Source organism: Ranitomeya imitator, chromosome 7, assembly GCF_032444005.1.
Source record: "Ranitomeya imitator isolate aRanImi1 chromosome 7, aRanImi1.pri, whole genome shotgun sequence".
Taxonomy (NCBI): domain Eukaryota; kingdom Metazoa; phylum Chordata; class Amphibia; order Anura; family Dendrobatidae; genus Ranitomeya; species Ranitomeya imitator.
In genome coordinates, this window is record NC_091288.1 from 53,818,918 (window position 1) to 54,062,710 (window position 243,793).

Sequence of the window (243,793 nt, forward strand, 5' to 3'; positions counted from 1 at the left end):
ACAAGGGATGGCTGAGGATACAGTAGATGAGGATAGAGCTGGTCGTGCAGTGGTTTGGTCGATTGGTGGTTACTGCAGGTTGTAGGCTTGCCAGAAGAGGTAGGTCTTCAGGTTCTTTTTGAAGGTTTCGATGGTAAGTGAGAGTCTGATGTGTTGTGGTAGAGAATTCCAGAGTAGGGGTGATGCCGAGAGAAATCTTGTATGCGATTGTGGGAAGAAGAGATAAGAGGGGAGTAGAGAAGGAGATCTTGTGAGGATCGGAGGTTGCGTGCAGGAAAGTACCGGGAGACAAGGTCACAGATGTATGGAGGAGACAGGTTGTGGATGGCTTTGTATGTCATGGTTAGGCTTTTGTACTGGAGACTCTGGGTAATGGGGAGCCAGTGAAGGGATGGACAGAGGGGAGTGGCCGGGGAATAGCGGGGGGACAGGTGGATTAGTCAGGCAGCAGAGTTCAGAATAGATTGGAGGGGTGCGAGAGTGTTAGAGGGGAGGCCACAGAGCAGGAGGTTACAGTAGTCAAGGTGGGAGATGATGAGGGCATGGACTAGGGTTTTTGCAGATTCTTGGTTTAGGAATGTACGGATCCGGGAAATACTTTTGAGTTGAAGGCGGCAGGAAGTGGAAAGGGCTTGGATATGCAGTTTGAAGGAGAGATCAGTGTCAAGGATTACACAGAGACAGCGAGCTTGTGGGACTGGGGAGAGTGGGCAGCCGTTTACTGTAATGGATATGTTCGTTGGGGGGTCGCGTGAGATGGGGGAAAGACAATAAATTCTGTTTAGTCCATGTTAAGTTTTAGAAATCTAGTGGAGAAGAAGGATGAAATAGCGGATAGACATTGAGTAATTGTGGTTAGTAGGGTGGTGATATCTGGTCCAGAGATGTAGATCTGTGTGTCATCAGCATAGAGATGATACAGAAAACCGTGAGATTCTATGAGCTGTCCCAGGCCGAAAGTGTAAATGGAGAAGAGCAGGGGCCCTAGAACTGAACCTTGCGGGACTCCGTCACATAGGGGGCGAGGTGAGGAGGTGGTGTGTGAATGGGAGACGCTGAATGTTCGGTCAGTTAGGTATGATGAGATCCAGGATAGGGCCAAGTCTGTGATGCCAAGGGATGAGAGGATCTGTAGTAATAGGGAATGGTCCACTGTGTCAAAGGCAGAGGACAGGTCCAGGAGGAGGAAGATAGAGTACTGTCGCTTGCTCTTGGCGGTTAATAGGTCATTGGTGACCTTAGTTAGGGCAGTTTCAGTGGAGTGGTGTGACCGGAAGCCTGATTGTAAGCGGTCGAAAATGGAGTAGGAAGATAGATGGGAGGACAGTTCAAGATGGACGTGTTGTTCCAATAGTTTTGAGGCATAGGGGGAGAAGTGATATAGGGTGATAGCTAGATACAGAGGATGGGTCAAGAGAGGGCTTTTTGCGGATAGGTGTGATTGAGGCATGTTTAAAGCTTGAGGGGAAAACACCAAAATCCTGCAGGGCACGCAAGGGCCCCCTGCTGATGTCAGCACATGTCCAGGCCCATATGCAATTTGCCTATGACCATCTGGATGATCCATAGTAGGCATAGGAGAAGGTCATGTGATCTGATGAGACCAAAATAGAACTTTTTGGTATCAACTCTACATGCCGTGTTTGGAGGAAGAAGGATGAGTACAACCCCAAGAACAACATCTCAACCCTGAAACATTGTGGGAGAAACATCCTACTTTGGAGATGCTTTTCTGCAAAGGGGACAGTATAACTGCACCATATTGAAGAGAAGATGGATGAGGTCATGTATCACAAGACTTTGGCCAACAACCTCCTTCCCTAAGTAAGAGCATTGAAGATGGGTCGTGGCTGGGTCTTCCAGCATTACAATGTCCAGAAATACAAAGCCAGGGCAACTAAGGAGTGGCTCTGTAAGATACATTTCAAGGTCCTGGAGTGGCCAATCTAGTCTCTAGACATGAAGCCAATAGAACATTTTTGGAGGGAGCTGAAACTAAATGCTGCCCAGCCCAGACCCGATAGTATGTGTGGGAAGTAGTGCTGAGTAGGGTTGAGCGAAACGGGTCGAACATTTTCAAAAGTCGCCGACTTTTGGCTAAGTCGGGGTTTCATGAAACCCGATCCGACCCCTGTGCGGGGTCGGCCATGCGGTACGCGACTTTCGCGCCAAAGTCGCGTTTCAATGACGCGAAAAGCGCCATTTCTCAGCCAATGAAGGTAAACGCAGAGTGTGGGCAGCGTGATGACATAGGTCCTGGTCCCCACCATCTTAGAGAAGGGCATTGCAGTGATTGGCTTGCTGTCTGCGACGTCACAGGGGCTATAAAGAGGCGTTCCCGCCGACCGCCATCTTACTGCTGCTGATCTGAGCTTAGGGAGAGGTTGCTGCCGCTTTGTCAGAAGCAGGGATAGCGTTAGGCAGGGTCCATTAACCACAAAACCGCTTGTGCTGCAGCGATTTGCACTGTCCAACACCACCCTCGGTGTGCAGGGACAGTGGAATTTTTTTTTTTTTTTTTTTTCCCCTCAGCGCTGTAGCTCATTGGGCTGCCCTAGAAGGCTCCCTGATAGCTGCATTGCTGTGTGTACGCCGCTGTGCAAACCAACTGCTTTTTTCAAAGCACAAATCCTCTTGTTCCTTCCTTTCTGCACAGCTATCTTTTTTGTTTGTCCACACTTTTTATTTCATTTGTGCATCAGTCCACTCCTTATTGCTGCCTGCCATACCTGGCTGAGATTACTGCAGGCAGGGAGATAGTAGCTGCCTGCCATACCTGGCTGAGATTACTGCAGGCAGGGAGATAGTAATTGTAGGACATTCCCTGTTTTTTTTTTTTTTTTTTTTTTGGTGGGAGATTAAGATTGGCAATTTGGCATTTCTGCTAGAGTGCCATCCCTGTGTGTGCCATCTCTCTCACATAGTGGGCCATAGAAAGCCTTTTCATTTTTCTGTATTTTTTTTTGTGGGGTGTATAAATTCTCCCTGATAAAAATACAGTGGGAGATTAATATTGGCCTTTGGGCTTGTGTGCCAGTCCTGAGTGTGCCATCTCTCTCACAAATAGTGGGCCATAGAAAGCCTATTTTATTTTTTTTTGGGTTTTATAAATTCTCCCTGAAAAAAAGGGAGATTAATATTGGCCTCTGGGCTTCTGTGCCAGTCCTGAGCGTGCCATCTGTGCCAGTCCTGAGCGTCCCATCTCTCTCACAAATAGTGGGCCATAGAAAGCCTATTTAATTTTTTTTTTGGTTTTATAAATTTTCCCTGAAAAAAGGGAGATTAATATTGGCCTCTGGGCTTGTGTGCCAGTTGTGAGCGTGCCATCTGTGCCAGTCCTGAGCGTGCCATCTCTCTCACAAATAGTGGGCCATAGAAAGCCTATTTAATTTTTTTTTTGGTTTTATAAATTTTCCCTGAAAAAAGGGAGATTAATATTGGCCTCTGGGCTTGTGTGCCAGTTGTGAGCGTGCCATCTGTGCCAGTCCTGAGCGTGCCATCTCTCTCACAAATAGTGGGCCATAGAAAGCCTATTTAATTTTTTTTTTGGTTTTATAAATTTTCCCTGAAAAAAGGGAGATTAATATTGGCCTCTGGGCTTGTGTGCCAGTTGTGAGCGTGCCATCTGTGCCAGTCCTGAGCGTGCCATCTCTCTCACAAATAGTGGGCCATAGAAAGCCTATTTAAATATTTTTTTGGTTTTATAAATTCTCCCAGAAAAAAAGGGAGATTAATATTGGCCTCTGGGCTTCTGTGCCAGTCCTGAGCGTGCCATCTGTGCCAGTCCTGAGCGTCCCATCTCTCTCACAAATAGTGGGCCATAGAAAGCCTATTTTATTTTTTTTTTGGGTTTCAGAAATTCTCCCTGGAAAAAAAAAGGGAGATTAATATTGCCCTTTGGGCTTGTGTGCCAGTACTAAGCGTTCCATCTCTCTCTCTCTCTCAGTCAGTGGGCCATAGAACGCATATTTTTGGTTTTATTTGTTTTCTAAATTCTCCCTGAAAAAATCATTTTATTTTATTTGGTTTCTAAATTCTTCCTGATAAAATCATATTTTTTTTATTATTTTTATTTCTAAAGTCTCCCTGAAAAAAAAAAAAAAAAAAAACAACCAAAAAAACAGTGGGAGATTAATATTGGCCTTTCTGCTTGTGTGCCAGTCTTGACTCCTGGGTGTGCCATCTCTCTCTCTCTCTCTCTCTCTCTCTCTCTCTCTCTCTCTCTCTCCAATTGTGGTCCATAGAAAGCCTATATTTTTTTTCCTTGATTTGGGTTCTAAAATCTACCAGAGAAAATAACTACATCAATCATTGGTAGAAAAATATTGGCCTCTGGGTTTGTGTGCCACTCCTGACTCCTGTGTGCGTCATCTCTCAGTCAGTGGGCCATAGAACGCCTATTTTTGGTTTTATTTGTTTTCTAAATTCTCCCTGAAAAAATCATTTTATTTTATTTGGTTTCTAAATTCTTCCTGATAAAATCATATTTTTTTTATTATTTTTTTTTCTAAAGTCTCCCTGAAAAAAAAAAAAAAAAAAACAACCAAAAAAAACAGTGGGAGATTAATATTGGCCTTTCTGCTTGTGTGCCAGTCTTGACTCCTGGGTGCGTCATCTCTCAGTCAGTGGGCCATAGAACGCCTATTTTTGGTTTTATTTGTTTTCTAAATTCTCCCTGAAAAAATCATTTTATTTTATTTGGTTTCTAAATTCTTCCTGATAAAATCATATTTTTTTTATTATTTTTTTTTCTAAAGTCTCCCTGAAAAAAAAAAAAAAAAAAACAACCAAAAAAAACAGTGGGAGATTAATATTGGCCTTTCTGCTTGTGTGCCAGTCTTGACTCCTGGGTGTGCCATCTCTCTCTCTCTCTCTCTCCAATTGTGGTCCATAGAAAGCCTACATTTTTTTTCCTTGATTTGGGTTCCAAAATCTACCAGAGAAAATAACTCCATCAATCATTGGTAGAAAAATATTGGCCTCTGGGCTTGTGTGCCACTCCTGATTCCTGTGTGCGTCATCTCTCACTCAGTGGCCCATAGAAAGCATATAGTTTGTTACATTTGTTTTCTAAATTCTCCCTGCAAAAATCTATTTTTTTTTTTTTGGGGGGTTTCTAAAGTGTTCCTGAAAAAAATAAAAATAAAAAAAAAATAATAGTGTGACATTAATATTAACATTTGTGCTTCAGTGACAGTCCTGCGTGTGGGGCATCTCTCTAATTTGCAGCCACCAAAAAAAGAGTGTGTAACATTGGGCCTGATTTTCGCTGTGGTCTCACCAACCTGTAAAGGGGTAGCTAAATCATACAGAAGTTATAGCTCACCGTGTAAGTTGTGTGACTGCAACAAATAACGTTAGTTTGGTTACGTTTTTAAAACAATGAGGAAGTCTAGTGGAAGAGGTCGTGGCCGGGGGCGTTCATTGTCAGCTGGTAATGAGGGTAGTGGTAGTGGTGGAGCATCAGGTGGTCGTGGGGGAAAAAATATTGCACCTAAGTCTGGAGCTGTGGAGCCAGGTTCGTCGTCCGGCTACACAAGGCCTCGAACGCTCCCTTTTCTGGGATTAGGAAAACCGCTTTTAAAGCCGGAGCAGCAAGAGCAAGTTTTGGCTTATCTTGCTGACTCAGCCTCTAGCTCTTTTGCCTCATCTCGTGAAACTGGTAAAAGTAAAAGCAGCGCGTCGTTAGTGGATGTTCACGGTCAGGGACAAGTCACTTCCTTGTCCTCTTCAGCAAAAACAACAACAGAGAAGAATGCAGCAGGCGACACAACGGGTTACTCCATGGAGCTCTTTACACATACCGTCCCTGGCTTAGAAAGTGAAGCAGTTAACAGTCCATGCCCATTACAAATTGAATCTGACATGGAGTGCACTGACGCACAGCCACAGCCAGACTACTATGCTGGTCCTTTGACTCAGACCACAACATTGCCCTCGCAGGGTGCTGATCAAGAATCAGACCCTGATGAGACTATGTTGCCCCATCACGAACGCTATACCACCGAACGACACGGTGACACAGACGAAGTTGCGCAGGAGGTACAAGAAGAGTTATTAGATGACCCAGTTCTTGACCCCGATTGGCAGCCATTGGGGGAACAGGGTGCAGGCGGCAGCAGTTCTGAAGCAGAGGAGGAGGAGGGGCCGCAGCAGGCATCAACATCGCCACAGGTTCCATCTGCCGGGCCCGTATCTTGCCCAAAACGCGTGGCAAAGCCAAAACCTGGTGGAGGACAGCGTGGCCATCCGGTTAAAGCTCAGTCTGCAATGCCTGAAAAGGTATCCGATGCTAGAAAGAGTGCAGTCTGGCATTTTTTTAAACAACATCCAATTGATCAGCGCAAAGTCATCTGTCAAAAATGTTCTACTTCCTTAAGCAGAGGTCAGAATCTGAAAAGTCTCAATACTAGTTGCATGCATAGACATTTAACCACCATGCATTTGAAAGCTTGGACTAACTACCAAACGTCCCTTAAGGTTGTTGCACCCTCGGCCAATGAAGCTAGTCATCAACGCAACATCCCTTCCGGCAGTGTAGGACCACCATTTAGCGCACCACCTGCTGTATCTGTGCAGGTATCTTTGCCAGGCCAAAGCAGTCAGGGTCAGGGAATCACCAGTTTCGTAGTAGGAAACACTGCATCTAGGGCACCGGCGGCAACAATACCATCTCCCACCGTCTCTCAGTCTGCCATGTCCACCGGCACCCCCGCTAGTTCCACGATCTCCAGCTCTCCAGTCCAGCTCACCCTACATGAGACTATGGTTAGAAAAAGGAAATACTTAGCCTCGCATCCGCGTACACAGGGTTTGAACGCCCACATAGCTAGACTAATCTCGTTAGAGATGATGCCCTACCGGTTAGTTGAAAGCGAAGCTTTCAAAGACCTGATGGACTACGCTGTACCACGCTACGAGCTACCCAGTCGACACTTTTTTTCCAGAAAAGCCATCCCAGCCCTCCACCAGCATGTTAAAGAGCGCATCGTCCATGCACTCAGGCAATCTGTGAGCACAAAGGTGCACCTGACAACAGATGCATGGACCAGTAGGCATGGCCAGGGACGTTACGTGTCCATCACGGCACACTGGGTAAATGTGGTGGATTCAGGGTCCACAGGGGACAGCAAGTTTGGGACAGTTCTGCCTAGCCCACGGTCTAGTAAACAGTTGTCTGTAGCCGTTCGCACCCCCTCCTCCTCCTCCTCCTCGTCCTCCTGCAGAAGCAAGAGCTCGTCCACAGACCGCAGTCGCACAAACACTCCATCCGCACCTGCCACTGTTGCACACCAGGTCTCCCATTATGGGGCAGCTACTGGCATACGTCAGCAGGCTGTATTGGCTATGAAGTGTTTGGGCGACAATAGACACACCGCGGAAGTTCTGTCCGAGTTCTTGCAGCAAGAAACGCAGTCGTGGCTGGGCACTGTAGATCTTGAGGCAGGCAAGGTAGTGAGTGATAACGGAAGGAATTTCATGGCTGCCATCTCCCTTTCCCAACTGAAACACATTCCTTGCCTGGCTCACACCTTAAACCTGGTGGTGCAGTGCTTCCTGAAAAGTTATCCGGGGTTATCCGACCTGCTCCTCAAAGTGCGTGGACTTTGCGCACATATCCGCCGTTCGCCTGTACACTCCAGCCGTATGCAGACCTATCAGCGTTCTTTGAACCTTCCCCAGCATCGCCTAATCATAGACGTTGCAACAAGGTGGAACTCAACACTGCACATGCTTCAGAGACTGTGCGAACAGAGGCGGGCTGTTATGTTTTTGTGGGAGGATACACATACACGGGCAGGCAGTAGGATGGCAGACATGGAGTTGTCAGGTGTGCAGTGGTCGAAGATTCAAGACATGTGTCAAGTCCTTCAGTGTTTTGAGGAATGCACACGGCTGGTTAGTGCAGACAACGCCATAATAAGCATGAGCATCCCCCTAATGCGTCTGCTGATGCAAAGTTTGACGCACATAAAGGATCAGGCGTCTGCACCAGAGGAAGAGGAAAGCCTTGATGACAGTCAGCGATTGTCTGGTCAGGGCAGTGTACATGACGAGGTACCGGGCGAAGAGGAGGTGGAGGATGAGGAGGATGATGGGGATGAGTATATTTTTAATGAGGAAGCTTTCCCGGGGGCACGGGAAATTGGTGGCGTGGCAAGGCCGGGTTCTGGTTTTTTGAGGGACACAAGTGACGTAGATTTGCCTGCAACTGCCCCTCAACCAAGCACAACCGCAGATTTGACAACGGGAACTTTGGCCCACATGGCGGATTATGCCTTGCGTATCCTCAAAAGGGACACACGCATTACAAAAATGATGAACGATGACGATTACTGGTTGGCCTGCCTCCTTGATCCTCGCTATAAAGGCAAATTGCAAAATATTATGCCACATGAGAACTTGGAACTAATATTAGCAACAAAACAATCAACTCTTGTTGACCGTTTGCTTCTGGCATTCCCTGCACACAGCGCCCGTGATCGTTCTCACACGAGCTCCAGGGGCCAGCAGACCAGAGGTGTTAGAGGGGCAGAAATCAGAAGTGGCGTTGGACAGAGGGGTTTTCTGACCAGGTTGTGGAGTGATTTTTCTATGACCGCAGACAGGACAGGTACTGCAGCATCAATTCAAAGTGACAGGAGACAACATTTGTCCAGTATGGTTACAAACTATTTTTCATCCCTTATCGACGTTCTCCCTCAACCGTCATTCCCATTTGATTACTGGGCATCCAAATTAGACACCTGGCCAGAATTGGCAGAATATGCATTGCAGGAGCTTGCTTGCCCGGCAGCTAGTGTCCTATCAGAAAGAGTATTCAGTGCTGCAGGTTCAATACTAACAGAAAAAAGGACTCGTCTGGCTACCCAAAATGTAGATGATCTAACCTTCATTAAAATGAACCACAACTGGATTTCAAAATCTTTTGCCCCACCCTGCCCGGCTGACACCTAGCTTTCCTATGAAAAGGTCTTGCCTGTGGACTATTCTGAATGACTTTTCCAATCTCGTAATTTTCTTCACCTGATTGTCCAGCATACGACATGTTTCCACCTCACGAAATGGCCAAACTCCCCACACGGGGCCGTGCTATCGCCACTTTGCGCTTGGACCCTTGAGAGTGCTGTTTGTCTGAAGAGGTGGGTGTGGCCGCTTTTGGTCGACGGCACTGCCACTGGGTCCCTCATAGTACAATAAAGTGTCTCTGGCGGTGGTGGTGCGCACCCAACGTCAGACACACCGTTGTAATATGAGGGGCCCTGTGCCTGTACCGCCGGCCACAAGACAGTTCCCCCCCCCAGCTCAAACAGTGCTCTACCACTAGCAAAATTATCTCTCACAGCTTCACCAATGTGTAGTCTAGCCGCTGACATCCTTCAATGCCTGGCACTGACAATACCATTGTTTTGACATTTTTGTTATGTTAGGCCTTCGAAGCCTGTCTGCGGTCCCTTCTTTCTACAACTACTACACTGACCAGGCCACTGCTGGCCGTGTTACCCTGGAACCAATTTAAAAGTGCCTACAGTCAGCCCAATTTTGTTATGTTAGGCCTTCGAAGACTGTCTGCCGTCACTCCTTCCACTAGACTTCCACTGACCATACACTGCTGCCCATGTACCCCTGGAACCAATTTAAAGTGCCTACAGCCAGCCCAATTTTGTTATGTTAGGCCTTCGAAGCCTGTCTGCGGTCACTCCTTCCACTAGACTTCCACTGACCAGACCACTGCTGCCCGTGTACCCCTGGAACCAATTTAAAAGTGCCTACAGCCATGTGTTATTATTTTAGGCCTTCGATGCCTGTCTGCGGTCACTCCTTCCACTAGGCCTCCACTGACCACACCACTGCTGCCCGTGTACCCCTGGAACCAATTTAAAATTGCCTACAGCCAGCCCAATTTTTTTATTTTAGGCCTTCGATGCCTGTCTGCGGTCCATTCTTTCAACTACTACTACACTGACCAGGTCACTGCTGCCCGTGTACCCCTGGAACCAATTTAAAATTGCCTACAGCCAGCCCAATTTTTTTATTTTAGGCCTTCGATGCCTGTCTGCGGTCCATTCTTTCAACTACTACTACACTGACCAGGTCACTGCTGCCCGTGTACCCCTGGAACCAATTTAAAATTGCCTACAGCCAGCCCAATTTTTTTATTTTAGGCCTTCGATGCCTGTCTGCGGTCCATTCTTTCAACTACTACTACACTGACCAGGTCACTGCTGCCCGTGTACCCCTGGAACCAATTTAAAATTGCCTACAGCCATGTGTTATTATTTTAGGCCTTCGATGCCTGTCTGCGGTCACTCCTTCCACTAGGCCTCCACTGACCACACCACTGCTGTCCGTGTACCCCTGGAACCAATTTAAAATTGCCTACAGCCATGTGTTATTATTTTAGGCCTTCGATGCCTGTCTGCGGTCACTCCTTCCACTAGACTTCCACTGACCAGACCACTGCTGCCCGTGTACCCCTGGAACCAATTTAAAAGTGCCTACAGCCAGCCCAAGTTTGTTATGTTAGGCCTTCGATGCCTGTCTGCGGTCCATTCTTTCAACTACTACTACACTGACCAGGTCACTGCTGCCCGTGTACCCCTGGAACCAATTTAAAATTGCCTACAGCCAGCCCAATTTTTTTATTTTAGGCCTTCGATGCCTGTCTGCGGTCCATTCTTTCAACTACTACTACACTGACCAGGTCACTGCTGCCCGTGTACCCCTGGAACCAATTTAAAATTGCCTACAGCCATGTGTTATTATTTTAGGCCTTCGATGCCTGTCTGCGGTCACTCCTTCCACTAGGCCTCCACTGACCACACCACTGCTGCCCGTGTACCCCTGGAACCAATTTAAAATTGCCTACAGCCAGCCCAATTTTTTTATTTTAGGCCTTCGATGCCTGTCTGCGGTCCATTCTTTCAACTACTACTACACTGACCAGGTCACTGCTGCCCGTGTACCCCTGGAACCAATTTAAAATTGCCTACAGCCATGTGTTATTATTTTAGGCCTTCGATGCCTGTCTGCGGTCACTCCTTCCACTAGGCCTCCACTGACCACACCACTGCTGCCCGTGTACCCCTGGAACCAATTTAAAATTGCCTACAGCCAGCCCAATTTTTTTATTTTAGGCCTTCGATGCCTGTCTGCGGTCCATTCTTTCAACTACTACTACACTGACCAGGTCACTGCTGCCCGTGTACCCCTGGAACCAATTTAAAATTGCCTACAGCCAGCCCAATTTTTTTATTTTAGGCCTTCGATGCCTGTCTGCGGTCCATTCTTTCAACTACTACTACACTGACCAGGTCACTGCTGCCCGTGTACCCCTGGAACCAATTTAAAATTGCCTACAGCCATGTGTTATTATTTTAGGCCTTCGATGCCTGTCTGCGGTCACTCCTTCCACTAGGCCTCCACTGACCACACCACTGCTGTCCGTGTACCCCTGGAACCAATTTAAAATTGCCTACAGCCATGTGTTATTATTTTAGGCCTTCGATGCCTGTCTGCGGTCACTCCTTCCACTAGGCCTCCACTGACCACACCACTGCTGTCCGTGTACCCCTGGAACCAATTTAAAATTGCCTACAGCCAGCCCAATTTTTTTATTTTAGGCCTTCGATGCCTGTCTGCGGTCCATTCTTTCAACTACTACTACACTGACCAGGTCACTGCTGCCCGTGTACCCCTGGAACCAATTTAAAATTGCCTACAGCCATGTGTTATTATTTTAGGCCTTCGATGCCTGTCTGCGGTCACTCCTTCCACTAGGCCTCCACTGACCACACCACTGCTGTCCGTGTACCCCTGGAACCAATTTAAAATTGCCTACAGCCATGTGTTATTATTTTAGGCCTTCGATGCCTGTCTGCGGTCCATTCTTTCAACTACTACTACACTGACCAGGGCACTGCTGGCCGTGTACCCCTGGAACCAACATCAGAAAATATAAAAATAAGTATTTTGCTTATAAAAAAGAAAATACTGGTGAGATATCAAATGCAGACATTTTAACATTAAAAACAAACACACAACTCTAATCTGGTACAGTACTAAAAATGGCCACCAGCTACAATTACTTTCTCCTGCAAGTAGTTAACTGAAAGTTTTTTTAAATTGAAAACACACATATGGCATCCACCGAGTGTTGTCCTGTCGCGTCTTCTTTATATTATTGCCGAGAAGATGCAAAATAATGAAAATAATAAAATCATTAATTACCAAAATAATAGAGAAAGTCAACACCACATTGCAAATAAACATTCATTCCAAATAAAGAAGCAGGGCGCGTCCGAGGGTGAGTATATACCTAATAAGAATATAATCACCCTCGGACGCGCAATGCTTATTTCCAACAGCCTTCCTTCCTAAGAATCAGCCCTTCCGTCGTGTAGAGAGACGTTGTGTTACACTCCAAGGTGTTCCCCAGGTTGCCTTTCCTGAGCTTCGATCTTCCGGCTCTCGTTTAGTAGTTCTTGGAAACTACTCTGCATTAGGCCTTCAAATTGGGTATGGGGTGTAGAGAGATGGTGTGTTCCACTCCAAGGTGTTCCCCAGGTTGCCTTTCCTGAGCTTCGATCTTCCGGCTCTCGTTTAGTAGTTGTTGGAAACTACGCTGCATTAGGCCTTCAAATTGGGTATGGGGTGTAGCGAGAGGGTGTGTTACACTCCAAGGTGTTCCCCAGGTTGCCTTTCCTGAGCTTCGATCTTCCGGCTCTCGTTTAGTAGTTCTTGGAAACTACACTGCATTAGGCCTTCAAATTGGGTATGGGGTGTAGAGAGAGGGTGTGTTACACTCCAAGGTGTTCCCCAGGTTGCCTTTCCTGAGCTTCGATCTTCCGGCTCTCGTTTAGTAGTTGTTGGAAACTACGCTGCATTAGGCCTTCAAATTGGGTATGGGGTGTAGCGAGAGGGTGTGTTACACTCCAAGGTGTTCCCCAGGTTGCCTTTCCTGAGCTTCGATCTTCCGGCTCTCGTTTAGTAGTTGTTGGAAACTACGCTGCATTAGGCCTTCAAATTGGGTATGGGGTGTAGCGAGAGGGTGTGTTACACTCCAAGGTGTTCCCCAGGTTGCCTTTCCTGAGCTTCGATCTTCCGGCTCTCGTTTAGTAGTTGTTGGAAACTACGCTGCATTAGGCCTTCAAATTGGGTATGGGGTGTAGCGAGAGGGTGTGTTACACTCCAAGGTGTTCCCCAGGTTGCCTTTCCTGAGCTTCGATCTTCCGGCTCTCGTTTAGTAGTTGTTGGAAACTACGCTGCATTAGGCCTTCAAATTGGGTATGGGGTGTAGCGAGAGGGTGTGTTACACTCCAAGGTGTTCCCCAGGTTGCCTTTCCTGAGCTTCGATCTTCCGGCTCTCGTTTAGTAGTTGTTGGAAACTACGCTGCATTAGGCCTTCAAATTGGGTATGGGGTGTAGCGAGAGGGTGTGTTACACTCCAAGGTGTTCCCCAGGTTGCCTTTCCTGAGCTTCGATCTTCCGGCTCTCGTTTAGTAGTTCTTGGAAACTACACTGCATTAGGCCTTCAAATTGGGTATGGGGTGTAGAGAGAGGGTGTGTTACACTCTAAGGTGTTCCCCAGGTTTCCTTGCCATTGCTTCGGTCTTCCGACTCTCGTTTAGTAGTTGTAGAAAAGTACACTGCATTAGGCCATACAAAATGGGTATGGGGTGGAGAGAGATGGTGTGTTACACTCCAAGGTGTTCCCCAGGTTGCCTTTCCTGAGCTTCTATCTTCAGGCTCTCATTAAATTGTGGTTAAATGGAACAACTGCATTTGGCGTACTAGTTGGTTTGGGGCCTACTATCGGTGTCTGCCACTCCTTGCTGTTCTCCTCCACTGAACAAAGCTGTGCCGCCTGTTTACTACGGTTGCCAATTTTGAACTGCATTTCGACTACTTACTGATTTGGCCCTACTCTCTGTGTCAGCCTCTCATTCCAGTTGTCCTCCACTGCAATGCCCCCTGGTTATTCCTGTGTTACCAATTTTGAACTGCATTTAGCCCACTTTCTTCTTTGGGCCTATATCTGTGTTTCCACTTCATCGTGCCCATTGCCCAGCCAGTGATAGATGAGTCTGCTGGTACATTGACCCATAACGCAACATTCCCCGTGCACGCTACACAACAACATTGTGACCCTGCTGAAAGTCAGGTTGCTCTTCCCGCATACCATACCACCTTACACGGGGACAAAGAGGAAGGTGCAGATGAAAGTGCAGGTTCCTTCATCAGGTGGGGGGAGGAATACTAGTTGGCGACGTCACTGGCACAGGGCCTCTCATAGTACGCAAAAGTGTTGCTGCCGGTGGGAGGCGCCCCCGCCGTGCAAACACACCGCTGTACTTTGAGGGGCCCTGTGCCAGTGCCAATGCCAACGAGTGGGCCCCCCCTGCTTGCTCAGGTTCACAGCACTTGCAAAGTTGAAATACTTACCTCTCCCTGCTCCACTGCCGTGACGTGGTCCAGATTTCCTGGGCCCACTAATTACTTGAACCAGCCCTACCCCCCACAACTTTAGCCAAATGACCCCCAATTTCAAATGCCTTCCAATTATTATAAGGTAAATTACGCTTGACAAGCTTCATTAAGAAGAATGGATGGTTTTGACATTAAAATGGCCACTCTAGGTGTTTTCCTGGCCCCCACTCACTGCCGACTATGCTGCCCCATTGACTTGCATTGGGTTTCGTGTTTCGGTCGATCCCGACTTTACGTCATAATCGGCCGATTTCACTCGACCCGACTTTGGACATAGTCGGGTTTCGCAAAACCCGGCTCGACTCTAAAAAGGTCAAGGTCGCTCAACTCTAGTGCTGAGCGAGTGTACTCATTGCTTGGGTTTTCCTGAGCATGCTCGGGTGACCTCCAAGTATTTATGACTGCTTGGAGATTTAGTTTTCATCGTGGCAGCTGAATGATTTACAGCTACTAGCCAGGCTGAGTACATGTGGGGGTTGCTTGGTTGCTAGGGAATCCCCACATGTAATCAAGCAGGCTAATAGCTGTAAATCATTCAGCTGCCCCGTTGAAAACTAAATCTCCGAGCAGTCATAAATACTCAGAGAGTCACCTGAGCGTGCTCGGAGAAAACCCGAGCAATGAATACACTCGCTCATCTCTAGTGGGAAGATATCAAGAAATTAGTTCAGAGATAAATAGTGGAGATAGATTATGGACCACCTTACAGATCAATATTAGTAATTTGAACTAGATGAGTTGGGGAATTGGAAGTCAGTGAAGGGATTTGTAGAGGGGAGAAGCAAAGGAGTAGTGTGGAGAGAGATAGATTAGTCAAGCACTAACGTTAAAGTGTCTTAAATGTTATTATGTTGCTTTTGCCCTAAAATCTCCATCCTTCCTTTTAATCTTACTGTCTATAATTTTCTTTATTATTTTGAAGCCTTAGTTACAAAGTTCTGGCCATGGATAAATGCTTAAAAACATTTTTAATTTTCTATGTTCCAATGAAAGTTGATTATTACTACTATTAATATGTGCATATCGCTCCTCTAGCAGGAATTAGGCCTATACCAGTTGTAAACAGTAATTTATGACAGACCTAAAAAAAATACATTATATACACTAACTGGACATTGAATGACAGTTACCACAAGTTTTCCCACACCAGAAATACCAGCTTGTATAAGGTTTGTTTCACATTGTTTTGCGAGACTTTGCTTTCCCACAGAAAAAGTGTGACGTTGACCTTTATAAGTGTTGATAGCACAACATCTTCCCATTCATATGACGAGTGACATATTATAGTTTATTTTATTATTATTATTATTATTATTTATTATTATAGCGCCATTTATTCCATGGCGCTTTACATGTGAGGAGGGGTATACATAATAAAACAAGTACAATAATCTTGAAAAATACAAGTCACAACTGGTACAGGAGGAGAGAGGACCCTGCCCACGAAGGCTCACAATCTACAAGGGATGGGTGAGGATACAGTAGGTGAGGGTAGAGCTGGCCGTGCAGCGGCATTTTTACAAGCAAAATGTTTAATATAGGAATACCGAACTGATCTCTGCTGGCAGCTGCTATAACTACTGGATCTGCTGGTTCTCATAAACATGTTATGGTATTTCCTAATGTTTTTCTGGTGCTTTGTCTATATTTTTTCCTATAAAATTGCTGTCCTTTAGGAATCCTTTACAATCAGCATTTTGTAGCACTGTGCTTGTAGTGTTCTTTTGTCACTTGTGTAGGGATGTGGACTGTCTTTCCCTCTTCCTACCCCCAGAAGGCAACAACCCCATTGTGTGAATAGTGTCATGTGATTTTATATACAATAGTGATGTGTGTCTTATGCAACGTATTATGGTAATGTACAGTATACAGTACAGACCAAAAGTTTGGACACACCTCATTTAAAGATTTTTCTGTATTTTCATGACTATGAAAATTGTACATTCACACTGAAGGCATCAAAACTATGAATTAACACATGTGGAATTATATACTTAACAAAATAGTGTGAAACAACTGAAAATATGTCTTATATTCTGGGTTCTTCAAAGTAGCCACCTTTTGCTTTGATGACTGCTTTGCACACTCTTGGCATTCTCTTGATGAGCTTCAAGAGCTAGTTACCGGGAATGGTTTTCACTTCACAGGTGTGTCCTGTCAGTTCAGGTGAGGTGGGTTTCTAAAGGCAGCATATGTCGCTTGTTTATTAATTGCGCAGATGCCGGCTGATGAATACTCCCAGCACCTTTTCTCTCATTGTTATCAGCAACAGCAGGAGTAGGCTGATAGGAGTAGTAGTCTTATCATTTGACGCCTGTGACCAGAGGTAAACTTTGTACTTCCAATCACAGCTGCTCACTAACAGCATGTGAACCGCAGCTCTCTAACCTGTGGTAATAATTTTACTGTCGATCAGAGGCAGTGTTTCTCGCGCTGTCATGCGCATGACAGAGTGGCAAACAATGTATGTTTGGGCCCCCATTTCTACCCGGGTTCGGGTACTCTTCTAGTACCCGAACAGAACTTTTTTTAACTGTTCAGCTGAACCCGCCAGACCTGAACAATCAGGGGTTTGCCCATCACTACCTTAAGTGCTAGAAGGGAAAAACACTCCTTCAAGTGACCCCATTTTGGAAATTACACCCCTCTGGGATTTCATATACAGGTGTAGAGTAATGGGGAAGCCCCCTATATTTCCATTGACAGATGATGGACCTGAGTGAGAACTTTTTTTGTGGATTGAGTTGAAGCTATTATTGGGAAAATTTGACATTACGTTTGGGATCACTCTACGCTGTGCACTTACTTTGGGATTTCTATCTAAATCTCTGAATGACATGGCTCAGATGAAACCCTGAGGCATTCTATCACCAATGAAGCAGTAGAGTTACTGTGGAGTTGGTCTGGCCTTTTTCAGTGGTGTCCTTCTTTTCACAGGTGCACAAAACTGTGACCGACCTCGCTGGATCATAAGCCAGATTGCATCCACATTGCATATACAGTGCCTTGCGAAATTATTCGGCCCCCTGAAACTTTTCAACCTTTTCCCACATATCATGCTTCAAACATGAAGCTACCAAATGTACATTTTTGGTGAAGAATCAACAACAAGGAGAACACAATTGTGAAGCTGAACGAAATGTATTGGTTATTTTAAATTTCTGTGGAAATTCAAAAGCTGAAAAGTGGGGCGTGCAATATTATTCGGCCCTTTTACTTTCAGTGCAGCAAACTCACTCCAGAAGTTCATTGTGGATCTCTGAATGATCCAATGTTGTCCTAAATGCCTAATAAAGATAAATATAATCCACCTGTGTGTAATCAAGTCTCCGTATAATTGCACCTGCTCTGTGATAGTTTCAGGGTTCTCTTTGAAGCACAGAGAGCATCATGAAGGAAGGAACATAACAGGCAGGTCCGTGATACTGTTGTGGAGAAGTTTGAAGCCAGATTTGGATACAAAATGATTTCCAAAACTTTAAACATCCCAAGGAGCATTGTGCAAGCAATCATATTGAATTAGAAGGAGTATCATACCACTGCAAAGCTACCAAGAATTGGCCGTCCCTCTAAACTTTAATCTCAAACAAGGAGAAGACTGATCAGAGATGCAGCCAAGAGGCCCATGATCACTCTGGATGAACTGCAGAGATCTACAGCTGAGGTGGGACAGTCTGTCCATAGGACAACAATCAGTCGTACACTGCACAAATCTGGCCTTTATGGAAGAGTGGCAAGTATAAAGCCATTGCTCAAAGATATCCATAAAAAGTGTTGTTTAAAGTTTGCAACAAGCCACCTGGGAGACACACCAGACATGTGGAAGAAGGTTCTCTGGTCAGATGAAACCAAAATCAAACATTTTGGCAACAATGCCAAACGATATGTTTGGCGTAAAGGAAACACAGCTAATCACACTGAACACACCATCCCCACTGTCAAACATGGTGGTGGCAGCATCATGGTTCGGGCCTGCTTTTCTTCAGCAGGAACAGAGAAGATGGTAAAATTGATGGGAAGATGGATGGAGCCAAATACAGGACCATTCTTGAAGAAAACCTGTTGGAGTCTGCAAAAGACCTGAGACTGGGATGGAGATTTGTCTTCCAACAAGACAATGATCCCAAACATAAAGCAAAACTTACAATGGAATGAAAAATGAAACATACAAACCTACAAGTAAACATATCCATGTGTTAGAATGGCCAATTCATAGTCCAGACCTCAATCCAATTGAGAATCTGTGGAAAGAGTTGAAAACTGCTGTTCACAAACGATCTCCATCAAACCTCACTGAGCTCGAGCTGTTTGCTAAGGAGGAATGGGCAAGAATTTCAGTCTCTCGATGTACAAAACTGATAGAGACAAACCCCAAGCGACTTGCAGCTGTAATCGCAGCAAAAGGTGGCGCAACAAAGTAATAAGTTAAAGGGCCGAATAATGTTGCACGCCCCACTTTTCAGTTTTTGAATTTCCACAAAAATTTAAAATAACCAATAAATTGGGTTCAACTTCACAATTATGTTCCACTTGTTGTTGATTCTTCACCGAAAATTTACATTTGGTATCTTTATGTTTGAAGCATGATATGTGGGAAAAGGCTGAAAAATTAAAGGGGGCTGAATACTTTCGCAAGGCACTGTATCTGCCTCAGCATAGAGAATCTTCCATAGGACAATCCATAGGAAGTTCTATCTAACTTATGTATTTCAGAGATTTACACGGAAACCCCGGTGTAACCGCTCAGTGTAGAATACGGGATAAATGTTAGCCGAGCCTTATTTTGATCTTTGGGACACAGAATGACAAATCAACGGCAGGTGAAGAATTGGTTTTATTTATTTTTTACACCGTTCCTCATACAGTATAAGTGCTTAGATGACTTTATTCTTCACGTCTGTGCGATTACAGCGATACCAGATTTATATAGTTTTTTTATGTTTGGCTGTTGTCACACAATAAAAGACACTTTGTTTTGCAAATCACAATATTTTGAGCGTTACAATTTTTCCATATTTTGCCCAACAGAGTCATAAGAGGACTTGTTTTTTGTGGGACGAGTTGACGTTTTTATTGATACCATTTTCGGGCACGTAACATATATTGATCACTTTGCATTCCGATTTTTGGGAGATAGAATGGACAAAAAACAGGAAAACAGAAATGTTTTTTAGGGAGTTTATGCCGTTCACTGTGTGATAAAAGTGATAAGGGAGCTTTATTCTTTTGGTCAATATGATTACAGCGATATCATATTTATATAACTTTTTATGCTTTGCCGCTTTTACACAATAAAAACTATTTTACTAAAAAAAATAATTGTTTTTGCATCTCTATATTCTGAGAGCTATAACTTTTTTATTTCTCAGCTGATGGAGCTGTTCAGCAACTTTTTTTTTTTGCTGGACAAGATGACGTTTTCAGCAATACCATTTTTATTTCCATTCGATTTTTAAACGCATTTTATTCCACTTTTTGTTCGGCGGTATGATGAAAAAGCTGATTTTTTTTTTTGCTAAATTTTAAATTTTTTTATGTTGTTCACTGAAAGTTTAACTAGTGTACCAGTTTTATAGGGCAGGTCATTCCAAATATGTGTACTTTATTTCTTTTTTTTTCATAAATATACATTTTTATTGGTATTTTTTTTTATTTTTTACATTTATTTTGTGATTTTGTGCAATATTTTTTAAAAAATGTAACGTTTCTCCTTATGGAGAGTGACATACCAGCTCTGGCTTGCCTTGACAAGCCAGAGCTGGTATGTCACTTTCCATAAGGAGAAACGTTACCCCTTAGACCCCAGTACAGAGCCTCTCAACTAGCCAAATTAGTTCTCATGCTTCGCACTGACGAGGGCCAACAGCCCGAAACACCGTGTCTGCGAATTTAGATACTGATTTGGCTTTTATCCTAAGTCATATTGCATGACTCGTTAAAGGGTTGATTGTGACTTGTAGGATCGCTACTTCCAACAGGTGGGGCTATAGAGTTTAAGTCCTCTTTTTCTCTGAAGAGGCAATTTGTATATTAAAAATGTATTTTTTTTGTGCTTTTTATTTAGTTCTTCAATGGGACTTCTTTGACTCTGATTGCTGATATAATGCATTGTACCTGTCAGTGCTGCACTGATAGAAGCCATTCTCTGGGCAGAGTCTAAACAGGCTCAGGGGTCATTATGATAACCTTGGGTTGCCATGACAACAATGGGGCCCTGGAACTTAAGCTAATGCTCCCTAAATGCCCCCTGTTGTGAGTTCCGTTCTGGAGCTCCCTCCTGTGGTTGCTAATGGTATTTTTGCGAGTTCTGCCCTTGGGCTCCCTCTGGTGGTTTCAAGTTGAACTGCTGCTCTGTTAGGTAGCTGTGGCAGCTGCCTTCACTAATCGCCTTGCCTGGGTTTGTTATTTAAACCTGCTCTGGGCTTTAGTCCATGCCTGCTGTCAATGTTCTTGGTTGGATTTGATTCTTCCCTTGGATTTCTCATATGGCCAGTCCTTGTCTGCAAAAGATAAGTTTTGCTAGTTTTGTTTGTCCATTTGCTTGGACTCTATTGCTTTGCATTTTGTCTCTTTTGTCCAGCTTGTCACTATGTCTTATTCAGGCTAGCTGGAAGCTCTGGGAAAGCAGATTTGCCCCTCCACACCGTGAGTCGGTGTGGAGTTCATTTTTGTAAACTCTGCGTGGATTTTGTAGTTTTTAATACTGACCGCACAGTATCCTTTTCTCTCTGTCTATCTAGTTTAGTTTTGGCCTCCCTTTGCTGAAATCTAATTTCATTTCTGTGTTCGTCATTTCCCTCTCCTTTCACAGTCAATATTTGTGGGGGGCTGTCTTTCCTTTTGGGGGTTTCTCTGAGGCAAGATAGCTTTCTATTTCCTTCTTTAGGGGTAGTTATATCTGAGGCTGTGACGAGGTGTCTAGGGAGTGTCAGGAACATTCCACAGCTATTTCTAGTTGTGTTGTTAGGATTAGGGACTGCGGTCAGTAGAGATACCACCTTCTCAGAGCTCGTTCCATGTTGCGTTTTAGCCACCAGGTCATTTCAGTGTGGCCTCTTAACCACCAGGTCATAACAGCCCCCTAAATGCTGAGAACGATTGATATTGTTTACCGCATTTAGGAGGTTAAATAGGCAGGGGTGGTGCGGAGCTTGGCTATCACGTAAGCTGAGCTCCCGGCGGTGATCGTGCTGGCACTGTTCATAAGATTGATACAGAAAAAGAGCCGAGAAACAATCTGCAAGATAAGATATATAAAATGTTTAAATATTAATGGGGATGCATACCATTTTGGCTATTGCCCAAAGATAAGAGATTCTCAGATTTGCTTGAATTAGTCGGCAGGTTTGACTTAGCCATGGGCAGATATACCATTGGTTTAGTGTGTGCAGCCGCACAGGGGCCCAGGAGTTAAGGGGGTCCATTTTCACTTTCAAAGCAGGTGGAATTGTACATTATGATGATGTATTGGACAGCAAAGGGTCCCTATATTGTCAACACACAGGGACCCTTTTCGGACGGTGTAAGCTATTGGATTTGGCTCAAATAAAAATCAGCCTGAATCAAAAGTTCCACATTTATAGATTACAATATATATTATATATTTATTATACTCAACAGGTTAGTAATTGGGGAAGGAAGGGGTTTCAAAATAATATATTAAACTCACCTGTCCTAGGCTCTCACATTACATCTTACGCCACCTCAACAAAAGTTTCAGTGGTCTTCCAGGAAAGCCCTTGGTTCTTACAGTGCTGAGACTTATGTGATTTTGATGTGCAAATTGAATCCCCAAAATTTGGGATTTGCCAGAAGTTTTGGGGGAATTTCATAATGATATTTGATTTCTTACAATTCAGTTATCTCATTTCTACTTCAGACCCATTTTCCATGGTTGAAGAAAGTGATGCCACCATGCAGCAGCAGTCCTCTCCAGGTTGATAATCAAGTTGCTAAACTATAAGTCTGTGTACAGTATATGTGCCAGCTTACGTGGTTTTGTATGTATAATTTGCCATAACCAGTTGCTTTCAAAAACAAAAAACAGCCAGACAAGTTATCCCACAAAGTGGCCATCTCCATGGGATATCTGATGTATAATGTGTTTCATGCAAATACAGTGATTTCTGTGTAAACTGTATGTTGTAACATATTGTAAGACTTGTTCAAAGACAACACTCACATTGGTTCTCTCTCAGAGTTGTGTTTAAATGATTATCTCTGCTTGGTATGTAGAAGTTTCTGGAAAGAGCTGGGACAAGTTCCCTTGACAGTCAGCAAATGATGGCATTTGAAAAGAGACACAGAAAAGTTAACTCAGTAGCGGAAGGCGCCAATAAGGAGATCTTGTTGTCCCCCCTGATGGCTGGGCCTAGAAGGATATGATAGAAAAGAAGGGGAGTTTACAGAATTCAGATTGGAAGGATTTCTATTGCACCTCCACTAGGGAAAAAAACTTCAGAGGAGAAGCACAGCTCAGCCCTAAGTAAGGGATATTGTGTGATGATTACCTGGGATATTCTGAGAATGGGTGAATTGAAAAGATAAGACAAATACCCCAAAGAGATCTGTCTGTTTGTCCACATGTGTGAGTCTACCTTCAATTGTGAGTGTAAATTTGGCCTCCAGTTACTTTTTGTATGTAGTCATTTACCCCATTATCATTAGCAAAGAGACTGTTCTTTTTAAGTTAACACTGCTTCTTCATGATTGGGGACTAGCTGCACAAGCAACCACAACTACCATCATATTCTACTTAAAGAGGCAACTATTACGCAAATCATCGTTTGCCACATTACCTTCTCTGATGTGCGCAGATTTGAAATTCATTATCAGTGTCCAGAAGCTTATCTACATCTCTTTGAAATGCACCTGATGTCACGACAAATTATTTCCCACTGGTTTTAATTTTTTTTATAAAGACTAGAGAAACCAGAAGCAAAAACTCCTCCTCTGCCATACACCATATGACGTTTAATGCACAAGTACAACAAAAAACAGTCATATCTAGTGATGAGCGAGTATACTTGTTACTCGAGATTTTCCGAGAACGCTCGGGTGTCCTCCGACTATTTGTAAGTGCTCGGAGATTTAGTTTTCCTTGCAGGAGCTGAATATTTTACATCTGTTAGCCAGCTTGATTACATGTGGGGATTCCCTAGCAACCAGGCAACCCCCACATGTACTTATGCTGGCTAGTAGCTGTAAATCATTCAGCTGCGGCAATGAAAACTAAATCTCCGAGCACTTACAAATACCGGGAGGACACCAGAGCGTGCTCGGGAAATCTCGAGTAACGAGTATATTTGCTCATCACTAGTCATATCCATACAAAAATCTTTTTCCTACTCAGATACGTCATATACAGCGAATTGAAAAAGTATTCAAATCTCATCAACTTTTCCACATTTTTCGTAGTACACCCACAAACTTAAATGCGTTCTAATTATTTTAAATATATAAATTTGAAAATTTTTTGATTATTCACAGACCAAGCAGTTCCTACTTTTATCTGCTCTAAACAGATAGCGCTATGCAGGGGAAAAAAAGGACATGCCCTCAGAGAATGCCAAACTCGGCTTTTTCTGATTGACGTGAAATTTCACACAGCCCTGCTTTCCTCACTAATTTATTTCCAGCATCCACTATGATTACATTCAAGTAATAGGAGAAAGCAAAGTTTTGTGTCATTATAACTATCTATACATCTGGAGCTCTTATCCCATGGCACTGTCAGTGTGGTGGGAGTTGTAGTAGAGCAGAGCTGGCAGTGCTGTGTGATGAGAGCTGCAGATACAGAGGTGTTTGTGATGACAGAAAGCTTTGCTCTCCTCCAATCCCTTACTTGTAATGTTAGTAGATGCTGGCAATGAAATAATTGAGGAAAGCAGGGCTATGTTTCATTGTTTCAGTGTCACTGCTCTCCTCGGAGACAGCAGAGGCAAAGCTACTTCTTTATGTGCATGACAGAGAGCACAGTTCAGGTCAGTGAAACAATAATGTCACAGGTCCTTACTGTCAATCTACCAGGAGCACACCCCCCACTGGCATCTAGAAAGCTGAACAGAAAACTCATTCTGCATCAAGAAACTAGTGAAACACAAAGTCCATAGAAGGCAAATGGTGCAAAATGTTTAAAGGGAACCTGTCAGCAGGATTGTGCTGAGAAACCTACAGACAGTATTAGGTTGGCGCCATTATACTGATTAAAATTATACCTTGGTTGATTAAATTCCTCTTGTTGTTGTTGTTTAATCTTTATTTTCAGTTTTCAGTTACTGACATTCTCGTGGCTTGGGGCAGACTGTGAGGATGACCTTTATGTGGTGTTCTTCTTACACGTGCATCTGTATGGCTTATGAAAGGTCACTGAACCCTCAGCAACCTGCCCCCTATTTCACATACTGAATATAATATGTATGGAATAAAATAATATCACGTTCAGCAGGCAGGTGCCGGGGGCAGCGGCTCCAGCATGATCGCATCTTAGCATATACTTAACTTGTAATGTCTTCACATCCTGTTATGTCCAGATGTGTCCGGATCCCAAAATTTCAAGCGGCGGAAGTTCACCGACCTCCATGTTGGGACACCACACACACACACACTGTATATGCCGTATGCACCACACACACACACACACTGCATACGCCGTATGCAGCCTCTTGCATGGTACCACCAGCAGAACACCGTCGCGAACACATCACCGCCGGGATCAGCGGAATGATTCACTGACCGTGGCCATCTTTGTTCAGGAGGAGCGCATAGCACATGGGGTAGACAGGTCAAAGAAAAGAACACAGATGGGAGAAGTCAGCACATGAGGAAAGAGAGAGTGGATAGGTGGGTGAGCACATGGGGGAGAGATTCTCAATGCTGAAAAGCCTCCCCCAGTGTGACATTACCGTCCTCCCGATGTGATAGCATCGGGCCTCCATCTAGTCTAAAATATGCATTAAATTCTTTGATTTAGTCATATACATTTATTCTGAAAAAAAAAATCTTTCTCAAATTGGCACCGGCCGCGCCTACACAGTAGCATCTATTGGCAATCCAATAGATGCTACTGTGCTGGCACGGTGCCAGGTCCATTTTGCTAGAGGAAGAAAACAATTGTCTCCACTAAGTTGGCACTGTCAGCGCCTGCGCAGTAGCATCTATCGGCTCTCTGATAGATGCTACTGCGCCTGCACAGTCGGCGCCATTTTAAGAAAGATTTTTTTTTTCAGAATAAATGCATATGACTAAATAAAAGAAATTAATGCATATTATAGATGCTACCCCCAGAATCTACATGCTGAATGTGATTTTTTTTTTCTTCGATACATATTATATTCAGTATGTAAAATAGGGGGCAGGTCACTGAGTGATCAGAGACCTGTCATAAGCCATACAGATGAATACCTAATCAGAGCACCACATAAAGCCCCCCCCCCCCACACACACACACAGCCAGCCCCGGAGCAGGAGAATCTCATTAATTGAATACTGAAAATAAAGATTAAACAACAACCACAAGATGGATTTCATCAACCAAGGTATCATTTTAATCAGTATAATGGCGCCAACCTGACACTTTCTGTAGGTTACAGAGCACAATCCTGCTGGCAGGTTCCCTTTAAGAAACCAATTATAAAATAATATTTTTACTTAAAAAAAATGTATTTAAGTAAAATAAAATTGGTTCAGAAAATGACTATTTCATATTATGTCTACAAAATCCAAACTCTGGTAGTACCCAGTGTTTTCAAAATATCACACTTCACATTCACAGCATATTCACATGTCACTTTCCTCTTGCCTTCTCATGAATAACAGTTTCCATTTATTTCCAGAAAATTGTCAGGTGAAATTTTGAATATTTCTCAGTAAGATGCAACATTTAAATTACTATGCACTAAATGTGTATATTCTAGGGATAGTTGACATCTGTTACCGCTGAATGTGGTTCTTTCAAAATACTATTACTATTATATACAGTACTTACATTTAATTTTCAGATATCGTTGTATCGTTTTTAAAAATACGGCACAAACTTATTGAAATATGTCACTAGCACAACTCTTTAACCCTGCTGTTCTGTTGGTCAAAAATGACCGACTTTGAACTTCAATATTCTTTAAAATATTCAAGATGCGGCTCTGAAACCCGTGGCCGACCGACCCATCCTCATTTAAGTCAATCAACCACAAGTTTCAGAACCGCATCTTGAACACCCCAAAAAATACCAAAGTTCAAAATAGGTCTCCCCAGACCGAACAGAACAGCAGGGTTAAATATGTCTCAGCATGTACAATGAAGTCATTTCTTTACATATTCATAAAGAACAGCTATATCCGAACATAAAGGCAATTCAAACAACTAATTGAAGCTCTTCCTCATTTACTTTGATCCTGTAATTATCACTGAATCCTTTGATCATTAATTATTTAGTACTGTTTGTAAACATTCCCTTTAATTATTCACAGTAATTCACATACCTCTTGTTGCAAAGCTAAATGTTTGCAGCCGTGCAGACAAACTTTAATATTCCGAATTATTCGTTCGCTAAGATTTAAGATTTAATTTAAAATGATTCTGTTTTATAGCCAGTGTCGGACTGGGGGCCCACTAATAAAATTGATGCTGGGACCCCACTCTATAGCAACATGTATATACTACCTGACGGTTGTTCACAAATTTCCAGCCAACATATTCTCAGTTTATTTTACAGGAAAGATGACTTCGTTGTGCAAGTAACCTCATCTTCACTGATGTATGTGGAGGATGTAGTGTGGTTGAATTGATTAAATCCCATCCACTTGATAATAGAGGTTTTCACAGGTGGCATTTATAATGTTATACAGTATATCACAAAAGTAAGTACACCCCTTACATTTTTTAAGGATTTTATTATATCTTTTCATGGGACAACACTGAAGATTTGACACAATGTGAAGTAGTCAGTGTACAACTTGTTCAACTGTGTAAATTTGGTGCCCTCTAAATAACTCAACACAAAGCCATTTATGTCTAAACCGCTGGCAACAAAAGTGAGTACACCCCAAAGTGAAAAAGGCCAAATTGTGCCCAATTAGCCATTATCCCTCCCTGGTGTCATGTAACTCATTAGTGTTTCAAGGTCTCAGGTGGGAATGGGGAGCAGGGGTGTAAAATTTGGTGCTATCGATCTCACATTGGTCACTAGAGGTTCAATGTGGCTCCTCATGGCAAACAACTGTCTGAGGATCAGAAAAATAAATTGATGATCTACATAAAGATCGGCGGCACGGTGGCTCAGTGGTTAGCACTGCAGCCTTGCAGCGCTGGGGTCCTGGGTTCAAACCCCACTAAGGACAACATCTGCAAAGAGTTTATATGTTCTCTCCGTGTTTGCGTGGGTTTCCTCCGGGCACTCCGGTTTCCTCCTACATTCCAAAGACATACTGATAGGGAATTTAGATTGTGAGCCCCATCGGGGACAGTGATGATAATGTGTGCAAAATGTAAAGCACTGCGGAATATGTTAGCGCTATATAAAAATAAAGATTATTATTATTATTTTTATAAAGATGGCCGAGGCTATAAGAAGATTGCCAACATCATGAAACAAAACTGCAGCACGACGGCCAAGACCATACACAGTTTTTACAATACAGATTCCACTCATAACTGTCCTCATCATGGTCAAACAAAGAAGTTGAGTGCATGTGCTCAGTGGTTGCTTTTTCAAAAAAGATGTATGAGTGCTGCCAGCATTGCTGCAGAGTTTAAAGGGGTGAGAGGTCAGCCTGTCACTGCTCAGACCATACACCGCACACTGCATCAAACTGGTCTGCATGGCTGTCATCCCAGAAGGAAGCCACTCCTAAAGATGATGCACAACGAATGCCCTCAAACACTTTGCTGAAGGCAAGCAGACTAAGGACATGGATTACGGGAACCATGTCCTGTGGTCTGATGAGACCAAAACAAAGTTATTTGGTTCAGATGGTGCCAAGCGTGTGTGGCGGTAATTAGGTGAGAAGTACAAAGACAAATATGTCTTGCCTACAGTCAAGCATGGTGGTTGAAGTGTCATAGTTTGGGGCTGCATGAATGCTGCTGGCAGTGGGGAGCTACAGTTCTTTCAGGGAACCAAGAATACCAACAATTACTGCGACATACTGAAGCAGAACATGATCCCCTCCCTTTGGAAACATGGCCGCAAGGCAGTATTCCAACATAATAATGACCCCAAACACACCTCCACAATGACCACTGCCTTGCTAAAGAAACTGAGGGTAATGATGCTGGACTGGACAAGAATGTCTTCAGACCTAAATCCAATTGATCATCTGTGGGACATCCTCAAACTGAAGCTGGAGGAACGCAAGGTCTCTAACATCAACCGTCTACATGATGCTTTAATGGAGGAGGGAAGAGGATTCCAGTGAAAACCTGTGAAGCTCTAATGCCCTCCCATACACAGAACATCACTGGATTTTATAGTTTTCTTCTCAATATAGTACCACATGGGAGCACCTTAGAGCAGTGCACTAAGGTCCTGATTAATCAGTTACGTCATTTTCCTTCTTTCTTTTGTTGTATTACTTTCAATTTTTGGAGAAAAAATTGTCAAATGGTACATGAAATTGGCAAAAGTCAAAAATGGTCTTTTTTCCTGTCTTGAATTGTTTTTGAAACTTTTGGGGCCAAACAATGCACTTTGGTGTCAAAAATTGCAAAAATTGTTTGTACTAAAGAATAGAATAAGGGAACACTGGAGTGACGTTGCACCAAATTTTGGGACTTTTTAAAAAGTCACAATTGATGAATCCGGTGAAAATAATCATGACTCCATGGACAAAGCAGAAACAAAATAAAAAACAAACAAATGCATATATATATACAGTGGGGCAAAAAAGTATTTAGTCAGTCAGCAATAGTGCAAGTTCCACCACTTAAAAAGATGAGAGGCGTCTGTAATTTACATCATAGGTAGACCTCAACTATGGGAGACAAACTGAGAAAAAAAATCCAGAAAAATCACATTGTCTGTTTTTTTAACATTTTATTTGCATATTAGGGTGGAAAATAAGTATTTGGTCAGAAACAAAATTTCATCTCAATACCTTGTAATATATCCCTTGTTGGCAATGACAGAGGTCAAACGTTTTCTGTAAGTCTTCACAAGGTTGCCACACACTGTTGTTGGTATGTTGGCCCATTCCTCCATGCAGATCTCCTCTAGAGCAGTGATGTTTTTGGCTTTTCGCTTGGCAACACGGACTTTCAACTCCCTCCAAAGGTTTTCTATAGGGTTGAGATCTGGAGACTGGCTAGGCCACTCCAGGACCTTGAAATGCTTCTTACGAAGCCACTCCGTTGCCCTGGCGGTGTGCTTAGGATCATTGTCATGTTGAAAGACCCAGCCACGTTTCATCTTCAATGCCCTTGCTGATGGAAGGAGGTTTGCATTCAAAATCTCACGATACATGGCCCCATTCATTCTTTCATGTACCCGGATCAGTCGTCCTGGCCCCTTTGCAGAGAAACAGCCCCAAAGCATGATGTTTCCACCACCATGCTTTACAGTAGGTATGGTGTTTGATGGATGCAACTCAGTATTCTTTTTCCTCCAAACACGACAAGTTGTGTTTCTACCAAACAGTTCCAGTTTGGTTTCATCAGACCATAGGACATTCTCCCAAAATGCCTCTGGATCATCCAAATGCTCTCTAGCAAACTTCAGATGGGCCCGGACATGTACTGGCTTAAGCAGTGGGACACGTCTGGCACTGCAGGATCTGAGTCCATGGTGGCGTAGTGTGTTACTTATGGTAGGCCTTGTTACATTGGTCCCAGCTCTCTGCAATTCATTCACTAGGTCCCCCCGCGTGGTTCTGGGATTTTTGCTCACCGTTCTTGTGATCATTCTGACCCCACGGGGTGGGATTTTGCGTGGAGCCCCAGATCGAGGGAGATTATCAGTGGTCTTGTATGTCTTTCATTTTCTAATTATTGCTCCCACTGTTGATTTCTTCACTCCAAGCTGGTTGGCCATTGCAGATTCAGTCTTCCCAGCCTGGTGCAGGGCTACAATTTTGTTTCTGGTGTCCTTTGACAGCTGTTTGGTCTTCACCATAGTGGAGTTTGGAGTCAGACTGTTTGAGGGTGTGCACAGGTGTCTTTTTATACTGATAACAACTTTAAACAGGTGCCATTACTACAGGTAATGAGTGGAGGAAAGAGGAGACTCTTAAAGAAGAAGTTACAGGTCTGTGAGAGCCAGAAATCTTGATTGTTTGTTTCTGACCAAATACTTATTTTCCACCATAATATGCAAATAAAATGTTATAAAAACAGACAATGTGATTTTCTGGATTTTTTTTTCTCAGTTTGTCTCCCATAGTTGAGGTCTACCTATGATGTAAATTACAGACGCCTCTCATCTTTTTAAGTAGTGGAACTTGCACTATTGCTGACTGACTAAATACTTTTTTGCCCCACTGTATATACATATATATATATACACATATATAGACTTAAAATATTAGAATAATGAATTGGTTGCAAATGAAAATGCTCAAAACACACAAAACTAGACAAAAAAAAAAAAGTATATTCCTTGTAATTACCTCGTGCGCCCTTAAGGCAATGAAATCATAAATTAAAAAAAAAAAAAACTAGACAAAAACCAGGCAATCATTAATGTCTTGAAACAGCATCCACGTACATGTGATTACACCAGTTTGATACAACAAGTATATATTTACACAGGGCAGATTGTGTTGCGCACATTTTTGCAATTATTTTAACTTGAATGATGCTTACAGAAATCTATCTGCATACTGCCAGCATCATAATTGTAGAAATTGTTGTATGAATATACTCTTTACATACATTTTTTTCTATACTCATGTTATTAATGGAATATATATGTATATATATATATATATATATATATATGTGTGTGTGTATATATATATATATAAATATATATGTATATAGTATTTTTAGTGTATGCTAATAACCCCCATAGACACTAGACTGATGTCGGGTGAACCCTTCAATATTGACGAATATGGTTGTGCGTCCAATGTATATGAGTGATTGTAGTTGCATTAAGGCCCGGCATGTGCATATTTCGGACTGACAACCTTTTTTTTCTCCCTGAGATAAGCCATTGTCAGAGATGTCTGGCTGGGGCTTTCTCATAAAAAACACAGGAGCATTTAGCCAAACAAGCACTCTTGCATATATACGGGAGAGCCGGTCGAGATCACTGCCGGCCGAGTGATCTGCCGATTTGCCATTAAGCCAATAGCTATGTAATGTGTATGGCGAGCTTTAGAAATATTTTTCATTCTTTGTATTGTTCCAGATTTATAAAATGACGTTATGTGCATAATAGGTTCGTTCAAAATGTGCGATGCAATTTGCAGTATGAGTTTCTTTTGTTTGAGTCACTAATTGCGTGATTAGTTGGGCCTTTTATTTCCATTTAGCCATATTAACTTTATGGTTACTGTTTACATTTGAAAGTTGCCTAAAGATATTTGTCAAAACTAATGAAAATACAAAGTAGAGCAGTTGCCATTAGCAACTAATCGAGTTCTGAAATGGTTCACAACTTTTTCATTTTTCAGTGGAATAACCTAACTCTCCTTGGCTCCAATATAAAATCTGTATCACATTAAAGGGATTGCCTTGTGCAGGCATGTACTACGGAGGACAGAGAATTAATTTCAATCCAATATTGCAGCCAGCGGGTAAGGAAAGGGTGACTCAAACACCCGAAAACCCCGCCCCTATGGCTGAAGATTGTTCCCTCCAAATTCAGGTGACAGAGTCCCTTTAAATATTAGTTTCCTCTTAAGTGCTAAAGGGACCATTTGATCTCCCCAGGAACCAAGGTCAACATGTAAGTGTTTTCTCGGCACCTCTGGTAGCTACAACATTGATGGAGTGTGTTTCTATATGTAAGTAATCAACTTACAAAAACAATAACCATAAAAATCAACTGATACATATAACATGTTTGAAACTAATTTTATTGTTTGTACTTTACTGGCTTAAAATGACATATTGAAGCCATATCTGATCAGTGTGGCAGTTTTATAGGGAATGTGTCAGTAGATTGAGCCCTGCTAAGTCGTCTATATGGGCATGTAGGTCACATGAAGCTGAAGAAAATTCTGATTAGATGTCTTGTTGTAAGGAAATCCACGTTTTTCTTATATGTAAATGAGCTCTTAAGATCTATGGGCCGGACATAGATCTCCGAAGCTTATTTTAAATGAAAGGAGGCATTACCAGTGTGAGACATGTAGATCAGGAGAGCAGACAGTAAGTTATTACATGTCTCAGACTGGTAACTCTCCCTTTCATTTAAAATAAGATCTGGAGGCAAATTCTCTGGGAGATGTACAGTACAGACCAAACGTTTGGACACACCTTCTCTTTTAAAGATTTTTCTGTCTTTTCATGACTATGAAAATTGAACATTCACACTGAAGGGATCAAAATTATGAATTAACACATGTGGAATTATATACTTAACAAAAAAGTGTGAAACAACTGAAAATATGTCTTATATTCTAGGTTCTTCAAAGTAGCCACCTTTTGCTTTGATGACTGCTTTAGACACTCTTGGCATTCTCTTGATGAGCTTCAAGAGGTAGTCACCGGGAATGGTTTTCACTTCACAGGTGTGCTCTGTCAGGTTTACTAAGTAGGATTTCTTGCCTTATAAATGGTGTTGGGACCATTAGTTGTGTTGTGCAGAAGTCTGGTGGATACACAGCAGATAGTCTAACTGAATAGACTGTTAGAATTTGTATTATCGCAGGAAAGGAAGACCAAGAGTCAACTCTGCTTCTGAGAATAAGGTTTTCTGAGTCACCAGCCTCAGAAATCGCAGGTTAACAGCAGCTCAGATTAGAGACCAGGTCAATGCCATACAGAGTTCTAGCAGCAGTCACAGCTCTACAACAACTGTTAAGAGGAGACTTTGTGCAGCAGGCCTTCATGGTAAAATAGCTGCTAGGAAACCACTGCTAAGGACAGGCAACAAGCAGAAGAGACTTGTTTGGGCTAAAGAACACAAGGAATGGACATTAGACCAATGAAAATCTGTGCTTTGGTCTGATGAGTCCAAATTTGAAATCTTTGGTTCCAACCACCGTGTCTTTGTGCGTCACAGAAAAGGTGAACGGATGGACTCTACATGCCTGGTTCCCACCGTGAAGCATGGTGGAGGAGCTATGATGGTGTGGTGTGGGGGTGCGTTGCTGGTGACACTGTTGGGGATTTATTCAAAATTGAAGGCATACTGAACCAGCATGGCTGCCACAGCATTTTGCAGCGGCATGCTATTCCATCCGGTTTGCGTTTAGTTGGACCATCATTTATTTTCCAACAGGTCAATGACCCAAACACACCTCCAGGCTGTGTAAGGGCTATTTGACCAAGAAGGAGAGTGATGGGGTGCTACGCCAGATGACCTGGCCTCCGCAGTCACCAGACCTGAACCCAATTGAGATGGTTTGGGGTGAGCTGGACCGCACAGTGAAGGCAAAAGGGCCAACAAGTGCTAAGCATCTCTGGGAACTCCTTCAAGATTGTTGGAAGACCATTCCCGGTGACTACCTCTTGAAGCTCATCAAGAGAATGCCAAGAGTGTGCAAAGCAGTCATTAAAGCAAAAGGTGGCTACTTTGAAGAACCTAGAATATGAGAGATAATTTCAGTTGTTTAACACTTTTTTGTTAAGTATATAATTCCACATGTGTTAATTCATAGTTTTGATGCCTTCAGTGTGAATGTACAATTTGCATAGTCATGAAAATACAGAAAAATCTTTGAATGAGAAGGTGTGTCCAAACTTTTGGTCTGTACTGTAAGTCCCACCCATGGGTCTTAGCTGCTCACTTATATATTAAGAAAAAGTGTATTTCTCTGGAATAAGAGATTGATTTCCAAATAAACAAGAAGCACTCCCATTAAACGTTTAATCCTCTCAATATATTTCAGTTATCACTGCAAAGTCCCTGCCAGCACAGCTCCAACCCCTTTTCAACTCCTGACCCCTGCTCCACTCCTCCCCCTCTGCAGTGAGGTAGAATTGTAATTCTGATGATGACTCATACAGGGAAGAGATGCTTCCTGTTTCTACACAGAGCTTAGAAGGACTCAGCTAGTCTGTTTTTAAACATGTGATGTCATAGACCTAATGGAAAAGAGAAGAATTAACTGGGTAGAAAGGCAGAATGAGCAATTGTAAGTACACAGTGCTATATGATATGATGATTGTAATATTTTAATAGGATAAAAACTTTAATGGGAGTGCTTTTTAAGGTAATGCTTTATTCAGTTTTCTATGACCTACATGCGAATATAGACGGCTTAGGAGGGCTTATCCTACTAATGTTAATGTTAGCATCTGTAAAATTATCCATTATTTCAGACCATCCTTATTACATTGTTTTCCTTACCTTGCAGAACTGAGTCAGGGTTCCAATCTCAGAATCTCAGAAAACTAGTTTTGCTTGTATGTTTTCTCTCTGGATTTTCTTGTTTTCTAGACTACAAAAATCACACTGGCTTTCTATGAAATTGGCTTCTTTGTGTGTTAATAAAATACGGAAAATATTGACGTCCTCTGCAAAATATTTTGGTTCTAAATAAAGAATATAACATAGAATAGCAAAAAAAATGAATAAAATATCCGACTGTGTGAGTGATTGTTTCCATATGATAAAGTTCCTGTTGAATTATTTTCCACCAGGGTGACAAATATTTGTAAATATCAAGAAAGCTTCAAAGCTTTGGCCTAAAATGTGTAAATTATTGAGATTAGTGAGCAAGGCGTCTCTTTTGAAGCTCTACAAACTTTTTTTTTCTTTTGTGAGTTGATTGATGTCTACTTTCCTCCACATTTATACCTGTGCATTTGGAAAGCATTGGATGACACAAAGGACTTTGTAAAGCAAGCATGTAAACATAGGTCAGCTGTGAAAATAGTTTCAGCGTGTGCCTAACTTCCTGAGCGGGACGTCTGTTTGTGATTACAATACAAATCAATGCATTCCAGGGCACAAACTACAAAGACCAGTCATTTCATTCTCAAGGTGACTCCTTATTGCAGCGACAAGCACATGTTTACGTGATGCCATTAAATAAATACCCATTTTTAAAATTAATTTATTCAGTGGATGAAAAAAAGCTCAAATATGTCGCACTCTAGTAAAGTTTCTTAGCTGGCTTTGCCTAGAGGATCGCAGCTGTGGGAGCTATTGAGAACCTTCGGGGAACGCAACATATTGGCATCTGCCATTACTTCTTCCCTCTCTTTTCTGGTGGAAGAAATAGGTCTCTCGTTTTGCTGTTAGCATTTTCGACTAGCAATTAATTAGAAAGACATATTATAAAGCACATATGCCAGAGAGTTTTGAGATTTCTTGGTGCAAAGCACATTACTGGCAAAGCAACATAGATTTACTGCCATGAAGGAATTATACGTGCATTTTAAATTGGGAAATTATAAAAGTGTAAGATGCCACTAATTAACAAATGTTGTGCCAAGTCAGATCACTGCATGGTTCAGGATATTGCTCACTGCACTTAGGATTTAGAAGACCATTTGTCCTTTTCACACTGTATACTTACACGTCACCTCTCCATTCATGCGTTCATTATGCGGGCAGAGAGATTCTATTAGAAGCCTTATATATATGTATAAGCCTCTTATGTGGGACATCTCTCTCCAAGTATTCTGCTCCTGGTTTTTATAATTATTATGTTCTGGTGCAGGGACCTTAGCTAAATTAGTTAATATTATGTGCAAGATAAGAAGGGTGATTTCTAACATAAATGTAGCTGAGGTTGTAAAATGATGACATGATAAGGAATGAGGGTTTAATAAAATATTTAGAGATGAACTCTTTCACGCCTCCCGCATCCTGCTCTGGCTCTTCTCATACTTACCTGTCCCGGCGCGCCGCTGCTGTCGCTTCTTTGGCTCCCGACGTGCGCATTCATCTCTTGGACTGTCCGCGCACCGCCTGGTCTCCTCTCTTTTTCCCTCCTCGCTGGATCCTGGTTCTCGGTGCCGGCGCGTGCGCACTTCACCTTCCTGCTCTGGCGACACATGCGCACTCCCTCAGGCTGGTCCTCACTCCCTCAGCTCCTCCCCTTCCTAATCCTGGAGGGTTCCTGACCCGGAAGTGCACCGCAACTCCTGCTATATCAGGTAGCCTCTCCCCTACTCTTTGCCTGATTGTCATTTGTCCTCATTTGACCCAGGTCCCGTCATACCTTGCTCTGTCTTGTGCGTCCACCTTACTTTGCTCTGTCATGTGCGTCCGCCTTACTTTGCTCTGTCCTGTGAGTCCGCCATATCTTGCTCTGTCCTGGCCGTCAACCGTACCTTGCTCTGTTTTGTGCATTCATCATACCCTGCCTTTTTTGTGTTACCACCATACCCTGTCTGTCTCGTGTCTCCGTTATAGTCAGTTCTGCATCTTCTCTGCTCCTACTTTCTGTCCCCAAGTATCAGCTTCCGTGGCAATAGTCTCCCTCGGGTCTGCCCCTAACGCTCCCTGTATTGGGGGTGGTCCACCTGGTCAGCTCGCCCCTAGGAGGTTCGTTGTCATGGTACTGTGGGTTCACTCTTGGAGTTTCAGAAGATCTGACAAACAGATCAAGCAAAATTCAAATTTGTCTGCATGGATTTTCCAGAGAAATTTATTTTTTAGTTGAACTTTCCTTATTATGATCTGGGGTGTTTTTGGACCCTAGAGCATAATAAACATCAGATGTAAAAAATAAAAACAATCCTTATACTCAACTCGCTGCTCAACTTTCCAGCCCTTCCACTCCTCACCTTCACCCATTCGGTCCTAGCCGCATCTTCTGATTGCTGCCGTTCCAGCTGAAATATGATGAAGTCAGAACGTGCGTCGTGGACTTGTGCATGCATATTCAGAATTATCCCAGGCCTACTCAGAGCCAGAAGTTTTTGTTTATTGTGAGAGGCCCAGAGAGTTCAACACAAGCGGAAGCATTTAGTAGTTTCATCGAGGACCGGACAGGTGACGGTGAGGCGCGAACGGGGTGGGTAGGTGAGTAGTAAGGTAAGTAAAACTATATTTTTTTTACATTTTGATACTCCCTTACAGTTCATAAAAATGGTGGCCAGCTACTGCAATCTGGCTGAATCCGAGCAGAAGCATTTTAGTAATCTGCATTTTTGGGAATGTGAATTTTTGCAAAATTCAAGTAGAATTAAATTCCATTTAAATACGGTCATTCATCTTTAAAAATATTCAATTTCAACCGATGGTAAGTTGTCTTGTTGGAATACTATAAAAGCTGGACTCCGCTTGCAGTATGCAATTTTTTATTCCGCAAATTAAGTCACAATTCTCCCATAAACTTTGGGTGGCTAACTTGATCTGATCCATGATATTGTGCTGGAGAACTAAAGTTGGTATATTAAACAGCCGTAGGACTAACATTTGTTTGGCTGACAGCTGTCTCTCTCTCAATTCCCCAAGTATAAGAACATTTTGCTTTTTCCTTTGTTCCATATGAAGGAGCCTCTGCCAGAATCACCTGACAGAAACTTATCTCTCCACCTAACAAAAGCATCATACATTGAATTCCCTCCCCAAGATTCCTATTTCTCCCAACCCAATCTGTTTGGATTCAGTAGGAAGGCTCCAATATACATTACATGGTTGTCCCATCTCAGTAAAATCAATGGATTGTTGGCTTTAATGACCGAAAATAGAAAAATAGACTATGTGGCAAGAGCTTAGTCTTCTTCATCGTTCCTTTTCCCAAATAATTATTCTTTTATCATCTTTACTTTCCTTTAAATGTATGTATATTAGTATCTCTTTTCCCTTCTAATGTCCCATGACCTTCCTCAGAATATTCTGTTTGATTTGTCGCCCAAAATGTCCTACAAGAAACATATTTGGAAGATATTTTCATTATCCTAATCTTAGGAACCATTGACTACAATTATTCTAATGAAAAAAAAATATTTAAAGAAGGTACACAAAACAGGGCACAAAAGAAGAATTATTTTTGAGGCTCATGCACATGACCATATTACCAATCTGTATATATTGTAGAGATACATACAATAAGGCAACTATAAAGGTTTATACAGTACCTTCCTATGTCTCTAATTTCATTGAGTGGTATTTTCTTTTGGAAACTGTATTATCAATATTCTTATGGATGTGTTCTCCTCAGCGTGTTTGCTTCTAGAGTAGAATAACATCATAATTCAATGCCATACAAATGTACCACATGAACACGTAGTGTGTAAGCTTCATAGTTAGGAGCCATAGTGTCTCAAGTGTTTGAATCCAGGCTCTGACTGTGCTTGGTGCTGAGCTCTAATGCCAGATCAACTGAAATTACCTATAATAAGTCATTCTCTCAACAGCTAAATAGCAACTTAAGTAGAAATATGTCTCCATAAAACCTCAAACACTCCTTGAGGATGAAACAATTGTTAGAAAAATCCAATGCAGCCGATTCATCTGTCAGTTCCTATACACCCTAAATCCCACCAAAATTGTATCATTGAATCTAGTATCAGCAATATTTTTAGGTGTTACTATAAATGTGAATTAAAGCTTTTATTGGAAAAATTGTAAAATGCATAAAATGCCCAAGCACCCTAACATAAGGTGGAAGGCTAAGTGCAGTACATCATTCAATAATATCAAATGCACAGTAGTAGCTCCACAATCTCAGAATTGTCCAGTACACCTCTAGCTGCCTAAGCATACTCGTAATGCATAAAATACCAGTGTACACAATCCAGACTTTGTGATAATATCTACTGCAGTAGAAGCTTACCGAAAGAAGCTTGTTGCGAAACGCGCGTTGGGGTGAGGTGGGACGCTGTGCTGACTGCAGGTAGATATTATCACAAAGTCTGGATTGTGTACACTGGTATTTTATGCATTACGAGTATGCTTAGGCAGCAAGAGGTGTACCAGACAATTATGAGATTATGGAGCTACTACTGTGCATTTGATATTATTGAATGATGTACTGCACTTAGCCTTCCGCCTTATGTTAGGGTGCTTGGGCATTTTATGCATTTTATAATGTTTCCAATAAAAGCTTTAATTCACTTTACTCTGGATCTCTTCGTTTTGGTTACCTATCTGGGTGACCGTTGTTCTTTATAGTGTATTTAGAAGTGCCAGCTTTATCATTTGAATGTTGGTTATCATGTTACTATAAATGTGTTATACTTATATGCAAATTGCTTCTCCAGAGCGGAAGAGGACTTAAGGTACCGTCACATTTAGCGACGCTGCAGCGATGTAGACAACGATGCCGATCGCTACAGTGTCGCTGTGTGGTCGCTGGAGACCTGTCACACAGACAGCTCTCCAGCGACCAACGATGCCAAAGTCACCGGGTAACCAGGGTAAACATCGGGTTACTAAGCGCAGGGCCGCGCTTAGTAACCCGATGTTTACCCTGGTTACCAGTGTAAATGTAAAAAAAAAAAAACACTACATACTTACATTCCGGTGTCTGTCGCGTCCCCGGCGTTCTGCTTCCCTGCACTGTGTAAGCGCCAGCCGTAAAGCAGAGCGGAGACGTCACCGCTGTGCTTTACGGCCAGCCGGCGCTCAGTCAGTGCAGGGAAGCAGAACGCCGGGGGACGCGACAGAGACCGGAATGTAAGTATGTAGTGTTTTTTTTTTTTTACATTTACACTGGTAACCAGGGTAAACATCGGGTTACTAAGCGCGGCCCTGCTCTTAGTAACCCGATGTTTACCCTCGTTACCAGTGAAGACATCGCTGAATCGGCGTCACACATGCCGATTCAGCAATGTCTGCGGGAGATCCGGTGACAAAATAAAGTTCTGGCCTTTCTGCTCCGACCAGCGATGTCACAGCAGGATCCAGATCGCTGCTGCGTGTCAAACACAACGATATCGCTATCCAGGACGCTGCAACGTCATGGATCGCTAGTGATATCGTTGTTAAGTTGTTCAGTGTGAAGGTACCTTTAAACTCTAGAAGTACCTATTGGATGTAGCAATCCTAAAAGTCAACAATGATCTTTTTATGAGTCTTGCCATATGGCTTAAGGTACCGTTACACTAAACGACTTACCAACGATCACGACCAGCGATACGACCTGGCCGTGATCGTTGGTAAGTCGTTGTGTGGTCGCTGGGGAGCTGTCACACAGACAGCTCTCTCCAGAGACCAACGATCAGGGGAATGACTTCGGCATCGTTGAAACTGTCTTCAACTATGCCAAAGTCCCCGGGTAACCAGGGTAAACAAAAAAAACAGTACATACATTCCGATGTCTGTCACGTCCCCCGCCATCAGCTTCCCACACTGACTGTGTCAGCGCCGGCCGTAAAGCAGAGCACAGCGGTGACGTCACCGCTGTGCTCTGCTTTACGGCCGTCACTGACAGTCAGTGCAGGGAAGCTGACGGCGGGGGACGTGACAGACATCGGAATGTGAGTATGTACTGTTTTTTTTTTACTTTTACAATGGTAACCAGGGTAAATATCGGGTTACTAAGTGCGGCCCTGCGCTTAGTAACCCGATATTTACCCTGGTTACAAGTGAACACATTGCTGGATCGGCATCACACACGCCGATCCAGCAATGACAGCGGGTGATCAGCGACCAAAAAAAGGTCCTGATCATTCCCCAGCGACCAATGATCTCCCAGCAGGGGCCTGATCGTTGGTCGCTGTCACACATAAAAAGTTTCCTAAAAGTCTCCATGGTTGGAAATGTCTACAATGTTTACAAGACATATTTGGCTTTTCTCATACGGAGGTGCCATGTTGCCTAAAGCCAAGTTTGTCTGTGTAAGGCCTCTCTCACACGAGCGTATAATACAGCCGATTGCTCTCTGATGTTTAATCGGATAGCACTTGGCCCAGTGATTTACTATCGGGTAGTGCACATCAGCGATTATTTTCTCACAACGATTCGGCATGAGAAAACAATCAGACATATCAGACATTCAAGTCATCTACTGTGCTTTTTACACAGGGCGATAATTTGCTGAATAAGCATTTTTTCCTGATCATTGCTTTGTGTAAACATGGCAGTGATGATCCAACTAGAAAAACCGTTGATGTGCGGCCAACAATATAAGGAGAAATGTTATCCCTAAGACCCCAGTCACAGGCCTCCCATACAGCCAAATCAGATGTCATGCTTTGCACCGTGGAGGGGCAATGCCCCAAAACACAGTGTCTGCAAAATTACATACTGACTTAGCTTTTATGGCAAGTCATGTGGCAAGACTCATTAACCCCTTCATGACCGGAGCTTTTTTCATTTTTGCATTTTTGTTTTTCGCTCCCCTCCTTCCCAGAGCCATAACTTTTTTTATTTTTCCGTCAATATAGCCATGTGAGGGCTTATTTTTTGCAGGACGAGTTGTACTTTTGAATGACACCATTGGTTTTAGTGAGTCGCCCGTCAGGGCCGTGCGGTACTCGGTACCGGGTCCGGTACTTAAAGGGATGTATCACGAATACCCGGTCCGTGGCCCTGGGTGCCCATGTTAAAGGGATAGTCTTTAAAGGGATTTGTAGAAATAAGGAAAGTTCATGAAGTCACCTAAGGCATTTGGTCAGTGGTGACAGACACTGCTTAAAGGGGTCCTCTGGGGTGATGTTATGACAGCCTGATGGTATAACTTCCCACTGGTGGATTAGGTCCCCAGGGCTTCTGGTGAATAGATGGAAGATGTTGAGTGGTGCAGTAAACAACGAAGGACACAGTTGTGCAGTCTTTTTACCTGATTTACTGATGGCAGCAGGCAGCCACAGTCCAGGGCACAAGATCACAGGTACAGGCAGGGTCCGGCCGGCTTGGAAGCGAGTTCAGAGTCCAGCTTTACCAGGTGGAGTTAAAAGCCTTCCTTCTAGCGCTGTGTTGTTATAGTCCCTTACTGCCTATGGCTTTATAGCAAGGTCCTCTCAGTTCTCTCTGTCCTTTGTGTTGGTGGGATACAAACCCGTATGACAGGTGACTCGAGCCTTTTTACAGGGTCTCTATCATGATCCGGGCTCTATGTGTCACTGTGTCTCCTGGGTGTTAGGGCGAACAGGTGATATATAATCCAGCTATCCTGACGGTTTCTGCTATGCGTCTTAGAGTCCCACAAAAGCCTCGGTCTTCCAGCTACCGGTGTCTACGCTCAATCAGGAATGTAGCCCTGTCCCAGCTATTCTCCCCTGTTGTCACACTCCTGTGCTTCGCCCGCTGGCATATTAGCTAAAGACTCTTCTTCCTTCTGTATCTCGCCATCTAGGAGCTACAGCACTTCAGGCTGTATGGCCCCTTCCCTCGTCCTTCTGCCTCAGACAGCTTCAGTCTGTTGTCTGGCTCAACAGTCTACTCTTCCCAACTGCCTAGCAACTAACTCCTCCTCCCGACCAGAGAGAGCAGCTCCCCCTGAGTGGGGTGTAGAGCTCCCCCTTCTGGCCTGAAGTCAGAATGGTGTTGTATGTGCTGATTACCTGTCAAAAGGAATCCTTTATCATTTCCAAATGTGACATCACTCTCCCCGTGAGGAAAGCAATGCCACTGTGACAACCAGGACCCTGGGGTGTCACACTCCCCCCTGTTAAATCCAGTACTCTCGGATTGGGAAAAGAAAACAACAGTTACAAGTTATTAAAAAACATGCAAAATTTTGTAAATGCTGATAAACAGGTTAAACATACATAAACTTGAGCTTCCCTTTATGGGAGGTAATTTCTTAAATGTTACATAAAACAAGTGCAAACATTTTTCAGGTGCACAACATTACATTAATAACATTTTTACTTTTTGTTCTAGGGCAGGTCCTCAGGCCTGCATCCTCCTGTATTGGAGGCCAGTCGGATCTTCTTTGGTGGCACTTGCATGGACTGCACAATTTTGGTTAAGGGCATAGTCCCGTATACTGTCCTGCACCCTCTGTTTACATTCAAAGAATCTCATTTTAATTATTGCTGCAGTGCGAGTGTCAAAAGCGTCAATCAGTTTGGCTAATATTTGCTCAACATTTCCTTTTCCAATATCCGGCCAGGATTTTACTTCTCTTTGTGCTGCACCAAATAATTGGCCAGTTAGGGTGTTGACATTTTGTTGCTCTGTCAGTAGATATACTTCAAATAGGCTGCAGAGCCTTTCCTTAAAGTCACTTAGTGTATGGGACCCCGCAGAATATTGTGGCACCCAGGCCGCTCGTGGTATATAGGGCAGGGTTAGCGGGGTTTCACATTAGCATGTTGTGTACTCGAAAACAGGAAAAAAATTCCAAGTGCGGTGAAATTGCAAAAAAAGTGGCATCTCACACTTGTTTTTTTTGTTTTGGGTGTGTAATTGCATTTGGACTGCTTCTTTCAAATACATCGACATGCCACCAGTGCACTTCCACTCTGATTTTCATATGGCTAGTACACTAGATTTCTCATCACTGGAACATCGGATTTCTACAATTGTGGGAGAAGTGCCTACACAGTCATACCACTACTTCCAGATGTAAGAACATGTTGCCAGATTCCCTTTAACAGTGATCAGCACCGTACATGTACAATACATTTATAGAGTAGACTGATAAGCTTCCTCTATAGGGCTTCGTCTTGTGGACTTATGAGAGCTATTAGCCTACTATCCAGAATTTAGATCATTTCTTCCCTAATTAATGGACAGCAATTATTGGTAGAACCAGTAAAATGAAGAGTTCAACAAACATTGCTTTGTGTCAATAGCATGATGGCATTGATAGCCTTCAGCTAAGGGTACCGTCACACTATACGATTTACCTACGATCACGACCAGCGATATGACCTGGCCGTGATCGTAGGTAAATCGTAGTGTGGTCGCTGGGGAGCTGTCACACAGACAGCTCTCCAGCGACCAACGATGCCGAGGTCCCTGGGTAACCAGGGTAAACATCGGGTAACTAAGCGCAGGACCGCGCTTAGTTACCCGATGTTTACCCTGGTTACAAGCGTTAAACTAAAAAAAAACAAACAGCACATACTTACATTCTGGTGTCCGTCAGGTCCCTTGCAGTCTGCTTCCCGCACTCAGTGACTGCCGGCCGTAAAGTGAAAGTGAAAGCACAGCCGCTGTGCTCTGCTTTCACTTTACGGCCGGCAGTCACAGTGCGGGAAGCAGAGACGGCAAGGGACCTGACGGACACCAGAATGTAAGTATGTGCTGTTTGTTTTTTTTTAGTTTAACGCTTGTAACCAGGGTAAACATTGGGTAACTAAGCGCGGTCCTGCGCTTAGTTACCCGATGTTTACCCTGGTTACAAGCGAACGCATCGCTGGATCGCATCGCTAGATCGCTAGATCGGTGTCACACACACCGATCTAGCGATGACAGCGGGAGATCCAGCGATGAAAGAAAGTTCCATACGATCTGCTACGACGTACGATTCTCAGCAGGATCCCTGATCGCTGCTGCGTGTCAGACACAGCGATATCGTAACGATATCGCTGGAACGTCACGAATCGTACCGTCGTAGCGATCAAAATGGTATAGTGTGACGGTACCCTAAGACAGGGAAACAGATTGGCTACTGGTAAAAACATCTCAGGACAATGACCCTTTATGTAACGTTATCCCATAATGTGGGGGAACCTCATAAGGAGGATGTAAAGGAAATGTATAAGAAAAAAGAGGGAGGCAGATAAGGAGAAGGCAGGATAAAGAGATCTACAGTTTATAAGTGGTATGTTCATTACAGTCCAGAGATAAAGACAAAGTTGCGGCTGCTCACTTAGAATAATGATAGATAGGAACCACCATCAGTGTTACATCTGCGTAATGGGCTACATGGATTATATTAATATACATTTGACTAGTGAATTTAATTTTCTTTAACTTATAAACAATATAAATGATTGTTGTCTCAGTCTACATTTATTATTATATAGAAAGATTAAACACGAATGGCAATATTCTAACAGAGCCCCTCTCCCAGGGCACAATATTTTCTTTTCGAAAAAAATGCAAAAATTAAAAAAAAGGTCAGCTCACCCATATAGCGAAGATCAATGGAGGGAAAACTTGCAGTGTCACAATAATTGGACATAGGAAATATTCCAGCAAGTAAATCTTCATAAAATCACTTTTCATTGTAGAAAAAAATTTAAAATGTCACAAGTCCGTAGCCAGCTGTTACAAGCAATTGTGTTAGCTTGTATCAATTGGCTATGAACGTGTGACTTTTTACATTTTTCTACGATAAAAAGTGATTTTATAAAGTTGAGTATTGAATTCCTTATATCCCATTTCTTATTCCTTCAAACGAGGGAGCAAAAGTTGGCATTTGTCAGTCATATAATTTTCTTAAAAATACACAGTTTTGCCAAAAAGTTTGATAAGGAATAACTTCTCAGTTTCCCAAGGATGAAGTAACAACTCTCTGTAAATTAAAGATAGTTTATTGTGGCTACAAGAGCTCTGATCAATGATAGAACAGGACTGCCTCCGTTATGTTGGGGACAGATTCTTATAGTAAAAATTGAAGAGTTTATACGAGTAGGAGGTACATTGGGAGATTATAGATAGTTATTCACAACAAAATGATTAGACAAGATTTTGGTTACATCCTATTATGATAATTAGAATATGCTTTGTGTTGATCTACAGTCCAAGGTTCTACCTGAAGCCACAATGACCATAAAGGAACCGTTACACTAAACGACTTACCAACGATCACGACCAGCGATACGACCTGGCCGTGATCATTGGTAAGTCGTTGTGTGGTCGCTGGGGAGCTGTCACACAGACAGCTCTCACCAGCGACTAACGATCAAGGGAAAGACTTCGGCATCGTTGAAACTGTCTTCAACGATGCCGAAGTCCCTGGGTAACCAGGGTAACTAGGGTAAACATCGGGTTACTAAGTGCAGGGCCGCGCTTTGTAACCCAATATTAACCCTGGTTACCATTGTAAAAGTTAAAAAAAACAAACAGTACATACTCACATTCCGATGTCTGTCACGTCCCTTGCAGGCGTCCACAGGGTTAAAACTGCTTTCAGCAGGAGCGCTGCTAATGCACGCGCTGCTGCCGAGAGCTTTCCCTGCACTGTGTAAGTGCCGTAAAGCAGGGGTGACGTCACCGCTGTGCTTTGCTTTACAGCCGGCCGGCGCTGACACAGTGCAGGGAAGCTCTTGGCCGGAGCGCGTGCATTAGCAGCGCTCCTGCTGAAAGCAGTTTTAACCCTGTGGACGCCGGGGGACATGACAGACATCGGAATGTGAGTATGTACTGTTTTTTTTTACTTTTACAATGGTAACCAGGGTAAGTATCGGGTTACTAAGCGCGGCCCTGTGCTTAGTAACCCGATATTTACCCTGGTTACCAGTGAACACATCGCTGGATCGGCGTCACACACGGCGATCCAGCGATGACAGCGGGTGATCAGCGACCAAAAAAAGGTCCTGATCATTCCCCACGACCAACGATCTCCCAGCAGGGTCCTGATCGTTGGTCGCTGTCACGCTTAACGATTTCGTTAACGATATCGTTGCTACGTCACAAAAAGCAAAGATATCGTTAAAGAAATCGTTATGTGTGAAGGTACCTTTAGGTTATAGTAACCAATGAAAAAATTGGACATGTTCATTGCCCCATAGAATAACATTGGTACAAGTGTTATCTATCAAAACGACGGTTAGCAACGATTTTTACGGTCGAGTGTACGAACCCTTAGGGGACTTTTATCATGTACATGGGGCTGCAGAAAGTTAGCGGATTTACTATAAGTAAAAAAGGTGTTAGTAAAATGAAACTAAAATTAAACTTATAAGAAAACACTTGACAGCACAATATTGCAAAACGATCTGGATAAGATGACTGAATGGGCAAACACTTGGCAAATGAGATATAATGTAGATAAATATAAAGTAATGCACCTAGGACAGAGTAATCCCATTGCTGCATATACATTAAATGGGAGAATACTCGGGACTACAGAACAGGAGAAGGACTTGGGTATTCTGGTTACAAATAAGCTGAGCAGCAGGACTCAATGTCAAGCAGCAGCCGCAAAAGCAAACAAGATTTTAGGATGTACAAAAAAAGAGAGAAAATCCTGTCATCTCAATGTATTGTTACCCCTTTATAAATCACTGGTGAGGCCACATCTAGAATATGGGATCCAGTTTTGGGCTTCACATTTAAGAAAGGATATTCAGAAATTAGAGTCAGTTCAATAGCGGTAACTGGATTATAACAAGGGATGGAAGGCCTCTCATATGAGGAGAGGTTAGAAAAGTTGGGCTTGTTTAGCTTAGAAAAAAGACGCCTCAGAGGAAATCTCATTTACATGTATAAATATATGTGTGGTTAGTACATAACACTGGCACATGACTTATTCCTTCCAAAGACCAAACTGAGGACCAGGGAGCAGTCATTGTGGGTGGAAGAAAGGCGATTCCGGCAGCTAAATAGGAAAGGGTTCTTTACAGTTAGAGCTGTCAGACTGTGGAATACCCGACCACAAGAGGTAGAAATGGCAGGGTTATAGTTAAATTGGTGACAAATGTATAATTGGTGGAGAAAGGTTGAACTTGATGGATCTAGGTCTTTTTGCAACCTACTTAACTATGCAACTATATTAATCATATAGAGAACAAGACCAGCACATCCAAGCTAGTGCGAACAGGTGCCAACCAAAAAAACATATAAGTTGAAAAACGATAAAGGTTGCCCCATTATTTACCAAGAATAATTACTCTAGAACATTGAAAATGCATTACTGCCATATAGGAAAAAAGCGCTATATAATGTACACATGAAATATTTATGTGCAAAAATTGCTATGAAAAAAGGAAGGTACTTCGCGCATAAATTGGCCAATATATGTGAGCCCAATTGCCACATCAAAGCGTCCTTTGTAATTGGGTCCCTGTCCTGTTTTGTCACCTCTCCTGGGCAAAAAAGCCTACAAGAGTGAACTACTGAAAATCACCTGTTGCTATTGGGAGTGGGAGTGCACATGTCCAAAAAGGCTTAATACAAATAGAGAACAAGACCAGAACATCAAAGCTAGTGTGAACAGGCACCAACTTGTCAGGAGAGGTGACAAAACAGGACAGGGACCCAATTACGAAGGACTCCTTGACGTGGCAATTGGGCTCACATATATTGGCCAATTTATGCGCGAAGTACCTTCCTTGTTTCATAGCAATTTTTGCACATAAATATTTCATGTGTACATTATGTAGCGCTTTTTTTCCTATTTGCTATGGCAGTAATGCATTTTCAATGTTCTAGAGTAATCATTCTTGGTAAATAATGGTGCAGCCTTTATCGCTTTTCAACTTATATTAATCATACTAACAGTTTTAAACTAACACTTGGATACATTAATCTATACAGTCACATAGAAAAGTATTTTATCCTAAAAATTCTGATAATATAAAACATTAATGGTTATGAAAATAATAATGTAGGAATCATTAAATCATGAGTTTACAATAATGTCTACACTATCTCTGGTACAGAGGAGCCAGAATGCATCTGCTTGTGAAGTCCTAATTATATAGTAAGGGAACCTTGAACATGAAATTTGGGGTAGGGGCAGAAGCATAGACTTGTGAGATATTTTGTTCATCCAAATTCTTCTCATACTATTTTTAGCTGTCGATGGCTAAACAGCTCCTGGATTTAAAGGAACAAAAATCATGAATGCAATCAATGTGCTTGTGACTGTGTCATTGTAACTTGCACATGTGTTTATGTATCCTGTGCAGCTATTTGACCTTTGTTTCCATTATTTAAGTAGGTCATGGGAAGCGCTTCACTAGAGAAGACCCGGATGGCTAGGATCTTACTCAGCATCACGTATTATGCAATAATCATTACATTATTATGTGCAGTATATGTACTATCCTGGGATAAAACATACACGGATCCATGGATTTATTTCACTATATGAACTTTATAGCAGTTTATACACATTATGTAGATAGTATGTTGCATCACTGCGGAGAAACACACAGGAAATGTATTCTTTCTGGTGCCCCATGTGCGCAGTGCCCTAGTATCCCCCCAATGCAGCCTCCACCTCAGTCATCAACACTGTGTACCCATTTAGGAATTTGGAGCAGGATATTATAATGCCCAGTTGGATCTGGTATTTTATGTTTCTCCTTTGTAAGTAAGATATGAAAAAGGTTCAATAAATGTGGAATTGGGCTTGAATGACACAGTTTTCTATTTATTTGCATCAGAAATAAATATCTACACCTATTCTCACAGTACGATAGTTTCAAAATCCATTGCTAATTTTGACTTTGTGTCCATAATAATGGTAGAACATATTTGATTATTTATTTAATAATACATTACAATGTTACAAATGATAATAAGGAGACAATTAAAGGGAATCTGTCAGCAGGTTTTTGCTACCTCATCTGAGAGCAGTGTAATGTAGTCAAAGAGGAGCTGTATCCAACCATGTATCACGTACATTACTGGGTGCAGCAAATCTCACACAATCAAAGCTTTTAGATTTAGAATGAAGCAGAGCTGAGAAAGCTAACGCCGCCCACACCAGGCTCTCTGTGTACATAGTGCATAGACAGTGAGCTGCTTATCACAGGATGGGGCGTAGCTGAAAAAGCTTCCCCCGCCCACACCAGGCTCTCTCTGTACAAAGTCCATACACAGTGAGGTGCTTATCACAGGATGGGGCGTAGCTGAGAAAGCTAACCCCGCCCACACCAGGCTCTCTGTGTGCATAGTGCATAGAAAGTGAGTCGCTTATCACAGGATGGGGCGTAGCTGAGAAAGCTAACCCCACCCACACCAGGCTCTCTGTGTACATAGTGCATAGACAGTGAGGTGCTTATCACAGGATGGGGCGTAGCTGAGAAAGCTACCCCCGCCCACACCAGGCTCTATGTGTACATAGTGCATAGACAGTGAGATGCTTATCACAGGATGGGGCGTAGCTGAGAAAGCCAACCCCGCCCACACCAGGCTCTCTGTGTACAAAGTCCATACACAGTGAGGTGCTTATCACAGGATGGGGCATAGCTGAGAAAGCTAACCCCGCCCACACAAGGCTCTCTGTGTACATAGTGCATAGACTATGAGATGCTTATCACAGGATGGGGCGTAGCTGAGAAAGCTAACCCCGCCCACACCAGGCTCTCTGTGTACATGGTGCATAGACTGTGAGCTGCTTATCACAGGATGGGGCGTAGCTGAGAAAGCTAACCCCACCCACACCAGGCTCTCTGTGTACATGGTGCATAGACAGTGAGATGCTTATCACAGGATGGGGCGTAGCTGAGAAAGCCAACCCCGCCCACACCAGGCTCTCTGTGTACAAAGTCCATACACAGTGAGGTGCTTATCACAGGATGGGGCATAGCTGAGAAAGCTAACCCCGCCCACACCAGGCTCTCTGTGTACAAAGTCCATAGACAGTGAGCTGCTTATCACAGGATGGGGCGTAGCTGAGAAAGCTAACCCCGCCCACACCAGGCTCTCTGTGTACATGGTGCATAGACTGTGAGCTGCTTATCACAGGATGGGGCGTAGCTGAGAAAGCTACCCCTGCCCACACCAGGCTCTCTGTGTACATAGTGCATAGACAGTGAGATGCTTATCACAGGATGGGGCGTAGCTGAGAAAGCCAACCCCGCCCACACCAGGCTCTCTGTGTACAAAGTCCATACACAGTGAGGTGCTTATCACAGGATGGGGTGTAGCTGAGAAAGCTAACCCCGCCCACACCAGGCTCTCTGTGTACATAGTGCATAGACTGTGAGATGCTTATCACAGGATGGGGCGTAGCTGAGAAAGCTAACCCCACCCACACCAGGCTCTCTGTGTACAAATTCCATACACAGTGAGGTGCTTATCACAGGATGGGGCGTAGCTGAGAAAGCTTCCCCCACCCACACCAGGCTCTCTGTGTACATAGTGCATAGACAGTGAGGTGCTTATCACAGGATGTGGCGTAGCTGAGAAAGCTTCCCCCACCCACACCAGTCTCTCTGTGTACATAGTGCATAGACAGTGAGCTGCTTATCACAGGATGGGGCGTAGCTGAGAAAGCTTCCCCCACCCACACCAGTCTCTCTGTGTACATAGTGCATAGACAGTGAGGTGCTTATCACAGGATGGGGCGTAGCTGAGAAAGCTTCCCCCGCCCACACCAGGCTCTCTGTGTACATGGTGCATAGACAGTGAGGTGGTTATCACAGGATGGGGCATATCTGAGAAAGCTACCCCCGCCCACACCAGGCTTTCTGTGTACATAGTTCATAGACAGTGAGGTGCTTATCACAGGATGGGGCATAGCTGAGAAAGCTACCCCCGCCCACACCAGGCTCTCTGTGTACAAAGTCCATAGACAGTGAGCTGCTTATCACAGAAGGGGGTGTTGCCATATGAGTCCAACAATGCTTATCTCTTAGTGATTAATCCTTCACAGTTAGTAAATAACAACACTTACTTTGACAAGTGACATATCCCTCAATTCTGTGTTTTAGCCACTATCTCCTGATGTCTTCAGATTACACAGCTGACAGATTCCTTTTAATACTAGGTCATCATATCTGATGATGGTACAGATCACCAAATGGGCCTGTGCTGGATCTGTAGAGGTGACAACTAGGTGAGTGTGCCTGAATTTATTTGCTTCGCCCAGTAATGTTTTTAGTAATGGAACTGCACAAACCCTTTACCTGTAGGGTTGTCCAGGCTGAGGGTTTAAGTCTGCAATCACTCTGAGGGTGCAGACTTGTTAAACCTGACAGCGCAGTGTGCTCACTGTCAGGATTCTCTGGAGTGGAGAGAGCCCATGATCACAAGTTTGCAATTTGCATACATGCAGTTACGTGCCGAATAGATGTGAATTGAGTGAGGTTGGACACGTCCAGTTGGAATGTGGCTGGAAGTTTGCAAATCACATAATTATGATCATGTGACTACCTGTTACCGACATCAGAGAACTCTGTCAGTGAGCAATGTGTTTTCTGTGAGGATTCACAAGTCTGTAGTCCCACAGAGTGACTGTAGACTCTAGCCTCAACCCTGAACCACCCTTTTATATCTCAAAACCCTTAGTGGCAACTTCAATAAAAAGTCATTTGAAATTTTCTTTTGTTTTCTCCTTCTAACTTAAGTCATGCAAATCTGTAGGTTTTTTTGTTTGACTGATATGTAGTCCTAGACTGTCCTAGCAGTATTTGATGATGGAGTTGTGCCTATCAGCAGGATAACTGCTAAAGTGGTGTCGCTCTTCTACAGTATTTCTCATTTTCTTGAATTTCATATCAGCCCTGATTATTTCACAATCCACATGGAAAAAACTATTTTCAATTATGAGAGAATGATGGACAGTTCTGGCCACATGCAAGTCCATCGGCTGTCATTTTGAGAATTAGAAAGCTGTATAGTCTGTGAGGAAGGCTACTCCAAAGGGATGGATGGCTCTAGAAGGAGATTATCACTGAGACTGTAATACTTATATATTAATAAGTGCCAATAAATTATGTGACTATTGTTTTTGTTAAAAAAAAGTCGACAACCCCTTAAAAGCCCCAATTAGTGAAGACCACAAAAGCACAAAAAAAAAGAACACATGGTAGTATTAGCTAATCAAAATCAGCAAAGAAACACCAGGTAATGGTAAGATCTTGGACCAATGACCCTGGACTATTGGCAAAATGTCACTGCCTAGATGCACAGCCAATACTTCAACCAGTGCTTATGATATTTAGAAATGTAAAGCACCACTCCGGGGGTTCTCTTTATTTCAGTGGAGTGGTGCTACTAACACAAGAAATATATTCACCACCATGGTGTCTTCAACTCTTCCAGGCGTCCTTTCAGTCCCATGCCAACATCTGGTGGCTGCATGTTCTGACCGGCCGGAAGTCAGAAGGAATGGTCACAACTGGGACTTAATTCAAGTCTATGAGAGCCAGAATGAGGTTCTCAAAGACTTGCCTTAAAAAGTGACCTCCAGCTCATACAGCAAACATTGGAGTGATCCAGCAGGTCACAACTGCTGGAGACCGACTGGAGCGGCGTTGATAAAAGACGAAGACAGCAACTTAGGGAACTTAGAGTAGTATAAAAAAAAGTAAAAAAAAACCACATGCACTTTACAAAAGTAAAAAACACTTGAGTGGTGCTTTAACTACCGATCTTAACTTCTCATAGTACTTTAAGGTAGTGTTTCCTACTACTATGGCATAGATGAAAGCATAGTTCTTTTTGTTTAACATAGAAGTGATTTAAGAAAAAAATGCATAAAGGTAAAAAGCTTGCATTTTTCAGACATCCAGACTTTACCCAAAACATCATTAATTCAATCCACAATTATAATCCCCTGGGAAGATTACATCATGTTAGGAATCGGCAGAAGCGTGACGATAGCTCCTTTGCCTCTCATACTCTGCTGGAGCCGACTGGACAGAGCGGATCCATAGTGAAAGCATGCTGCGCGTAGCCGTCCATCAGTGCTGTCATCAGCATTACTGTTTACTTGTCTATTACACTGTTGCTTTATATAACTGTTCTTCATAAATATATAGAAAAACAATAAAAAAAAAATATTGAAACCACGCACACTATTTCGCACAATTCCAATCTTTAGACGGCTTGCTTGTCTGGTAAAATTAAATCCAGTAGAAACTACACTTAGCTGAAAAAAAAGACTTAAAAATGTGTCTGCATTCCAAAAGGCCCCCTCTACGCAGTTTAGAGTTTTCCATGTAAAGTCCCATTTACTTCATTAGAGTACTCCAAGCAACCAAATAAAATGCAGCAGTGTTTTTCTATTTCTGGTTTTCTAATGTCTCTTTATTTTCAGAAAGAGTGGCATAATGCTTATCTATGGGCTGCATTTGGTGCTGCAGCTCATCCACAGTCACACTGTGATCACTGTATGATTGTTCTAAAGCCTCATGGAACTAGAGCGAGTACAAAGGAGGCAACAAAGTTAATAAAGGGCATGAGGGAACTACAATACCCAGAGAGACTAGCAAAATTAGGATTATTTAGTCTAGAAAAAAGACGATTGAGGGGCGATCTAATGCCCATGTATAAGTATATACAAATATTTCTCAGAGGATCTGTTTATACCAAGGAAGGTGACGGGCACAATGGGGCATTCTCTACGTCTGGAGGAGAGAAGGTTTTTCCACCAACATAGAAGAGGATTCTTTACTGTTAGGGCAGTGAGAATCTGGAATTGCTTGCCTGAGGAGGTGGTGATGGCGAACTCAGTCGAGGGGTTCAAGAGAGGCCTGGATGTCTTCCTGGAGCAGAACAATATTGTATCATACAATTATTAGGTTCTGTAGAAGGACGTAGATCTGGGGATTTATTATGATGAAATATAGGCTGAACTGGATGGACAAATGTCTTTTTTCGACCTTGTTATGTTACTCAGTCATTGCTAGAAAGAACACATGAAGAATATTAGCAGCAAGGTTGCTATTACTCAACATCACCAGTAGAGATGAGCGGATGTTCTAAAAATCACAAAACGTTTTTAGTAATATCTTTTACCAGAGACTACTAGCTATAAGTTCTCCAGGAGAAGATCTTCTGTGCACTCACATTGATGTATCTCTGGGCTTTCATCTTTTTTAGACTGCACCTTTCTGAAAACAGGAAGTTCCTACAAATACCCCTTCATGTTACAAAAGAAAATAAAACACAACTGACTCCACACAAAAGATGTTAAAAGACAAAGAAAAAACTTTTTTTTATAAAGCTAAGGAAATCATACTAGTTTTTCAAAATCGGCTGGCAGCTCTTTCCGTATGTCTGTAACTTCACTGAGCTTTGTGAGTTTTGTAATAATGTCATAATTCTTTTTCACAGTGGTATCTAAGATATAAAAAAATTGAGTAAATTAAGTCTTATATTATTTTTATATTATTGTACAAGCAAGTATTAGACTGTGTTCACATCAGCGTTCGAAAATTCCATTTGTCTGTTCCATTTTATGCAATGTAAATGGAAGCAGAATGGCTCCATTGACTGTTATAGGGTTTTTCTGAGTTCCATTGTTTAACTTTTTCTAGGTCAGAAGAGAAAGTTCCTCCTTATGCTTTTTTTTCCTGTTCTAAAAATTAAAATATAAAAGAACCCCGTGATAGGCAACGTAGACCTTCTGCTTCGGCTTTCATCAGTTATACAATGGCTCCACTTTGGACAATAATTCCATTTGTTAGTACAATGGAACAGATAAATTGAATTTCTTACTGAAGATGTGAACCCGGCTTAAGATATACAGTAACAAATGTTGAATAGCATGAAAACCTTATTATTCAGATTGCATCACATATGTGGACTACCAATATGATTTCAATGCTTTTAAGTTACATTCCTATATTCACCCTAAACAAGAAGATGCAAATAAACTGCAGGTATCACCGGGGACGGACGCAGACAGAAGAGGGCCCTTGTGCAAGAACAATATCTGGGCCCTTTGCAGTCCAATAGATCATCATAACGCACAATTCTTTTTGTTTTGGAGACGTAGTGGGCCTTCTTACATCTTGGGCACTTGTGTGGCTGCACAGGTTAGGCTAGGTTCACATTGCGTTAATGGGTTAACGCTAACGGACTGCGTTGCACAGCGAAATTGTCGCAATTAACGCCGTGCAATGGCTTGCAGCGTCCGAGGTGTGTCCGAGGTCCGCTCCTCGCTAGCGCAGATCGGGGATCTGCACTAGCGGGGACGGTGAACGCGGACCCTACAGATACATTGCGTTAGCGCAATCCGCTGGCGCTATGCACTTAATGGATTGCCCTAATGCAATGTGAACCTAGCCTTACGCCATTAGTATGTCTGGCCCTGGATATCTTCATTTAATCGTATGCTTTGCTTCTTTATTCAAGACATAAATCCTCAATGCTTTGGCTCTCTTTGTTTCTTTTCTGCACCTTTCCAATTTATCAATTAGATTTTGGATATAGTTTGGAGGCTTTAGTTCTCAGTTTAGTCTGGTATAGCAGTACTATTTATGTGCACAGCATAGCATGCTGTTTATGTGTGCCATTTAGCAGCAATATTTATGTGTTCATTTCAATACCGTTAAGGGATGTTGTGGAAAGCTTGGAAAGCTAGCAGCTATAAGAAGGGCTTCCACAGGCAGTCTTTGCAGTTGCTACTCAGCTTAGCAGGGAATGTTTCAGTTTTCACATTTTCACCCCTGTACAGGAATCTGGTCTTTACTGTGAAGACTCCTAGTTTGCATCCATGGTCAGTTTCAGGTATTTGAAGCCCTTGGGTGATAGAGTTACAGTGATCCCCTTTTAATTTTTGAAATGTCCTTTTTGCCTTGCCAGAGCTATTAGTTTATATTTTTAGGTATTCATACCTGTAAGGTGTATGGAAGGTGGGCAACATTTTTCATGGTCAATCCATCAAGCTATTTACATTAAAAGGTTGGTGATTTTAAACCAGCTCCAATAACTTTTTGAAATGTGACCATGCTTAGCTGATATTAGGAACGGCTTTGCTATGCTTCAATAGATTCACAATAGCTTACAAAGTAGGTTAAACTACAGATCTATGACTGGAGTATATATTCTGAAACTGTCACACAAGAAGCTGAAAGATGCAACAAGTTAATTCAAATTAAATGAATAATTTTTAAATATCTTACTCCAGACTTTGGATTAAGACTGACATATATAGCTCCAGTCTGTCACACCAGTAACTCACACACCTTCTTAGTGCCATCCTGCTCACTGTGGTCACTGCCCTGCTTCTAATCGTGTCAGGCTGTCTCGCTGAGTTACCTCTTGCAGTTCTCCCAGTACTGCTGAATATTCTCGCTGTCTCCACCTGGCTATAGGAATGTGTGGTCTTTTTCTCCAGGAATTTAACCCTGCTGTGCCCTGCAGAGTTTAGTTTCCCTGACCTATCCCCTGTAAGCAGGGTATAGTTTAGGAAATCCTCCCTCCATTCTCCATCCTAAGCTTAGGTTCCAAGTGCAGTACATCTCCTAGTATCCTTTCTAAATGCATGTTTGTATTGTTTCCTCCCTGGTTTAAGGTTGTTAAAAAACAATAAACTGCAGTGTACTCCCTTTCCCTGGTTCCATCAGCTACTCATCACCACTGCTCCTAATGTCTGCCATTGATATTGCCCCAAAAGCATGGCAGCCAATCAGTGAGCTCAGCGGCTCTGAAGAGAGCGTTTCACCTACAGGGACTTAGCCATTGAGCTCACTGAATGGCTACTGTGCTGTTTACGTGACATCAGCACCCCATTCAATGCTAGGCCCCATCACCAGCAGCAGAGACTCACTGGTGAACCAGGGGATGGTTAGTACAGCAAGTTTTATTATTTTTTCACAAACTGCAGCAACCCCTTCATCTTTTTGTTAGGTTAGAAAAGCCAAACAACACCTGGAACTGAAACAGAAATAAGTGCAAGAAAGGAGTAAAGTGCTAATTTCTATCTCTTATTACATTCAGCCAATCATTATGCCTTTTAGCAGTCTTGCCCTATGATTTGTAAAATGATTGTGTCTGCAAAATTGGATTCCTGTTTATCTGAAAATAACCTATATTTTTCAACATGTATTTGCACCCTTAGCACTCTGTGACATTATATACTGTAACTGTCTGAAATATCTCACATAGTTGCGGTAAAACTTACTTTCACCAAGCAATAACATCTTAATGTTTCATTTCTCTCTTCCCTTTATTCTATCACTGCGCAATATTGCTTCTAAACTAGTTCCATGTTTCACACATCTACATCACTTCTCAAATTTTATTTTTGCTTCCTTATTGTCTACGTTATTTACTAACTATTTATTATCTTTCATCTTTAGATCAAATTTATGCTAACTTCATTGACTTTAAGCAGAAGTATTGCCCTAAATGGCTGGGACTTATGAAAAAACATAGATTTTAAAGTCAACAGCTCTTACTGCACAATGCCTTCATCGGGGGTCATTGCGCCTAAATGAAGGCATCACGCCAAAATGTACATTGTGACTGTCACCATTCCAGAAGTAGAGGACTATTATGGGTATGTGTGTGTAAGCTGTTTCACTTCCACTTGGTTCTACCTTATTTTAAAGAGGTTGTCCACTACTTTAGCATTGATGACCTATCCTTAGTATAGGCCATAAATGTCTGACCGGTCGGGGTTTGGTGACTGGTTCCCCGCCGATCAACTGTCATCTGTGTCAGTGGCAGCCAGTTAAACTGGACAACTGAGCTTTCAATCACTGCACAGAAAGCTCAGCACTGAGGTGTGAAATCATTGTATCCCTTCTTCTAGGAGGAGGGCCACCAGACACCCAGGTTTCCCAGGAAACTTCCTGACTAACCGCTCGGCCTTCACATCTTAAGATGGGACCCAGAATCTCATCTCAGGTCTGTATTCTCTCCAGTGGATGAGATACTGGAGGGAATGTTGGACCCTATGAGAGTCCACAACTCTCTGCACCTCATATTCTAAACTGCTATTCACAGCAACCAGAGGAGGCGGTGACAAGGGTGACACCACCAACGGGACACATTCCTTCAACAGGGATTTCTGGAAGATGTTAGGGATACAGAGAGATGGCGGAAGCTTCAACCTAAAGGCCACTGAATTAACCACTTCCAGAATTAAATAGGGACTGATAAACCTTTGACCCAACTTCATCGATAGTACCTTAAGTTTAATGCTTTTTGATGATAGCCAAACCCAATCACCTTAAAAAAGGAGCCACTGATCGTCTTCTATCAACCTCTGTTTTGGCTAAAGAAAGAGGTCCCAATATTCTTATGATCCTCCCTCCAGCCATCCCGATGTCTCTGCACAACTACTTCCACCCAAGGACATTCAGAACTAATCCTAGAAATCTCACCAAAATGGGGATGAAAACCATAGTTACAGAAAAACAGTGAGGTTTCCATAGACTGATTTTCCAAACTGTTAAAGGTAAACTCAGCAAGCTGTAAAAATGAAGACCACAAACCACCTTAAAATTTAAAAATCCAAAGATTGATTTGTCCTCTCCATCTGACCGTTGGTTTCATGGTGGTAGGCAGAGGAAATTAGCAAGTCAATCCCCAGTTTACAACAAAAAGCTCTCTAGAATTGAGCCAATTCTCTGGCCAGCTGGCTATGACTAACTTTAGCACGTGTGCAGAATTCACAAGCAGATACAAAATATTTAATATCATTATGCATGGATGGCCACCAAAAAATGTCTCAAAATTGTTTTTGTTCATGTACCAATAACCCCAGGATGACCACTAAAGACAGAATCATGAAACTCCTGTAACTGACAGGCACACATAATTTGGATCCTTGAGTACTGGAAGGAACCAGTGACTGGATTTTATGCATCTCTTCTTCCAACTCTGTGATTACTATAGAAACCACAATACCCTGAGGAAGAATGGAGGACTAAGGTTCTGGAGAAGAAACTGAACTGAGACTGGGACATTTTGTAAAACAGCAGGTGTATTGGATAGCCCAAATGGCATGACGCGATTTTTAAAAAGACCTTTAGACGTTATCAAAGCCATTTTCCACTCATCACCCTTCCGGATGCCTATCAAATTGTAAGCCCCTCTAAGATCAAGTTTAGAAAACCACCTAGCCCCGAGAAGCTGATTATATAGATTGGGTTGAATGGAAGTGGGTAAGTATTTTTAACCATGATTTTGTTTAGTTCTCCAAAATTGAGGCAGGGATGGAGGCCGCTATCTTTCCTTTTTGGCAGCTACAGTGAAGGGAGGACAGATATAACCATTCTGTAAACTTTTGCTAACATAGTGTTTCATAGTGGCCCATTCAGAACCAGGCAAATTGTAAAGGTGAGCTTTAGGTAATTTGCATTAGGGACAAGATTAATAGCACAATCATAAGGACAATGTGGAGGTATTTTTACCCAGAACACATCTCCAAAGTCATTCAGGTATCCCGGCAGACCCTTCAGACTAGCAGAGCATATTTGTACAGATGTTAGACATTTCTTGTAACAACTGGGGCTCCATTTAACAATTTCCTTCTGACACCAATTAATAACAGGATTGTGAATACGCTGCCATAGAAGGCCCAGTACCAACCCAGCAGGTAAATTATCCAAAAGAAAACAAGAGATGAATTCAGAGTGGGAAGACTTGGGGCATCAAATCCACCGTTACCCTCTTGACCAGATTCCTGGCTAATGGTGTGTTCTCAATGGCAAAGATTTGAATGGGTCTTTCTAAACTAACTATCCCCAATCCTAATTTTAGTACCAGTCCCGAAGCAATAAAGTTACCAGCAGACCCGTAGTCAATGAATGCCGATAACACCTGGTCCTTGAAGGTTAACACTGTATTCATCAGTACTTTATCAGAGGAAGAAAAAGGCACCTAAGAGTCTGGGTGACCTCCTTGGCCATCACCCAGACTCAGACATTCTCTCGCTGGTTTGCTTGCCTGAGGACTAGTTGGCCAATTCTTGACAAAATGTCCAGTGAGACCACAGAAGTGACAGAATCCAAGATCTTGTTCTTGTTTTCTCTCCTCAACAGTCAGGTAACAGTCTGAGGTCAAAATACTAGGAGGATAGCTGATTAGAGCACAGGGGTTAAACAAACAGTTGGTCAGTACGAGGTCTAAGTTCAGGCAGTGATACATCAACAAGCAAAATAAAAAGCACAGAGTGAACCAAGCACATTTAGCTGAAGCTATAGCTGACACCTATCTGGGATTGCCAGTTCAGTTAAATAGCTGAATAATCAAAGGAACCTGAAGCATCTGATGAGAGCTCAGCACCTCAAAGTCTCATATTGGACAGCCGAGTTGTCAATAAAACCACAAAAAATAATCATACGAAAAATGCTGGTAAGACATTGCTTGCTCTTCATGTTGTGTTTTTTTTAATTTTTCTATGTTAGCTGTATAAGACATTGCGACCAACAAAAGTTTAAACATTTTTTACCCATCCTTTTACATTAAAAAATGTATTGTTCACATTAACATAAGCATCCAAAATTGACCTTTACCACTATTATATGTGACCAAATATTCTTCCTCTTTTTCACTTACTGTTCAGAGGATTCATTCAGACATCTCTTTTTTTTCACTTTTCCCAACCAAAAGCAACAAAAGTATTAACATCCTGGTATTGTGCTATAGTTCATGACTTTTATGAAACATTTTTTAATCATTGTCGTTATAGTGAATGATGCATTTTGCCAAAATTTGAATCTTACGTTTATAATTCTAGAATGTAAAACTTGACAGTTAAAAAGTCCTTAAAACTAATAATTTTAAATGTCGAATTAACCTTCTAATATACTTTAATTAAAAAAATCCCCATCATACCCTCATTACACTCTTATTTTTTGGCTTTTTTTAGAACTTCCTGCTTGATGATGCTTCATCTGAGAACCCCCAGTGCATCCTGGAATACTCAAATGTGACATCATCATTATCGACATGTGCTTCAGGGGATGAGCTACTCAGTAGGATCTTTTCACTGTGCAATATTATTTTTAATACTTAGTGACAGAGCACTCACTCGCTGGCTTTGATGAGAAGTGACAAGTCTGCAAGAGAGCGCACTGTCAGTGCTCATTGAAAGGTGACAATGGGAGAGCAGGAAAAGCAGAGACCATACCACCTGCTAAACTAACATCACTTGCATGGGTGGGGCTGGTCTCTGGTTTTCATGCTTTTCAAGATCCTACTGAGCTTAATTCGGAATTGACAAAAAGCGCATGCTCAGAACAGCAGGGACTATCCCATCCACTGAAACTGATGTCACTGATAACACTTTGTTCCAGGATAGGGGCAGTGACTCTTTTTGAATATCCCAGCATGCACTGGGGGTCTCGCAAATAAAGCATCATCATACAGGAAGTAGGTAAAAATAAATAAAGAAGTTATATAGTGTAGTGAGGGAATGATAGGGAATTTTAATTTAAAGTATATTAGAAGAGAGATTAGATTATGACATTAAATAGACAGACATTTAGGATAAGTGTACATGTTAGTGTCAGATCACCCCTAGCACGACTACCTGCTGACCTATTGGGCTACTGAGGTCGTTAATTTTGCTCTTACAGCTTTTATACACTTTTGTAGTTCCCTGCTTGATAATTTGCTGCTAGCTTGTAATAAGAAGATTGAAGTTACCACACCAGTTGAGATTAACTCAGGAAATGCTCCGCAACGCTGCCATAACTTAGTGCCACAATGTGGAGAGCATTCCATATGCCAAATTTATCTTGTTTAGACATTTTGTGAACATGAAAAGTTTTGAAAAAGGTCAAAATAAGAATTTGGTTACTAGAAACGCCAAATTTATTAAAAGCATGCAACATAGTGAAAATGAGTAGTGCATTTGCTGTAGGTTTATTCGGACTTGTGTCCTGATTTACAAAAATTTGGTATGATATATATTATTTTTCCCACTTATTCATATATGCATCTTAAATAGAAAAATGTTCCACAATCATTTTTAATAGTGCAATGAGAAAAAAAACACAACCTGAAATGATTACTGCAAGATTACAGCGAGAGCTGCCTTTAAGTATGGCTACCTTATTAACCATGGTTCATAGATTATTTCATTGCTGCACATTACTTAAAGCTAGAACTGAAAATTCATTGCCAATGGCTTTCATCTATCAAAGGAACAACTCCTCTAGATTGTTGCTGACAATATCACTTACACTGTAGAGAATCTAATAGAGTTATGATAGGTCAGTAGAGTTCATGTATAATTCTTTAGAACTTTATTGCTTTGACGATTATTATTAGAGACAAATGCTTCATAATCTATAAAGCAAAATCCTCCAGAGAGTCAATGTGTCAGTCTTCCTCATCTAAATCATTGTTAGCCAAACGGAAGAGCTCTGTTGTAAAATCATATACTTCTCTCAAAGCAAAAGAGCACTAATATTTATAGCACCTCAGCGAAATAGTCATAAAAAGTATGTATGCAGCAAAAGCATTAATTCATGGCACGTTGTCTTTATATATCACACTTGTAGAAATTTAGGGTGTTATGAGACTGCACAGAATTCAAGAAAACGTTGATTGGTGTCATTAAACGAATGATGGTGCTCTCAGATCACAGGCAAAAATCTATTATTATTATTATTTTTATTTATTTATATAGCACCATTAATTCCATGGTGCTGTACAAGAGAAAGAGGTTACATACTTTACAGTAAACAGGTTTACAGTGACAGACTGGTACAGAGGGGAGAGGACCCTGTCCTTGCGGACTTACAATCTGTGAAAACCAGATTAATGCCTGCATTTCATCTTTATTCAAGTTCTGAGTTTGTGGGTTGCTCTAATATGGCATCAATCAAGTCTATGTGACTCCATATATCCCCAGTTTTTACAATGAGAGCAAATCGAATATATTATCATAATGACACTCAGCGCAAACTCTGATCAGTTAACTGTGACCTGATTCTCTCTCATGCAGCTCTCAAATTGGTCACCCCACTCACACATACCAAAGCTCACACAATCAACAAGCAACCCTGGCATACCAGCGTGACTTAAGAACTAAGGTGAGATTCCATGTAAACAGTCCATCAATACTTTCAAGTCCACAGTCACAGCAAGAAAAAAAGCTAGTTCTCATCTGTCATATCCTCCCTGTCTCACAACTTTAAACAGCTAATCAGCATTTTCAATTCTCTCCTCCATCCCCCAGTAAATCCTCCTCTCCTCTCATCTCAGCTGAAAACTTTGCCTCATTCTTCATGCAGAACATTGATAACATCAGACAAAGCTTTTTCCTAAAGTCCCCACAGCATCTCCTCAAAAATACTCAGACCTTCTACTTCAAAACCAGCTTCTCCGCTATTATGGAAGATCAACTTTCCTCTCTACTCTCCAGGTCACATCTCGCTACCTGTGCACTTGACCTGATCCCGTCCCACCTCATCCAAAACCTTACCAAAGTCCCACCTCATCCTAACCCTACCCCATTTCTTCAACCTGACACTATCAACTGGCGTCTTCCTCTCATGCTTCAAACATGCCTCAATCACATCCATCCTCCAAAATTCCTAACTTGACCTACCCTCTCTGTCTAGCTATTGTTTCATATCACTTCTCCCCTATGTCTCAAAACCACTGGAATAACTATCATACTAACTAGCATTTTGAACTATCTTCCCAACTCTCCTCCCTCTTCCTCTTCGACAGCTTACAATCTGCCTTCTGACTGCATTATTCAACTAAAACTGCCCTGACTAAATTCACCAATGACCTACTAACTGCCAAATCCAAGCAACACTATTCTGCCTCCTCCTCCTAGAAATGTCCTCTTCCTTTGACACAGTGGACCATTCCCTCTTACTACAGATTCTCTCATCTCTTGGCATCCCAGACCTGGCCCTATGTTGGATATTCTCATACCTAACCGACTGGATATTCAGCATCTCTCACTCACATGGCACCTCCTCATCTCGCTCCCTCTCTGTCTGTGTCCCCCAAGGTTCAGTTCTAGGACCCCTACTCTTCTCCATGTACACCTTCGGCCTGGGACAACTCATAGAGCACCACGGCTTTCAGTATAACCTCAATGCTGATAACACACAGATCTACCTCTCTGGACCCGATATCACCTGCTTACTAACTAGAATCCTACAATGTCTGTATATTATTTCATCTTTCTTCTCTACTAGTTTTCTGAAACTTAATGTGGATAAAAGTTCAGGTCGAGAGACTGGATAGGTCACTCCAAGTCCTTGAAATGCTTCTGGAAAGCTTCTTAAAATGCTTACGGAGACACTCCTTAGTTGCCCTGGCTGTGTGTTTCAGGTCATTGTCATGCTGGAAGATCCAGCCATTACCCATCTTCAAAGCTCTTAATGAGGGAAGGAGATTGTTGGAAAAAAGTACAATATTTCCCCCACCATGCTTCACAGTTGGGACAGTGTTATTGGGGTTGCACTCATCTAAACACGGTGAGTAGAGTTGATACCAAAACGTTATATTTTGGTCTCAACTGATCACATGACCTTCTCCCATGCCTCTGCTGGATCATTCAGCTGGTCATTGACAGACTTCAAATGGGCCTGAACATGTGCTGGCATGAGCAGGGGGACATTGCATGCCCTGTGGGATTTTCATCCATGATGACGTAGTGTGTTATCAACGGTAATGTATGAGTTTGTGGTCCCAGCTCTCTTCGGGTCATTGATCAGGTCCTTCTATGTAGTACTAGGTTGATACCTGACCTTTCTCAGAATCATTCTCAACTCACGAGGTGAGATCCAGCAAGGGGCCCCAGACCGAGGAAGATTGACAGTCATCTTGTGTTTTATCCATTTTCTAATAATTGTGCCAACAATTGTTGCATTCTCCCGAAGCTGCTTGCATATTGTCCTGTTGCCAATCCCTGCTGTGTTCAGGTCTAGAGTTTTGTCCCTGGTGTCCTTAAACAGCTCTTTGGTCTTGACCATGGTGGATAGGTTGGAGTTTGATTGATTGAGTGTGTGGACAGGTGTCTTTTACACAGATAACAAGTTCAAACAATTAGTACAGGTAATGAGTGCAGAGTAGGAGGGCTTAATAAAGAAAAACTAACAGATCTGTGAGATACAGAATTCTTGCTGGTTGGTAGGTGATCAAATACTTATTTCATGCAAATTATTTAAAAATTATACAGCGTGATTTTCTATTTTTTATTTGTAGATTCTGTCTCTCACAGTTGAAGTATACCTATGATAAAAATTACAGACCTCTACATTCTTTGCAGGTGGGAAAACTTACAAAATAGGCAGTGCATCAAATACTTATTTTCCGCACTGTACAACGCTTTGACCTTGACAAATAGTTGAAATGGGTTGAAAAAACACTCACCTGTAGATCCCCAGCCCCCACCCCATAACAATGCTGCCCAGGTCCCTCACTGGTTTCCTTGCATCCCCATCTGCAGGTAAGATGTGTGACTGACGCAGCCAAACAGTTGCCACTGGGATGAGAAACATGTCACTGCTGCGGCCAGTGCTTGGCTACCATGGAAATTAGGTACTCAGTATCAATATGGAAAAGCAGCCACAGACCACTAGGTATTTTTTATTTTATTACAGCAAGCTGTGCCCATGTTTTAATTAATTACCCCTTTATGGCTGTGACTACACAACCTCATTGACCATTACACCATTATTATGACCTGTGTGTGGTTGAGCTGTGACTCTCATGTTACTGAGATCATGATACACAAATGGCAGGAAATCTAGCAGGTTTGGATTCCTTGAGGCTTAAATATCACAGTTGCACCAATTTGTGTGTCACAACTTGATCACATGTGCTTTAATGATGTTGCCACCTATCATTGTCACATTAAAAACTTCAGACAGGCAATGACTGTCATAGCCATATTCGATGTCTAGACTTAGACTATAAGTGAACATTTGACTTACAGAAGCCACAGTTTATTTTTACTTTGATATTTTTATTTTGTAAAACATAAACCAACTACCGTATATACTCGAGTATAAGCCGAGAACTTCAGCCCTTTTTTTAGGAGGAAATTGCCCCTCTTGGCTTATACTCGAGTCATTCCCAGGGGTCGGCAGGGGAGGGGGAGTGGCAGCTGTCTAACCATACTCACCTGCTCTTGGCGCGGTTCCTGCACGTCCCTGGTTCTCCGGGTGCTGACAGCTTGTTCCTGTATTGAGCGGTCACATGGTACCGCTCATTACAGTAATGAATATAGACCCGACTCCACTCCCATAGGGGTGGAGCCGCATATTCATTACTGTAATGAGCGGTACCATGTGACCGCTCAATACAGGAAGAAGCTGTCAGTGCCCGGAGAACCAGGGACGTGTAGGGACAGTACCGAGAGCAGGTGAGTATGACGGGGGGCAGTGCGTGATATTCACCTGTCCCCCGTTCCACCGTCGGCGCCGCTCCATATTCTGCATCCTCTGCAGTGACTCCCAGGTCAGAGGGCGCGATGATGTGATTAGTGTGCGCACCGCCCTTTGCCTGAACAGTCAGTGCAGAGGACACGGAAGACACAGCGGCGCCGACAGTGGAATGCGGACAGGTGAATATAGCAAGTGCCGGGGGCCTGAGCGACGAGAGGTGAGTATATGATTTTTTTTTTTAATCGCAGCAACAGCATATGAGACATAACAGTCTATGGAGCATCTTATGGGGCCATAATCAGCATTTGTGCAGCATTGTATGGGGCAAATATTTCTATGGAGCATCTTATGGGGCCATAATCCGCATTTGTGCAGCATTATACGGGGCCAATATTTCTATGGAGCATCTTATGGGGCCATAATCAGCATTTGTGCAGCATTGTATGGGGCAAATATTTCTATGGAGCATCTTATGGGGCCATAATCCGCATTTGTGCAGCATTATACGGGGCCAATATTTCTATGGAGCATCTTATGGGGCCATAATCAGCATTTGTGCAGCATTGTATGGGGCAAATATTTCTATGGAGCATCTTATGGGGCTATAATCAGCATTTGTGCAGCATTATATGGGGCATATTTAAATATGGAGCATCTTATGGGGCCCATCATAAACTGTATGGAGCATTATATGGGGCATATTTTGTATGGATCATCTTATGGGGCCCATCATGAACTGTATGGAGCATTATATGGGGCTCCTGATTCAATATGGATATTCAAAAACACTTAACCTACTGATGTTTCAATTAATTTTACTTTTATTGGTATCTATTTTTATTTTTGACATTAACTGGTAGCTGCTGCATTTTCCACCCTAGGCTTATACCCGAGTCATTAAGTTTTCCCAGTTTTTTGTGGCAAAATTAGGGGCACAGCTTGCGACACAGCTGAACAGGCATCTCCACGAAGACCAACACAGATTTGGACATGGTGGAGCCATGGTGTCCGTCTTTTATGTCTGTAGAATCTGAGCAGTTATTTGGTCATGTTCTTTAAGCCCAGTGCACATTATTGTGCTGCCTTAGAATGGCATAATTGATCCATTGGTAGATGATTACATAGAAGTAAAATTATATTATTGCTAAGAACAATATCTGCTATACTATTACTCAATGGTAAATAACCAATTCTACACTTTTCATGATCTAGGAATGTTAACTTGGTCTTACATGAATCTGCTACAATACACATGTTACTAGGACCGGACAAGTGACAAATGGTAGATAAAATAGACAGCTGCCTAGGGCGCCACTGGTGCCTGCGGTGGCTGAAACATTGCTCCCTATTACAGTATGTGGTGTGGATAAATGATGAATAGAGATGTGCTGATTGCTTGAAATTTGAATTCCTCAGCTTGCCGAATTTTACCAGAATATGTGTTTTGCAGTGAATTAATTCATATGAATCTTTGGATTGGAAAGCTTGCTCAGAAAATACACATTGGGGAAAGTAGAGAAAGAGGACCCCGCTAACATAAGAGCTTACACTCTACAGAAGAAAGGACCCACTGATCTAAAGAGCTTACACTCTACATGAGAGAGAGAATACCCTGCTGATCATAAGATCTTACACTCTACCGAACAAAGAGAGAATACCGCTGATCATAAGAGCTTACACTTTACAGAAGAGTGAGAGAGGACTCGGCTGACCATAAGAGCTTACATTCTATAGAAGAGTGAGAGAGGATGCCGTTGACCATAAGAGTTTACACTCTATAGATGAGTGACAGAGGACTTGGCTGACCATAAGAGCTTACATTCTATAGAAGAGTGAGAGAGGATGCCGTTGACCATAAGAGTTTACACTCTATAGAAGAGTGAGAGAGGACGACGCTGACCATAAGAGCTTACACGCTTCAGAAGAGTGAGAAAGGACTCCGCTGACCATAAGAGCTTACATTCTATAGAAGAGGGAGAGAGGACGCCGTTGACCATAAGAGTTTACACTCTATAGATGAGTGAGAGAGGACGCCGCTGACCATAAGAGTTTACACTCTATAGAAGAGTGAGAGAGGACGCCGCTGACCATAAGAGCTTACACGCTTCAGAAGAGTGAGAAAGGACTCCGCTGACCATAAGAGCTTACATTCTATAGAAGAGGGAGAGAGGACGCCGTTGACCATAAGAGTTTACACTCTATAGATGAGTGAGAGAGGACGCCGCTGACCATAAGAGTTTACACTCTATAGATGAGTGAGAGAGGACTCTGCTGACCATAAGAGTTTACACTCTATAGATGAGTGAGAGAGGACGCCGCTGACCATAAGAGTTTACACTCTATAGATGAGTGAGAGAGAACGCCGTTGACCATAAGAGTTTACACTCTATAGATGAGTGAGAGAGGACGCCGCTGACCATAAGAGTTTACACTCTATAGATAAGTGAGAGAGGACTCCGCTGACCATAAGAACTTACATTCTATAGAAGAGTGAGAGAGGACTCCGCTGACCTTAAGAGCTTACACTCTACAGAAGAGTGAGAGAAGACGCCGCTCACCATAAGAGCTTACACTCTACAGAAGAGTGAGAGAGGACACCGCTGACCATAAGAGTTTACATTCTATAGATGAGTGAGAGAGGACACCGCTGACCATAAGAGTTTACATTCTATAGATGAGTGAGAGAGGATTCCGCTGACCATAAGAGTTTACATTCTATAGAAGAGTGAGAGAGGACTCCGCTGACCATAAGAGCTTACATTCTATAGAAGAGTGAGAGAGGACGCCACTGACCATAAGAGTTTACACTCTATAGATGAGTGAGAGAGGACGCCACTGACCATAAGAGTTTACACTCTATAGATGAGTGAGAGAGGATTCCGCTGACCATAACAGCTTACACTCTACAGGAGAGAAAGCGGAGCCCAGTGACGATAAGAAGAGAGAGACTTATTTAGTGACTCTTGAGATGGAAGACAGCTCTGCCACACAAATTGTGCTTCTCTGGGAATCACTCATCTGTGATTGCCCAGGTACTGAACACCATTGTTCAATGTATGATAATATGCTACATGCCATAGGTGCAGAGCATTACAGAGAAATGCAAACAGATATTAGACAGCTCCCTGATGTTTCAGCAGTGTGGAAAATGATGCCAGGCACATTTTTTTTATGAACCATGAATCAAGTTTCAAGTTTCAAAGTGTTTCAGTTTGTATGAAACACCAAAGGTCAGGAAATGTGACTCAAATTTGAATCTCCGCAGATCGATGCACTCATCTGTAGTGATGAAGTAAGACAAACAGGAGACACATGAATATTTGCCCTTTTGTCTGCCATCATGCTGAACTTAAGAAACAGAGGGCGTCGGTGTTTATTGTAAATCACTTGCTTTGGACACTAAGGCCCCCAAAACAACTTATATCAAAGTTAAACTGACCTTTGTTTATCACCATCGGTTTTCATTGTAATTTATACTATAAAAAAATATAATTTGTGAAAATATTTGCCTTAATAAGAACCTATATCTGCCTTAATAAGAACCTCAGATTTGGACTTACGTCATTTAAATCATTTTAGTCTGGAGTGGTCCAGGAAATCTAGCCTTTGCCTAAAGTCCTCAATAGATTAATTGCAGCCAAAACTACAGATATGTACAGGATTGGCCCATCATCTACAGTGTAAAAGCTTGGGCAACCCTGGTCAAAAATACTGTTATGCATGGTTAATACTTATTAGCACCCTCTTTTGAAAGTATTATATCTTGTAAATGCTTTTTGTAGCCAGCCAAGAGCCTTTCAATTTTTGTTTCAGGGATTTTCCTCCATTCTTCCTCATACAATTCTTCCAGTTCTGTGAGATTCCTGGTTTGTCTAGCATGCACTGCTATTTTGAGGTCTAGCCACAGATTTTCAATGATGTTCAGATCAGGGGACTGTGAGGGCCATTGTAAAACTTTCAGCTTGCGCTTTTTGAGGTAGTATATTATGGATTTTGATGTGTGCTTTCTTCTTTTCAACTTCAGCATTTTTACAAATGCTGTTATGTTTGCATCAAGAATTTGTTGAAATTTCAATGAATGCATTCTTCCCTCTATTTGTGAAATGTTCCCCCATGACTTCGGCTGCAACACAACCCTAAAGCATGATTGATCCACTCTCATGTTTAATGGTTGGCGAGATATTCTTTTTCTGAAATTCTGTGCCATTTTTTTTCCACACATATCTTTGATCATAGTGGCAAAGGAGTTCTATTTTAACCTCATCGGTCCACAGGACTTGTTTCCAAAAAGCAACAGGCTTGTTTAGATGTTCTTTTGCATACGTCTGATGCTGAATTTTATGGTGAGGATGAAGAAGAGGTTTACTTCTCATGACTCTTCTATGAATCCCATATTTGAGCAGGAGTCTCTGAACAGTAAACAATGTACCACAACTCCAGATTCTGCTAAACCTTTCCGAAGGTCTTTTGCACTCAAGCAGAGATTCCAATTTGCCTCTCTAGCAATTCTATGAGCAACTCTCAGTGAAATTTTGCTTGGTCTTCCTGACCTTATCTTGACTTCCACTGTTCCTGTTAACTGCTATTTCTTAATAACATTTCAAACTGAGGAAAGCGCAACTTGAAAATGATTTATCTTCTTATAGCCTTCTCCTGCTTTGTTGGCCTCCACCATTTTCATTTTCAGAGTGCCAGGCAGCTGCTTAGAAGAACTTATGGCTGCTGTTTTTTGGCACAAGTTTAGAGGAGGCTGGGTTTTTATAAAGCTGGAAATTTGCATCACCTAGCCTTTACTAACAATGATAGTGAACAAGCCATAACCCTAACAGTCTAATTAAAGTCTGAAACCTTGATCAAAGTTATCTGAGCACAAATCTCCAAGGGAGCCCTAATTTTTGAATTGGCCCATTTTCCTTTTTGTAATTTTTGAAATGTAAAAGAGGAATATATATATTTTTTTTGCCTAAAATACGAAGGAAATGTGTAAGCTTTAACTTTAGGCCTTTTAGAGGTCATGCCATCTTCAACTTGCAGTTCACAATAACAGTCATTTTGACTAGGGATGCCCAAACTTTTACATGCCACTGTAATGGCCTCCAAATTCTAACCGAACAAATAATACTGAGCAAAATAAGGATCAAACTGAGCATTAGTCCGTCAGCTATGTAAGGTGTACAGGCAAATATTTGCATAATTTCATAGTTTTTAAGTTTGAAAATAGACACAAGTCCACTGAGTTCAACCCATAACCCAACATGTTGATAAAAAGGAAAGCAAAAAATCCCTGAGGCAGATGCTGGCAGATTTACAATTTCTATGCACTGCAGAAGGTCTGTGTCTTCTTACACCCACTGACATGATGAAATGCCACCAATGAATTATTTATACAATCATTTAAAGGGAACCTGTCACCAGAAAAAAATGTATTAATTGCAGATATGGGGTTAATCTGTATGTTAATAGCGTTATGAACCTGCCCTGTGCCCACACTTAACCAAACTCTGCGGGGTGAAAATTAGCTTTGTTCTCCCTGTCAGTGTTCCGGTTTCAGTCATGGGGGCTGTGCCGACATGTGTTAAGTCACTGTTCTTTGTATAGAGAATGTCAACTGTAATGGCACCCCGACCCTGGCTGACAGTCAAACCCAATGCAGAGACAGTGTCAATAAGAGTGCCGTTATAAGCGCCCTAAAACCATGCTGGTGCCGCCCTTGTGACTGAAACCGGGACACTGTTGGAGAGAATACATTTAATTATGACGGGTAGGTTAATAACGACAGGTTTCTTTTAATCTATACATTGAGGGTATGTGCACACGTTGCGGATTCTCTGCGGATCCGCAGCGTTTTCTTAGGTGCAGAAACGCTGCAGATCCACAATTGATTTACAGTACAATGTATATCAATGGGAAAAAAAAATGCTGTGCACACTTTGCGGAAAATCCGCTGCGGAAACGCTGCGGTTTAAAAGAAGTAGCATGTCACTTCTTTTTTGTGAATCTGCAGCATTTTTGTACCCATTCCATTATAGAAATCCGCAGGGGTAAAAAACGCAGCAAATCCGCAAGAAAACCGCAGCAAAAACACACAAAAAACGCAGCGGAACCGCACAAAAAACGCGACAAATCCGCAGGTGCGTTTTCTGCCAGGAGCATGTGCACATAGCCTGATGAGTCTATATGTATGTCTGATACAGTGTATATATTATATTATCATTTTGGCAGAGTATCTTACAGTATGTTGTGCTCTGTATATGCTTCACTACTGTAAATATGGTGTTATTTTTACTATACTTTGAAAAAGTTCTAAGATATTTCCTATGGGATAAAGAGTATTTTTTGAGATCTGACAATATTCAGGAAGCATCTCTGCACAATCACCTAATTTATGAGGCCTGTAGGTCATTGGTGACAGTTTTACTTTGGGGTCGAGGGGTCATATAACACTTCATATGTGAAAAACTTGTAAGGGAAAAATATATTTATTTTTAAAGGACATCCTGAAATATAATGTGCCACCTCAGCTTTCCTTAGGTTACATAATAAGAACAGAGTGCCATGTCTGCCTTTCTGAGGTTGCATACCAAGGACAGAGTACCATCTCGGCCTTCCTTATGTTAAATACCGAGAACAGAGTGCCATCTTGGCCTTCCTTATGTTACATACAGAGGACAGAGTACCATCTTAGCCTTTCTCAGGTTACATATCAAGGACATAGTGACCTCTTGGCCTTCCTTATGTTGCATACCAAGAACAAAGTGCCTTACATACTTTCACATGTGGCTGTCCTGAGGAGGGAGTCAGATTTGACTCTGAAAAGCGTTGACAAATAAACCACCTTCAACCATTTTGGTTTTGATTACGGTCTTGAATTGACAGCGCACTTGAAGTCCACTTACTCTGGCTTTCTATTAGGTTACATACTGAGAATAGAGTACTATCTTGGCCTTTCTTAGGTTACACATTGAGGTTAGTGAGCCATCTTGGCTTTCCTTAGATTACATATCGAGGACAGAGTACCATATCGTCCTTTCTTAGGTTACATACCAAGGAAGGGGTGCCATCTCGGCCTTCCTTAGATTACATACCAAGGACAGAGGGCCATCTTGGCCTTACTTAGATTACGTAAGAGGACAGAGTGCCATGTTGGCCTTCCTTAGGTGAAATACCGATGACAATGTGCTACATCAGCCTTTTTTAGGTTACATGCTAAGAACAGAGTGCCATGTCTAACTTTTTGAGGTTACATACCAAGGACAGAGTGCCATCTTGGCCTTTCATGGTTTACATACAGAGGACAGTGGGCCATCTCGGCCTCTCTTAGTTAACCTACCAAGGACAGAGTGCCCTCTTGGACTACCTTAAGTTACATACCGAGACCAGAGTGCCCTCTCGGACTTCCTTAAGTTACATACCGAGACCAAAGTGCCATCTCAGCCTTCCTTGGGTTACATACCAAGAACAGAGTGCCATGTTGGCCTTTCTGAGGTTACATGCCAAGGACAAAGTGCCATCTTGGCCTTCCTTATGTTAAATACCAAGAACAGAGTGCCATCTTGGCCTTCCTTATATTACATACCGAGGAAAGAATACCATCTCAGCCTTTCTTAGGTTACATACCAAAGACAGAGTGACCTCTTGGCCTTCCTTAAGTTACATACCAAGAACAAAGTGCCTTACATATTTTCACGTGTGGCTGTCCTGAGGAGGGAGTCGGATTTGACTCTGAATTGCTGTGCTTAGCATGCATCGCCTTGCTATTGGCATAGCATGGTCAATCTGAGTCAAACAGTGTAGGCACACTGTGCTGTCATTGTAGTGACCCACAGAAATCAAATTAGCTACTGCCACATCTGTATCCAGGCATGTAATTGTTAATGTACTTGAGTACTATATTGTAGAAGGATTATCTAAGCACTTGAAGGAGTTTTCAGGTTTCAGGCCTGCTAAATCTCATAGGGTAGTGATTGATTTTGGGAGAACAAAGAATTGTTGAAGGGTGGACATCTTTTATTTGTCATGAAGGGTATACTGTAAAATAAATGGACTTATAAGCAAGTCCTGGAGATTACTGGAAATCAGAAGCCTGTGTATTTCTTCTGTTTTCACCGTCTCGAACACTGAAAGATAAGGTGGTCACGTGATTGCAAGTATATGATTTGTGTACATGAGATCATGTGCCGACTAGACCAGCTTGGCCTTGCTCAGTTTACCTGAAATGAGCGACATGTGCACGTCTAGCAAGAATGTGTCTGGAAGTGGGCAAATCACATATTTAGGGTCATGTGACATCCCGCTCTCGACACCGGTGCAGGAGAATCCTGGCAGCATGCGATGTGCATGCTTTGAGGATTTATTATTCTGCAGTCAAATAGAGTAAACACAGACTTTCATCTCAAACCTGGACAATCCCTTTAAGCCATTCCCTTTACAACTTAATTCACGCTCCCTTCAAATATATCCTTCTTTTACAGTTAAAACACAAGCCACCACATGTTGATTTCCCTGCAGAAAACATAACATATTTCAACCTTTCAAAAATGAAAGAATGTCCTTTAATTTCTATTACAGCCAGCGATATTCCAAAGCAGAAATTGGGATTGGCCCTGAATGGGAGAAATGGGGAAAAGAAAATTAATATTCTATGGTAGACAATAAGTTTAAACATTGAATAACTAGAAATCTTGACTTTCATTAATTCATTTCTCTTGGTCTTGGACGGTTCAGGTAGGATTTAGTGATTGTCCATGTTTTTAGCATACACTGACTGCACTTACTAAGCATGCCAACCAATATATATAGCACAAGCACACATTGCCCAAGTTTGTTTCTCGTTTCTATGATACTTCTATGACTCAATAAGTATAAAGGTCATTTGGGTTTTTACTTTATGGGTGTGTGCCATGATTAAACCATATTTTACCCGATTTGGAAGAGCTCCTTCTCAGTTTGCATGAAGACGGCCTGTGTGAGACGCAGCTGTAGCCAGAATGCGCTCCCACCCAGGGAGTGGAACTGGATGTGTAATATATCAATGTATCATGTGCTAAACATTATCACTGAATGGATTGTTTCATGAAGATATTAGATTTGGGGAAAGAAATGCGTTAGAAGAACCATTCAGTAGTCGTACGAGCTGACAATTTTCTGTTGTGTAACATATTATTGTTATAAGTGCAATATGTTTTTAAGACAGAACAGCGCATTCAGGACTCCTGATCCAAGTTGGATTTCAGTTTTTCTTGGATTAAGTCCCATTGAAGGCAGAGATACTTCACATCAGTGCTGCCGCCGATATTCACATTATTGGAAATTGCAAACAAGGAAATCAGAGCATCCTCTTCCTGTTTATTTGAGGTCCAGTTCTTATGATGTGGTCAAAGTTATCATTCCTGTAGCACTTAGACATTGCTGTTGGTATATTTGGAAGTGAATAAAAATTTAAGGAATGCTCCAACTTTACAAGACAGTTTTTTTTTGTTAAATCAAAAGGGTTCTCCTGAACCTTGAATACTTACACAGGCAGCATGGTACAAGCCACTGTGCCTAAGGGATCCTGTCATGGAAAAAAATAAATGCTATTAAACTGCAGATATGGGGTGAATCTACAGGTTAATAGGCTGCTGACACTGCCTGGCACCATCACTGACAGCCCAACTTCCGGGAGGAAATTAATTATATTCCTCCAGGCAGCCTCCAGCTTTCAGTCATAGGTGTGGTCCAGCATGGCTTCAGTCACTGTTCAGTACATGATGAGCAGCAGATGTAACCATGCCTCATCAGCGACTGACAGCCAGATCATCATGAGGCCGGGTTCATACGATCATATAATCTCGATAAGAAACAAAAAAGGGAAGGCAATACAGCCTCAGTCAGCTCACCGACAGCCAAACAGCCGCACATTAAGTAGGGCGCGGATGCGCCGCTCTACAACTCTCTGTACCATGCCACCAGCAGTCTCGGGTACCTAAACAACAAGCGTCCCTCTCCACATTCTTTACCCTCTACTCTGGCTACAACAACCAAGAAACCCCATGACCCTGGAGGGTCAAAATGTTGGGTTTTCATATCAAGTTATATCACTGCACTGCTTGTGGTTTATTTATCTGTTTGAGACTATCTTTGTAATAAATTGAGAAAACACGCTTGCAAACTGACAAACAAGAGTATGCGGTGAATTTCTACTACTAGCCACAGGTGCTCAGAACTCCGTCTTGACAGGATGTAGAGTAATCAAAGGAATTGAGGAGGAAAGCATTCCAGCTCCTTAAAATTATAGTCTTTATTAATCCATATTAAAACTAATAACCAAGAAAAATTATCTTTCACAATTGGTGCAGAATCCAACCAGAGGAGCAGCACTTTTAGACCTAATACTATCTAATAGACCTGACAGAATAACAAATCTGCAGGTGGTTGGGCATCTAGGAAATAGCGACCACAATATTGTGCAGTTTCACCTGTCTTTCACTAGGGGGACTTGTCAGGGAGTCACAAAAACACTGAACTTTAGGAAGGCAAAGTTTGAACAGCTTAGAGATGCCCTTAATCTGGTAGACTGGGACAATATCCTCAGAAATGAGAATACAGATAATAAATGGGAAATGTTTAAGAACATCCTAAATAGGCAGTGTAAGCGGTTTATACCTTATGGGAATAAAAGGACTAGAAATAGGAAAAACCCAATGTGGCTAAACAAAGAAGTAAGACAGGCAATTAACAGTAAAAAGAAAGTATTTGCACTACTAAAGCAGGATGGCACCATTGAAGCTCTAAAAAACTATAGGGAGAAAAATACTTTATCTAAAAAACTAATTAAAGCTGCCAAAAAGGAAACAGAGAAGCACATTGCTAAGGAGAGTAAAACTAATCCCAAACTGTTCTTCAACTATATCAATAGTAAAAGAATAAAAACTGAAAATGTAGGCCCCTTAAAAAATAGTGAGGAAATAATGGTTGTAGATGACGAGGAAAAAGCTAACATATTAAACACCTTCTTCTCCACGGTATTCACGGTGGAAAATGAAATGCTAGGTGAAATCCCAAGAAACAATGAAAACCCTATATTAAGGGTCACCAATCTAACCCAAGAAGAGGTGCGAAACCGGCTAAATAAGATTAAAATAGATAAATCTCCGGGTCCGGATGGCATACACCCACGAGTACTAAGAGAACTAAGTAATGTAATAGATAAACCATTATTTCTTATTTTTAGTGACTCTATAGCGACAGGGTCTGTTCCGCAGGACTGGCGCATAGCAAATGTGGTGCCAATATTCAAAAAGGGCTCTAAAAGTGAACCTGGAAATTATAGGCCAGTAAGTCTAACCTCTATTGTTGGTAAAATATTTGAAGGGTTTCTGAGGGATGTTATTCTGGATTATCTCAATGAGAATAACTGTTTAACTCCATATCAGCATGGGTTTATGAGAAATCGCTCCTGTCAAACCAATCTAATCAGTTTTTATGAAGAGGTAAGCTATAGACTGGACCACGGTGAGTCATTGGACGTGGTATATCTCGATTTTTCCAAAGCGTTTGATACCGTGCCGCACAAGAGGTTGGTACACAAAATGAGAATGCTTGGTCTGGGGGAAAATGTGTGTAAATGGGTTAGTAACTGGCTTAGTGATAGAAAGCAGAGGGTGGTTATAAATGGTATAGTCTCTAACTGGGTCGCTGTGACCAGTGGGGTACCGCAGGGGTCGGTATTGGGACCTGTTCTCTTCAACATATTCATTAATGATCTGGTAGAAGGTTTACACAGTAAAATATCGATATTTGCAGATGATACAAAACTATGTAAAGCAGTTAATACAAGAGAAGATAGTATTCTGCTACAGATGGATCTGGATAAGTTGGAAACTTGGGCTGAAAGGTGGCAGATGAGGTTTAACAATGATAAATGTAAGGTTATACACATGGGAAGAGGGAATCAATATCACCATTACACACTGAACGGGAAACCACTGGGTAAATCTGACAGGGAGAAGGACTTGGGGATCCTAGTTAATGATAAACTTACCTGGAGCAGCCAGTGCCAGGCAGCAGCTGCCAAGGCAAACAGGATCATGGGGTGCATTAAAAGAGGTCTGGATACACATGATGAGAGCATTATACTGCCTCTGTACAAATCCCTAGTTAGACCGCACATGGAGTACTGTGTCCAGTTTTGGGCACCGGTGCTCAGGAAGGATATAATGGAACTAGAGAGAGTACAAAGGAGGGCAACAAAATTAATAAAGGGGATGGGAGAACTACAATACCCAGATAGATTAGCGAAATTAGGATTATTTAGTCTAGAAAAAAGACGACTGAGGGGCGATCTAATAACCATGTATAAGTATATAAGGGGACAATACAAATATCTCGCTGAGGATCTGTTTATACCAAGGAAGGTGACGGGCACAAGGGGGCATTCTTTGCGTCTGGAGGAGAGAAGGTTTTTCCACCAACATAGAAGAGGATTCTTTACTGTTAGGGCAGTGAGAATCTGGAATTGCTTGCCTGAGGAGGTGGTGATGGCGAACTCAGTCGAGGGGTTCAAGAGAGGCCTGGATGTCTTCCTGGAGCAGAACAATATTGTATCATACAATTATTAGGTTCTGTAGAAGGACGTAGATCTGGGTATTTATTATGATGGAATATAGGCTGAACTGGATGGACAAATGTCTTTTTTCGGCCTTACTAACTATGTTACTATGTTACTATGTTACTAAAACTTAGTGATTAGCCATAAAAAATCCTTGTATTAAGTGGGCGCATGCAAAGCAGAAAGGAGATTTAGCTACGCTTTTCAATCCTAAACAGAAAAAAATCTGTTTAAGATCGAAACGCGTTGACATTTTTTTTATTGCTAATCACTAAGTTTTAATCTGGATTAATAAAGACTATTATTTTAAGGAGCTGGAACGCTTTCCTCTAATTCCTTTGATCAAATATTCTCTCTGCGAGAGAATTCGATCGATAATGTTAATGACACTCTGCTCAAACTCCTACCAGTTTGACTAGAGCCTCAGCTTCATGTGATCAGATTCTTTAGAATGAGAACATAGAGACACGTGCAGAGAAGATGGAGAATTTAATTTCTCCATATTCTCCATTGTTTGAGTCCGTGGTCCGATAAAGCATGGGATTGCACTCGTCCGATGTATACATTCATGTGAGTGAGCCCTTAGGCTAGGTGCACACGAGTGAATATTCTCTCATTTAAGAGATTTGGGCTCATTATGCAAATCACACTCTGACCACAGTCTGATCAGAGTTTGTTCACAGTTTGCTCAGCATTTCATCAGAGTGTGATCCGATTTTCTTGGATGAGGAGCAGATGGAGAAAAACATTTCTCCATCGTCTCCAATATGTCGGTCCGTCAAAATCGGACTGCACTCAGATATCACCCAAGTGCAGTCTGATGGTTTCCACAAAGTCTTTGACTTGTATGCCCGAGTACAATTCGATAATGGGATCAAACTCGGGGATGCAGCGATTCGGACCTGTCGTATTGGAAACGCCATTGAAATCAAGCATTTGCATTGTTAACACTATATACTACATAAGGACTGAGCACCCTTGGGAGCAAACCTAATGACGATGGAGGCCATGCTGGATATCCATGCTTCTCATAAAGCAAAACTAGAATCTCCATTTGCATTTTGCTGTTTTGAGGGAAAAACTCTAAAACATCTGTAGGCAAATTAAGATACTGGTTTGACTTTATACCCTAAGTCATGGCGCAAAATTGCTAAGATTGCTACTTTCAACGTTGGCACTAAAGGCCACAGACTGGCAGTAGTAATGCTGACATATTTTTATCTTATTTTTATCACTGAAATCTGTACTTCAGCCTCTATCTCATGCTGTCCACAGATTACATAGCAAAAACCTGCTGACAGATTCCCTGAGTGTAGATGGCCTCAGTGTATACATCATACTGGCTATAGCCAACTTTCCCTAAATGTCTTGGAGAGTTTAAAAAAAGTGGAGATCTCCAGACTAGCAAATCTCAGGAATACCTGGTACCTTCTCAGGCCTCCTTGTTACTGCGTGGTAGCCTAACATCTAGTCTGAGGCCATAGTTATATGTATGGCAGCTCCCCATCAGGTTATCTTAGGCTACTTTCACACTTGCGTTATGTGATGTACGTCGCAATGCGTCGTTTTGGGGAAAAAACGCAGCCTGCAAAGTTGCGTTTTTTCTCCATAGACTTGCATTAGCGACACATTGCGACGTATGGCCACACGTCACATCCATCGTGCGACGGATGCGTCATGTTTTGGCGGACAGTCGGCACAAAAAAGTTACATGTAACTTTTTTTGTGCGTTACGTCCGCCATTTTCGACCGCGCATGCACAGCTGAAACTCCGCCCCTTCATCCCAGGGCATTACAATGGGGCAGCGGATGCGTTGAAAAACTGCATCCGCTGCCTCTGTTGTGCATTGCTTTCACAACGTGCGTCGGTACGTCGGCCCGACGCATAGCGACGGGCCCGTACCGATGCAAGTGTGAAAGTAGCCTTAATGTGCTCCCTGCTGTTTTTCACCTAGCGTCCAGGTAAGGCTTCCTCCTCACGTCCAGAAGTGGAAGAGTTGCAAAGGTGGTGCATACACCGATTAGAGAAACCAGTAGAACCTCCCTGTTTCCACACCAGTAAATGAGGCAGCAGGTACAAAGCTCTCCCCCTACAAATAAATATTCTGTTTATACTGTGTGATAACTAGCACCTGACATCTGTCAAGGGAAGGGTTGGTTTAAAATGGAGGTCTGTATTGGAATACCTGGTGTTTGTTCTGTATTTTTTATGGAGGTCTGGTGGGTGGTCCGTATTTATGTTCATGAGCCAAAGGGTGTCACGTTCTATTTGTGATTCCAGTGATAGACATGTCCCTTAAAAATTTAAAGGCATATGGAAAAAATGTGCCCAATGCACTACTCTCTTTCTTTCTTTGGAATCTCCCTTCTGAAACATACATATAGTATACCGAGATTTCAATAAGTTGCCAAGTGTATATCAACTTTTTTGCTTTCACCCTAGTTTCGCCCAGCTTCGTCAAAATGTGTGATGGTGAAGACCCTGGTTGGAATGGGGGCATGATGCCACAGCTTATCTAATTCATAGTAAGCTGTTAGATTTGGGGCAAGGCGCACGAATGCAGGCGCCACTTTTCATTAATCGGGTGTTTCTGACTTAAGGACGTCCCCTCATCAAGACCAACGTTAAGAACGCCGGTCTTGATGAATCGGTGCTGTAGTGTGCAGTTATATGAGAAATCTTTGTAAAAACCATTGATCCTCTAACTACATGAGCAAGAACACACTCTTAGGCCATGTTCACTTTACAGTCCAAATGCCCTCCGTGAAAAGAGACTGATATCACACGGACAGCACTAGAACCACTGTTATTCAATTCGACTGTTCAGATGAGTGTTTTATTTCCAGGTACCAAATCCGCATATGAGAAAAATGGCAGTATGCACTATATTCTTCTTCAATATCTTGGATGAGATGCCCTTTTTCTAGTCTTTGGGTGCGCAAAAAAAAAATCAGGTTCCATATGGATCAACCGTATGGTGTCTGAATTTACCGATATGTTGCAATTCTTTGACACGGGAAACGGTATTTGGTCTTTGCAAATATTAATAACTGCTGATGTATAAAACGGATGCCATGAAGATTGAAGACAAACCACCATGAAAACGGACAATGTTTTCGTTATACGCTCTTAGCCTCAGTGTCGTTACTTGTTTAAATAAAGAAGACTAAGGATCTGCAGTAGTGAACTGGAAATAATGGGTTGTAGTCATCTATTATCCGTGTCACAGACAAGCTGTAATTACTGGAGAGAACACACGTCCAAGACTGGTTTCTAATATGCAGTCTCTGTTCTTGGAGCCGAAAACTTAAAAAGAGGAGGAGGAGGAGGAGGAAGAAGCAGGAGTGAAGGGCGGTTACTTAAAAAAAAGTTTTCTTCACTTGAAATACAACATGGGCTGCTGGATGCTGGATACAGACAGTTACCCTGCAATCACAAGGCTCCAGTACACACAAAGTGTCATTCCATTGCTATGAAGACATCACTTTGGGGAAAGCAGCAAAACTTCTAAAATGATCATGAAGAGAGGAGAAGGCTACAAACTTTGCAAACTGTCCAACATCTGGAGTCTTACACTGATCTGTGTTCTCACTGCTATCCCTGCTGGAACTTACAATATAGATGAGGAGAACCCCTTGGTTTTTAAAGGACCAGATGGATCGCTCTTTGGTTATTCTGTGATTTTCCACAGCTATGAAGATAATAAGTGGTGAGTGTTCACGTGAATTTTTGCAAATGTTTGCCATCGTGTAGCTTGTTGCAGCAACCCCTGCATTACATCATAGTCAAGAATGTGAATCTGGTTGCTATCTGCATAATCTGTGAGTAATCTGCATATTCTACTCTTTTTTCAAAGGTCAAATATTTCTGCCTTTGTGATAAATGCCAGGTTTATTTTTTTATTTTTATTTTTATTTTCTTAATGTAATTGTTTTTGCTTATTTATTTTACTCTAGGATTATTGTTGGAGCTCCAAAATCCAATCTGACCACACGCGCAGATATCCGCAACCCTGGGACAATTTTCAAATGCAAAATTGGAGATAATGTTAAAGGGATCTGTGAAATAATGGATGTGGGTGAGTGACGTGTGTCAAGGACGTCTGTCAATGATGTTACATGTTGCCATGTTTCTTTGTTTCCTGGGGAAGTATAACAGTTTTTGTCATCTGATCAACATGTAATAAATGATCTGGCTATATTTCAGTGCTTAAAGGGGTTGTCCACTACTTGGACAACCCCTTCTCAATCCGTATTTTGTCCATAATAAAATAACAACACTTATTTATGCTAACATCCTGTGCCGGCGCCGCTCCAACGGTGTCAACACTGTCTCTCCTGGAGCTCACAAAACAGTGTTACGTCACACGAGCCCTGCGGTAAATCAGTGACCTCTTCACTCTCCCCGCCTTTGAACAAATCTCACTCTCCTCGCCTTTGGACAAATCTCTCTCTCCCCGCCTTTGGACAAATCTCACTCTCCCCGCCTTTGGACAAATCTCACTCTCCCCGCCTTTGGACAAATCTCACTCTCCCGCCTTTGGACAAATCTCACTCTCCCCGCCTTTGGACAAATCTCACTCTCCCCGCCTTTGGTCAAATCACTTACATCTAGAGGAAGTGAGCACGGCTGCTCTCACTTCCCATCCAGTTGTAAGTGATTTGTCCAAAGGCGGAGAGAGTAAATGGCTCATGTGACATAAAATGTTATGAGAGCTTTGAAAGAGACAGTGACGACACCACTGGAACGGCATAAGCCTTATTAATTCACTGGGGACAAACATGCGGATTAAGATGAGGTTGTTCTAGTAGTGGATACTCTCTTTAATTCAAGTGAAATATAAGACCTTTTTCTGGATATTCACTATCGCAGAAAAAAATTATAGTTTTGTGCAGACATGGTTTTACATTTTGGACAATCACTTTTTAAGTGAGGAGTGTCAAACGTTTTTTGATCCTGAGGGCCATATTGTCAAATCAAAGCAACTCCATGGCTGCAGTATTACCTTCTGAGACATTTATTGCAGATTGAAAGTGTTTCCTAATAGGTCCTGGTTCCATTTTTAGGGATACCGCCTATCAGGACGGTAGAGGCACCCTTCTCAAAGGTTTGTAGTTCAGAACGAGGTGACCATGCAATCAGTTCTCTACACTATAATATATGTCAGATGCTGAGTGTTTCCTTTCTCCCATAGACTACAATGAATATGACTGCAGTCAGGCATGGCCAATTCTTCACCTCATCTACTCCTTTCTGTGCTAAAGTAGTCAGGAGACAGGACCCATTATGACATATGTGGCTGGTGCACAAATGACCACACAGCACAACATTCATAATTAGCCGTCCCAACAGTGCTATGCACAACTAGTCTAAATGTGGCATATGGCCCCAAGACCACTTGTTGTGCACCAGTGATTTAAGCTATCCCTTGAAGATTAGTTGATCACAGAAGATCCCTAGAATTAACTGGTTTAGCTAGGTTAATGACTAAGCATATAGTAATTACCATTCTATCTCAGTTATTGGGACGAATGGCCAATTATTTCTTACCATTGTGGCTCTACAGAGCAAAAAAAACACTTTTAACACGGTCCACGACTCAAAGGTCAATGTACTGGGAATTGGGAATTATAGTTTACCCTTTGCATTTTTACCCTTGAAATTATCTGTATAACATAATTCATGTTTATTTGTCCAGCCGAACACTGTAATGTTATGTAATCACTGTACCGTAACATATCATGAACTTATGAACTACATTTTCTATGGATTCCATACTTCTCAGTAGCAGCCAGTGTGACAACCCGTTACTCAAAGGCTGAAGTATCTAAATTTAGTTTTGATGCACATGCCAAAGTAATATGTGACGGTAGATAAACTATTCTGAGTTTAATTTGCATGTTGTTTAGTTTTCCAAGGTTTTTGAATAGGCTCTTTACATTTAGGCTTAAAGGGGTTTTCTGGGACATTAACACTGGTGGTCTATCCTCCAAAGATAGGTCATTAATGTCTGATTGGTGAATGTGTGCACCAGGCATCCCCGCCGATCAGCTGTTTCTGGTATTGGCCAGAACTGCTCAGGTACAGAGCTGCACAGCTCCATCAACGAAATAGTGGTCGTGACCGGGTACTGCACGTTCAACACCTATTGATTTGAATAGGGAGTGGATGTGTAGTACTTGCTTGTGGCCACTATACAGTCGACAGAGCTGTGATGTGTAGCTCCATAGCTCCTAAGGATAGGCCATCAATGTCAAAGTCCCGGACAACCCCTTTAATGGACAAATATATTGCAAGTCTTAAAGGAATACTCCTTAATTTTGTAAGTAGGGGTAAAAATAACATATATCCTGTTTCTTGATGACCTGTGTAAGTGCAACTAGTGCTTGACAAATAGTTCATACATACAGGATGGGAGACCCTAGATACCTCCTAAGATGGTGGTAGACAGATACCATGCAAAGAGCATCATCCAGGAGCTGTTGTTACCCACTAGCTGTCCACAAAGAGCTGTGACTATTATTATTAATATTGTTATATATTTATAGAGCACCATTGATTCCATGGTGCTGTACATTAGGAGGGGTTACATACAAAGTACAGATATCAAACTAACAATGACAGACTGATACAGAGGGGCGAGGACCCTGCCCTTGCGGGCTTACATTCTACAGGTTGGTGGGGATGGAGACAATAGGTTGAGGGTTGCAGGAGCTCCAGTGTTGGTGAGGCGGTAGCTTCGGTAGTGGTGAGGAGGCAGCGGGGTCAGTGCAGGCTGTAGGCTTTCCTGAAGAGGTGGGTTTTCAGGTTTCATCTGAAGGATCCAAATGTGGTTGATATTTGGATGTGTTGGGGCAAAGAATTCCAGAGGATGGGGGATATTCGGGAGAGGTCTTGGAGGCGGTTGGATGAGGAGCGAATAACCGTGGAGGAGAGGAGGAGGTCTTGGGAGGACCGGAGATTACGTGAGGGAAGATATCGGGAGATTAGTTCAGAGATATATGGAGGAGAAAGGTTATGGATGGCTTTGTAGGTTAGTATTAGTAATTTGAACTTAACTAGAATGGAGTGTATATATCAGTACTGTATTTTTCATGATTTTTCTTTAATTTTTATTTTATTGTAACCCCAAAGATCGCTGAATTTGAAGCATGTTCTTCACTCTTACTATTAGGGAAGTATAGTGTGCAGTATTCGCATCATATACTGTGTATCATACAATTAGTAGCTTGGCCAATCTACTTTTTAATGTTGGATCTAATTCTAGTATTGGGCAATACTGTAATAAATGCTATTTGTGCTATTACTCAAATTCCTAGAAAAGGAATGTTACATTATTATTTGTGTTATTAGTTGGCATGAATATAAGCTGCAGGCTCAATGGCTTGGAGACTGATAGAATTGTTCTTGCTTTTTTATGTCATCTAAACAATTCCATGCATTATTTAATCTCACAATCAAATGAGACTCAAGGAAGCTTGTTGTAGTGCATGTGAACACCAAGAAGGATGTGTATGTTTTGGAAAGAACGTGGGGGATGGGAATTTTATCACATCTGCTACATTACATGCCTTGGTGGGATGTTCTGTGCAGGAAACAGAGTTGATCTGAAAAACACAACTTCCTTAAAGTTCTAAAGAAGAAGTTGTTATCCTGTGGTTCCACAGCTGATAGCGGAGCCTAACCCTAAATGCTTTGCTTGTAATTACCTCTAGAAAGGTCATTAACAAAAGTGCTCACCAATGAGGCATGGGGTCACACATATATGTATGAGTACCACATGTGGCCATTTTCATAATATCTGGTCTAAGGTGAGCAGCTTCTACAGGAATGAACTCTCATTGAGAAAACCTAAAGGACCGCATGCGCGCAAAGTCATTGCACTGTAGTATACAGTATAAATTACCATTTTTGCAGAATTGCAATATGACAACTATTTAGCACCTACATGGCCTGTAGTATAAGTCAGTATAATTTGTATTTCATACACAATTCAATAAGAAATAATCATGCCCTGGAAAGAAGGGAACAAACCTCCATAGTCAAGTCCCATATGAAGACACCTTAAAATGGCACTTTATGTTCTCATCACATCTCTGATAGGATTTAGGATTGTGCTATCTCCCTGGCTGTACTGTGTTCATAACACCATAATTTGTAGAAAATGTCTTAGCAAGCGTTAATGAACACAGAATAGCTGATAACTATCCACAGAACGGATGATAAATGCCTGATTAGATGAACAGCATCCTGATTCTCCATTCTTGCTCACTTTGTTGAGTGGGGGAGCATGGTGGTTCAAGACTTCATTCAGATTTATGGGACTGACGGAGATCTCTTGGTCAGTCAAATAAACACTGAATAGGGTTGAAGGTTACTGGCTTATTATTTTCATTTTTTTATCTACATGAATTAATTATTGGATGAATGAATAAATAAATAATCCATCAATGAATGAAAGAGTAAACAAATTAAGATAAACAACCAAATCCAAGGTTCCCTTTCACAGCAGTGTTGTTTGATTTGCCATTGCTTCTCTATATAGCCTTGTAAGTAATAGTTTACCAAACAATTACTGCTTACAATGCAGAGCCAAATGTGACTTTTGAGAGCTTAATTGGCCATGGCCCCATGTATAAGAAAAGCAACAGTTTTGCAAAATGTAAGCGTGTGGTCATGTACAAGTGTACTGATGACAGTAATTACAGAGGATCCAATGAACCAGGAGGGAACAAACAGTCACTGTCTATTGTCATATCTAGGTTGAGGATAAAGCTGTATACTGTATATATACTGTATATTGATCTCTAAAGTTGGCCATACACATTGGGTGACTGGCAGGCCAAAGTTGGTTTAGCCCATCGTTTGGCCAACAGCTGTCTCAGCCGACTCTCCCATACACAGGAGTGCTCTCTTGGCTGAGTACTCATGTCTTCTCTATAAGAAAGCGCAGACTGACATGTTGCCTTGTGGTATATCCCCAGAAGAACATTGCCATCGGCAGTCTGAAATTAGACATGCATGATCAACATCTCTGCCAACCATCAGTCAGCTGGCTTTCCAATATGCTTTAGACCGTCGGGCGAATCCGTCAGTAGTCTAACATATATGGGGGCCTTAATGGTTCAGTAAGACGGGCCTACCAGGGCCAGTAAACATCCACAGATCAGCTACATGCAAAATGATCAGCGGGCATTTACCAGCCTGTCTAGAGTGGCCTACCGTACTTTCGATGTGCACATAACGATTATTTACACACGATGATGTGCTGCCAAGAACAGTGATTTTCATGCTTGCCTAAAAATCAACTCATCCCATAAACAGAAACGGAAATAAGCATACTTAGAGTTGGTGATTAGCGTTGGTGCAAATTGATTCACACGAACCAGCCCATTACCCAATAATCTGTAGCACCTGGATAGAAGCCCTGAGATCTGCCTCCTACAGAGGCTTGTAAAAGTATTCATCCTCTTGGCATTTTGTCATGTTTTGATAACTCACAATCTGGAATGTCACTTTTTTTAGGGTTTGCATCAGTTCATGTAAAGAACATGCCTACAACTGTGAACTTTTTGTTTTCTTTTTATTATGAGTCAGACAACAATTAGGACAACATAGCTGAAAACTTCAGTGTTCATAGCTATTCACCCCCCTAAAGTCAGTACTTTGTAGAGCCTCCTTTTCAAGCAATTAGAGCTGCAAGTCGATAAGTGGATAAGCCTCTGTCACAGTCTCAAATTACTGACAGACTGAAGCAGCTTTTGCTCAAGAATATCCCTGTATTTTGCACTGTCCATTTTCTACATGACTCGGACCATTTTTCCTGTCCCTGCAGTTTAAAAACTTCTCCTGGGCATGATACTACCTCCACCACCATGTTTCACTGTGGTGTTCTTGGGGGTTATGAGCTGTGTTGGTTTTGTGCCAGGCATAGCGTTTTCCTTGGTGGCCAAAAAGTTCATTTGTAGTCTCATCTGACCACAGCACCTTCCTCCATACTTTTGAGGAGTCTCCCACATGTCGTTTGGCAAGCTCAAAACGAGCATTACAATTTTTGTGTGTAAGTAAAGGCTTTGTTCTCCCCACTCTTCCATAAAGGCCACCTCTTTGGAGTGTACAGCTCATTGTGGTAGTAGTGTTACTATAGACTGATACTCCAGTCTTTGCTTGGGAACTCTGCAGCTGCTTCAGGGTGACTTTTGGTATGTGTTCTACGTCCCTGATTACTGCCATCCTTGCCCGGGCTGAGAGTTTTGGTGGGCGTCCCTCTGTTGGCAGGTTTGTTTTGGTACCATGTTCTTTCCCTTTGATGAATCGATTTTATGGTGCCCAGGGGGATCATCAGAGATTGGGATTGATTTTTATAACCCAACATTGTCTTGTACTTCTCAACAACTTTGTCCCTGACTTGGAGATCTCTATGATCTTCATGGTGTTGTTTGGTAAGTGGTGCCTCTTGCTTAATGGTGTTGCAGCCTCTGTGGCCTTTCAGAAAATGTTTGTATACACTGACAGACATGTGACACTAAAGGTACCTTCACACATAACGATTTCGTTAATGATATCGTTGCTTTTGTGACGTAGCAACCATATCGTTAACGAAATCGTTATGCGTGACAGCGACCAACGATCAGGCCCCTGCTGGGAGATCGTTGGTCGCTGGGAATGATCAGGACCTTTTTTGGTCGCTGATCACCCGCTGTTATCGCTGGATCGGCGTGTGTGACGCTGATCCAGCAATGTGTTCACTGGTAACCAGGGTAAATATCGGGTTACTAAGCGCAGGACGGCGCTTAGTAACCCGATGTTTACCCTGGTTACCATTGTAAAAGTTAAAAAAACCAAACAGTACATACTCACATTCCGGTGTCTGTCGCGTCCCCCGGCGTCAGCTTCCCTTCACTGACTGTCAGCGCCGGCCGGCCGTAAAGCAGAGCACAGCGGTGACATCACCACTGTGCTCTGCTTTACGGCCGGCCGGCGCTGACACAGTGCAGGGAATCTGACGCCGGGGGACGTGACAGACACTGGAATGTAAGTATGTACTGTTTTTTTTTTTTTACTTTTACAATGGTAACCAGGGTAAACATCGGGTTACTAAGTGCAGCCCTGCGCTTAGTAACCCGATGTTTACCCTGGTTACCCAGGGACTTCGGCATCGTTGGTCGCTGGAGAGCCATCTGTGTGACAGCTCTCCAGTGACCACACAATGACCTAAAAGCGATGCTGCAGTGATCGGCATCGTTGTCTATATCGCTGCAGCGTCGCTAAATGTGACGGTACCTTTAGATTGCACACAGGTAGACTTCCTTCCACTAAGCATGTGATTTATGAAGTAATTGCTTGCCTCAGAAATTTTTAAGGGCTTCATCTCAAAAGTGGTGAATGCATATGCACATGACAATTTTTAGTTATTTGATCCCATAAATTTAATTTATATCTATATTTTTCTGACTTCACAAAATTAGGCTATTTAGTTCTTATGCATCACATTCAAATTGGGTTACAAAAATATTTAAACACAGATTGCAATGTAACAAAATAGGTAATAAGTCGGGGGGGAGAAATACTTTCGCAAACCACTGTACGTGATGTTAGGGTTGACATCTTGCACTAAATAGAAATTATGATGAAGTGTGATCGCATCCCGGGGCTCACCGTGCAGAGATGGAAAACTGCAGCTAGAAAACAATGGTGGAAGCATGCGGCAAGTGATCTCGAAAACACATGGAGTTAAATGTCACCCTGTGTGAATAGAAGCTAATTACCCAACTCTGTTAGGTTCACAGAGGGGTACTAACTGAGATACTGCTGTCCCTAGACAGTATGGCTCAGCTAGATGCCACGCTAATGAAAATAACACTATGTAAAATCCCCTGTTACTTCACAGGTGAACGCAACCCCCACAGGGACAAGGGAATAGGCAGTGGACACAATCACAGCATATGCAGACACACAAACTCCTCTCCGGAGGTGCTGGAATTCTAAAGGCTATACGCCTGCCCTGAACTCACCCAAACTCCTCTCCGGAGGTTCCGGAATTCTAAAGGCTATACGCCTACCCTGAGCACATGCAGACAAGTTCACACTACCGTTATATTCCACACACATATGATATAAATGATCTTAGCACGCCGGCATGTGCTCCAGAGACTATTTTATACGTTCTGCTTAAGTCCAGTCAGACAGGACCTTGCTCGAGGACCAATCTGGAACTGCCACATCACCCGAGCAGCTGTCGACCGACCACCAATGAGAAGTGGCCACCTCACGAGCATGCTCAGTAGAGTGATTTCTGGACTTAGCCTCTGGAGCATCTGTTTGCCACTGCTTATTGATGATTACCATATCTTTGGTTGGAAGGCCTGCAGTAACCAAGCGTACAGCCCGAGTCTTAGCAAGACGCAGAGACCGACGTCTTTGCTGAGCGGCCCCTACTGTGGCCAGAGCAGAATGGGAGACCGCAGAGGCACACAAGGCTTGGGATCTACCGCGTGCAGTGGGAGAACCCCTGTGCCTAACACTTGATGTCATACATCTTGATTAGCCAGACTGGTACAATGTTATCATTGCGGTGAGCTGCATATGTGATGTTGAACCATGCTGGCTAACGAAAAGATTAGCCATGGATACCGTCAGGTAAGAGGCTTTTATCATGGCCCTCATCCAGTGTCCACAGATTACTGACATTGCTGATAGACTTGGTCATACGACTCAATTTGTACCAATTCCAGTTCTGGTAGATTTGATGACCAAAAAAATTTCAGTCGGCAGATTCATTACAAAAAAGAGAACCCTAAATAAAACCTTACTGGTATTAGATTTAATTTGTTGAATTAGAATTCAAGTTCTGTTCAAAAATTAATAGTATAATAGTCATGGCTTGTAATAAATGAAAAATATTATGATAGCTCGAAAAGAGTCTTATAAATGTGGATTTAGAGCTGTTCCCTGTTCTCATCCCCTCATATGAAGCCACTAAATGAGCATTAGATGCTTACATCTGGGTTTGCCTTTAAGGTACTTCCTACTAGTATAATATACTGTTACCACGAATGGATCATTATAAAATTTAATGAAAAGCAAATGGGAATTCTCTGTCATCATTATATGTCCTCAGGAACTACTTTTTATTCTCCGGGTTTAAGGATAATTTACATTTATGAAGGCATGACTAACAGCATGCATGATAATGTAATGTCACTGCTGCAGTATGCCCTCCTCTGAAAACGACAATGAAAATACTGAATTCATGTCTACTAGGGAAACTGTAGAAAACCTCATTATCAATGGGTGATTGTTACAGACCTGCAAAATCAGAATAGGACTGAGGCACTAGCACCTCAATTTTAGCAAATTAGGCTCTGTTCACGTCTGCATTGTGACTTCCATTCATAACAGAAGCCAGAATGCTGTGCTGACTTCAGTATACAAGAGACCCTAATGCACCTGACAGACCCTACTAAGTTAAAATAGGGTCTGTCATTGCTGTGGAGTGGGTTCTGTTTTTATTTCTGACAGCAAAAATACTCTCTGTGCTGTTCTATTCATCAAATTCATTCCCCATTTGCAATGTGAACAGAGCGTTATTGCTCATGCACAGGGGTCTTCTTTTACAGTTCAGGGGTCTCCCCTATTTGAAATAACCAGCAAAGGCAAAGCAGACAGCTGTGGGCTGACATTAATAGGCCATGTATATTGTACGTTCTCACGCTGCGAGAGGTGACGTCAGTAAGGTTACCGTAGTTCAGCGGCTTTGAACTGCAATAAACTTAATTACCGTATTTTGCGGATTATAAGACGCACCTGATTATAAGACGCACTCCAAATTTTGAGGAGAAAAATAGGAAAAAAAAACTTTTTTAATAAATTGGTGGTGCTTCTTATAATCCATGCATCTTATTGCTTCCTGGGGGTGGTGGCTGCTGGAGGAGGCAAGAGTGGAGCGATGCTTCAGGCCGCCGACTTGGATGAGGAGGTGTTCGGATGTGCTCCGCTGCCGGGCTTGGTGGTGCAGAGGCTCTGTTGACATTTTGTGAAAGCCCAGAGCCCCCGCACTTACATGGTTTACTATGAGGTGGACTCCGGGAAAATGGCTGCTGGGGGGCGGCGCATGCGCAGATGAGATTTAAGCACCAAGATCTCGGGAGATGAGATCTTGTTGTATAATGAACAGAATATAGGCCCTGCTGATTGTCGCCCCAATCTGCCATTGAGAAATGTTGTTGAGATGTCACAAATCCAGGCAACTCATCCCCTCATTCCATGCAGTGAATAGTGGTGGGTTCTTTAGTACATGGAGTGGGTTTTCATTATGGCTGCTCTTCCATATTTTCAGGATTGCTCCCATAATTAGTGTATAAGACAAATGATGAAAATTCAAAGATCCATTTTGATGGATGGGCTGAATTTATTGTGGGCTACACATCATGCTCTGTTTAGATGAGCCACGTCTTTAGGAAACATCAAGATATTGCAGATAAACTGTGGTAGCCACAGCTCGCTATCAGATCAAAATGAAGTAGTCTAACAATATCCGTTTCCTTTTTCCTATTTATTGCATTTATAGGAATTCCTATTTCCTGGACTCACAATAACATCCTATTACTTGACTTATACCCCCCTCTAGCATAAAAAACACCAAATATCAGAATTATCTCCAGTAGGAGAAAAATAAATAATTTTAGCACTTGATGTGATGGTTTTTACAGTTTCTATGTTTGTTTCAGTTATAATTTTGTCTCCCTATAATATAAGCCCCCGATGTAACCTGAAAGATAAGAAAACACGTTAGATTATACTAACCCAGGGGCGGTCCCGCAGCGGTCTGGTTCGATGGGCATCGCGGTCCAGGTCCAGCGCCTCCCATCTTCATAGGATGACGTCCTCTTCTTTTCTTCCTGCCGCAGCTCCGGCACAGGCGTACTTTGTCTGCCCTGTTGAGGGCAGCGTAAAGTACTGCAATGCGCAGGCGCCGGGAAAGGTCAGAGAGGCCCGGTGCCTGCGCACTGCAGTACTTTGCTCTGCCCTCAACAGGACAGACAAAGTATGCCTGCACCGGATCCTCAGCAGGAAGAGAAGAAGAGGACGTCATCGTATGAAGATAGGAGGCGCCGGACCCGGACCGCGACGCCCATCGGACCCGGACTGCAGCGGGAACGCCCCTGGGTGAGTATAATATAACCTGTTTTTCTTACCTTTCAGGTTACATTGGGGGCTTATCTACAGCAATACAGAATGCTGTTGTTCACCCCATGATGCCGGTGGCCTTAGCTCATATACGATGTTTGGGGTGACAGATTCCCTTTGAGGACCCATATGTAACTGCGACCACTGCAGCCACTATACTTATGCCCCTGCCTGCTGCACTGAAAGTAGTAAATTTGCATTTTTGTAACACAATGAGCGTACTTTATTTTTCTGCACAGGAAATGTCAGCAGCGTGTAGATGAGATTTATCTTTTATTTGTCTGCTGCTGTAATCTGTTTGGGATTTTATCTGCACAAATAGTATTATAAGGGACTGGTGATAGATGAATAAGAATATGAAGAGTAGCTTGAAACACTGACTTCTATTATTGTTCTATTATTGCCCATTTTTATGGGCATCAGTAGCATAGCTACCGGGGTGCAGAGGGTGTGGTCACCCACAACCCTGCCCCCAGAGAGGCCCACCCAGAGCTACCTCTGCCCTTAACTACATCGGCATGCTGTGCAGTAGTGCAATGAGACACGACCCCCCAACACTACCGCTCTCCATTGGTGAGACAGAGGCAGAGGCACACTCTGATGTTCTATCTATACGTAGGTGCTATGATATCAGCTCATTGGTCTGTCCGAGCCTCGCATATGGATTCATCAGGATTCTGGATTAGGTGAGTATACAACGTATTTTTTTTTTTTATAAACCTTGTGGTCTGACTGCGCGGCCATCATAAACAATAGGAGACCCTGAAGTAGTGTGTGGGATCCCAAACGAGGGTGTGGGGGCCCTCATAAAATGTAGGGGTCGTTATACAGCATGGAGGTCAATGTGGGGGCCATTATACAGTTTGGGTGTTAATATGGGGCAATTAAATAGTTTGGTGGCTAATGCTGGGGCTATTATCTTGTTTGGGGGCATACTGTTGGCCCAAACTATACTATGTATACTATGTATAGGGGAGCTTTGGCTCCATCAATCTGTGTATAGGGGAGCTGTGGGCCATCATATTGTGAACAAGGAAGCTGGGGGGCATTATATTGTGTATACGGGCTCTGTGGGCCCATCATATTGTATATAGAGAAGCTATGGGCCCTTCATATTGTACATAGGGGAGCTGTGGGCCCATCATAATGTATATAAGAGGGCTGTGGGAACATCATATTTTAAATAATGGACCTGTGAGCCCATGATAGTATGTAAAGGGGAGTTGTGGGGACATTATACTGTATATAAGGGGAGCTTGGGGCTCATCATACTGTGTATAAGGGAGCTGTGGGTCAATCATACTATGTATAGGGGAGCTGTTGGCCTAGTATACTGTGTATGGGGACTTGTGGGCCCATCATACTGTATAACAAGGGGCTGTACATGGGGAGTCTCAGGGGACATTATTATATGTTTAGTGGGCACTTAAGAAGCATTATTGCTATGGGGCAATCAGGGTATTGTGACCGTCAAAGGTGCGCAGGGAGCATTAATACTTTCTAGTGGCAAAATCTGGACATTATTTTCTAGGGGGCAATGTTACCATCTAGAGGACACAAAAGAAAAGTGAACGACTCCATCAGAGCGAACATCAGCTGTAGTCACTATCTGTAACTGTGCTGTAATCACTCGTATGCTCTGCAGGCCTGGTATCCACCACTATATGGGCGAGATTTCTTTTCAGTGGCATCTGTTGAGGTTTCCTTGTTTTCACAATTAGTGGGCTCCTGGTTTGGGCCCACTCAGATGTTTTGCCCCCCTGAGCTGAACCACTAGCTATGCCTCTGATAGTCACCAAAATATTTCAGTAGCATTATTGTTTCCAAATAATCTCTTGTGTGTGGATATGTGTGACGGTGAATAGAGCAGAGAATCAAGTCCAAAGGGACCATGCCTAGTTAATTAACCTTTCCTAACTGACGTCAATAACGAAGACTATTCTGAGAGTTTTTTTGTAATTACGTAGGATGTGTATACGGGGGATTTAGAATGGGGGATGTTTTGCTTATAGTAGAACAGATATAGAATACATTACAAAAGTTTAAAGGGAATATGTCACAAAGTTATTGCTACCCCATCTGAGAGCAATGTTATGTAAGGGCAGACACCCTGATTCCAGCAATGTGTCGCTTACATTACTGGGTGCCGCAGTTTTGATTCAAATAAATTTTTATGCTGCAGATCTACCAGTTCTCAGAATTTTGAGCTCTGTATAAACCCGCCCACACCACTGATGTGTATACTGTGCATAGGCAGAAAACTGCAAATCAGAGAAGGAGGCGTAGTTGGACTATCTGACAGCAGGCCAAGTAGTCATCTAGTAATACTCTCCTGCTGATAAAATAATGGATTTATAAAAACTACAGCAAGAAACCCAGTGGATGACACATTGCTGGAATCAGCTTCTCTGCCTCTACATCACATTAGCTAACAATAGCTAAGGAAAAACTTTGGGCTGTAGAAAGCAATGCTCCAAAGAGAAGTAAGCAAGCAAACTTTCATGTGTCTGTGACATGAAGGTCATCTGGTAGGGAATGTTTATTTGGCTTTGTCTGCTTGACCCCGATTCATACAATTGTAAAACACAAGTTAAATGTCTGACTATTAGCCATGAAGGGAAGTTAAGCTATTAACAGAGTAACAAGACAATGTTATATTTATTGTCAAAAGTGAGCGTGACTCCTCTTCTCTGACTGGCACACATCCTGTAACCCTATAAAAAAGGTAAAAGAGAAAAAAAGCTTTTCATCCAGAAATCGCTAAGAGCAGCTGACTTTCATAGCTCTTTTAACCTTTCATTTGTTACCCACATGCCAGTCATTGGCTTTTGTTACCACATCTTTGTGGGTTAAGGCTGAAATGAGATGGCACACAGCAATCAAGTATATTGATGCTAATGACATACAGACTTTTCAACTTGGCACATAATTCAGCTAAGCAAAAACTTAAAGGAGTTTCACAGCTTTTAATATTGAAGACCCTTCCTCGGAGTGAGTTATCAGTAGAGTTGAGCGAACATGTTCGGAATCGGTCGCCGAATCTGAATTTGCCATATTCGTACCATATTAGTGCCCTATTTGTGCCAAATTTATGTTTGATGATCGGGTCCAAGCATATGCATTAATTTCTACTCCCATTCACTACAATGACGCTCGGGTGCGTTCGGCGAATATTTACCGCCAATCATAATTGGAGCCGAATTTTGAAAAATTTGCTCAACTCTAGTTATCAGTAAGCAATCTCTGGTCATCCCTTTAATTATGAGTGGCAGGGATTATACTAAAAAGACAACTAAAAATGAACTGACCTAAAAAGTCTCACTATTGAATAAACTGTTTTCCTATTTCACTTTTTCATTAAGCAATGCGGCGCACAATGGGGAAAACAAAAGGATCACACAGGTTCAAATCCAATCTGTGAGACCCTTGTTTCTCATAGCCGGAGGATATTTTTGGGAAATTCAAGTAATTCCCATAGATATTTGATTTACAATGAATCCTTCCCAGAAATATAGGTCATGAAAAATCTATTAAAACCTTAAAAACTCTAAAGCAAAACATGCTGATAAAACTTACATATATATTTTATCCTGATAGTCTGAACTTGTTATAAATCCAGTGCGATAAAACTGCAAATTCTGCTCAAATTTTAAAGGGTTTCTCTCCTTTCAGTTAATTTTTAGGAACGGGGTGCAGTTTTGTATAAAAGAAACAAACTTCGTGGTACTCACCCCTCCATTGTCCCCTGGTGAGTCTCTGATGAACTCCCGGTTTCTGGTATTGTATTGGCTGCATAGTTAATGTCACGTCAACAATGCCACAGCCAATTATTGAGGTCAGTGGCTCTAAGTGGGACGTTCCGTCTATGGTGGCGGAGCCGCTGAGATCAGTGATTGGCTGCCGCACTGTCATAAAGAGGACAACGCTGCAGCCAAAGGAATAGTGGAGGAGACTCACCAGTGAACCCGAGGAACACGAGTACAACGCGGTATGTTGTTTGTTTATAAACCTAACCAAAAGGGGACAACCCCTTCAAGTACAGAGAATATCTTATTTCTAGTGATTCTAAAAGTTCCCTCATAAAAATGAGAGTCTCCAAGTTTAATAATGAATACACATGTTTTCCTGAGTTGGCACATTAACATTTTGGAAATATACGTTCCTTAACCCCTTCATGACCCAGCCTATTTTGACCTTAAAGACCTTGCCGTTTTTTGCAATTCTGACCAGTGTCCCTTTATGAGGTAATAACTCAGGAACGCTTCAACGGATCCTAGCGGTTCTGAGATTGTTTTTTCGTGACAGATTGGGCTTCATGTTAGTGGTAAATTTAGGTCAATAAATTCTGCGTTTATTTGTGATAAAAACGGAAATTTGGCGAAAATTTTGAAAATTTCGCAATTTTCACATTTTGAATTTTTATTCTGTTAAACCAGAGAGATATGTGACACAAAATAGTTAATAAATAACATTTCCCACATGTTTACTTTACATCAGCACAATTTTGGAAACAAAATTTTTTTTTGTTAGGAAGTTATAAGGGTTAAAATTTGACCAGCGATTTGTCATTTTTACAACGAAATTTACAAAACCATTTTTTTTAGGGACCACCTCACATTTGAAGTCAGTTTGAGGGGTCTATATGGCTGAAAATACCCAAAAGTGACACCATTCTAAAAACTGCACCCCTCAAGGTACTCAAAACCACATTCAAGAAGTTTATTAACCCTTCAGGTGCTTCACAGCAGCAGAAGCAACATGGAAGGAAAAAATGAACATTTAACTTTTTAGTCACAAAAATTATCTTTTAGCAACAATTTTTTTATTTTCCCAATGGTAAAAGGAGAAACTGAACCACGAAAGTTGTTGTCCAATTTGTCCTGAGTACGCTGATACCTCATATGTGGGGGTAAACCACTATTTGGGCGCACGGCAGGGCTTGGAAGGGAAGGAGCGCCATTTGACTTTTTGAATCAAAAATTGGCTCCACTCTTTAGCGGACACCATGTCACGTTTGGAGAGCCCCCGTGTGCCTAAAAATTGGAGCTTCCCCACAAGTGACCCCATTTTGGAAACTAGACGCCCCAAGGAACTTATCTAGATGCATAGTGAGCACTTTGAACCCCCAGGTGCTTCACAAATTGATCCGTAAAAATGAAAAAGTACTTTTTTTTCACAAAAAAATTCTTTTCGCCTCAATTTTTTCATTTTTACATGGGCAGTAGGATAAAATGGATCATAAAATTTGTTGGGCAATTTCTCCCGAGTACGCCGATACCTCATATGTGGGGGTAAACCACTGTTTGGGCACACGGCAGGGCTCGGAAGGGAAGGCGCGCCATTTGACTTTTTGAATGGAAAATTAGCTCCAATTGTTAGCGGACACCATGTCGCGTTTGGAGAGCCCCTGTGTGCCTAAACATTGGAGCTCCCCCACAAGTGACCCCATTTTGGAAACTAGACCCCCCAAGGAACTTATCTAGATGCATATTGAGCACTTTAAACCCCCAGGTGCTTCACAGAAGTTTATAACGCAGAGCCATGAAAATAAAAAATAATTTTTCTTTCCTCAAAAATGATTTTTTAGCCTGGAATTTCCTATTTTGCCAAGGATAATGAGAGAAATTGGACCCCAAATATTGTTGTCCAGTTTGTCCTGAGTACGCTGATACCCCATATGTGGGGGTAAACCACTGTTTCGGCGCACGGCAGGGCTCGGAAGGGATGGCACGCCATTTGGCTTTTTAAATGGAAAATTAGCTCCAATCATTAGCGGACACCATGTCACGTTTGGAGAGCCCCTGTGTGCTTAAACATTGGAGATCCCCCAGAAATGACACCATTTTGGAAACTAGATCCCCAAAGGAACTAATCTAGATGTGTGGTGAGGACTTTGAACCCCCAAGTGCTTCACAGAAGTTTATAACGCAGAGCCATGAAAATTAAAAAAAAAAATTATTTTCTCAAAAATGATCTTTTAGCCTGCAATTTTTTATTTTCCCAAGGGTAACAGGAGAAATTTGACCCCAAAAGTTGTTGTCCAGTTTCTCCTGAGTACGCTGATACCCCATATGTGGGGGTAAATCACTGTTTGGGCACATGCCGGGGCTCGGAAGTGAAGTAGTGACGTTTTGAAATGCAGACTTTGATGGAATGCTCTGTGGGCGTCACGTTGCGTTTGCAGAGCCCCTGATGTGGCTTAACAGTAGAAACCCCCCACAAGTGACCCCATTTTGGAAACTAGACCCCCAAAGGAACTTATCTAGATGTGTGGTGAGCACTTTGAACCCCCAAGTGCTTCATAGAAGTTTATAATGCAGAGCCGTGAAAATAATAAATACGTTTTCTTTCCTCAAAAATAATTATTTAGCCCAGAATTTTTTATTTTCCCAAGGGTTACAGAAGAAATTGGACCCCAAAAGTTGTTGTCCAGTTTCTCCTGAGTACGCTGATACCCCATATGTGGGGGTAAACCACTGTTTAGGCACATGCTGGGGCTCGGAAGTGAAGTAGTGACGTTTTGAAATGCAGACTTTGATGGAATGCTCTGTGGGCGTCACGTTGCGTTTGCAGAGCCCCTGATGTGGCTTAACAGTAGAAACCCCCCACAAGTGACCCCATTTTGGAAACTAGACCCCGAAAGGAACTTATCTAGATGTGTGGTGAGCACTTTGAACCCCCAAGCGCTTCATAGAAGTTTATAATGCAGAGCCGTGAAAATAATAAATACGTTTTCTTTCCTCAAAAATAATTATTTAGCCCAGAATTTTTTATTTTCCCAAGGGTAACAGGAGAAATTTGACCCCAATATTTGTTGTCCAGTTTCTCCTGAGTACGGTGATACCCCATATGTGGGGGTAAACTACTGTTTGGGCACATGCCGGGGCTTGGAATTGAAGTAGTGACGTTTTGAAATGCAGACTTTGATGGAATGCTCTGCGGGCGTCACGTTGCGTTTGCAGAGCCCCTGATGTGCCTAAACAGTAGAAACCCCCCACAAGTGACCCCATTTTGGAAACTAGACCCCGAAAGGAACTTATCTAGATGTGTGGTGAGCACTTTGAACCCCCAAGTGCTTCATAGAAGTTTATAATGCAGAGCCGTGAAAATAATAAATACGTTTTCTTTCCTCAAAAATAATTATTTAGCCCAGAATTTTTTATTTTCCTAAGGGTTACAGGAGAAATTGGACCCCAAAAGTTGTTGTCCAGTTTCTCCTGAGTACGCTGATACCCCATGAGTGGGGGTAAACCACTGTTTGGGCACACGTCGGGGCTCAGAAGGGAAGTAGTGACTTTTGAAATGCAGACTTTGATGGAATGGTCTGCGGGTATCACGTTGCGTTTGCAGAGCCCCTGGTGTGCCTGAACAGTAGAAACCCCCAAAAGTGACCCCATTTTAGAAACTAGACCCCCCAAGGAACTTATCTAGATGTGTGGTGAGCACTTTGAACCCCCAAGCGCTTCATAGAAGTTTATAATGCAGAGCCGTGAAAATAATAAATACGTTTTCTTTCCTCAAAAATAATTATTTAGCCCAGAATTTTTTATTTTCCCAAGGGTAACAGGAGAAATTTGACCCCAATATTTGTTGTCCAGTTTCTCCTGAGTACGGTGATACCCCATATGTGGGGGTAAACTACTGTTTGGGCACATGCCGGGGCTTGGAATTGAAGTAGTGACGTTTTGAAATGCAGACTTTGATGGAATGCTCTGCGGGCGTCACGTTGCGTTTGCAGAGCCCCTGATGTGCCTAAACAGTAGAAACCCCCCACAAGTGACCCCATTTTGGAAACTAGACCCTGAAAGGAACTTATCTAGATGTGTGGTGAGCACTTTGAACCCCCAAGTGCTTCATAGAAGTTTATAATGCAGAGCCGTGAAAATAATAAATACGTTTTCTTTCCTCAAAAATAATTATTTAGCCCAGAATTTTTTATTTTCCTAAGGGTTACAGGAGAAATTGGACCCCAAAAGTTGTTGTCCAGTTTCTCCTGAGTACGCTGATACCCCATGAGTGGGGGTAAACCACTGTTTGGGCACACGTCGGGGCTCAGTAGGGAAGTAGTGACTTTTGAAATGCAGACTTTGATGGAATGGTCTGCGGGTATCACGTTGCGTTTGCAGAGCCCCTGGTGTGCCTGAACAGTAGAAACCCCCACAAGTGACCCCATTTTAGAAACTAGACCCCCCAAGGAACTTATCTAGATATGTGGTGAGCACTTTGAACCCCCAAGTGCTTCACAGACGTTTACAACGCAGAGCCGTGAAAATAAAAAATCATTTTTCTTTCCTCAAAAATTATGTTTTAGCAAGCATTTTTTTAGATTCACAAGGGTAACAGGAGAAATTGGACCCCAGTAATTGTTGCGCAGTTTGTCCTGAGTATGCTGGTACCCCATATGTGGGGGTAAACCACTGTTTGGGCACACGTCAGGGCTCGGAAGTGAGGGAGCACCATTTGACTTTTTGAATACGAGATTGGCTGGAATCAATGGTGGCGCCATGTTGCGTTTGGAGACCCCTGATGTGCCTAAACAGTGGTAACCCCTCAATTCTACCTCCAACACTAACCCCAACACACCCCTAACTCTAATCCCAACTGTAGCCATAACCCTAATCACAACCCTAACCGCAACACACCCCTAACCACAACCCTAACCACAACACACCCCTAACCACAACCCTAATTCCAACCCTAACCCTAAGGCTATGTGCCCACGTTGCGGATTCGTGTGAGATATTTCCGCACCATTTTTGAAAAATCCACGGGTAAAAGGCACTGCGTTTTACCTGCGGATTTTCCGCGGATTTCCAGTGTTTTTTGTGCGGATTTCACCTGCGGATTCCTATTGAGGAACAGGTGTAAAACGCTGCGGAATCCGCACAAAGAATTGACATGCTGCGGAAAATACAACGCAGCGTTTCCGCGCGGTATTTTCCGCACCATGGGCACAGCGGATTTGGTTTTTCATATGTTTACATGGTACTGTAAACCTGATGGAACACTGCTGCGAATCCGCAGCGGCCAATCCGCAGCCAAATCCGCACAGTGTGCACATAGCCTAATTCTAAAGGTATGTGCACACGCTGCGGAAAACGCTGCGGATCCGCAGCAGTTTCCCATGAGTTTACAGTTCAATGTAAACCTACGGGAAACAAAAATCGCTGTACACATGCTGCGGAAAAACTGCACGGAAACGCAGCGGTTTACATTCCGCAGCATGTCACTTCTTTGTGCGGATTCCGCAGCGGTTTTACAACTGCTCCAATAGAAAATCGCAGTTGTAAAACCGCAGTGAAATGCGCAGAAAAAAACGCGGTAAATCCGCCATAAATCCGCAGCGGTTTAGCACTGCGGATTTATCAAATCCGCAGTGGAAAAATCCGCAGAGGAACAGAATACGTGTGCACATACCGAAACCCTAACCCTAGCCCTAACCCTACCCCTACCCCTACCCCTACCCCTACCCCTAGCTCTAACCCTAGCCCTAACCCTACCCCTAGCCCTAACCCTAACCCTAGCCCTAACCCTACCCCTAACCCTAACCCTATTCTAACATTAGTGGAAAAAAAAAAATTTCTTTATTTTTTTATTGTCCCTACCTATGGGGGTGACAAAGGGGGGGGGGGTCATTTATTATTTTTTTTATTTTGATCACTGAGATATAATCTATCTCAGTGATCAAAATGCACTTTGGAACGAATCTGCCGGCCGGCAGATTCGGCGGGCGCACTGCGCATGCGCCCGCCATTTTGGAAGATGGCGGCGCCCAGGGAGAAGACGGACGGGACCCCGGCTGGATCGGTAAGTATGATGGGGTGGGGGGGACCACGGGGGGGGGGGACCGGAGCACGGGGGGGGAATCGGAGCGCGGGAGGGGTGGAACGGAGCACGGGGGGGCGTGGAACGGAGCACGGGGGGGCTGGAACGGAGCACGGGGGGTGGAACGGAGCACCGGGGGGGTGGATCGGAGTGCAGGGGGGGTGATCGGAGCACGGGGGGGTGATTGGAGCACGGGGGGAGCGGACAAGAGCACGGGGGCGAGCGGAGCACTGGACGGAGGGGAGCCGGAGCAGTGTACCGGCCAGATCGGGGGGCTGGGGGGGCGATCGGTGGGGTGGGGGCACATTAGTATTTCCAGCCATGGCCGATGATATTTCAGCATCGGCCATGGCTGGATTGTAATATTTCACCCGTTATAATAGGTGAAATATTACAAATCGCTCTGATTGGCAGTTTCACTTTCAACAGCCAATCAGAGCGATCGTAGCCACGAGGGGGTGAAGCCACCCCCCCTGGGCTAAACTACCACTCCCCCTGTCCCTGCAGATCGGGTGAAATGGGAGTTAACCCTTTCACCCGATCTGCAGGGACGCGATCTTTCCATGACGCCACATAGGCGTCATGGGTCGGAATGGCACCGACTTTCATGACGCCTACGTGGCGTCATGGGTCGGGAAGGGGTTAATTTACATTCTCCGTAAAAACAATGTAAACAATTTATTTAGCAGTGTTCGGAATAATTGGCTGGGGTGTGCCTCATGGTAGGGATGACGGTTCGGTAAAGTATGGTGCACACATTTTTAGGCTTTAGCTAAGTTGGTAAATATGGTTATAGAATTAGTGTGGTGTGTGGATGAGAATGCTGCATAGGTACGGCACCGGATTGGACTGAAGAGTTACATGGCAAGTTTATGAATTGCCTACTCAAAACGAGTCATCAGAACACCATGAAAGTGCAGCGTTTTTTCCTTGAGTTCATAAATATAGCACTAAATATAGGCCTGCAGCTAGGCTTGGACTGGCCCATAGGGCAACCGGTGAATCCCCTGGTGGGCCCCTGTGCAGGAGTTTTTCCCCCACCCTCCCTATATAAGCAGTATTTGGCACAATATACTTCATTCACTTTGTACAGAAAAGGGAAGTATCTCATCATTCATTTAACAAACCACAGCTTATTATATTGAAGCAAAGGTAAACTTATGAATGAGGGTAATTTAGTATTTGAACGTAGCTGAACAGTGGGCAGCCAGAGTCAATGTTACTGGTTGGCCCTTGCCACCACAGTCTGACACTGCCTACAGCTTAGATATCAAAAATGATCCAAGAGTAATAGTTGACAACTGGCAATTGTCTTCAGTTTATACTATTCCTCATTGCCTGAAAAAAAAATCCAAACACAACAAAAACACTTTGGCCCCAATTAATTACGACTGGCATTTTGCATACCAATCTTAATGTGAGTAGCGCTGGCGTAAGATGTGCCAAATTCATTAAGAGGAATGTGCCTTCTCATGACTTTTGCACATTTTTCAACTGCCGTGCACCATTGCTACAAGTATATACCCAGCAGGGGGTGGCAGACATTTTTCTTGTAATTTTCGGCACTTTGTAGCTTAAATTGCAATGAATTTGTCCGCATCCTGCCCCCACTTAAGCTCCACCTATTTTTTAAAAAGTTAGTAAAACAGGTTGAAGCAAGCATAAAAAAAATACAAAAGTCATAGTTTTTTTGCAACTTCAAGTAGTGCAAATATTTTGAGAAATTTCAGGGGTTTTACACTGGTGAAAACTGCATTATGAGTCTACTCCTTTATGTGTGAGTCTACCAAAACTTAAAGTTTCCTTGCATTTACCACCATTGATGGATGTAGCTGAAAAAGATTAACTTTTCTCTATTTTAACCTTTTGTGAAGCTAATGGGAAATCAGGCTTCATGCCGTTATCTGCAGCCTATGGTCAGAACACAGGTTTCCATAAACGTCAGTCTGTATTCTACTAATGCTAATTCCTAGGCAACAATTAGGAATTTTTCATTTCGCATACATTATCTTGCTCTATTGTCAAATAAATCGATAAAAAAACAGTCCTTTAATAGATTTATGATATAGGCACTTTAGGAAACTATGGCTTAGAGGAGATGAATCTGTAAAAACCTTCACTTTTCTAATGTGTAATATAAGATCGCTAAGACAGAAACCATAATACTAGAAACAATCCCAAGCCTATATATCCGGACCGTTACAGTCAATAGCCATGGATACTCCTAGCAAAGATGCATACATAAAGAATGGAGTGTATAATCCAAAGTAAAGTAAAAATAATTTTATTTTAATGGATCATTAAGTACTTACAAGGCAAATACAAGATAAAAGACCGTATCAATGCTCTCAAAGATGCCCAAATGTAAGATGGTGCGTTCACACGAGGAAGGCGTGGGGCTCCCAATTAGCACAGCCATGCAGAACTTCACTTTTGCGTGTGTCTCCGACGTGAGTTGTAGCTGGAGCATAATTTCTGGTGTTTGCTAGTGACGTGTACAGGTCAATGATGTCATCGGGGAATTCCCCTTGACCCGCACCGCCATAATGGTGCCCGGAGTGATGTAACTCGCGATCGGTCACATGCACCTCAATCAGTGAAGCTTATAGCACCTGGTAGAGGGTTTTAAAAGGGGCATTGGGGACTCATCACATCATTGCAGCCCCCTGAGGAAGCCAACATGAAACGCGCGTTGGGGCAGCGTGTGTGGAACCACAGATAGAGATATGGGTAAGAGCCATTGAATGTGGGATTTATGTCGCCGCCATCAGTATTATTACTTCTGTTACTAGTAGCTTAGCTTTGTACTATTTCACTGATGCAGTTCCATGAATCTCTTACGCAACTTTAATTGAATTTTCAACACTGTCACTTTATATAGAAATGGATTCTTTCACCAGGCTCTCCCTTATTGCACTATATTTGTGGTGCTACACCATACTATTTCTTCTACACCTGATCTCTGCTTAAAGTGGTTCTGCCATTGATACGGTCTTTTATCTTGTATTGCCTTGTAAGTACTTAATGATCCAGTAAAATAAAATTCTTTTTACTTTACTTTGGATTATGTACTCCATTCTTTATGCATGCAACTTTTCTAATGTATTAGTTGGTAGAGTTTTAAAAAGAAGTTATTGCTATATTTCTTGGCTTTGCAAGATGATGTCTTTCAACATTGATGTTTGTCAGTTTTACTGGTATATTGAAACTTTGAGAAGACCAAAAAAATGTTATCTGATCCTTTCAGTGTGCCTGAGTAATTTCTGCAAAACTGCCTTTCTTTGCTCTTGTCATGACCTCTCTAAATGAATGTAACGGTAATGTTATAACCCCAGACCATGTAATTTTAGATAATGAAACTCACTTTGTAAAAGAGTTTCTAAATTATAACATTACTCCATTGTTTCACTAGAGTTACATATAACAATACCGTGAACATGTGCGGGGGTTGTGCGAAAGTTAAAGAGGTTGAAAACGTACTGATCGTGGAGGTCTGACTGCTGGAACTCACATTGATTAGCAGATTGGAGAACTTTTATTTTAATAAAGGAACTGAAGGTAAACTAATCAATTTAGCAGACAATGTAAAGCTAGGAGAGATAGCTAACACTAGAGAAGACAGAAAAAAAGATTTAGAAGGATCTAGATAACAACAATGGGCTGTAACTAAAGGTACCGTCACATTAAGCGACGCTGCAGTGATATAGACAATGATGCCGATCGCTGCAGCGTCGCTGTTTAGTCGTTGTGTGGTCGATGGAGAGCTGTCACACAGACAGCTCTTCAGCGACCAACGATGCCGAAGTCCCCGGGTAACCAGGGTAAACATCGGGTTACTAAGCGCAGGGCCGCGCTTAGTAACCGATGTTTACCTTGGTTACCATTGTAAATGTAAAAAAAACCACTACATACTTACATTCCGGTGTCTGTCACGTCCCCCGGCGTCAGCTTCCCTGCACTGTGTCAGCGCCGGCCGTAAAGCAGAGCGGTGACGTCACCGCTGTGCTATGCTTTACGGCCGGCCGGCGCTGACACAGTGCAGGGAAACTGACGCCGGGGGACGCGACAGACACCGGAATGTAAGTATGTTTTTTTTTTTACATTTACAATGATAACCAGGGTAAACATCGGGTTACTAAGCACGGCCCTGCACTTAGTAACCCGATGTTTACCCTGGTTACAAGTGAACACATCGCTGGATCGGCGTCACACATGCCGATTCAGCGATGTCAGCGGGTGATCCAGCGACGAAATAAAGTTCTGGACTTTCAGCTCCGACCAGAGATGTCACAGCAGGATCCTGATCGCTGCTGCGTGTCAAACACAACGATATCGCTATCCGGGACGCTGCAACGTCACGGATCGCTATCGTTATTGTTCTAAAGTTGCTCAGTGTGAAGGTACCTTAATAGAATGGTATTTAGCAGGGAAAAATACAAGATTCTACATCTGGGCCAGAAAAACGAAAATTACATCTACAGAATGGGAGGGATAGAACTACAGTAAACAACAGCTTGTGTAAATAAGACTTGGGTATACTAATATATCACAGACTGCACATGAGTCAACAGTGTGATGCAGCAGCAAAAAAGGCAAACACAGTTTTAGGATGTATTAAAAGAAGCATAGAGTCTAGATCATAATTGTCCCCCTCCATTCCTCCTTGGTCCACTCGGATGTAAGACCGCTGCTCCAGATGTGGAAGCGATAGGTTTTTGCATTTTCCTGGAGAAATACAGAATTAGAGCAGGCATAACTGTAGGAAATCTGAGCATTATTGCAACCTTTTCATCATTGCCTTTGCTCCTGTTTTTTGTTTAGTTTTGTACCTTATTTTTGTTTGCACCCAATTCATCGTTCAATTTGTGCCTTTTCTATGTCTGCTTTATATGTGCTCCAATTTTTTTTTGTTTTGTTTTGTTTTCTGCTTTGTGGGAGAAATTTAGTGATTCTAGATGTTTTCGCCTGTGGACTTTTCAAAATGTTGCAAAATTTGCAGCAACTTCACTCCAGTTGCTACTTGGTGTATTTTCTCAGTACTGCAGCATTTTACTCCGTTTTGCAAAATGTGTATTTTTTGGCACCAAAAAGCTGCAAAAACATCAGTATCCAGCCCCCTCTGTATCCCTGGGAGAACAGGTCATGGGTGATTTGTTTTCTCCATAGCAGATGTTAATAAATCGCTTAAAATTTTAAAGAGTACATAGAAATATTTTAAGGAACTGCTGATAGTGTAATTAACTATTGTAAGGTTCACTTTTCCTTCAAATATTATTTCTATGGGTATATATTCTGGTGTTTTCTTTAGAGAGATTGATTTAATGGAGAATTGAAAATTGTAAAAAAAAATTTTTCAAAAAACCCAGTAATGCATTTCCCATAAATTATGTATACTGTAAGTGTAGATTCTTAATCTCTCTCAAGTATCTGGATATCTAAATGTGACCAACCACTTTACATTTCCCCACGCTGCCAATTTCCGCAGTATCAGATGACCACTTATTGTGTATGAAGGTGTCCTGAACCTTTCACTACAATAGGTGCAGTGGTTGTGATCGCACCCCGGCCCTGAAGCCTAGGGTGCCCCAAAAGTCTCTTTGGCATGAGATTCAAGTTTTGCCATTGACCTTCCACAATGGCAGATGTTACAAGAAAATGGTTTGGAGCTGGGCAAAACGGGTGTAAAAATGGCTAAAGCCACAAAATGTTTTGCGTAATCTCGGGTTGCACAAAAATTTAGCAACTCATCAAGATTAAGAAGATTTATGGCAAGAGCACTTTGATGAATTGGGGTCTTTGTGATCTGTTTTACAGTTGGTTTGGGTTCTATAAATTCTAGGAGGTAAACATCCTGCTGCACTGGTGCTGAAAATAAATATCAAATGGGTCTTTTCTCCCATTTTGATTCTTTTTCACATCATGTGAAACCAGTCACTTATTTATAATGATTTGCAGAGAAAACTTTTCTTTTCAACTCCTCTACTCATAAAAGACTGCACATTGTAATCTTGGAGAATCTTATGAGTCTTAGGCTGCCGTCACACTAGCAGTATTTGGTCAGTATTTTACATCAGTATTTGTAACCCAAAACCAGGAGTGGGTGATAAATACAGAAGTGGTGACATGTTTCTATTATACTTTAATTCTATTTGCTCCACTCCTGGTTTTGGCTTACAAATACTGATGTAAAATACTGACCAAATACTGATAGTGTGACGGCAGCCTTAGAGTCCGTTTACACAGACCTTCCGGTGGCACGATATGACCACCAATTGGTTAAAGAAACATTTTTATCAGTCGGCAATCATTTGAATGCCTGTTTATACAGACAGGCCAAAGTAAACGATGTGTACTGAACGACATAAATTAGATCGCTCAGTGCGTATGGGCTGCCATGGTTCTTGGCAGTGCGAGTCCTGCTTACACAGGACGCTGCACTGCCGAGAATAATGATCTTTTATGCTGCGCTAAAGATCATTTCACTCAATGAGTGTGATTTTTACATTAATGTCACTTAAAGGGCTTGTCCAACCTCTTCTTAAACTAAATCTTTGGCCTCAATAAAATAATAAAGCCTATACTCACCTCCCATGCTAGCGCCGTTCCCACGGTGTCAGCACTCACTCTCCCCGAGGCTGTGATGCGGTGTTGTGACACGTGACGCCGGCAGCCAATCAGTGCTGGCATCACTGTCTCTGCCTTTGGACAAACTGAACATAAAGAGGAAGCCAGAGATCAGCTGCAGCCCGGACTTCCTGTTCGGGTTCAGTTTGTCCGAAGGCAAAGACAGTGATGCCAGTGCTGATTGGGCATCACGTGACATTCGACAGCAGTGTTCCCCAACTCCGGTCCTCAAGAGCCACCAACAGGTCATGTTTTCAGGATTTCCTTAGTACTGCTCAGGTGATAATTGCATCACCTGGAAAGGCAAGAATTCCATCACCTGTGCAATACTAAGGAAATCCTGAAAATATGACCTGTTGGTGGCTCTTGAGGACCAGAGTTGGGGAGCACTGATATACAGTATCACCACCCCGGGACCATGAGTGCCGACACCGCTGTAGTGGAGCCAGAACAGGAGGTGAGTATAGGCTTTATTATTTTATCGGTGCCGAACATTTAGTTTAAGAATGGGTTGTCCTAGTGGACAGCCCATTTAACCTTGATGATAGTTTACTATTATTTTAACTTACTTTTGTCTTACTTCTCTGGAAAATCCCTTTAACAATCCAAATGTTACACAGAAATATAAAATATAAATAAAAACATAAATAAATTTAAAATATAATAATCTATAAAAAAAAAAAAGCATTATATAACCTTTTAGCATACAAATTAAAGTATAAAACATAAACATCGCTGTCAGCTTGTAAGAAGCCTCGAAATGCAATAAATTACTTCCTGGAAGAATATTTCACATGGTAAATGTCTCTTTGGTAGCAAGATAAGATGACCCTTGCAATTCACAGGTTTTTCCTGGTAAAGATGTTTCCTGGCTTGTCGCTTTTTTTATTGAAGAACTTTTGAAAACATGCAACTGTCATTTGAAGATCGTTTTTCACATCTTTACTGAAATACTTCATGTTATAAAATGTAGCAACTAAGAACAAAGGGGGCAGCATTGTAAAAAATATTCCATATTCTACCTTAAACAGAATGAAATCTGGGACGGTAATGTAATTTCCACATTGGATTTGGTGGGTGTCCTTAGGATGACACATTGCTCATAATTCACAATGTATTGTACATTAATAAGACATTATACACAATTATTTCAATATTATTTTCTTTTCAAATCTCTTTACTACATAAAATAAAAAGATCACCTGCTGCAGCAGTGTGTGGCGTTAGAGCAGAGAGGGCGTCCATGGGCACTCGCTTATAAGTATTATTCTTGCCTTCTACTTTTTAGATACATTATTTCTCTTCTTGCATGCTGGATTTTCACTTTTTTACATTACATTTGAATTACATTTTTTTAAATGTATGTACACATATTTATGTACTGTATATACAGTGTATATATATATATATATATATATATCTGTTTTTGTTACTTATATGCAGTTTGACTGATGAAGGTCATTATACCATCTGTTTAATTTTATTGTGTGCAGGCAATCCAAAAATAATCTTCTTACAATATTTATTTGAGTGCCAAGCTTTCTACAAGATTTACATGGGATAGGATCCTACTTGAGCAGCATCCACAAGAGTGCCGTAATTACTATTTAGACTCTATGTGATTGTAGACCTTTAAATCCTTACAGCGCACTCAGTGCACGCTGTCAGTATTCACTGATGCCGCTGCTGGGAGCGATTTGCATCTTCTGGCCACATTCAGACTAGACATTTACGGTCTAGCTCAATTCGCTTGTACTGGGCAAGGCGGCACATGTCTATTCGGCCTGTGACTGCAAGTAGGCAAATCATATATTTGCGATCGTGCACTTATTCGCTTCTGGCTCTAGCACTGGAGAAACCTTACAGCATGCACAGTGCGCTTTGTGAGGGTAAAAAGTCTGAATTTACATGAAGTGACTTCAAACTTGAATTACAAGTAGTGATGAGCAAGTGTGCCCGTTACTCGGGTTTTCCGAGCATGCTCGGGTGTTCTCTGAGTATCTTCGGCAAGCTCGTACTGTAGATTATGTTTTTGTCTCTGCAGCTGCATGATTTGTGGCTGTTAGACAACCTGAACATATGCAGGGATTGCTGTTATGAACTGGTGATTCAGAACCACAATGGACCTGGTGGTTAAGAGCACACAAAATGACCTGATAGTTACTAATAACATAGGACGAGCTCTGAGACGTGGGAACTCTGCTGACCGCAATCCCTAATCCTATCACACCACACTAGAAGTAGCCGTGGAGCGCTCCTGACCAGACCCAGGCGCCTCGGCACAGCCTAAGAAACTAGCTAGCCCTGAAGATAGAAAAATAAGCCTACCTTGCCTCAGAGAAATTCCCCAAAGGAAAAGGCAGCCCCCCACATATAATGACTGTGAGTAAAGATGAAAATACAAACACAGAGATGAAATAGATTTTAGCAAAGTGAGGCCCGACTTACTGAATAGACCGAGGATAGGAAAGATAGCTTTGCGGTCAGCACAAAAACCTACAAACAACCACGCAGAGGGCGCAAAAAGACCCTCCGCACCGACTAACGGTACGAAGGTGCTTCCTCTGCGTCCCAGAGCTTCCAGCAAGCAAGACAAACCAAAATAGCAAGCTGGACAGAAAAAATAGCAAACAAAAGAAACACAAGCAGAACTTAGCTTATGCAGGGAAGACAGGCCACAAGAACGATCCAGGAGAGAGCAAGACCAATACTGGAACATTGACTGGAGGCAAGGAACAAAGAACTAGGTGGAGTTAAATAGAGCAGCACCTAACGACTTAACCTCGTCACCTGAGGAAGGAAACTCAGAAGCCGCAGCCCCACTCACATCCACCAGAGGAAGCTCATGGACAGAACCAGCCGAAGTACCACTCATGACCACAGGAGGGAGCTTGACCACAGAATTCACAACAGTACCCCCCTTGAGGAGGGGTCACCGGACCCTCACCAGAGCCCCCAGGCCGACCAGGATGAGCCAAATGAAAGGCACGAACCAGATCGGCAGCATGAACATCAGAGGCAAAGACCCAGGAATTATCTTCCTGACCATAACCCTTCCACTTAACCAGGTACTGGAGTTTCCGTCTCGAAATACGAGAATCCAAAATCTTCTCCACCACATATTCCAACTCCCCCTCAACCAAAACCGGGGCAGGAGGATCAACGGATGGAACCACAGGTGCCACGTATCTCCGCAACAATGACCTATGGAATACATTATGGATGGAAAAAGAAGCTGGAAGGGTCAAACGAAACGACACAGGATTAAGAACCTCAGAAATCCTATACGGACCAATGAAACGAGGCTTAAACTTAGGAGAGGAAACTTTCATAGGAATATAACGACACGACAACCAAACCAAATCCCCAACACGAAGTCGGGGACCCACACAGTGCCTGCGGTTAGCGAAACGTTGAACCTTCTCCTGGGACAATATCAAATTGTCCACTACATGAGTCCAAATCTGCTGCAACCTATCCACCACAGTATCCACACCAGGACAGTCCGAAGACTCAACCTGCCCTGAGGAGAAACGAGGATGGAAACCAGAATTGCAGAAAAACGGTGAAACCAAAGTAGCCGAGCTGGCCCGATTATTAAGGGCGAACTCAGCCAAAGGCAAAAAGGACACCCAATCATCCTGATCAGCAGAAACAAAGCATCTTAGATATGTTTCCAAGGTCTGATTGGTTCGTTCAGTTTGGCCATTTGTCTGAGGATGGAAAGCCGAGGAAAAAGACAAATCAATGCCCATCCTAGCACAAAAGACTCGCCAAAACCTCGAAACAAACTGGGAACCTCTGTCAGAAATGATGTTCTCCGGAATGCCATGTAAACGAACCACATGCTGGAAAAACAATGGCACCAAATCAGAGGAGGAAGGCAATTTAGACAAGGGTACCAAATGGACCATCTTAGAGAAGCGATCACAAACCACCCAAATGACCGACATCTTTTGAGAGACAGGGAGATCCGAAATAAAATCCATAGAGATATGTCTCCAGGGCCTCTTCGGGACCGGCAAGGGTAAAAGCAACCCACTGGCACGAGAACAGCAGGGCTTAAACCGAGCACAAGTCCCACAGGACTGCACAAACGAACGCACATCCCGCGACAGAGACGGCCACCAAAAGGATCTAGCCACCAAATCTCTGGTACCAAAGATTCCAGGATGACCAGCCAACACCGAACAATGAACCTCAGAGATAACTCTACTCGTCCATTTATCAGGGACAAACAGTTTCTCCGCTGGGCAACGGTCAGGTCTATTAGCCTGAAATTTTTGCAGCACCCGCCGCAAATCAGGGGAGATGGCAGACAAAATTACCCCCTCTTTGAGAATACCCGCCGGCTCAGGCAAACCCGGAGAGTCGGGCACAAAACTCCTAGACAGGGCATCCGCCTTCACATTCTTAGAGCCCGGAAGGTACAAAACCACAAAGTCAAAACAGGAGAAAAACAGCGACCAACGAGCCTGTCTAGGATTCAACCATTTGGCAGACTCGAGATAAGTCAAGTTCTTGTGATCAGTCAAGACCACCACGTGATGCTTAGCTCCTTCAAGCCAATGACGCCACTCCTCGAATGCCCACTTCATGGCCAGCAACTCTCGATTGCCAACATCATAATTACGCTCAGCAGGCGAAAACTTCCTGGAAAAGAAGGCACATGGTTTCATCATCGAGCCATCAGAACTTCTTTGCGACAAAACAGCCCCTGCTCCAATCTCAGAAGCATCAACCTCGACCTGGAACGGGAGCGAAACATCTGGCTGGCACAACACAGGGGCAGAAGAAAAACGACGCTTCAACTCCTGAAAAGCTTCCACAGCAGCAGAAGACCAATTGACCACATCAGCACCTTTCTTGGTTAAATCAGTCAACGGTTTAGCAATACTAGAAAAATTATTGATGAAGCGACGATAAAAATTAGCAAAGCCCAGGAACTTCTGCAGACTCTTCAGAGATGTCGGCTGAGTCCAATCATAAATGGCCTGAACTTTAACAGGGTCCATCTCGATAGTAGAAGGGGAAAAAATGAACCCCAAAAATGAAACCTTCTGAACACCAAAGAGACACTTAGATCCCTTCACAAACAAAGAATTAGCACGCAGGACCTGGAACACCATTCTGACCTGCTTCACATGAGACTCCCAATCATCCGAGAAGACCAAAATATCATCCAAGTATACAATCAGGAATTTATCCAGGTACTCTCTGAAGCTGTCATGCATAAAGGACTGAAAAAAAGATGGAGCATTGGAAAGCCCGAATGGCATAACCAGGTACTCAAAATAGCCCTCGGGCGTATTAAATGCTGTTTTCCATTCATCGCCCTGTTTAATACGCACAAGATTATACGCACCACGAAGATCTATCTTGGTGAACCAACAAGTACCCTTAATCCAAGCAAACAAATCAGACAGCAGCGGCAAGGGGTACTGAAATTTGACTGTGATTTTATTAAGAAGGCGGTAATCAATACAAGGTCTCAGCGAACCATCCTTCTTGGCCACAAAAAAGAACCCCGATCCCAATGGCAACGACGACGGGCAAATATGACCCTTCTCCAAGGATTCCTTTACATAACTCCGCATAGCGGCGTGCTCAGGCACAGACAAATTAAACAGTCGACCTTTAGGAAATTTACTACCAGGAATCAAATCGATAGCACAATCGCAATCCCTATGCGGAGGTAGGGCACTGGATTTGGGCTCATCAAATACATCCCGGTAATCCGACAAGAACTCTGGAACCTCAGAAGGGGTGGATGATGAAATAGACAGAAATGGAACATCACCATGTACCCCCTGATAACCCCAGCTGGACACAGACATAGATTTCCAATCCAATACTGGGTTATGGACCTGTAGCCATGGCAACCCCAACACGACCACATCATGCAGATTATGCAACACCAAAAAGCGAATATCCTCCTGATGCGCAGGAGCCATGCACATGGTCAGTTGGGTCCAGTACTGAGGCTTATTCTTGGCCAAAGGCGTAGCATCAATTCCTCCCAATGGAATAGGATACTGCAAGGGCTCCAAGAAAAACCCACAGTGCCTAGCAAACTCCAAGTCCATCAAATTCAGGGCAGCGCCTGAATCCACAAATGTCATGACAGAATAGGATGACAAAGAGCAGATCAAAGTAACGGACAAAAGAAATTTCGACTGTACCGTACCAATGGTGGCAGACCTAGCGAAACGCCTGGTGCGCTTAGGACAATCGGAGATAGCATGAGTGGAATCACCACAGTAAAAACACAGCCCATTCCGACGTCTGTGTTCTTGCCGTTCATCTCTGGTCAAAGTCCTATCAAATTGCATAGGCTCAGGTTTATGCTCAGATAATACTGCCAAATGGTGCACAGTTTTACGCTCACGTAAGCGTCGATCGATCTGAATGGCCAAAGACATAGACTCATTCAGACCAGCAGGCATAGGAAATTCCACCATGACATCCTTAAGGGCTTCAGAGAGACCCTTTCTGAAAATTGCTGCCAGAGCACATTCATTCCATTGAGTGAGCACAGACCATTTCCTAAACTTCTGACAATATATCTCTACCTCATCCTGACCCTGACACAGAGCCAGCAAGATTTTCTCTGCCTGATCCACTGAATTAGGTTCATCATAGAGCAATCCGAGCGCCAGAAAAAATGCATCAATATCACATAATGCTGGATCTCCTGGCGCAAGGGAAAATGCCCAGTCTTGAGGGTCGCCACGTAATAAAGAAATAATGATCTTTACTTGTTGAACTGGGTTACCAGAGGAGCGGGGTTTCAAAGCCAGAAATAGTTTACAATTATTTTTGAAATTCAGAAACTTAGCTCTATCTCCAGAAAATAAATCAGGAATAGGAATTCTAGGTTCTAACATAGAATTCTGAACCACAAAGTCTTGAATATTTTGTACTCTTGCAGTGAGATGATCCACACAAGAAGACAGACCTTTAATGTCCATCACTACACCTGTGTCCTGAACCACCCAAATGTCTAGGGGAAAAGAAAGACAAAACACAGTGCAGAGAAAAAAAAATGGTCTCAGAACTTCTCTTTTCCCTCTATTGAGAAGCATTAGTACTTTGGGCCTCCAGTACTGTTATGAACTGGTGATTCAGAACCACAATGGACCTGGTGGTTAAGAGCACACAAAATGACCTGATAGTTACTAATAACATAGGACGAGGTCTGAGACGTGGGAACTCTGCTGACCGCAATCCCTAATCCTATCACACCACACTAGAAGTAGCCGTGGAGCGCTCCTGACCAGACCTAGGCGCCTCGGCACAGCCTAAGAAACTAGCTAGAAGATAGAAAAATAAGCCTACCTTGCCTCAGAGAAATTCCCCAAAGGAAAAGGCAGCCCCCCACATATAATGACTGTGAGTAAAGATGAAAATACAAACACAGAGATGAAATAGATTTTAGCAAAGTGAGGCCCGACTTACTGAATAGACCGAGGATAGGAAAGAGAGCTTTGCGGTCAGCACAAAAACCTACAAACAACCACGCAGAGGGCGCAAAAAGACCCTCCGCACCGACTAACGGTACGAAGGTGCTTCCTCTGCGTCCCAGAGCTTCCAGCAAGCAAGACAAACCAAAATAGCAAGCTGGACAGAAAAAATAGCAAACAAAAGAAACACAAGCAGAACTTAGCTTATGCAGGGAAGACAGGCCACAAGAACGATCCAGGAGAGAGCAAGACCAATACTGGAACATTGACTGGAGGCAAGGAACAAAGAACTAGGTGGAGTTAAATAGAGCAGCACCTAACGACTTAACCTCGTCACCTGAGGAAGGAAACTCAGAAGCCGCAGCCCCACTCACATCCACCAGAGGAAGCTCATGGACAGAACCAGCCGAAGTACCACTCATGACCACAGGAGGGAGCTTGACCACAGAATTCACAACAGATTGCCTGTTTGTTAGGGAATCCCCACATGTATTCTGGCTGTCTAGCAGCCGCAAATCATGCAGCTGTGGAGACACAAACATAATCTACAAGCACACCGAAGATACTCGGAGAACACCCGAGCATGATTGGAAAACTCGAGTAGCGAGCACACTCGCTCATCATTAATTACAAGCATGGACAACCCCTTTTCTAATTCTAAACTTTCCACACTGGTCTCCGGCCATCAGCTGAGTGTGGGTTGTCATTTAACTCTATAAGCCTTAGGGAATTAATATTCATGCTATTTCCTAATACAGCGCTGGACCAATCCCTGGCCTCAGGTAACCAATACACTCAGAAGATTGCTGTTGGCGATCATACACATTAGATAGTTGTTGGATGAATCTTCATTTGGCTGACAGCTATCTCTCTTAATTTCCCCATACACAGGAGCGTTCTCTTGGTCAACAAGCTCGGCCTGTGTCCCTTCAAAAAAACGGATCAGCCTTTTGAGAGTCCAACAATCGGATCCTTCTCTTTCCTGATATCGTCTATGCGGGGAGAAAATGAGGCCTCCCTACACATTAGATCGGTAGAATATCCAGACTATTTCCAAAGACTTATCTGTTGTGCATGTGGGCCTCAACCATTGGGTTGTTATCCACTAATTTAATTTCCAACCTATGTTATAAATTACCTTAGGGTACCGTTACACTATACGATTTACCAACGATCATGACCAGCGATACGACCTGGCCGTGATCGTTGGTAAGTCGTTGTGTGGTCGCTGGAGAGCTGTCACACAGACAGCTCTCCAGCGACCAACGATGTCGAGGTCCCCGGGTAACCAGGGTAAACATCGGGTTACTAAGCGCAGGGCCGCGCTTAGTAACCCGATGTTTACCCTGGTTACCAGCGTAAAAAGAAAACAAACATTACATACTTACATTCCGGTGTCTGTCCCTTGCCATCTGCTTCCCGCACTGACTGACTGCTGGCCGTAAACTGAAAGCACAGCACAGCGCGCTGTGCTCTGCTTTCACTTTACGGCCGGCAGTCAGTCAGTGCGGGAAGCAGACGGCAAGGGACCTGACGGACACCGGAATGTAAGTATGTACTGTTTTTTTTTTTACATTTACGATGGTAACCAGGATAAACATCGGGTTACTAAGCGCGGCCCTGCGCTTAGTAACCCGATGTTTACCATGGTTACAAGCGAACGCATCGCTGGATCGGTGTCACACACACCGATCCAGTGATGACAGCGGGAGATCCACCGACGAAAGAAAGTTCCAAACGATCTGCTACGACGTACGATTCTCAGCAGGGTCCCTGATCGCTGCTGCGTGTCAGACACAGCGATATTGTATGGATATCGCTGGAACGTCACGAATCGTGCCGTCGTAGCGATCAAAATGGCACTGTGTGATGGTACCCTTAGACCAGAGTTGAAGCTACTGAGATGTTTCATTTGGTTTGAACATTTTCTGCAACATTTTTATACGCGGCTGGGAAATGAAAAAGATAAAGATGAAGAAACCATACCATGATGTTTTTAGTTTCACTGACCGCTTTTATCTTTACTGAGAGTTCCTTTTAAGTTGAGTATATAAGAAATAAGTGTAAATCAAGGCCACTAACCAAACCTCAAGCCACTAATTCACCGCTCTTGAAGTTGCCATGGTTACAAGAAGTCGTGTTTTGAAAAAACTCTGCGCTATCATTCCCCTTGTGAAAACATCTCAAACATGAAGCTTTACTATGTAAAGTGCGAGAAATCGATTTGTAATAGGATTTAGTAACTATTTCATGATCAGGAATGTAGTAGAAGGAGATGGACGGCTTTCCTGCCCTGCTGTCAATATCCCAGAAAGGATCTAGGCATTTTGAGGTACTCCAATCTCATCCCCATCAAATAATCACATTTTCTTCATCCTGTATACTATGACATTAGAAAGGAAAGGATTACTGTCTGAATTCACTAGGTTTAGAGTTTGAGTCAAGTGGAATATGAGTGGGGTCCGGGTGCGGAAAAGATGGAGAACTTCATTTCTCCATCTTCTCCATTGTCTCTGTGAGCACACAACGGACTTCACTCAGATGACGTCAGAGCACAGTCCAATGTTTCACACACCGATAGACTTGTATGGATGAGCGGCATCCGATTTGCAGAGTAATTTGCAGCATGCTGCAATTCTTTTCTTGTGCGAAACGGCATGAGAAAAAAATCGAAGATCTCCGCTGCCCCATAGTATAACATTGGGCCAAGTGCTATCCGCTAAAACATCAAAGATTTCTGACAGCATAGGCTTTGAAAAGTCTCATTTGTGAGGTTGCACATAAAAAATGACTTTTGGCATGTTCAAGACATTGTTGCCCCAGCTCTGACAAAGTGGGCCGAGTTGGAGTGGGACAGGTCAGAACAGGTCGGGCGTGGTGACACCTACTCATCAAATATATGACAAGAGGCAGAACACCACAAATCTTACTACAGCATGGACTGGAATAAGATTTGTGGCTAGGCGCATGTGGCGGCATGCGCCACTACACGCCTCACCTGATTCATTAAGAGGTATGTGCCTCTCAATGAATCAAGAGCAGCTGGTCCAAAATGCCCCTTAACAAGAGGGAATCACCGGGCTTGATGAAACATCCTCATATTATTTTTATTAAACTATCTAATGAGCATGTGCAAAGGTCGTTGTGAAGGTTAAGGGAGCAGGGTCAGCAGTGACATCACTTGTTGTGATTGGTGTATAGATATATTATGTGCGAGTCCTGCCTCTGATGATAAAGAAGGAAACTGCGGAAAACTCTTCCTGAGAGGACAGGAAGTAAGTCTAAAAAAAATCCTAGTGGCCAGTGTGAATATTGCAAGCATACTAATCTTATTTTTTATTATAAAGATTGTGATTTAAAAAAAAAATGCCAATGAAAAAAACGTAACACAAAAAGCCTAATTTAATCAACAGGACATTTTCTGATGACACATTCCTTTTAAGTGTGACTACCTGTCAGAAACCCAAAGCGAATTTCATATATAATAATAATTGTTAGTAAATAGTTATAACATTTTCTCTCCATCTCTACTTTTGGTTCATTTTCATCATTCCTAGATTAGTTGAAGTTTATGGGTCAAGACTATGATATTTTTGACTACATAGAGATACATGAAAAATGAAACTGAATGCTGCTTGTGCAGGAATAAGTGGTTTATTACACAGGGCATCATTTTTCCCTTTCTTTGCAATGAATACATTTATAGAGTGAGCTTAAAGTTTGTGGGATCCTATAAATGGAGGTTCTTCTTAACTGGAGCCAAATATGATTGTGGTTGCTTTTATGTCTGTTAGTTTATAATTGCAGTGAAGCATGTGGCTTAAATTACATTTTCAATAAATATGACTGCATGAGGTTGCAGCATTAAAGTCTTCTGGTGTCGATTTTCCCCGCCTGTGCTGGAAACATGTGCCAGATAGCACAAGAGCAGAACCCAACTATGTGGGAGAATAACATATCTTAAAATGCAAGGATAGTATTTTACATGTGGCCGTAGATCATACAAGGATGCGCCCATTGCCCAATCCCTACACACTTCTGCTTAGCTTATTATCGGCAGTGATCCACAAGAGTCCAAGTGGTTCTGTACAAATAAATGAGAAAGATCTCTACCCTCTCGGTACCTGGGTCACAATCATTTTATGGATGGAAATGTTAGTTATTAGGTACATATTAGGCTAACTGTAGACTGTTCAGAGTGTTAGGACATCCGTATTCATCATAATGCCACGCTGGACACTTTATAAGAGTAGGTGGAAGTAAAAATTAAACTGATTCCATGGGGTTCTACCATTGGCGTAAATAGATTCCTATGGGCCCCAGTGCAAAATGTGGACCTGGGCCTCCTCCAGCATGTTGGTCAGATGTACAAGCTCCTGTAATAATATGTTCCATCCTGTCCCCCATCCTGTTTTAATGTTCAATGTCTTGCCCCCCATCTTGTATTATTATACCTTGTACTGTTCCCCATCCTGTAATACTGTCCCCCATCCTGGCCCCTTTCTTTAATAATGTCACCCATCCGGTCCTTCATCCTGTAATAATGTCTGCCATCCTGTTATAATGCTCAATGTCTCCCCCATCCTGTAATAATGGGCCCCAGTGCAAAATTTGGACCTGGGCCTCCTCCAGCATGTTGGTCAGATGTACAAGCTCCTGTAATAATGTTTTCCATCCTGTCCCCATCCTGTTATAATGTTCAATGTCTTGGCCCCCATTTTATATTAATATACCTTGTACTGACCCCTATTCCATAATAATGTCTCCCATCCTGGCCCCTTTCATTAATTAAGTCACCCATCCTGACTCCCATCCTGTAATTATGTGCCCCACCCTGGCCCCTTTCCTTAACAATATTCCTCACGCTGGGCTTTTTCTTTAATAAAGTTCCCTATTCTGGCCCCTTTTTTAATAATGTCCCCCATCCTGTAACAATGTCCCCCATCCTGGCCCCAATACTATGATAACGTCCTCCATCCTGGTGCCCAGAGGAGGGACAAGCTCTGCCTCTAGTTCCTCTTACCTCCTTCTCTTTCCCTTCTACATAGAATCTCATCAGTAGCAGCTGCCATGAATTACTTTGGTGATGGGAAAGTCTGTCTTCACCGAGTACAGATTTTATCCTTGAATTGAGAATTTTGAGAATGAAAGATCAATTCTGTCACAGAAAGAAGCAGATTGATATCATAAGATTTATTACAACATTTCTTATTTTCATGTGTATTATTGATTTATGAGATAAAAATAATAATTGTCGCCTCTCGGAACATATATACTGTGTGTTTATATACAGTGGGAAAAATAAGTATTTGATACACTGCCGATTTTGCAAGTTTTCCCACCTACAAATAATGGAGAGGTCTGTAATGTTTATCATAGATACACATCAACTGGGAGAGACAGAATCTAAAAAAATCCAGAAAGTTAAATTGTATTGGGGCTCATAATCTAAATTCCCTATCAGTTTGCCTTTATGTCTTTGGAGTATGGGAGGAAACTGTAGTACCTGGGGGAAACCCACGCAAACATGGAGAGAACATGCAAACTACTTGAAGATGTTGTCCTTAGGGAGATTTGAACCCAGGACCCCAGCGCTGTTTGTTTATTTTTTGGAGTAAAATACCAACATTTTTTGCAATTGGGTTTCATTAAAATAATGTCATTGTTAGCCTATGTGTTCCATTATTGCTGGCTGCAGAATGTTACGCTTTGGCTCTCTAGTGCTAGCTGCAGAATGACTTAACTGAAAATCAAAAATAAAATATGGAACAGCATCCAGTCCAGGTGAAAGATTGGAAAAAACTTTATTCCGCCATCATACAACATTTCGACCAAATGGTCTTTATCTTGTTTTTTTTTAACTGAAAATCAGTCAGTCCTTTCTTAAAGGGGACCTGTCACCTGAATTTGACGGGACCAGTTTTCGGTCATATGGGCGGAGTTTTCGGTGTTTGATTCACCCTTTCCTTACCCGCTGGCTGCATGCTGGCCGCAATTTTGGATTGAAGTTCATTCTATGTCCTCCGTAGTACACGCCTGGAATTTGAGAGCACTGGAGGATCATGGGCTCCTGGTTGCTTCATATCTCAAATATTTGGCAGGTAGTGTGCATCTTTTTTTCTCAATACACTTTTTTTGCAACCCTTTTGATTATTTGCATCAAAACTATTGCACCCCATAATTTTAGCAAATTTATTTCCTCCTGTAAAACTTGCAACAATTTATATCTTCAGCCACATGGGGGACATAGGAAAGAAAATGTTGAGCTTCGTTGGAAGGAGTCTGAGTGCTCCAAGGAGAAATTTGATAGTTGATTATATAATCCTGTAGTTCACTAGAAGATAAGAGACTGACCTGTCTACACCTGACAACATGTGCTGGATCCATAATGCAGGGTTCAAAATGTATGAATGTTACTGATGTAGGGTGATACAAATAACACAGCTAGAATACTGCTGATGAGACAGCATTATGTGCAAAACAACTGTTTGCTTGACTTTACTTTAAAGATGATATTAAGAATAATAGTGGAAAGATAATACATTTGCCCGAGATATCTCATATACTTGTGTGAAACCCAACCAGGTAGCAAACCAATGGACACTTTAGTTCTAATTCATATTTTTCCTCTTTATTTTTCTTTTAGGTGAACAAAATGGTATAAAATGTGGAAGGACGTGTATAGTAGAACAGGATAACCAATGGATGGGGGTTAGCCTCTCAAGACAACCAACTAAAGATGGAAAGCTCTTGGTTAGTACAAGGGTTAATTGTATTGGTGATATTTGAAGATGCTTTTCTCAACTACAAATTTTGCTTGCAACAATATATTTACACATTGCATTGATTTTGTAAAAATTATAGCACAAACTCAACAATGCGAAAGCAAGTCGAATACTGGGAGGTTTCTGATTCCCAAGTGAAGACTTTTAAATCGTAGCTACAATGATGGTGTCTGATCAATACAGTCCTCAAGATTCACTCCCTGAGCTCTCCTTTCAGTGTTATTAACTGTGCACATTGCAGTACCAATGTTACAATGTAGAGTGGCTTGCAAAAGTATTCCCCCCCAGCTTTTTAACTATCTTATTACTATACATCCTGTGTTTAAAAATTTTTGTAATCCAATTAGTGTGTGATGCATCAGCACTAAATATCCTAAGTTGGTGAAGTGAAGTGAAAAAAATATAGGCATAAATTAAATTTATGGGATCATATAACTAAAAATTGGCATGTGCATACAGTATATATTCACCCGTTTTGCGATGAAGCCCATTAAAATTTCTGGTGCAAACAATTACCTTCATACCGTATTTTTCAGACTATAAGATGCACTTTTTCCTCATAAATTTGTGGAGAAAATGGCGGTGCGTCTTATAGTCGGAATGTACTTACAGTTAGCGTGGTGGCAACAGGAGTCAGGTGATTCTTCTGGTGGTCTGACGCTGCAGGCCGATGATCTCGCTCCCATCCCAGCCTGGTGCGGCTGGTGCGGCAGGTTCGGCTGTGCTTGGTGGCGTAGGGGGGGCCCCGGCGACATTTTGTGAACGCCCAGAGCCCCCTGCACTTTTATTGCCTTAATGCTATGGCCTTTGGGAAAATGGCAGCTGGAGGCGACACATGCGCAGATTGAGATCTCGGCTCTGAGATCTCGACTCCCAAGATCTCGTTGCCGAGATCTCAATCTGCGCATGCGCCGCCTCTGGCGGTCATTTTCACAGAGGCCACAGCATTAAGGCAATAAAAGTGCGGGTCTCCGAGCTTTCACAAAATGTCACCGTAGCCCCCGCACTACCGAGCACCACCGAACCTGCAGCACCAGACTGGGATCTGGGCTGCAGGGGCTCCGGCCTTTCACAAAATGTCGCTGGAGCCCCCACACCACCGAGCACAGCCGAGCCTGCGAACCAGTCTGGGTTATAACATCGCCAGACTACCAAACACCCCCTGTGACTCCGCTCCACCAGCACTGCCAATCCCATCCCCCCCAGTAAGCTGAATTCAGGACTGTAAGACGACCCTCATCTGAAGCATTAATATTTTTTCCCCATTTTCCTTCTGGAAATTTAAGGTGTGTCTTATAGTCCAAAAAATATGGCAAGTCACATGCTTAGTGGAATGAAGTTCAACTGTGTGTAATCTAAGTGTCACATGTCGGTCAGTATATACATTTTACCTGTTGTGAAAGACCACAGAGGCTGCAACACCATTAAACGAGAGGCACCACTAACCAAACAACACCATGAAGACCAAGGAGAGCTCCAAACAAGTCAGTGACAACATTTTTGAGAACATGGTACCACAACAAACCTGCCAAGAGAGGGCTGCCCACCAAAACTCTCTGCCTGGGGAAGGAGGGCATTAATCAGAGAGGCTGCACAGAGACCAAAGGTAACGCTGAAGGAACTGCAGAGTTCCCAAGCAGAGACTGAAGTATCTGTACATACAGCCACAATACGCCATACACGCCATTGAGGTGGCTTTTATGGAACAATGGGCAGTTTTTCCTTTAGTTGCTAACAAAAATTGTAATGCTTATTTTAAGTTTGCCAAAAGACACATGGGAGACTACCCAAATGTAAGATGGAAGATGATATGATCAGATGAGACTAAAATTGAACTTTTTGGCCACATAGTTAAATGCTATGTCTGGCGCCAAACAAACACAGCTCATCACTCCACGAACAACGCAGTGAACCATGGTGGTGGCAGAATCAAGCTGTGGGGATGTTTTATGGCAGCAGGGACAGGGAAAATGGTCCAAGTCCTCTCAGTGATTTGAGCCTGGGATGGAGGTTCATCTTCCTACAAGATAATTGCCCAAAGCATACTGCTAAAGCAACACTCGAGTGGTTTGAGGGGAAACGTGTAAATGTTTTGGAGCGACTTAAGGTACCGTTACACTAAATGACTTACCAACGATCACGACCAGCGATACGACCTGGCCGTGATCGTTGGTAAGTCGTTGTGTGGTCGCTGGGGAGCTGTCACACAGACACCTCTCTCCAGTGACTAACGACTTCGGCATCATTGAAACTGTCTTCAACGATGCCGAAGTGCCCGGGTAACCAGGGTAAATATCGGGTTACTAAGCGCAGGGCCGCGCTTAGTAACCCGATATTTACCCTGGTTACCATTGTAAAAGTTAAAAAAAAAAAACAGTACATACTCACATTCCATTGTCTGTCACGTCCCCCGGCGTCAGCTTCCCGCACTAACTGTGTCAGCACCGGCCGAAAAGCAGAGCACAGCATTGACGTCACCGCTGTGCTCTGCTTTACGGCCAGCCGGCGCTGACACAGTCAGTGCAGGGAAGCTGACGCCGGGGGACGTGACAGACAACAGAATGTGAGTATGTACTTTTTTAACTTTTACAATGGTAACCAGGGTAAATATCGGGTTACTAAGCGCGGCCCTGTGCTTAGTAACTCGATATTTACCCTGGTTACCAGTGAACATGCAGCGCCCCAGAGATCTGGTTGTTGCAGTATGGCGCTCTGCCGCTAAGGGGAACAGCGGTATGTCTGATGGCACTAAGGAGTTCTCCTGACCAGGTATCACTAGAACACATTACACTTCACACTCAGGCCACTAGGGGGAGAAAAAGGCTTTATTTATTGGGCCACTCCTCACACTGGTAAAACTAGGGGCTGGGGAGGAAGTTAGTTAGAAGCTGACTGGGTTGGAACCAGGCAACATCCTGTGGCAGGGGGTGTTGCAGGGAGAAGGCACAGGGGGTCCCTGTCAGGCGTGGGAACCTGGCAGGTGCCTAGCGAACAGAACAGAACGTAACGGAACCGCGCCTGCACTACCTTGCGGCGGTATCCTAAGAAAGAGACACAAAGGGAAGGATATTGTGGAAATGTGTAAACGAGATCAAGCACAAAGGAGAGCCAGTAAGAGTCATGCCGAGAGAGAGAGGCAACATCTTACTGAGGCGCGTAGTCGGTGGCCGGAACACCGTAGGAGTAACTAACTTCAGGCCTTACTTCAAACTCCGCTGGATAGTTGGTCATAGGCTGGCTGTCTACCTTACTACACCTACGAAGACATAGGGGGCAACATTGGGAGAGGGGCGTCTCTAGGGTCCCGGAAGACCTTCAAGCCTTCAGGTCATACGGGTGGCGTCCTAGCCAAAACATACCTGGGGGACGTTAGAAATTAGTAACATCTGGAACCAAAGAACGAAAGAGAGAGAGCTGTAGAGAACGAACGAACGAGAACAGCAGTTGTGAGGACTATTCCGAATGCTCAGCAGGATAGGACTATAACACACAGGCGCTATTGGTAGGCAACGATTTCCATCTGCGAGGGAAACTCTGGATGTGCCCATCGGACCGGCCGGTCTCTGAGAGCCCTGTTAAACGTACTTTGGATTGAGGATCCTGAAGCCTTCAGTAAAGAGGTAAAGAGACTGCAACCTTGTGTCTTCGTTATTGACTGCACCTCACTCCATCACCATCCACCTTACTGGGAAGCCCTGGGGACATACTTCCCCTGTGGGAAGGTATACCATCCGGCTGCCATTCCAACACCCCAGCGGACCCCATAGCAGCGTCGGTCACCCTGATCGAACACCACAGGTGGCGTCACGAACTTCTGAAAGACTGTTCCACTATTTTCATTGGACGCCCCTTAGCAGGGTCGCGGACCGGGTCTAGCCACCGTGACAGCCTCAGAACCGAACCAGAGAGGCCCGGTACCGAAACGCGTGGCCCTGTGTCTGGGGGCGCTCCAAACACATCACTGGATCGGCATCACACACGCCAATTCAGCGATGACAGCAGGTGATCAGCGACCAAAAAAAAGGTCCTGATCACTCCCAGCGAAAAACGATCTCCCAGCAGGGGCCTGATCGTTGATCGCTGTCACGCATAACGATTTTGTTAACGATATCGTTGCTATGTCACAGAATGCAACGATATCGTTAAAGAAATCGTTATGTGTGAGGGTACCTTTAGTTAAAGTCCAGACCTTAATCCAATTAAGAATCTGTGGTCAGACTTGAATATTGCTGTTCACCAGAGGGAACCATCTAACTTGAAGGAGCTGGAGCAGTTTTGCCTTGAATAATGGGCAGAAATCCCAAATCCTAGTGGCAAGATGTGGAAAGCTTATAGAGACTTATCCAAAGCGAAAACTTGTATAGCCTTGGTACCAATATGAATCTAGGTATCAAAATTACATAGCTGTCCTGGAGATTTGTGGCAAAAATGATCCTGCTCCACTTAGAAGATGAGATGCATTTCTATGCAGTAAAGATCTTGAATTTAATTGTGGTGATGATCACTAATTCATAATAGATGTATAGGACACAGTTCTGCATATAATGCCACCCAGCAAGGGAGGTTTAATGAGTTGCTCTGGTTCTTATCCCACTAAGTCAGAGATGCAAATTAATAAAATTCTGTTTCAGTCAATATATGAAGCAATCCTATAAGAGAGAGCATGTTGAACATTAAAAATTTAAAATTGGAATTATAGCTGTAGTTTACACCACACTATCTGTGTTAGTAAAAAAGCACCATGGGGGTGAATACTTTTGCAAGCCACTGTATGTGTAAGGATGGCAGACTGTGCTGTAGTGGTCATACCCCTGAAGACACAAATCGTGCTATTTGTATTTTGGAATGTGAAAAATATCATGCATTTTTGTACATATTGCTTCATGTGAATTGTGAGGTAATGTGGCATGTGATATGCTCCTATGTCATGTTAGTAATGTACAGCATTGGATGAATAGTGTATAGGATAAGTAGTATAGTGATAGATAGTTGACTGTAATTTAGGTAGTTCTTCTATTGTTTTGGTCTTATTGTCTTGTATTTATATGTGTGTGTTTATACACGTTATATATGTATATATTTTGTGTTATGTTGTGGCGTTCTGTTTTGTCTTTCAATATATGTTTGTTTGTTTTTATTATATATGTGATGTTTTTACATCCACCTTCTTCTTTCTCCCCCGTATCCAGACTCCCGGGAGCTGCGCTGTTGCTTTTTGTATACTGTACATGGGCTCGGCGATCCATGGCGATTCTATTGCGCTACTCTTTGCGCCTGTTCGCATTGACTTGTCCTTTTGCTCATGTGCGGGACTGTGGCTGGTATATTTGACTGACCAGCCGAATCATCTTTTTTGCGCGCAGGTGCAGTGATCTATTCTAGCTTTACCAGTGGTATTTGGCTTAGGGATGCATGGGACATATGTACCCATCCATCTGTGGCTCCACTGCTCAGGTGCGGTGGTTAGCTATGTGCATCGGCCGCTGATGCCTCGGGTCTTTTCACGCAGGCGCCGTGGGTCCGGATCCTACTGCCCATGCGCGGCTCGGTGCTTTACTATGCAGTCTATTTCCGGGTTTGCATCTCGGCTCTCTCCTTACACCTGTGCTCCACACCGGCGGTTACTTCACCGATCAGCTGGCAATTATTTATTTGCCTTGCGTTCACTTATATTCATCTTCCCCTGATGAAGCCGTACAGGTTACGGCGATACGCGTTGGGTCGCACCCTGCTCTGGTTTCCATCTGTGGCCCCCCTTTTTTTGGGTTGGTATCCTCCTTCTCCCTCTGATATGTGCATGATCCTGCCTTGTACATCTTTGTCTGGCTCTATCGCATCCTTACACACGATGTGGTTATGATCCACATTTAAACTATCTGGGACAGCCCTGCTAATTGCCTTTTCTTTGGCTTTGGCGTCATTTATATGGTCTATTTTAGGCGTTTTTGTATCCTTGATGATTCTCTAGGATCAATATTAGCCCTTTGGGGCCATTGTATTATTGGCACATATATTTATTTGGTTGTCCCATTAGGATTTACTTTAGCAATTGCTAGGTTATGGCAGACTTTACGTGTATTTAGGGGTGTTTATAGGGGGGTTTTCCTACTTCAGTTGCATCTGTAATATATTTTATACATCTATGGTAGGATATGTTATGATTATTGTTTATGTATATCTATATTTTTGTTATTACATATGTCCTTCCATTTGTTCTACTGTGTATTACATGGATGCAGCCTATGTTTAAGGGGGTCCAGGAGTGGGGTGTTGTTTTGTTTTTACTTGTGTTTTAATGTTTTTCTGCTGTTATGGTGTACCCAATAAAATTTGATATTTTGGTATAATTCTGTGGTGTAGTGTGCGGGCTTTACGGTAGTGCCCTGTTTTCTTTCTTTGTTCATATTATCTCATACTATCGGCCTTGGCACCTCCCCTCTATTTAGATTATAGTTGTGCGCCTTGTCTTTTTCTATTACATGTAATTTAGGTAATAACATTAGGATAAGATAGAGTTAATATTTGGGACTAGCCCCCTAGTGGGAGGGGCTTAGTGTTAGGGCAAGTGACTGCTACCTATAGATAATTAGTTCCAGTTTAGAGTGTAATGTGAGCAGTGCAGCCATTGGGTGATCCAGAGGAGACTTAAGGACAGGGATAGCGAGATCCTCAAGGAGAAGGGACTGACTAAGCATAGTGGCCTTCCGGAGGAGGCATTCATGGAAAAGACGCAGAGTCAAAAACTCCTCAGTTCATGGGACTAGTGGGGGTCCTGAGTGGTAGATCTAGGGTGCCAGTAGTGAAAGAAATAGGACACAGAACTGCTGAGCGAGTAGAGGGCGTTGCGGATCAGGACTGTGGTGACAAGCTACGTTAAGGCCATGTAGTATAACAAAACAGTGTGTCTGCAAAGCCCTGGAGTAGAACTACAGAGAAAGGATATGGTGTGAGGGGAAAATGCTTTATCATTTGTCATAACGGTCATAATACTTTGTTCCCGCTATTCCTTTTATATAACCTTTGCCAAATTATAAGTTATTCAGCAAATACTCTATATTGAACTGTGGAACTATGGTCCTGGCCAGCCCAAACCACTGACTACAGATGGCCTGCACGGGCGTGATGCCCACATAGCACAAGTCCACACACTCAGCCAAGATCCATACTTTCATGTAACGCAGGGAGTAAAAGGAGACGAATGCCTATCCCATGGCTACTGCCCTGCATCGGGCTGCATATGAACACTTTATCTACTTCTTCTGCAAGAAACTCGAAGCTTTATTTTCTGACTTAAACCGCACCACCTACCTTTGAGAGTACCTTAAAAGTTTTTTTCTTTCAGGTTTGTGGCCATAGATGGAAGAATGTTAATTTTATTAGTGAACACAAGCAGCCACTCGGAGTATGCTACTCAATACCTGCCAATTTACGCACTGATTTAAGCAGAAAAATATGTCCATGTTATAAAGGTAAATGCTTCAGATGGCTTTATTATTTAAAAATGTTTTAATAATTATTCTTTCAAAATGCTGGCGAGGAGACACATGGTTATTAGATAACAAGTGGTCTAAGCTTTACCCGTCTGGGACCATACGATCTTATCAGCATAATTTTGCCTCCTAAATGCTGTGTAACCTTCGAAACTTACATATTTTAAAGGGAACCTGTCAATAACATTTTCTCTATATTAAATTCACCACCTTTAAGTCGTCTTTACTAGCACTCCAGCAACCTGTTCATAAGTGCCAAGCTCACTCACATATCAAAGAAAATAACTTTTTTAATCATGCCATGACATGTGCTAAAAGACATGCTCTGTCTGATTGGTGTTACTGGTCTTTGATCGGAATTGCTGACCTCTTGCCTTTATTTGTCTGACGTCCTCTACGTCATCCATAGTCTGTCATGCCTGTAAAGTTCCTGTTCTCTACCGTGCAGGCATGAGATTTGAACAGAATCTTTGGATCACGTAAGAAACGTCAGCTACGTCAATCAAGGCAGGAGGTTCAGGGATCGAGGAGACAGAGATGCACCGAGTACAGACCAGCGACACCTATCGGACTGGACCACATTATATGCTAATCAGGAGGAATGTGAAAAAGTATTTTCTTTGATATGGGGTCAACTGGGCACTTACAAACAGTGTCAGACTAGGGTTTCAAGGGCCCACCAGTAACCTATTCAGGGCCCCCCTTTTTAACTACATGAAAATGTGACACTATCCTCAATCACAGATTTACATAACAATAATCTGGATAGTTTGTTAAATGAGTAAGATGCCGTCTTTGTCTGTACATAGTGATTCAAGTATTTTGTGCCAAGTACTGCTCATATAAGCGGGTGGCGAACCACTCCTGCACAGAGGCCCACCGGAGGATTTTCCTGTTCTCCTGTGGGCCAGTCCAAGCTTGCAAACAAAAAACAACTTGCTGAAGTGCAAGTAAAGACAACTTGAAGGTGATGGATTTTGTTTTATGCAGAAAACCTAGTTACAGGTTTTCACATATATAATTAATTGCAATTTATGCGTTAACTCAAATACTGTAACTTTTTGTGAACTAATAGGAAATACAACCTAATTGTAAATGATTATCTGTAAAGTTAAATCCAAGAAGGATTATTTTTAAAAAATTTTAGAGTCCTGAATTTGGATGGATGGAGGACCCATGGTCAACTTGGTGGATCAGTGCAATCCTTACCACCAAGATGGTATTTTGAAAAATGTTATGATCATTATGATCTTCATAGGGAATCATTTGTCATCCTACTATCGTTTGCACATGTATCTCCTCTCCCTCTCTTGCCCAATTAATTTCTTGCTTCCTATTCATCATCCAAATTTCCCCCTTTCCCCGGGGACAATTGGACAATTCCCCACCCATGAGACTAATTTATGGATGAGCTCGCCTCTTTGTTTTTTTTATTATCTCATAGTAGCTGCCATGTACACTATCTTTGTACTTATAATTTGAAGAAACTGGAATAACAATAAGCACAATAGGGCTTTCCCGGGGTAACACTGGGGAGACCAAAGGAACTAGTACTCACCTCATCTGGTGTGGTTGTGTACCAACAACCACTAAAAGGCTCAGAGCTCCTGTAGACCCACGGCTTGAAAAACAACTAAATTGAATCATATGGTAAATTCTGCGCTGCTGGTATGGAAGGATAAAAAGAAAAATGTCCAGAAATGCGGATTAATAGTCAACATTTTTCAAAGTTGTAAACTTCTTCATCAGTACAAAAACCACAGTGTAAGGTACAATGAATGGAATCCTTGCAGTTTTGATTTAGTAAGATGTACATGAAAATTAAATCTCAATTCTTTACATAAAGCCCATTCAACAGCAGAACTGAGGAAACTTGTAAACTGCTCAAAATGCTAAAGTATTGTTGCTGTCGTTGCTTAAGTTATTTCAGCAGAGGAAACAAGTGGCTAAATACCTCTGTAGTTGCTTATCACCTAGAAGCCAAAGGATTAGAAATATCTGTTGGGAAAAATTCCTATGATTGAATACATAAAGGTGTATGTAAAAGAAAAAAATATTATGATGGGGGTTTTTTAAAGGGGTTGTCCACTACTCAAAAAAAACACTTCTCAATCACTATGGTCCCCGTTACAAAACAACACCTTATATTCTCCTCTGGTACCGGTATGTCTTTCCGAGTCACAAATGAAGAGGCGTTACGCCTTACATACGGAGCGCTCACTAATATACTAATTAGGCATAGACAAGAGTCTTTTTCGGTGAAACAAGATTATAAAATTTATTAATTATGATTAAAAAGATTTATATTGACCTTTGGCACAAGATTAGTTCAAAAGTTCTGACATGCAATGATCAACATCTTTATTATACAACTATATATATATAGAGACTAGATTCTGGCCCGATTCTAACGCATCAGGTATTCTAGAATATGCATGTCCCCGTAGTATATGGACAATGACGATTCCAGAATTCGCGGCAGACTGTGCCCATCGCTGATTGGTCGAGGCAACCTTTATGACATCATCGTTGCCATGGCAACCATTATGACATCTACGTTGATACTGTGCCCGTCGCTGAATCAGAAACGTGGGATTTCTACGTCCTTTATGACATCATCGTCGCTGTGCCCTGGCGGCCTCGACCAATCAGAGACGCGGGATTTCTACGTCGATGCTGTGCCCATCGCTGATTGGTTAAGGCCTAGCGGCCTCGACCAATCAGAGAGGCGGGATTTCCAGGACAGACAGACAGACAGAAAGACAGACAGACAGACGGAAAAACCCTTAGACAATTATATATAGAGATAGTAAGCATCAATACATTACCGGATATTGTAGCATCACTTCTCCTGACGGGGGACCTCGGCAGGGGGAGGAAAAATTCCGGCGTGCATCACAGACCAAAGTGCGTCCACTTGAAGAGTCTGGAAAAGTCCCTACCCCCACCGAGGTGCTGTCCTGTTTTATACACTTAAAACTGGATCTAGTTTGATCATGCGTACTGGCATTTTTCTTATATAACTTTTTTAATGCATTAACCTAACGATCCCTGTGTGGCCTATATTAAAAAAAAAAAAAAATTAATTAACTGGTTCATGCAGCTTTACATGAACACCCAAGCCTTACACTATGGCTGGTCCGAATAACTATAGCAATTGTTACCATCCACCTCTCGTGTCTCCCCTTTTCCTCATAGTTTGTAAGCTTACGAGCAGGGCCCTCACTCCTCTTGGTATCTGTTTTGAACTGTATTTCTGTTATGCTGTAATGTCTATTGTATGTACAAGTCCCCTCTATAATTTGTAAAGCGCTGCGGAATATGTTGGCGCTATATAAATAAAAATTATTATTATTATTATTATTATTATTGTACAGATCACGAGTTGTTATTGTGCAAATTCCATGCTTATCTTGTTATTCGCTCTGAGAATATTTTTTCTCATACTGCAAGCATGCTGCGCGTGCGTACATAGTTGTTTATGCCACATCTCCTCATGCAATACGAATAGGTCACTCGGAGGGCACTTCCCCGCTTCCATTTTGTCTTTGTTTTACTCAGTTTATGGCAATAGGTACATGAAATCACTATCTACACATACATTCAGACATTCTTGTCTCATTTGTATCACACGGTACTGTCGGCACTGGCTCTCCCGGGGCTTGCGTGACATTGTTATGTCTCTTGATCTGACAGGCAATCAGTACTGGCTTCACTCTCCCCGCCTTCAGATAAATCGGACATCTGGAGGAAGTGAAAGTTGTGGCTGCTCTCTCAGATGTCAATTACGTCCATATGAGAGGAGGGAGAAGCCAGTGCTAATTTGCCGTAGGGATTGTGTGACATAACACCGCTGGAACAGTGCCGGCAATGAAGGTGAGTATAGATTTTAATATTTTACCCAGGGGAAATATAGAGGTTGAGAAGTGATTTTCTAAGTAGTGGACAACTCCATTAAATTGGAGAGAAACAGATCTGTTTGGATTGATTGAGGCTATATTAGAAATCTGCATTGTCAGGTAGTTTGTAATTTATGATATGTATTTGGACATTTTCCTTTATTTTGTTCACACCTGCCATTTATTTGGTTAGACTTCATATGTACATACATCTTTGCTCATTTTTGCTGTGTGTAACTAATCAAGACTTAAACAAATAGGTCAGCATTATTTTTTTTCTTTTGTAGATCATTTTAAGAAGTTTGGTGAACAACATGGCTCATGTCAAGCTGGGATCTCTAGTGTATATTTAGATGTAAGCTGGACTTGTACCCTTTAAATATTATTTGCTTTCAAAAGACGTATTTTCCCTAGTTTAGTTTGTATGGTTTTAGTCTAAGAGTCATACAGAAGTGTAAATGGCTTTTTCTTTAATGACTTTACTGATATATCACTAGGATATGGCATTGACTTACTGATATATCACTAGGATATGGCATTGACTTACTGATATATCACTAGGCTATGGCATTGACTTACTGATATATCACTAGGATATGGCATTGACTTACCAATATATAACTAGGATATGGCATTGACACCTGATAAGTAGGGTATTATTTGTTATGACCATGACCACAATTGATTGCCAGAATGAACTTGCACTAGTATTAGAAAAGCCTTGTCATTTCATCTCTGGCGGGCTTTTTAACACATTGTGTTCTTGAGGTCTCATTCAATTAGATAGCTCTCTTTCATGGTTTATTCATGGAAATCCATAAATTTCTAGAACAATCATAGGCATCCTACTGGAAATGAAAAAAAAATCGATTTACACTCTAAGCTTCCACAATGGAAATGAAATCATGTATTTATTGCTTTTTTGCAGGATTTAATCATCATGGGGGCACCGGGATCGTACTACTGGACCGGAGCAATCTTGGTTTACAACACAACAATCAACAAGATCTACTATTATAACAATATTAATAACACTGTCAAGTATGGGAGCTACTTAGGTAAGACATACTGATGAATATAGGTACTTCTATTTAGGGCTTACACATGTGAATGGATACTCTGTTATGTCGTGGCCAACTTCTGATATAGTTTTGTGACAAATTGAAATAGCTAAAAAATGTGTCCTAGTAAGATTATGATAAGGGATTTGCTCATGTTCTTCAGAAGAATCGGTTCCATAATTAAGTCAGTGAAAGGGTAAAAGGCAAAAACATGGAAATTTTATATTGTTTCGAAACAGGAAATTTTCTTGAATGTCCTACAGATCATCAACCTATTTTATTACGGGTCACTTCCCCAGAAAAACCAAACCAACATCATTTCATTAGGGAAATTACTTCTTGCATTTTGAATAGAAAGTTCAGAGTTTTTTCATACCTCTGCTCCACAAATGAGTTATTTTATCTGTTTCTTGGCACTTATTGTATTTAAGTAGCTATGTAAATACCGGTATGTGATTCCTTATTTCTATGTTAGGTTCATCGCCTTACTGGTATTTTAAAGCCTTGTTAGTTTTTAGGCCCAGTGAACACTGGTACAGCATCCAATTCTTTTTGCTCATACATCCTCTGTCCTTTGCCATTTATATATACAAGCTGTATGATATCATAGATATCCAGAAGTACAGTTGAGGGTTCACTCACCCCTATTGTAACCCTAATTTGACCTGCCCACAATGGAGATGTAATGTGGCAGCGTGTATGAGCCTTCCACCCATCACGAGAAAATATGACAAACTTCCAGCTCCCACAATCCAGTAAAATTAAAATGGACTTTTATGAAATAATCCAAGGCAAGACACAAGTATAATAATGCAACGCGTTTTGGATACCTTATGATCCTTCATCATAGCATAAAAATGTAATTGTTATGAAAAAGGATCATAAGTAATCCAAAACGATTTGCATATTTATGCCATGAAGAAGGATCATAATGATCTGAAACTTGTTGCATTATTGGAACTATGTCTTGCCTGTTGTCCTTGGATTATTTAATAAAAGCCAGTTTTAATTTTTTTGGATCATGTAAGCTGGCAGTTTCTCATTTTTTCTCATTGCTGCACACAGACCGTATGATCTGTGCACCTGGTGTGAGTGAGTTGGATTTTCTTTCTACCATCAACACATCACTATATTTGAACAAATAGTGTTAAATTTGACAGCGTTTTCTATTGTTCCAATAAGAACTCCTGCACAATTGAATGATGGACATTTGTTTATTCTGCCCTCTCGGTGTACCCAGTGACAAGCTTCCTTATATAGAAGTAGACACAAAACTTGATGAAGCCCTATTATAGGTTGAAACGTTGTGTTATGATGACGGAATAAAACCTTGTTTTCTGGAATTCATCACATGGGATTGGACGCTGTTTTTTTTCTACTTCTTCTATGTTGCTGATTCTCCAAGTGGGTTCCTTGGAATTTGAACGAGCGTCCAATCTTAGTGAGTGTTGTCAGCCTTCCCTTTTCTTTTCTTTGGAAGCTTCCTTACATGTCAACACTTCTTGTTCTCTCTCTTGACTCACCTTCGGAATGTTCCTCATACTGTAGCACATTTATGCCAACCTTCTCAGTGCTTCCAACTGAGCCAAGACTGTCTGGCGGTGTCAACAATAATGTAATATGCATGCTATATCTTGGCCAATTCCGAGTGCCTTCTGTTTGTGCACAGACATCCGCAAACCAAGGTTTATTTGCTTTGTTTGTTCTATTAGATTCAATACATGATCCAATATTATTTTCATATAATAGCATAATAATCACTCTCGTGTAGCCAAAGAACAGTTATGGAATTGCAATGGGTATGATTAGCCACTCATGTCTGTTATTTTCGTCTACATTAATCTTCTAGAAAACTTTTTCACTATTCGAATTCCATTTTACTTATATACCACATAGAAGGAAAGTTGCCTGTTTGAAAATCTACTATATAAGTTCACATACAAAGTAACCCTAAGGCCTTTTGACTTTTGCTCAGAGCAATTATTGTAGCTGTTCTGTGCATTAATTCATGTTCAACTTTAAAGATCCACATTCCTGAAGGTAGATATTGCACACAGAGATGTATTTTATGGTTCTCCAATCGTTCCACAAATCTTGCCCGTTTTGCCAGTCCCTAGAAATGAGGATACAGTACAATCATTAATAAAGATCAAGGCGTTATAATAATGTGTTTTTCCTCTATTTACCTTGCATGCAGAAGACAGGAAGGTCTACAGAACCTCACCCAAAAGGGTTTTGCATATGTTTCCATGCTTTTTTTGCTTAGAAGACAAAGGAAGTGGTTTCTACATATATGTTTTTTCATTTGTCAGCTGTTTCTAGTATTCAGTTTCGACCTTTTTTATCAACTTGTGTACATTATCCCCTTCATTATTGGAAAAAAAAACATCTATAGCACCTCTATAGAGGCCCAAACCAAAAGCAAACCTTTACTGTAAAAGCACAGTGCTAAATTCATGATAGGACAAATTTCACAATTGTGCCCCTTTTTATAGTTCATGTGATCCAACAAACAGACCTGGTTGGCAAAATCAACATTTATAAGAAGAGGGAAACAGATCCTGGAGCCTTTTCTGCTCCATTGTTCAGATTGATAGGTCTTGATGCTTTAAAGGGAATCTGTCAGCAGGTTTTCACTATGTAATTTGAGGACAAGATACCGTAGTGCCTGAGACACAGATTTCAGTGCTGTGTCACCTATTGGCAGTGTGCTGTTGTTTCCCTACAGTGAAGTAGATTATCACTGCCTGGACTACATGGCATGTGAGCCATAGTCCGATCACACCCCCAGCAATGATAAGTGGCTCACTGTCAATAGACAATGTACAGAGAAAGCTGCGGTGTGGGCCGGTTAGCCTTGTCAACTATACAATGTCTAAAACACTGATTGTGTCACAACCATTGCACCAAGTAAACTAAGTGACACATAGTTGGAATCAGGGTCTCTTTCTCCACATTATGCTGCTCTCAGATGAGGTAGGAAAAATATAGTGAAATATTCCCTTTAATTAGATACAATCTATTCCCATTCAGATTAGGCCTGGTTTGGCACAGGGAGTGGTATGGCATATAATTGTTAGGGTCCATCCATATTTAGGTACACTTTGATGTGCTTGGATGGCTTTTGTTCTCTTTGCACAAAAATCGCTAAGTATCTTACATTTTTAAAGTTTACAGCAATATTGGAGTTCATGTATTCATTAATCGCAGTGTCCTGATGCTCCGTCTATGTGTATAAGTGTAAGGTCACTAATAGAGATGTGCGAATATTTCAATATTCGGTTCGGATTTACGATCGCCGATTTTGCAATATCCGCTGAATTATTTGTTGAATATTCATATATCCGAATGCGATTGGAGTCAATTGGAGGGAAAAACAAACGCATGCACAACACCTTCAAACGGGCCCAAAGGCTGCCAAAACACATCAAGTTAAGGGCAGACACCAGGAAAGTGACCTAAATTGACCCACAGTATACATTTTAGAATGGTACGGCAGCAATCAGCCATTCATGAGGTATCGGGATCTGGGACAGCATTTACAGCTTTCAATTGAACATAACAGTAAGGCCGGGGTCACACTTGTGAGTTCAATGCGAGAAACTCGTGCGAGTCTCTTGCATCAAGTCCCGGCACAGCCACCGGCACACGGGACTGGAGTTGGCGGCTGCATGTATTTCTATGCAACCGCACGCTCCGGTCCCGAGTGCCGGTGGCTGTGCCGGAACTTGATGCGAGAGACTCACGTGAGTTTCTCGCATTGAATTTGCAAGTGTGACCCCAGCCTAAGACGAGGTGGGTGAGGAATTGGTGCCGGCCTGCAGTGCTGGGAGCCCTGATACCACATGCAACAGCTTAACCTGCTTTGATGCTCAGCCACACTCAGGTGGCACAAATATCAGTTTTGTAGACAACCATAGTAAGAAAGATTTAAGGATAGTAACACGGGTAGTTGAATCCAAGGAAGTGGAGGCCTGACAGTCTCAGAGGTCTACTGCTACAGGCAACACGCATGAAGGAGACCCAACCAGGAGTCTACACATTTACCAAAATTGTTGGCAGACACCACTGAATTAGTATCAATTTCATTACAGTAGAAATAGTATAATGGAGAATGATATCTTTTTCACTACAGCTAACTCAGCAGATGGAGACCCAACCAGGAGTGTACACATTTCAAAAAAATAATGGCATACATCAACAAAGTGGCATCAATTTCACCAGAGTAGAAATAGTATCATCTCTCTGCTCTGTTATACTGACAAAATGGTGCTAAAACAAGATGTCCACTCTTTATATAGAGAGGGACATGTGATTTCAGCAGCCAGTGGCACAAGCCATTGTGTCTGGACATTGTGGATGTGTCCTGCGACCTGATTGGCTAACACATAAAGTTAGAAAAAAAAATTGCAAGCATGCGGCTCCTCTGAGCTCTCTCCATCCCCTCCCCTCATCTCCCCTCATCAAACATGTGCCACATGCTAATCATACACCACCATTATCGTAGGCAAAGTTCTGAAAATACTTTAATGGCAAAGCAAATATTTTCCCGCACTTTTACTGACTGTTACTGATTTTTTTACGATTTTATGAAAATTTGCTCGTGTGTCCGATCACGAATCCGAATGTGCCATATTTGTGCCCAATTTATCCACAGACAACCCTTCTGCTCTAGTTACTACATCAGGGGAATTGTTACCACTTTACCAACACAGTTTTGATTAAATTAGATGAACATTTTCCATCAAATATGTTTTTTTTTAGCATTGACCGAATTAAAAAAATGAACATTTTGATTTACAGGTTACTCCGTTGGAACAGGTCATTTTAGGTCAACAGACAGCAATGACGTTATAGGAGGAGCCCCGCAACAAGAGCAGATTGGTAGAGTAAGGAAATGTCTAATTCCACTATTGTTATTTGTTTTGAAAGTTAAATGAAACCTGTCATCTGATTGATGCTGCCCAAGCCGCAAGCAACATGAACCTCAGTTTGGTAGCGCGATTGCAGCCAGGTTAATTATTCTTTGAAATTCTCTGCCATTTCAGAGAATTGAATATCAGGCTGGAACCATAGCTGGATAGCAAATTAGTTTGGCACCGCCACCAAAAAAGGTAAATGGGCCAATGCAAAAGTTTGGTACCCTGCATGGTTAGTACCTAGTAGCACCCCTTTTTGCAAGTATCACAACTTGTTAACACTTTTTGTAGCCAGACAAGAGGCTTTCAGTTCTTGATTGAGAGATTTTCTTCCAATCTTCCTTGGAAAATTACTCCAGTTCTGCGCGATTCCTGGGTTGTATTACATGCACTGCCATTTTGAGGATTTGCATTGGCCATTTTCCTTTTTGTAAGTTTTAAACTCTAAAAATTGTCAATATATTTTTTTGCCTAAAACACAAAGGACATGTGTCATCTTTAACTTCAGGACTTTTAGAGATCATTTCATCTTCAACTTGCTTAACTGTATACAAAAACTTTTACATACCACTGTAAGGCTACGTTCACATTTGCGGCTTTGGACGCAGCGTCGTGGACGCAACGCACGACGCACGAAAGACGCAAGTAGAACGCATGCATTTTTGACGCATGCGTTCAACCCTTTTTTAATATATAGGGTCTTTTCAGTGTCTCTATTTTTAAAGTAAAGAACGCATGCGTCCTACAACGCACAACAACGCAAGTACTTGCGTCTTCTGCGTTGCCAATACACTTCAATTGAGGTTTTGAAGTTTTGACAACGCAAATATAACACAAGTGCGATGCAAGCGTTTTTTAAAAATTTTGGACGCAGAAAAAATGCAACATGTTGCGTTTGCAACGCACTGCCAGGTGCGTCGAAAGGACGCATGCGTCGCAAAATGCACCAAAACGCATGAAAACGAATGCACATGCGTCCCCAATGTTAAAGATAGGGAAGCATGACGCGTGCGTTGTTTTGCGGCAACACCGCTGCGTCCAAAGCCGCAAATGTGAACGTAGCCTAAAACCGATAGAGAACAAGCAGTTTACAGCCATAATTTTTCAGAACGGGGCACTAGTTTTTCAAATGAATCTGATCAAGTTGGAAAAATGTGGATGGTGTTGTTATTTACACAGTAAAATATCGATATTTGCAGATGATACAAAACTATGTAAAGCAGTTAATACAAGAGAAGATAGTATTCTGCTACAGATGGATCTGGATAAGTTGGAAACTTGGGCTGAAAGGTGGCAGATGAGGTTTAACAATGATAAATGTAAGGTTATACACATGGGAAGAAGGAATCAATATCACCATTACACACTGAATGGGAAACCACTGGGTAAATCTGACAGGGAGAAGGACTTGGGGATCCTAGTTAATGATAAACTTACCTGGAGCAGCCAGTGCCAGGCAGCAGCTGCCAAGGCAAACAGGATCATGGGGTGCATTAAAAGAGGTCTGGATACACATGATGAGAGCATTATACTGCCTCTGTACAAATCCCTACTTAGACCGCACATGGAGTACTGTGTCCAGTTTTGGGCACCGGTGCTCAGGAAGGATATAATGGAACTAGAGAGAGTACAATGGAGGGCAACAAAATGAATAAAGGGGATGGGAGAACTACAATACCCAGATAGATTAGCGAAATTAGGATTATTTAGTCTAGAAAAAAGACGACTGAGGGGCGATCTAATAACCATGTATAAGTATATAAGGGGACAATACAAATATCTCGCTGAGGATCTGTTTATACCAAGGAAGGTGACGGGCACAAGGGGGCATTCTTTGCGTCTGGAGGAGAGAAGGTTTTTCCACCAACATAGAAGAGGATTCTTTACTGTTAGGGCAGTGAGAATCTGGAATTGCTTGCCTGAGGAGGTGGTGATGGCGAACTCAGTCGAGGGGTTCAAGAGAGGCCTGGATGTCTTCCTGGAGCAGAACAATATTGTATCATACAATTAGGTTCTGTAGAAGGACGTAGATCTGGGGATTTATTATGATGGAATATAGGCTGAACTGGATGGACAAATGTCTTTTTTCGGCCTTACTAACTATGTTACTATGTTACTATGTTATTTCTTCCACGTTATCTGTACACTTTTTTGTTTACCTAAAACCTCCAGCTATACAAGCATCTAAAATTATAATAATATCTAACTGCAACATGTACTTTACCCAAATAGTGGTTGTTGGTAAAAAATAGGACGAAGTTAGGACTTTATGTCAATATAATGTAATCATTGTTTCCTGGTTATAAAAAGTGCCAGCCTTGATCTTTTACTTTTGTAAATCTCTACCATCTGTATTTCATGATCTGAGTATGTGAATGAAGCATCCAGGAACTACTGAACTCGTCTGGTTTGGTTGTGGCTGAAAGAAATGTTACCCACAACATTAGGGCATCAGGTCAAACCACTATACCCTGTACTTTCAGGAACTTGCATACACAGATCAAGGTGAAACAGTCAGAATTGGTAAATTCTAGACATTTGTGCCCGAAATATACAGTGAAAACATTATATAGTAATGTTTTGAACTTACTATAATTGTAACTCAATGCACTACTGAATTATTGGATGTCCTTTTCCTTTTTTGGGGATTTTGTTATTTTTATTAAATGCATGTATTTTGATCTAACATTAGGCTACATTTAAAATTTTGCATCATTTGTCTTCTGCAAACTTTGTATTGCACTGACTATTATTTGCTGCGAAATTCATATAAATAAATATGCCAAACAGCACAGAAAATGGAGAAAACCAGACAATGAAAGAACGACACCCGACGCGCGTTTCACACCTAGCCTCGTCAAGTGGTATACGTCTATATAGATATATATATGGTTTTCAGTATTCTTTATCGGTTGTACACATGAATCTTGTTGAGTATTCACTGTCAGGCTGTCCAGCCTTAAAATATCCTGTGTCTTACTGTTCCTACTTTTAAAATATTTTTTGACCATGTTCAATAAATATTAATTTTTATCAAATTTATTGATGCCCTGTACTCGGTCTTTGTAGCTTGGCTGCCAAATTAGTTAACTGAGATTCCATCAGTGAGATTATTCCAATGGGATTGTTTGTAACTTTCTTATGTCTTTTTCTAAGCTATTAACAGATGATTTCTGACCACTTGAATTTTCAGCTTTCCATTGATGTGGTTTTGTGGTCATTAATCAGCACTTACTAGCTCAGTAAGAGACAGATATAAAAGCTACAAAATCTCCTGTCAGAATGAACTTGTTGATTATTTTTTAGTTAATTTATTCTGTGAGTCAGCAATGAGTAGGGAAATAATAATTTTATAATAATTAATAATAATTTTTAATTTATATAGCGCCATCATATTCCACCGCACTTTACAATTAAGTGGGGACATGTCAAGACAATAAATTCAGTACAAGTTAAGACAATTTAAACAGTGACATTAGGGGTGAGGTCCCTGCTCGCAAGCTTACAATCTAGAAGGAAATGGGGGGACACAATAGGTGAAAAGTGCTTGTTATTTCAGGTCTAGCAATTATAATAAATAGGGATTTTCATATAAAGCTGCATGATCCGGTCATCAGCCCTTGTGTTTAAGTGCAATAGTCAAGTATCAAGTGCAGTTATTGTGTGCATGGAGGGTGTGGAGACAGAAGAATAGTAGGGTGCAGATTCACATGCAGATAATATTTGGAAGGAGGGAACAGGACAAAGTTAGTTTACTGAGTAGTTGATGTGGTAGGCTTGTTTGAAGAGATGGGTTTTTAAAGCGCGCTTGAATAGGTCGGGGCTAGGTATCAGTCTGATCGTCTGGGGAAGTGCATTCCAGAGAACTGGCACAGCATGAGAGAAGTCTTGGAGACGGAGGTGCGAGGTTCAGATTACGGGGGATGTTAGTCTTAGGTCATTTGTAGAACGGAGGGCACGTGTAGGGCGATAGACGGAGATGAGAGAGGAGATATAAGGCGGTGCAGAACTGTGGAGAGCTTTGTGGGTGAGAGAGATGAGTTTATACTGGACCCTGTAGCGAATGGGTAGCCAGTGACTGGCACAAGATGGAGGCATCGGTGAAGTGGCTGGACAGAAATATGACCCTGGCTGCTGCATTTAAGATGGATTGGAGAGGAGAACGTTTGGTAAGAGGGAGACTGATCAGAAGAGAGTTGCAGTAGTCCAGACGAGAATTATTATTATTATTATTATACATTTTTATAGCGCCATTTATTCCATGGCGCTTTACATGTGAATACGAGGCAAATATAGACAAATACATTAAACATGAGCAGATAACAAGGCACACGGGTACATAAGGAGGGAGGACCCTGCCCGCGAGGGCTCACAGTCTGCAGGGGATGGGTGATGAAACACTAGGAGAGGGTAGGGCAGGTTGCACGGCGGTTCAGTAACTTCAGGATCACTGCAGGCTGTAGGCTTGTCGGAAGAGATGAGTCTTCAGGTTTTTTTTGAAGGTTTCTATGGTAGGCGAGAGTCTGATATGTTGGGGTAGAGAGTTCCAGAGTATGGGGCAAGCACGGGAGAAGTCTTGGATGCGGTTGTGGGAAGAAGAGATGAGAGGGGAGTAGAGAAGGAGGTCTTGAGAGGATCGGAGGTTGCATGTAGGTAGGTACCGGGAGACCATGTCACAGATGTATGGAGGAGAAAGGTTGTGGATGGCTTTGTATGTCATTGTGAGGGTTTTGAACTGGAGTCTCTGGGTGATAGGAAGCCAGTGAAGGGCTTGACATAGGGGAGAGGCTGGGGAATAGCGGGGATACAGGTAGATTAGTCGGGCAGCAGAGTGTAGGATGGATTGGAGCGGTGCCAGAGTGCTAGGGGAGTCCAGAGAGTAGGAGGTTGCAGTAGTCGAGGCGGGAGATGATAAGGGCATGCACTAGCGTTTTTGCGGTGTTGCGGTCAAGGAAAGCACGGATCCGGGAAATATTTTTGAGTTTGAGACGGCAGGAGGAGGCAAGGGCTTGGATATGTGGCTTGAAAGAGAGGGCAGAGTCGAGGATCACCCCGAGGCACCGGGCGTGTGGGACTGGGGAAAGAGAGCAGCCATTGACATTGATGGATAGGTCTGGTGGAGGGGTAGAGTGAGATGGGGGAAAGATGATGAATTCTGTTTTGTCCATGTTCAGTTGTAGAAAGCGAGCAGAAAAGAAGGCTGAAATAGCAGACAGACAGTGCGGGATTTTGGTAAGTAAGGAGGTCAGGTCCGGATAGGTAGATCTGCGTGTCATCAGCGTAGAGATGGTACTGCATACCATGGGACTCTATGAGCTGTCCCGAGCCAAAAGTGTAGATGGAGAAGAGTAGGGGTCCTAGAACACAGCCTTGAGGAACACCGACTGACAAGGGGCGAAGTGAGGAGGTGGTGTGGGGGAGGGAGACACTGAATGTTCGGTCTGTCAGATATGACGAGATCCAGGAAAGGGCCAAGTCTGTGATGCCAAGAGATGAGAGAATTTGTAGCAAAAGGGAGTGGTCCACAGTGTCAAAGGCAGAAGACAGGTCCAGGAGAAGGAGGACAGAGTAGTGTCGCTTGCTCCTGGCAGTTAGTAGGTCATTGGTGACTTTAGTTAGGGCAGTTTCAGTTGAGTGATGGGAACGGAAGCCTGATTGTAACCGATCAAAGAGGGAGCAGGAGGAGAGGATGAATAAGAGCGACAATAAGAGTCTTAGCAGTTTCAAAGGTGAGAAAAGGTTGGATTCTGGAGATGTTTTTAAGATGCAGGTGACAGGAACGAGTGACTGATCGGATATAGGGAGTAAAGGAAAGTTGGGTGTCAAATATGACCCCAATACAGCGGGCATTCTGCTTGGGAGTTATGGTTGAACCCTCCAGGGTAATTTCGATGTTGGGTAAAGTGAGGTTAGTAGAAAGGAGAAACCCAAGAAGTTCCGTTTTGGAGAGATTAAGTTTCAGATAGAGGGAGGACATGATGTTTGAGACAGCAGACAGACAATCCTTGGTATTTTGAATTAGGGTAGGGGTGATGCCAGGGGAAGAAGTGTATAATTGGGTGTCGTCAGCATAGAGATGGTACTGGAACCCAAATCTGCTGATTGTTTGTCCAATAGGAGCAGTGTATAGAGAGAAAAGGAGGGTGCTTAGAACTGAGCCCTGTGGAACCCCGATAGTAAGGGGACGAGGAGAGGAAGAGGAGCTGGCAAAAGATACAGTGAAGGAGCGGTCAGAGGTAGGAGGAGAACCAGAAGAGGGCTGTGTCTTTGAGGCCTATGGAGCGGAGCATAGTGAGGAGGAGCTGGTGATCCACAGTGTCAAATGCGGCAGAGAGATCCAGGAGAATCAGCAGGGAGCAATGACCTTTGGATTTAGCTGTTATTAGATCATTAGAGACTTTAGTGAGGGCAGTTTCAGTGGAGTGTACAGAGCGGAAACCAGATTGTAAGGGGTCGAGAAGAGAATTATCCGAGAGATAGCGGATTAGACGGGAGTAGACCAGGCATTCCAGGAGTTTAGAGATGAAGGAAAGGTTAGAGACAGGTCTGTAGTTAGCAGTGCAGTTTTGGTCCAGGGATGGCTTTTTAAGTAAAGGGGTAATGATGGCATGTTTAAATGAGGAGGGAAAGATACCTGAAGAAAGAGAGAGGTAAAATATTTTAGTCAGGTGAGTGGTGACCACTGGTGAGAGAGACTGCAGGAGATGTGAAGGAATGGGGTAACTGTTGCAGGTTGTAGGCCAAGCAGAAGTGAGGAGCTTGGAAACTTCTTCCTCTGAAACAGGCTCAAAGATGTCTAGTGAGCTTGAGGTGTGGCAAGGAAGGGGATCCAGGCACTGAGGAGATTGGGCTGAGATATCCTGATGGATGTGGTTGATTTTTTCTAGGAAATAAGTGGCCAGACCCTCACCACTGAGATTGGTGATGGGGGCCTGTACTTTAGGTTTCAGGAGGGAATTTAAGGTTTCAAAAAGTCATTTTGGGTTGTTGGATAGTGAGGTGATGAGGGTGGTGAAGTAGGATTGTTTGGCCAGATATAGGGCAGAGTTATAGGTTTTGAGCATGAACTTATAGTGGACGAAGTCTTCTGCTAAGAGAGATTTTCCACTGCCGCTCTGCACACCTTGAGCAACGCTGAAGAAAGCATGTTTGCATAGTGTGCCAGGGCTGCCGTTGTCTGTGTCGGGTCCTTCTGCCTGTAGAAGGTGCTGCTTCATCTAGGGCATTCTTCAGTTTATTAATTATTAGTAGGGAAATAAAGTCTTATAAGCCAAATGATCCTACATTTTATTCGAAACCTAATTGTTATTATTATTATTTTCGCCCAAATTACTTGCATTTAAGTGAATAAATTTTTTTTTCCCCAAAGGCATCCATATCTTTTAAGTTCTTTTACAGTATAACATACAGTATAGACTATATACAATATGTTATCCATGTTAGAAACACATTGTAAGATGATATTATCACTATGTACATCTTTAGACTTTATTCAAATAAGAGTATTATAAAGCCATACAGGCTTGGACTGGCCCATAGGAGAACAGTGGAATCCTCCGGTGGGCCACCAAGGAAAAATTAAGTCACTTACTCCCAATATGTGCAGTAGTTGGCCCAATACATTTGATTCACTATGTACCATCAAAATCAGCATCTCATTATTCATTCAACAAACTACCAAGGTTATTATTATACAGATTCATAGGTACATTTGTGAATGAAGGTAAAGTAATATTTGCATGTAGCTTAACAGTGGGCCATCAGTAAGAGTCAATCTTACTGGTAGACTCTTGCTGCCCCAATCCGACACTGAATTCATATTAAGATCAATGAAGTAATTCACATTTCCATGTGTATCCTGCATAGGCAGCATCCTCTGATCTCCATATTGGTACTTCATACCTTACATTGATGTCAAAGGATGAGAATGGATAATTTTTTATATTTCTCGTTTTGTCAGGCTTGCATATTAAGAAAAACTTTAAAATTCTATTTTATGGCTTAGAAGGCATTTTGTGATCAGTCTGTCATTCTTTATCATGATATATCTGTGTCTTATAAAGTGGAAATTGCATAGTTTTTTTGGCATGGCAGTTTACAGTATATCTGATCAACAGAAAGATCCTATGACAAAAGTGAAGTAACAACTTTTAAAGACTGTACCCGTCATACAGACCTCTGTAGTATGCTCAGTAGTTTTTCTTTGTCTTTCTCAGGTCTACATCTTTGGCTTTGAGGGAAATCAGTTGATTATATTATATGAAGCGGAGGGCAAAAAGGTTCGTTTTCCATCTCTTTTCATTAAATCAATACTATGTTAATGTCCATATAAAGGAAGCTTTTAGTGAGAGAATGGGTGATAAATGCATGATCTGTAGAGCTACCACCACTGGGACCTTCACCAATCAGTCACGTGTCCTTTGTCTCTGTTATTGCTCCATTCATTGTCTATAGGACTGATTGAAATAGTAAAAAACAGTGTTTTTTCTGTGACTCCTAATCTTAAGATTAGATGTCCTGCGTTTCCACAGAGGCCTAGTATTTTCTCATTCCAACTCCAATAATTGTCTATGGAAATATTGAAGTTCTATTTCTTCAAGTGTACTGCTGCACATATGAGATCGCTACATTGTTCAAATGAGGAAACACTGGACCCCTGTTCTCGTGATGAATACTGGGACTAGTAATGATCAGATCATAAATTTATCACCTATCCTGTTGATAGGTGATATATAGAGATGAGTTGGCCACTTCGTACGACCCTGGTCCAGGTCAGTGTTCTCTGGCTGTGGACAGGAGCTTCACGAATTTCCTTACCCTCCAAGATCCCAAGCTCAGCCCATGATTAGCGAGACACCACCTGTCTGCCGCACGCCGCACAGATGATGTCACGGCAGGCCATCAAATCAAACGTCGGAAACTGAAAGCTCAAGGAATTTGACCAGCTCTTGTCGACAGCCAGAGATCATTGACGTGGACCAGGGTTGTGTGAAGTGATCTGCTCAGCTCTAGAGATACAGGTTGATTCTGAGTTAGTGCCTTTAAGTTTAGAAAGATGATTAATTGAAAAATGTCCTTCTGGGGCGCTAAAATATATCCTCTTACTTTGGACTTACGTACTTTGGTTATACATAATGGATCATGATGAAAAACGAATAAGTTTGTAAATAGTCAAAATGATTGATTCCATCTTGTTTTACAATCCTCTCACCACATATCCAACCACTATTACCACAACAATCACAGTCTGAAAATGTAGATAGGAAGCAAAGTCCCATGGGGAATATGAGGAATTTATTTTTAGATAGTGGGAACCAGAGGTAATGCCTGAGGGTAAGAGACATGTTCTTCCTTTTAACCAAGAACTATGTGAGTTTTCTCTGTTAATGTCCCGGAAGCTGGTCTTGACTCTATATTCCTGTGTACTTGTTCCTTCTGAAAAGGGTTTTCCCACAAACTTATTTGAGGACATAATGGCCTATAAACTAATTGGCGCAACCAATAAACTCCACTTCTGCCAAGTGAGATGTTCCTGTTGTTTCTTCATTCCACTTGAACAGCAAAATTACAGATAAAAGTTCAACTAAACTGGAACTACATAGATCCATGCATTTTGTTTTTAACTTACAACACATTAAAATACTTTTCCTGCTACATGGTATTCCAAAATCAAATCTAATTGTATAGCAAACTAGACCAATAAGTGAAGCACAAAATCTGCTTATTTCCAGTACTAGGATTGAGACAGGAAATATTTTGATCAAATCAATCTTTTACGGTGTACTAATAGATGATCAATCATAAGGAGGGGTTTATTAAGCTGGTATACTATTATGGTGTAGACATGTCCCTTTTTTTTGGGTGGAGGTATGCATAAAAAAAAAGAAACAGATAGATCCAATTTTTATCCTAGTCGGGGATCAAAGTAACTAATTTAAGTCTATTAAAACAGTAAAAAACTTGGATGGTACAATGGTATCATCCGCCCTAGTGCTGTCTGGTTTCCACTAAGGGAACCGTTACACTATACGATTTACCAACGATCACGACCAGCGATACGACCTGGCCGTGATCGTTGGTAAGTCATTGTGTGGTCGCTGGAGAGCTGTCACACAGACAGCTCTCCAGCGACCAACGATGCCGAGGTCCCCGGGTAACCAGGGTAAACATCGGGTTACTAAGCGCAGGGCCGCGCTTAGTAACCCGATGTTTACCCTGGTTACCAGCGTAAAAAAAAACAAACACTACATACTTACATTCCGGTGTCTGTCCCTTGCCGTCTGCTTCCCGCACTGACTGACTGCCGGCCGTAAAGTGAAAGCAGAGCACAGCGCGCCGGCACTTTACGGCCGGCAGTCAGTCAGTGCGGGAAGCAGACGGCAAGGGACCTGACGGACACCGGAATGTAAGTATGTACTGTTTGTTTGTTTTTACATTTACGATGGTAACCAGGATAAACATCGGGTTACTAAGCGTGGCCCTGCGCTTAGTAACCCGATGTTTACCCTGGTTACAAGCTAACGCATCGCTGGATCGGTGTCACACACACCGATCCAGCGATGACAGCGGGAGATCCAGCAACGAAAGAATGTTCCAAACGATCTGCTACGATTCTCAGCAGGGTCCCTGATCGCTGCTGCGTGTCAGACACAGCGATATCGTATGGATATCGCTGGAACGTCACGAATCGTACCGTCGTAGCGATCAAAATGGCACTGTGTGACGGTACCCTTACAGTTTGATAAGAAAAGCTTGAGAAACCTTCATCTCTTTTCTTTTTACACTAAAAAAAATGACTTATTGATGGTAAATACTGATTTAAATCTGATTACAAAAAGTAGCAAAAAAATAGAGCTAGCTGCTATCCCTGCTCCCCGGATTACTTCTAAAGGTGAAGACGCCAGGGCCACGTAGTAGGGTACAGAACTAGAAAACTATTGCTTTACTTTTCTGCAGACCTAATACAGAACAAGAGTTATGGAAGTCAATTTCCCTTTAAACTACATAACCAGTGAATAGTTTTACAGTTAATTTTATAACATTTCAGCAGTTTTAACCGACACATTTTTAGGATTCCGCAGGCATTAAGGACCTCATTCATGACTAAGCTGTAGAAATATAAGATTGTTACGCTGCCAAACCTCTGGTGCCATATGGTAAGCGATATACAGTGTATCATTGTCAGCGATGTTCACCTCTATAATTTATATGGATAGCTTAAATTACAGACATGGTTGCTAATGCTTGCTAGCTACTAGAGTGGATAAAAGAAAAAAATGCAAATTAGAAGTTTTGCAAATGAAATGATATGCAGAACTACATACAGTATGTATGTGTATATTTATCTCATCCTGAATGACACTTATACTATAGATTTCTTTCCCCAGCTTGGCTCATACTTTGGGGCTTCTGTGTGCGCCGTGGATTTAAATGGTGATGGACTGTCAGACTTGCTGATCGGAGCACCAATGGAGAGCACGGTGCGAGAGGAAGGGAGAGTCTATGTCTACATGAACAATGGAGGAGTGAGTTGTTGATTTTGTTTTTTTACATATTGCTTATACTGCATGTATTCATAAGATAGGATTCTTTTGGTAGTTCATTATTAATGTTTAGAGTATACCGTGCAGGTCAGAAGACCAGATGAGATCCCAGAATATGATTTTTATTGATTTCCAGTTATACATTTTCCTAAAGGGTATCATTACTTTGGAGGTGCTGGTTGCTTGTTACATATATTCATATATTCATCCATGAATAGCCAAAAGTTTTAAGACTGAACAAATTATGGCTTACATATAGTTTTCTGCAGAATTGTTTTTTGATTTGTTATTAAGACATTTCTATGGCTACTGAAGTACAATTATCAACATTTCATAACTTTAAACTTTTATTGACAAACACAAAAACTCAGAATTTACAGTGTTGACCCTTGTTTTTCAAGACTTCTGTAATTTGCCCTGGCAAGCAAAATTTCAACTTCAGGAGTAAATCCTGGACGGACGAAGATGGAGCACCAGGTCACAATGCTAAAGTGATTACTAAGTGGCTTTGTGAACAAATATTTACATTTTTGGGTCCATGGCCAGGAAACACCCCAGATGTCAACTGCATTGAAAATCTGTGGTCAGTCCTCAAAAGTGAGTGGGCTAAAACACAACAATTGTGATAAATTCCAAGCACTGTTTAGACAAGAATGGGCAGTCATCAGTCAGGCCCAGAGGTTGATATCTAGCATGGCAAGACGAATAATCGAAGTCTTGAATATTAAGGGTGAATTGCAGAAGTTTCGAAAAATAAGTCAGGAAATTTCTTACTAAAATCACTGAAGCAGCAAACTTTGCAAAAGCAAAAATTGGTCTGAGCCTCGAAACTTTTGGCAGTGACTCAAGATGTGTCCTATACACGTGGATGCAGGCTCAGAGCATAAAGTTGTAAAATTATATGTGATAAAACTATATATTAGCATTGGTCTAACTAACTAACTTGTAAATTTTAAAACTATTGGGGTAGCCACAACAGAGAGAAGCCAGAAGACTGCACCGTCTGATTTCTCCTACTCTTGCACTGACTAGAAGGACTTCACCTTCATATTAAACGGTGCAGGTTTCTTCTAGCAGTGCAGGGGTTAATCTACTCAGTTGAGTGCTCCTGGAAGCTTACCTGCATTAAGGCTCTCAGCTGTTCACTGTTGGCCACTATCCTCTCCTATATAAACTGGACTATGGCAGTCAGGAAATGCCAGAGATAGCTTCATTGCTGCCCGGTTCTTAAGTTGATGATGTGTTGTTTGAGAAGGTGTTTGGTGGATTTATCTAAGACTGTTGCTAGGTTTTGGTTGTGTGCAAATCCTCTCCTTCTCCTACTTTGGTTTTTCACATCCTTCGCTCCCTGGGGTCTCCCTTTGTTGTTTGTGTGTGCTTTTTTGTATGATTGGTATTTTTCTTTATCCCTGTTTGTATTAACTTGTTGGTCTGGTTGGTGTATAGCCATACACTACTACTCCCCTCTTCCCTGGGTGGGGGAAGGGAACAGTATGAGGGCAGATTCAGGAGCTCAGCAAGGTACGTGACCCCGGCTCCTTCACCATTAGAAGTAATCCGGGGAACAGGGAAGGAGACCCTGGCCCCGGGATCACTGACAACAGAGTCTTGGGGGACCAAAGCTAATACACAAATGCCTTCTTTTTAGAATTAATACAGTGCGCATCACTGGTTTATAGACCAAAATCCTAAAATAGAAAGTGTATATACGTCTGCTGTCCTAGTGTCTATGACATAGGGATAATTGCCCAAAGGCAAAGTGCACTATGAACTAATGGGCGTAACCAATAAACCAGACTTCCCAATGTTTCTGTTATTTGCCTTTTTTCCACTTAACCAGAAAATATTGCAAACAAAAATGAAGCTGAGCTGTAACTGGAATATAAGGTCAAATAAGGCTGGTTTCACATTGGCGTTTTTTCGGGTGCGTTTTTGCGGTAAAAAACGCAAAAAAACGCATGGTGAAAAAACGCATGTAAACGCGTGTAAACGCTGCGTTTTTTTGACGCATGCGTTTTTGCATGTGGTGAAAAAAACGCGGCGTTTTACCGCGTTTACATGCGTTTTTTCATGCGTTTGCGTTTTTTAAACGCATGCAGAAAAATGTGTGACAACTGCCAATCATCAAAATAAAGTAAAAAACCCACTATAAACAGAAATAGTTAGGGTTAGGGTTAGGGTTAGGGGTAGGGTTAGGGGTAGGGATCATAACCCTAACCCTAAAGGGATCCTACCCCTAACCCTACCCCTAACCCTAAGGGATCCTAACCCTAACCCTACCCCTAACCCTAACCTACCCCTAACCCTACCCCTAACCCTACCCCTAACCCTAACCCTAAGGGATCCTAACCCTAACCTTACCCCTAACCCTAACCCTACCCCTAACCCTAACCATAAAGGGATTAGGGTTAGGATCCCTTAGGGTTAGGGGTAGGGTTAGGGTTAGGGTTAGGGGTAGGGTTAGGGGTAGGGTTAGGGTTAGGATCCCTTAGGGTTAGGGGTAGGGTTAGGGTTAGGGGTAGGGTTAGGGGTAGGGTTAGGTTCCCTTTATCACCTTTATGCTGGGGGGTGGCATATCAGTGTGTTTTCTGGTTTTTTAATAAAAAAACGCATGCGTTTTTTACCGCAAAAAACGCATGCACCAAAAAAACGCATGCGTCCCCATTGACTCCAATGTATTTTTTGACCCAAAAAAAACGCATGAAAACGCATGCGTTTTTTTTTTGGTCCAAAAAACGCTTCTAAGTGAACTTTTCTATAGATTGTATCTAATCTGTAATATGATGATACACAGCACAGTCTGACTGCTTCCCTAGGTTAATTTCACATGTTAAAAAGGGCTGCTAATGAAATTGGCACAGATATATTACACCTGGGAATAATTGACACATGTAACTATCACGCGACTTAAAAATTGGAAAATATATTTTGGTAAAATGTTCAGTTTGGCACTGTGCTCAATTTGTTGTAAGTCTGCTGTAAATTTACATAATCATCCTCACAAATAATTATTTTGCAATGTAAAAGTAAAAAGCCATACACACAAGCTTTCCTTTTATCTGACACATGTTCATATATTTAAGGCATTGCTCTTTCCGGAATTGTCATAAACTCGATGATTGACCACCACTCTGTTAGTTTGTATGGCAAATGGTTTGGCGTGCAGTTAGTGAGTAGCAATTAGCAGATTAGCAGACTTTTGTTCTACCAATATGTGAAGGTACATGAGTGTATAAAAATATCTCAGTTGAACAGATATTCATACAAAGAGTTCATTTTGTTCAGAATCACTCATTTTGGTGCTGTTATATTAGCTGGACACCAATGGTTTTCCATTAAGAGTAGACCAATTTTCCATCTCCAGTCTCCCATGTTTTACACAATAGGTCATATATAAGGGGAAACTTTCACAATATTCACTTAGAGCACTGTTGTCTGCATCTAGACAGCTAGAAAAACCCTACGAGGTAAACCTCAAATCTGCCAAACCAGCTATAAAGTCTGCTGAAACTAAAAAGACCATGGCTCAGAAATAAAATGCTGTACTATGCACTACCAGGGGTTCAATGGTTATCCCTGTTACTTTGGGATCCTGAGTTTATATCCAACCAAGGACAACATCTACAAGTAATACGTATGTCTTCCCCACATTTGCATGAGTTCTCTCTGGATGACCCAGAGTGTGGAAGGAATTTAGTTTGTAAGCCCCGATGAGGACAGTGATAATCATGTCTGTATAGTGCTGTAGAATATGATGGCGCTATATAAGTAAGTATAATATAACAATCCAGGCAGCATTCAAACAGAAAACTGGGTTATATGAGATAACTGATGGCCAAGCGTTCGTTCACCATCATCTGTCTGATAAATTAACTCAACCCAGCTTTCATGTGTTATCAATGAGGAGAGAGAAGAAAGTAGCCAGAGATATCTTATCTCCCCTGGCCTCCATACTTATTGGTTGGTCAGAAAGTGCTGCCAAAATCAATTTGTGATAAAGAAGCATGTGAGATCTAAGTTTGAAGAAGTTGTGAAAACCTTTAGTAGTACCACAAGTCGCCCAAGAGAAAAGATATATGGCATTCCAATTATACTGTAAGTAAAATAAGTATTGAACACGCCATCAATGTTCTAAGTAAATATATTTCTAAAGGTCCTATTGACATGAAATTCTCACCAGATATCGGTAACAGCCCATCCAACCCACACAGGCAAAGAAATCAAACCATAGATGTCTATAAATTCCGTTATCACAGAAATAGAGAAAGCCGAGCACCACTGGTGACTCATATAGCCAATACCATCAGCTGATCAAAAATACCACAAGCATAAAACTAGCCAATACCATCAGCTGATCAAAAATACCACAAGCATAAAACCTTTTTCCTTCAGGTGCACAACAGAGCAAAGTGCATAATCCAAATGAAATGAAAAGAGGTGGCCCTCACCAAAATAAAGTCCAAACTTTATTGGTCCAAAAAAGGTTTAAAACATCTCAAGCAGGTGGGGGGCTAGAGAGTGCAAAGATGACGGCCGTTTCGCGCTGTGTTGCGCTTCTACGGGTCTCACAAATTATTACGTTATCTTTAATAGTGAGAAATTACCCAGGAAAAGAGTATTGAACAGAATTACTGAAACTGAATTAATGCTTTGAACAAAAGCCTTTGTTGGTGATGACAGCTTCAAGACGCCTCCTATATGAAGAAACCAGTCGCAGGCATTGCTCAGGTGTGATTTTGGCTCATTCTTCCACATAAATATTCTTCAAATCCTGTAGGTTCTGTGTGCTCTTTCTATGAACCCTGAGCCTTAGTTCCTTCAATACATTTTCTATAGGATTCCGGTCCGGTGATCGGCTCGGCCATTCTATCAGATTTATTTTATTTCTCTGAAACCAATTGAGAGTTTCCTTGGTTGTGTGTTTGGGATCATTGTCTTCCTGAAATGTCCTTCCTCGTTTCATTTTCGTCATCCCGGTAGATGGCAGGAGAATTTTATCAAGAATGTCTCTGTACATTTGTCCATTCAACCTTACTTCAATTATATGAAGTTTGCCAGTGCCGTATGCTGAAAAAACAGCCCCACACCTTTATATTCCCACCTCCAAACTTCACTGTTGGTATGGTGTTTTTGGGGTGCCTTTTAGCCTGCAAACATGGTGTGTATTATGTCATCCAAATAATTCAATTTTGGTGTCATCTGACCAGACTATATTCTCCCAGTATTTCACAGGCTTGTCTAAATGTTGTTGAGCAAACTGTAAACATGCTTGGACATGCTTTTTGTTCAGCAATGGAGTCTTGTGTGGTGAGCGTGCATACAAGTCCAGGAGGATGAGTGCATTACTTATAGTTTTCTTTGTAACAATTGTTTCAGCGGATTAAAGGTCTTTCTGTAGCTTTCCACAGGTGGTCCTTGGCTCTTGGGCACATCTTCTGATCATTTTCACTCCTCTGTTTGAAATCTAGCAGGGAGCACCTGGTTGTGGCCGGTTTATGGTGAAATGATATTCTTACCAATTACGGCCCCAACAGTACTCACCGAAACCTTTAGCAATTTAGAAATTCTTCTGTAACCAATGTCATGAGTAAGTTTTGCAACAATAACATTGCGAAGGTCTTGAGACAGTTCACTGGTTTTACCCATCATGAGATGTTTCTTGTATGGCACCTTGGTAATGAGACACCTTTTTATAGGTCATCAGTTGAACCAGCACTGTGGCTCAGTGGTTAGCACTGTTGCTTTGCAGTGCTGGGGTCCTGGGTTCAAAGGACAACATTTGCAAGGAGTTTGTATCTTCTCCCAATGTTCATGTGGGTCTTGTCCAGTTTCCTCCTACACTCCAAAAACAAACTGATAGGAAATCTAAATTGTTACCCCCAGTGGGTTCAGTGATGATAATGTCTGAAAGCACTGAGGAATCAATGGTGCTATATGAATGAAATAAATACACCCCGGACTTAAAAAAAAACTTGCTCAGGTGCCGCCCCCTGCATCCTGGTGCCTTAGGCACATGACCTCAAGTGCCTAGTGACAAATACGGCCCTGCTCAGATCACCTATAAGTGGCAACCCAGTTGTTCCAAGGGCACATTCCCAGTAAGCACAAACTAAGTGTACATGCTAAATATTGGGCACCATATTAGTAAACGCAGACCTACTAAACTTACTATTGTATAGCACTAGTTCTTTATTATAGAATGCTGTAAGTTTAATTACCGTATTTTCCGGTGTATAAGACGACTGGGCGTATAAGACGACCCCCAACTTTTCCAGTTAAAATATAAAATCTTCTCAAAAGTCGGGGGTTGTCTTATATGCCGGGTGTCGTCTTATAGGGTGGGTGCGGAGCAATCTGCGGTCGACGTATATAGTGGGGGGGAGTGGTCCCAATGACGAGGTGAGGGAGCGCCTCACCAGGAAGGTGTAGGTGAAGCAAACTGTCAGCGTCTGGGATGCCAGGGTTATGCAAAAAAGAGAGAGAGAGCGATGCTGTGCCTAGAAAAACACTCCTCTTTCACTCATCTGGCTCGCCCTTGTATCCTATTATCTCCTTCTCTGCCTCTGCTTCACTTACACCTTCCCGGTGAGGCGCCCCCTCACCTCGTCATTGGGGTCGCTCCCCCCACAATATGCGGCGACCGCAGATTACTCCGCATCTGCCCTATAAGACAACACCTGGCGTATAAGACGACACCCGACTTTTGAGAAGATTTTCAAGGGTTGAAAAGTAGTCTTATACGCCAGAAAATACAGTATGTTAATAAATTAGTTCTCATCCTATAAATGTTTACACGTTATGCACCTTTGTTACCCAGAGCCGAAATATTGCACTGATGCAGATCAATAAAGTCCCTTCTTCACTTTTTTCCTTTTTAGAGTCCTGCCTACTTTATCTTTTTACTTAATGGCCAATTGGCACCCAACTTTGTGTGTCTATATCCCTAGATACAATTCATAGAATCATAGAATGTTAGAGTTGTAAGGGACCTCTGGGGTCACTGTGTTCAACCCCCTGCTCAATGCAGGATCCACTAAACCATCTCAGACATATGTTTGAAGACTTCCATTGAAGGAGAACTCACCACCTCTTGCGGCAGCCTCATTGATCGCCATGACTGTCAACATTTTTTTTTCCAATATCTAATGTGTTCAGTAGATATTAAAATAAAGCAGGCAGCACTCCACTTAAAAATTCAGAAAGGGACCAGGCTATAATGTGTGCACACAAAGCACACACCGCACACATTTCCTGCTTACGTTTTTTTCTTCTACGGCTTTGATCATTTATGCAGTGAGAAATGTGAAGACTTAGGTGTGATGTAATTGATGTGTTTCCTGTCCTGTAAATCAGCACCTGCTAGAAGAGGGAGAACATGTTTGCTCCATCTCGCCTTTCTGCATGGCTGCACATTGTCTGACTGTAGCTTGGCATTAGGTGTTTGCGCAGTGCTCTGTCATCGTTATACTGGTGATATTTATACGGTATATACCATATAACATAATAGGATAAGTAGGACCTAGTCATTAAGCAATGAGGACCAGGAGAAGATTATTGACCTTATCTGCAGTCGTACATGATGTTTTGGTCATAAGGATACAAAATTTGCATAGACTAAATATTTCTGGACGTTTCAATTGTTGTGAAAATGTGTGTGTGGTTTTTTTTCAGTCTTTAATTTAGCCCCTAAAATGTGTTCTGCCCCAGACTCCTAATAGCGTTTAGAATCATGTCTTTATTAGAAATAATTGTTTATGTAATTGCTGCAAAACTGAAGCTTAATCTTGGGGCCTTTTCTCACTTCACTGGTATAACACCCGCAGTGGCAGGAGTGACTAAGGCTACGTTCACATTAGCGTCGCGTCGCTGTTGCGTCGGCGACGCAGCGGCGACGGGCGTTTTGCGACGCGTGCGTCGTTTTTTGACGAAATCGGACGCAAGAAAAATGCAACTTGTAGCGTTTTCTTGCGTCCGACGCTAGCGTCTAAAACGACGCACGTGTCGGAAAACGCGTGCAAAAAGACGCACGCGTCCCCTATGTTAAACATAGGGGCGCGTCGCCGCTGCGTCGCCGCTGCGTCGCCGACGCAACAGCGACGCGACGCTAATGTGAACGTAGCCTAACCGGCATGTTCAGGGAGGAGAAGAAGAGGAACAACTTGTTCTCCTCGCTGCAAAATGTCTAAATTTGGTTTGTCGTTCACGCGGCTGTGGGTGTGATATCAGCAAAGCGCAGGGATCAGTCTCAGATCTTCAAGTACAGGAGCGGCGAAATTCAGTTCTACAGTAACTACAAAATCACTTATTTGTAATAAAGGCATCATAAGAAACGTTATTAGGAATTTGATTCAGCACTCCCAACATATTATGGGGCAAAATCTTGTTCCAGGTTTAATTGGAAATTGAGTTTGTTTTATTTTTTTTTTACCAATATTTTTGTTAAATATTATTTATTCTTTACTTTTCATCACAAAGTACCGTAATTGTTCTAACAGGCAATTTAAAATAAACAGCCCTATGCTCATTTAATGAAACCTGGGCTGCCTGCCTGTATATGGCACTGCCAATAAATTTTTCTGTCAAAGTTTTCTTTGATCTGCACTGACCGTGGCTATGTATTGAAGCGTTAGGCTATGTCAACGAGTTGCGTTTTTGCAGAATTTTTTGCTGCATTTTTTTAAAATGCAAACTGAAAGCTGCTTTTTAAAGTAGCAGCGAAATCAATCGGATTTCTGAAATCTCATGCACGCGATTGCGTTTTTTTGTTTCCTGACTGAATTTGAGAATTGCAGCATTTTTTAGATCCACGGCATGTTAATTCTTTCAGTATTTTTCCATCCTTAGAAAGCAGCGAAAAAATGTTGCAAAAAGAGCAAAAAAGCATTTTTTCGCCGATTTTTTTTAATGCATTTTTTGGTGAATAATACTAACTTTATTAAACATGCTATAGACAAAGCACACATGTTATCCGCTCCCCAAAAACGCTGCAAAAAAGAGCAATGAAAATGCCTTGAAAATGTCGCAAAATTGGCATTTTGAATACAGCATTTTCACTGGCAAGAGAGCGGGTTTTGGCTGCAGAAAAGAATGCGATAAAACACTGCAAAGCAGTCCTACGTTTCTCTAAAGTTTCACTAAAAAGTGCTCCCTTACAAAACTATTGTGATGTGTTAACCTCTGTAATAAAGTCTCTGATGTTACAATACTTTTTTTTCCTAGATTCCCCACAGATATGAGTCAGAAATAAATATGAAGCTGCTTTTGCCTCAGTTGGGTTTTAAGTCCCACATTCCGAAAATTTTAAAAGCAGTCCCAATGTTCAGAGACCCGTTCTCCCGATTGAGATGCCTACACATTGATGATGTCCTGGGATAAGGTGTTATCTGAGCATGCTCATGTGCTAACCGAGTGTCTTCAGTGTGATCAAAAAATATGTTTGAGTCCCCGAGGCTACATGTCTCACAACTGTTCGACAGCCACAACACTTGCAGGGATTAAAACATTAAATCCCTGCATGTGTTGCGACTGTCAAACAGCCGCGGGGACCAAAACATATTTTTCAAGCACGCCAAAAACACTTGGTTAGCACATGAGCATGCTCAGATAACACCTTATCCGAGCATGTTCATTCATCACTACTACACATAAAGGGCTCTGGCATATGACCGCATTTTCGTTCCGAATTCGATCGAACCAATTTTATTGTATGAGGCCAATTTTTTTTTCCTCCAAGAAAATAATCGCTCCATGCCCGAGTTGGATCTAATTATCAGATCATACTTGACCATGCAAATCAATGAGCCTTTGGAAAAAAATTGATTGAAATCGGATGACATCTGAGTGCTATCCAATTTTCATAGACTGACAGAATGGAGAAGATGGAAAGATTTTTTTTCCATCTTCTCTCATCCGAGAAAATCAAACTCTGATCAGAGTGTGATTAGCATAATCGGCCAGTCTCCTGGATAAGAGAAAACATGTCGGTGTGACCCTAGCCAAATATGTTGAAATGAAAGATACCTAGATCCTATAATATATAGCAGAAAGATGACTTATTTCTGAATTTCCTGCAGGTCTAGTTGTTGGAAATAGTCACAGTCCTCACAGCGCAGAACTGGAATTCTAATAACGTATTCATATATTATCCACTAATGGGATTAATATTCACCCAAAATCCATTCTAGCCTAAAACATAAAAAAAAAATAGTCTTTATATCTTCATGCCTACATTTGTATATGTCCATATTCACCACCTCGGTGTATTTGCTCAGCTTACATAAGACATTTGAGTTAAATGACAAATACTTTTCATTCCATTTCTAAATACCAAGAACTGAACTCTGATGCAGAATGTCTGCTCCAGTATGAATGTAACTTTGTTACTTTGTTCCGGAAATGATAATGTTACTGTGATACTTATGAATAGAATTTTTTATTTTTTTTGTTGCCAAGAGTGCGTTTCCTCCCTTTCTTGGTGAATATCTTGAAATGTTTGCTATGAGATAAGATAAAGAAACATCAGTATAAAGTCTGATAAGATTCAGCTGCTTGTGGCAAAGTATCAGATATGAAAGCCTCGTGCCCTGGGCCGCGAATCAAGGAAATGATCGGCTTTATCTAGGATTCAGATGCAGATACTGGAAGAGATTTTTGTATTGCACATTTCTTAATTTTTTTCCATCCTTAAATGAAAAAAGAAAATATTGTGAAACGTCTTTTATTAAGGCTTCTTTCACACTAGCGTCGGAATCTCCCCGTCGCAATGCGTCGGGCAGAGATTCCGACGCTAGCGTTTAACGCACTGCACAACTGAGGCAGCGGATGCATTTCTCCGGCGCATCCGCTGCCCCATTGTGAGGTGCGGGGAGGTGGGGGCGGAGTTCCGGCCGCGCATGCGCGGTCCAAAAAAGCGGTCCGTCAGGAGCAAAAAAACGTTACATTTTTGCTCCCGACGGTCCGCCAAAGCACGACGCATCCGTCACACGACGGATGCGACGTGTGGCAATCCGTCGCAATGCGTCGTCAATGCAAGTCTTCTGCAAAACGACGCATTGTGACGGATTGCAGTTAACGCTAGTGTGAAAGTAGCCTAAACCACATATACCACTTAAAAAGGGAAAAGGGGCTTTACTTTTTATTTTGTCCAAACATTGTGGAGATACGTGAGTATGAAACTTATATGGAAAAACAAGACAACCTTTCTCTGATAGAACCCTAGACCTAATATTTATCAGACATGCCTCTCCCAGACTAAAAACCTACAAATTAAAGGATCAAGCACATAAATGGCATACATTCTATGTTTGTATATATCATAGTGCCGCTGTATTCTCATTTTTGTGTATTATGCAGTCATCGCAGCTTGCGCCTGTTCACACTTTGCTTTGTTAAGAAGTTCTGGTCATTTTTTTTTATATATGAACCATATACTATATAATTGTCTAAGAGTCACTTCCGTCTGTCTGTCCTTCTGTCACAGTTATTTATTCGCTGATTGGTCTCGGCAGCTGCCTGTCATGGCTGCCGAGACCAATCAGCGATGGGCACAGTCCGATTAGTCCCTCCCTACTCCCCTGCACTCACTGCCCGGCGCCCGCTCCATAATCCCTTCCACTCACCGCTCACACAGGGTTAATGGCAGCGGTAACGGCCCGCGGTGTAACGCACTCCGCTACCACTGTTATTAACCCTGTGTGTCCTCCAACTATTTACTATTGATGCTGCCTGGGCAGCATCAATAGTAAAAATATGTCATGTTAAAAATAATAATAATAAAAAAAAACCTACTATACTCACCCTCCGCCGCCTTTCTCGCTCCTCACCACGCTCCCAGGACCGCTCCATTGCAAGCGGCAGCTTCCGGTCCCAAGGCTAGTGTGCGACAAGGACCTGCCGTGACATCACGGTCATGTGACCGTGACGTCATCATAGGTCCTGCTCGCACCAGCCCTGGGACCGGAAGCTGCCGCTTGCAATGGAGCGGTCCCGGGAGCGTGGTGAGGAGCGGGAAAGGTGGCGGATGGTAAGTATAGCAGGTCTTCAACGGCCCTTCGGAAGGTGAGTATATGTTTATTTTTTTAAGTCTCTATACTACGTGGCTCTGTGCTGAGCAATATACTATGTGACTGGGCAATCTACTACGTGGCTTTGCTATATACTACGTGCTTGGGCAATATACTACGTGGCTCTGCTATATACTATGTGGCTGGACAATATACTCCGTCACTGGGCAATATGCTACGTGGCTCTGCTATATACTACGTGGCTGGGCAATATACTACGTGACTGGGCAATATACTACGTGGCTGGGCAATATTCCCCACGTGGCTGGGTAATATACTACGTGGCTGGGCCATATACTACGTGGCTGGGCAATATACTACGTGGCTGGGCAATATACTACATGACTGGGCAATATACTACGTGGCTGGGCAATATACTACGTGGCTGGGCAATATACTACGTGACTGGGCAATATACTACATGACTGGGCAATATACTACGTGGCTGGGCAATATACTACGTGGCTGGGCAATATGCTACGTGGCTTTGCTATATATTACGTGCTTGGGCAATATACTACTTGGCTCTGCTATATACTACGTGCCTGGGCAATATACTACGTGGCTCTGCTATATACTATGTGGCTGGACAATATACTCCGTCGCTGGGCAATATGCTACATGGCTCTGCTATATACTACGTGGCTGTGCAATATACTACGTGACTGGGCAACATACTATGTGACTGGGCAATATACTATGTGGCTGGGCAATATTCCCCACGTGGCTGGGTAATATACTACGTGGCTGGGCAATATACTACGTGGCTGGGCAATATATACTACGTGGCTGGGCAATATACTACATGACTGGGCAATATACTACGTGGCTGGGCAATATACTACGTGGCTGGGCAATATACTACGTGACTGGGCAATATACTACATGACTGGGCAATATACTATGTGGCTGGGCAATATACTACGTGGCTGGGCAATATACTACGTGACTGGACAATATGCTACGTGGCTTTGCTATATACTACGTGCTTGGGCAATATACTACGTGGCTCTGCTTTATACTACGTGCCTGGGCAATATACTACGTGGCTCTGCTATATACTATGTGGCTGGACAATATACTCCGTCGCTGGGCAATATGCTACGTGGCTCTGCTATATACTACGTGGCTGGGCAATGTACTATGTGACTGGGCAACATACTACGTGGCTGGGCAATATACTGCGTGGCTGGGCAATATACTACGTGGCTGGGCAATATACTACGTGACTGGGCAATATACTACGTGGCTGGGCAATATACTACGTGGCTGGGCAATATACTACATGACTGGGCAATATACTACGTGGCTGGGCTATATACATGTCGCTGGGCAATATACTACGTGGACATGCATATTCAAGAATACCCGATGCGTTAGAATCGGGCCACCATCTAGTTTTCACCATAAATGGGTAAATGCGTGGCTTTTAATATGTGAGAAAAAATATGTATCAGTTCTATAAAGAAGAGTTAGAGTTTAATACTTTAAAAGATGATTTTTCTTTGCTCTGACACATGATATCATGTCACTGTGTCCAACAGGAAGTATAGAGTCATTCATGTAATTGTGAGGATTTCACTAAAAGAACAATTCAACCATTGTAATCACTGAACTATTAAACAGCAGCTGCCATATTAGAGTTTTTACTGTTCTTTATATCTTATTGACTATTATTTATGTAGCACAGATTACCGACATTGGCCAGCACGCGGTTATGCTATGAAAAGTATAAAAAGTGTAAATTGATATGTAACTTTCATATCTTCCTTTTACACAGGCACAGATGTCAGAACTTGATCATGACCTTTCTGGCAGTGACTTGTATGCAGCGAGGTTTGGAGAAGCAATAACCAATCTCGGAGATCTTGACAATGATGGCTATGAAGGTATTGTTATCATTATTTTTATTATTATTCTACCATAAACAACCAATATATTTTATTATGTGCAGTAGTTAGGACTGTACCCTTCAGGGACCTGTTATGTGATAAATTATTTTGATTTATCATTAAAGGGGCGGTCTGGGACTAGCATTTTGATGACCTATAGGTTATCATTATCACATTGGTGGAGTGTCCGATATTCGGCACCCCTAAGATCAGCTCTTTTCTGCTCTGATGTAAAAAATGGATGTAACCAAAGCAGTAAAGCTCCATGCATTGACTGACGGCCGGCTTCTCCTGGGTACTCCATCGACCTCCCATTCAAATGAGCTTGAGCAGTGACCACTAAGCAATAAATGGAGCTGTGCCGTTCCAGTTCAATGCATTGCTTACATCTAGACGTTGCTTGAACAGCTGATCAGTGGGGATCAATAATATGCTAGTCCCACACAACCCCTATAAATGGGTTGTCCAGAACTTTAACATTAATGGCCAATTTTTAGGATAGGTCATCAATGTCTGATCGGTGGATATGCAAGAATGTAAGAATGTAAGTCCGCAAGGACAGGGTCCTCTCCCCTCTGTACCAGTCTGTCACTGTAAACCTGTTTGCGATAAAAGATATCTATAACCCTGTATGTAAACCCTTTCTCATGTACAGCACCATGGAATTAATGGTGCTATATAAATAAATAATAATAATAATATGCAACACCTTGCAACCCCGCCGATGAGATGTTCTCAGTGATCGAGGGCAGCTGAGACTGCTCAATTGTAGAGCTACATTGCACAGCTGCGTTGACTTTATAGTGACCGCGGCCAAGTACTGCACATCCAACACCCAAATCAATAGGGCAGTGCTCAACTATAGACAATATTCCGCCAACAGAGCTGTACTGTGGATCTCCATAACTCAGCAGTTCTGGCCACCGTTGACACTGGGAGCAGCTGATTGGCGGGACTGCTGGTTGTTGCACCTCCAATAATCAGACATTGATGACAATCCCTTTAATGATTCTTTTAAAAAACAATGATTATAATTTTATGATCTGGCCTACTTAATACAACACAGATCATCCAGATTTCTGCAATAGTTGCTGCATCCAAAGTATGTTGACCTCCTACATAATCTGACGGGTAAACTTCTCTATAGCTCCATGCGACATTAGAGCCTCGTGGAGGGTCAGTCGTTCCATATTAGAGCTCCATACAAATTCTGCAGGACATGATTACTAAATTGTCGTAGCAATCCATTTCATTGTGTAAGAGACTGCTTGGTTTTAATTATTAAGGTATAATGGGCGCTATGTAATCGGTAAAGGAAAGAATTCAGAAAGAAAAGAAAAAAATACATTGTTTTTTACTGCATGAAAACAAAATATCTGGGTAAGAAATTATTACCACAAATATAAACCACAAAATAAGCTTACAACTAACGGTATGGAAACCATAGGGGAACGACTTGGCTGAGCTGTCGCTTGTGAGACATGGGTGAGGCTTGTTTTGTGGGTTATGACAAACGGCTCTGCTTTTGTTACTTCTGACTCACAGATATAGAGAGATAGTTAGAATAAGATCTACATATAATTGTTCACATGCCGGCGAGTTGACAATTGTGTTATAATTCACAACCTGACATTGGTGTCTTCAAACTTTTCGATAGATCTCATGATCATGTTAAAAATAAAAACAAATCCTGATTTAAAAAAATGACCAATCGATCCTTTAAAAACAATTTATACTGCCAGAAAGTCAAGATATAATATTTTATTTTATTATATTTATTTATTAATTAAGCAAAGTTTAAAAAAAGAAACAGAATATGTAACATGCAGATTAGTCATATCCTCCAGGCATATATTCTAAATATGAATAAGATTAGTGTGATAACTTTCCAGTATTTCTAACATTGACTGTCAGATATATTTATGGAAACTTGCAGATGCTCTTGAAATGCTGAAATTTTTTTTTCCGATACATTTCTATATAGTATTTGCTATTTAAGGTATTGGTGTCATGATCCGTTCCAGGGTTTATTAGTTTCTGCCCTTTTTTTGGACGGATCATATCAAGGGTTAACTTTGCTCTGCCTCATTCTGGGTTCAGGTTTGCTATTTAGCTCCCATGAATCTTGCTGGCAGCATCAGTTATAGTTCTGTCTTCGGCTTGTGAACCTGACTCTGGAAACCATTGGTTTGTCCTGCTGTGAACCCTGACTTGTCCTGTGTCTGTTATCCCCCTCTGTCTGCCCTTTCCCTGCGTTTGTCTGTTCTGATTGATTCTCTGATTCTGACCTCCTGGCTTGGCTATTGACTCTGTCTTGATTTGTCCCTATTGTACCGTATTTTGCTCGCCCTGGTTTACTGATCTCTTGCTACGTCCTGACTATCCTTTCTGTCTTAATCCTTTTTGTACTGACGTGTTATCTTGCCCTGACTCAGCTTTTTCTGACTACTCTCTTGCCACTAGGTGGCATCTGTTCAGCTGCTCAGTGTGTGCAGTCTCTCGTCCCTATTAAACTCCCCTGGTGAAGGTTGCGCTGTATTGCACTGCAGCTACATGACAATTGGGTCTTCAGAAATAATTAGAAGATGATAGTTTGCTACTTATTTTAATTTGTCCTCTGGATACACAAAGGAAGACCCGAAGTGACCCTTACCTAAACCCTTCTAGATCATGAGATATTCACTTTGGATTTCTGCCAGCTCGTCAGACAGGAGCTGATTGGATAAAGAACCACAGAAGGGATAACAATGGATGCTTATTATCCATTCTTTTCATTTACATGAGTATCGTTTTTTGGGATGCAGCTGATCCCCACCTCAGGGTGTGTGGATGGGAGTTCTTCAACATTTTGACCTAGAGCCGAGAGTTTCTAGTGATTCCTTAGAGTGAAGTGTGACGTACTTCGGGAAGAATTTAGCAAACTGCTCCAAGATGTTACAAGTTTACTTGGACCACTAGCTGGTATTCCCCCACTGAGACACAGCAATTCTCCGAGTTTCCACTTCTTCGCATTTAACCCTTAAGACTTTTATTAATATATAGTGATCCCCAGTAATCTATTGACATGCGTCAATATTGTCTTATTTGTAAAGACTTTCCTTTACACCATTGAAGGGACAATAAACGTCCATGCATTCATGGGGAATCCTATAATAATAATAATAATAATAATCATTATTTATATAGCGCCAACATATTCCGCAGTTCATATAGAAGTCATAAGTAACAACGTCATCCTATCAGTTTTGTCACTCTCATTTCTGAATACTATTGCTTTGTGCATATAGACAGTTTGTTTATGCACTTATACTTTGAATCTTAAATATTCTTATATGTGTTTTATTGTAAATAATGGCGGTAAATAAATTATGATAGTTATGTAGCCACTTTTTTCTGTAATTTCTTGTCACGTTTTTGCTAGATATTTGTTTGTTATCTAAAGGTAAAATGTCAACACAATGCATACTTTTTGTTCTTGGCTTTTTTTTAGTTTGTGTACTTTGTTTTGTTTACTTTTGTTACTTTGTTTTTTTATGTTGGTGGTGTTTCACGGCCTGTTTTCACTGTTTTCTCCCATAGAAACTCTTTTATTATTACTCTGTTAAAAGTGCATGTGTGAACAATGTGTATTTCACTTTTGACGGCCTCTTTTGTTGTTGCATCCTTGACAATTACAAATCATGCAATTCTAGACGAAATCTTGGAATCAAGTGATCTATGAATGACTTGACGTGCAGCAAAAAATGCAGATATTTACATTATTTAAAAAAGATATATAAAAATAACACTGAGATTTTTTTTAAAACAACAAAAACATTTAAAATACTGACATATTTCCTTTTTTTGAGGGGATACATTCTGCTATGTAAATGCATAGTTAGTTAACGAGAAATTGCGAAAGCCAAAAAATGAAATTGGAATTTTGTAATTTATTCTTAGAGTTAGTCATGCTTTTATATTGGGCAAACGAACAATTTACTATCGCACTATAGCACTAGTACCTTTGATAGTCTATGGGGCTGTGGACATTTTTTAGATTTTTTTTCTTCCCTTGGACAGAGTGATCCACGGAAAACATGGAGACATGTCTCATTTTCATCCAAGCGTTGGATCAAAATTGGCAATGCAGTCTACGGGTCTGTGAAAAAAATCAGACCGCACTCGGATGACATCGGAGTGTGGTCCGATTTCTCACAAAGTGGATAAGGTGGAGAAACTTTTTTGTATGTTCTATCAATGTTGAGAAAAACTGAGGCCATTCTGATCAAAGTCAGATCGAAATAATAGGACTGTTTTTCTTGGTTGTGGAGACATTGGACTTGTGAACCTACTCTATAAGTGAGAATATAATGCATATCCAGGACTGTAGGGAATTCAGATGGGATTCAGACTGTGAGGACATTTTAACCATCTAGAGATGGAGAACACTTTTTACATTAGTGGTGTAAAGTGTGAACTATTTTATTGAATGTAATACATTTGTATCTGAATGATGACTCGCGAAGAGTAACTGAAATTAGCCCTAGTTTTGGCTTTCTGAAAAGTAATTTTGCTGTGGTTTTTCGGGAGCCTCTAGAGAACTTGAAACTTCACATATGAAGAGAGCACGGAAAGTTCAGTGTCCTCTCTGCACATTTAGGGTGTGTGGAAGATCTCAACCCCATCTTATGGCCCATGTTTATTTATTTAAAAGCATCAAGAACCCTGGGGGGTAAAACCTACAGACAGGAGACAAATCACTCCAAGAGATTTCATAGACGGCTTGTCACTTTCTACAGCTGTCATTACACGTTTACATAAACAAACACTGACCATATGTTCTCTCTACCTCTGTTCGAATATCTGAAGGCAAAGGGAAGCACATGTATTGCCACTTTTAATTCCGTTTACATCATCAATTATGTTATTTTTAGGCATTATAATTTATGTGGGTGTAATCTAATATGACAAATATTTTATACTATCCATATTGACGCTTACATGAATAGTTGAGCAAGTCGAGTGGATAGTATTTTTTCTGCAGTGTTTACAGCAATATCGATGGATACAATATTTTAGTGTTATGTGATAATTTATAGTGCACAGTAGATAGAAAATCATAGATATAACTATAGGATGTGTCAATGCTCATATAAGAAGACAGCAGTATGATAAAGTGCAGACTGTAGGTTGGGGTCTTCTTACAGATTTTGCCTTGGGTTAAGGAATTATGTCTCTGCCTAGAATGTTTACCTGTTTGTTTACAAGGCACTACGCTGTATTTACACCTCCCAAATTAACAAACTACTCTTCCTATTGAGAATTCATGCATGGTTGACCAAACCATGTGGGCATCTTTATGAGAGGGTTGGGTGGAATAGTCATCGGCCGAATGAGCATTTGGCCAACAGCTATTGAAGGTCTGTAGACATCTTCCTTCCGACCTCAGTGAGCATCTGCATTTATTGAAAACTTCTGACCTGTAAGAAAATTCATCAAGCTCTGTAGACACCTTCCTTCCGACCTCAGTGAGCATCCGCATTTATTGAAAACTTCTGACCTGTAAGAAAAATCATCAAGCTCTGTAGACACCTTCCTTCCGACATCAGTGAGCATCTGCATTTATTGAAAACTTCTGACCTGTAAGAAAATTCATCAAGCTCTGTAGACACCTTCCTTCCGACCTCAGTGAGCATCCGCATTTATTGAAAACTTCTGACCTGTAAGAAAAATCATCAAGCTCTGTAGACACCTTCCTTCCGACATCAGTGAGCATCCGCATTTATTGAAAACTTCAGACCTGTAAGAAAAATCATCAAGGTCTGTAGAAACCTTCCTTCCGACATCAGTGAGCATCCGCATTTATTGAAAACTTCTGACCTGTAAGAAAAATCATCAAGGTCTGTAGACACCTTCCTTCCGACCTCAGTGAGCATCTGCATTTATTGAAAACTTCTGACCTGTAAGAAAAATCATCAAGGTCTGTAGACATCTTCCTTCCGACCTCAGTGAGCATCCGCATTTATTGAAAACTTCTGACCTGTAAGAAAAATCATCAAGGTCTGTAGACATCTTCTTTCCGACATCAGTGAGCATCCGCATTTATTGAAAACTTCTGACCTGTAAGAAAAATCATCAAGGTCTGTAGACACCTTCCTTCCGACCTCAGTGAGCATCCGCATTTATTGAAAACTTCTGACCTGTAAGAAAAATCATCAAGCTCTGTAGAAACCTTCCTTCCGACATCAGTGAGCATCCGCATTTATTGAAAACTTCTGACCTGTAAGAAAAATCATCAAGGTCTGTAGACACCTTCCTTCCAACATCAGTGAGCATCCGCATTTATTGAAAACTTCTGACCTGTAAGAAAAATCATCAAGGTCTGTAGAAACCTTCCTTCCGACATCAGTGAGCATCCGCATTTATTGAAAACTTCTGACCTGTAAGAAAAATCATCAAGGTCTGTAGAAACCTTCCTTCCGACATCAGTGAGCATCCGCATTTATTGAAAACTTCTGACCTGTAAGAAAACTCATCAAGGTCTGTAGACACCTTCCTTCCGACATCAGTGAGCATCCGCATTTATTGAAAACTTCTGACCTGTAAGAAAAATCATCAAGGTCTGCAGACACCTTCCTTCCGACCTCAGTGAGCATCCGCATTTATTGAAAACTTCTGACCTGTAAGAAAAATCATCAAGGTCTGTAGAAACCTTCCTTCCGACATCAGTGAGCATCCGCATTTATTGAAAACTTCTGACCTGTAAGAAAAATCATCAAGGTCTGTAGACATCTTCCTTCCGACCTCAGTGAGCATCCGCATTTATTGAAAACTTCTGACCTGTAAGAAAAATCATCAAGGTCTGTAGACATCTTCTTTCCGACATCAGTGAGCATCCGCATTTATTGAAAACTTCTGACCTGTAAGAAAAATCATCAAGCTCTGTAGACAACTTCCTTCCGACATCAGTGAGCTTCCGCATTTATTGAAAACTTCTGACCTGTAAGAAAAATCATCAAGGTCTGTAGACACCTTCCTTCCGACCTCAGTGAGCATCGGCATTTATTGAAAACTTCTGACCTGTAAGAAAAATCATCAAGGTCTGTAGACATCTTCCTTCCGACCTCAGTGAGCATCCGCATTTATTGAAAACTTCTGACCTGTAAGAAAAATCATCAAGGTCTGTAGACATCTTCTTTCCGACATCAGTGAGCATCCGCATTTATTGAAAACTTCTGACCTGTAAGAAAAATCATCAAGCTCTGTAGACAACTTCCTTCCGACATCAGTGAGCTTCCGCATTTATTGAAAACTTCTGACCTGTAAGAAAAATCATCAAGGTCTGTAGACACCTTCCTTCCGACCTCAGTGAGCATCCGCATTTATTGAAAACTTCTGACCTGTAAGAAAAATCATCAAGCTCTGTAGACAACTTCCTTCCGACCTCAGTGAGCATCCGCATTTATTGAAAACTTATGACCTGTAAGAAAAATCATCAAGGTCTGTAGACAATTTCCTTCCGACATCAGTGAGCATCCGCATTTATTGAAAACTTCTGACCCGTAAGAAAAGTCATCATTAATGGATGACCAGGATCTGATCTATTACCAATAGTTGTAATAAAAATCTCAATAGTCCATATTCATGCCTCAAAAATAAAGCTAAAGTTGCTGTCAGGAGAAGGAGGACCCAACGCATTCTTGCAATCTACTGTATTTATGGGATGTTTATATAGATATATGGAAGGCTATAAGCGGTGACATCACTCGTGAAGCTGAGTCTCAAGGTCTATTGTCACCGTATGATACACAGTGATAAACAGCGGCGGCCATTGTTTAATATCCTGTTTACACAGGCAGACGGCACTCCAGATGTGCACTGAACAATCTAGTAGCTCCGTTATGTCTGCATAATGTAGACTGTCTTTGTTCTGTTTATATAGGAGAAAGTGCTGCAGAGGATGATGATCTTTCGTGAAAACCAAAAAGATAATTTCGCCCAATGAATGAATGTTTTGCTCGTTCGTTGAGTGATCGGCAGCCTGTTTAGACCGCATGATTATTGTGAATGTGCATTCCTAGGGATGTTTGCTCACAATACTTGTGCAATGTATGTGCAGTTTGTGCACCTTTAAGTTGGGCCTCTTTGTCATGACCAGTTTATTTAGATACAGGGCTCAGACAGCAAACTCAATCTTTTATCCAAAACTATGTGTTTGCTTTGACCCTCGTCAATGAGAATTTCTGACATCTCTGGATTTCATTTTTTAGCTTTCCTGTGCTGCTAGTGGATTGCATCTTCACCTTAAAGCAGTGTTCCCCAATTCCGGTCCTCAAGAGCCAACGGTGATGGAATTATTGCCTGTGCAGGTGATGCAATTATCACCTGTGCAATACTAAGGAAATACTGAAAACATGACCTGCTGGTGGCTCTTGAGGACCGGACTTGGGGAACACTGCATTAAAGGAAGAATTTAATATTGGATGCATATTAGGGAGTAGCTGTATAAGGGCTCGTGCAGATGGCCGAATATTCTCTCATCCAAGAGAATCATGCCGATTATGCAAATGACACTCTGATAAAACTCTGATCACAGTTAGATGAGAGGGTCAGTATAGTGTGATCCGATTCTCTCAGATGAGAAGATGTTGAACAACATTTCTCCATCTTTCTCCATTGTATCAATGCGCGGAAATCAGACTACACTCAGATGTCATCCGAGTGCAATCTATCATTATAATCTTGTTTTATGTGTGAAGTGCCATAATTTTCATAGTGTTTGGTCATTAATTGTCCTCCAAGTGCAGCCCAATGATTTTCAGGAACTCATTGATTTGCATCGCTGAATGCAATCTGAATATCGGATCTAACGTTGGTACCTGCGGGATCCAATGTTTTGTCAGATCATACTCAGACCGATAATATGCTTATTTGGACCTACCCTAAGTGTGACAGACAGATTATTAAAGGGAACCTGTCAGCAGGGTTGGCCGATATGAGTTACGGCCATCACCTTTCAGGGCTTATAGAATGCTGTAGATAAACCCTGAAAGGTGATGTCCATAACTCGTATTGGCCAAACCTGGTGACAGGTTCCCTTTAAGCATTGTGAAATGCCTGTTCATCCAACACGTATCAGGCATTTATGAAAAGCATTTATTGGGCCCAAACTTTCACTCCTGATTTTAATCCCTCACAATCCCACTTGTTAGGAAAGCATTTGCTTTGATTCTGTCTGCAAGTAATGATGGTTTCCTCTTGCTTCCATGATACTATTAATAGGAATTACTTTTCTCCACTTTTCGTTCATACCCTTTGTTCTGATTTCAGACTTGCTTTTATGGTGGAAAATACAATGTAATCATATAATTATTTTCTGTGAGTGGTTATCCTTGGCCTTAAGACTTATGATGTTCGACTCCCTTGACTTCTCATTTTCTCTTTGGCATCGTTCATGGTTATTTTGATTTGGTTTCTGAAATGTGATTCTTTCTCTTTCTATATGTTCATTGGAGTCAGTTACTCCCTGTCAATTCTTGCTTTATATAGACCAATAATTGACTAAGGGTTTGTTCAGGAACGTATCAGTAAGGCTGACATTGCAAATGTCGTATGTCTAATAGATTCTTTTAAAGCAGCCTGATCATAGAAAATATTAAAATAGACAGCATGCGATAATATTGGAAATGAAATCAGAAATCTAACAGAAATATTGCACAGTACACAAACCAAAACAACATATAATAAATGGAGTGCATCCACCAGATACTATATAACCTATAAATATGATGCACGACCCCAATATATATAGAAAATCATAATTTTATTAGAGGAAAATTATAATATGGATAATGTAGGGGATAACAAACACGGTAGATAAAAACAGGATAACACAGGATATCTGTAAATTGCCACACCATATAAAATAGCAAATATATTCAAAACTATATAAAAAATTACATTACAAAATGTATTATTGTGTGGATAATACAGCCAATGTACTCTCTCATGTTAAATAACCACATTAAATACTCCCAAACCTATGATAGAGCAATGGCATACAGGGTGAGTAAATTAATATATAAAACCATGTAAAGTGCTGTGCATACTAAAATAAGTATATAAATAATATCACCCTTAAATAAATATATTATGTAAACATAAGGAAATGCTCCTAAAAAGTGTCATAGTGCCATAAATATGTAACAGGATAAAGTGGAATACCAAGCAGTATAAGAGCCTGTGAGAGCCTGGGCCAGCCCGACGCGCGTTTCACCTGAGCTTTGATGCCGGAGCTTGACCCCCTCACCACCACCGTTCCTGAGAACAGAGCTTAAAAATGTTGGTAGGAAGTGATGGCTATGCATTTTCACCACCGCTTTATTCGTTGTCTATGTGACTTGTGGACGTGGAATGTGATAACTTGCCAAGTTTGTGAATAACCTTTTCATTGGGGAATCTCTTTTGTTACCATAAAGATGTTCTTTACTTTTGAAAAGTCTACTTTGTTAAAATGGCCCCTTGATAGTAATCATATTATGATGTATCTCTCTGATGGAAACCTCAGCAGTCATTTATAATCTGTGTGGAAACAAGGAGGACCAAAAGAACAAATGCCCTTACTCATCAAACTGATTGCTCAAAAATGTTGAGACTTTTGGAGTTTACTTGCCAGTTTTCCACAACTCTGCCAAAATGGGCAATATTGGAAAGAAATGGGGCGAAGTGGTGGTGCGACACCACTGCTCATCTAATTAATGACGAGCTATGTTGTAACTTACACCAGACTAGAGTAATTTTTATAACGAGGCGCACAGAGACGCACGCCACTCTTCAGACTCTCCTGATTCATTAGGAGGCGTGCGCTTCTTAATGAATCAGGAATGCTTGACTCCAGCATGTCTCCTTATCAAGACCCAAAAATCGCTGGCCAAAATTGAGGCCAAAGTGACAACAATCTCCACGCCATGTACTGAAATACCTTTTATTAGAGCACAAAATGTCACAACATTGAAAAAATGCTAAAAGTCCCCTCCGATACATAAAATTCATCTGCAGAACCACAGGGAAAATGAAGCATTGCGCAGCTAGCATAAGTACATGTGGGGGTTGCCTGGTTGCTAGGGAATCCCCACATGTACTTATGCTGGCTAACAGATGTAAATCATTCAGCTGCGGCAAGAACAACTAAATCTCCGAGCACTAAAAAATACTCGGAGGACACCCGAGCGTGCTCGAGAAATCTCGAGTAACGAGTATATTCGCTCATCACTATTACTTAATTTTACATTTATATATAGTGGAAAATTATGGATTCATTAGTACCAAATATTTTTTCTATTTCTTTACTTTTAGTTGCAGAGAAGGGGGAATGTTATACTTTTTAAAATATTAAAAGCATTTTTCAATTACATTTCACTTATTTTTTACTCCTATTTGGGGACTTGAATCTGCAATCATTTGATCACTTGTACTGTACAGCATTGCAGTATTTAGCAAAAATCAAGGTTTTTGATGTTGCAGATTTTCTGCCCCATTAGGTAAAACAGGTTACTTGCATTTTTTTCAAAAATACGCAGCAGCAAGGACTTACCAAAAACTTATCATGGGAACATAGGCTAACACAGCTACTGCACCCATACCCATAGCTGTAGTATGTTGTAAGGCTAGCTTCACACTAGCATTCGGCAGGGTTGCGGACTTCCTCTGTCAAGCCCCGCCCTGTGCCACGCCTTTTCATTCAGCTCCACCTACGGCTGCATGCGTTCTGCATACCCTATCTTTAACATTGGGTACGCAGGCTATGCGGATGTATGCGGATGCCTCCACATGCGTTGTTTTCATGCTGCACAACAAATTGCAACATGTTGCGTTTGACGCAGGTCGGCGCAGCGTGAAAATGATGCATGCGGAGGCATCCACATACATAGGGTACGCAGGACGCATGCAGCCGTAGGCGGAGATAAATGAAGAGGCGCAGCAGTGGGCAGGGCTTCACGGAGGAAGTCCGCAGCCCTGCCGAATGCTAGTGTGAAACTAGCATAAGTCATAAATATATGTTTTGGTGCAGATAGGGTTTAACTAGGAATTCCCTAACAGGCCATATGAGGATGGGTTTTCTGAACTCCACAACCACCTTAACCTGCTTCAATATAAATTTAGGGCATTTTATTTTTATATAACTAATTTTGGAAAGTTAAGGATGGTCTTCATTTAATTTTCTCTAGAAAATCCCCACTCAGACCTTTACTTCTGTATTAAACATATACGCAATCACTTTTTTCTTTGAAACAATCATTTTTGAAGTGCATCAAGAAGGAAGTGGATGTGAGAAGCTGCTGGAAAACTACACAATTAAATTACAAAACTAATTCCAATGATTTCCCCATAAGTTTTTTTTTGTGAGTTGCAAAATGTTTCCGGAAAACAAGGGGTTGAAAAGTCAGAGTAAGCAGAACATTAGCACTGTTTATACTGTGAAGCTAAAGGGATGGCAGTAGTAGAGGAGCATGAAGGGCATGTTAATTGTTATAGGGCTGGTCACATTTTTAATCAATAGTCCCACATGGACTTCCAATAGAAAGATTTTTTTCGATAGGCATTTTTGGATGCAGTACTGTTGCATTTCATAATTATTTCTCTATCATCTCTGTTTTGAAAATAAGGCTGGTCCTGCAAAAAGTAATGCAAACCATTCACTATCTTTATATATTAACCTTATAACTAAGCAACAATATGGGTTTATGAGGGATCGATCCTGTCAAACTAATGTTACAGATTACACCAGAGTAAAGCTGTGAACTGTCTATCTGCACTTTTCAAAGGTTATTGATATAGTACCACATAAAAGAATGGTACATAAAATTAGAAAAATGGGACTAGGGAAAAATATGTATAACTACGTGATAGGAAACAAAGGGTGGCTATTAATGCAACTCCCTCTGAATGGGTCACAGTTAACGGTGGGGAACTACAGGGGTCAGTATTGGGCCATCTTCTTAATATATTTATTACTAACCTAATTGTGGTCATATAGAGTAGAATTTACAGATGATTCTAAACTCTGCAAAGTAATCGACACAGAGGATGACAATTTAATATTGCAAAGGGATATATGTAAGCTGCAGGCCTTGGGAGGAGAATAGCAATTGAAATTTAATGTGGATAAATGCAAGGTCATGCCCTTTTGCAGAAGAAATAAAATGTGCTTAATGGTAAAACACCCATTAAACTTGTCACTGAAAAAGACTTAATTTTAGTGACCAGAACTAGGCAGCTGCTGCCAAGTCAAAATATTCATGGGAGGCATTGAAAAACATAGATGCTCAAGACAAAGGGGTGACAAGGAGGCATCCTCTGCATCTAGAGGAAAGAAGGGTTAATCATAATCACAGACGCAGATGCTTTACTGTAAGAGCACTGAGACAAAGGGACTCCCTGCCACATGATGTTGTAATGAGTGATTCACTATAAAGTACAAGGAGGGCCTTGATGCCTTTATTGAAAAAAATGTAACATGACAGGTTATGATGAGTACTAGATTCTTTGATGGGATGTTGATCGAGGGAACGAGTTTAATTACTGTATGTGAAGATGGGAAATAATTTTTCACCTAATAAGGGGCAATTGTATTAAAGGAAACCTGTTACCCCCAAAATCGAGGGTCAGCTAAGCCCATCGGCATCAGGGCTTATCTACAGCATTCTGTAATGCTGTAGATAACCCCCGATGTATCCTAAAAGATGAGAAAAAGAGGTTAGATTATACTCACCCAGGGGCGGTCCCGGTCCCGGTCCGGTCCAGTGGGTGTTGCGGTCCGGTCCGGGGCCTCCTATCTTCATCAGATGACGTCCTCTTCTGGTCTTCACGCTGCGGCTCCGGGGCAGATGTACTTTGTCTGCCCTGTTGAGGGCAGAGCAAAGTACTGCATTGCGCAGGTGCTGGGCCTCTCTGACCGTTCCCGGTGCCTGCGCACTGCAGTACTTTGCTCTGCCCTCAACAGGGCTGATAAAGTACGCCTGCGCCGGAGCTGCAGTGTGAAGACCAGAAGAGGACGTCATCCTATGAAGATGGGAGGAACCGGACCGGACCACGACGCCCACCGGATCGGACCGCCCGCCCAGGTGAGCATAATCTAACCTCTTTTTCTCATCTTTCAGGATACATCGGGGCTTATCTACAGCATTACAGAATGCTGTAGATAAGCCCCTGATGCCGGTGGGCTTAGCTCACCATCGATTTTGGGGGTGACAGGTTCCCTTTAACATTTATTTTGTGAGTTTCTTCTTCTTCCAGATAAATATTAGGTTATAGGGTGAATTTTATGGATTTGGGGCTTATTTCAGTTTTAAAGTTTTATATACACACACATATATATTATGCAAATATATACATATAAATATATATAGCTTCTAGTAAAATGCGTTCTCTTAACTGTAATATGTGGCAAGGAAGGATGAAAAAGTGACATGTGACAGTAATATGACTTGTCATTTTTTAAGTGCTTTATAAAATAAAATAAACATCACAAATCAGCAAATAACAGATCTACTTGGTTTGCCTGTAATCGTATCCATACAATGATCAGATTATTAACGGTGATCTGTAAATGGTGTAAAAATGATGTGATTGATTTTTTTCTCTCTATTAAACTCATAAAAAAATGTAATAAAGATGCAATGTTGAGACCGTGGTCACACGTAGTGTAAGTGCTACGTTTTTTTTTTCTGCTGCCTTTTTTCTGCAGATCTGCACAACACGATGCAATAACAATCTTCCCTGATTATTGAGTGTTTGTTGCACTTTTTCATGTGTTCCCCTCCCTTATTTTTAATACAAATTTGAAGCAGCTTTTTTTACAATACATACAAAGATTTGAATTGTCTACATGGTTTTTCCATCTTTCTGCTCTTTGAAAGATGGGAGGTATTACCAAACTACAGCAAACCCAAATAAATGAATACAAAATAAAGCAGGTATAAAATAGTTGGAGAGTGTGAGAGAGATGCAGACTCAGACACACAGAGGTTAATGCTATTTTAGATTGCTTTATCCTATACCAAGGCTGTATTCACAGATACACTGCTCAGTACTGCTGTATATTCTCCACTCTACTGCTATTTTTGAGAATGCGCTGCAGAGAGATAGGAGAGCAAGTCTCCTCCTCTGCATGTGCAGTCTATATCAAGACATCATAGGAGATAATATTCACCCTCTAGCAGAGGAACAGCTGACAATTTATGATGGAGCCTTGTGTATCAAATTGTAGAGATGAGGTCACATGAATGCCCAGTTGAACGGGGAATACAGGAAAATCGTGAAAAAAATCACACAGGAGACTTTTCTACTTTGACTGGACAGCCCCTTTAATAAACTACAGCCACTTCTATTTCTTTAAAAAACGAAAGCTATTTCTTTAAGAAATGTATGAAATGACGGCAAGTGCAAACTGAGTTTTTGCTATTAATTTGAAGAGAAAAAACTCTTGGTTCATTCATCAATTACAAGATACATAAAAGTATACCGGTAACACGATGGATGGAGCGTTATCGAGAAAAAGCAGACTTAGGCTATTTTTAAACCTTAACATGTGATATTCCATTTACATCAATTCTTCAATCAGTATTTGCAACAACCTAGAATGATTTGTCAGCAGATCCTATACATTTCTAGGGTATATGCATCATTTAAGAAAATGGGAAAAAAGTGCCAGTGTGCAGAGCCCAAAACTAAAGGAATGATACGAATTGAGGCACAATGTTGTTTTTATATACACAAATAAATAGGTGATTATAATTTACAAACTATGAGAACTAGAACAAACAGATACAATGAGATTGGTGATATGTAATGCTGCCCTCTAGTGTGGAAACAGGATATTGCTTACATTTCTTATGTGCCCTTGTCTGTTTAAGCATCTGGTAATGATGAGTGATGGAATTGAACGCACTTCGCACTATTTATTGCAACATAATGTTTTTTTCTAGGCTGCCATCAGAAATCGTGCTTATCTTATTTACCTAAATGAATTTGTTCTAAAAATATATATATATATATATATATATATATATATATATATATATATATATATATATATATATTAATTTAATATACGCCAGGTCTTTGGATGATTTCATTTATGCATACATATTTCTTGTTACAGATGTGGCAATTGGGGCACCACATGAGGAAAATATGAATGGAGCCATATATATTTATAATGGGCGAGAAAAGGGCATTACACCTTCTTTTACCCAGGTATTTGTATTCTTCATTATTTTTAAATTCAGGGAGCATTTTTACATAAAGATTCCCTTCCTCACAAAAGTCCTTTACTCAAAGACAAAACAGCACTGATAAAACTTTCATGCTGCTTCCATCTTAGGGCACAGGTGCCTAAATATTGCACTTTGAATATATCCATGGCTCCTTACCAACCTGAGAATACCAGCCCCCGGCTGTCTGCTTTAGCAAGGCTGGTTGTCAAAAATGAGAGAGACCCCATGCTATTTTTTAAAGTTATTTATTTAAATAATTATAAAATACGGCGTGGGGCCCCCTATTCTTGATACCAGCCTTTCTGAAGCTGACAGCTGAGGGTTGCACTCCCCCAGCTGTGAGTTTTGCCTGGCTGGTTATCTAAAATACAAGTGAACCACACCGTATTTTTTTGTAATTATTTATAATGCAGGGGCCGGCTGATGAATCTTCTCATCAGCCGCTCCTGCTCTTACTGTTAGCGGCAGCAGGTGTCGGCTGATGGCAGCAGTATTCCCATCAGCTGACACCAATGACCGGAGGTGAACTTTATACCTCTGATCACAGCTGCGTTCACGCTGTCTTTTGACAGCGTGGGAACCGCAGCTCTCTTATCGGTAGGGATGATTTCACCGCCGTTCAGAAGTGGTGTTTGCCACGCTGTTATGCACATGACAGTGCAACAAACACCCAGTGTTCAGGGGGGCCGAACTAGAACAGTAACACAGACTTCCTGGTGCAGTCCGTGTTCGGTGTCTGTGCCCGAACAGTACGTGTTCAGTACAGAAGCTGAACTTTACTGTTGGGGTTTGCCATTTTCTACTGCTGAGGACATAAGAAAGTCATGGAGAGAATTAGAGCTAGAGTTCCGATCGTGGTAGAATATTAATTCCCAGATCAGAATGAGCTTGCACGATATCAGGTTCACTATTCAAAGTGCAATATTTAGGCATCTGTTCTCTAAGATGGAAACACTGGATGTTCGGGCCCCTCATTCAAGTGAATGGGGTCTGGGTTCAGGTTCGGGTCTGGGCACTGTTCTGGTACCCGAACCCAAACTTTTTGTAACTGTTCGGCCGAACCGCCAGACCAGAACATCCAGGTGTCCGCCCATCTCTACTCAGCAGTATACATGTTAAAGTTGTTACCTGTTTTAGAAATCCCATTAACAAACACCCTATGATAAAATTTTGAGTCAAAAGGTTAGGGTGCATCCACTTGATCATATAACACGGATGACAATCTTATTGCAGTGCAAGGACTAGCCTTCGTCTCTCTTGACCCAAGCTTGACAGCTGCTCTGGTCAGGAGAGCCACCGGCCAGTTGTGCATTGCAATACTATTGTCATCCTTTTTATATGGCCATCTGACTGCCCCATTATTCTTATTATCTTCTGCAGGAGGCTCTCCTGCCTACTGACTTCCTGCTTGCTCGAGGGTAGGTTCTCCTGCTCGATTCACACTTCATATGACACCAACGTCTCACCAAGAATTGAATTGAGTACTCTCCAATGCTGCTTTTTGAGGAGTGCAGTTGCACTGAAGCTGTCATTGATTCAAAGTGAGCTCTAGGGGTCCGGCCAGCTTCAGAGCAGTGCTTACAAGCTCTTTTGGAAAGAGCTAGACATGTTTCGCCACATTGGCAAAGAGCAATATGTTATGAACATGTTCGCACATGCACATGGGTAACGGTAGAAGAATAGGACATACAGAAATAGACGCCACACCTGCACTGGTCACTGTACAAACTAATAAAAGTCCCTAACCGTACAACTAAAAAACACCTCCATGGACCTGGCTACCTAAAAGGCTGTCAAGGGGTTTCTTGTATCTCCTGAGGAACCAGACGGGAGGCCACAACATAAATCCTTACAAGGGAAAAGGAGAGCGTGCAGGGAGACACCAGTACCCAGGGTAAGAAATTAAACAAGTTCATGCAGTATAGACAGAGAAAAATACAGAGAACCAAAAAGTAAAAGGACTAAGTGAAAAAACTCCCAGACTCCCAAACTTAAAAGAAAGGGAAGGGAAGGAGGCCTCACAGTCAGACTGCAGGAAAAGCAACTGGGGTTAATCAACAAAGATATTCCCTAGCTGAGGAGCTGGACCTCCTAACACCATCTACAGAGAAGTATAGCCAGCAAAGGAAGTCAGTGAGAGGTGATTATATAAATCCCATCCCAAAATGTGACAGGACAGTACCAAAAGAGAAAATCGATAACACTTAATGTGAAGCAAGCCAAGAAAAGGAAAGAAAGGACAAAATAACCAGTAGCATTTAGAAAGAGACGAATCGGGCTGTGGCAAACAGACCACGCAGCAAAAGGTCACTTCATCGAGTCCCGATACTGATTCTTACACAGTAGTCATGAGAGAATATGCTTGGATATGGTATTATCCAAGTATGCGCAGGTTCTATCAAAGTGTCTTCGGCGTATCCACTCAAACATAATTCAAGTATGCCGAAGACACTCAAATAGCACCCGGGCATGCTCGGATAACACCTTACCCGAGCACATTCACTCATCGCTAATGCACAGTAAACCATAAAATTTAACCTCTCTCTATTCTTGAGAATGGAGAGTATTTCAATTAAAGTAAATTGCAAAGTTTCTTCTTTTTGCAAGCAGTTTGTAATTTTAATCATTAAAAAACATGAGAATAACTGATTAATGGAAAAGTGTCTCTTATTCAGGAGCTCTACCAATTAGCCATAGTGTTGTGAGTGGCAACAAAGAGCATCTAGGTCTCGGGAGGACTCAGCATGTCTGCGCAATACATGAACAATCCATTGGCTTCAGTGGACACCTTGTAATGTTTCATCCTACTTTGCATATGCTATAAGGTCATGACACAAATTACATCAGATTGCTTGAGTTCCCAGGACACCTTGTGATCAATCTTCTTTGTTAATTTAAAATTATTGTTAAAATTGCATAACCCATTTAGTCATGTCATTTTTTCACTCTTTTTTTTTCTCTAAAAAGTTGAAATTCTAATTCCCATGTGGCTCACATGTCACAATACATTTCCCTTTAAGAAATAACCTTTGACTGTGTTTTCCTTTTGCATTTGCTTTATACATTTTCTATAAAAAGAAATTGCAACCGTAAGTTAAACCGTAGTAGTAAATACCATGTGAGGTAGAAATGCCATCAAGAGTTCAAGTAATGCAACTACGACACAGAAAAGGGCAAATCTTGTAAATGCCTAATGAAAATCAGAAGCTCCCAATTGTTGTAAAACCTTTATAACCTGTCATTTTATGTGGCATAGAGGTATTTTTCCCTCCATCGAGTATCGGGGAAGTGATGCAAACTTGATGCCCTTCTGTAGTCTCATCACTAGGCAAGAATGGAGCATTGTTTAGTCACAGCAGAGAATGCCGATCATACATGTATTTTAGTACTTTTATTACCTTTTAGTAATCACAACATCTACTATGGTGGGACTGATTGTAATCTACACGTTATGGTGTTTTTACAGAGAATACGGGGACAGAAATTTGGCTACTCGTTAAGCACATTTGGACAATCTATATCCACTGGATTAGATGCAGATGGAAATGGATATCAAGGTAATTAAAATACAGTAAATGTTACAAAGCAAATCACTAGCTAAATGAATTTATTCTACAATCATTGCTTTAAGTCGTAGCTACTTCATAGAGAAGAGTCAGAGGGCCGTATAACTTGAACAAGGATCGCAACGCAATGCTTGGACTGGCTGGCGGCACTCTCAACCCGAGCGAGACAGCCTTTATTTCTATGATTCTCAGGTGGGGAGAGCCGGTGGCCAGTCCAAGCATTGAGATGCGATCCTCGGCTTAGTTGTACAGCCATCTGACTCTTCCCCAAAAGTAATCATTTTTCTGCCCTACCCCTAGATCCACAGTAAATACCCTACCCAAGGAACAGTGTCATGTTGCCCCTTCAAAGAACATCCAATGCAGGTCTTAATGCAGATAGCTCGCCGTGTCCATACCCAACAATGAGCTATGCCCTCCCATATATGTAATTGTAGGACATTTAGGCAGGAGCACACTGTATCATTAACCATAGGCCATCCGCTGACTTAAGGGTGCAAAGTTTTAGAATTCATCTCTGAATTGTTCCAACCTTTAATTTTGGTAGGGATGCATTTTTTTATTTTTATCTCAGGTGGCAAAAATGTAGCTGTGCCCCTGAGAAAACAATATCACAATATCTGCACTTGTTCTTAAAGGACTTCTCAGTAAAGATACTAAAAAATAAACGTCAACTTTTGACTTGTTTTGAACATCAAAGTCAGTAGAGTCCGTGGCATGCTACAGACATGGTTTCCAGCATTGCTCACAGGAGCAGTCACTGAAATCTTAGATCCTTCAATCATTGAGACATGTCAGAAGGTTTTGTGCTGGATTTCATTTTTTAAGCATCATTCCTTGAACGGATCATTAGAGAAAATTCCAGTGTACAGTAAAACAAGGCTCATACATCACTCTGACATTGTGGTTGCAGGATCTATACTGTATCCTACCTCGGCAATAACACATAAATAATGTGCCCTTCATTGTTTGTATATTAACACATAGAAGACTTGGACTAAATCATTGAGTGTGACAGTAAATGATCTGTAAATGTAGCACACAAACTAATAATATTTCTGATAGGCAGGGCTAGTCTTAAGTCTCCCATACACATTAGATGACTGTTGGCCGACAGCCATCTCAGCCGACTCTCCCATATACAGGAGCGCTTGTTTGGCCTGACGCTCCTGTGTTCTCCGTAAGAAAGCCACCAACTAAAACATCAGATGGTGGCTTATCTTTGAAAGTAAAATGCGATCATCAGTCCGAAATCAGATATGCCTGATAGACATCTCCCCGACCATGAATTGGCCAATGCCCAATACACATTAGACTGCTGTTTAAGGCTAGGTTCACATTGCGTTAGTGGGTGTCCGCTAACGGTATCCGTTACATGGCGAAATTGGTGCAATTAACGCTATGTAACAGATCCGTTAGCGCACCCATTGACTGCAATGTGCTAAAGGATCGCTAACGCATCGCTAAAGTATGCCATTTTTGGCATGTGTCAGCGATGTGCCTTTATTTCCGGACGGACCTCGAATGCTGCTTGCAGCATTCAGGGTCTGTTCCTCGCTAGCGCAGATGGGGCATCTGCACTAGCGGGATTGCCAAACGCAATCCCTTTTTGGACATTGCATTAGCGCAATCCGTTAGTGTATCCGCTAAACGGATTGCACTAATGCAATGTGAGCCTAGCCTAAGCCCATCGATATTAGTGGTTTTGGCCAACATTTGTCTAATTTGTATAGTGGCCCTTAGGGAGTGCATGACTTTTGTGGAGCTATTATTGGGGCTCTCTATTTCTGGGGCTGTTGTTATATGTTTTATCACAATGTAAATACATGACCATATAATATAATGGTGACAGTTTGAGGGCTTAAGGCACCTAAAAGATTATTATTATTATGCATGTTTTAGTAGCATATAAATATATACATATTCCGCAGCGCTTTACAGACATTTTCCTCACTGTCCCTTTTGGGGCTCTCAATCTAAATACCCTATCAGGATGTCTTTTAGAGTGTGAAAGGAAACTGTGGTACCCATTTTTGTCACTTTACATCCACTCATCATGATTGAATTTTCAACACGAAGAAGGAAAATTAATGGAATTATGGAAATCACAGGATTAAAATACATATTAATGTTATGTCATGTGCAGAAATACACGCACTTCTAAACTTTGGCTGCTATCAATGATAACTAATGGTTGTCTAAGGAATGTTCTGTTGAGCTAAATGTACTTAACCAAATCAGTAAGATCCACTGCTGGCAGCTCCCTTGGCAATTGCCGATCAATTATGTCTCAGATGTGCTGAGTGAGAGACATTTCCGAAGATTCTGCATACCATTGTAGCATGTTTAGGCCACACAGACTACTCAGAGGACATGAGCAACATGTGGCCTGGTGTTGTCATGTTGAAAAATTGTTTTTGGAATACTATGGAAAAATGGCGATACTACTGGTTCCACAATCAAATCAATGTAACGCACAGCTGTTAGTGTACCTGGAATGAAGAATAGGCTGTCCGGATAACAAATATTGTGCCACCATTATGCTACAATATATTATCCCTGCACATACTCGATACTGAGTAAGTGAAAAATGTTTTTAAAATGTTTCCATTTTTTCACCATTTGCATATCATTATCTATCCATCCTGTGATTTTCACACTTAGGCCACATTCACACGTTCAGTATTTTACTTCAGTATTTGTAAGCCAAAATCAGGAGTGGAAAAATCAGAGAAGTATAAGAAAAACATAACCACTTCTGTATTTTGTAGTTGAACTGAGACAAGAGCACTTTTGAGTTCGAAACGCGTACAGTTTATACAGGCACTCTCCTTTCGGTATATTCGGTTTTTGTATGTCTTATAGCCTATTACTATTTTAAATGAATACTAGTAAAGTTAAAGGGACTCTGTCACCTGAATTTGGAGGGAACAATCTTCAGCCATCAAATCAGAATCAAACACCCGAAAACCCCGCCTCTATAGCTGAAAATTGTTTCCTCCAAATTCAGGTGACAGAGTCCCTTTAAGTGATTTTATCTCTTGGAGCTGGATTCCCTTTTATCCACATGTAACATGGATTGTACAATGTGTGACAATGCATGAAATAAGGGAGCGTGCTCACAGTAGGTATTGCAAAATCTGATTCCTTTTTTTTAACTTTCAGACTTTGAAAAACAAAAGTTGCAATCCGAAAATGTATATAGCCTATAGATGTTGACAGCCATCGCTGTATGATTTATTGCCTAATCATATGTATTTCCTCTGCAGATCTTGCAGTTGGTGCATTTCTCTCTGACTCTGCGGTTCTGCTGAGGTGAGGCTTAATTATTTTATCTTAGACTGATTTCACACAACTGTAACGTGGCTACACTTTACCTACCATACATGACATATTACAGTATCAAAGGTATTTCCAGAAACGGTGCCCCTTTTTTCCACAGGTTTTGTTCAGAATTGACTTCGGGGTGGTTCTAAACTTTTTTTATTATTATTATTAATTTTTTTTATACACAGAAATTAAATTAATATGATCTCAAATTCATGTTTTTCTTTCTTATCTTAGAACAATACCAGTTATAGCTCTTGATGCCTCCTTAAAGTTGCCAAGTTCTGTGAATCGGACGAGATATGAATGTGTGGAACAAGGGCACCCAGCAGTGTGTATGAATGTTACAATCTGCTTTAGGTATCAAGGAAAGGGAGTGCCTGGTCATATTGGTAAGATACTGTATCATTGGGCAGTGATCTGAGTTTGAGATTGTGGCTCTGGAATCCTAAGAACAGGGCTTTATAGCCCGTTCTTGATTGGAGATGAGTACCTACCTCTGCCATGCAACATTTTCTCTCGGCTTGGGTAGTACTTCTCCTGCTTCCTTTAACCTCACATCAGCAAAGCAGCTTCTTCTCTTCTGCTCTTTTTTGCCATTGGGCTGCAACTGCCTGCATCATGCTGATTGACAGCTGGCTCCCCACAGTTAGGCAGCGTGAGCCAGCTGTCAATCAGCATGACATTGGCAGTGACATCTCATCGAAAGAGCAGCTCAGAAGAGAAAAAGCTGCTCGGTCGGTGTGACATCACAAGAAGCAGAAGAGTAGCCGGCAGGAACCATGCGTGACTGCTCTGAGCCATAAGAAATCATGGCAGGACAGTACAAGCTGGTAGTTAGCAACTACTTGCTGATAAGTTCTTAGCTCCATAGGCAAAAAAATGTCCATGTAACATTTAGTTTAATTTGCATAACCCTGATTAAAGGTTCTCTTTAAATTTTCTACTGCCGAATACAGATGAATATTGGGACTGCCGAATACAGAACTCAGATATTTCCATCAGTTCCAAAAGCAACCAGTGAAGTAGAAGTCGAGCATGTTCACATCAGCTCCATTTAAGAAAAGGCTGCAATACCCTTCTCTCAGGAACATGCAACATTCGGCAGGTTATCCATAACTTAGCCAGCAGTACTGAGAAGTGTAGCTGTTAATTCATCTCTAGGATAAGCTACAATCTGCACAACGTACCATATTTTTCGGACCATAAGACGCTCTTTTTCCCCAAAAAACTTTTGGGGGAAATGGGGGTGCGTCTTATGTTTGCAATTTACTTACAAATGTGGCGGTGGTCCCGGTGGCAGCGGTCCCAATGCAGCCTCCCTTCCCAGGCGGGTATGGCTGTATCTGTGCTATGTAGTGCGGTGGTGTCGGGGCTCTGTGGTGTGGTGGCAGCGGAGCTCTGTGCTGCATGCGGGGCTCCGGCAGCATTTCGTCAAAGCCCGGAAGCCATCACAGCTCTGTTGCTGCGACGTGGTGGCCTCTGGAAAGATAGCCGCCGGAGGCAGTGATTGCTCAGATTCAAGTCTTAGCAACGAGATCTGAATCTGAGCATGCACCACACCCCAGGGGCTATCTTACCAGAGGCTACCGGCGGCCATCTTTCCAGAGGCCTCCGCGTTGCAGCAACAGAGCTGCAGGGGATTATGGGCTTTGACAAAATGCCGGCAGAGCCCCCCACACAGCACAGAGAGACACTGCCGCCCCAGCACAGATCCCTGACACCACTGGCCCACAGAGCCCCGCCACCCCCATAAAGCGCAGCCACTCCACAGAGCACAACCACCCCACAGAGCACAGTCATGCCACAGAGCCCTGCCACTCCACAGAGCACAGCCACCCTAGAGCACAGCCACCCCACAGAGCACAGCCCCCCACAGAGCACAGCCCCCCACAGAGCACAGCCACAGCACAGAGCACTGCCACCACACAGAGCACAGCCCCCGCACAGAGCACTGCCACAACACAGAGCACAGCCACCCCACAGAGCACTTCCACCTCACAGAGCACTGTCGCAACACAGAGCTCCGCCACGGCACCAGCCTGGGATGGGATTTCCTGAAGGCCATCGCACCAGCCTTGACCACCTCCACCTCTCACCTCTCCATAGAGGATATTAGGAGGTGTAACCTCACACATCACTGTGCTGTCAGTCCAATTTGTGTGAAAGTTGGACCTGAGTTATTTTTTTCAGAGTGAATAATAAATTTAGTAGGCAGTGGGATGAAAATAAATGGCTTATAAGAGGAAAAATGAGAATTCTCTGATAAGATACAATACACAATTGTAATTTATTTACTTGTACTATGGATTTACACCATTTTTGTTGAAAATATAGTTTCCACTTAATCATACTTTTCTTTATTTTTCAGTATTGCACTATAATATCAGCTCTGATATTAAAAGAAAAAAAGGGACTCCAGCTAGATTTTACTTCTCTTCCAATGGAACAGCAGAGGTTTATTCAGGGAGAATTGATCTCGGACAGAAATCTGAAAGCTGTAGAACACACCAAGCGTTCATGAGGGTGAGTTGGTTATTAAATAGAGGGAAATACATCAAGTCGTAGGACACCATGGTCACGTTAGTATTCTGTGGCTGCTAGACAGGACCTCTGCAAATCATTTCCTACCTGCCAACAACCCGGCTCCTCTTTTTACTAGCCAACCTAGAACAACGTCATTACTGAGGTATGATGTTGGGGTTGTTAGCAGGTGCGAGGGGATTCCCAGAACCCCCATGCTGCAGCCACAAAATACTGATTTGGAGGCTGAGCCAGAGTAATGCTGGAGAAAAAAAATGGAGTCTCCCAAACCTGTTCTGCAAAAACTAAGGACGGGTTTCAAAAACCAAACTTGCAGTAATAAATGATCAACAATCAGCTAATCGTTTGCTGATACATCGTCATTTATAGCCTGTTTAGACAGACAGACCACATTTTCCTATGCAAACATAACAATCATTAATAGATCCTGTGAGCATAGGCTACCTATATTCTCGGCAGCACATGTCCTGTTTACACAAAGCATTCCCCGTTATGCTCTTACCTTGAAATCAAGAAGTGTAAATCCAGCTGAGATAGAGATCGTCCTTGACCCCTGTTCCATCAGAGCCACCCATGTAAATCGATAATGATTACACTTGCCATTCACAGCCATTGAACAACTGCTGGTTGGCTACATATAAACTGATCAGTGGTCGTTTAATGGCCTATTTAGACAGGTTGACCAGAATTCTATGTACGCAGAATGATCATTAATACAATCATTCTGTGCACATAGAATATTATCTTTAACTAGATGGTGGCCCAATTCTAACGCATCGGGTATTTTAGAATATGCATGTCCACGTAGTATATTGCCCAGTCACGTACTATATTGCCCAGTCATGTACTATATTGCCCAGCCATGTAGTATATTGCCCAGCCACGTAGTATATTGCCCAGCCACGTAGTATATTGCCCAGTCATGTACTATATTGCCCAGTCACATACTATATTGCCCAGCCACGTAGCATATTGCCCAACCACGTAGTATATTGCCCAGTCACATACTATATTGTCCAGCCACATAGTATATTGCCCAGCCACGTAGTATATTGCCCAGCCCCATAGTATATTGCACAGCCACGTAGTATATTGCCCAGTCACGTAATATATTGCCCAGTCACGTAGTATATTGCCCAGTCACATAGTATCTTGCACAGCCCATGTAGTATATTGCACAGTCCGCATAGTATATTGCACAGCCCACGTAGTATATTGCCCAGCGCACGTAGTATATTGCCCAATGCGCGTAGTATATTGCCCAGCCCGCGTAGTATATTGCACAGCCCACATAGTATATTGCCCAGCCCACATAGTATATTGCACAGCCCATGTAGTATATTGCCCAGCACGTGTAGTATATTGCCCAGCCCGCGTAGTACATTGCCCAGCCCGCATAGTATATTGCACAGCCCGCGTAGTATATTGCCCAGCCCACGTAGTATATTGCCCAGCCCGTGTAGTATATTGCACAGCCCACGTAATATATTGCCCAGCCCGCATAGTATATTGCCCAGCTCACATAGTACATTGCTCAGTCCACGTAGTATATTGCCCAGCCCACGTAGTATATAGCAATGTGGGCATCATATCCCTGTAAAAAAAAAGAATTAAAATAAAAAATAGTTATATACTCACCTCCCATTGGCCCCTGGATCCAGGAAACGTTTACCGATGCTCCTCCCACGCTCCAGTCTCAAGAGTACATTGCGGTCTCACGAGATAATGATGTAGCGGTCTCGCGAGACCGCTACGTCATCATCTCGCAAGATCGCAATGCATGGACCGGTCACCGGAGCATCGGGAGGAGCGGGAAAGGCTCTGGAAGGTGAGTATATGATGATTTTTTATTTTTTTATTATTTTTAACATTAAATCTTTTTACTATTGATGCTGCATAGGCAGCATCAATAGTAAAAAAGTTGGTCACACAGGGTTAATAGCAGCGTTAATGGAGTGCGTTACACCGCTGCATAACGCGGTCCATTAGCGCTGCCATTAACCCTGTGTGAGCGCTGAATGGAGGGGAGTACGGAGCGGGCACTGACTGGGGGGAGGAAGGAGCGGCCATGTTGCCACCAGACTGCGCCCGTCGCTGATTGGTCGTGGGCGTTTTGCCACGACCAATCAGCGACTTGGATTCCCTGACAGACAGAGGCCGTGACCAATGAATATCCATGACAGAAAGACAGACAGAAGGACAGACAGAAAGACGGAAGTGACCTTTAGACAATTATATAGTAGATGGCACGTCTATTATTTACCCAGAATGATGTGCTTCTGCAAATGCTGATTTTAATCGATCCATGCTCGTTCGTTGAGTGGTTGCCGGCATGTTTACACAAAGCGATGATCGGCAAATTAATGCTTGCTTCAAGTTATCTGTTCATCTAAATGTGCCTTTACAGAAACAGTTTAGGAAGAAGATCTCCCCCAGTAGTGGAGGGTCTCAAAAGTAGGATCCATACCTATAAGACGTATATGCCAAATCCCACGATGGGACTGCCAATGTAATACAACTCCGTTTGGCTCATAATAATATTAATATTTACTATACCATTCCAGTCCTTTTTTAAGCACTGAAAAGCCAGAGATCTGGAGCTGTACCAATGAAGACTGTGCGTGACCTACATTTTTTTTATTTTAGGTGCAAAAGTGTATGAAATTCAGTATATCCCACTGATTTTCTTGTTCATGATGTTATTTTAAAGAAATTGAGTCTCTTTTAAAGCCTGGAAATTTTGCATATAAATGTATATTTCTGACTTTCTCTTAGGTCCAAATTGAATACATTTTTATTAAAATAGTTTAAAAAAAAAATCTTTCTTTAACACCAAACGACCTATTCCTGGAGAAAATTGCCTAAATGCATTGTCATGTTTTCTAGTTCAATGCAATTTATAAATTATCATCTAATTATTCTTGCATTCAGAAAACTAAATATTCATGCAGCATATATTATGCTCACCTCTTGGTTTTGCCGCTGAAACTCAAGCAAAGTAAATTAAAAGTAGATGACTTTTATCACAATTTTAATTCCTTGTAATATATTCACATTTCATTAAATCTGAAAGAAGAATAATTAATAACCAATAAATTGTCTTCATGAAATATGAGAAGACATTGTGAATTATATTTCTTGCAGTTCTGGATGAAGATAAGTTGGTTGGGTCGTTACATTTTTTTTTTAACTAATATGACTTACAATAAGCTCTTATAAAAATTAGGAACCTGCTGCTCCAGATTAAAAGATCTGGAGACATTGCACGTATTGTCATATGGTGTCTCCATTGTGCACCCTAGAAAGTAAGTACGCTCCCCGAGGAGCATTGATGAATCTCACGTAGTCACGACATGTATTTGTCAATCTTATCATGGATGATAATTCATTGGGAGACTCTTTGATGTCACTGGTTAGGAGTTTTCGGCTTGACAAAATAATTTTCACGGTTTCAATCTTTTGTCTTGTAAGGCACTCAATTTTCAGTGATAAATGTAATAACTTTTTGGGGATTTATTTAAAGTTTTTAACATTTTTTTATTTTATCTATGTCGAAGTAAGATCTTAAGCAATACTTAAGAAACATTGGCAAAATTATGTAACTAATGTCTTTTGAACAATTCCAATAAGAATATTGGCCTACTTTGATTAATTTGGTATTTTTTTTTTGTTTGTCTTTATAGAAAGACGTAAGAGATATTTTGACTCCAATACATATGGAGTCTCACTATTATCTTGGAAAACATATTGTATACAAAAGAAATGTAAATGAATTCAGGCCCCTACAGCCAATTCTTCAGAAAAAAGATGGGGAAGAGAATATATTAAAAAATATGGTAAGAAAAAATACAGTTTTTTATACTTAGAATGTGTGTTATTTAAGCTAAAGCCACAATAAATTGTATGTCTTTAAAATTGAAAAGAAAATTTGTAGACGAGTCAGGGACTAGCAGTGCATGTTGCTTTTGAGAAACTTCACAGGGAGTGAATAAAAAACTGTCACTGTTCCAAATGAGTATAATGAAAACTAAGAATGAACATTCATTCTGGGTCAAGCATTGCCGGATTTATATTTCAGAAGGTTGTAGAGGAAAATTGTCTACAGCCTTAGACCCCCGCCTATCAAATAGGCCACAACTTCTTGGTCATCAGACACTCCACAGTCAGATTTCTAAAATATTTCTGCTATGGCAAGAAAAATCAGAATATTGTCGTGCAAGTCTCATAACATTCATCACCATTTAGAACTTTTCTTGTGTTCCTCAATGGTCTCTGGATGTCTACTTAACATAAAAATACGCAAACTGAAAAAATGAAATACATATTATGCTTGATCATATATAGTGCCAAACAACGTAAACACAGGGAGAACATACAAACTCCTTGCAGATGTGCTCTTGGTGGGATTCAAACCCTGGATCCCAGTGCAGCAAAGCAACAATGGTAACCACTGAGCCACGGTGCTGCCCATCATAGTCTACATTCATCAGCTACTGTCCTTCATGGCCACCTTTCAAGCACAGGTTTACTTTGCTAACGTGAAATCCAGTCCAAAGCTCAGAATTTGATTCGGAATATTATGAGTGTGATGAAGTAGTTGCATAAAAGATAAGTGGAAAAAAACATAATTTAGTAAACTCTCACCTTTTTGACCATCTGTCATCAGTGTTATATTTAGTAATAGTTATCCCACCTGATCTGATTCATAGAAGAGTTGCTATAGCACAAAGTTACCAGTAAAGTTAAAGTTGGCTGTAGTGAAAAAACACACCAGACGTGATGCATCAAGGTCTTGATGAGAGGACATGCTGGAGTCAGGTGGTCCTGATTAATTAAGAGGCATATGAGTGGCGGATTCCACCCCACTGTCCCACCCCATCTTAACCCATTTTACCAGGGCTAGGAGAAACTGATGTGAAAATGGCAAACATAGCAAAATTGAGGCCTAAATTTTGTGCTTTTTCAAAGCTTTTGGGCCAGAATTTTGGCGTGAAAGATTTAATCATTCATGCTCACCATTTGTACAAGAATGCATAGCAACACACAAGTTAGAGTGCCCGTACTGACCCATGTCCACTGCTAAACATGCCAAGAATTGCCACTAATAGTCACAGTGGCCAGGTGTGTGTTGCCTTGATAAAAGAAGCCATCAGTAAGCAATCTAGAAAGAGGCCGATAAGGGTAGTTTGATGATCTTGGCAATGCTTGGAATTCATGCAGCATGCAGCACCTACCATAACATTTTGTAGACCGAGTACATCCCTTCATAGCAGCAGTGACTTTTTTTAATGGAAGTGGCCTCTTTCTGCAGGATACTGCCACACTAAAAAAGTTATTTTGGAATGGTTTGAAAAAATGATAAAGAGATCATGGTGTTTACTTGACTATAGAGATGAACGAGTCTCACGAATATAATTTTGGGCAGATTCGCTTTGATCAACCTGCAGATTCATTTTGGTCCAAACCAAGTCTACTTAAGTGACATTCATTATGCTACAAGTTGTTTTCACGCCCTCAAGCAAAATAATTGAGGTCCAGGAAGGGGATAATTTATAAAATAAATAGACTCACCTCTCCTAGGACCCTCTTATATGTTCTGTCACCTTGACCCCCCACTCTTGATTCTCTGTTTGCTCTCTCCAGTCTTTGGATCACTCTTTGGTCCTCTCCTGATGTTAGATAATCCTCTTGTAGTTTTTAAACCTTCTCCCATCCCTCAGAAACATCCAGCTAAATGCTGTCTTTCTGTAATTTTGCTAGATTAGTGCAATTTGAATCGTTATGAATTAATTTGCTCCTTCTAATCAAGTCCCATACATGAAGATTCAAGCTTCCAATTTACAGAACTAAAAGGATCTGCCTCTAAATCATTGACACCAGATATCGCAGAACACCTTCAGTGGTTTTCTAGAGACTGAGTCTTAAGGGGCCAGATTTAGGCTTCATAGAGGAACTTATTGTTGTTGTGGTTTTAATGTTATGGCAGATCTGTTTTCTATAGCCTTAGTCCATATACTGCAAAACATAATCAAGTTGATTATATACATTTACATTCAACCCCTATATTATCAGTAAAAACTATTACTGTCATCAAAACAACTTCACCACATTATACATCTTTCCTCTCAAAATCTATGTAAATACTGTAATTTCTTATCGCTATTTTGATGGGGTTAAAGAAAAGAGAAAGAGATAGATGATCCTCCTGGGACACCAGAGAACTGGTAGAACCTTCTGAATGCTTTTGAACTGAGAGAAACATATGGAGAGGGAGTCATAGCTTGTTCCTGGCACTTGCTTCATTGGGTGGTAAGGGATAATATCAAGTCTTGTGCAGCTGTTGCAATGCTCTACGTGTGGCTTCTAAATGTCATGAACATATCCCTCCCAGCAGCTTGTGTCTATTACACAGCATACAAAACGTTTTTGCAATGTTATTTTTTGTTCCTATAATGTCTGCGCAAAGGCAGAATGCATATTATTACTGGGTAAAATGGAACGTTATAGAGTACTGATGTGCCAATTTATTAATGTATCCAAGTGTTCCTTACACATTAGTATTCTTGATCAGTAGGGTTGAGCGAAACGGATCGTTCATTTTCAAAGTCGCCGACTTTTGGCAAAGTCGGGTTTCATGAAACCCGACCCAATCCCTGTGTGGGATCGGCCATGCGGTACGCGACTTTCGCGCCAAAGTCGCGTTTCATATGATGCGCTTGGAGCCATTTTTTCAGCCAATGAAGGAGCGTGGGCAGAGTGATGACATAGGTCTTAGGGGCGTGGACGCCTATCGTCATCTTGTCGCTTGTGCGCTGTAGAGATTTGCAATGTGTAACACCAGCTTTTCTGTTCAGGGACGGAGGGGAGAGAGAGAGAGAGAGAGAGAGAGAGAAAAAATAAAAAAAATAAAAATAAATAAAACAAAAATAAAAAAAATAAAAAAATTCCCATTGACTTTGCATTGGGTTTCGTGTTTCGGTCGATCCCTGACTTTTCGCCATAATCGGCCGATTTCACTCGACTCGACTTTAGAGATAGTCGGGTTTCCCGAAACCCGACTCGACCCTAAAAAAGTAAAAGTCGCTCAACCCTATTGATCAGTATTTCATCAGTATTTGTATGCCAAAACTAAGGGTGTCTCCAAAACACAACAGGTGTCAATTAGTGATGAGCGAACGTGCTCGGGTAAGGTTTTCTCCTCGAATGCTCAGGTATTAACCAAGAATCTTCAGCGTCCTCGAAAAATATGCCTGTGTTCCCGCACCTGCATGTGTCACGGCTTTTCGACAGCTGCAACACATGCAGGGATTGCCTAAGGAACAGGAAATCCCTACATGTCTTGCGGCAGTCGAACAGCTGGGAGACATGCAGCCACAAACTTTCGGGCACGCCAAAGACACTCGGTTCGCACCTGAGCATGCTCGGATCATACCTTACTCGAGTATGTTCGCTCATTGCTAATATTTATTAATACAAATACAAATCCCCATCTTTTTCATGGAATCTCAGGCTTCTGTGTAATTTCCAGGCAATGCACAACTAGGACTATTTTATCACATAACATATTTTTGGAATTGTTAAGTAGACATTTCTTTAAACCGTGTGGTACTGTAATTTGTTTTTTCATGTACAAACTAATTCTATATTTGAGATGTATGAGAAGTTTAAGAAATGTAAGTTTAATTTTAATATTTTATTATAGATAGTATAAAAGTTTACCTTTCCGATGATTTCCATATCTGACAACAATTGTCTCATTTTCAAAGTCTTTAATAGGTTGTTACTAATAGAGTCAATGTCTTTATAATATGGTGTAAAATAAGAACACTACCACCAATAGGAGACCTCAGTATTTGTCAAAATATGTCAAGAAATCTGTAAGCTTTTTATGAAGTGGCGTACATGATGGATGGCAGATGGCACTTTTGCTGTTGCTTAATTAATAACATTTGACTTGCATGAAAGTCATCATGTATCTTTTAATTTGCTGTCTATACAAGAGGAAACGTAGAGTGCTCATTGACAAAACTGCTCCAAAATAATTTCATTTACTAATATACTTTCATTATATTGTGTATGATTTTAGCTGCACATTTTACAAGGATTATATACAAGTAGTAGCGCGTGCGTCCTGATTTATAAACACCTGGCTTTACTTATACGAGTTTCCGCTTTGTAGCATCCTGAAACCAGATGGTTCAGTATCACTGGTGACAGATTCAATTTAGCTCTTCCAGGAAACTGTGACTTGCCAATCCCAATGTGTTGAGTGCTCGGTGGATGTTAACGGCTACCGTTTGTACAAGTCATAATACTATTCCAAATTTACACTTTATTTATTCATTGGTTGTGGTGTTTCATATATCTCTCTGCTCTCTTTATAAAGGGAAGCTATCATCATTAAATTACCTATTGTGAAAATTGTTTTTTTTTACATTTTTATAAAAATGTTACCTATGCGTTCTTCATATCACTATCTTTATTAAAAGAATTTAATCTTGCAATTTTCACACTGGCCACTGGTGCTTTATAGACTTTTAACTTCCTTTCCTCTTAGGGTACCGTCACACAGTGAAATTTTGATCGCTACGACGGCACGATTCGTGACGTTCGAGCGATATATCCGTGACGTTCGAGCGATATCGCAATGTCTGACACGCTCCTGCGATCAGGAACCCCGCTGAGAATCGTACGTCGTAGCAGATCGTTTGAAACTTTCTTTAGTCGTCTAGTGTCCCGCTGTGGCGGCATGATCGCATGGTGTAACATATATCGTAGACGATGTGCGCATAGTAACCAACGGCTTCTACATCACACATACGTCATGAAATTATCGCTCCAGCGTCGTACATTGCAAAGTGTGACAGCAGTCTACGACGCTGGAGCGATATTGTTACGACGCTGGAGCGTCACGGATCGTACCGTTGTAGCGATCAAAATTTCACTGTGTGACAGTACCCTTAGGAAGACTTTACAAGAGTTTTCTTATCAGCAAAGATTACAGTGATAGATAACATCTCTATACAAAGCTGATATCACAAAATACAATAATGACAATAGGCGATATCACAGCTGACCCTGTCCCCCTTCCCTTCATAGTGACCTTTGCACAGGCTCATTAGATGCTCCAATACAAAGGAGAGGATTGGGTTTGACATTGTGACTGATGTCCATGTGTTGTTTCCTGAAACTAAATGAAATATGAGTCTAACATAGCCTCAGTGGCCAGTTGGGAAATTGTAAGGGTTCTATTTTCTTTTAATATAGATTGTACTTTGTAAAATGAAATAAATAAAATTATATATTAACACAATACCTGATTTTTTAGTCACCTGTCAAAAATTATCTTGAACTTTTCAGATACATTGAAGATGGATGGTGGAGGTTTAGGGTAGCATAGGTTTAATTTTGGTCCACTACATAATAACAATAACATAATCAATATTGCAAAAACCTTCTTATATAAAAGTTGATGGGTTCAAAGGGAAACTGTGGAGACACGAGGGTCAGTGGGTGCTCTTGTCCACCGGCCTGGCTATAGAAAGACCGCATGGACCAGGGCTCTAACCACTGAACACCAGTACTCCTTTTCTGCGGACATAGTAATACTCAGACAACACAGGGTAAGGGTAAAACAGTGTGGCAGTACTTTATTGAACCACCAACAGACAATAACATATAGTGCAGTCCCAATAAGTACATAAGATGGTGAAAATTACAGAGTCTCACTCTTCCGCTTGTTTGCCAGGATTAGAGCAGTTGCAGCTTTGGGGCTTCCAAGGCCAACTACCCCATCCAGTGGCACCCTGCTTTGGGCTGACAGCCACAGTGAGGGGATCATGGCAAGCTCAGGAAGCTGACAGTCCATTGAGGCAAGTATCTAGGTGACCTGATTGTCCCAACCTGGCTTCTACAAATATGTTCAGCGGTGGTCAGTGGAGCAGGTCTATATTCCTCCAGGCCATCATCTATGGGATAGGGGGAATATGGGATCAGATCAACTCTCATTGTTAGAGTATTTAATTAATCTTTATAGTTTGTCCTTCAATGTTTGCAGGTCAACAAGCTGCATAGCCTGATACAATGAGTAATCAACATATTAGCAAGCATCGATTGTTCAATGACCCTGCATCCTCCTCCTACAAGGATAGCAGCACAATAAGCTAGAATAAATACCAATTTAAGAGTCAAAGTTCAGGCTCATATGAACACTAGCTGAGGTATCCTGACCTGCTGAATAACATGTCTGGCATATGTCTTAAATGTATGTATTATTTAAATGTATTATTTATTTATTTAGCACTACTAATTCCACAGCGCTTTACAGACATTATTGGCACTGTCCCCTGATGGGGCTCACAATCTAAGTTCCCTATTAGTATGTATTTGGAATGTGGGAGGAAATCGGAGTACCCGGAGGAAACCCACGCAAACACGGATGCAGATGTTGTCCTTGGTGGGATTTGAACCCAGGACCCCAGCGCTGCACGGCTGCAGTGCTAACCACTAAGCCACCATGCCTTATTGTCAAGGCTGCTGTCAGTCAGTGCTGGGGGGCGCGGTAACAGTTGCCACTCTCTATGCACAAAGTGGTGACTGAAACCGTGACGGCACCACCATCTTTTCAGTTAGCCATTAAAAGGTATCAACCACTGAGGACTCTCAATTCAAATTATTTTTCAACATATCCCAGTGATTTTGAGAATGCTTTTGATTTTGAGAATATTTTTTCGTGACACATTATACTTTATGTTAATGGTAAATTAAAGTCGATATGTTATGCATTTATTTTTAAGATATCAGAAATTTGACAAAAATGATCAGCTTCGAGTGATTATCTCTTTAATCCAGATAGTCTAAACTCAAAAAATAATTAATTAATACATTTCCCTCATGTGTGCTTTACATCAGGACATCTGTAAAATGTTGTTTTATCTTGTTAGGATGTTGGAAAATGTAAAATGTTGCAGCAATTTTTTCATTTTTTTCAAGGAAATTTGAAAAAATTATTTTTTAGGGATCTATTTAGTTCTTAAGTACGGTAACTTTGGGGAACCTAAATATTGAAAACCCCCCGAAAATGATACCATTTTAAAAACTGCACCCTTCAACATATTTGAAACTGTTTTCAGGTAGTTTATTAACCCTTCAGGTGCTTTTCAGAAATTAATTCAAAGTGGCACGCCAGGAGTGAAATATTTTATTTTTATCAGTAAAATGTTGCTAATTTCTGAACCGATCACTATAGCTGGCAGACTCAAAGGCCATTACTTGCCCATGAATTTTCATGGCAAACAACAGGACCACCCAATCATGACTTCAGGGTGCCGATGGGGTTAAAGAGGAAGGCTCCACACTCTATTAACCATCTAGATGCAGTGATTAGGGTTGAGCGAAACGGGTCGGCCATTTTCAGAAGTCGCCGACTTTTGGCAAAGTCGGCTTTCATGAAACCCGACCCGACCCCTGTGTGGGGTCGGCCATGAGGTCGGCGATCTTCTGAATCTGGTATCGGAATTCCAATCCCGAGTTCCGATATGTTTGCAATATCGGAAATCGGTATCGGAATCCATATTTAAGTGTAAAATAAAGAATTAAAATAAAAAATATTGCTATACTTACCCTCTGACGCGCCCTGGTACTAACCGGCAGCCTTCCTTCCTTAGAATCAGCACGTGAAGGGCCTTAGATGACGTCGCGGCTTGTGATTGGTCGCGCGACCTCCCATGTGACCGCTCGCGCGACCAATCACGTCACCGAAGGTCCTTCAAGCGCTGATTCTTAGGAAGGAAGGCTGCCGGAAAGAAGCAGGGCGCGTCCGAGGGTGAGTATATACCTAATAGGAATATACTCACCCTCGGACGCGCCCTGCTTCTTTCCGGCAGCCTTCCTTCCTAAGAATCAGTGCTTGAAGGACCTTCGGTGACGTCGCGGCTTGTGATTTGTCGCGCGAGCGGTCACATGGGCGGTCGCACGACCAATCACAAGCCGCGACGTCATTTAAGGCCCTTCACGCGCTGATTCTAAGGAAGGAAGGCTGCCGGTTAGTACCAGGGCACGTCCGAGGGTGAGTATAGCAATATTTTTTATTTTAATTCTTTATTTTACACTTAAATATGGATCCCAGGGCCTGAAGGAGAGTTTCCTCTCCTTCAGACCCTGGGAACCATTGGAAACCCAATGCACTGCATTGGGTTTCGTGTTTTGGCCAACCCCGACCCCGACTTTTTTATAGGATTGGCCGATTTCACTCGACCCGACTTTTGAAAAAGTCGGGTTTCGTGAAACCCGACCCGATCCTATAAAAGTAAAAGTCGCTCAACCCTAGCAGTGATCATTATTGATAGCAAAATCTAAGGGGTTATATGGCTATGAGCTGGTTCAGCACCAGTGGTGGTTGATGCAGCAGGGTGTCAGCTATAGTGTCCAGCTGCTTCATTTTCATCTGTCGGTGGATGCCATTCACTTATATCTCAGGTCAGTAAAAAGACATATTGGTGGCCACTATCAGGTTAAGGCTGCCCTACATACTAGATAGCTGTTGTCCTAATTACTGTTGGCCAACAGGTATCTATGCCGACTACCACATACATAGCAATGCCCGGCTCACCGAGCACATGTGTGGTCTTGTTGAGGGAGAGCCTCCTCTCCCGGAGACCATACAAATCAATTGTCGGAATTCCAAGAGAGCCATAAACATAAAATTATCAGCCAATCGCACCAATATCAGTAGGTTTAGCCAACTTTATGTTAATGTGTATAGAAGTCTTAATTGTATGTTTTAACCTCAAGATAAAGTGAAGTCAGAGGTGTCTGACAGATGCTTAGCCTTCCATTTCCAAAAAAGATTTGTTCAGTTGTAGAATTGACATGACCTTCTACAATGTCTGTAGTTGTCAGATATACTGTATACAGCATCACAACAAGTGAAACCTAGAGTTTATTTTGATCAATAAATAAGTGCTGTATGTATCTTTTGTCAGGTTTCTTTTGCAAGATACTGTGCTTTGGCAAACTGCTCTGCTGATTTACAGATCAAAGGAAAATTTTCCTTTCCAGGGTGAGTAGATCCGCTATTATCCTTTTGGGGGTGGTTTCTATTGACAAATTTACTATATTGGCCTGTACAATTTTTGCAGGTCTGTAAAAGCAAATCATATTTGTCATTTTTGCTATTTAAAGAAAAAAGTTAATAATGAATTGTTTCATTTATAAAATAAATGGGTTAGAATGTTTCTGCCAATAGCTGTGGGAAAGGGAGAGATCTGTTTTTGCCAAATTCAATTTGCAAAGTGTAATTATGGTCATGGCAAAGAGATGTAGGAGACTCTGCGAGAAGTGGCCTGGTTATATTCTAGCTAAGACAAGGACATAGAAAACACTTATTTAACAATATATCCAAGAAAATGTATGTTTCAAAGTATGGAAAACCACATCATGCACGCAACGTATGTTATTCTACATCATGCACAAAAAGTATGTTCTTCTACATCATGCACGCTCGGCTAAGAGCACATTGGCTTATGATAGAGAGGAGGAAATAAGCGACTGCCAGATATATCTGAGACCAATGTATCATCCCCCTCCTTATATGCTCCCTATTTTACCTTGATCCCTCACCCTAATCTATTACATCACATCATTATTTAAGAGCACAATATGGAAATATGCAGCTGTCTACCATACCCCGGTAAAGGTAGGTGCCCCAACTGGGATGCAGTGCAATTTTAACAAATGCAAATACTAAAAAACAGGTTGTGGGCAAAGCTGCAACTACCTACGACCTATGTGAGACCTTGTAGTAGACAATGTCGTTACAGATATGGAGGGATAGGATGTTTGGGACAGTTTTGGGAGCATTAATGGGGTACCAATGGGAAGAGGGTCAGCTAGGTCATGGGAGGGATAAGCTGTAAAGAGCACACTACCAGCACTACCACCTATAGGAGGTAGAGTTTTTAGAAATGGAGCTTATAGAAAACATGAATTTAAAAGTCACTGATCTGCTCTCAATTAGTGTAGAATTATGGATTTTGTGAACCATGTAATCAGGGGCACTTCAAACAGTGGCTGTGCTGCTGTATAATATAATATTAGACTGTGTGGTTCGGTCCATGTATGTTATGAACTGGTGGCCTAGGAGCAGCATGACACGTACTCTGGAGAAGGTGGTACCTGTACTGACCGCAGACCCTGAACTTAGCACTGCAACTAGAAGTAGCCGTGGGATGTACCTAACACTCCCTAGACACCTCGACACAGCCTAAGGACTAACTTCCCCTAAAGATAGAAACGGGAAAACTATCTTGCCTCATAGAAAATTCCCAAAGGATAGACAGCCCCCCACAAATATTGACTGTGAGAGAAGAGGGAAATGACATGCGCAGACAGAAATCAGGATTTAGCAAAGGAGGCCATTCTAGCTAAAAAGAAAGAATAGGACAGAGTACTATGCGGTCAGTATTAAAACACTAGAAAATATCCACCACAGAAAATACAAAACTCCACATCTGACTAAAGACATGGAGGGTATATCTGCATCTCCAAAGATACAGCTTGGCTGCAAAAAATCCTAACACAGACAAAGCTGGACAAGACAAAACATGAAAATGCACAGAACTATAAGGCCCACAGCATGTGGACAGCAAACCAAAGCCAGAACTTATCTTTGTTGAAATGAACAGCAAAACAGGAGAGACCAGGTAGGGATGTGAATCCTCCAAAAACAATGGACAACTGGCACTGACTAAAGAATCAAGCAAGACTAAATAGCCCAGTCCAAATTGCAACAAGTGGACACACCTGATAAATGCTGCGATCCAAAGACAGCAGCACTACCACTCATAACCACCGGAGGGAGCCCAAGAGCAGAATTCACAACACATGTATATGTATGATGAGTCAAGAGTCAGATATGGTTAATCAGGTCTGGTGAGGCCACATACCATAACTTATTTAGTATAACGTGGGCTATGCACAGTTTAGGGAACTACAGCTGCTCCTTTCTCCCTTACCTTTGCAATGTGGCCCATGCCCTTCTCCAAAAAAAGGCAATGACTTTGCCAATAAGATATTCCTTAAGATAAATGTGTGGATATACACTGACAGACCCAGTCAATCATGGCAGTCAATCATGGCCAAAGTGCTGGGGATCCATCAGTGGTCTCATGTATATAGTGCTTGCCCAATTACCCCATGGCTGATTGGGTTTCAACTTGTTTGGTCCTTTGTTCCTCTATACATTATACTGTATGGAAGATTATGTGGGGCTATTATTCTGTAAAGGGGACTATGTGGCGACCATTATACTGTATGAAAGTCAATGCAGGACCCATTATACTGTATGGAGGACTATGTAGGGGCCATTGTACTATATGGAAAGCAATGCTGGGCCCATTATAATGTATGACAGGCAATAGGGGCCCATTATTCTGTATGGAGAAATATGTGGGGCTATTATACTGTATGTAAGGCAATGCAGGGCCCATTATACTGTATGATGTCTATGTGGGGCCGTTATACTGTATGAAGGATTATGTGGGCCCATTATTCTGCATGGAGGACTATGTGGGGCCATTATACTGTATGGAGGACCGTGTGGGGTCCATTATACTATATGGAGGAATGTGTGGGGATCAAAGTTGGGGAATCATACTGCCTAACTGTCCTAAATGTTTGGCCCATGCTGCACCTAGCAAACCACCATCACAACTGAACATGAACTCTCTGCACATTTTATTGGCTGATACTGAACTGCTTCTAACCAGGAAGTGCCCTCCCACTGGGCTAATGCTAACCATAATCATTTCCTATCTACATGTTGATCAAAGTTGGATCAGAGTGTGATCCGATTTTATCAGATGTGGAGGAGAAAAAAATGTGTCTATCTTCTCTATTTTGTCAGTTTGTGAAAATTGGATCACATTCGGATGTTATCTGAGTTCAGTCCGATTTTGTCCGCTGACCCATCGACAAGTATGGCCTAGATTACTATTATCCAATAATTACTGTAGTTAAGAAAAAAATTGCAGCATGTGCGAGTTGCATCACATTATAATTGGATGCAACTTGTGCCCGGTCCAAAGAAAAAAAATTGGACATATGCACAGACCCATAGAATAATATGGAAATGTGTGCTATCTGACAAAACAATGAAGAACCTATCCGATTTTTATGGTCATGTGCACAAGCCCATTAGCTAAGCGATATTTCTTTGTGCCTGGAAGAAGATAGACTGGTAAGTGGTCACATCTTCCTTTGGCACTTTTACATTATGTGTCACTTTTACTAGGTGTACAAATAATCAGCCTACATTTCTGCATAATTCAGTAATTCCATCTTCTATACGTTACTTCTGCATGTGTAGATGAAGATTTCCTAATGTGACATTTGCTTTAGATTAGTCTGCTTAATAATGAGGACAAGGTTAAGCTGCTAGATAGAGAGCAGTTACATCAGTAGCAGTTATCAGACAATTAGCAAGTGCTAACAGGCTGGTATTTCCAGGCCCTGTACAGGAGCGATATGCCATTTATTGGGATCATACATTCACACTTACCCTGTATCACTGTGTTATCAACAGAACATCGTCCAACTAATGGTGTCCAGTCAGAAGAAGGATTAGACTTAATTGAAAAAGAAATGTTATCCCTGGCTTATCATAAATACAGCTCACGTCCTTTTTTCTTTGTGCTGGGATAAAATAAATCCTGGAGTGCAAACTACAAGACTAGAATAAAACCAAGGGAGATATTGTAATTATATTCACATAAAGAATTAAAAATAGTTAATGTTCATAAGAGCAGATAAGGTGAAGGACAGCACTGAGCCAGCCCCCACAGTTTTGTTTTGGAACATGATTATCATCAGATCGTCGAATTGCACAGAAGTATGGTAAAATTGGAAAATCCCAATTTTGGATTAGCTAATCTTCAAGTATTGCTGATCAGTAATAGCCTTCTCCCATCATCTGTTGCGAACAAAGGACACTAATATAATCAACCGGTGTATTAAAATACCTCTTAGGCCGGCTTCACACTCAGCGTATGAAAATACGGTCCATATATTACGGCCGTAATACGCTGAAAAGTCACAAACATAGTGGTCCGTAGCTCCTCCGTAGGCAGGGTGTGTCACCATTTTTTGCGCATGGCATCCTCCGTATGTAATCCGTATGGCAGCCGTAATGCGTGTTTTTATCGCAGGCTTGCAAAACCGACATACGGCTATACAAGGGATCCATGTGTTAAAAAACAAAAAACAAACATATATACTGTCTCTCTCTCTCTCTATATATATATATATATGTCATTGAGACACATATATGTATATATATTATTACGTCATACAGCACAAGATAGCAGAAAGTCGGTAATTCAATTACCGGCTTTTGCTTTCTCCTTCCTAAACCCGACATGATATGAGACCTGGTTTACATACAGTAAACCATGTCATATCCCCCTTTTTTTTGCATATTATTATTATTATTATTATTATTATTTATTATTATAGCGCCATTTATTCCATGGCGCTTTACATGTGAGGAGGGGTATACATAATAAAACAAGTACAATAATCTTGAAAAATACAAGTCACAACTGGTACAGGAGGAGAGAGGACCCTGCCCGCGAGGGCTCACAATCTACAAGGGATGGGTGAGGATACAGTAGGTGAGGGTACTGACTAATGTCAGTAGTGTGTATATGCAAAATTTGGCCGTTCTAGCTAGTAAATTAAAGGGTTTAATGGCGGAAAAAATTGGCGTGGGCTCCCGCACAATTTTCTCCGCCAGAGTAGTAAAGCCAGTGACTGAGGGCAGATATTAATAGCCTGGAGAGGGACCACGGTTATTGCCCCCCCCCCTGGCTAAAAACATCTGCCCCCAGCCACCCCAGAAAAGGCACATCTGGAAGATGCGCCTATTCTGGCACTTGGCCACTCTCTTCCCATTCCCGTGTAGCGGTGGGATATGGGGTAATGAAGGGTTAATGTCACCTTGCTATTGTAAGGTGACATTAAGCCTAATTAATAATGGAGAGGCGTCAATTATGACACCTATCCATTATTAATCCAATACTAGTAAAGGGTTAAAAAAAAAACACACACACATTATTAAAAATTAATTTATTGAAAAAAATCACAAAGGCTGTTGTATTAATTTATTCTACTCTCAATCCACTCACTGAAGACCCTCGATCTGTAAATTAAAAAAAAAATAATAAACCAACAATATACATACCTTCCGAGGATCTGGCACGTTCAACGATGTAGATCCATCTGAAGGGGTTAAAATATTTTGCAGACACGAGCTCCGCTAATGCAGGATGCTCATTTCTGCAAAACCCCGGCGAATGAAGCTAAATATAGGTCAATGATCTATATTTAGCTTCATTTGCGGTGAGGCGCCCTCTGCTGACTGTTCCTAGATCGTGGGAACTTTCCTAGAAAGCTCCCTGGCTCGAGTTCATATGAGGACAACCAGCAGAGGGCGCCCTCTTATGATCTCGAGCAAGGGAGCTTTCTAGGAAAGTTCTTCCAGATGTGCCTTTTCTGGGGTGGCTGGGGGCAGATGTTTTTAGCCAGGTGGGGGCCAATAACCATGGACCCTCTCCAGGCTATTAATATCTGCCCTCAGTCACTGGCTTCACTACTCTGGCGGAGAAAATTGTGCGGGAGCCCACGCCAATTTTTTCCGCCATTTAACCCCTTATTTTACTAGCTAGAATGGCCAAATTTTGCATATACACACTACTGACATTAGTAGTGTGGAATATGCAAAAAAAATGGTGATATGAGATGGTTTACTGTATGTAAACCAGGTCTCATATCATGTCGGGTTTTAGGAAGGAGAAAGCAAAAGCCGGTAATTGAATTACCGGCCTTTCTCTCCAACAGTGCTGCGTATTCCTCGCAAGTCACACTGCTGGTCCGTGTGTGATCCGTATTTTTGGGGCTTCCATAGACTTTCATTGACGTTTTATTTGCGCAATACGGTGACAAATGCAGCATGCTGCGATTTTCTACGGCCGTAGAAAGCCGTATAATACGGATCAGTTTAATACGGCAGATAGGAGCAGGGGCATAGAGAATAATTGTGCCGTATTTTTTGCGAGTTTTACGGACGTAGTTTCTGCGCTCTTACGTCTGTAAAACTCGCAAGTGTGACGCCGGCCTTACAAGAGGACAACTCAGGGTCTTGCATTTTGCCAAAGCTACACACTTCTATACTGGTAATGCTACTTCCAATTCAGAAGTGAACATAGAAGTCATGGGGCCCCATAGAAGTATAATGCATTCTTCACAGTCCTCCTTATAGCATGATGCACTCTTCATAGTCCTTCATACAGTATAATGCACCCTGAATAGTCCTTTTTATAGTATAATGCATTCCTCATAGTCCACCATATAGAATAATGAACCCTTCGTAGTCCTCCATATAACATAATGCACTAATAGCCCACCATACAGTATAATGCACCCCTCATAGTCCTCCATATAGTATAATGCACCCGAATAGTCCTTCTTATAGTATAATGCACTCCTTATAGTCCTTCATACAGTATAATGCACCCGAATAGTCCTTCTTATAGTATAATGCACTCCTCATAGTCCTCTATATAGAATAATGCACCCCTCAATAGTCCTCCATATAACATAATGCACTACTCATAGTCCACCATACAGTATAATGCACCCCTCATAGTCCTCCATATAGCATAATGCGCCCCTCATAGTCCTCCATATAGTATAATGCACCCGAATAGTCCTTCTTATAGTATAATGCACCCGAATAGTCCTTCATACAGTATAATGCACCCGAATAGTCCTTCTTATAGTATAATGCACTCCTCATAGTCCTCCATATAGAATAATGCACCCCTCATAGTCCTCCATATAGCATAATGCACTCCTCATAGTCCTCCTCACAGTATAATGCACCCCTCATAGTCCTCCAGATAGTACTCCCACATTAGGAGTACAATGGGCAAGAAAAAGGGAGCCACAAATCACAAAGAAGTTCTATTTTCAAGATAATTTTCAATTTTAATTTACAGCTGACATAATAGGATAAACAGACAAAGGTCCATCCAACGTTTCGGCGTTATTGCCTTTATCAAGGATATCTGCAGAGGATATCATTTGGGGTGCTCCCAGGGCTTAGGTGCTGTGTGAAATCAAACAAACTAGATCTAGAGCTAAATTCACACATCAATAGTTACATAGTTACATAGTTATTAAGGTTGAAGGAAGACTATATGTCCATCTAGTTCAACCCATAGCCTAACCTAACATGCCCTAACATGTTGATCCAGAGGAAGGCAAAAAAAACCCATGTGGCAAAGAGTAAGCTCCACATTGGGGAAAAAAATTCCTTCCCGACTCCACATACGGCAATCAGACTAGTTCCCTGGATCAACGCCCTATCAAGGAATCTAGTGTATATACCCTGTAACATTATACTTTTCCAGAAAGGTATCCAGTCCCCTCTTAAATTTAAGTAATGAATCACTCATTACAACATCATACGGCAGAGAGTTCCATAGTCTCACTGCTCTTACAGTAAAGAATCCGCGTCTGTTATTATGCTTAAACCTTTTTTCCTCCAACCGCAGAGGATGCCCCCTTGTCCCTGTTTCAGGTCTATGATTAAAAAGATCATCAGAAAGGTCTTTGTACTGTCCCCTCATATATTTATACATTAAAATAAGATCACCCCTTAGTCTTCGCTTTTCCAAACTAAATAGCCCCAAGTGTAATAACCTATCTTGGTATTGCAGACCCCCCAGTCCTCTAATAACCTTGATCGCTCTTCTCTGCACCCGCTCCAGTTCAGCTATGTCTTTCTTAAACACCGGAGACCAGAACTGTGCACAGTATTCTAAGTGTGGTCGAACTAGTGACTTGTATAGAGGTAAAATTATGTTCTCCTCATGAGCATCTATGCCTCTTTTAATGCATCCCATTATTTTATTTGCCTTTGCAGCCGCTGCCTGACACTGGCCACTGAATTTAAGTTTGTCATCCACCCATACACCCAGGTCTTTTTCATTGACGGTTTTGCCCAGAGTTTTAGAATTAAGCACATAATTATACATCTTATTACTTCTACCTAAGTGCATGACCTTACATTTATCCCCATTAAAGCTCATTTGCCATTTATCAGCCCAAGCTTCTAGTTTACATAAATCATCCTGTAATATAAAATTGTCCTCCTCTGTATTGATTACCCTGCAGAGTTTAGTGTCATCTGCAAATATTGAAATTCTACTCTGAATGCCCCCTACAAGGTCATTAATAAATATGTTAAAAAGTAGAGGGCCCAATACTGACCCCTGTGGTACCCCACTGCTAACCGCTACCCAGTCCGAGTGTGCTCCATTAATAACCACCCTTTGTTTCCTATCCCTGAGCCAGCTCTCAACCCACTTGCACATATTTTCCCCTAAATGTTAGGTACATCTGTGTGCTGTCTGTTGCATTTTGGTTCTGTTCACTGATGTGTGAGTTTAGCGCATGAATAAAACCGAACTTGGACATAACGCATTTCTTTGGAATTACATTTTGAAGGGTCGAATACTTTTGCAATGCTCTGTTTCTATATATCTGCACACTCTAATCCTGGATCAACCAATTACATAAAATACTCTGTATTCATAGCAAAAAATGCACTGAAAACTTCAAAGAAATCTAACTTTGAAATAATATGTTCCTGTGGGTAAATGGATCCCTTTATAGGTAAAGGTTATTTTCACACTCTCAGTATGAAGCTTTAATACAATAAATATATATAAATATGCACCGGAGGAACAAAAAAAAGTCTGAAATTTAATTGCTACACTGCTAGCAATATGTTTCTCTCTAATTTGCTGTTGTCTTGGAACCTGGCTGTTTATGCAGTGCTTTTACCTTCTGTTGCTTGTGTCTGTGCCAGCTTCTGTCCCTAAGGTGTACAATGAGTAATGGCTTGGTTTTGTGCCAGATCATTCTAGAAATGTCATTTTTATTTGCATGATTTTTTTATTCAGATTTTTACTGTATTAAAATGAATTAAATACATCTGTATTTCACTTTCTTCCAAAACCTGCTGGTATTTCATTCTCTCTGTAGAAGATTTAAAGAGATATTACCATATTTCCAGTTTTAAATAAATATATACGTGCACACGTATGTTCATAGGTGGCTCAGTAGTTAGTACTGTTGCTTTGCAGCTCTGGGGTCCTGGGTAGAGATGAATGATCCTGTCCTGTAATTTTCAGGGTTCAAACTGGTGGACACCTAGTGTCCGGTGCTGGACTCTAAACATGGACTCATGTAATCATGACCGAACTTCTGCTACATAACGCCCTGGCACTTTACAGAAAATCATGTCCCAGTCCCAACGTGCTGCTCAGTGTGGGGTGCATCACACTCATGTGTAGGCCAAAGACCTCCACTGTTTCCTGACCTCCATCTTCCAGAGCAGATAACTAAGGGGCAGGGCCGGTTTTCGGCAAAGTGTGGCCCTAGGCAAAGATTAAAATTTGGCCCCAAATGCTAACATATTGTACATCACACAAAAGCATTTCGGTTGTATTTACATGCGCTGTGTTCAGACCGCTAAACGAGTGTGATCGACAATATTGAAATCGTTCAACGCTTGTTTCCCGGCCTCTTTCCACCATCTGAGAAAGAATGATGGGGACAGAATGATTACTAATAGATCACTAACAGATCACCATACAGTATCATGTTACCAGCAGCACATCTACAGTTTACACCGGCGATGTGCTGCTAAGAACAGTGACTTTTGTTCCGGCATAAACAATCCAATCACTCGATTAATATGCAGCATTTTGCTTTTTTAGTATAATACACCCCTTATTCCTCCATATATTACAATGTGCACCACAGTCCTCCATATTGTAAAATTCACACGCATAGTCGTCCATATACTATAATACACTTCTCAGTCCTCCATATAGTATTATACACTTCCCATAATCCTCCATATAGTATAATACACTCCTCATAGTCCTCCATATAGTATAATACACTCCTCATAGTCCTCCATATATTAAAATACACTGCTCAATCCTCCACATAGTACAATACATGCCTAATAGTTCTCCTTATAGTATAATGCACTGCCATAGTCATCCATGTAGTACAACTCACTTCCTATAGTATAATGCACCCCATAGTTCTTCATATAATATAATGTATTCACAATAGTCCTCGATACAGTATAATGCATCCCACATATAGTATAATGCAGCCACCCTATAGAGCATAATGCAGCCACCCCACAGAGTATAATGGTATAATGCATCCACCCCACATAGTATAATGTAACCCCCCCATAGAATATAATACAGCCCCCTCATATAGTATAATGTAGCCCCCTCATAGAGTATGATGCAATCACCCCTCATAGAATGTAAATATAATACAGCCCCCCATAGAATATAATGTAGCTCCCATAGAATATAATACAGCCCAACTCCCCAAAGTATATTATGCAGCCCCCCATATAGAATATAATGCACCCCATAGTATATAACACAGCCTCCCCCATAGAAAATAATGTATAATGTACCCCCCATAATATACAACACAGCCACATAGTATATAACACAGCCTCCCCCATAGAATATAATATACCCAAATAGTATATAGCACAGTCATATAGTACATAACACAGCCTCCCCCATAGAATATAATATACCCCATAGTATATAACCCAGCCTGCATAGTATATAGCACAGCCCTCATAGTATATAACACAGCCTGCATAGTATATAGCACAGCCCTCATAGTATATAACACAGCCCACATAGTATATAGCACAGACCACATAGTATATAGCACAGCCTGCATAGTATATAGCACAGCCAACATGGTATATAACACAGCCCGCATAGTATATAGCACAGCCCACATGGTATATAGCGCAGCCCACATTTATATAGCACAGCCCTCATAGTATATAACACAGCCTGCATAGTATATAGCACAGCCCTCAGAGTATATAACACAGCCCGCATAGAATATAGCACAGCCCACATAGTATATAGCACAGCCCGCATAGTATATAGCACAGCCCACATAGTATATAGCACAGCCCACATCTCCCCCTGAGAATGGCCCCACAGTCCAATACTCACTGTTATATTGAAAAAAATACACTCCTCACCTCTATTTGTGCTCACGCTTCTCCCTGTTCCTGTCTCAGCGGCTGCACTGCCTGGTGAGTGCGCGAACATCATCGCGCACCCGCAGTGTCAGAGGCAGACCTGGGAATGATGGAAGAGGGAGCATCAGCTGATGCTTTCTCCTCCAGCATTGCTTTGAACTGTACCGGCAGACACCGGTATAGTTCAATGTGGTGGCAGAGTCGGTGCTGGTGGCAGGCAGGCCCCCCTGCCTCACAGGGGTCCAAAAGCGGCTGTGTGATGTGCCGCTAGCTGGGGGACCAAGGGGGAGTGGGGCCCTAGGCAGCTGCCTGGTCTGCCTGCTCCTAACGCCGTCCCTGCTCAGGGGACACACAGTTCATATTAACCAACAACAGTTTACTGGTTAGTTCAAGTTCATCAGATTGTAACACGCAGTATCAGGCACAACACTTTTTGTCCCTCAATTCCTTAACGCAGTACCTTTCCTTAACACAGTGTATTTCCAACATTACTATCCGTTCTTCCTGGACAAGCCCTATGTTGGTTATTCTGGTCTACCACCGGAATTTCCCATCCAGTTCCGCAGTACACCTGGGATCCACTACCTGTCCTACTCGCAGGACGTTGCAGGAATGTTCGCAAGGAATTCCATTAAGGTCTCTTACTGCCATGATCGATAGTTCCTTGCTGTTGCCAGTTACTCACTGCACTTGAACTTGACCTTGGTTACAGCACTTCCCTTTCTATGTAGTCTGCCATATATTATAATTATCCCCACCCCATTGTGGGGTAGTCCTGAACATTATCTGTACCTTATCCTATGTCCTAAATCCTAATCTATATCTTACCTTATACTGTACACTACCATGTCACAGTCTATTCACAATATGCATGTTACACTTACATATTACAATCCCTTACATTAACTAGTACCTGGTAGCAGCACATATCACATTCTGCACAGTATACATACATAAAAAACGCATAACAATGTTCACACTATAATGCAACAAGATTGTTGACCTCAACGCGATAGCATGGTCCACCATTCTTACAGTAATATATCCTATTGTCTATTCTTTCTGGTAACTTTTGTATTGTAAATAATATCCCTGGTTACTGGCGAGTTAATTGATACCGTATAGTGATATCGGAGTGGTATTATCATTGATTGCACAATGTGAAGTGCAAGTGAATAGGAGATAAAACGGCATCAGATATCAAACAAATGTACAGGGTAGCTGTGGCAGATAGTAGCTGATCGTTGGAGTTGCAAAGTGTCAGGACCTCCACTTGTTCTGTGGATAAGTCATCAGTAAGTAAGAGCTGAACAAGCTATTTAACCTTATGACTATACTGCTGATATCTTTAGCTCACTACCTCAGTATAAAGACGTGTCTGCCCCAGAACCCCTTTCCTTGATGAGTAGGCAGGCCAATTCCTTGGTGTCATGGCCCACCTATCACACACAGCCCTGTCTACCTTATAGTCGTGGCCTCACAATCTTTCCTGCAGAATTCTGAGTTTTTATGTTTTATTGCAGATCATCAGAAAACAAAACCTATCTTGTTGTTGGAGGCACAAAGACTGTAATGATTGAAATGTCCCTGTTCAATGCTGGGGATGACGCCTATCAATCTGCGTTACATATGAGACTTCCTAAAGGCATTTACTTCATCAAAGTTCTAGATCAGGTAATACTCTCTGCTGCATTATATCACTGCTGTGTGCTATTAATTTATGCTGTCATAACTGATACCTGACCATGGTCAAGCCTTCATTAAAGAAGCATTCCCGTCAAGATTTGTATCCTCTTAATATATTGCAATCATCTTATTATATAGGAATGTGTACTTACAATTGCACATTTTGCCTTTCTACCCAGTTAATTCTTCTATTTTTCATTAGGTCTTCGGCATCATGTGATTACAAATTGACTAGCTGAATCATCCTAAAGGCCCCATCACACTAAGCGACGCTAAAGCGATCCCGACAACGATACGACCTGGCAGGGATCGTTGCTGCATCGCTATGTGGTCGCTGGTGAGATGTCAAACAGTGAGATCTTCCCAATGACGCAGCAGCAATGCGGGGACCTGTAGCGACCTGTACAACGATGTCGTTGGTCGTTGTGACCCTGTCACATGGCAGCTATTTTGACGATTCAGACCTCGATGAGGGACGTCCTGTGTGACGTTGTAGTCACACAGGCGTGCATTTGCGTTGCCTTTTCCGCGCCCATTCAGTTCCGATTGGTGGTCGCTACTGCGTTCTGATTGGCTGCCTGAGGCGACACAATAGCCCTTCCGTCCTTTCGCTCGTAGGTGCCCTATAAATTAAGGAAAAATGAAAACGCATTTGAGACCCCAAACGATACCTACCGTGCACAAAGTATAGGTGTCTGAAGAACCGTTGAAGAATAGATAAATTGAAGAGGAGTCGCAGGCTGGAGAACTCTACAACGATCTGCAAACCACCACGTGGTCAGGAACAAAGGATGGAAGCGCTACTATGTCGCCTTCTGTTGAAGGCATGACCGCCAATCAGAACGCAGTAGCGACCACCAATCGGAGCAGAGGGGTGCGGAAAAGGCAACGCAAATGCACGCCTATGTGTCGGTGTCTGAGTCGTCAACGAGGTCGTTGGTAAGGTGTCAAACACAGCGATGTGTGCTACCCAGCGGGACCTCAACGATCAAAAAAAGGTCCAGGCCATTCCGACATGACCAGCGATCTCACAGCAGGGGCCTGGTCGCTGCTACGTGTCAAACATAGCGAGATCGCTACTGAGGTCGCTGTTGCATCAGAAAACTTGTGACTCAGCAGCGATCTCGCTAGCAACCTCGCTTTGTGTGACGGGGGCTTTAGTTCTATGTACAAACAGGAAGTATCTTTTTCCTGCATGAGTCATCATCAGAACTACAATTCTACCTCACTGCAAAGTTCTTGGCAGGGGGGAGAAGTCACACAGCTGGGTCAGGAGTTGGAGAGGAATGACTTATTCAGGGAAAAGAGACTTCTTGTTTCTACATAGAGTCTAGAAGGATTCTCTTTGTACTGATATTGGCCGTGTACTGCACATATGCCTGCTATTGATTTAAACAGGTGGTGGATGCTCAGTACCCAGTCGCAGCCACTATAACTGTGGTCCAGGGACGCTGTGTGTGACAGCTCAGACTCTCTATTAGATCCGTAAAGTGCCGGACTGTCAGTATTGTGAATGACAGCCCAGTCATTCAATCTGAGGCTGGGGTGTGCTGGGCTGTCAGCATTTTGATTCACAGCCCTGTTGCTCAATCTGGCCTAGCCTGGGGGCTTTCCTCTAGGTGTTTCCCATCCTTGTTAATTTGCTAGCTATTTAGCTGGCTAGCTATTAGCAGACCACTGTCAGCTGTAGCTTTGCTTAGTGATATGTGTGCTTTGCTCTGTTTTCCTGATCTTGTTGGCGGACCTTGGATCTGTCTTGAATATTCATGTGTGTTATCTCTTTTGCTTTTAACGCTCTCTGACCTCAGGTACCTGACCCCAGATTTGGCTTCTGACTATCCATTACTTTTATCACCTTATCTTGACATATTCTCTTGGCATTTGACCCCAAACTGTTACTTGACCACACCCTTGTCATACCCCTCTGTATTATGAGCCCTCCTGGTATCTGACCTCGGACCTCCTGACTACCCTGCCTTACCAAAGATAATATTGAGAAGGACTTTTAAAGTAGATCTAAGAGTAGAAGGGAAACTTAAGTGACAAGTGTATTGTGCCTGTTTCTGGCTTGTATAATGATGGTTTCTTTCCAAGCCCAATAATCTTTTTCTCCCAAAAGTTGAAAAAAGTTGTCGAGAAATTAGATTTTTTTTAGTCTTCCAACCTAACCAAAGCTGATACCATACCCTATGGTCGGATGAACCGAGAAATGTACTATAAGTCTCACTAAGGCTACACTATTTGGGCTGTAGTAGTCTAATCCTATGTAAGATGCCAAAGCACAAGCCTTATGTTCTCAGTAATGCAGATATTTTGCAGAATAATATATTTTCAATGTATAAATCTCCCATTGTCTTCCTTCCCATCCAGCAGGAACAGATAAACTGTGCAGTAACCGATGAAGAGAATCAGCTAACGAGACTGGACTGCAACATAGGTCATTTATATGTGGACTCGTTTTCAAGAGTAAGTTTACATAAGTACAGTAATTAACTAATTATGGGTGGTACGGGGTTGAAAAGGTAAAATAACTTTGGAAATCCATTTTTCAAAATGATAAACCTGTCTGATTTTCTAGGCATTTATACAGAGGTTGATTGATGGAGAACGTGATTTTTTTTTTGCAACTTAAGTTATCATAATTCTTTATAATCAGCGTTTTTAGGTGAAGAGATGACAAATTGCTTTAAAATGGCAATAGGAATGGTGTGTGAATGTGTAAATTGGTCACACATAGCAAAATCACACCCAGGAGTGTCAGGGAGGGAGGAGGAATATTGTCACTCTAATGCACTAGGGAGCATGAACTATGATATATATCATTGGTAATATTTAGGTTGAAGTTACTTACTGAAAGTCATTACATTTATGGTAATGGTCGGTACAATATAGAGCAATTGTTTTTAAGGTTGACCTGCCTAGACCTATGCAAAAAGAATTCTCAGCTGCAAATAAGTTGATTCAATTTTCCTAATTTTTTGTCTGCCTTCAGACAACTGCAGTGCTAGTGCATACATAGTTTTTTATTTTTAACCAGAAGTGTAAAAGAAAACTTGATACCTTTTTATACTCCTTTTTTTTTATTCAATTCCAGGTTGGGAATTAAATATTTTGATTAAATTAAATACAGCATACACTTTTGCAATTCACGTGTACCTCCTTACGTTTTAATGATGACATGCGGTTGGTTAGCAAAATCCTTCTCTTTTTAAGCTTGGGCTCGACAGACCCTGCTCCTTAGAGACTTTTGAAAAAATGGTCTTACCACTGGTTCCACAATTGATCCATTCTGTACTACGAGAGAAGTAGGACATCAGATATCAAGCCTAAGACAACAAACATTGTCTACACAAACCATCAGAAGGCGTTTGCAAAACATTGGGCAACAAGCCAGACATCCAGCTGCAGTTGTTCCATTGACCTCATGCCACCGCTCTCAAAGGCTATCATGGTGCAGAGCAAGATGGCAATGAAGGTGTATCTTCTTAAGAAATTAGTCCTGCCTCTGTCTTGGATGCATTGATAGCAGGAGATGTAGACCAAAGCGGTATCACCAAGAATAGACCTTCATAAGAGACCATCACATCAGTCCCTCTCCTGTTCATATTACCAGGATTATGATGTAGGATGGCATAATGAATGGTAGACGGACCTCTCTAATGTTGTGGAACCTGATGTACAGTCATTTCTTAACAGTATACTGGGAGCCACATTTAAACATGACAATGCCAGGCCACTATTGTAAGCAGCTTGCATGGCCTAAATGTGTTACCATTGCTTGTATTGTCTCCGGATTTCCTTTGTGCACACCTAGGACATCATTGATAGGTAATTGTAAAGGAGCTGCCAGCAGCGGATCTTGATGATTTCCAAAGGACATTAAGCGTGGCAGAACATTCCTCAGACAACCATTAATAACCTCAATGATAGCAGTCAAGACATTTTGAAAAATTTGCTTCCATTTTTTCATCATTTGTATATCATTAACATGTCTATCCATCCTGTGATTTCATAATTCTATAATTTTTCCTTCTTGGTGTGGCAATTTCAATATTGAGGAGTGCATTCTTCAGGTCACCCATTCAACTTTATGGGGCTCCGTTAAACACCACTTTAGTATTAAATTAATGTACCACTGCACAAATTCACTACGTGGCCAATATACAAACATATACAAACACCATGCATCAGCACAGAGTGATTTATGGCTACATAAACTCAACTACTGCAGTAAATGTTAAAAACATAAGTTATATGATTAGCGCTTTTTTTATCAAAGAGTGCAAAAGCCATTCAACCACGTCAAGGTGTACCTAAATATGGATGGACCCTATCACTAATGTCTTACCACTACATGTGCCAAACCAGACTTCATCTGAATGGGGAGTGAAAGAAACCAGGCGTAGCTCAAAATTAAAATCTTGTCAGGGAAGGATGTGTTGATGAGGGACTATCCATATTTAGGTACATCTTTATGGGGTTGGATGACATTTGTGCTTTATTATAAAAAATGCTGTCTTAGTACCTTAAGTTTTTAATGTTCACAGCAATATTGAAGTTCATATATTCATTAATCGCAGTGTGCCGAAGCATCGTGTATGTACAGTATATGTTAGTACACAGAAGCAACCAGTGTGCCATTCGTTTCCAATACATCAATTCATTGTGGATGCAAAATTGGACTTGGTCATGTCAGTAATGCCTAGATGGTGTTTTCGGAACCCCTTTCACTTGCATCAGAATTTCTTTTATGACAAAAATTTAATTTTGTGCCACATAAAATAAAATTAAGTAGTATGCTACTTACTTTATGGAGTCTGCGGAAATCCCTGTATTCAAATTAGTCCTTAGTCCTACATACTTAGGCAGTTAACTGGTTCATGCAGCTTTACATGAACACCCGAGCCTTACACTATGGCTGGTCCGAATAACTATAGCAATTGTTACCATCCACCTCTCGTGTCTCCCCTTTTCCCCATAGTTTGTAAGCTTGCGAGCAGCAGGGCCCTCATTCCTCTTGGTATCTGTTTTGAACTGTGATTTCTGTTATGCTATAATGTCTATTGTCTGTACAAGTCCCCTCTATAATTTGTAAAGCGCTGTGGAATATGTTGGCGCTATATAAATAAAAATTATTATTATTATTATTATTATTATTATTAATCCCTGTTCATCAAACTGCACATCCTTGGCAGACGTCGTAGACTGACACTTCATATTGGATGACCTTGTAAATACAATATGCATTGGGACACCAGGAACCTAAGGCTCCAGCAGTGGACAGAGCCCTCACTGAGCTTTTTCTATTATAATTAATAGATTTTTGCAGTCACTTGATTACGAAAGTGTCTGACACAATGTATGTGCCAAAAACAAGCTTAGGAAAGAGAAGAACCTTGGCAACAAAACTACATTGCAAAGTAAATAATTATATTTAATCTATAAATGAAGGTACAGTTTGAGTTAAAAAATTGAAAAATAGGATACTGTCTCTTTTGGAGGTGTAGCTCATAGTCAAAAGGTTTTTCAGCCTTAGAGTGACTGCAACTTGTAGCCAATGTGACTATAGAGTTGTGAATCCTTACAGCGCACACTGTACACTGTGAGGATTCTCTGGTGTCAGCGCAGGGAGCAGCTGGCTCCTGTCCGCAAATATGTGATATTCATACTTCCAGCCACATTCAGACTAGACATGTGCAGCCTTGCCCAATACATGTTTAGTCGGAATGTAGGAAGCAGTATGCATATCACATACTTGCTGACACATGACTGTCTACTCCTGCTACTGGCACCGGAGAATCCTAACAGTGAGTGTCATGTGTGCGGTGAGGATACATAGTGACTGCAGACTTGTAGCTTAAAAGTGTTTTCTGGTCTTAAGATACAAGTCTACAGTCGCACTATGTGACTGCAGGCTTGTGAATCCTCACATCGCACGCACTGTGCCCTGTGAGGGTTCTCCGGTGCCCAGGCCAGGAGAGAGCGGTCATGTGACTGCTACTAGGCGATTTGCATACTTCCAACTAGACTATATCTGGCCTCACTTGCATTGAGTGAGCCCGTGCCCATCTAGTCGGCATGTATGCAAATCACATACTTGGGGTCAGGTGCACGCCTTTCCCGGCACTGGAGAGACCTCACAGTGTACAGTGCATGCAATGCGAGGATTCACAAGTCTGCAGTCATTACAGGGTGTCTGTAGACTTGAAGCTTAAGACAAGACTGACCCTTTAATAAAAAGTAGATGTATAGGTATATCTTATATCACAGCTTATATCTTCAATTGATTAACATTTTTTTTACCCATAGCAACAATTTTCCTTTTTGTTGGACACAACCTCGCTTAGTTCGGCAGAAGATGTTATCATCAATGTAACTGTGAGCTGGTAAGTGGCATTATATAATGAAAAGAAATAATACTAAAATAATTCTGTTAACCAATATCTGTATTGTATGATTTGCAAAATCTTTCATTGTTGCCACCTCTTTGGCATTGTATGCTACTTCCGTAATGAGGCTAAATGTGAGGATTCTCGATGATTTGAGAGTTAAGCAGTCGGCATCGCTATTCAGAACGCACAAAGACATTGTGCCACTAATGCATCGCTATTTATTACACATCACATTAATGAGAAGTAAAAAAGCTACACATTTTGTACATGGCGCTCATTATTTTAATTACCCAGTATAATGCTTCTTAATTATATTGAATTCAGTCAGAATGAGGTGGATGAAAGCTCTTTATGGAACAATGAAGCCGTTTTCACCATACCAGCAAGATACGAAGTCAATGTCAATGTTGCGGGGTGAGTTACACATTTCTTCTGCTTTTTATTATTGGGTTGTTTTACATTGTACGGCACTAAGCCCTTGATATTGTTCGGTCCACTACAGTGTTTGCGGCATAAGAGAGGCTGTCCCTTTTACAATGTTATTCTACCATAGGGTTACAGAAGTCTAAAATAACGAACTGAGCTGTTACTCACAATGCCCAGGTTCTGCGGTGTCTCTCTGTCGCTGCTTCATTTTTGGTTGATCGTTTGTAGAAGTGACATATCTACAGCGCTCGTCACCACTGCTACCAATCACTGGACTCAGTAGCTCATGCTGCCTAAAAGAGTGGAGCACAGTGATTGACTACAGTGGTTACAAGTGCTGTAAATGTGAAGCCACCGCTGCAGCTGATCAACACGAAAGGTGGAGCAGGGAAAAGGCAGCGCTGGACCTGGTGAGGGTGAGTAACAACTCCATTAGTTATTTTAGATCTCTGCAATGTTATGGTGCAAGAAAATTTTAAAAGAGACAACCCCTTTATTAATCAGTTAAAAAAGGCTAATTGGGTAGAAAGAGGATCGATCATATTGAAATTCAACTTAACCAACCCCCCTTGTCTTATAGATCAGTGTTCTCCAACTTCTCAAGTGCCACCAACAGGTCATATTTTCAGGATTTTCTTAGGGTAGGTGCCCATGGTCAGGAATCGGCAGTGCTTTGAACGCAGCACATGTCCAGGGCAATATCTTTTGGAGAGTGACATCCCTGACATGCGAATGCGACGCCGCTAGGGCTGTGGAGTACTCGGTCCGGGTCGGGCAGTTCTTCAGGGGGTTGTCACAGCAGCAGTGACCCGGTCCGTGGCCCTGGACGTGCAATAAAATGATGAAGCACAGTTTGTAGGGGATTTAAAGGGAACCTGTCACCCCCAAAATGGAAGGTGGCTAAGCCCACCAGCATCAAGGGCTTATCTACAGGATTCTGGAATGCTGTAGGCAAGCCCCTGATGTATCCTGAAAGATGAGAAAAAGAGGTTACATTATACTTACCCAGGGGAGGTCTCGGTACGATGGGCATCGCGGTCCGGGGCCTCCCATCTTTTTACGATGACGTCCTCTTCTTGTATTCATGCTGCCGCTCCGCTGCAGGTGTACTTTGTCTGCCCTGTTAAGGGCCTCTCTGACCTTTCCCGGCGCTTGCGCACTGCAGTACTTTGCTCTGCCCTCAACAGGGCAGACAAAGTATGCCTGCACCGGAGCCGCAGCGTGACTACAAGAAGAGGACGTCATCATAAGAAGATGGGAGGCCCCGGACCGGACCGCGAATCGGACCGGACCGCAGCGGGAACGACCAGTGGTGAGTATAATCTAACCTTTATTTCTCATCTTTTAGGTTACATCCGGGGCTTATCTACAGCCTTCCAGAATGCTGTAGATAAGCCCCTGATGCTGGTGGGCTTAGCTCACCTTCCATTTTGGGGGTGACTGGTTCCCGTTAATGTGACGTCACCTGTTGTGTTCGGAAATGAGTGGCCAACGCTGCTTAAGGAGACCGCTGGGGCCAATGGTGATGCAGCTTGGATAGTTCTGCTCCCCACAGGTGGAGCGGGGCCACAGGGCTACTAGTATAGTTTTGTAAGGGATCGTGGATGTTGGGGTGCAGGACGGAGGGTGCGGGAAATGACTGGAGGACACAAGGACTGTAGTTTTCTTTACCTTTACTAGATGGTTGAAGGTGTAGTCCGGGGCATGGGTAACAGATGAAAATAGGGATCCGGGCAGCTTGGAAGCAATTTAGGATCCACCTAGCCTGTCCTCTTAGGTTCTTGCTGCCTGAAGCTCTGCACAAGTCCCTCTCACTGTCTGTCAATTTGTGTAAAACATTACTGCATGGCAGGCCCTTGAGCCTATTCCAGATGTCACTCCTTGGTGGCGGCTCTGGGCTGTGATATGCTGCTGTGCCGCTGGGTGTTTGATAGGTCAGGATTCCTGCAGTCTCCTGCCCTCCGGATTTAGCTGCCGCAACTTCTGTACCTGTGCAAACATGGACTCCGGTGTCCGGTTGCTAACGCTCAGCTCTGGGTTGAGCTTGGCTACAGCTCCACTCCCCAGGCTCTCCTCGACTTCTCTCTCTCTCAGACTCAGACTAGACTAACAAACTCCGCCTCCAGGCCAGAACTTATAGTGAAGCTCCCCTGAAATCGGGTGTTAGAGCTCCTCCTTCTGGTCTGGAGCTGGAAAAGTGTTGGATGCTAGTGTTACCTGGTAAGGGGACCCTTCCATGCTTCCAGGCATGACATCACCCCCTGTGAGGGAGGCAATGCCACTGTGGCAACTGGACTCTTGGTTTGCCACACCAGTGTAAGGAGACTTTTAGCCCATGCAGTATTCCTCTGCTAAATTAAATATGGAAAGTTCCTCTTCAGTGAAAAAAGAACTTGATCTCTAGTGCAACCTATTGGAAACAGCAATCCTAAAAATCAATGTCCATTGTGTTAGGGCTAGCGGAACACACCAAATAATTAAAGAAAAGGAATAAGGTGCGTACGCAGCCCGGGGTCCACCGTGCAGAGATGGAACCTACTCCTAAGCAATGACGAACTATATGGCGGTACAATGAGGATACACACACAGGTTAGCTTCACCCTGTATGAAAGAAGCGAACCCTGCTTGTCACAGAGCCACAGTATCGCACGTAACAGAAATAATAATAAAGTAGCATGAGAGTGCATGCAGTGCCGCTCTGGTGGACGCCACTAACCAAACAGACTTGGGTTAGGAAAGAGCGGAGATATCGCATGGCGCCGCACTGCAGGTCACAGTCGGGCGCTAGATTACAATCATCCTCCTTACGCGAGCATTCAAACACAAGGGAGGGGATGTTTAAAGAGCAACTTTCACTCACAACACACACACGTAAACAAGAGTATACAAGTGCATGGCCGTGCGGCCATGCAAACCTTTTATAGCTGCAGGAAGTTCAGGACCTTCCTAGAGGTCCAATGAGAACTGCTACAGTAACTGAGCAACTTTAGGACCTTCCTAGAGGACTAATAGGAGCTGCTGCAGTACCTGAGCATGTGACCCCAGACCTCCACTGAGAGGTCTTCCTTTGGGCATGCTCAGAAGGGAAAAAGCAGGACTTAGTCCTAGAAACATCTGCTCGCCGCTGATCAGTAAGGCTACAATGGCAGAGCCTGGAAAGGTAGCAGTAACCCTTGGCACAGAATCAGACTGAGTGAGACGCTGGGACCGACGTCTCCACTGAGCAGGCTCCACTGCGGCTGCTGCAGAATGAGAGACCGCAGCGGAGATGGTTCAAGATTCCCCCTCTGCAGCGACAGGAACTCAACTCCTAACACATTGTCTATCCGTTAACAAGCCTTGCCACATGATTTAAGATAAAAACTAAACCCAAATCTCAGTTTGCAAACATGTATCTCAGGGTGTTGCCCCTCCTCATTACAAAACAAGATATAGGATTTGGCTGTCTGAGATGCCTGACTGGTGTCTAAGGTGGGGGGTAAAATCTCTCCTTGTAGAGAGTGACAAGCCTACATTGCCAATGTAAGGAGACTTATTGGCCATACAATGCTCCTCTGGGAAAATAAAAATACAAACTGCCTCCTTAAAGAGAAAGAGAACTTGAACTCTAGTGCCTTCTATTGGAAGTGGCAATTTTAAAAGTCAGTATCAACCATTTAACAAGCTTAGATATAACCATGCAATGACACTACCAGGTACTCCCCCTCCAGAGACATATCCTAAAAGTTTCTTCAAAATATTTAATTAATTTTAGAGGAGGTATTTTTTGGTATTTTTTCAGATTAATCTTATCTTTAGTTTAAAAAAATGATTCAAAGAATCATAGAATGTTAGAGTTGGAAGGGACCTCCTGGGTCATCTGGTCGAACCCCCTGCTCAAAGCAGAATTCACTAAATCATCAAAGACTGATGTCTGTCCAGCATCTGCTTGAAGACTTCCATTGAAGGAGAACTCACCACCTCTTGTGGCAGCCTGTTCCACTCATTGATCACCCTAAGTCTGTGTGCACACGTTGCGTTTTTTTTGCGTTTTTCGCTATAAAAACGCGATAACGCATACATATGCACCCCATCAATTATAATGCATTCTGCAATTTTTGTGCACATGATGCATTTTTTTCCGTAAAAAAATAATCACGGTAAAAAACGCATCATGTTCATTAATTTTGCGGATTTTTCGCATTTGTCCTGCTATTTAATGCATCGGGAAGCTCCGTAAAAAACGCACAAAAAACGCATCAAAAACACACAAAAAACGCATCTTAGGCTGGTTTCACATTTGCATTTAAAAATGCAGCATTTTAAACGCAAACGCATTTGGTGAAAAAACGCGTTTAAACACGTTTAAACGCTGCATTTTTTATGCGCATGCGTTTTTGCATGTTTTAACGCAAAAGCGGCGTTTTGACGCGTTTACATGCGTTTTTTCCTGCGTTTGCGTTTTTGAAACGCCTGATGAGAAGTGTGTGACAGCTGCCCATCATCAAAATCAACTAGAAAACCCACTATAAACAGAAATACCTAGGGTTAGGGTTAGGATCCCTAGTAACCCTAGGGATCTTAACCCTAACCCTGAAACACAAACTCTAACCCTAACCCTAAAACAAAAACTCTAACCCTAACCCAAACTCTAACCCTAATCCTAACTCAAACTCTAACACAAACTCTAACCCTAACCCTAACACAAACTCTAACCCTAACCCTAAAACACAAACTCTAACCCTAACCCTAACCCAAACTCTAACCCTAACCCTAACCCAAACTCTAACACAAACTCTAACACAAACTCTAACCCTAACCCTAACACAAACTCTAACCCTAACACAAACTCTAACCCTAACCCCAACCCTAGCCCTAACCCTAACCCTAGGGATCCTAACCCTAACCCAAACCCTAACCTTAACCGTAACCCTAACACAAACTCTAACACAAACTCTAACACAAACTCTAACCCTAACCCTAGGGACCCTAACCCTAGGGACCCTAACCCTAGGGACCCTAACCCTAACCCTAGGGACCCTAACCCTAACCCTAGGGATCCTAACCCTAACCCTAGGGATCCTAACCCTAACCGTTAGGGTTAGGATACCTTAGGGTTAGGGTTAGGGTTAGGGTTGGGGGGTGGCTTTTCAGTGCGTATTCTTGTGTTTTTCTATAAAAACGCATGCAAACGCATGTGCTTAAAAACGCATGCGTTTACATAGACATCAATAGGTTATTTTTGCGGCAAAAAACCGCCGCTAAAATTACTACATGTTGCATTTCTGCAACACAACGCATGTAGAGAAAAAACGCATGCGTTGTCAAAACGCGTCAAAACGCATGCAAAAAAACACATGCGTTTTTAATGTTAAGTATAGGGGAAAAAACGCAAAAAAAAACGCAAATGTGAAACCAGCCTAAAATGCGAGAAAAACACGAAAAAAACGCATGTGGATTTCTTGCAGAAAATGTCCGGTTTTCTTCAGGAATTTTCTGCAAGAAATCCTGATGTGTGCACATACCCTGACTGTCAAAAAGTTTTTTCTAATATCTAATCTGTGTCTCCTCCCATTCAGTTTCATTCCATTGCTTCTAGTCTTTCCTTGTGCAAATAAGAATAAAGATGATCCTTCTACAATGTGACAGCCCTTGAGATATTTGTACACAGCTATTAAGTCTCCTCTCAGTCTTCTTCTTTGCAAGCTAAACAATCCCAAATCCTGTAAACTTTCATCATAGGACATGGTTTGCAGACCAGTCACCATTCTGGTTGCTTTTCTCTGACTTGCTCCAGATTGATCATGTCTTTTTAAAAATGTGGTGCCCAAAACTGGACACAGTATTCCAGATGAGGTCTGACCAAAGAGGAGTAGAGGGCAATAATGACTTTGCGTGATCTAGACTGTATGCTTCTGTTAATACATCCCAGAATTGTATTTGCCCTATTTGCTGCTGCATCACACTGTTGACTCATGTTCAGTCTGTGATCTATAAGTATACCCAAGTCTTTTTCATATGTGCTGTTGCTTAGCCCTATTCCTCCCATTCTGTATATGCTTTTTTCATTTTTATTGCCCAGATGTAGTACTTTGCATGTTTCCCTGTTAAAAATCATTATGTTAGTTGCTGCCCACTGCTCCAGTTTATTGGTATCTTTTTGAATACTCTCTCTTTCTTCTCTAGTATTAGCTATCCATCCTAGCTTTGTGTAATCAGCAAATTTAATCAGTTTGCCCTCAATTCCTTCATCTAAATCATTGATAAAGATGTTGAACAGTACAGGGCCAAGACAGAGCCCTGTGGTACCCCATTTGAGACATTCTTCCAACTGGATATGCATTAATTTACGACCACTCTTTGGGTCCGATCACTAAGCCAGTTATGAATCCACCTATCAGTTGCCTTCTCCATTCCATACATAGTCATTTTTGCAATAAGGATTGTGTGAGATACTTTGTCAAATGCTTTGCTGGTCAAGATATACTATATCTACAGTATTTCCCTGATCCACCCAGTCAGTGATTCTGTCATAGAAGGAAATTAAATTAAGTTAGATTCATTTAGTTATAATTTTAAACATAAGTAACTGTCTTGTTTTCTTGCCCTTAGTTATGTATCTCCAATATCATTAGTCTATGGACCTCCTGAAGACGAGAGGAACCTTTGTGTCCAGGAGACGGTAGAATATACCTTCAATGTAAGGATTTCACATCAAGTGTTGGAGATAGAAATGAATGAATATTTTATTATATTTTTGCCTTTTCAGGTGACTGAATGTAGTATCCTGCAGTTAATTGTTTTGTTTTTTAATTTTTTATCAAGGTGATCAATGCTGGACCAAGTCTTGTATCTAACACTACATTTCAAATCATGATACCCAATATATTTGCGCCAAGGGACTTCAAACTGTTTCATATTTTGGATGTCAAGGTAAATATCTAAACTATTCACTAGTTTTATATTCTTCTACTGACCTTGCTGTAATAGCTGCAAAATCAAAGCCTGGATTGTAGCGTTCATGTACCTTCATTTAATCCAGCTGTCTGCTATTTCTTTCTTTTTCAGACAAATTTAGGAAAATGCCATTACACATCAGACACAGATGTTTGTGACTCACCAGCAAGCACGAAAACATTATTTGGGGATTTAGTGACCTTCTTCTCAAGGTCCGGAACTAGAAAATTGGTAAGTACAGAGATGGTATTCAGCATACACTGTACTTGTCAGTATCATTTATGTCTATGGAGATTATGAATGGTCCATGGTAATGGAGCAACACTGTAGACATGTAAGGAGGCAAACACGGGGTCCGTATAGAGAACCTACAAAAGGTTTGTTTTCTTTTAAAGGAAATGTCTCATATTCTAAAATTATCTAATGTTTAGACTAGATGGTCTTCGATGCACCAAATTTATCAGAGTGGTGCATTTTTTTATTGTGATAAATTTAGTACACCTCTAGCCAGTTTCGGCATCTATTAGTTGGCTCATATTGTGCCAAATTTTGGTGACATTTTGGTGCACATTGTAGCATCTTAAACCACGTCGTCTAGACAAGAGAATGGCAAAAAGCGTCTAAAACAATAAATGTTGTGAAGAAATGTACTACTGTGTTTCCGTGCAAATTAAAACAGAATTTTGGAAAATGTTGCTTAGTGAACTTCTCCGAATATAGGCCGGACTTCATGGGAGTATCAAGATGGCAGACATAAAAGCAGATGGGAGAAGGTGATTGGCAGTGGCATCTAAATGATTTCTTCATTTTTTTGTGGAGAAGACCATATTAAACACACACTTCCTTTACTAAATTGTTTTTCTAGACCGCACAGCAGAGTGTGTGTGCTTTATGTCAACTGATGGAGAAATATATTATTATAGTTCTTCAGTAAGTGATATTGTATACTACCATCCGACAGGGGTCTAAGGAGTAACACTTCTCCTTGTGGAAAGTAACATACTTGACATGTCAGTGTAAGGAGACTTATAGGCCATGCAATAATCCTCTAGGAAATTTTTTTTGCAAATTGCCTCTGCAGAGAGGCAGGAGACTTGAATCCAGTGCCAACTATTGAAAGTAGCAATCCTGAAAATCAATATAAACATTTTATCGAGCCTTGCCACGTGACTTAAGATAAAAGCCAAACCAGTATCTCAATTTGCAGACACATGTTTCGGGATGTTGCCTTTCCTCAGTCCAAATTGCTTTCCACTACGGAGGGGCAACACCCCAAAACACATCTACAAATTGAAATTCTGGCTTGGCTTTTATCTTAAGTCAGGAGTGCACAACATTTTTTGTGCCAAGGATCATATTGTCATACTGAAACAATCCCAAAGGCTGCAAAAAATGTAAAAGGGTAATAACATGAATACATCACCAGAACCAAGTTATGAGCATTTGAGGATGATTTGGACAGTTTCTGCTAAAAGAAAAAAAATCAGTGTGAACACATGCTAAATTAAACTTTTATGATAAGCTCAAATCTCTACATTTTGAGGATTTGTAGGTTTTAACATATCCATGAAGTATGTTATGGATTGCTACATGTGTACAAGATCAGTACCACTGGCAGCACATGAGTGCCCCATCAGAACCACCATCAGCATGAGTGCTCCATCAGAACCACCATCAGCACATGAGTGCCCCATCAGAAGCACCATCAGCACATGAGTGCCCCATCAGAAGCACCATCAGCACATGAGTGCCCCATCAGAAGCACCATCAGCACATGAGTGCCCCATCAAAACCACCATCAGCACATGAGTGCCCCATCAGAACCACCATCAGCACATGAGTGCCCCATCAGAACCACCATCAGTACATGAGTGCTCCCTCAGAACCACCATCAGTACATGAGTGCCCCATCAGAACCACCATCAGCACATGAGTGCCCCATCAGAAGCACCATCAGCACATGAGTGCCCCATCAGAAGCACCATCAGCACATGAGTGCCCCATCAAAACCACCATCAGCACATGAGTGCCCCATCAGAACCACCATCAGCACATGAGTGCCCCATCAGAACCACCATCAGTACATGAATGGAGTTCCAATAACACCATGTATACAGCACTAAGCTTAGTACAGCGAACAATTGCAATGTCAGGTCAACCCAATATACAATTGTGTCATATGAACCTTCAGCTCCCTACAGGCCCTTAACAATGGTAAGGAGCTGCTGTGAGTTTCTGTTACCAGTAATCATCAGACTGTGGACCATACAGGAACCACAGTACTGATGAGACATAGTCAGTATCACAAAGATTTACATCCGGGAACCTTATAGGTGACATCTGTTCTGATTGAAGTCGTTCTCCTTCTTTTCTTATGCCATGATGAGATTTCATGAACAAAGCTCGTCTTTGCAGACTTCCCTCTTCTCTGTCTTCAGCAGCACATCCTGACATGGTGCACTTAAATATAAAAGTATAATTATACTGCCCCATAAATCTAAACATCTCCTATGCTGCGTCCCTGAATAAATGATTGCCCCTAATTGTGCTTCCTGCACAAAATATCCCCCCCATACTGTCCCTCTCTATTATATCCCCCACGCTGCCCCTCTCTATAATATCCCCCACGCTGCCCCTTTCCATAATATCTCCCCCACAATGCCTCTCTGCATATTGTCCCCAGTGCCCCTCGCTATGCTCCAATCCGCCAATTGCCCTATAATGTCCTCCATTACCTTACAATGTATGCAATTGCCTCATAATCTACCCCATAATGTCCTCCATTGCCCCTTTATGTGCCCTAACAGTAATCCCAACCCTTCCCTCCTCCCAGCCCACTCACCTAAAATGAGAGCACTTTTCTTTTTTGCATGGAGACCCAGGAACACCCGGTTACAGCTCTGGGCACACAGGTGGTATCATGTGGGTATTCTTTCATCACATTTCTTGTCCATTTCCCAGTACTGCTTTGAAGATGATGAAACCTGTCTACACGTCGACTGCACATTTGGAGATATGGAAAGTGATAGCGAAGCAACTGTGGAAGTGAAGCTTGAAACAAACCACGCGCTTCTCGAGCTTGTGAGTAAAGGTTATAGGGGTTAAGAACTTAAATGTCCTCATATATTTGTTTTAGAAGTAATAAATCCAATTCATGTGGCTTGTTTGTGATCCTATATTTTATACTATGTCATTAAAAATCCCCTCCTTATTATTTATGGTTATTTCTAACAATGCATGTTAACATGTTAAACCGCGGATGAATAATCCAGTGGCCAGAAAAAAAATCCTGAATTGACATTATTACTTTTTTCCTGTAATAATTGCTACAGCCAGGAGGTGTCACTGCTGTGTATCCTGCGGTTTCCAGATGCATTACTAATCTGTCAGCGAGAACAGTGACCTCTGAAGGCTGCAGGCAGTACTGCACTAGATATAATATTTCAGGGTTTTTTTATGAAGTTTTGTGATATTAGTCATTATTACATTTGTTCTTCTAAATGTTTCATTACAGAAAACTGGCAGCATGGCTCTGTTTACTTAAATAAAATTGAATGTCTTTATTTTTGTCTTCTGTGCTTTTTATTCTTAGGAAGATGTGTCATCACTACAATTCATAACGACAGCGAAAGTGAGATCTGCAGAAAGTCCCAAAATAATCTATCTCAGCCAGAAACAATTTACACATGTAAGATATATGAAGGCTTATATATGTGGATACATTGCGGGGTGGGGGATAGGGGGATTTACTGTGCAAAACTAAAGTAACTAAATGTATCACAAGGTGCGCCAAATGTCTTATGAGTTTTAGATCTTAGGCTGGGATCACACATGCGTGAAATATGCCCTGCACCCGACACTCAAGAGCGGAGCGTGCGGCTCCTTGTATTGCTATGCGACCGCACACTCCGCTCCGGAGTGCAGGCGGCAGGTCCGGGGATTACCATGCGAGACTCGGACGTATTTCTCGCATGTGTGATCCCGGCCTCACTATTTCTGCTTGGAAAGTTCCATAAAAGTGTCTATGTTAAGTAGAGTGGCTATGGTGTGTGTGTACCACCTAAAGCAGCGTTCCCCAAGTCCGGTCCTCAAGAGCCACCAACAGGTCACGTTTTCAGGATTTCCTTAGTATTGCACAGGTGATGGAATTATTGCCTGTCCAGGTGATGCAATTATCACCTGGGCCATACTAAGGAAATCCTGAAAACATGACCTGTTGGTGGCTCTTGAGGACCGGACTTGGGGAACACTGCCCTGAAGCATCATTCCAGTGGGTTTTTAATTTCAGTGCAGGAATGGTGCCACTAATTTAAGGTCCCTGCTACCATTAATATACTTACCAGCTGCCATCTTCAGCTGTTCCCGGCGTCGCTCACATCCCATGGCGCTATCTTGTGACCGCAACTTCTAATTGACCGGAAGTCAGGGGTAACGGTCACAAGCTCTCAGTGTAAGTCTATGAGAGCCTCGATCTTGCTTCGTTCTGGCCTCATAGACTTACATTGAGTTGTGACTGTAGGCTCACCCATCAAACACTGGAGAGATCCGGCAGCTGGAGACTGACGGGAGGGGGACCGATAATAGCAAACGACGGCGGCTGGTAAGTATAATAATGGGGGCAGGGATCTTTTATCACAAATTGCTGGAATGGTGCTTTAAGCCACAGCTAGAGACCCCTAAATAAGAAATATAAAAGGATTGGGTATGTTGTAATCCAACATGCATCACCAATGTGCTATGACATTTGTTTATTTTACTCACTTTTATGGCGGTATCATATTCTGCAACGCTTCACAGACATTATCATCACTGTCCCCATTGGAGCTCACAATCTAGATTCCCTATCGGTATGTCTTTGGAATGTGGGAGGAAAACGGAGAACCTGGAGGAAACCCACGCAAACACGGGGAGAACATACCAACTCCTTGCAGATGTTTTCCTTGGCGGGATTTGAACCCAGGACGCCAGTGTTACAATGCTACCCACTGAGCCACCGTGCTGCTCACTTTCTTGAGCGCCCATTCACAACCAATAATCCGAAGTGAAAAGCAAGACGCTAAACTCCTAAGTTGTAGCTGTTTCTTCATTGTGCGACTTTTCTTTTTTCTGCAGGTTCTTCTAGAAGCAGTTCACAATCAAACCCCAAGAAGTCACGTCATATATACAATTATTGGTATAAGTGTATTTCTAGGACTTCTCTTATTTGCACTCATGACGTTTATTTTATGGAAGGTAAGATTCTGCCTTTATCATTAACATTATATATTTTTTTTTTTAGAAATGACTACTTGAAGTCGCTCGATCAACAGATCACACGCTTCTATTAAGCCATGTGCAGCATTAACACTTTCAAGACCTCACAATGTTTTAGTTTTGCAGTTTCGTTTTTTTTCTACATGTTCCAAAAAAACGTCATTTTTTTTTTAACCAACCCATGTAAGGACTTTTTTGCAAGACGAATTGTAGTCTTGAATGCACTATATAATATGCTTAAGTTAGTTGCATCTAATTGGTTAAAAAGCAGATAAACCTGTGACAAAATGTGCAGGTTGTTAAAGGGATACATTTTGGTATTGGTAGACAAAGGTTGAACTTCATGGACCTAGGTCTTTTTTCAACCTACGTAACTATGTAAATCGATCTGTTAGACCTGATAAGGATGGTGCACTTACTGTGAAAATCCATTTCGCAATGTCTTTCCTACCTGGTATTAAAATGAGCATTTTTATATCAGGATTACACAGTGATTCTTAGTTGGGTTATCAAAAACAGTTCACCAGCCTCATCAGGTCTAAACGATCACTGTAAAATTGTATACAGTTTATATTGTGAAATCTGGTGATAGATCTGCTCATGGTTAAAGTGAAAGGATTGCTGGAAGCAGCAGTACTGTACTTAGTTTTTTATATTTTTTATAATCTTTTTTCCAGGACTTGAAACATTGATTCTTTCTGCTTAAGACACGTGCCCATGATATATTTTTCAGGCACATTCCACCTAGATTCCACCTGAAGAAGCACCACAAAACTACCACAAAAAATAAACAGTGCACAGCAATGAAAAAAATGTAATTTCTCTGCATATTTTCAGTTTTTTGTCGCTTCAAGGTTTGAAAGCCGTGAAGCCGATAAAAGACGTAGAACGCTCTTCTTCAGGCACCTTCCTAGATATGGTTTAAATAATGGAAAAAAGACATGGGCGGCAGATCCCCTCCAAAAAGAATATGTAAAGACTGCCAGTGAAGCTGCTTCAGAAAAAAAATGTTGACTTTTTTCCTGCAGCTGCTTTGCCTTGGAAAGTCTTGGTGGATGCATCAGGGTATGTGTACACTGAGGTTTTTTTCAGCAGTCTTTCAAGCAAAAACTGAGTGGAAACTCTCCCCATATTCACTTCAAAGACCTCTTAAAAACTTTTGATAATTTTTTTTCAGAGGAAACTAAGCAGAACCTACAAGTTTTTGAGGAATTTTGCATTTTTTCAAAGAATTTGAAGAGTTTCCTGTCAATTTACTCTCCGTTTGCTCTCCTCCAACAACTCCTCTAAAAACTCTATGTGCACATAGTCATTTTCTACTCATCAAATAGCCCTAGGCTATGTGCAAATGGGTTTTTGTAGATGCCGGCACAGCTGCCAATATTTCCCAGGTGAAGCCTTTTCAGAAAATGCTGAGTTTTTTTAACTAAATCTTGCAGCAGAAACTGAGTGGAAACTATCCAAATTTTTCTCCGGATCTCAAAAATTTTAAAAATTGGATTTCCTGCTCAGTTTCTGCTTTGAAAGCTCGGTAAATAGACATAGCCAAACACAGAACATGTGCATAACAATGTTGCTTTGACATTGCTGTGCATTATGTACATTTTGTGGTGCTCTTTTTGGGTGGATTTCAGACAGAATCCACCTAAAAAAAAAGACTTCTTGTGCACATAGCCTTAACAATAAGCACAGATTCACATTGATAAGCACAGGAAATAATTCTGGTACCAGAGAAAACGGTACTGGAGTTATCCGTGTCCGTGTGTCCGTGTGCTCACGTGGCACATCAGTGTGCAGAGAAATACTCACCCAGCTCCTGCGATGCCTCCTCTCAGTGCCGACAGCTTGTCCTGTGTGAGCGGTCACATGGTACCGCTCATTACAGTAATGAATATGCGGCTCCACCCCTATTGGAAGGTGGAGCCGCATATTCATCACTGTAATGAGCAGTACCACATGACCGCTCACACTGGACGAGCTGTTGGCGCTGAAAGGCATCGCGGGAGCTGGGTGAGTATTTCTCTGCAAGCGGGCGGGCACAAGGGGGGTGGGAGGCGGGCGGTGACCCCAAACTTTATTTTTAACAAAAAAAAAAATTTCTTCTCTTCTGTCCTGCGAGTGCTGCAGGGGACAAGAGATGAATGCCGCATTCAGCACCACACGCTGGGGACAGCGCTTACTCTAGCGCTGTCTCTCCTGCACGGTCCGTGTGGTCCTCAGGCGGCACACAGACAGCATCCGTGTGCGGTACGTGTTTACACGGACCCATTGACTTTAATGGGACCGTGTGATCCGTGCGCTCCCACGAACACTGACATGTCTCCGTGTTTTGCAAATGGACACACAGTCCGTGAAAACACGCTGACATATGCAGAGACACATTTATTTTAATGTGTCTACGTGAGTCAGTGTCTCACGTGTGAAACCGGCCTTATACATATAGAATTATTTGGTCAAATACAACCCTTTTGAAAATGTCTTGGCTGGTCAGCTGATTTCACATGTGTAGCGCCCGACACACCTGGTAAATGTGGTGTTGCATTGTTATATGGTAGGCATTCAGATGTTCAGATCAATGGCCATCCTTGTAATTCAAGGGTGATTTGAATCCATCTGAACCTTATAGCTTTCAGTTGTGGCTCGTAGATGGGGTCTTGAGGGGGAACGCCTTTTCTATTATGTTTGTAATAGATAAATTATTAGAGAAGAAGGCTGACCAAACAAGTAATAATTTTTTGACAATTCCTTTAAATATTTTATTTGGGCAAAATGAAAACTAGTTACTAATAAGACTAAGTAAATCTTGATTTTCCTGACTGTCGTTCAAATGGATTTTAGCACCTTCTCTTCCCTTACGATTTCTTGGTGACACATGTACATAGCTGTGTTCACATGTACGGCACTTGATAATTGAAATATCAAATCTATTAATCATGTCATCCATCATGATAAAGTTTCCAGAATTTTGCTGATTTCTGTTGACAACCAAACTTTCTTTATTGTTTTGTAGATGGGATTCTTCAAGAGAAAATACAAATCACTGGATTCAGACTCGAGTAGAAAAGAAAGTTGGAGCTTCCTTAATGAAGAGGAAAAAGATGAAAAATAAACATATATTTCTAGACTTATAGATATTTTAAAAACTTCATAAATTATGGGAAAAACCACAAGGAAAAGAAATGAAGTTATTTTTCTGTACAGAAGAGAACTGATTATTTTCAGGTATTTATCTAGATCTTATCGAGAACTCGTGATGCCTTCAAAGGATGTTTATTTCATGAATGGACATGTTCTTCATATGGACATGTTCAATTAAGGATCTCAGGAAAGTGACAATTTTATATTCATAGAAGATATGCAATTAAACCCAAAGTCGGAGGTCAATGACAACCACCGGTTACAAGAAACTACGTATTACCGAAGAAAGTGATCTCTGGTGGAAGATCTGAGGTCATAGATGTTTCCCAAACATATTATCTTTCACTTCAGAAGAAGCAATTTGGATGAACAACACTACGGTTTATAGGATCAACTTGAAGTGTATATGTATTAGTTGGCGATGGCCATCAGAATATAGACGGAAATTTAGAAAGGACCTACTGAGTGATGAAGAGTCTTTGGTAGGTCCTCCATTCACGTGGACAGAGGATTTTTAGTTCAGTTTCTACCTTCTTCTTTGCTTCTTCAACAATAGTGCAGAACCTCTCCAGAAAATGAAGTTCTATCCAAAATGTGGTAGGAATGTATTTCTTATATGATTTAGAGGGCTAAACAGTGATTTGGCCTACCATTGCTGTATGAACAGTTAAATGCAAGCTGGTAACCCAACAGGAAGCCCAACATCGAGGACTTGACTGAAGTAAGATTTATAAGGGCTAGTATCTGACACTGATTGTTCAGCTTTATCCAGTCTGGTACTTTAAAAAAAACAGTATCATGCCAGCCCAATTCAGTTCACTGTATCTACTTTACAAAACAAAACCAACGTATGGACTGTTGTGATGTGTTTCATACTCCAGTATGGTCCCTTTAATAAATGGCAACAGTAAACCAGATATACCGCTAATAGCACATATGTAATGATAGAATTTCCATTTTGTTGTAATTCATAACGTAAAATGAGAGCCAAAGATTTCTGAAGCGTATATGTGTATTTGATCAGATTCGGACTGGCCCGCAGGGGAGCAGGTGAATCCCCCGGTGGGCCCCTGTTGCAGGAATTGGTCCCTCATCACCTTATATGAGCTATAGTTTTCACAATATACTTGATTCAAAATATGACATATTATATAGACAAGGGCAGCATCTCATCATTCCATTAAAAAAACTACCAAGTGTATTGTTATATAGAAGCAAAGGTAAATTTCTGAAACAGGGTAATGTAATAATTGCATGTAACTGCGCAGTGGGCAGCCAGAGTCAGTGTTATTGGTGGGCCCTTGTCCGACACTGTATTTGATTCCACCTGACCATCTGATGTAGTGACACGTTCCTGCATGCTGAGCTGCTGTATCGCTTATCATGCAAGAACAGCTTGTCTGAGTTAGGA

General features: G+C 41.9%; 1 protein-coding gene across 2 annotated transcripts; it reads left to right on the forward strand.

Annotated features, from left to right (window-relative positions):
* Window positions 1–83,354: 83,354 nt before the first annotated feature.
* On the forward strand, window positions 83,355–242,498 carry ITGA4 (integrin subunit alpha 4). 2 transcript variants are annotated; one of them, XM_069733230.1, is made up of 28 exons: window positions 83,355–83,643; window positions 83,891–84,012; window positions 125,682–125,788; window positions 133,163–133,289; window positions 137,497–137,564; window positions 138,138–138,267; window positions 143,074–143,159; window positions 151,406–151,468; window positions 154,577–154,714; window positions 168,575–168,683; window positions 184,828–184,922; window positions 188,409–188,499; window positions 191,778–191,823; window positions 192,073–192,227; window positions 194,207–194,361; window positions 198,063–198,215; window positions 207,363–207,439; window positions 220,075–220,225; window positions 222,608–222,703; window positions 226,547–226,623; window positions 226,954–227,043; window positions 233,647–233,734; window positions 233,860–233,967; window positions 234,103–234,222; window positions 236,953–237,072; window positions 237,584–237,679; window positions 239,104–239,223; window positions 242,255–242,498. In XM_069733230.1, the coding sequence occupies exons 1-28, from the start codon at window positions 83,447–83,449 to the stop codon at window positions 242,351–242,353; spliced, it is 3,084 nt and encodes a 1,027-aa protein (XP_069589331.1). In that variant the 5' UTR covers window positions 83,355–83,446; the 3' UTR covers window positions 242,354–242,498. The 2 variants fall into 2 exon arrangements, with proteins under 2 accessions (XP_069589331.1, XP_069589332.1); XM_069733231.1 differs by lacking the exons at window positions 239,104–239,223; window positions 242,255–242,498 and adding an exon at window positions 238,789–238,964.
* The last annotated feature ends 1,295 nt before the right edge of the window (window positions 242,499–243,793 follow it).

Excerpts from the sequence above, each read along its gene's own strand:
- ITGA4 (XM_069733230.1), top strand. The coding sequence starts at position 83,447 with ATGATCATGAAGAGAGGAGAAGGCTACAAACTTTGCAAACTGTCCAAC. Across the intron at positions 83,644-83,890 it reads AGCTATGAAGATAATAAGTG|GATTATTGTTGGAGCTCCAA; the intron begins GTGAGTGTTCAC and ends ATTTTACTCTAG. Across the intron at positions 227,044-233,646 it reads GTCAATGTCAATGTTGCGGG|TTATGTATCTCCAATATCAT; the intron begins GTGAGTTACACA and ends TCTTGCCCTTAG.